This window comes from Bos indicus, chromosome 14 (assembly GCF_029378745.1).
Source record: "Bos indicus isolate NIAB-ARS_2022 breed Sahiwal x Tharparkar chromosome 14, NIAB-ARS_B.indTharparkar_mat_pri_1.0, whole genome shotgun sequence".
Lineage (NCBI taxonomy): Eukaryota > Metazoa > Chordata > Mammalia > Artiodactyla > Bovidae > Bos > Bos indicus.
Genome location: NC_091773.1, coordinates 70,042,087 through 70,309,553, shown reverse-complemented (window position 1 = coordinate 70,309,553; position 267,467 = coordinate 70,042,087). Strand labels below are relative to the sequence as shown.

Here is a 267,467-nt window from a genome sequence, read left to right as displayed (position 1 = left end):
GTCCTCTTCTTCATTCAGGTGACCCTCCACACTCAGAGCCTAAGGCAGCAGCAGCCATTTTCTCACTCCGGAAAGACAGGCTCACGAACGAGTCAGTGACCAAGGACTCTAAGAGGGCAGATGGAGGAGAACAGGTAATGGCTAACTCCATCCAGCTTTAATAGCCAGCCCTGGAACCACGAACTCCAGATATCTTGTTCTGTGAGATATTAAATGTACTTATCGTATAAGCTTTATTACAGTGGATCCTTCGATACTTGCAGTTAATAGGGTTGATATGAAGGTGGCAGTGTTAGATCCACTCTCCACGTCCACCTCAAGGTTGGGGAGTCTTTGCTGGGTCTAGAAGACAGAAGAGCAACATGCAAGCTTAGCTTTAATGTTGATGGTTGCTGTTATTTATTGAGTTCTTACAACACTTCCCTGGTGTCTCAGACAATAAAGCATCTGCCTGCAATGCAGGAAACCCGGGTTCAATTCCTGGGTCAGGAAAATCCCCTGGAGAAGGAAATGGCAACCCACTCCAGTACTCTTGTCTGGAAAATCCAATGAACAGAGGAGCCTGGTAGGCTGCAGTCCATGGGGTCACAAAGAGTAGGACACAACCGAGCGACTTGACTTTCACTTTCTTATGGGGGAAAAAAACTATTAAAATACAAACATATGGAGGCTAAACAACACACTTCTGAATAACCAACAAATCAAAAAAGAAATCAAAATATGCACAGAAATGAATGAAAATGAAAACACAACGTAGATAAAACACTCTCTAACATAAATCACGGCAAGATCCTCTATGACCCACCTCCCAAAGTAATGGAAATAAAAGCAAAAATAAACAAATGGGACCTAATTAAACTTAAAAGCTTTTGTACAACAAAGGAAACTATAAGCAAGGTGAAAAGACAGCCTTCAGAATGGGAGAAAATAATAGCAAAAGAAGCAACTGACAAAGAATTAATCTCAAAAATATACAAGCAGCTCATGCAGCTCAATTTCAGAAAAATAAATGACCCAATCAAAAAATGGGCCAAAGAACTAAATAGACATTTCTCCAAAGAAGACCTACAGATGGCTAACAAACACATGAAAATATGCTCAACATCACTCATTATCAGAGAAATGCAAATCAAAAGCACAATGAGGTACCATCTCACGCAGGTCAGAATGGCTGCTATCAAAAAGTCTACAAACAATCAATGCTGGAGAGGGTGCAGAGAAAAGGGAATCTTCTTACCCTGTTGGTGGGAATGCAAACTAGTACAGCCACTATGGAGAACAGTGTGGAGATTCCTTAAAAAACTGGAAATAGAACTGCCGTATGACCCAGCAATCCCACTGCTGGGTATACACACTGAGGAAACCAGAAGGGAAAGAGACACGTGTACCCCAATGTTCATCACAGCACTGTTTACAATACCCAGGACATAGAAGCAACCTAGATGCCCATCGGCAGACCAATGGATAAGAAAGATGTGGTACATATACACAATGAAATATTACTCAGCTATTAAAAAGAATGCATTTGAATCAGTTCTAATGAGGTGAATGAAACTGGAGCCTATTATACAGAGTGAAGTAAGTCAGAAAGAAAACACCAATACAGTATATTAACACATATATATGTAATTTAGAAAGATGGTAACAATGACCCTATATGCTAGACAGCAAAAAGAGACACAGATGTAAAGAACAGACTTTTGGACTCTGTGGGAAAAGGCAAGGGTGGGATGATTTGAGAGAATAGTATTGAAACATGTATATTATCATATATGAAACATCGCCAGTCCAGGTTTGATGCATGAGACTGCATCAAACCTGCTCAGGGTGCTCAGGGCTGGTGCACCGGGATGACCCTGAGGGATGGGATGGGGAGGGAGGTGGGAGGGGGTTTCAGGATGGGGAACACATGTACACCCATGGCTGATTCATGTCAATGTATGGCAAAAACCACTACAATATTATAAAGTAATTAGCCTCTGATTAAATAAATAAATTAAAACAAACAAACAAACAAAAGAAAATGTGATATACATATGCAATGGAATATTGCTGCTGCTGCTGCTGCTAAGTCACTTCAGTCGTGTCCGACTCTGTGTGACTCCATAGACGGCAGCCCACCAGGCTCCTCTGTCCCTGGGATTCTCCAGGAAAGAATACTGGAGTGAGTTGCCATTTCCTTCTCCAATGCATGCATGCATGCTAAGTCGCTTCAGTCGTGTCCAACTCTGTGCAACCCCATGGACAGCAGCCCACCAGGCTCCTCTGTCCACAGAATGATCTAGGCAAGAGTACTGGAGTGGGTTGCCATTTCCTTCTCCAGCAATGGAATATTATTCAGCCACAAAAAAGAAGGAGCCCCTGCAATTGCTACAATATGGATGAACTGGGGGTGGGGGTGGTTTATTCTAAGTGAAATAAGTCAGACAGGGGAAGAAGTACTGTGCAGTATCACTTACATGTGGGATCTAAAGGAAAAAAACAACTAATTTCACAGATATAGAGAACATGTGCCAGGGGCCAGGCGGAAGGGGAAATTGGGAGATGTAGATCAAAGGGTACAAATTTCCAGTTATAAAAAGAGTAAGTTCTCAGGATCTAATGTATGGCTCAGTGACTACAATATATAATATAGTATTATATATTTGAAAGTTGCTGAGAATAAATCTCAAGCATTCCTACCACACACAATAAAGTGAACTATATGAGGTGACAGATGTGTTAATTTTCTTGATCTTAGTAATCATTCTACAATGAATATAAAATCATAATGTTGCATACTTTAAATATATACAGTTATATTTGTCAATTATCCCTCATTAAAGTTACAAAGGCTATGGATTTTCCCAGTGGTCATGTATGGATGCGAGAGTTGGACTGTGAAGAAAGCTGAGAGCCGAAGAATTGATGCTTTTGAACTGTGGTGTTGGAGAAGACTCTTGAGAGTCCCTTGGACTGCAAGGAGATCCAACCAGTCCATCCTAAAGGCATCAGCCCTGGGTGTTCCTTGGAAGCAATGATGCTAAAGCTGAAACTCCAGTACTTTGGCCACCTCATGCGAAGAGTTGACTCATTGGAAAAGACTCTGATGCTGGGAGGGATTGGGGGCAGGAGGAGAAGGGGATGACAGAGGATGAGATGGCTGGATGGTATCACTGACTTGATGGACATGAGTCTGAGTGAACTCCGGGAGATGGTGATGGAGGCGTGCTGCAATTCATGGGGTCGCAAAGAGTTGGACATGACTGGTCGACTGAACTGAACTGAACTGAAAGTTACAAAATGAGAAAAAAAAATTAAGTCAGCCTCCTAAAGAAACATCAACCAGGCGCCACCAAATGTTTTACCAAAGAGACCTTAGAGACCATCAAGAACAATGCCCAAAGTCAAGAAGTAAGCTGACGTGTTAATGCCATTCAGCTAGTGTGGAACAAGGCTGGGACAAGAACCCAGAGCCCCGAGTGCTAACTTCTGCCCGGGTGGTCTGTTGTATTTTGCCTGAGATGCCACCATCAGAATGTTCCCTTCTGAATTAATAAGCCCCGAGTCCTCCTATAGGCGATTAGATGTTTCTGCCATGTGCTCTAAGGCACACAGTCCCTCCCCTTTCACGCTGTATTGTTATTGCTCATTTAATTGTCTGTCCTGCCCTCTAGAAACACTTTCTTGCAATGGCTCATTGTATTCCATTGTATCCCAGGATCTAGCACATGGTGGGCTCTTACTAAATATTTGTTGCTTGAGAAAGTGAATACATGGATGAAACCACCTCCTAAGAGAATGGCCTGTGTAAGGTTACGTGAGGCTTAGTGTGTGGAAGCAGCTACTTTCCTCAATGCTGCTGAGGCAAGCTTCATGGAGGAAAGAGAACTGTTGATATGAGGAGGAGGAAAGGAAAGAAAGAAACCCACAGCAGGCTTTGAGGAGGGCTGGCTGAGGTAAGGAGCTCCGTGGATGTAGAAAAGTCCAGAGCATCTGTCTCTGCTGGAGAGATGCGAGCACGTGAGGTGGAGGGGCATGCGGAGTCTGCGGGTCCGCAGCTCGGCGTCGGACTAGCCGCTTCTGCCAACCTCGTGCCTGTGCTCCCCAGGCAGCAGCAGGTGTTTCCCAGCCACGAACTCTGTAGTCATTGCCTGTGTCCTTCTTCGTCCCCAGACACAACGACTGGGCCATTAATTTTCTTCCAGCGTGCAGGGAGCATGCCAAGAACTTCCTGTCACTTATGAGTCATGGTCTCTGAGCACAGAACATCTCCTGAGGAAAGTGAGGGCTCTGGGGCCCCTGGGCCAGCTCTGCCCAAGGGTGCACTGATCCAGAAGAAGCACCCAGGAAAGGACCTGTGTTTATTCATCCAATAAATCATGCACGGTGCCCTCACTGGGTGGCGGGGGCTGGAAGAACCCAAGAACCAGTGAAAAAAAAAGAAACAGGCAGGGACCAGGGTATGGATGACGGCCTGACACTTACTTGTTCTGAAGAGCCCAGGCTTGACAGGGTTATTGAGATAATTGAATGAGAAAATGGATGTGACATTGTTCTTGAAGCTGTAAAGTACTGTTACTACTAGTTGCTGTGGCTAAACAAAAACTAGACATCAGACCTACAAGACGTAACGTTCCCCTCCTTCCTAACCCCTTCAAGTTCCATTTTCCAGCAGTGAATAAGGAGGACGCTCTCAGAATGTCATGATTGTGGTACCGAGTTCAGCTGGATTTGTTGCAGGTGAGAGTTAGTCCCTTCATTAGTGGGAAGCTTCTAAGACTAGTACAGGGACCAGAGAAGGGTGAGTGACATTCATGCCGCGTGCTGCCAGTCAGGAAGGCCTGCAAACCAAAGGCAGAAATGGCAGCCTGGTGATTTTGCACACAGTTTTCAAGGTTGCCTTTACACTCTGAAGCCTGACTACTTGTTATAATCCTACTCGAATCAATCAACTAATCTTTACTCAGCACTTGCTCTGCACTAGGACTATGCAGGACGAGTGATTTCCAGACGCTATCCAAAACCTTCCCATCCCTAAAAATATAATGCATTCCACACCAAACACCAGCCCTGCGTGTTAATATTCTCATCACTGCCTTGATCCAGGTGGTGAGGGCAACACAGACCGTCAGGAATTTATTAATACCTTCATTTCAAATACTATTGTTTTCCCAGTTTCCAATGTATCTTTCTGCTCTCAGCTTTCTATAGAACTTTCTATTCTTTTTTGCTTCTTCCCTTCTAATCCTCACATAAACTAAACACACACACATGGATCTAAAATGCTGAAAACAATTTCAAGATACTTTACCCCTGAATTTCCCTGGTGGCTCAGACGGTAAAGGGTCTACCTACAATGTGGGAGACCTGGGTTCAATCCCTGAGTTGGGAAGATCTCCTGGAGAAGGAAATGGCAACCACCCCAGTATTCTTGCCTGGAAAATCCCATGGACAGAGGAGCCTGGTGGGCTATCATCCATGGAGTTGCAAAGAGTCGGACACGACTGAGTGACTTGAGTTTCAGACAGTTACCCCTGAAGGTCTGTTTCCTCACCTGAAAAATGAGGCTGTTAAAGAAGGGAAGTTCTAAGGACTCTTCCAATTCTGTCTTTCTGGGATGCTGAGGTTCTCAATAGGAAGGTCTTTACTTTTAAATAAGGGAAAGAACTCAAGGCGAGGAGAAGCACTCAGGTCGTGGACAAAGTAGAGATCAGAGATGCTAGCTTGTTGAGTTGTTCTGCCCCATGCCCAGCAAGCAATAGCCTGAATTGCAAGAGACACTCTGCACATGTCCAGAACAGGAGGAAAACCATTAAATGGGGGTGAAGGAGGAAGCATTAAATGATAAAAGGCTCAAGGTTTTTTAGGGAGCTATTTTGTGACTAGGTCTTTACCCAGAATGTTGATTCTGACTGGAAACTGGGGATAGGAGCCTGGGATCGCAGCAAGTCACAGAGTAGCAGGCAAGAAGAGGATGGTTTAAATGCCTCCACTGAGGCTAAAAATGAGGCTTCATTGCTGCCTGGCCCCCTGGGAGCCTCTTCAAAAGGCGGGCTGGGTAGCCCAGGACACACCCACTCCCAACACTAGTACATAAGGGACAGAAAATAACCCACACATACCCTCACATATTCTTCAGGTCAGTTAGTTCAGTTGTGTCCAGCTCTTTGCGACCCCATGGACTGCAGCACGCCACGCCTCCCTGTCCATCACCAACTCCCAGAGTTTACCCAAACTCATCTCCATTGAGTCAGTGATGCCATCCAACCATCTCATCCTCTGTCGTCCCCTTCTCCTCCTGCCTTCAATCTTTCCCAGCATCAGGGTCTTTTCAAATGAGTCGACTCTTCACATCAGGTGGCCAAAGTATTGGAGTTTCAGCTTCAGCTTCAGTCCTTCCAGTGAATAATCAGGATTGATTTCCTTTAGGATGGACTGGTTGGATCTCCTTGCTGGCTGGATAACAGAATTAGCCAGAAGGTTTTCAGGAAGGAGAAACTGTCCTCAAGCAGGATATGTGGTTGTTATATAATCCTTAGTACAGAGTTTAAACTGAGTTGTTTGTTGTGTAATCATCAGTTCTGGGCTTAAAGAAAAAAACGTTTTATGTGACTAAGACTAAGGAATGTAGAGGGGAAAAAAGTTTGTCTTTTTCTCCTCCTTGAGATTTCCAGACCCCTGTCTCCTCCTTGAGAGCCCCAGACCGCTGTCTCCTTCTTGGGGACCCCGAACTTCTTATCAACCTGCCTAGGAATTGACTCTCTCATGATTTTGAAACCCGGGAAAATAAAGTCTCTCACTGTTTCCATTGTTTCCCCTTCTATTTGCCATGAAGTAATGGGACCAGATGCCATGATCTTGGTTTTTTGAATATTGAGTTTTAAGCCAGCTTTTTCACTCTCCTCTTTCACTTTCATCAAGAGGTCTTTACTTCCTCTTTGCTTTCTGCCATGGGCTTCCCTTATAGCTCAGTTGGTAAAGAATCTGCCTGCATTGCAGGAGACTGTGGTTCGATTCCTGGGTCTGGAAGTTCCCCTGGAGAAGGGATAGGCTACCCACTCCAGCATTCTTGGGCTTCCCTTTTGGCTCAGATGGTAAAGAATCTGCCTGCAGTGTGGGAGACCTGGGTTGGATTGTTGGGTTGAGAAGATCCCCTGGAGAAGGGAAAGGCTACTCACTCCAGTATTCTTGCCTGGAGAAGTCCATGGATACAGTCGGACATAACTGAGTGACTTTGACTTTCTGCCATAAGGGTAGAAATTCTTAGTGTCTCTTTAAGAGAGTTTAAGTGTCACACATACTCTTAGTGTCACTTTAAGAGAAATGGAGGAGAGAATAGCCCAGAATGCAGAATGACTAAGTGGACCTGCATTAAAAGGGCAAGGACTATGGACAAAAGAAAATAATTCTTTCCTGGAGGAGGAAGCAGAAGGCAAGCCAGCCACCACGAGCTGGAGTCTGAGGGAGGAGGCTGAGGGAGAGCAAAGACGGGGGGCGGTCTGGGAGGAGGGCCCAGCGGGAGCACTTGGGTCCTTGGTCTGTCTGGAGGAGATGTGACTCTCCAAGAGGACGGTTGTTTCTCTCTGTATCTTGCAGGGTTACACGCTCCATCCAGGGAGCTCAGTAAAGACTTAAATCCCTTTCCGAGGTTTTCCTGAAGTGTTGCTGCAAGTGTTTCTTTGAATGGCACCCTTAACTGAGCCTGTAGCAGAGGCACCCCGGTTGCATTCTAGTGTCCTTTGGAGGAGCTCTTCATGCCAGAGGTGACCTCGGACCTTTGACCTTCGACCTTCTGGGTTCACAGAGTGTGCATCAGGGACAAGCCCTCAGGTTTGAAGTCAAAGCTGTATGTTTCAATCATTAATTGCATAAAGGAGTTGTTTGGCCTCTCTGTGTCTTCATTTTGAAAAACGGATGATAATTTCTAAAAGAATATAATATGTTTAAATACTATATTCCCTGGTGGCTTCCCCGCTGGCTCAGATGGTAAAGAATCTGCCTGCAGTGCAGGAGACCCGAGTTCCATTCCTGGGTTCAGAAGATCCCCTGGAGAAGGGAATGGCTACCTACTCCAGTATTCTTGTCTGAAGAATTCCATGGACAGGAGCCTGGTGGGCTCCGGTCCATGGAGTCACAAAGAGTCAGACACGACTGAGTGACTAACACTTTCACTTTCACACACATACATATATATAGCTGTCTTCAACAGGAGACCACAGAGTCACCCTGAGTGTTTTGCAAGCAGACATGCCCATAAAAAGGAACAAAGTACCAAGATACGCCACTAGGACAAATCTCAAAAACATGAAGTCAGACACGGAAGACCACATAGCAGATGATTCCATTTATATGACAGGTAAAGAGAAAGTAAACCGACAGAGACAGGAAGTGGATTAATAGATGCCTAGAGTTGGGAGGTGAGGATGGGGAGTGATGGCAAACAGGGCTGAGGTTTCTTTTGGGAGTGAAGGAAATTATTTAAGGTAAGGTTGTGGTGACAGCTGCACAATTGGTACTATTAACCTTTGAGTTGTACACTTAAAAGATATGAATTTTACGGCCTGTAAATTATGTCTCAATAATGCTTTTTAAAAATACATTAATACATGTTCTTCAGTTCAGTTCAGTTCAGTTACTCAGTCGTGTCCGACTCTCTGCAACCCCATGAATCACAGCATGCCAGGCCTCCCTGTCCATCACCAACTCCTGGAGTTCACTCAGACTCATGTCCATCGAGTCAGTGATGCCATCCAGCCATCTCATCCTCTGTCATCCCCTTCTCCTCCTGCCCCCAATCCCTCCCAGTATCAGAGTCTTTTCCAATGAGTCAACTCTTCGCATGAGGTGGCCAAAGTACTGGAGTTTCAGCTTCAACATCAGTCCTTCCAAGGAACACCCAGGGCTGATCTCCTTTAGAATGGACTGGTTGGATCTCCTTGCAGTCCAAGGGACTCTCAAGAGTCTTCTCCAACACCACAGTTCAAAAGCATCAATTCTTTGGCTCTCAGTTTTCTTCACAGTTCAACTCTCACATCCGTACATGACCACTGGAAAAACCATAGCCTTGACTAGACAGACCTTTGTTGGCAAAGTAATGTCTCTGCTTTTTAATATGCTATCTAGGTTGGTCATAACTTTTCTTCCAAGGAGTAAGTGTCTTTTAATTTCATGGCTGCAGTCACCACCTGCAGTGATTTTGGAGCCCAAAAAAATAAAGTCTGACACAGTTTCCACTGTTTCCCCATCTATTTCCCATGAAGTGATGGGACCAGATACCATGATCTTAGTTTTCTGAATGTTGAGCTTTAAGCCAACTTTTTCACTCTCCTCTTTCACTTTCATCAAGAGGCTTTTTAGTTCCTCTTCACTTTCTGCCATAAGGGTGGTGTCATCTGCATATCTGAGGTTATTGATATTTCTCCCGGCAGTCTTGATTCCAGCTTGTGCGTCTTCCAGCCCAGCGTTTCTCATGATGTACTCTGCATAGAAGTTAAATAAGCAGGGTGACAATATACAGCCTTGACGTACTCCTTTTCGTATTTAGAACCAGTCTGTTGTTCCATGTCCGGTTCTAACTGTTGCTTCCTGACCCGCATATAGGTTTCTCAAGAGGCCTCAGTTCAGTTCAGTTCAGTCGCTCAGTCATGTCAGACTCTTTGTGACCCCATGAATCACAGCATGCCAGGCCTCCCTGTCCATCACCAACTCCCGGAGTTCACTCAGACTCATGTCCATCGAGTCAGTGATGCCATCCAGCCATCTCATCCTCTGTCATCCCCTTCTCCTCCTGCCCCCAATCCCTCCCAGCATCAGAGTCTTTTCCAATGAGTCAACTCTTCGCATGAGGTGGCCAAAGTACTGGAGTTTCAGCTTTAGCATCATTCCTTCCAAAGAAATCCCAGGGCTGATCTCCTTCACAATGGACTGGCTGGATCTCCTTGCAGTCCAAGGGACTCTCAAGAGTCTTCTCCAACACCACAATTCAAAAGCATCAATTCTTAAGCACTCAGCTTTCTTCACAGTCCAACTCTCACATCCATACATGACCACTGGAAAAACCATAGTCTTGACTAAACAGACCTTTATTGGCAAAGTAATGTCTCTGCTTTTCAATATGCTATCAAGATGCCTAGTTACCCTCAATTTGAAAGTCCTTATGGAGGGAAGAGGGGAATGTGTATTCTGGAAGAATTTTCTCCTGTTGGTTCTTACACACACCTTCCCTGCCTCCCCATGAGAATCACTGGTACAAACCTTTGTTCCTTCAAGAGCGGTCCATGGGGCCAACAGCCTCGGCCATCCTGGGAAAGCTGACTGAAGCACCAGAGTATGAGACCCCACCACAGACTGCAATGGAGATTTGAAACTGGTGAGTATGTCAAAGCTTGAACACTCCAGCAATCTAGAACACTCTGCACGTAGTGAGTCTCCAGCCCTCACAAGGTCTTACCTCTTGCCCTGCCTTCATCCTTTATGCAGCCAACATTCTCTAAAAAAGGGCCTTTTTCTGAGAACATTCTTGCCTTTCTGAAACCAGATAATAGGGGGTGAAAAAAAACCACAACTATTTTTTCAAGTTAAGGATTCTTGGTTATAAACACTAATCAGGGTTGCCTGCCTGCCTCAAAGCTTTGACCAGCAGATGTTTATGTGAGATGGCAACCGGAGTGAAATACCAGGCATCCAAGGAATGCAGCCCATCGGCTGTAGCAGGGAGGCTGCCCCCCGTGTGTTACATTGGTAAGCTGCTCCCACCGATGCTTCTCTCAGGAATCCCACTTAGCCAAATACCAGCTGGTTGGCTTTGTGTGCTAGAAAAGAGCCTAAACATGAGCAACCCTTCCATATTTCGATGCTGCAAAGTGAGTGAGACAGCAGGGGCCTGATTCCTAATTGCTCTGCTTCTGGCCAGGGGGACAAGCAGAAACTGGATTCTGGAAGCTGCTTTGGGGACTGCTGGCTGCAAGAGCTAAAGGCTGCCGTATCCCACCTCAAGATAGTAGCATTGAACGTTAACCTCGAATCTACATAATGAGGTTTTTCCTTGCAATTTTTACTCTAAATTTTTTACTTTACTCTTAGGAGCCATTATCTCAATTGCATCAGAGATTTCGACTATTTCTAAACAACGAAACTGTTTGGAAAGCATTATGTTGTGTGAGCACCATCTCGCCATATTAGGCAAGGAGTCCTATCCTTCTCTGTTACTCACGGTGGCAATCCAGCCCAGGTTCACACCTGCCTTTTTGGCTCCATATGTATCTTCATCTTGATCAGTGTCTCCTTCATCAACACTGCCTCCAAAAGAGGAGTAAGAAGAGAAAGGAAAGGTCACCAAAGCTGCGTTAGCTAAGTCTCTGCTCCTCTGCAGGTCTGGTGACAATAGTGGGCAATATTTCCATTTTTTATATGATGCTCCTCCCTGAGTCAGAGAAGTCAAACTCCCAAGGGGATTCAATAATAACATGGCAGATGAATTCTGAGCCGTTTAAAGGTTTTTAAAAAAAAAAAAAAAAAAAAAACTTTAGAAATTCTACAGAAGTACATTCACTCACTCTTTCCAACAGGGAGAAGTATAAAAATTTTTCTAAATGCTGAGTTAATATAAAAAGCTTTTTTTCATGTATTGCTTTACTTATGGTTGTGTTAGGAGGATAAAAATCAATTGATGACTGCTGGGGCTCTTGAGCCAAAGATGTACAGACAAAAGCTGGAAAGGGGAGAAAAGGGAGGAGGTGGTCTGGAGCTGGGACAGGTTAGCCATGACTGACCATCTGTGGACATCAGATGAGGCTGTTCCAAATATAACGGCCAGAGAGCTCAATGATATAAGGCCCTTGTGATGCCTTCCACATGCCATAAAAAGGACATGATTGGCCTCTCGTGGCCCTAGTTTTACTCCTCAAGATTTGAAGAAAAACACACTCGACTATGACATTGGATGAAAGACAATTCTTGCAGCCTAGATTCCCATCACCAGCCGCAAAACCATTTCCAGCAGAGTCTGACTCTACCGCCATCTCTGTGTCATTATGAATAGCCATATTAACCTATCCGATTGGTCCCAGAGACCCCAACAGTTACCAAAGAGAAAATAACTAGGAAGTATGCTCAATATTTCATAATAACCTATAAGGGAAAAGAATCTGAAAAAAATATATATATATATATATATATACCTGAATCACTAAGTCAATGTGCTGTACACCTGAAACTAACATATTATAAATCGATTATACTTCAATTATTTTTTTAAAAAGGAAAAAGAATAACTACATCCAAACTAGAGCACCCTTATGATGATTTTTAAAAATGTTCATTGATGTATCTTTGAAACATACTTGTTTCATAAAGCAGGTTTAGGTGATATGTCCCACTTGAGAGGCTTTATCTTTCTGTGGCTGTTTAATGTTTCACATCTGACAACTAGAACCCATAACTGAAGGAAGACAAGAGCTTGATGATTTATTTGCACACCGTTGCTTCTCCAAGGTCAAGTGGGCTCACGGCTCGTGATGCACCAGGGAACATGTGAGAAGCATCTGCCGTGTTCTCCGTGCTGAGAGCAAGGGAGCAGTGTGTTGATGAGTGGTTGCACTGTTGGTATTGGAAGTGTCATCACTCACTTTACCATTGAAACCGCTGGGTCGGGAAAGTAAAGACATTGATCCTCCCAACTTGGCCCAGAAATAGAATTCAGGTTCTAGTTGGTCAGAAGCACACACACCTGAACAGTCCTCTAAGCAGACTCGATGCAGCCAGGGCCGTATCAGCATCCCTGATAGGACCTTTTGGCGGGTCATGAGAGTCTCCTCTGACAAACCCAGAAAAGAAGCTAGGGGTTCAACGCGTTGTATTTGGGGGAGAGAGAATCAATTAAATGTCAGTTTGATGGAGTAAGTAAATAAAACTGACTGGGGTAAATAGGTGCTAATTATAATTGGAGAAAATAATTATTTCGTGGCATAAAAAGAAATGATTATATGTGTCAAGGTTAAAGAAAAATCTCTTTTGTTTGAAGTGGGACTTGCTTTGGAACGGGAATGGGGGTTACCACCCAGGTAGGAGAGAGAGGAGCAGAACATTATGAACTTAGAAAATGAATATGGTATGCTTCATTCTGGTTGAAGTACAGATAACGCTGGAAATGATGAGAAAGTGGAAGCAGACTGAAGACACTGTTTGTTTACGCTCTGAATATGATGACGTAAAACTTTTTGTATTGCAGGCCAACTTTGCTCAACAGGGAGCAGTTGCCTGGAACAAGGATTCTAAGGCAGTGTCTGGGCTCTTAAGAAGGAGCTGTGATCCATTAGCAATGTCTGTTCTTGGAGCTGAATGATGATGCAAGTTTCATGTCTATTGACTTAGTCCTAAAGTGAGAAGAACTGTTAGAGGCTTAAAAGCAAAACTAACTGGATTAAACAGAGAGAGAATGCTAATATCAAACCTATGATGAGACAAAATTTGCCAAATTTTAATATTTCAAACCTTGTGCTGAAAAGTAGATGGAATAATGATCATATCTTGGGTTTAACATGTTTATTGAATCAGTCAACAAATATCTTGAATATATATCAGAAGCTTGGCACGAGGAAATAATGATCATTGTTGTTGTTCAGTCGCCAAGTCATGACAAATGCTCCTGAGCTCCAGGCATCCACAGTCTAGTAAGGGAGATGGACAAGTAAACCGACCACCAGAACTCCAGAGGAATAAACTGAGGAAACTGATTGGCTGAGAATGGCCCAAAGGTGTCCACAACCCAAGTGTTGGAACCTGTGAGTTGACATACGTGGCAAAAAGGCTCTTTGCAGATGTGATGAAGGATCTTGAGATGGAGAGATCATTCTATATTGAAAGTGAAAGTGTAGTCACTCAGTCCTGTCTGACTCTTTATGACCCATGGACTGTAGCTGCCAGGCTCCTCTGTCCTCTGGGATTCTCCGGGCAAACATACTGGAGGGGGTTGCCATTCCCTTCAGCAGGGGATCTTCCCAACCCAGGGATTGAACCCAGGTCTCCTGCATTGCAGGCAGATTCTTTACCATCTGAGCCACAATTTTATCTGCATGATGTCACTTCAGCCACATCTGACTCTTTGCAACCCCATGGACTGTAGCCTGCCATAATCTTCTGTCCACGGGATTCTTCAGGCAAGAAAACTGGAGCGGGCTGCCATTTCCTCCTCCAGGGGAACTTCTGGACCCAAGGATCCAACCCGCAGCTCTTAGGTCTCCCGCATTGGCAGGAGGGTCCTTTACCACTAGCGCTACCTGGTGGGTAGGCTATAATTTCAATTACATGTATCCTTATCAAAGTGGGACAGAGGAATATTTGACCCACACAGAAGAGAAGACAATTGATCACAGAGACGGAGGATGGAGTGATGCAACCACAAACCACAAGCCAAGGAATCAGCAGAAGCTGGATTCTTCCAAGAAGTCTTGGAAGAAGCAGACTCTCCCTTAAGGCTACGGAGGGAGCATGGCCCTGCCAACCCCCTGATTTGGGCCCACTGACACCGGTTTTGGACTTTGGACTTTGGAAACCGTGAGGAAACAATTTCTGTTGGTCCCCTTCATAAACTTTGTGCTAATTTGTTAGGACAACCATCAGAAACTAATATATTATGTGAGTTTAAGGGAGTGTGATTCATTCAAGGCTCCTGGGTCAAGCTTGGAAACTAATTCTGGATGATTTAGGCAAAAAGATTTCCTGGAAGGCTACGGGATGGGCGGGGGGGGGGGGGGTGCTATGATATTACTTATAGAGCCTAGAAGAGGTAGAGCAGCAAGCTCAGAAATTGAGAAGGACTCCAGAAGGTTTCAAATGCCAAATGGGAGGAACAATCCCCCCAGGAGGCAGCTGCCCCTGCCATTGGAAACAGGAAAGGAATTCTGGCCATCTCTCGTGTCCAGATCTAATATTTACTCACGGTCGAAATTTTCAGAAAGCAGAATCTGATAGGATAATACTTGGACTGCCCGCAAGTGGGAGAGAAATCTCCCGCCAGTCAGACTCCTCAGTGGGAAGAGGTCTCACAAATACTACACATAAGGGAATTCTTCTCCAAATTCAGGAGGGGTTTTAGATGTTAATAACCAAAAACAACAGCAACCAATATCCATCCATGTCAGGAGATACCTAACCCAGTCGTGGGTAGCTTTGGGTGAAAAGTCATGTTTAAGCGGAAGCCTTAAGAACCACTAGGTAGGACCCGTTAGCTGTGAGTGTTTGTAAGGTTGAAGTATTTCACATGCATATATACTCATGCACACACACACACACACACACACACACACACAGAGTAAGGCCCAGATATGTTGATATCTCAGCTAATCGACATACACAGAACTAAACAGTTCGTGTGCCTCCCCTCCCACTCTGACATGTCTTATTCTACTTCTGATTACAAAGTATGAAGTTGATCCAAAGGGACTTGGGAAGGAGAAAGGAAAATAAGGGATTCAACCAAATGAGACCACATATGACCTTTCCATACCTCACTGTACCTGTGTCCTCAGGACTCGAGCTGGAATCCCCACAGATCACGGCACTGCGAGCGGTCATCATTGCTGCAGCTAATGAAGTGTATAGTATGTTGCTTAGCAACTCACACTGTTTGTGTGTCTAACTCCTTGCCTGGACAGACTGGAGTATAACTTCGGCTCTCTGGAGAATGTAACTGAGTCACAATTCTACATTTATGAGATCAGGGAAGAATAAAACCATTATTTAGCTATGTGGCTGCCTGCAGCTCCTGAAATAAAGCAGAGCACTAAGACCTTCGGGGAGACGACTCAGGAGACCATAGGGAGGACAAGGAGGACGGACGGGGATGGCCCGTTGTAAGAACAGGTTGGGAGAAAGCTCTATTAACACCATCCATCTAAGGAGAAAGAGAAGGTCCAGTCCGGGGGTCTGTGTCAGCTAGGGCACCTGCAGTGATGGTGCCAGGGCTGAGATGGTCAGTAGGATTTATGCCAGACACAATCAAGTCTCTTGCCACTGTTCTTAAATCGGGTCTTTATACCCGGAAGTTTCCAGGGAAGACGTAATACTCATGATCTATGGATAAGACTAAAAGCAAATTTACTGAGTATTTAGCTAAAGCATGCATAGTCGTTCCCTTCTGAAGGGGATCTTCCCAACCCAGGGATTGAACCTGTGTCTCTTACATCTCCTGCATTGGCATTGGCGGGTAGGTTCTTTACAACTAGCGCCACCTGGGAAGCCCCCATAGCTAAAGCATGTGTGCGTGCTAAGTCACTTCAGTCATGTCCAACTCTTTGCAACCCTATGGACCGTAGCCCGCCAGGCTCCTCCGTCCATGGGATTCTCCAAGCAAGAATACTGGAGTGGGTTGCCATGCCCTCCTCCAGGGAATCTTCCCAACCCAGGGATCGAACTCATGTCTCTTATGTCTCCTGCATTGCAGGTAGGTTCTTTACCACTAGCGCCAATAAGCCCAGCTTACTGGTAAGCTGGTAAGCCCAGCTAAAGCATACCCTACTAATACTACTAATATATATCTGTATTGTTATGGCTATACAAAAGCCCATAAGCAAGCAATTTAGGCCACTGGGATCTTTCACTTCATGTCACAGGCTGCTCCTTGGCATCTTGGTCTGCCTCTCCCTTCCCCTGACAACTTGTCTCAGTGCCAAGGGAAGCACAGTCAGAAAAAAGGGGTCAAATGCCTTGGTACCTGCCACGTGGTACCTGTACACCACGAGCAACTCAAGTCCCAAATTCCTTATCTGTAAACTGGGAAAAATAACAGTGATGGAGAGGGTTGTTTAATTTACTGGAAATTGGATGAGTTAATATAAATAAAATGCTTATCACTGCCTGAAACACTCAATAAACGGTAACTGTTAATACCAGGGTGAAATCCTAGCTATACCACTTACCAGCTGTGAACCTTGAACGAACCGCTCCATCTATCAGAGTTTCCATTTTTCTCCTCAGTAAGAGAGTGATAACAATGCCTGTCTTCCAGAATTCTTGAGAATATTCAATGATATAATACGTATAAAAGAGCCTGGCCCAGAATGGGTGTTCAACTAACACTAACTGATCAGAGGGAATAGCTTTTCTGTTTCCACCCACGGTTCCCTCTCACATGGATTAAGCTTAGATTTGCATGGTTGGGGTTATCTGGCTCTTTCTTCCAAACAGAGAGATCTAAGTTACTGACTTAAGGAGTGAGACCATTTCTTCTATAATTTGGCGTCCCTTGTGCCTGCACACATAGATACACAATAAAATAAAATTTAAAAAGAATTTCTTCTCTTTCACTGACTTCTCAATCCTGCACCACCTCCCAACAGCCCCCAACTCCGTCACGTACTGTTCCTGAGAACTTATGTACTGGTTTGATGAAATACTCAGAAAGCCCAGTACTGGAGATATAGAATAAATTCTGAAAATTATAGATCATTTCCTTCCCTGTGATTAGATTAAGATAATATTTAAAATTTTTTAAAAACATTCTTTCTTTAGATCAGTGAGTGCTCCTCAGTCTCTTTAGTCGTGTCTGACTCTTTGCGATCCCCATGGACTGTAGCCCACCAGGCTCCTCTGTCCATAGGATTCTCCAGGCAAGAATGCTGGAGTGAGGAGTGCACTCCTGCAGGGGATCTTCCCAACCCAGGAATCGAACCCCTATCTCCGGCATCTCCTGCACTGCAGAACATGCACTGAAGGCAGTTTATTGACCCACTGAGCCACGTAGGAAGCCCATTAGCACACTAAGACCCCCTAAACCTTGTTCCCATTAGCTCACGGTACCAGAATGTGGAGAAACAAACCTACAGACCTGTCTCCTGACTACTTCAGATCTATGATCAGAATTAGTCCCATAAAAGCTACATATGGAGCTTTAGAAGGTCCAATGCTTTTATTACACTTATGAGGCAAAAGGAGAGGAAATGAGAGGACCATGAGGTTGAAGCTGTTTAAATCTGAAGAGATTAACTTCATCAGCTCATGCACTGTACTAACATTTCTACTACTCTTTGCAATCCCATGGACTGTAGCCTACCAGGCTTCCTTCTCCAGGGGATCTTCCCGACCCAGGGATCAAACCCAGGTCTCCTGCATTGCAGGCAGACACTTTACCATCTGAGCCACCAGGGAAGCCAGCCAAAGTGGAAGAATACTTGTGAAAACTTTGAGTTTTGTCAGCCAGCGTAAAACAATACACCAACACGAGGTCCCATCTGAGTCAGCAGAGTCCGACTTTCTTCCCAGGAACACGAGGCCCTGGGCAGGTGTCTGTTCCGCTGCTCTTTGCCTGGCCTCTCCTTGACTCTGACTTGCATATGGTCCTTGGCTCTTGGCTCCTGAGGTCGTTTATAATTATGTTCTGTCCTTCGCTTGTCCATGGTTTTTTTTTTAAGTATACTTGAGTTACAATATTATATTAGTTTCAGGTGTACAACACACTGATTTAGTATTTTTAAAGATTATACTCCACTGAAAGGCATTAAGAGATAATGGCTATAATTCCCTGTGCTGTACAATATTACCCTTGTTGCTCATCTATTTTACCCACAGTAGGTGGTATCTCTTAGTCCCATAGCCCTATGTTGTCCCTGCTCCTTCCCTCTCCCCTCTGGGAACCACTAGTGTATTTTCTATATCTGTGAGTCTGCTTCTGTTTTGTTTGTACTATTTTTCAGACTCCACATATAAATGGTATCCAACAGTATTTGTCAATGTCTCACTTATTTCACTAAGCATAATATTCTCTGGATTCATCCATGTTGGCTGCAGATGGCTTGTCTATTCCTTAAAGAGGCGTTAAGTCATGAACAGGGGTCCGAAGGATGCCCCAGGATTGCACTGGGCTGTAAGTTATCAACTCAAATTGCCTGAACAGAGCAGTTACATGAGATCTCCTTAGAGAAATGTGTTTTGTTAAATACATTTTTATAAAATCTTCACTTCATTACTGAAGCCTCTTGGTCCCCTGTCCAGCCATCTAGGGACAAACTGAGGTGCAGGCTCAATTGTCTACATCTGCCAAGGGAGTGGTGCACACCCCCTCTCCCGTGGGCAGTTCTTGCTCCCACACCCAAGGCCCATTAAAGCCAGTCTCTGGACACGCTCGTCATCTGGGAAGTATTCCTTTTCTATGAGCTGAATACCCATTATTAACACAAGGCCACTAATGAGTAAGCCCCATTCTCAATTGTTTGGACAAGTCATCACTGACTAAGTCACTTCTCAAACTTGTGACCCAAGGGTTTGGTGCCAACGTGGAGGAGTTGCTTTTTCTTTGTGACCTGAGGGCCAAAAGCTTAGCCAGCTGGACTATAAAGTGAACTAGTAACAGAGATAAAATGTTAAATTATTTTTCAACGTAAATTAAATTTTTCATTTAAATGAAATTGTGAATTTTTAGTTATTGTTAAAACAATAATAACCAAATATCAACTCTTCGTTAAGTCTCCTTTTAGGTCCTCCATAGTTTCCCCCACCCAACCTCTGATACTTGAATTTCATTCTTCCAGGACATTTCCCTTCCCCTCTGACACCTTGAATCCTGGGCCCTCTGATCCAGCTGTCCAAATCCACCCTACCATCAAGGTCTCATTCACGTCACACATTCTCCTAGATCTTCTGCTGATATTTGAAGACTATACTGATCTCCCTCTTCTGCCCATATTTGCAACAGCCTCAGTCAATTTAGGGGCTTCCCAGGCGGCACCAGTGGTAAAGAACCTGCCTGCCAATGCAGGAGGTGTAAGGGTCACTGGTTCAATCCCTGGGTTGAGATGATCCCCTGGAGGAGGGCACGGCAACCCACTCCAGTATTCTTGCCTGGAGAATCCCATGGACAGAGGAGCCTGGCCGGCTACAGTCCATGGGGTCGCCCAGAGTCAGACACAACAGAGGGACTACTTTCAGTCAATTTATGCTACTTTCTGCTCTTCTCCAATGATGCAAGAAAATGTTGTGTGTTTCATAATTACAAGCATATTTGCTTCCACCACACCACCAAACTCAATCGTCAATATCATACTAAGTATTTATGAAGCTACATTCAATCAGCATGTTAGAACTTTTGACCTTGAGGCTGCCAGTTTCTGTGCTAATCAGAGGAGATGTGCCCCCATGCCAAGAAGAACCTGGTAGAAAGGAAACACCATGTTCCTAGAAACAACATATGTCAGATTATTGGCTTATTAACCTAACCCTCCCTACTTATTAATAATAGCTACTGTTCATTGAACTTTTAATTTCAAACAGAAAAGTATAAAGGACGATGTTATAATACTTGTGTTTATCTCAGATCAAGTTTTTAGAGAAAATAATGTTACAGAAATTAGAAATTTCTATGTTAGAAATTCTTTTTCCCTAGTCCCATTACTCTCCCTCTCTAGCCATTGGCAACTAGTATTTTGAATGTGTGTATTCTGACAGAGGATGAGATGGTTGGATGGCATCACCGACTCAATGGACAGGAGTTTGAGTAAACTCCGGGAGTTGGTGATGGACAGCGAGGCCTGGTGTGCTGCAGTCCACAGGGTTGCAAGGAGTTGGACACGACTGAGCGACTGGACTGAAGTGATCCTGACCATGTTGCTTATGTTCATTTTACACACACACACTATGAATCTCTGTTACGTTAGTTTCCTCTATTGAAAAGCTCCTTCCAGAATTCACATCATTCCGTAGACCCCTCCCTTGAGTCCAAGTTGGCTGTGAATGGTAGAAGTGGTTCTGGCCCAGGTCCAAGTCTAAGCTGTAAGAAGGTCCGGATGTTTCTACTTTGGCAGTCTTGGAAGCCCTGACCTACCATGTAGGAAACCTGGCCTATGTGAGGACCACGTGTAGAGGCCACGTGTAGAGGCCACGTGTAGAGGCCACGTGTAGAGGCCACATGGAGAAGGAGCCCCAAAACAACAAGGAGAGAGAAAGCCCGGCTCGCCTGAGCCCCTGCTGACCCAGGTCCACCAAGTGACTACTGACCAGCAGAACTGCCCAGCTGAGCCAAGCCCAGGCTGCAGAATTGTAGCCAAATAAAATGCTGATTGACTTACAAAGTTTTAGGGTGGTTTGTTATGAAGCAATAGATAATCAGAACATATGTGTTCATAAACAATATTATTTTATGTGGATTCTTTTTAGCGAGTGTTATCTGTGCACATGGGCTTCCCAGATGGCTCAGAGGTAAAGAATCTGCCTGCAATGCAGGACATGTGGGTTGGATCCCTGGGTCAGGAAGATCCCCTGGAGAGGGAAATGGCAACCCACTCCAGTACTCTTGCCTGGAAAATCCCATAGACAGAGAAGCCTGAAGGGCTACAGTCCACGGGGTTGCAAAAAGTCGGACACAAGTGAGCGTGCATGCATCAGTGTACATAATACTCTGAAATTTGCTTTTTCTTGGTCAGTGTTATGCTTTTAGATTTATTAATATTAAATCCATAGATCTAGTTCATTTTAATTATTATACATTCCATTTTATGATCAAAACAATGTGTTTTATTTATTTATTTTTTACAACTTGTTTTAAAAATTGAGTTGTTCTGTTTTTCTCTATTGCAAACAAAGAAATAACGGGCATTCTTAGGTAGGTCTCCTTGTGTTTATATTTGAGAATTTCTCTAGTTTAAATATCTAAGTGTTATTTAAGATTTTCCAGGCAGTGAGCACTGTATTACTGAAACAAAGCTTTTAAGTAGCCAATATTACCCTGCTTTACAAATGAGGAATGTGAGGCTCAGAGAAATTAAGTAACTGGCTTAAGATCACATAGCAAATAAGTTACAAAACTAGAATTTGAATAGGTTTATCTGTCTCCAGATCCTACATCCTCAACCTCTATACTGTTCTGTATCCAAGTGTCCTATGGATCTACATTTGTTGATTTTCTCTACCAGAATTATAAGTCCTTTTAGGGTTAGTGATAATAATAAGAGCTATAACATATTCAGTACTTACTATGTGCCAGGTGCTGAGGATAACATTTGAAATACTATTTAATTTCACTTAATCTTCACACAACCTGATGATTGAGGTATTATGCCCATTTTAGAAATGAGGAAACTGTGAATTTAAATAGCTTACTCAGAGTCATACAGATAGACAAAGGCCAAGACAGGAACAAAGCCAAGTTTTGCAAGGCTTGAAGCTTATACAAGTTGGAATAGGGAGGGTCTCTCATAGAAAAAGAATTCAAATATACAAATACAGAATTAGGTATGAAAGTGAATATTCAAACTGAAAAAAGAAATGACAATTAGTTGTTGAATTCTAGGTATGGAAGTCTCCTGAGACGGCTTTGGACAGTTTCCCTGAAATGCTTACAAAGAAAATGCTTCCTGGTTGCTACCTGGCTTCCCCTCACCATCTAGAACATTTTGCAGCTCCCTTCACTCACAGGGGCTGTAATAGCGAGGCGCTCCAAGGTTGAACCAGCATTAGCTCGTGACTCATAAATCTGCCTCTGGGTGGAAAATAATTATGAATTATGGGGACATAATTCTGTCTGCTCTTCTCCAAAGCCCAGATCTCAGGCACGATTTTGGATTCACAAAGTCCAGAGGGCCTGGCATGGATGCTCAGTACATATTAGGGGCTACACCGTTATATGCTGCCCACCTCCATAATTCTCCCTCATGTCACACTGGTAATTTTCTTCCCAGTCTCTATTATTGCCTTGTTGTTCAGTCCTAAGTCATGTCCAGCTCTTTGCAATCCCATGGACTGCAGATGAAGCTCCTTCCCCGTCCTTCACTAATCTCCCAGAGTTTGCTCAAACTCATGTCCAATGAGTCATTGATGCCATTCAACCATCTCATATTCTCTTAACTCCTTCTCCTCCTGTCCTTAAAATTTCCTAGCATCATGGTCTTTTCCAATGAGTAGATTCTCCGCATCACATGGCCAAAGTATTGGAGCTTCAGCTTCCGCATCATTATTGCCTACGATTAATGCGGAAGACCTGGGTTCGATCCCTGGGTTGGGAAGGTCCCCTGGAGAAGAGAAAGGCTACCCACTCCAGTATTCTGGCCTGGAGAATTCCATGGACTGTCTGTATAGTCCATGGGGTTACAAAGAGTTGGACACGACTGAGAGACTTTCACTTTCGCTTTTCTTCTTATTTGGGTCTTCATGTGTCTATTGTCTGTTTGTCCTGCTGAAACATAAACTCCATAAGATCAGGAACCTTGTCCATCTTTATTCCACATTGTATCTCAACATCCAGGATAGTGCCTACATAATGCCAACAAACAACTGTCGAATAAATGAGAAACATATTAATTGAATAAACAAATCGAAGTACTTTTGGATTAAAATAGCACAAAGTTTAGAGATGTTTGTAACAGAAACAAAAGAAAGAGGAAAAGGAATGTAATAGTTTGTAGTTTTTGAAACAAGTTCAGGTAATCTTCTTAAAAACAAATTTATATTTTGCACAAATCATGCATTATACTAAAGTCATTTTCTATCAAAATATTGAATATTTCAAATCCCAGGTGCAATCCAGTTTTTGAGCAAGATTTATTATCTCTCCTCTATAGTAATTACAATAAGTTTGAGATCTAAAATATTTGAGCATTATCTTTATTAATATGGTAATCAAAAAGTTACACCACATGTATTTTGGGAAAGAATGGCTATCTAAAAGAACTAGCAATCATAGCTTCTTTTTTCAGTGGAGAAATATCAGTTTTGCCCCTACATGGATGATTTATCTTAAGAAATCATCAGAACATCAAAATAAGGAGAAATGTTCATTTCTAGACTATGAATCATGTGAGAAAATTGCAGAAACTCTGTGTTTTCTATCTTTTTACTTTGGTCAACTTGACTATTTCATTTTTTATCCTCATTTCACATTTAACTAACATGATAAAAATTCAAAATAATGACCTTGTTTTCTTTAACTACATAATTGTTACTGAAGAAAAATTATAGACTACAAGAAGTTATTGTCTGAGGTAAATATTTGAGGTTAAAATGTCTTTTGTTTTCTGTTGTTCTATTAAATACAGCAAAAAATATCCTCAAAATAACCATAATTAATGTTTCATTTGGGAGTGGTTCACTTGCCTGTTGACTTTCCAAGCAACCCACAAGCCCCTGTTCCTGTTAGTTTGGGTTAACAAGATTTCCAAATCTTTAGCCAATATTGTGATGAGATTTAACAGTACGATTCTAGCTTCAATCTATTTACATTGCTGTCAAATGTGTGTGTTGGGATAATTAACTTACCATCTGGAGAAAAATTAATTAGATAACTCACTTCTTATACCAAAATAATTTCAGTGGAACCAGACACTTAAATAGAAAAAAAAGAAAAGAAACCACAAAAGCACAAGGGAAAAACACAGGGGACTTCTATTTCTTGTGCTGGTAACTTGGGTAATTCAATTGTCCTCTTAAGAACAACATGCCAAAATATTTTTCAGCACATACCCACCAAAGGATCCAATTATTCCACGCCTAGATATTTGCCAAAGAAGAGTAAAAGTAAAAGTCCATACAAAGACTTTTACACAAAAGTTCAGAGCAGTTTTATTTGTAAGAACCAAAAACTGGAAACAATCCAAATGTCTATTAATAGGTGAACGGATAAACAAATTGCCGGTGTATATACGCAATGGAGTACTACTCAGTCTTAAAAAGGACTGAATACTCTCACATGCAACAACATGGATGAGCCTTAAGATAACTGTGCTGCGTGAAAGAATCCAGACATAAAAGAATAAATGCTCCATCCTTTCGTTTATATAAAATTCTTGGAAAATGCAAACCAGTTTTCAGTGATGGAAGGTAGATCAGTGGTCACCTGAAGATGAGGCATTGGAAAAGGGAAAGGGAGGGAGGGAGAGTCACTAAATGACATGAGGAAACTTTGGAAGTGATCATTTTGATGGTGGTAATGGTTTCATGGTTATATACATGTGTCAAACTCATCAAATTATACACTTTATACCTATGCAGTTTACTAAATATGGACTATACCTCAATAATTAACTCAGCAACAGTTAAAACAATGAATTCAATAATATTCCTAGACAAAATGAGTGATAAACAGAATCTGGCAAGATTCATCAGGAAAAAGAAGAAAAGTAAAAAATACACCAGGAATGAAAAAGTGATAGAACTATAAAGAAAGTAGATATCTAAAAATCATAAAATACACAACTTTATGCCAATATATTTGAAAATGACACTTTTAGAAAAATTTTATTTACCAAAACTGACATAAGGAGCATTTTTCCTAACCCTAAATAAACTTAACAACCATTAAAGAAAGCATTTCAATGTTTGAAAAATCTACCCCTCTTAAACATACACACACACACACACACACACCCACACCCACACCCACAAACACCAAACCTGAAGAGTTTCACCAGCAAAGTTCTAGCAGATCCTCAAAGAATAGACAATCTCAGTCTTATATTTCAGAGCATAGAAAAGACAAATTCTACAGTTCATTTAACAAACAATATGACCATTATACTAAAACAAACTAAGGAGAGCATGAAAAAGGGAAATTATGGGCTAATACCATTTATGAATATAAATGCAAAAGTCCTAAATGAAATGCTTCTTAATACATGAGTATATTAAAAATTCCTCTTGGCTGAACTATGTTTATTCTAGGGATACAAATATGGCTTAATATTAAAATTTTATTAATGTACTCTACCTAATTAACAAAGCAAAAAAAGTTATGAGGCTTCCAATAGTTGCAGAATATGCATTGATATAAATGAAAACCCATTCATAAGTTTTTTAAGTCATAGAAAAATAAGAATAGAAATATCCTTAATCTGAGAATGGAGATCAACCAAATTCTTATATCAAACATCCTATCTGATGGTAAATGTTAGGTCTATCCTCTTTAAAGTAAAGGATGTCTATTATTACTGATTCTATCCTACATTGTACTGGAAGACATTGTAAAACAAGAAAAAAGTAATAGAAAGGCTACAAATGAATAACAAAACTGTCACTACCAGATGATATGTCAACAGACAAGCCAAGAGTCCTTACAGACTGTTAGAGTTCAGCAAGATCAACAGGCCTGAATCAATGACTTTTCTATGCACCAGTAACAAACAAGCAGCCAGAGCAATTTTTAACAGCATGTTTTTCACAAAAAAATAAATACTACCTATAACAAGAATTGGGCTTCCCAGGTGGCACAGCAGTAAGAATCCACCTGCCAATGCAAGAGATGCAAGTTCAATCCCTGGGCCAGGAAGATCCTCTGGAGTAGGAAATGGTAACCACTCCAGTATTCTTGCCTGGGAAATCCCATGGACGGAGGAGCCTGGGGGACTACAGTCCACGGGGTCGCACAGTCAGACACAACTGAGCACACACGCATACCAAGGACTAAATCTATCATTTATGCGCGATATTTCTGTGGAAAAGGCTATAAAACAATACCAAAGGATACAAAACACAATTGAAGGATTAAATAAATGGAAACAGATTGATGATATTCATAGGTGGGGAGTCCTCACATCTTCAAGAGAGCAAGTCTCCCAAAATCAATCTAGGAAAGTTAGTGCAAACCCAATCAAAATACCAAGACTGTTCTCTGCATCTTGACAAGCTAATTCTGAAATTTATAGGAAAAGCAAAGGGCCAGAAGCAGCCACAGCATTCTGAAGAACACATCTGAGCATTAAGCTGTAGTGATTAATAGCGCTTAGGACAAGGACAGCCAAGTATATCCATGAGCCATCACAGAAAGTCCGAAACAGAACCATAAATATAAAAACTGGATATTTTCAAAGACAGCACTGAAAATCATGGGGAAATTATCAACTAGCATGTAAATAGTATTGGAATAAGCAGTGATCCTTAAGAGGGGGAAAAAAAGCCTAGATCCTGATTAAACAGCATATACAAAAACAAATTTCAGGTGGATTAAATGCTTAAATGTGAAAAGGAAAACGTTAAAGCTTTTACACTAAAATATGGAAAAATATATTCATGACTTTTGGGTAAAGAAGGACTTTTTAACCAAGAAGTCATAAGGAAAGATTGAATTTTAAAACCTCTATACAACCGAATCACTTTGCTGAAACACGTAAAACTAACACAACATTGTGATTTAACTATGTTCCAATAAATTTAAAAATAAAATTAAAAATATTTATTGAGCAAAATGATACAAAGTTAAAAAAAAAGAGACCAAAAACCTCTGTACATCAAAGCATGTGCTAAGTCCCTTCAGTCGTGTCTGACTCTTTGCAATCCTGTGGACTATAGCCCACCAGCCTCCTCTGTCCATGGGATTCTCCAGGTAAGAATATTGGAGTGGGTTGCCATGCTCTCCTCCAGGGAATCTTCCTGAGCTAGGGACTGAATCCACATCTCCTGTGTCTCCTGCAGAGCAGATGAATTCTTTACCGCTGAGCCACTCGGAAAGTTCACATCAAAGCATTCTAGTAACAAAATGACGGTACAAACTACTTCAAATAAGATAATTTGACATGCAGCTGCACAAAATTAGTGTTCAGAATATGTAAAAGGTTCATAAAAACAAGTAAAACAGAAATTCAGTGTTTAAAGTGGACAATTCTCAGAGTAAATAGTCAATTAAAATATGACCATACACTCAATTCCACTTGTAGTTAAATACAATTTCCCTAAGATAAGATTTCAGTTCCACAGAGACTGGCAAAAACCACTTGGAGAGTAATTTTTCCATAAGGATGGAATAGCTTATAGCTGAGCAATTCCATCTTTTAGACAGTCTTGCTCAGGTATCTAAAGAGACATGAGCAAAAATAAGTTTGGGAGCTTGTTTACAGAGGAAAAAAAATTAGAAACAACCTACCTGTTCATCATAGGATAAACAATGAATAGTGATGTGTTCACTCTGTGAATATCACTCAGCAATTACAGTGAGAAACCAGAGCAACTTGTATCAGCATGGATAATTTTTTTTAAATATGTAGAGTAGAAGGAGTAGGTTGAAGGGATACTCACAGTGCTATAACAGTTACATAAAGTTTTAAAGCCCACAAAACAATACTTTAAAACCTTTATGGAAAAATTCAGGATATCAGTCATTTCTGAGAAGAGGAATGAGGTCAGAGTAGGGTTCACTGTATTTGTAAGATTTTGTTTCTTTTTAAAAAAATTCATTTCTCTTTATTTTTTTAATGTAGATTTTATTTCTTAAAGAAAAAACATCTAAAGCGACCCAGCAAAATGTTATAGTGAAAGTTGTGTGATGTGTAGAGGTAGCTACTACTATATTGTACTATATACCTTTTTGTATGTTTACAGTATTTCATAATTTTAAAAAGAAAAAGGTGGTATAAACAGGTACCAGGGCAGAAGTAATGTTGAGGGAAAAGACCCAGGTGATCAAGTCAGTAAAGAACGAAGACATGTGAACGCACACATGTAACTAGGCAGGCTGGGTGAAAGGAGCAGGACGGGTTGAACAGAGAAGACTGTCAGATATCACATCGAATAGCACGTCTTTCACAGGGTCTAGTGTGGAAAAAGGAGCAAGCAGCTGATTTATCGACAATAAATTTAAATCCCATTATTTTACTCATAGAAGAGGTTTCCCCAGTCTGGGAACCATCAGAGTTCTTTACACAGGTATAAGTTAATCAGCTCTGCCAGCTCAAATAGAAAGATTTCTGTTGATCAAGATTTCTGCTCATGGCCATGGAGCATGGCAGATCTCAAACTGCAGCCGATGGCAAAGCACTCTGAAATTTCTGAGTCAGCGGTGAAGAAGTACACTGTGGCAGTGCTGCAAGGAGGAAATTGGATTCTGTTCTGGCTACTGGGGATTTGTTCCAAGGGAGACACCCGAAATCATCTCTGAGACAGAAAGAATCTGATCCAATCTAATCATCAGAGCACTTGGAGTTCTGAGCAGAAGCAAATGAAGCTCTGAATCCCAGGAGAAGGGCTTATCTCCTTCAGAGAACACCCTCCTCTCCGCTCTATCCCCACAATTCAATTTTGGTATTGTCTAAAAGCATCTTGCCAGGATTTGTTTATGTTTCCAAGTTTCCATGGATTTTATCTACATTATAAAAGTGTACTCCAAACATCAGTTACAGTTGTGTTTTTGTTTTTTGTAATTTACTAAAGGTAGAAAATAATGCTGACCCATCCTGAAAACCTAGAACACGAAATGATCCCACTGGCACTTTTAGCAAAGTAGAAAATCTTATGCTGTTTTATGGCAATTTTGTGTCCACCTAGCAGTTCTACTTACAGCCAAAGAAACAACAGAATTATGGCATCTCAGATAAGAAGAAACTTATTTTACTCTCCAGAGGAAACAAGTAAACATTCCTCCAAGACCTAAGAAATCTCAGAACCACTGACATCGTTTTACTTAAGATTTGGAAAAACTTAGACACAAAACTAAGCCTAAGGTGTCAGCTCAAAAGAACAAAATATTCAACTAAGATTTGGGAATGAAGATGGATGTGGGCCATTTTTCAGAAAGACTGTATTTAAGTAGCTGCAAATTGGGGTTTCTTAATGTAATTAATAATGAGTCTGAGTTATTAGAAAATGTTCAAAGATTGGTGCAAAAAGAAGAAAAAGAAGAGAGTCAGGGACAAGCATTCAGAGGGAGGGAGACAGAGAGAAGAAACTGTCTCAGCCAAGAAGACATAACCAGGCTAGCTATCAATATTAAAAAATTATAGTGATTTTCCAGAGTGATAAGATCTTTTCCATTCTTTCTTAAGACATTTGTATTAGTATTAACATGGACTAAATAGAGAATGAGTAACTAAAAAACAATGTCAATGGCTGTATGTAGCTTTACAAGCAAAAACTAAAATTAATGGAAAAGAGCAGAAGATCAAAAACAAGTCAATACAAATTTTAAGCAAAATGGGTGAGCTTTCCATTCATGTGTCAAGCTTTATTACAAAGTTACGTAAATTGAACAAACATAGTATTAGGGTTAAGCTAACAAACCAACATAAAAGAATACAAAATGCAGACCTTCTCCATGCACGGTGGAAACTTCAACTGTGACCAAGGTGACATTACATTCTACTGAGTGCATACTCAGTCGCTCAGTTGTGTCCAACTTCTTTGCGACTCTATGGATGGTAGCCCTCCAGGCTCCTGTGTCCATAGGATTCTCCAGGCAAGAACACTGGAGTGGGTTGCCATTTCTTCCTCCAAGGGATCTTCCAACCCAGAGATCGAACCTGGATCTCCTGCATCTCCTGCATTGGCAGGTGAATTCTTTAACACTGAGCCACCTGGGAAGCCCTTACATTCTAGTTTCCAAGGGATAAATTTGTTCAACAAATATTATTAGGACAATTAATTATGCAATCAGGAAAAAAAACACATAGATTCCTATCTTACATCCCTTACAAAAATACATTACAGGTGAATTAAAGACCTAAATGGAAATCATAAAACTGAAAACCTTAGGAGAGGACTTCCCTGGTGATCCAGGGGCTAAGACTCCACACTCCCAAGGCAGGGGGCCCAGGTTCAAGCCCTGGTGAGAGAACCAGATCTCACATGCAGCAGCTAAGAGTTCTCCTGCCACAACTGAAGAACCCACACGCCACAACAAAGATCGGGGATCCCACGTGCTGCAACTGCGACCCGGCAGTCAAATAAACAAAAAAAAACTTTAGCAGAAATTACAGAATCTCTTGACGACTTCAGGGCAAGAAAGAACTTCTTCAATAAAGGAACAAATAAGCAAACAAAATCACGAACTCTAAAAGAAAATCCAAATTTGGCTACTTTAAAACTTAAGAATGATATACATAAAGAAACAAAAGATTGCGAAGAAGTTACACTTGTAATGCAAACAACTGACAAAGGATTAGTGACCAACCAAAACATTAAATATAAGTAATGTTAATATTAAATAATTAAATCAACCTGAGTATTTTCAGCCTTAAATATCAGTAAAAGGAAAACAGTAAGGAAATGGACACTAATAAAAAGGCAATGTACAGAAGAGGAAATCTAAATGTCCAGTTAAGAATATGGAAGGCTTCCGGTTCAAGATGGCAGAATAGAAGGACAAGCATCCCACAAGAGCACCAAAATCGTAACTAGCTGTTGAATAACCATCGACAGGAGGACCCTTCCGTCAGTTCAGTCACTCAGTCGTGTCTGACTCTTTGTGACCCTGTGGACTGCAGCATGCCAGGCTTCCCTGTCCATCACCATCTCCCAGAGCTTGCTCAAACTCATGTCCATTCCCCAAATTGGCAAAATAATTTTAAGATTCATCCAGAAAAGTAATTGACAGAATATTCATAACCAAAGAAACATTTTAAAAAGATGGGTATTATAGGGAGGTCTATCTACCAAATATTAATAAATCTTGTAAATCCATAGTAATTAAAATACTTTGTCTAAGTTCAAGAGCAGACAAATCAATTCAAAACACAGGAAGTCCAGAAATAACCCTATAGCATATAAATGGCATATCTCATCAACTGGCAGAAAATGAATCATTTAAGTGCAGTTACAATTGGCCACCTTAAAAAATTTGTTTTTTCTAAAATTTAGATTCCTGATTCATGCTTCCCACCCAAATTATAGATGAAAGAACCTGCAGAAATGAAAATTAGCATTTTTTAATCTGCATGTGCATGCTCAATTGCTTCAGTCGTGTCTGACTCTTTGCGACCCCATGATTAAAACCTGCCAGACTCCTCTGTCCGTGGGATTCTCCAGACAAGAATACAGGAGTGGGTTACCATGCACTCCTCCAGGGGATCTTCCCAACCCAGGGATTATTAAACTGGTGTCTCTTATCTCTCCTGCACTGGCAGACGAGTTCTTTACCACTTAGCGCCACCTGGGATGCCCCATCTTTGAATCTAGGTATTAATAAAATCTATTATTTTAGCACGAATATCTGCATGCTCAAATAACATATGGCAGAAGAATAAATAAATGAATGAGATAGACCTAGAGCTCCTTACGGAAGAAATGAAAGGGGTTATCTTGCATTATGTTATTTGTCTTATTTGTTTCTTCATTTAACTCACCTAAATTGCACACTTGCTTGGTGCCATCAATATCTCAGGGTATAGGAATTATTGAAAGCTTAACATGTCCTTCCAGGTCTATCATATTTCACCTGTTTAAGGGCTCCATCCAGATGCAATGCTGGGTTAGATCGCTTATCTACAAGGCACTCAGCATCCTTTAAGACCCAGCATTTGTTCCTTCCATTCGAGGAGCCCAGATGTGGTCTGCTGACACTTTACTAATAAAAAGCGTGACTTTCCTATCTCCTCCTCAGCAGTACTCTAGAATCAGAAACCCAGCTCAGAGGTAGCAAGGCCTATGGGGCTAAGCTACTCAGAGAAAAAGCAGTGTCCAAGTCAAAGGATTACTGTCTGACCTTAAGAACCTTCTACACCTGGGCTTCCAAAAATAACGATGGGAGTGAGACATGAGACTGGCCTTCTTCAAAGCTCAGAAATTGTAGACATTTCCAATTTCTCTTTATGAGCACTTCCTTAGGCATAGATACAACCTCCAAAACACTCATTTATCTTCTACTATTTATAGAATTAACATTATTATTTCCATGTTTTCAAAGCCATCGGACAGTCAAAGCATTCCTTAATCATTTGTATGAAAGAGAACTGAAAAATCATTACTGGAGCTCTCTCAAAACATTCTCAACAAAGCAGTAAATATTTCATTCTGTGCAATCAGTTTATTAAATCTTTATTCATCTTGCAACCAAATCAGAGGTTAATAACTAAGGTGTTACCAATTTCAGTGGTCTGGTCCCTCAGTTTTTAAAACATTTGCACAATTTTCACTTAATTAGTAATACCCACCCCCTTCCATTCCCTCAACCAACAGGGGAAGAAATGAATGTAAATTCTGGAATAGAAAGTGTTCTGGAAAATAAGCCTGTCAGTCATATTGATAGCTAGAATGATTTTCCAATTTTTATGGCTATCATAACAGCAGCCTGTGATTTGAAATCTTATAAAAACAGGAAAGTCATGTTTGAAGCTGTGCTTGGAATGCCTAATGGGATGAGAGACAATTGTGATCTGTTGCTGCCACCAGCAGGTCATTCTCACAAAATGATATTTTCCCCTTGGCTCTCGGCTTTGTTTCCAACTCCTCTACAGATATTTCTTGAACACAAGATTCCTTAATCAGGATAAATAATTATTATGTAAGTGCTCAGTCATTCAGTCGTGTCCAACTGTTTGCAACCCCATTGACTGTAACCCACCAGCTTCCTCTGTCCATGGGATTCTGCAGGCAAGAAAACTGGAGTGAGTTGCCATTTCCTTCCCCAGGGGATCTTCCCAACCCAGGGATCGAAACTTGCGTCTCCTGCATTGGCAGATGGATTCTTTACCACTGCGAATAATTATTACCTAATAACAAATCTCTTTCATATGGAGCCTCAGTAACAATTTTTAAAATATCTACTATATATGATTTTTTCTTTTATAAATAGGTCTAGTTTTTTTCCTTCTCTTCTATTCTTACCTCCATTTTTCTTCATAAGCTCCTAAACTCTTGCTTTTTGGAGGTAATTTTTCTGGTAAATGTACCTTGAGAACATGTGATCTGACTGCTACAAGACATTCCTTAAATTTTCATTTAGCTTACAGGTTTAAGGCTGGAGAATACAAGTGCATTCCAAAGCCACGTCATTCTGGGATTATACCCAGCTTCCACCAGGCTTCCCTGGTGGCTCAATAGGTAAAGAGTGCCCATCAGGATAATGCAAGAATGCATGTTTCTTTGATGACCAGGCAAAAACTGTTACAATCTGGTTGGTAAGTTCTGATTCATCTGCTGTATCCACCATACATTGCACCTTCGAATGTCCATTTATTCCGGTCTTTACAAAATTTCTCTTAATGGAAAAAATTTCAATTCTCTGGAAGACTGTAGAAGGAACCTGGAACAATTCTTTGCTCAAAAAGATAAAAAACTTAGGGAAGATGGAATTAGGATGTTGCCTGAAGAAGAGCCAAAGGCAGTGGAATGAAACAGCGGATACACTGTTCAGTAAAGTTCTTGGTGAAAATGAAAACTGTGTCTTTTATTTTTACTAAAAAAACTGAAGGCACTTTTTGGCCAACCCAATGTAAACAAATTAGGTCCCCTGGATGTCCCACTAACACCTGATAACAGCTTTCTTCCCAAGAAATGACAGAAGTGGTATTTCCATGATATTTCTCATAAGATGTAAGTACATGTGATTTCCCTCTAAGCTTTGAAATTTGCTTCTTTTGATGAGTTTGAGAGCAATAAAAGTTATCCATCATTTGTTTCTGCCACCATTAAATGCATTCAAGGTGGAGTGTAACCAACTGGGCTGTTCCCCGTTACAATTAGTGGAAATGGTTTCTCGTCTAGGCCAAGACAGTAAGCAAAGCCATGGAGTCTCCTTGCTCGACGCTGGTTGAGACTGATTCCTTGGATGTCTCGCTGAGGAGCTTCCATTTGGTACAAGACTGGACAGTGTGAATTCCCACCCAGCATAGCTCTAAAGTCTTGTGGAGGATGGAGATGATGGAAAATAAATTTCAAAAATAATATATGTGTACTTGCATAACTAAATCACCTTGCCGTGCACCTGAAACATTGTAAGCCAACTATACTTCAATAGTATATATACATATACCAAAAAAATAAAGATTGTGTGGATTGATCATTATTAGAAGAATGTGCTTCTGCCCCAGTACTCCAGTGAAGAAGGCTCAATGAATATAGCTCCTGCCTCCCTTTGCTCCTTTATTCCCCATAACCCTTGGAAGGAGATGACTGCTACAGCCAGTCTGGACCACGAGGTGGAAGCTGCATGGTAAGAACAGAGGAGCAGCACCAAGCTGGGAGCCAGGGTGACTGAGGTCGCACAGGCCTGGACTACCAACCCAGACCCCAGACTTTTACTTAAGAAATCAACTTCTGCCTCATTTTCACTCCTGTTATTTTGGATTCTCTGATAATCGGAGCCACAGAATGACAGCGGAGTCTAGGAATGCAGGGGCAGGCGGAGATGCAGCCCAGGAAGAGGACTCAGTGAATACGTACAAACAGAACAGGGACTTGATTAAGGTGAACAAAAAGTAGATGAATGGGGTGGCGGGCAGCGCACATATTCGAGGAACAACCTAGCAAGCCATGAAGTGTATTCAGATACTAAGATTTACATCCATGTACGTGTATAATGGATCTTCATTAATAAAGCACTTAGAAAAGTCTTTAGCACACAGTAAATAATATAGAGGTGCTACTAACTAAAAATTAAGAAGAATGAATGGGGTGATGGTTAATTTTGTGTCAAGTTGGCTAGGGAGGTGACTGGTGTGGGGCCAAAGCCCCTGCTCAAACCCCAGTTGTTTAGTAAATCACTAGTCTAGAGTTTGTGGCAAAGGAACCTTTTAGATACGATTAAGATTTACCATCAGTTGATTGTAAATCAGACGGAAATACCAGAGCACCTTATCTGTCTGCTGAGAAGCCTGCATATGGGTCAAGAAGCAACAGTTAGTACCAGATACAGGACAACAGACTGGTTCAAATGGAGAAAAGCTGTATATTGTCACCCTGCTTATTTAACTTCTAAGCAGAGTACATCATGAGAAATGCCAGGCTGGATGAATCACAAACTGGAATCAAGATTGCCAGGGACAATATCAATAACCTCAGATATGCAGATAAAACCACTCTAATGGTAGAAAGCAAAGAGGAACTAACTAGAGAGTCTCTTGATGAGGGTGAAACAGGAGAGTGAAAAAGCTGGCTTGAAACTCAACATTCAAAAAATTAATATCATGGCATCCAGTCCCATCACTTTATGGCAAATAGAAAGGGGAAGTGGAAGCAGTAACAGAATTTAGCTTCTTGGTCTCCAAAATCACTGCGGACAGTGACTGCAGACATGACATTAAAAGACGCTGGCTCCTTGGAAGGAAAGCTATGACCAACCTAGACAGCATATTAAAAAGCAGAGACATCACTTTGCCAACAAAGGTCTGTCCAGACAAAGCTACAGTTTTTCCAGTAGTCATGTATGGCTGTGAGAGTTGGACCATAAAGAGGGCTGACTGACAAAGAATTGATGCTTTTGAACTGTGGTGCTGGAGAAGACTCTTAAGAGTCCCTTGGACTGCAAGGAGATCCAACCAGTCCATCCTAAAGGAAATCAGTCCTGAATATTCATTGGAAGGACTGACACTGAAGCTGAAACTTCAATACTTGGGCCACCTGCTGCGAAGAACTGACTCATTGGAAAAGACTCTGATGCTGGGAAAGATTGAAGAAAGGAGGAGAAGGGGATGAGATGACAGAGGATGAAATGGTTGGATTGCATAACCGAGCCAATGGACATGAACTTGGGCAATCTCCAGGAGATGGTGAAGGACAGGGAAGCCTAGCATGTTGCAGTCCATGGGGTCGCAAAGAATCAGACATGACTAAGCTACTGAACACCAACAAAAAAAATAGATTATCCTCCTTAATGTGGGAGAACAAATGGCATTAAGAACAAAAACTAAAGTTGCCAAAGAAGAAGGAATTCTGCCTCAAAGCTGCAACATTCTGTCTGCTTTTTCCAGCTGCTGGCTTGCCCTAGATTTTGGCTTGTCCCACCAGCCCCCACAATCACATGAGTCAACAGAGAGATAGATAAGATAGGCAGACAGCCAGACAGACTGCTCTCATTTTGTTTCTCTAGAGAACAGTAATACAAATGGAAAGTTGGTGGTCCAGTGGTTAAGAATCTGCCATACAATGCAGGGGACACAGGTTCGATCCCTGATCGGGGAACTGGGCTCCCACCTGATGCAGAGCAAATAAGCCTTCTCAACACAACTAGTGAGTCCACGCATCACAACCAAAGATCTCACATGATGCAGCTGAGACCCGAGGCAGCAGAGAAAGAAACCTGCACTAGAAGGTGTTGGAATTTGTTTATTGACAGCCGGGAGGGGAGTTAACGGGCCAGAATGGTCAGATGGAAGCCTTGCTCAGCACACCATCACTTCCAATCCTCCTTTCCGCCCAAAGCCACCTTGAGGAATAACCTCTCTGTTCAGTCACCCTCCTTCCCTTGCCACTGATTTAGAGAAGATGAGAAGGACCATAATAGTAACAGTCTACCCAGCTCTGGAAGTAAATCCTTACAGGCACAAGGTATCTTTTAGAGGGTGACAAAAATGTTCTAGGGTAAGAGAATGGTGATCACTAAGCAAAAATTTTTAATACAATATTAATAAGTGGAAAGTTCTGAAAGAGATGGGAATACCAGACTACCTGACCTGCCTCTTGAGAAACCTGTATGCAATCAGGAAGTAACAGTTAGAACTGGACATGGAACAACAGACTGGTTCCAAATAGGAAAAGGAGTACGTCAAAGCTGTATATTGTCACCCTGCTTATTTAACTTCTATGCAGAGTACATCATGAGAAACGCTGGGCTGGAGGAAGCACAAGCTGGAATCAAGATTGCCGGGAGAAATATCAATAACCTCAGATATGCAGATGACACCACCCTTATGGCAGAAAGTGAAGAACTAAAGAGCCTCTTGATGAAAGAAGAGAGTGAAAAAGTTGGCTTAAAGCTCAGCATTCAGAAAACTAAGATCATGGCATCTGGTCCCATCACTTCATGGCAAATAGATGGGGAAACAGTGGCTGACTTTATTTTTGGGGGCTCCAAAATCACTGCAGATGGTGATTGCAGCCATGAAATTAAAAGACACTTACTCCTTGGAAGGAAAATTATGACCAACCTAGATAGCATATTAAAAAGCAGAGACATTACTTTGCCAACAAAGGTCCGTGTAGTCAAGGCTATGGTTTTTCCAGTGGTCATGTATGGATGTGAGAGTTGGACTGTGAAGAAAGCTAAGTGCTGAAGAATTGATGCTTTTGAACTGTGGTGTTGGAAAAGACTCTTGAGAGTCCCTTGGACTGCAAAGAGATCCAATCAGTCCATCCTAAAGGAGATCAGTCCTGGGCATTCATTGGAAGGTCTGATGCTGAAACTCCAATACTTTGGCCACCTGATGTGAAGAGCTGACTCATTTGAAAAGATCCTGATGCTGGGAAAGATTTAAGGCAGGAGGAGAAGGGGATGACAGAGGATGAGATGGTTGGATGGCATCACCTTCTTGATGGACATGGGTTTGGGTGGACTCTGGGAGTTGGTGATGAACAGGGAGGCCTGGTGTGCTGCAATTCATGGGGTCACAAAGAGTCGGACATGACTGAGCGACTAAACTGAACTGAGCTGAATAAATGGCACTGAGTCATTCACTTTAAAATGATTGGGTTTTATGTTATGTGAACCTTACTTCAATAAATTACTTTCAATAGTGAATTTTATGTTATGTGAATTTTTCCTCAAAAATATTTCCACCTCCTTCCTCTGGGACGGGAGCTTTGAGCCTGTTACAGAAAGCAGGGTTCCTTTCCCTGCCTCCGCATCACAGCTTTCCCAGAGAAGCATTTCCTCGCAGGCAAGATAGAGGTCAGTATTACATTCACTTGGGTAACAGACCTCAAGCTAAGTCCACCAAGTAAGCTGTTCTCGATAATAAAAGTGGTACCTTAGCCTCCATATTTTCTCTTTATTTCTCAACCTTGAAAGGTATAAAGGCTGAAGGACCCCCCGGTAACTGAGGTTGTCCACACCCCCTCAGTCTTACGTCCCATGACCACATGCTCCCCAAGTGCAGACTGGGTGGGGCATCTGGAGGCCTTGCCCGGAGTCAGGAAGCTTCTGCTCCATTTTACAGGACAGGCTTTCTTGTTCCCCATCCTGCATATTGTTGTACAGTTGCTAAGTCGTGTCCGACTCTTTGCAACCCCATGGACAGTAGTCCGCCAGGCTCCTCTGTCCATGGGATTTCGCACACAAGAATGCTGGAGCGGGTTGCTCTTTTCCTCTCCAGGGGATCTTCCTGGCCCAGGGATCGAACCTGCATCTCCTGCTTGGCAGGCAGATGCTTTACCGCTGAGCCAGCTGGGAAGCGCTCACCCTGTGTATAAGGAAACCTCAGAGCAGTCTGTCGTGTCTTGTGTTTGTCGATCTGAGCAACCTGAGCAGAACAGGAGGTGCAATCAGACCAACAGCGCTGGTGGGAGAGCAGCATTTCCACACCGCCCTGTGCCAGTAGAAACAGCGATGTGGACCAAGTTTTCCCATCAAGTTAAGGACAAAGACCACAGCGAAGATGAAGGAGAAACTGTGGAAACGAGCTTCTCTCCCGTCCCCTTGCTGCATCCCTACCTCTGACATTATACGGATTTAAAACTACTTAAAATGTCTTTAGTATTTTCTGACATTTCTTTAAAACATAGAAATAAAGGAATTGTTTTTGTCTGTTTGATTGGATTTTCATCTCTTAGAGATTTATCATTTTTTATAAATTAAAGAAATTATAAAGATTAACCTACATTTAACACTTTAGGTTTTCAAGTAAGTGTAACAAACTCCAACAAACCATTCTGTCTGAGTCAGTAAGGATTTTCCCCCACAGTTGTTTTTATCATAAAAGCTGCATGCTGAACTGGTGGACAACATAAGGCTCTTAGGGATGTTAGTCTGTAATGGCCTGAAGCAGAGAACACGGATCAGCTGTAGAAGAGGCTTCAGGAAAACTATCCTAAACCAAAAAAGCCCTCTGTCACACAAGGTAAGAGAAAATTATATCCCTTTGTTGAGTTCTTTCTTCAACAACAAAATAGCATGTCTACAAACCCCTCTATGGCTCAACATAATAACTTGGAAGCAACTCAGAGAAACAGTGCCATCTACTGATTATACATGTCATTTGCTGCGAATCACAGAATTTCAATCTTGTCAGTAAGTTGCCAGACGATGTGAAGCAGGCCTTGAAGGCAACATGCAGGAACAGTGACAGCAGGTTTATCTGACTTCTTCCTTTATCATACACGCTGCTAAATGGATGGATGAGCTCTTGGGACGCTGAATTCTACCAATCCGAGCTGCTCACACTTTAATCCATCAGTGATTCAGTCCTAATGAGAACGTGATTCAAATGTATTTATGCTGTCATTTAGAGCAAGATATTCCCATGAAGATATGTCAAAGGTGCATTTGTGTAATTAGAAATGAATCAAATACTTGACTCAAATAGTACCCTTTGCACTGACAGTTTTTGTCAGCTCATTCTGCAGACATGATTCCAGAAATCATGGAAGTAAGAAGGGAAGTCTCTGTGCTGCCAGAAGGGAAGAAAACCCACTGGCTCTGCGTTCTGGAGAAGGAAATGGCAACCCACTCCAGGACTCCCTTTTCTGGAGAATTCCATGAACAGAGGAGCTGGGCAGGTTACAGTCCATGGGATGGCAAAGAGTCGGACACAACTGTGTGACTTTCACTTTCTTTCTGCCTTCTTCAGTGCCAAGCACAGTCCCACACTCAGCAATCAGCTTTAAAAAATACCCTCAAAGTGAGATCTCTGAGCAAGGAACCCAGTCATGGCAGTTAAAGTGTGCGTGTGGCAGGGGCAGGGGGGTAGGGGCGGATGAAGTATCTCATTCATTTATTCATTCATCTCTCAGTTGCAAGTCTTGTGCCAGGGACCATACAAGGTACTGAGATACTAGGATGAATATGATAAAATCCCCGTCCTCAGAGAATTCAGCTTAGTGTTAAGAGGGAGCCAGGTATTACAAAATAACAGCTACAAACTGTTATCTCAGAGTAGATAACAGACAAAAGAATTCTTATAAATTGAGTATCAACCACAGGAAAGGTGCTGTGTATGTACAACCCAGATGTTAACTGGACACTCCTTAAACTCTGGGTTCACTGAGTCTGATCCCCCACAAATCCCCGGCCTGTTGGCCTGAAAGCCTTCTTCGATCCCCAACGGCCGAGCACTGTCTTCTCAGCCTCGGGGCTCCTGTGTCCTGCAGGCGGCCTTGGTCCCGTGTCACATGGAGGCTCTTGGCAAACTCAGCCTCTCTTCTGAAATTCTGGCAAGATTTCGGGGTCAGGCAGAGATCAAGGAGGGTTACTTTCCACACTACTCAGCAAACAGTCAAGTGAAGAACAACTGTAATTCAAACATCCTCCCTGGTTCCCATCACAGGGCACGTCCCTTGTCTGACCCAGTCCCAGCCTCCCTCCACATTCTCACTTTTATCCCCTCCATCCTTCCCGCTCAGATTGTCTCCAAAGTTACAAATTTTCCTTCCTCTATTCCACTTTGATAGCAACCAACACCCACGTTGTTGAAAGGTTCACCAAATTTGAATAGGGTGTTTTTCCAAATAAAAACTAAGAGGAATTCTGATGTAGTCTAGATAATATTTCTCCACAGACACAGAAAACAAACATCTGGTTACCAAAGAGGAAAAGGGGCAGGACGGATAAATTAGGAGTTTGGAATCAACATATACACAGAACTATATATAAAATAGTAAGCAGCAAGGACCCACTGTAGAGCACACGGAACTATACTCAGTATCTTGTAATAGTCTGTAATGGTGAAGAATCTGAAAAAGAATATATATATAAATGAATCACTTTGCTGTATACCCATACCTGAAACTAACACAACATTATAAACCAACTATACTTCCCAAAAAAGATAATATTTCTCTACATGGCTGGCTATATATTTCATGTAAGTTTCACAACTACCCTCGGACATATCACTGAACAGACAGTAAAACTCAGTTCATCGAAGACACTAACGCTGTGTCATAGGTTGCTAATGTATGCAAAGCACTTAGCATTTAGAACACAATAATAAAAACTTAATGTTAGCCATTATTATTTTTATCACTATAACATTCATTTTCTCTTCTGTAGCAACATGTACCACTGAGGTAGTATCTCCCAGTCTCATGCCTTTATTAAATACCATCTACATGCTGAAAAATCCTGAATTTCTCTCTAGCCTTGACCAATGTTTCTGAACTCAGCTCATACCAAACTGCTTATTTGACACCTCCACTGGCTACCTAATAGGCTTATCAAACTTGACGTAATCAAGTCTGAACTTGGGCTTTTCCCCCACAAACCTCCTCTCACAGTCTTCTTATCTCAGTAACTGGCAACTCCATTTCTTCTTTGGCTCGGGCCAGAAACCTTGCATCATTCCAAATGATTCCAAAATCACTTTTTCTTTTTTTCTTACACCTTAAATTCAATCCATTCAGATATCTTGTCAGCTCTGTGTTCAAAAATATCCACAATCCAACACTGCCCTGCTCCTCCTTGGTCCAATCACCAACGCCTCTTGACAAGATTATGGCAAAAGCCTCCAAAATCATCTCATTGTTTCCAGCCCACATTCCACCAGTTTGTTCTCATCACGGAGCGACTCATCTTGTGACTTTCCTTGGCTCAATTCCCGGTGGTTTTCCATCTCCCTCTGAGTAAAGCTGAAGCCTTCAAGATGGTCTTCGATGCCCTGTAACATCTGACTTCCTCACTGCGATTCTTTCACCTCATCTCTTACTACACTTCTCTCTCCACAGTGGCCTCAAGCTGTTTCTCAAATGCGTCAATACTCCTTCACCTGTCTCAGGGCCTTTGACTTGTGGTTCCTTCTATCTGGAACACTTTTTCCCAGAAAATGTCATGGGTCTCAATCCCTGACTTTTTTCAGGCTTCTGCATAAATTCACCGCATATAAATAGCAATCTCCATCTTCACTTTAATATCTCCCTTATTCTTATTTTTCTTCATAGCACTTATCACCATGTGCAATATTACGTTGTTAAGTCACTTTAGTTGTGTCCAACTCTTTGCGACCTTATGGACTATAGCTTGCCAGGCTCCTCTGTCCATGGGATGCTCCAATACTGCAGAGGGTTGCCATTTCCTCCTCCAGAGCATCTTACTGACCCAGGGATCAAACCCGCATCTCTTATGTCTCCTGCATTGGCAGGCAGGCTCTTTACTGCTAGCATCACCTGGGAAGCCCTCTGAAACCACAGAACTATCTACAAAAGCAGGCTCCTACTCAGGACACTCTGGGCTGCAGAAGTAGACACACACCCAGGCACACCAACTCTGTGCACAGCTCCAAGGTCACACGTGTGCAAGTGCATGATGCCTGCTCCTTGGGGGACCAGCTTGACCGGCTCTCATGGGCAGACCTGAGAACACTGCCGGAGGGGGGTCTCCTGGGAGAGGACATGCATCCTGACCAAGCAGGCCCAAGTTCAAGGCTTCCTGGCCTAGAGCTGTAGGCCTGGGCTCCTGGGGCCGCCTCCCCAGAGCTGGGGGTCCCTCTGAGTGGCCCCACCTGGCACGTCCACCTGACACCTCCCTTACATATGTGTATTATTCTCATGATGCTAGAATGAAAGCACAGTGAGGGCAGAGACCGTCTATTTTTTGCTATATGTGTAATTCCTAAGACGATGTCCAACATGTACTAGGTATTCAATAAATAATTGTGGAATGATGAATTTAATCAAAATTAAGAAAGGCAGGGATTTCAAGCGGTTCACCCATACCTAATGTGAACAGAAGTCAAGATGAAGATTGAAAAGAGTTCATTGCATTTGTCAACTGGGGAATGACTGGATAGAGGCCTCTAGTACTGGGGACAGAGACACTGAGAATTCCTCTGAAAATGGATAGTGGTGATGACTGTACAACACTGTGAGTGTACAGACAGTAATTCATTTCGACGTGGTCTGTTTTTCAAAAGTGGTATGATGCAAAATTTATTATACTTTTAAAAATGTTTTCATGTATCAGCTCATTCCATTCAACGATTATTCTGCCAACAACTAGTGAAAACTGGATGCCATCAATCATAATTATTCAAGTGCTTTTCCTCGGTGATGCCTCTGTGGGTAATGTCTTAGGTCAGGTCACCTGGACAACAGACCGAGCAGATGTGCACGCAGGGAGTTTGTCAGGAGTGACGTCTGTAAGGCACTGAAGGAAGCAGGTCTGGACACAGAGACAAGCTGAACGGCAGTGAAGCAACAACACAGGCCTCAACGGAGGGCCTAGAGCTGGAGTGGGCCCTGAAGGCTTGTCCCAGACTGAGGCAAGGGGCTGGGCCTTTCTACCCTACATCATCAGATCAGTGGGCGCCAGTCACCTAGGGGAGGGACGGGAACTTTGCATAAGACAGCTCCTTTCAGCTGTGGGCTCTTCTTGGAGAGAGACTTGGCTATGAGTGGTCGCTGGTGACACTCCCAACAGCTGGATAAACGAGCAGCTTGATCCTAAAGGGGGCAACCTGGGCAGAACACCCTAGTGTCCACTACAGTTAACATAAGACAATAACACAGCTAGTCTCTTACCTTTTTAAAAAGATTTTATACCTGAGAATAATGTGATACAAGGTACATACTGAAGACAGCTTTATATGTTAAGCCTCATATAAGAAGCCTGTAAACAGAGTCCAGAAATGCCATTTTCGCTTTTTATTAGTTGATTACTTCCTTTCTGAAAAACTTGGTCCCCAAAATGCCAGTTCATGAATCATAGATGTACAAATGCCCAGGCGTGCATGTGTATACGTGTTTAGTCTCTCAGTCGTGTCCGACTCTTTGTGATCCCACGGACTGTAGCCTGCCAGGCTTCTCTGTCCATGGGGATTCTCCAGGCAAGAATACTGGAGTGGGTAGCCTTTGCCTTCTCCAGGGGATCTTCTGAACCCACTGATCGAACCCAGGTCTCCCACATTGCAGGTGGATTCTTTACCATTTGAGCCACCAGGGAAGCCCAAGAATACTGGAATGGGTAGCCTATCCCTTCTCCAGGGGATCTTCCTGACCCAGGAATCGAGGGGGTCTCCTGCATTGCAAGCGGATTCTTTACCATCTGAGCTACTAAGGAAGCCCACAAATGCCCGGCATGGCACTACAGATCTAATGAACTCAGATTTGATGATAATTGAGTCTTTACTCAAAACCTTAAGACCATATTTGGTCTAAAAGAAATTTCCCTAAAAGGAATCAAAAGCTGATTATAGGAGCCCTAACTGGAGATTAAATGAGTAATTCCTTTCTCTTTGCAACTTCAGTCTTGTAAAGCTTGCTTTGTACACTAATGCCAACAATTACCCGAGAAACCTTCAACATGATGGTAGCTGAACCATGGTCCAGTGTATACACAGTGCTTGGTGGACATGGCTTTACAGACCACATGTCAGTCCCCTAGGAGTCAGAGGTCCCAGATTAGAAACCAGTGCTTTGAAGGGTCCAATGCTCCTCCCCATCCTGACACAACCTACACACCATTCTCATCCAAACTGCCTGCATCACATCTTCAGCATCTGTAATCCCAATCTCTCATTTTCTTTCTCCCTTGAGCTATAGTTTAAACTTATCAAAGTTTTCAATTGTCTCCCACATCTATGGCTGCAATTCCTAATCGATTTAGCTTTCCCAAAGACAAGAAACTGGGCATTTTACCTTTTAGTATTCCTTATGAAAATTCTTTAGAAAGCACTTAATAAAGTGTACAAACTATGGATTTATTGATAAGCAATTATAGGATGATAGAAGTATGTCTTTAATGTTTCAATATTTAGGAACATATACAAAACATTAAACAAGTCAGTTCTGACTACCATATCAAAACTATAATATAGTGTTCAACAAAATACATTATTATAATTAAAATACTTCTATTTGTTTTCCAGAAGTACATTTACTTACTAGATTAACTTTTTAAAGGGGGAAGCAAAGTAACATCATAAAGTAATATTTCATTATATAGCAGTAGTTTGATTGGTTATATTTTGAAAAAAGAATGATACATTTTCTCTTATTCTTTCAAGAAAAGGATCTGTAAGATTTAAATGATCTCCAGGAAAATGTCTCCATTGCTTCAGTTGTGACATGGAGAGAGGTTTCAGGGAATCAGACTTCTGTTGATGTGGACCAAGCTGACAATTTCTAGACACGGGGAGTTTTTCCAATGAATCACCTGAAACAAGTAAAACAATAAGAAAATCCTTAGGCCAATCAATACTCTATTATATACAATACTTTTCTTATTATATAATGAGTTTGTGTGACTTATTACATTTGATTACCATAGTTCATGTTAAGATGAGCAAATTCAATTAATTCATTCCTTCTACGAATATTTATAAATTGTTTATTATGTGTTAACTTGAGCAAAGAGGGCCAAAGTGGTCAACAAAAATAGACATGGCCTCTGACTTCAAGGACCTTATGATCTAACAAGAGAACTACACATTAAACAAATAATCATCCAGAGAGATAGATGTATTATAGGTCCACAATTTCTCATCTAAAAGCCTGTGGGGCCAGATAGGTTTCCTAATTTAGAATACAACTGTAACAACGTGGGATAACACTCCATAATCAAATTCATTAATCAGCTATGGCAAGAACAGTTGTACAAAAGAGATTGAAGACCATCAATAAATTCACATTAATTTAGCTAAGGTATCTGCCACCAAATAAGATTGTTGCAAATTTATGAAAGTGAAGTGAGTGAAAGTCGCTCAGTCGTGTCCGACTCTTTGCGCCCCCATGGACTATACAGTCCATGGAATTCTCCAGGCCAGAATACTGGAGTGGGTAGCCTTTCCCTTCTCCAGAGGATCTTCCCAACCCAGGGATCAAACCCGGGTCTCCTGCATTGCAGGCGGATTCTTTACCAGCTGAGCCATAAGGGGGAAGGTGCGGGGTCGGGGGGCGGGGTGACAACTTTTGGTCTTTCAAGCTTTCTAGATTTCAAAACTGGAAATAAGGAACTATGGAGCCACATTACAAACAGAGATAAGGGTATGAAGCTAAGACAGAGAGGGCTGTGAGCATGTACAACAGGAGAAGCTGACCTGTGTTATTCAGATCTGAAGGACGACAGAGTGGCCACAATGGCAAAGTAGGAAGACCCTGAGCTCGCCTTCTCCCACGGGCACACCAAAAGTAGGACTATGTAATTGTTACAAATTGCAACTTTCTATGAGAGGGACGTGAAGACCAACAGAAGAGATTTTCCACAATTAAAGACAGAAAGAACTACAAGGAGATGGGTAGGAGATGCAGAGATGCAGTCAGGACCCACCCCGCTACGTAGGTGACCCACGAACTGGAGGATAATCACAATTGCAGAGGTTCTCCCCAAAGACCAAGGGGCCTGTGGCCCATGTCAAGCTCTCCAGCCTGGGGGTCCCGCACAGGGAAGATGAGCCCCCAAAACATCTGGCTTTGAAGACCAGAGGGAATTGCATATGGGAAAGCCAGAGGACTATAGGAAATAGAGGCCACTTCTCCAAGATCAGGAAAAACCCAACCTATTTAACACACAAAAATAAGCACAGAGGCAAAATGAGGAGACAGAAGAGTATGTTCCAAGCAAAGAAATAAGATAAAACCCCAGAGGACGTAGTAAGAGAAGTAGAGATAAGCAATCAACCCAATAAAGAGTTCAAGATAATAATCATATAGATGTGCAACAAACTCAGGAGATGAACGGTGAGAAGTTTAACAAGAGCTAGAAAATAGAAGAACCAAACAGAGCAGAAGATACAAAAGCTGAGGCTGCTTTGAGGATCTAGGAGACAGTAGAAAAATACCTTCAAAGTACTGACCAAAAAAAAAACACCCCAAATATTAAAAAACCCTATCAACTAGAACTGTACACCCAGCAAAGACAGAATTTAAGAAAGAGAAAAAACACTTTGAAAAATAAAATACTGAGAGACTTAATCACTAATAGACCCTTGTTGGGGGAAAAAAACAAAAAATGAAAAGACAGACAGTAGAAATGAATCAAAATATATCCGTAATTATAATTAATGTAAATAGACTGAATGCTCTAGTTGAAAGAAAACATCAGACCGGATGAAAAAAGAAAATTCAGGCTCATGCTATTTAAATGAGAGCTACCTAAAATGATACAGAAAGATTTAATGTAAAAGAATGGGAAAAGATGTATCAGATAAATACTAACAATGAGAAAGTCAGTGTAATATATTAACATAAGACAAAATGAAAGCAAAAGATGTTAGGGATAAAGCAATCCCTACATAATGAAAATATAAATAATAATGAAATAATAATGAAAACATTTCACAAACAACATATAAAGTATATAAAGCAAAAATTGACAGAACAATGAGAAAGAGAAAACTTCACTGTCATACTGTAAGATTTTAATGTATTTCTTAATAATACATCTAACAAAGAATTAGGTTATTAACAGAAAAATGGGCAAATGTTATGAACAGGTGGTTCACATAAAGAAAATACAGCTCTTAACCATAGAAAAGCATTCTCAACTTCACTCATAACAAAAGAAAATTAAATTAAAACTAGACAAATGAGCCATTTTTACTCTCAGACTGACAAAAACCCAAACATCTGATAATCCTAAACTGGGAAAGCTGTGGGGAAATAGTATACTGTTGGTGGGGTATAAATGATACAACCTCCACTCCAGTGGAGGGCACCTTAGCAGGACCTATCAAACTACAAATGTACATATTCTCTGACAGAGCAAAACTGATAATTAACCTTACAGAGATATTTGAACATGTGGAAAAAGATGTATGAATGAAGATGCATATTGACTGAAAAGAACCTAATTACATAGCTGTGAGGTTAGATGAATAAATTATGGTCTATTCATTCAATGGAGGATTATATAACTGAGGGGAAAATAAGAATAAGGAAACGTTCTGTAATGATACAGAAAGATCTTGAGATATACTATTAAATGAAAAAGGTAGAGTTCAGTTCTGTTTAGTCGCTCAGTTGTGTCTGACTCTTTGCGACCCCATGAGCCGCAGTACGCCAGGCCTCCCTGTCCATCACCAACTCCCCGAGTCCACCCAAACCCATGTCCATTGAGTCGGTGATGTCATCCAACCATCTCATCCTCCATCATCCCCTTCTCCTCCTGCCCTAAATCTTTCCCAGCATCAGGGTCTTTTCCAATGAGTCAACTCTTCACGTCAGGTGGCCAAAGAATTGGAGTTTCAGCTTCAACATTAGTCCTTCCAATGAATACCCAGGACTGACCTCCTTTAGGATGGACTGGTTGGATCTCCTTGCAGTCCAAGGGACTCTCAAGAGTCTTCTCCAACACCACAGTTCAAAAGCATCAATTCTTCAGCGCTCAGCTTTTTTTATAGTCCAACTCTCATATCCATACATGACCACTGGAAAAACCATAACCTTGACTAGACGGACCTTTGTCGGCAAAGTAATGTCTCTGCTTTTCAATATGCTATCTAGGTTGGTCATAACTTTTTCCTTCCAAGGAGTAAGTGTCTTTTAATTTCATGGCTGCAATCACCATCTGCAGTGACTTGGAGCCCTAAAAAATAAAGTCAGCCACTGTTTCCACTGTTTCCCCATCTATTTCCCATGAAGTGATGGAACCGGATGCCATGATCTTCGTTTTCTGAATGTTGAGCTTTAAGCCAACTTTTTCACTCTCCTCTTTCACTTTCATCAAGGGGCTCTTTAGTTTCTTTTTACTTTCTGCCATAAGGGTGGTGTCATCTGCATATCTGAGGTTATTGATATTTCTCCCAGCAATCTTGATGCCAGCTTGTGCTTCTTCCAGCCCAGCATTTCTCATGATGTACTCTGCATAGAAGTTAAATAAGCAGGGTGACAATATACAGCCTTGACGAACTCCTTTTCCTATTTGGAACCAGTCTGTTGTTCCATGTCCAGTTCTAACTGTTGCTTCCTGACCTGCATACAGATTTCTCAAGAGGCAGGTCAGGTGGTCTGGTATTCCCATCTCTTGAAGAATTTTCCACAGTTTACTGTGATCCACACAGTCAAAGGCTTTGGCATAGTCAATAAAGCAGAAATAGATGTTTTTCTGCTTTATTGTTTTCTTTTTCTTTTTCAGATGCTTTTCTGTTTTCTTGCTTTTTCCATGATCCAGCGGATGTTGGCAATTTGATCTCTGGTTCCTCTGCCTTTTCTAAAACCAGCTTGAACATCAGGAAGTTCATGGTTCATGTATTGCTGAAGCCTGGCTTGGAGAATTTTAAGTATCACTTTACTAGTGTGTGAGATGAGTGCAATTGTGCAGTAGTTTGAGCATTCTTTGGCATTGCCTTTCTTTGGGATTGGAATGAAAACTGACCTTTTCCAGTCCTGTGGCCACTGCTGAGTTTTCCAAATTTGCTGGCATATTGAGTGCAGCACTTTCACAGCATCATCTTTAAAGATGTGAAATAGCTCAACTGGAATTCCATCACCTCACTAGCTTTGTTCATAGTGGTGTTTCCTAAGGCCCACTTGATTTTGCATTCCAGGATGTCTGGTTCTAGGTGAGTGATCACACCATCGTGATTATCTGGGTCATGAAGATCTTTTTTGTACAGTTCTTCTGTGTATTCTTGCCACCTCTGCTTAATATCTTCTGCTTCTGTTAGGTCCATACCATTTCTGTCCTTTACTGAGCCCACCTTTGCATAAAATGTTTCCTTGGTATCTCTAATTTTCTTGAAGAGATCTCTAGTCTTTCCCATTCTATTGTTTTCCTCTATTTCTTTTCATTGAGCGCTGAGGAAGGTTTTCTTATCTTTCCTTGCTATTCTTTGGAACTCTGCATTCAGATGGGTGTATCTTTCCTTTTCTCCTTTGCTTTTCGCTTCTCTTCTTGTCACAGCTATTTGTAAGGCTTCCTCAGACAGCCATTTTGCTTTTTTGTGTTTCTTTTTCTTGGGGAAAAAGGCATAGAAGGTACAGAATCATACACATACTACACAATCCCTTATGGGGGCCTGGAGGGAACTGGGCAAATAATATTTATTCAGAGTTCCTTGCATATGTATAAAAATACATCTAGAAGGATACACAAAAAACTAGTAACAGTAGTTTTTTATAGGGCAGCAGGGCTAGAAACTAGACAGATGAGGGCATTACAGAAGGAAGTGTTTCCACCATATACATTTTATACTTTCAAATAGCTTTCATATGTAAACATTACATTTTTCAATGCAATTTTCCAGTTAAATTAGTAAATTTTTAAATCTTTAAAATAAGAAAAAAGTAATTTGGTAACAGAAAGTTTGACTCATACGGCAGAACTCTAAACTAAGTAATTAAGAGAATACAAATGATTTTCATGCACAAGAGAAACATTTAGTAACTGAACACACCAGGCCACACATACACCAAGTCTCAACAGTTGCCAAAGAATCAATGTCATGCAGACCATACCTGGGACTACAGTGCAGCAGCCAGAATTCAATAACAAAAACTAAAATACATTTTAAGCATACTTTTAAATATCTCATGAGCCAAAGAAGAAATCATAATGGAAAATAAAAAATATTTAGAACTGAAAAATAATTAAGATGGCATATCAAAATTATGAGATTCAGCTTAGTAGAAAATTTACAGCCTTAATAGCCATTTTAGAAAAGAAGACTGAAAGTCATTAACCTAAGGATTCAACTTTAGAAAATAAGGGAAAAAATTAGATAAACACAGGGCAAAAGAAAAGAAATAATTAGAATAGAAATCACTAAAATGGAAAAAACATACAACAGAGGAGATTAATGTTGACTATATAAAGTATAGATTATTTCATGCTAGTCTTATACAGTTTCACTTCTTAAACTCATCTCAATACAATTATCAAGTGACTTCCAACTTCCGGACATTGCTTGCTCAAGTACTACTCCAAATCGAGTTCCTATCTGAATGGTGTTCATTCTGGAGGGTTGACACTTTCAGCCTCATTTAAGCAGCACAAGTGGTGTGTGAGGTACTAAGAAGCATGGTGGCTTATGCGTACTGTCCACAAAGTATGACCTCATTAGGAATAAGTTGTACACAAAATAAACAGTAGGATTAGCCTGTCGGGTGTGTGTGTGTGAAACAGAAATAAGGATTAAAAACATTTCTCTAATTCTTAAATCATTATCAGGATTTGAAAGATTTTTACTAAATAAGTCAAATTTTCCAAAACTGATTCTGAAATAAGCTAAATTGAGAGAACTAACAGGGTTCTAATTAAAATTTTCTCTCCTACAGTAATGGAAATAAAACCAAAAATAAACAAATGGGACCTAATTAAAAGCAAAAGAAAACTATAAACAAGATGAAAAGACAACCCTCGGAATGTTAAAAAATAATTGCAAACGAAGCAACTGACAAAGGATTAATCTCCAGAATATACAAGCAGTTCATGCAGCTCAGTATCAGAAAACAAACAATCCAACCAAAACAAGGTGGAAGACCTAAACAAACATTTCTCCAAAGAAGACAAACGCATGAAAAGATACCCAACACTGAGTTTATTTTTGTGTATGGTGTTAGAAAGTGGTCTAGTTTCATTCTTTTACAAGTGGTTGACCAGATTTCCCAGCACCACTTGTTAAAGAGATTGTCTTTAATCCATTGTATATTCTTGCCTCCTTTGTCAAAGATAAGGTGTCCATATGTGCGTGGATTTATCTCTGGGCTTTCTATTTTATTCCATTGATCAATATTTCTGTCTTTGTGCCAGTACCATACTGTCTTGATAACTGTGGCTTTGTAGTAGAGCCTGAAGTCAGGTAGGTTGATTCCTCCAGTTCCATTCTTCTTTCTCAAGATAGCTTTGGCTATTCGAGGTTTTTTGTATTTCCATACAAATTGTGAAATTATTTGTTCTAGCTCTGTGAAGAATACTGTTGGTAGCTTGATAGGGATTGCGTTGAATCTATAAATTGCTTTGGGTAGTATACTCATTTTCAAAATAAACTCAAAATGGATTAAAGATCTAAACGTAAGACCAGAAACTATAAAACTCCTAGAGGAGAACATAGGCAAAACACTCTCCGACATACATCACAGCAGGATCCTCTATGACCCACCTCCCAGAATATTGGAAATAAAAGCAAAAATAAACAAATGGGACCTAATTAACCTTAAAAGCTTCTGCACATCAAAGGAAACTATTAGCAAGGTGAAAAGACAGCCTTCAGAATGGGAGAAAATAATAGCAAATGAAGCAACCAACAAACAACTAATCTCAAAAATATACAAGCAACTCCTACAGCTCAACTCCAGAAAAATAAACGACCCAATCAAAAAAATGGGCCAAAGAACTAAATAGACATTTCTCCAAAGAAGACATACAGATGGCTAACAAACACATGAAAAGATGCTCAACATCACTCATTATCAGAGAAATGCAAATCAAAACCTCTATGAGGTACCATTTCACACCAGTCAGAATGGCTGTGATCCAAAAGTCTACAAATAATAAATGCTGGAGAGGGTGTGGAGAAAAGGGAACCCTCTTACACTGTTGGTGGGAATGCAAACTAGTACAGTCACTATGGAGAACAGTGTGGAGATTCCTTAAAAAACTGGAAATAGAACTGCCTTATGATCCAGCAATCCCACTGCTGGGCATACACACTGAGGAAACCAGAAGGGAAAGAGACACGTGTACCCCAATGTTCATCGCAGCACTGTTTATAATAGCCAGGACATGGAAGCAACCTAGATGTCCATCAGCAGATGAATGGATAAGAAAGCTGTGGTACATATACACAATGGAGTATTACTCAGCCATTAAAAAGAATACATTTGAATCAGTTCTAATGAGGTGGATGAAACTGGAGCCTATTATACAGAGTGAAGTAAGCCAGAAGGAAAAACATAAATACAGTATACTAACGCATATATATGGAATTTAGAAAGATGGTAACAATAACCCGGTGTACGAGACAGCAAAAGAGACACTGATGTATAGAACAGTCTTATGGACTCTGTGGGAGAGGGAGAGGGTGGGAAGATTTGGGAGAATGGCATTGAAACATGTAAAATATCATGTAAGAAACGAGTTGCCAGTCCAGGTTCGATGCACGATACTGGATGCTTGGGGCTAGTGCACTGGGACGACCCAGAGGGATGGTATGGGGAGGGAGGAGGGAGGAGGGTTCAGGATGGGGAACACATGTATACCTGTGGCGGATTCATTTTGATATTTGGCAAAACTAATACAATTATGTAAAGTTTAAAAATAAAATAAAATTAGAAAAAAAAAGAAAAATTGAGTTTCAATAAAACAGAAAAGATACCCAACACTGAAAACACATGAAAAGATACTCAACATTGATGATTATTAAAGAAATGCAAATCAAAACTACAATAAGGTATCACCTCACACTGGTCAGAATGACCATCAACAAAAAAATCTACAGACAATAAATTCTGGAGAGGATATGGAGAAAAGGGAGTCCTCTTGCACTGTTGGTGGGAAAGCAAATTGATACAGCACTATTCCTTTAAACAACTAGGAATAAAACTACCATGTGACCCAGCAATCCCACTACTGGGCATAAACCTTGAGGAAACCATAATTCAAAAAGACTCATGTACCCCAATGTTCACTGCAGCACTATTTACAAGAGCTAGGACATGGAAGCCACCTAGATGTCCACTGACCTAAAAGAGCCTGTGGCACATATATACAATGGAATGTTACTCAGCCATAAACAGGAAGAAGTCTGAGTCAGTTGAAGTGAGGTGGATGAAACTGAAGCTTGTTATACAGGGTGAAGTTAAGTTAAAAAGAGGAAAATATCGTATATTAGTACATACATATGGAATCTAGAAAAACGGTACTGACAAACCTATTTACAGGACAGGAGCAGAGACACAGACGTAGAGAACAGACTGGAGCAGCTGGGGAGGAGGGGGTGGGTATGGATTGCGAGAGCAGCACTGACGAATAAATAGCGCCACGTGTGAGACTGCTGAGCGTGAAGCAGCTGTGCAGCACGGGCATCTCAGCTGGGTGCTCTGGGGTGGCCTGGGGGTGGGGTGGGGAGGGGATAAGAGGGAGGCTCAGGAGGCAGGGGATATATGTACACTTATACCTGAGTCATGTTGTCGTACAGCAGAAACCAACACAACACTATAAAGCAATTATCCTCCAATTAAAAACAAAGGGGAGGAGGCAAAAAAAAATTTTTTTTTCTCAAATATCCAGGTCATAGCTGCCCTAAGACCTGAAGAAGAAAAAAGAAAACTAACATATGCAAGTGGTCAATATTTTAGTTATTCTGTTTTTAAATATTTTCAACTGCTCAAGAGTGACCACTTAACTTCATCATAAAGAAGTAAAATGCAACTAACCTGTATGATTTTCTCCTGTACATTCACAGTCAAGCAGGTCATGAGTAACGCAATGTGAACTTTCATGCAATGTGAACAAATTTTTAAGTTCTTCCACTGAAAACTGAATATGATCAGATGTCTTGGATAGGTCTACAACTGCCCCAGAAAGACCTTGTTTACTGATCTGTCTTTGATAGATCTTTTCCTCTATGGTACCTGAAGAGAAAACATTCATGAGCTTTCCTTTAGATCTTTACAACTGTCATTTTGGTAGGGTAAAATACATTTATTATTATACTAGCTAACAAAATAATATTCCTGGTACTGAAGCACAGTTTAACACACAAAATACCTTTATTTACTCAAAGAGAATGCATCTTTTTTCATACTGGAGGGTTACTACCTGTGGTTAGGAGTCTGTAAATATGTACAGGGTGCTTCTGACCATCTCTCCACACTCTAGACATTGCCTGTAGAAAATAAATGAGAATTCTGAAAGTACAATAGAAACTAATAACCTTCTCCACATAAGCAACTTATATTCATAAACTTAAGACTAGGAATTCTAGATTTCACTTACAGCTTCAAAAAACAAGGCCCAGGCATAACTAAGCCTTCTCTACTTCAATTTTTTTCCTGAGTTAAAGAAAGGGATGAATGAACACCTCACTATGGTACTGTAAAATAACCACAGGGTGCCCTGCAACAGTGAGAGGGGCTATCTGCATCGAAAAAACAAATGGGATAGCAAGTTTGGGAAGTAAGAATGCCAAGAACCAAGGATAGCATGGGCATGGAGGGTTTATTCTCGGTCCAACAGGCTAATGATTCACCTCTAAGGAACCCTAGGATACCTGCAATCAGCTCAGGCCCTAGGTAGATCCCTGAGGTTTTAAGATTTATCGGTGATACTATTTAGTAAAAGGTTGATATTCAAACCCTGAACATTCCAAAGAAAATTATGGCCCTCAACCAGCTTCTGGAAGCCCCTGGAATATCGTGCTTGATAAAAGCATCTTAGGTTACCTGGGGTCTTGGGCCACGCCAAGCTGTTTATGCTAACGATGTGATTTAGGTGGGGACTTGGGGCAGTTTGACCTTTGCAGAGGCCAATTCGTGCCTACATGACCAACCTCCCACAAAAAGTCTAGACACCAAGGCTCAAGTGAACTTCTCTGCTTGACAAAATTCCATGGGTGTTGTCACTCACTGATGCTGGGAAAATTAAGTGTTGTCCATACAATCCCATAGGGAAAGGAAAACCGGAAGCTTGTACCTGCTCTCTCCTGGACTCTGCCCTATGTACCTTTCACCTGTGCTGATTTTACTCTGTATCCTTTCACTGTAATAAACCCTAACTTGAGTATAACTGTTTTTCCTGATTCTGTGAGTCCTTCTAGTGAATCACTGAACCTGAGGGTCGTCTCCCGGTCCCCTAACACAGCTACCAGGTGAGGCGCAAATCTATAGGTAGAAACCTCAAAATCTGTGAAGATGGACTGTACTCTGAAGAAAACCAAAGGCTGCTTCTGAGATATTTTCCTAAGGAAGCTAATTTTGCCTTTTCACCATACCCTGCACAAACACCAATCATGGCACCTGCAACACCTTGCTGTCCTCCCCTGATGGTCACGGGCATCCTGAAGGCTAGCTAACTACAGAGCCAAGTAGGGCCTGGAGACATACCGGCTTGGGTATGAATCCTGGCTCTGCCTCTTATAAGCTATGTGACCTGGAACAAGCTTCCATAGCTTCATCTGCAAAACAGAGCTTACAACACACACACTTGCAGGACTACTGTGAGGACTGAACAGATGTAAAGCATTTAGTAGAATGCCTGATACAAAATAAGGGCTGAATATGCAGCAGTTCTTATACTTCATCATCACCCTCATATGCCCGCAGGCATCGTATCCCCCTTCGGCATTTTATAATGTTTGTTTAATATAGAAAAAGTCCTACCTGGATATCAGTAGCTGGATTCCAATCAATGTCATAGAGGATTAAGTGAGATCCTCCAATAAGGTTAAGCCCCACACCACCAGCTTTTGAACTTAACAAAAAAATAAAATCAGAAGAGTATTTACTATTAAAGCCATCAACAATTTGCTGCCTTTGAGAGATTGGGGTCTGTCCATCAAGTCTTGTATAAGCATATCCATGACGCTTGCAGACTTCTTGTAAAATATCCAGGGTTCGTGTATAGTTGGATACCAACACAACTCTGTCAATCAAAAAGAAAGAATCTTCATATACAACTTGGAAGCAGTATTAGATTCTTTTAATTAGAGAAAAATACTAATATTATCACTGATATTTATAGAATATCCAAGAGAACTCTGTATAATTAAAACATAGATTCTCTTTCAAATTCCATTTTAAAGTCAATATCTAAGAGGGAATTCCCTGGCAGTCCAGTGGTTAGGACTCTGTGCTTTCACTGCCAAAGGCATGGGTTCAATCCCTGGTTGGCGAGCTGGGATCCCACAAGGCACATGGTGTGGCCAAAACAAAGAAATCTAAGAGACTTTCAGTATAAAGATAAGGGAGTAAACACCTTTCTGCTTTCGTTACTTTCTTAAGTCACCCTAAGAACAGCAGGAGAATAAGAAACAGAAACACAAAGTCTATCTCTGATGAAACAAGGAGAGATTTATATACGAAAACAGAAACTAGTGGAATGGTGATATGTTTAGGAGTGAAATCTAAGTGCCCAAAGAGGGATATACAAGTCCATTCACACAGTCACATCTTATAAAGCCAGCGCAGAAGGAAGGGGTTTAGACTGCAGCTATTACAAGAACAAAGTTAAGTAGATCCCAGGCCCTACTCCTATGAAACTAGTTGACTTCTCTTTCTCAACTAGAATACTTACTCTCTGTGGAAAGTAAATCAAAGAAACTTAGACCAGGGAACTCCAGAAGGTAGAGATATAGCAACAAACCAAAATGCGAGTCTGAGTTTCCCATGTCTCTCATCCCCTAGCAGACTAGCCCAGGCTTATTCACATGGTAACAAGAAGGTTCCAGGAACCCCAAGGGAGGGCAAGCCCCACTGCACAAGATCTTTTCAAGCCCCCTGTTTTGCCATGTTTGCCAGCATCTCATGGGCCAATCCAAGTCAGGTGGCTGAGCTCAGAGTAAGAATGGGATATCACCCAAAGTTACACAGCAAAGGAACAAGGATAGAGGGAGGGAGAACTTGAGACCATTGGTTGCAATCTACCAACATTCCTATAAAAAGAATCTGCCTGTACTAATATAGGAACAACATTATTACTACTATTAGTAGTATAGGAAGAACACTCCAGTACTAATATTTCAGTCACTTTTTCCCTTCCTTTTCAATACTATTGTGTGGATGAATAACATTATCCAAACATAGTTTTTCTGACACAACTTTACTGGACTGGAGGAAGTCTGGTTTAGAATATTTTTCCAAAACAAGTTCTTATAAGACTAGTTGTAGACTAACAGGAGCAGTGATTATCTTGGTAAGGAGTCTTGGACAATCCCCTTTCAGAGGTCGCGAGCTCTCCCTTCCCCGCCACATACATACCACTTTCAAATAAGGACAGTATTTTTATGATTACTTTACTGTCCCTAAAAGCAGCTGAAATCTGCAGGCAAGGCTGCCGTGTGAGGTAGAGCGCAAGGTGTACCCAGTACAGGAGTGTCCAACCAAGATGTATGGAGGCTGGAATTCAACATGAACTCTGCTCACTAGGTTTCAAGCCATGCATAAATGCAACAACCAAGAGGGAAGAGGAACTTTTTAAATTTTGAAGTATCTTTTTTAGAAATTCCATATAAGGGCCACCATCCAGACAAGTTAGGAGCTCTAATTCATCTTAACATACACAAAAGCACTGTTGAAGAGTTCAGCCTGTGGACCTGAAACACACTACCCGGTTCCGGTTAATGACAGCACAGTAGGTCAAGTGACAGCAATACTATCCCTGAAGTCAAACACTGTGAGCAACTTACAGCTACATATTTTAAAGGTCTGGGAGATGTTTGTGCAGAGGCAGTTCAGCTGTGGAAAACCTGACCTCTACACCCAATTGGCCATATGAGAAAAAACATAAAGGGCTACAACTCAAGAACAACAACAACAAAAAAACCCAATTAAAAAATGGGCAAAGGATTTGAATAGACATCTTCCAAAGAAAATATACAAATAGTCAACAAGTACATTAAAAGTTGCCCAGTATCACTAATTACTGTGGGTGTGTGGGCGCTGGTATGCATTCAGGCGCTCAGTTGTGTCCAGCTCTTTACGACCCCATCGACTGTAGCCTGCCAGGCTCCTCGGTACATGGCATTTTCCAGGTAAGAATACTAGAGTGGGTTGCCATTTCCTACTCCGAGAGATCTTTCTGACCCAGAGATCAAACACACATCTCTTACATCTCTTGCAATGGCAGGCAGATTCTTTACCACTGTGCCATTTGGAAAGCCCCCATTAATTACTAAGGAAATGCAAATCAAAACCACAATGAGATATCTTACACCCATTAGGACGTCACAAACAAAACAGAAAATAGCAATACTGGTGAGGCTGTTGAGAAACTAGAACCTTTGTGCACTCTTGGTGAGAATGTAAAATGTGTGGTCACTGCAAAAAAAGAGTATGGACGTTCCTTAAAAAATTAAAAAGAGAATTATCCTATGATCCAACAATTCTATTTCTGGATATGTATCCAAAGGAATCGAAAAGATGGTCTCAAAAAGACACTGATACACTCATGTTCACAGCAACATTATTCACAACAGCCAAAAGGTGGAAGCAGCCCAACTGTCCATCAGCAGATGAATGGGTAAACAAAATATCATATATATACAGTGGACTATTATTCGGCCTTAAAAAGGAAAGAAATTCTGACACGTGTTAGAACATGGATGAACTTTGAGGACATTATGCTAAGCAGAATAAGCTAGTCATAAAAAGACAAAACATCATATGATTTCACTTATGTACGGTACCTACAGTAATCAGATTCATGGAGACAGAAATTAGACGGGTGGTAACATGAAATTAAAAGATGCTTACTCCTTGGAAGGAAAGTTATGACCAACCTAGATAGCATATTCAAAAGCAGAGACATTACTTTGCCAACAAAGGTCCGTCTAGTCAAGGCTATGGTTTTTCCAGTACTCATGTATGGATGTGAGAGTTGGACTGTGAAGAAAGCTGAGCACCGAAGAATTGATGCTTTTGAACCGTGGTGTTGGAGAAGACTCTTGAGAGTCCCTTGGACTGCAAGGAGATCCAACCAGTCTATTCTAAAGGAGATCAGTCCTGTTCTTTGGAAGGACTGAAGCTAAAGCTGAAACTCAAATTCTTTGGCCACCTGACATGAAGAGTTGACTCATTGGAAAAGACTCTGATGCTGGGAAAGACTGAGGGGTGGAGGAGAAGGGGATGACGGAGGATGAGATGGCTGGATGGCATCATTGACTCGATGGACATGAGTTTGAGTGAACTCTGGGAGTTGGTGATGGACAGGGAGGCCTGGCGTGCTGTGATTCATGGGGTCGCAGAGTCAGACACAACTGAGTGACTGAACTGAACTGAACACACTAGTATGTATAAAATATTATCCAATAAAACATTTTAATCCAACTGTATTAAAGAGTTCATAGAAAGTTTCCTTATTTTGGTCACTTCATTATTATGATAAAAGCAAATGACACTATTAATGCTCCAAAGAGGTGAAGCAGACTCCTTGACAATTCAATATAATTACTATTTTTCAAACCTTTCTCTGTATTTTTGCATTCAGTAAGTTTGAATATCTCTTACCAGGATAATTAAGACACAGTCCCTGCACTATAGGTGCTGATATAGAAGAGAGCTACTGATCACAGTATAACATGAGAAGAGCTCCACCAGAGGCAGGGACATGACGCCAGGGGTGTACAGAAGAGAGGCTGTGAACTCTGTATGAGGCCGGGGTTTCCAAGGGGAGAAAGCATCTGAGCTGAGTCTTAATGAAGAGAAAGTTGGCCAGAAGCATGAGAAATGGAGGTATAGGAACCTGCAACAGGTAAGAACAGAGGTGAGAAGCAGAGCAAATTATAGGTTCTGCAAATAGATTCTGGTATAATTGGACAACATGAAAGTGTGAAGGAGTCAAGAGGGATAAGGCTGGAAAAGGAGGCATCACCCATGTCATGAAGAGTCTTGACCAATGTGCCACAGAGTTGAGAAATTTCTGGAAGGCAACTTGGAATCTTTGAATGATTTTTAAGAAAAGGAGGGATGTGTTCACATTTGTATTTTAAAAAAATATACAATTTAGGGCATACTGATATGCAATGGGATTGAAAGTCAGAGGAACACAGTTTATACAAGGCTACCACAACCCAATTGTAATAACAAGAATCAAAACAAAAATCTTGGTGCTGAACATCAGTAATTAACACAACAGTGTAATCCATCCAGACCTCAAAAATAAATTTTTTAAAAAATTTAAAATAAAACTCAAAACAGGTGCTAAAAAAAATCTTGGTACCAGAAAGCAAATAGATTCCTGAGATTAAGAAATAAAACCAATAGAATGTAGTGACTGATGACATTGGGAAAGTGCAGGAGAAAAGTGAGTCTAGAATGATGAAAGTTTTTTCTTTGCGTATGGTACCATTCATCAAGCCAAGGAACGGTGAAAAAAGATTTAGGCTTGCAATGGCAAAGTGATGAAGCTGGTCTGGTACATGAGAAGGCCGAGATACAGACAGATTTAGATACCATTAAATAGAGGCTTGAACTAGAGATATAATTTGGAATCAACACTATATGGCTGACAGCTGAAACCAGGGGAATAGAACTAAGGCAGGGAGGATGTTTAGAGTGAGAAGGAGGCTGAAGAGAATGTCCTCAGGAGTATCAACATTTAAGGACAGAAAAAGAATGATTCTTAAACAGATAAAGTAATGACTTAGGGGCTTCCCTGGTCGCTCAGTGGTAAAGAATTCACCTGCCAAGGTAGGAGACATGGGTTTGATCCCTGACGCAGAAAGATCTCACATCCTGTGGAGTAACTAAGCCAGGGTGCCACAACTATTGAGCCTTCGCTCTAGAGCCTGAAAGCTGCAGCCACTGAGCCCACGTGCACAGCCACTGAAGCCCACCGCCTAGGGCCCATGCTCCACAAGAGAAGGCACCGCATCGAGACACCTGTGCACCGCAACGAGAGAGGAGCCCCTGCTCGCTGCACCTACAGAAAGCCCGTGCAGCAATGAAGACCCAGCACAAACAAAAATCAACAAATTTAAAAATAGAAAATTAAAAAAAAAAGACACAAGTTAGGTATTACATACCAAAAGATATCTCTAGGGTTTTTTAAATATAGGTATTTACATTTAGTTTTTCTTAGATAAAAACTTACAGGCACATTGGTAATGATAAGTTTATAAAAGACTAGGAGCTGACCATGCCCCCAAAGAAGAAGAAAACTTATTTTTAATGTTTTCTTTTTTTTTTTTTTTTTCAAAAAGAGGCAGTGAGAGGAGGGAGTAAAGCCATGGTCTAAGCTGAAATTCCATAAGCACATAGAAGCGGTTTATTAAACTGCCCTCTTACTTTTCAGCAGGACGAAGTTCGCGGATAACAGCTAAGAGCTTTGACAGCACCTGCAGTTTTCCAGACTCTTCCTCAGTAAACATGATCGGGTTGTAATCAGCAGGGAACACATTCATCAGACCTTCATAGAGATTTCTTTCTTCACTCTCATCCCAAGTTGAGTTGCTTTCTTTTTCCTGTTCAAAAGGATGATTGTCAACCCTGGTTCATGTTTTTTAGACAAGGAGGAAAAAAATGCTAAAATTATGGGTAAAAAAACTGAAGCTTAATAGCTACCTGAAAAGCCCACTCTAATTGTTACGAAAATCTTTAAAGGTCACAATTTGGCCATGTTTGATTACAGAGCAGTTCTAATGATGTCTCCAAAATGCCTGCTCCCTGAACCCCACAAGTGCAGTATCATTGCCGATGTGTGATCGAGAGGGAGGCGGGTAAGCGAGAAATAAACAGGAGGAAAACAGAGGGCAGACAGTGCTAGGAAATCTATGCTCTCCAAAACCCTGAGGATCCTCATCACTGCTGCCTCGTTTTCTCTCTTCTTCCCTCCTCCTCTCCCTGCTGTTCCTTTTCTCTCCGATTCGCAGGCTCACACAGCACCTCCCAGGTGATACTCAAACTCAAACACAACAGTTGACTCAATCTTATCCACTTCTTCTACAAGAAGGAATAATTCTGCCAACACGTTAACAGAGAAATTTACTGTTAGTTACAGTATTTTGGCTTTTTTACAAAAAGTTTTTGTATATTATTCCAAAGTGATTATCACTACCTCCGAAATTCCCCTGCCAAAACTTACATGTGAACACAAAACTGGAGATTACATTTGTTAATGACTGCATCACTTTTTTAGATTAAATTTCTGGGATTGGCAGTCTTCTCACTCTCTCCCACATTTACCAGATTTATCACTGTTCTTGAAACTTTGTTCAGCCTGTGCCCCCTGCCTGGAATGTTCCATCACTTTTTTTATTTTGCCCAATTATCCCACCCCTATAAACACTTGAGGACCCAATGCAAATTCCACCTGATTACTCACAGACACCTTTTTGGGGACATTGAGTCTTAAAATTTTATGGTTACACAGTACATTTCAACTTCGAATTTATTTAGTTGTACAATTAACAATTTTTTTTATAAATTCCTAATGCTTTAATGTGTGTTATAATCTTTCATTAATAATACTAGAAACATCTTAAGGGCAGTGAATCCTATAGCATAAAATGCTTGGCACAAAGTACTAATTTTAACTTGGCTTATTCCCAAAACATAGCAATATTTGTGTAAAATAACTTGATTAAAAATACTTGGAACCCTAAGATATTTACATAACTGGGATATATATAAGAGGAGAGATGGTTGCTGGCTGCTTTGGGTTAGGTTTCCTACACCAATGCCTACACCTTGGCAGGGTTATCAAAGGATGACAGACCCCGGGTCCAATCTGCAGCTTTTCATGTTCAGAAACTTGCATATGCTTAAGCTCTAGGGAAATGAGCCATACTAACCAAATTAAGAGACTAAATCAGACTATAAATTATATAAATTTATTGACCTATAAATGAGACCTGCCTATTTACACCAACTGGTCTATGTATTCTGTCCTATAAACGGTCCATGGGGAAGCCAAGTTATTAGCACTAAGTTGTCTGGTGAACATTAAACCAAAATACAAGGGAGATGAATGATCCTAAGGCACAAGAGTTTTAAACCAGGAGCACGTAATCAGAATCACTTGGGGCAGCTTTTTCAAAATCTTCATGACTGGGTCCTACTCTCAGAGAATCTGAACTGGCTCACAAGTGTCTGGAGTGGACAAATGTACTCTTAAGAGCTTCCCTGAAGACTGTAATGTATACTCCTAATTAAGAATCAATTAATAGATAACACCTTTATGCTGAGACAGCCTGATTCGTGGAGGTGCATCACAGAGATTTACCAGTTAGACTTCCCAAATCAACTAGACAGGGCAATCTCTTCTCTGACTCTATGCAACCCAATACTCTCCTTATAGGAAGATACACATACATCATATATAAGAAGATACACAGAAATACACAACTCTTAAAAGTTGTGACTTATAATATTTTCATTGGTTATATCCATGCACATTTCCTGAAGAGAAACCCATAATTTTGACTGAACTTGGGAAAACAATCTAGTTTCAGTTGGAACACATTTATTAAGCCATTGCTTAAAGATTACTTATATGTGTGAAAGGCTCATTTCAATCATTTTTTTATTGATCCTTACTTGCTATGATATTAGAGGAATGGTAAATTATGTACTCTATTTGAAGTCTGTAGTATACTCTGCCTGTTATTAGTTAAGCGGTACATTCTAGGCCATCATAGGCTTTTTTCTTTTAAGGAAGAATTCAGGCTTCTTTTTTTGCTGGGCATCATGCCCAAAGAGTTTAATTTTTATCACTGTGTATAGAATCTGTTCCTTTAAAAGTTGCTTAATACATTGTTATAATCCTGTTGACTGCAGAGTCATAGAAAGCTGACTTCTCCTATGATAATCTATGTAAATATAATCCACTGTAGGAATAAACATGGAGAAATGTGATAGAACACTACATCTCCTAAATACATAATGAGCTCCGCATAACATAGCACCCACAGGTTTTCTTTTTATTTGTTTGCAAATTATTTTACTGTTTAAAGAAAAATAAAAGAAGAAAAATTAAGGGTGAGTTGGGGATAATAGGGTATTAATAGTTACTGTACAACTTCCATGACCAGGCATTCTGCTAGGTTCTTTCCATATTCTTTCATCAAATTGCCCCAGTAACATTATCAGGAGGTTGTTATTATCTCTGTCTTCCAGTTAAGACAAACTAAGGCTCACAGACATAACCTGGCCATGGTTAAACTTGCTTTTAGTTAAATAAGCAGTCCAGAAAAAGAAATCCAAGAAGGCAAAGTGGTTGTCTGAGGAGACTTCACAAATATCTGAGAAAAGAAGAGAAGCAAAAAGGCAAGGGAGAAGGGGAAAGACATACTAAACTGAATGCAGAATTCTAGAGAATAGCAAGGAGAGATAACAAAGCCTTCTTAAGTGAACAATTCAAACAAATAGTGGAAAACAATAGAATAGGAAAGACTAGAGATCTTCAAGAAAACTGGAGATAGCAAGGGACCATTTCATGCAAAGATGGGCACATAAAGGACAGGAATTAACAGAAGCAGAAGAGATTAAAAAGAAGTGGTAAAAAACATACAGAAGAACTATACAATAAAGGTCTTATATGACCCAGAAAATCACAATGGTGTGGTCCCTCACCTAGAGCCAGACATCCTGGAGTCAAGTGGGCCTTAAGAAGCATCACTACAAACAAAGCTATTGATGGTGATGAAATTCCAGATGAGCTATTTCAAATCCTATAAGATGATGCCATTAAAGTGCTGCCATCAATATGTCAGCATTTGCTGACCACAAGTGGTCACAAGACTGGAAAAGGTCAGCTTTCATTCCAATCCCAAAGAAAGGCAATGCCAAAGAATGTTCAAACTATCCTACAACTGCACTTATTTCACATGCTAACAAAGTTACGCTCAAAATCCTTCAAGCTGGGATTCAACCATAACTTCCAGGGGTCCAAGCTGGGTTTAGAAAAGGCAGAGGGACCAGAGCTCAAACTGCCAACATTTGTTGGATCATAGAGAAAACATCTACTTCTGCTCCACTGATTGTGCTAAAGCCTTTAACTGCGTGGATCACAACAAACTGGAAAATTCTTAAACAGACAGGAATACTAGACTACCTTACCTGTCTCCTGCAAAACCTGTATGCAGGTCAAGAAGAAACAGTCAGAACCAGACATGGAACAAAGGACTGGTTCAAAATTGGGAAAGGAGTATGTCAAGGCTGTATACAGTCACGCTGCTTATTTAACTTATATGCAGAGCTGTTGCTGGTGTTCAGCCATATCCCTCACCATCTCCCCAAATTTGCCCAAGTTCATGTCCGTTGCATTGGTGATGCCATCCACCAATCTCATCCTCTGATGCCCTCTTCTCCTTCTGCCCTCAATCTTTTCCAGCATCAGGGACTTTTCCAATGTACTGTACATGATATGCAGAGTACATCATGCAAAATGCAGGGCTGGATGAATCACAAGCTGGAATTAAGATTGCCAGGAGAAATATCAACAACCTCAGATATGCAGATGATACCACTCTCATGGAAGAAAGCAAAGAGGAATTAAAGAGCCTCTTGATGAGGGTGAAAGACGAAAGTGAAAAAGCTAAGAACATTTAAAAAACTAAGATCATGGCATCCAGTCCCATCATTTTATGACAAATAGAAGGGGAAAAAGTGGAAACAGTGATGATTTCTTTTCTTGGGCTCCAAAATCATGGCAGACGGTGACTGCAGCCAGAAAATTAGAAGATGCTTGCTCCTTGGAAAAATAGCTATGACAAACCTAAAGAGTGTATTAAAAAGCAGAGACATCACTTTGCCGACAAAGGTTCATATAGTTAAAGCTATGGTTTTCCCAGCAGTCGTGTAAGGATGTGAGAGTTGGACCATAAAGAAGACTGAGCACCAAAGAATTGATGCTTTCGAACTGTGGTGCTGGAAAAGACTTGAGAGTCCCTTGGACTGCAAGGAGATCCAACCAGTCCATTCTGAAGGAGATCAGCCCTGGGATTTCTTTGGAAGGACTGATGCTAAAGCTGAAGCTCCAATACTTTGGCCACCTGATGCGAAGAGCTGACTCAATGGAAAAGACCCTGATGCTGGGAAAGACTGAGGGCAGGAGGAGATGGGGGCGACAGAGGATGAGATGGTTAGATAGCATCACTGACTCAATGGACATGAATTTGAGCAAACTTCAGGCGACAGTGACGTACAGGGGAGCCTGGCATGCTGCAGTCAATGCAGTTGCAAAGAGTTGGACATGACTTAGCGACTAAATAACAATAACGAAAGAGGAGAGTGAAAAAGTTGGCTTAAAGCTCAACATTCAGAAAACGAAGATCATGGCATCCAGTCCCATCACTTCATGGGAAATAGATGGGGAAACAATGGAAACAGTGTCAGACCTTATTTTCTGGGCTCCAAAATCACTGCAGATGGTGACTGCAGCCATGAAATTAAAAGACGCTTACTCCTTGTAAGGAAAGTTATGACCAACCTAGATAGCATATTCAAAGCAGAGACATTACTTTGCCAACAAAGGTCCGTCTAGTCAAGGCCATCGTTTTTCCAGTGGCCATGTATGGATGTGAGAGTTGGACTGTGAAGAAAGCTGAGCGCCGAAGAATTGATGCTTTTGAATTGTGGTGTTAGAGAAGACTCTTGAGAGTCCCTTGGACTGCAAGGAGATCAGCCCTGGGATTTCTTTGGAAGGAATGATGCTAAAGCTGAAACTCCAGTACTTTGGCCACCTCATGCGAAGAGTTGACTCATTGGAGAAGACTCTGATGCTGGGAGGGATTGGGGGCAAGAGGAAGAAGGGATGACAGAGGATGAGATGGCTGGATGGCATCACTGACTAGATGGACATGAGTTTGAGTGAACTCCGGGAGATGGTGATGAACAGGGAAGCCTGGCGTGCTGCGACTCATGGGGTCATAGAGTCGGACACGACTGAGCGACTGAACTGAACTGAACTGAACTGAACAACATCAGAGTAGGGACTGATACTTAGTTTCAACTCCCAAACAGAAAGTTCTCACTGTAGCCCAAATTGCCTTATGTTCAAATTCAAATGGACAGTTCAACTATGTAGTCATTAACCATATTTGTAGAAAGCATCTAATGTGGGGAAATGACTATAATTTATTTAGTTAAAAAACCAGATTTTTAAATAATAAGCATAGCATCATTACAATTAAGTTTCTCTAGAAAAAGACTACACATGTGTATCTTTAAGCTCCTATTTTCTCACCAAAAAATGGGGATGGTGATAATACTTATTCCATAAAATTCTGTGAAGAATAAGTAAAATAATATTTGAAAAGTACTTAGTGTTTGATACATGTAAATGTTTAATAAGCGTCAACTAAGATTATTCTTATTAATACCAAATGTGGTTTTCTCTAGCTGAAGAGCTTTACCTCTTTATAACAAATTTCTCAAAGTGGTATTGCCAGGCCACAAGTTACATAAAATTTTAAGGTCTTTGATACACATTACTAAACTGTCTCCCAGTTAGACCAATTTACATTCTAACCAGTAGATAATTTTTATTTTCTTCCTTGTGATTTTCACAAATTTTGTACAATAATCATGTATTACTTCTACAATGAGGAAAAAATAAATTATTTCTTAATGGTCGATTTTGTATGTGTCAAACCAAAGTGACTGGCTTTGTTAACATATAGGAAGGGAAACCAGGACCAAGCATTAGGTGAGGCACCAGGGGGCACGAGACACAAAATCCAGAAGGAAGACCCTGAAGCCCAGTTCACCGCTTGTTCAGCTCCATGAATAAGGACATGCTGTGAAGAACAAGCAGAAGGATGGAGGAGCTCTAGAGAAGAATCACACCGGAGAGGCTGCACAGCTTTTGGAAAACACACAAATGTAACCTCAGAGATCAGTCTCAGCTGCCCTCTTGGGTTCATATGACATAGAACCCTCAGCTCATATTCCTGACACAGTCTCACATGCTACTTACTTTTATTGAGCCAAACAAAAGGCAGGGGTGATTGCACAGCTTTTTAAGAGCTCCGATACATATTAGATGAGAAGTATTTTCCAACAGTCCTTGAAGACAGAATCTGACAGCCTGAGAATTTAACAGTTTTCTATAAAGTGCAATCTGTAGGGCTCCTGGTCGGCAAAAGACTACATTCTCTATTTTAGGAGGGAGATATTGATTTATGACTTCTTGGGTTCTTCTAAGGATGAAGAGTCCAGTGAGGCAAGTAAGTTCAGCTGCTCTTTGCTCTCCTAACTCCCTTTCTTCCTATGGAAAAATAACAAACTTAAAAGTGTTTTAGACAAAAATAATACATGCAGTTAAAAAGAATATTAAATATTTTATCATGATCAAACATTTACTAATTGCTTCCCTTCAGATTTATTTTAAACAAAAATTATTTGAAATACAGTTTAGAATATAAAAACCAACAATCATCTCTTTAAATGTTTAGCATAATCATTTAATTAATGGAAGCCAAAGTCTTCAAATCCTTGCTTGTTTGGCTATTGCCACCACTGAGAACCACTGGAAATCAATAATCTACAAACTGAACTATCAGAAAGTAAGCTTTTATGTGAAGATACGATGGTACAATAGTCTTAAAATCATTATCAAAGCACTAAAAAAGCAAATTCTTGGAAGAAAATATTTTGACAAGTTACTGATCCTAAAACTAAGCCTTTAAGAAATTACTGGCACAAGGCACTGCTTTTTCAAAATCATTACACATTGTTTGTTCACTATATAATAGTACATCTTTAAAGTCAAAATACACTATGAGTGAAATATATGTTTAAATTCTCTACATAGAATCTTCTAATCTTCTACATTACAATCTTCACAGTATAAGTACATATTTGTTTTTATATAAATCATGGAAAATTTCCCTTATATTTTAAAACTATTTTCAATTTTTATTCCAAAAAAACTGGGTCACAGGTCAGAAAGTACAGTGATGCAAAAATAAGAAAATTAAAGCCAACTTTCATTAACCAGAAATAGCGAATGTTGTCAAAACTTTTTACAAATATCTTCAAAATCATTGTTTGCATAAATATGCAAATAGATGTTTTATTTTTATTTGTTACAAAAAACATGATCTCAAACGATAAAGCATCATGGAAACTAGAAACCAGTTTGGTTTATCATCATAGTCCTCCATGTCTGGAGCTTAGCATTTGGCCCACTTCAGGGATTTCATATGTAAATACTGGGAAAATAAATGAATGTGATCTTGTTTTTAAATAATGTATCATAAACATTTTCCTTTCTATGAAATATATGAAATAATTATTTTTATATGGTTCCTGGTTCATGGAAAATGCTCAGTAACTATCTGTTAACTAATCACAGTATTGTATTAATTCTGAGATTTACTTTTTTTCTCACTTTAACTTCTCTGAAATAGGATGCTTTTACAATTGATGACTTCTTACAATTACAACTGACAGTATGTTTTGCTACTGGTACAAAAAATAATGATGCACCCTAGAATTAACAGTATCCTAGATGCAATGAAATATACAACATGTAGAACCTAACAGATTTTCCTATCTTCAGAAATGTTTATTTCCAATTAGTTTGTTTTCCTTAGTTTTAGCTAATTTTTTTTTCCCTTACAGCTAAATCTTCAAGCATTTAATAAAAATCTATGACTATTTCTTTATAATAAATTCCTAAAGCTGGTATTTCTAGGCCACAAGATACATTCAAATTTAAAGCTTTTAATACATATTAGCAAACTATCTTCCAATCATACCAATTTTTACTTCAACCAGTAGAGGACAGTATTCTTAGGTACGTTTGCTATTACAGTGCAAATCTAACCAACTAAAACATCAATAGAAAAGTACAAAAATCACTTCACAGTTATTTACATTTTTCAAAGTCAGTAAAGATAAACATTTTTATATGTTTACTGTCATTTATAATTCTTTGTGAAGGACCTACCAATGAATCTTTTTAAAGTGATAATGTCATTTTACAAAGTAAGAAATGCAAGAAGAGTTGAAAGATTGTGGAGAAAATAAAAAATTCACTCTATTAATTTATTTTTTCCTAAATTAAAATAATACCCAAGTTATGGATGATTTTCCTAGATAAACTGGTCATTTTTAACCTACTTATTAAAGTAAACTATACCTCAGAAGCAGAAGGTTGTCTTGATATGATAATGGGTTCTTCATATATTTTTCTATAAGCTGACAAAGAGCCTAATATTCCTGGATTTACAAAATCAATTAATGTAAAAAATTCTTGGAGATCATTCTGAACTGGAGTACCTAAAGAGATAAAAGTGATCAGAAGGTCAAGTTTGTGTTTTACAATATCAGTTTTTTTAAAGAAATTTGTACTCTCTTCCCTAAGAGGACTACATATAAGCAAAGTCTCAAATTAAGAAAGAGCAGCTAAACGAAGTTTTTAAAAATTAATAAACATGTAAATTTTTAACTCCGGTTGTAACTGTGAACTGAAGTCTTATTTAATACAGCATTTTGGCAGAGTACAGGCTCTAGAGTCTGACTGTGCTGTGCTTAGTCACTCAGTTGTGTCTGACTCTTTGTGACCCCACTGACTGTAGCCCACTAGGCTCCTCTGTCCATGGGGATTCTCCAGGCAAGAATACTGGAGCGGGTTGCCATGCCCTCCTCCAGGGAGAGTCTGACTATTTGGGTTCAAATCCCACCTGTTTCACTTACTCTCTGAGTAACCCTGAAAAGTTACTTACACCAATTTTATTTGCTGTAAAATAGGAATAATAATAGAAGTACTAGGGTTGTGAGAATCAAATGAATTAATTCATGCACTAAGAACAGTGCCTGCAGCACAATAATGTTCCATAGCTGTTATCTGTTACCATTAGAACTGTGGGACTCTGGACAAAGTTGCTTAAGTTCTTTTAAGTTAAACTGGGGATTGTTTTTTCACTTAAAAAAGTGTAAAGATAATAATTTCCCAGTGATATTACAAAGAAAAGTAAAGACAAAGGATGTGAAGTGCCTAACGTTTAATAGACACAATGAAAGGTACCTAATATTAATCCATTACAAAGTAATCAGATAAAATTGGGATCTTCACTAATCCTAAAGAGTGACAGAGACGCTAATGGATTGATACACCCTGCACATACTACATGCTCAATAACTTTTGGCTAACTAATTTTTAAAGAGACACTAGCATGTTTCAATAATTATAATAATGTCAAATGAATATATAAATCAGCACAGTAAAACAGCATAATTTCAGATGAGTTTCAGACAAGAGACTATAAAAAGTTGTCCAAAGATATAAATAATGTAAGATGTACATTAAAATGCACTTATTTCAGTAACAGATGACACAAACTTTTACAATGTTAGAGAGTTTCACAATCACTTTCTTTGAAATTAAATGGGTAGACCGAGGTTGGACCAATGCTTACTAATTTTTAATACATCTAGTTAGTTTTAAATTTTTTTAGACACATCACATTTAAGAAAATACGTTTATATTGATATGCATTTTGTTAAGCCTTTAAAAGAATCCATGACAATGATTAATAAAAAAGTGGGGAAACAGGAAAAGCAAGAAGGGAACAAAAGGTACACGGTTCACTGTGATTGGCTTCCAGGCAGTCATCCAAACGATTAATCCAAGCTAATCCTGGTACTTCTGTCCCCTTTGCCAACGACTGATGTTAAGAAAGAGTTTGTCTCAGACTAGGTTCTCAGAAGTAGAGCCTGAGATACAGATTAGCTACACATGATTTATGGAGAAATGACTCAGGAGAAAGGGAATCAGAAAATGCAGGGGAAGAAACCAACAATGTAGCTTGAGTTAAATTACAGGGAGCCTTAGAGCAAAAATTGCACCATATAAAGTTGCTCCTGAAATTATCCTAAGGTGAAGGAGCTGGCATTTTTCACTTGCTGCTCTATATGAGTCAATCATTGACCGAGATGCAAGGAAGAGAAGAAGCTCTCATTCAACCAATGATAATTCTCCAGATAAGGCAGGAGAGTTCTTTAACCAACAGCCCCAGCAGCTAAGGGGTGGGTCCGACAGCTCAGAAAAGGGGAGCTAGGGAGGGCACCGACAGTGTCTGCCAAAAGTATGCAATCCATCTTGTCCAGTGAGACATAAGAGGAAGTCAGGAGAAAAAGGCAGAGCCAGCCCCTGTTCTCCTTTAAACATCACCACATCTAGCTGTGATGTCTGGAACTGCTCTGGCCACTTGTTACAAGCATGGGGATGAAGTCAACACCAAACATGGCACAGCAAAGAAGAAAAAGAACCAGACTCCTTGACAACACTGTTGAGCTGCTGGGTCACCCCTGGAACCTGTCCTCGCTCTATATTTGCAGTTGTGTGGGAGAATAAGCACATTTAATTCATGTATCTGTTACTTGCAGCTGAAATTACCCTGATAAGCAAGGAAAAGAGGCAAAAGCAAAACTGGAAAAAAAAAAAAAGGTGAAACATAAGATTTGGGGCAAAAAATAAGAAGGAAGTAAAGAAGAAAAAGAAAAGATGGATTTCCCTGGTGGTACAGTGGATAGGAATCCACCTACCAATACAGAGGATACAGGTTTGATCCCTGGTCCAGGAAGATTCCACACACCAGGGAGCAATTAAGCCTGGGTACCACAACTACCACAGCTAGAGAAGCCACCGTAATGAGAAGCCTAGGCATGGAAAAGAAGAGTAACCCTGCTCACCACAACTAGAGAAAGCCCGCTCACAGCAACAAAGACCCAGTGCAGCAAAAATGTAATAAATTTCTTAAAAAAAGAAAAGAAGGGGCTAGAAGCTAGGCAATACACTAGGATAGTATCATTCCGAGAAGTTGTCACAAATGTCTAGAAATACTTTAGTTCCCAGCTCGCTGCTTTTAGTATTCCTTTCTAATTCTAGACTATGTAGAACCTGTAGAAGCAGCTAAATAATATAACGTTAATAAAAGTTAAGTAAGCAGCAATGTCCGATGACAAGAAAAAAGGAAACACTAAAGATTTTTCAAGTTTGTGTATTTACTAAAATTATTTTCAGAGCTATGGAAGTGAAATTAAGAGAACTTCCTCTTCCTCTACCTCTATCCCAGCAATAACAGCTTTCTGTTTCATTGTTTACTCTTAAGGAGACATAAATCTACCACCCAACCCAAGTACAGGAACACTACCAATAACCTACAGCTATATCCGTGTCTCTGATCTCCATAAAAAGGTGTAAGAGCTCTTTATACATACTCCTCTGTGTATTTTTCCTTTAGATCCAATAATTTCACTTTTAGCAGTCGACATAGAAAAAAGTATGTGCTTGTAGATATACATCACATTTCAAAATTATGCAATATAATAGAAAAATGTTTACATTAAGTGTATTTTGATGTGCATTATGTGTGTCAATGAATAAAGATGGACTTTATATGTACTGGATTGGCCAAAAAGTTCATTCAGGTTTTTCCATATGATCTTATGGGAAAACCCAAACAAACTTTTTGGCCAACCCAATATATACAAAAAATAAAGAAATATGCATGTATGTTCTGTGTGTGTGTGTGTGTGTGTGTGTGACAGAGAATAATGAAACATGAAAAAATGCTAACAGCTCATTAAGAAACTGAGACTAAAGGATGACTTCCATTCTCTAGTTTCTAAGCATGCCATAATACACCAGTACATATATGTATCTGTATGTCTGCATATATTTTTAACTTTTATTCTTCAATAAGAATTTTGCTTCAAATCTCATATTTTTCTTTTTTATACTATAAATAAAGGATATCTAATATCTAATGAAGGCTATTTGACATAATGAGATGTTATGAATTGACTGTGTCCCCTCAAAATTCGTATCTTGAAAGTCCTAATTCCCAGTGTGACTATATTAGAAAACAGGCTTTTTAAGGAGGTAAAGTTAAAGAAACTCATAAGGGTGAGGCCCTAATCCAACATGACTTGTATTCTTTCAAGAAGAAAAAACACACAGGGATATACACACTCAGAGGACAGGCCATGAGAGGACTCAGCAAGCAGACAGGCATCTTCAAGGCGAGGAGAGAGGCCTCAGAAGAGATCAAACCTGCTGACAGCCTGAGACTGGACTTCCAGTCTCCAGAATGGTGGGAAAATACATTTCTGTTGTCATTGAAGAAATTTACCACCCAGTCCGTGGTATTTTGTTATGGCATCCCTAGAAGTTTAATATACCTCTATTAAATTTTAATTTAATTTTAATATTAAAACTTTTCCTGGAGGAAATATTAACTGAATATTCTTCACAGCACAGGGCCAGATAAGAGGAGGAAACAAAATCAAAATTACTTTCATTGGATTCTTAAGATAGCTTTTGAGCACCTATTATGTATGCAGCACTGCACATACTCATAATCGAATGTTAATTCCACAATAAAACACAAATCACCTTGGGAGTAAGATACCCTGCCACTATTAAAAAGAATTTATTAAGGCAATTCTGAGCAGATGAAAACCAACTATAAGCATTTCTAAATATGAGAGCTTACCTAGTGCTAGTTTTCACCTAAATTCGCAGCTCAGGAGCAGGAGTGACCAGGACAGGAAAGCCGAAACAGGGACATCTCTGGTGGTCCAGTGGTTAAGAATCCACCTTGCAAGGCAGGGGACTGAGTTCATTCCCTGGTTGGGGAACTAACCACATGCCACGGAGCAACCAGAGAGCCTGCTTGCCACAACAACAGCAGCAAAAAAGGTCCCACATGATGCAACAAAGATCTGCAACTAAGACCCAATGCAGCCAAATACATAAATATATTTTTTAAAAAGAAAGAAAGAAAGCAGAAACAAGGTAAAGAAGACAAAGCACAAATAAAGGGGGCAAGGAAATGACCTTATTGGTCATCATTGGGATAGTCCTGCTGAATGGAGTCCCAGAATCATTTTCTACTGAAAATATTAAATTTATTAATCTCCAAAATATATAAGCAGCTCATATAGCCCAACATCAGAAAAACAAACAACCCAATCAAAAATTGGACAGAAAACCTAAACAGATATTTCTCCAAGGAAGACATACAGATGGCTAATAAACTCATGAAAAGATGCTCAACATCACTATTAGAGAAATCAAATCAAAACTACAATGAGGTATCACCTTACACTGGTCAGAATTGTTGCTGTTCAGTCACTCAGTCATGTCTGACTCCTGCAATCCCGTGGACTGCAGCACATCAGGCTTCCCTGTCCTTCACTATCCCCCAGAGTTTGCTCAAACTCATGTCTATTGAGTCAGTAAGCCCATCCAACCATCTCATCCTCTGTCACCCCCTTCTCCTGCCCTCAGTTTTTCCCAGCATCAGGGTCTTTTCCAGTGAGTTGGCCCTTCACATCAGGTGGCCAAAGTATTGGAGTTTCAGCTTCAGCATCAGTCCTTCCAGTGAATATTCAGGGTTGATTTCCTTTAGGATTGACTGGTTTGATCTCCCCAATATCCAAGGGACTCTCAAAAGCCTTCTTCAACATCACAGATCAAAAGCATAAATTCTTCAATACTCAGCCTTCTTTATGGTCCAACTCTCTTTGACTATATGGACTTTTGTCAGCAAAGTGATGTCTCTGCTTTATAATACACTGTCTAGGTTTTAATACGATGGTCAGAATGGGCATCATCAAAAGATCTACAAACAAAAAGGCTGAAGAGGATGTGGAGAAAAGGGAACCCTCCTGCACTGTTGGTGGGAATGTAAACCGATACAACAATTAAGGGGAACAATATGGAGATTCCATAAAAAAAAAGAAACTAGGAATAAATCTACCATATGACCCAACAATCCCACTACTGCGAATATACCCTGAGAAAACCACAATTCTAAAAGACACATGTACCCAATGTTCACTGCAGCACTATTTACAATAGTTAGGACATGGAAGCAACCTAGATGCCCATCAACAGATGAATGAATAAAAATGTGGTACATATATACAATGGAATATTACTTAGCCATAAAAAGGAACACATCTGAGTCAGTTCTAGTGAGGTGAATGAATGTAGAGCCTGTTATAGAGAGTGAAATAAGTCAGAAAGAGAAAAACAAATATTGTATATTAATGCATATATATGGAATCTAGAAAAGTGGTATTGATGAACCTATTTTCAGGGAAAGAATAGAAACAGATACAGAGAATGGATGTGTGGTCACAGTGGGGTAAAGAGAGAGCAGAAGAATGGAGCAAGTAGCATGGATATATATACAATGCTGCTAAGTCACTTCAATCGTGTCCGACTCTGTGCAACCCCACAGATGGAAGCCCCCCTTCCTGGGATTCTCCAGGCAAGAACACTGGAGTGCGTTGCCATTTCCTTCTCCAATGCATGAAAGTGAAAAGTGAAAGTGAAGTCACTCAGTCGTGTCCAACCTTCAGTGACCCCATGGACTGCGGCCTTCCAGGCTCCTCCATCATGGGATTTTCCAGGCAAGAGTACTGGAGTGGGGTGCCATTGCCTTCTCCGATATATATACTACCAAGTCTAAAACAGATAGCTGGTGAGAAGTTGCTATGTAACACAAGAAGCCCAGTCTAGCACTCTGTGACAATTTAGAAGGGTAGGATGAAGGGAGGGAAGGGAGGCTCAAGAGGGAGGTGATATATGTATAATTATAGCTGATTTGCATTGTTGTACAGCAGAAACCGCACAACACTGTAAAGCAACTTTCCCCCAATTAAAAATCATTATCAGTTCAGTTCAGTTACTCAGTCATGTTCGACTCTTTGCGACCCCATGGACTGCAGCACGCCAGGCCTCCCTGTCCATCACCAACTCCCAGAGTTTACTCAAACTCATGTCCATTGAGTCAATGATGCCATCAAACCATCTATCTCATCCTCTGTTGTCCCCTTCTCCTCCCGCCCTCAATATTTCTCAGCATCAGGGTCTTCTCAAATGAGTCAGTTCTTCACATCAGGTGGCCAAAGTATTGGAGTTTCAGCTTCAACATCTGTCCTTCCAATGAACATTCAGGACTGATTTCCTTCAGGATGGACTGGTTGGATCTCCTTGCAGTTCAAGGGACTCTCAAGAGTCTTCCCCAACACCACAGTTCAAAAGCATCAATTCTTCGGCACTCAGCTTTCTTTATAGTCCAACTCTCACAGCCATACATGACCACTGGAAAAACCATAGCCTTGACTAGACGGACATTTGTTGGCAAAGTAATGTCTATGCTTTTTAATGTGCTGTCTAGGTTGGTTATAACTTTCCTTCCAGGGAGTAAGCGTCTTTTAATTTCATGGCTGCAATCACCATCTGCAGTGATTTTGGAGCCCCCAAAAATAAAGTCTGCCACTGTTTCCCCATCTACTTGCTATGAAGTGACGGAACTGGATGCCATGATCTTAGTTTTCTGAATGTTGAGCTTTAAGCCAACTTTTTCACTCTTCTCTTTCACTAAGAAGCTCTTTAGTTCCTCTTCACTTTCTGCCATAAGGGTGGTGTCATCTGCATATATGAGGTTGTTAATGTTTCTCCCACCTTTCTTGATTCCAGCTTGTAACTTATCCAGCCCGGCATTTCTCATGATGTGCTCAGCGTATAGGTTAAACAAACAGGGTGGCAGCAGACAGCTCTGTGGTTCCCCTTTCTGGATCTTGAACCAATCAGTTGTTCCAAACAGGGTTCTAACTGTTGCTTCTTGACCCGCATACAGCTTTCTCAGGAGACAGGTAAGATGGTCTGGTATCCCCATCTCTTTAAGAGTTTTCCAGTTTGTTGTGATCCACACAATCAAAGGCTTTAGTGTAGTGGATGAAACAGAGGTAGATGTCTTCTGGAATTCCCTAGTTTTCTCTATGACCCAGCGAATGTTGGCAATTTTATCTCTGGTTCCTCTTCCTTTTCTAAACCCAGCTTGGATATTTGGAATTTCTTGGTTCGCATAATGCTGAAACCTAGCATGCAAGATTTTAAGCATGATCTTACTAGCATGGGAGTCACTGAATGCAACTGTCCAACTCACAAGTAGACACGACTGGGTGACTGAACAGCAACAACAAAATAAAATTTAATTTGTAACGCTAGTTAAATTGGTATTTTCTTATAATTGAGAATAGTAGTAAAACTGTTCGCTTTTGCTAAAGGACATTATCTGATTGTCAAATAGAAGAGAATCCATTTTTTTGCACTGGGTCTGGGTCTGGTTGCCACGTGTGGCTTTCTCTAGCTGTGGTAAATGGGCTACTCCTTCATCATGCTGTGCACGCTTCTCACTGTGACAGCTTCTTTCACTGCAGAGCACAGGCTGTAGCCGGGCTTCGGCAGTTGTGGCTCTTGGGCTCTAGAGCTTGGGCTCAGGAGGTGTGGTGCTCGGGCTAAGTTGCTGCACAGCATGTGGAATCTTCCCAGACCAGAGATCAAACCCGTGTCCCCTGCGTTGGCAGGTGAATTCTTATCCACTGTGCCACCAGGGAAGTCCTATTTTTTTTTATTGCTCTATTATTATTACCCAAAAGTAATCTAAATTTCTCACTCTTTGTTTTCCCCCTTGAATGCCAATCTTTTTAACACTATAGCTGTTACTACTATTTAGGTAAGCAATATTGACACCACACTGAGCAGTAAAAATAAATAATCTCCGCTTTGCTTTTCCTACAATGTAACTAAATTCAGCTAAATCTTTTTTTTTTTCCATTGCTTTTCTGGCCCCAAGGATTTCAAAATCAAAGGCTAGACAAGAAGTATAAAGAATCCACTTTGACTAAATATGAAGAACGTAAAGGTCATTTAACAGTTCCCCAAAACATTTCTAAAAAGTATATACGGTCTTTAAAATCACATTTGGTAATGGTAATACAATCCTTCTAAACGAATAGCCATAAATTATTTGAAGGTGGGCACCCTCTGCAGGGGGCGGGTTCTCTGCTGCTCCAGGGCACACTCCTACCCTGAAGGTGTATACTGGAGGAATAAGCTGTTGGGCACACCCCCTCTCCCTCATTTTAACTTCAGAGCAGAGCTCTGACATGCATGAAGGACAAAGACATGGGATATGATGCAAGAAAAATAACCATGCCCTGCCCGTCCTTTCTAAAAGGATAAAAGATGATCAGGAAAAGGAGCCTTGAGCAGAAAACAGAAGGGATGTAAACATTAGTAATGACAACCTTTTTCTCCTGCTACCAAAATGGTAAGTTGAAAGCACCACACAAGACCAAAATGAGGTGTGGGAAAATAATTCCTTTGAGTCATTCAGGCCTAATTCTAGTCTAGGCCTTAAGCTAAAAAGGATAAGGCAGAAAAATATTCTTGTATTTATTGTATAGTCTATCCCACTTTTCTAGACAACCTGGGCTAGAAGCTTTGGCCAGCAAAAAACCATATGCATACAGCACAAACATGGAAAAATAAAGGATATTTGTATTAAACACTTATCATATAAGGGTGGTCTTCCAAGAACTTTACATGAATTAACTCATTTGACCCTCAAAACATAAGGAATCTATTTCACGCATAAGAAAATTGAGGTACAGAGAAGTATAACTTGCCCAAAGTTGCACAGCTATAAATGAATGTCAGACTTCGAAACCAAGCTCAAGCAGTCTAGCCCCATCTTCTACTTTCTTTATCATGATACCATCGTGTTTATTCCTCAAAGAATTCAAAATCTGGGAAACATTACACAGGAATTTGATAATTCAGAATCCTACCGAGACTCAACTAACCCAGGTTGATTAGTATGAATTTCACTCAATATCATCAATTCTTTGGATGTCAAACATCATACTACAAGTTCTGCATGTTCATTAGGCAAAATTCCATCATATCTCACCCAAAGTAAATACAGACCAGTTAAAATTATCCTTTTCTCACAGGAGAGGCTAATGAGGGCTGTAGTTGTCTTAATGGTACTGTTCTTCAAACGATGCCCTTCATCGCAAATTAGAAGATCAAATTTTACATTCTTAATTTGATCCAGGGAACGAAGTAACATTTCATAACTGATGATAAGAACAGAATAAAATGGAGATTTCGTGAATTCTTCTACTTTGTGGTCCTAAAAAAAAAGGTAACCTTTAACAAATCATGGGCAAAAATTGTGTGAAATTAAATAAAAGCAGCATATTCCTGAAAACTATTATCTAGGTATTAGAATATATTAACTCATAACTAAATTGTAAGGCAATATTCCATCTATCAGAAAAAAGAGAACTACATATGCTTGAAAAACTACTAGATAGTGAAAGCTGCAGCACTGATTTGAAAAACTCGAGATTTAGTAAATAACCAAATCTAAATTTTCAAAAGTCTCTTACCTGATCAACAGTAAATATCTTGATCCTTTCGATTCCTAACCATTTTTGGAATTCTTTCTTCCAATTATTCACCAAGCTTCCAGGTGTGACAATAAGTGTCTTCTTTACTATTGGCTTGCCTCCGTAGGGTCCCTGACACTGCAGGGTCCAGATAAGCGAAATACATTGCAGTGTTTTCCCTAAACCCATTTCATCGGCAAGAATGGCTCCACATCTGCCATTCACCCTGTTAGAAATAATTATATTTCCTTCAACTACAAAAGGAAAATATTTTATGCCTCTAACATCATCACCTATTAGTCAAAAACCAGAAGCTGATATTTTGTAATTAGGATGAATTCTAGCCCCCACTAAACACATTTTCTAGCTTTTCATTCAGCTGATTTATGACATTTTGCATCTGTGCTAATTATATTCATTATATATTTACTGTCAACTAAATTACTAAAACAAATTGAAATTACAGTTTAATCTAAATCTGTTACTACAATGATTCCATATGTAGAAACTAGAAATGAATGCCAATTTCATATCTACAGTTAAATAATTTAACTGTAACTGTGCTTCTCATCACTGACAGCTGAGCAGTTTTTATCAGTTTCAGTATTAGATATCAAAACACTTTAAAATGTAATGAAACATAAACCAGAAAGACCTAGTGATCTGTATTTATGATTTTCTTGCAATAAATGAAGTCCTCGACCAAAATAGCTCCTTGACCTGTAAGAAAAATTAAACACTATTTGATCTAATACACATAATTTAGTAAAAATCTTGTCCTACAAGTCTATTTGGTTCATGCAATTGAAAATTAAACATTATAAGGAATACTATCAGTAACTGGCATTTATACCACTTTATAGTTTTAAAAGCTCTTTGACAGGTATTAGATAAACACTTTAAAAGTTACAAAATCCAAAGGAATTAAGGAAATATATAAGTATAGTTTGTTAATCCATTCTGTTTCTTACTAGTAGAAATAACAACCAAAACCAATTTTATTTATGTTTTCCAGTTTAAAATATAGAGAAAAAATTACAAACATGAATTATAGCCACTATTATTATTTTAGATTACTACAGCCCTTATTCGGAGAAGGCAATGGCACCCCACTCCAGTACTCTTGCTGGGAAAATCCCATGGACGGAGGAACCTGGTGGGTTGCAGTCCATGGGGTCTCGAAGAGTCGGACACGACTGATCGACTTCACTTTCACTTTTCACTTTCATGCGTTGGAGAAGGAAATGGCAACCCACTCCAGTGTTCTTGCCTGGAGAATCGCAGGGACGGGGGAGCCTGGTGGGCTGCCGTCTATGGGGTCTCTCAGAGTCGGACACGACTGAAGTGACTTAGCAGCAGCATAGCCCTTATTATTACTTTAGATTATTTTATATTTTGCCATTGCAAGATGCCAGCTAAACGAGATATAGTGAGTGGCAGAGAGAAAACAGTGATCCAGCATTCAGGTATAGCGAAGAGAGCAGAAAGGCTTCCCTTGAAGAAGATGAACCTTGAGCAGAGTTTTAAAGGAAAACAGGAATTCACTACATTAATCAGTATTAACACATCAGCACAGCTGGAGCTTGAACTGAATTCCAAGCAAAGAAATACAAGGTTAGGAAGCTGGCAAGATTGGTAGAAGACAGAAGATAAGGATACTTGCCCTTGAAAGCTCAGACTGTATCTTGTAAGTCAGTATCTCCCCAACATCAGTCTTCCAAGAATGACTACACTGCTTTGCCATATATGTGATACTATATGTTACTATTTATTATTTTTCTCTAAATCAACTCACTTTTTAACTTAGATTTATTTGAAAAGAAAATAAATTCTTTCTAAGCATAATCTACTTGTGAAACCAAAAGTTTGATATGCTATTTCTTTCCAATTATTCACTAACTAAATATGCTATGATTAAAAGTAAAAAATAAAGTTTGTCCATGTACACCTAAAATAATTCTATACACCACCCAAGTGGAGTGCATACCACAGATTAGGAAACATTGCTCTAAGTTCTGAGAATTGCAATCATTTTAAGCAAGGAAATGCCATGTTCAGAACTGTTTCCAGAAATATCAAACTGGCAGCAATAAGTAGAAGGAATCTGAGGAGCATCAGAAACAGATACACAAGTTAGAAGCTGTTGCAATAGTCCAGATAAAATATAATTTTATGACACCAGTTACTAGAACTGCTATAGTGAGGGCCAGAAACAATTAGGTTAGAAATGGTATTTAGGAAGTCAAAATATTCAAAAGCTTAGGTGTGATTAGATAGAGAAGATGAGAGAAAAGAAATAAAAGATGATTCTCAGGCCAACTGAAGTAAGATCTCCAAAAAAGAAGAGCATATTTGAAAGAACATGCATCTAGAAAGTTTCCAGGAGATAATTTTCCCCTTGTCAGGGGTCGCTAAGAGTCGGACACGACTGAGCAACTTCACTTTCACTTTTCACTTTCATGCCTTGGAGAAGGAAATGGCAACCCACTCCAGTGTTCTTGCCTGGAGAATCCCAGGGATGGGGGAGCCTGGTGGGCTGCCGTCTATGGGGTCGAACAGAGTCGGACATGACTGAAGCGACTTAGCAGCAGCAGCAGCATCATTCAAGGGGTTCTTTAGAACTTGAAGGAATTTACATTCCCAGCTTCCTAGTAACTGAGGCATACTGAGTGGCAATGACCAATGTAAAAATCGAGGTCCTATGCATCAAAAACAACAAAAAAGGCCTGGAAGGAAATGTACTAATATGTTAGCAGAGACTTTTGATTCTTTTAACCCTCTTTGGTTTGAATTTATGTGTGTGTCTTCTACTTCAACTGTATTTTGACTATAATTCTTTAAGAAAACTCAATTATAAAAGAGGAAGAGGGACTCCTCTGTGTGTGTGTGTGTGTGTGTGTGTGTGTGTGTGTGTGTGTGTGTAAACAGAGGTGAGATAAGAAGGAAACTTTTTTGCAAAATCCTCATAAGTTGTGTGTCCAGTTCCAAGCAAGATATTTAGCACACAGTATCCTTCAAGAACTACCTGTGGAGATTTCCCTGGCGGTCCACTGTGGCTAAGACTCTGGGCTCCAATGCAAGGGGCCTGGGTTCAATCCCTGGTCAGGGAACTAGATCCCACATGCTGCAACTAAGAGGTTGCATGCTGCATTAAAAAAAAAGATCCTGCATGCTGCAATGAAGATTATAAATCCTGCCTGCCTCAACTAAGACCAGGCACAGCCAAATTTTTTTTTAAATAAAATTATTTTTTTAAAAAGAACCCACCTGTGGAATAAAACATACACATTACCATTTGCCATTCCTATCAACTAAAATGTATGCTGCACTCATTGAGACTCATTATATATTAGGCTCATCCTAGAAACCATTATGTTACAGGTAAATCAAAGCTCTGATTAGATCAAACAAATTATTTTCCTACCTCATTCCCATTACACATTCATAAAGGAATGTGATCCCTTCTTTCTGATGTGGTCGAAGGTAATATACGAGGTGAGGATCTATCACTACATCCACAACAGGAAAACAGTTCTTATTGAACAGCCACTGGTGATTCTTATCTGGTCGGAGCATAACAAGGGAATCTTAAGAGAAAGGGAAAAGTATAATTATAAATGTATTTCACTCTGTCAGTAATTACATTATCTTGCTCTAATTACTCAGAAGATACAACTGTTTGCAGTCATTTGCAACAAAAAAAAATCAAAAACTTTGAAATTCAAAAAGAAAAAAAAATTAAAACACAATAATTTTGAAATTCAGTAACATCAATGCTAACTAAGCAAAGGTACAAAATTTTAAAAATAAAATCCCATGCCTTATTGATGTAAGATTCATGCAAAGAATGGCAAAGAGCTTTCCAAATTTCATGCACAAAAGTGCTTTGAAACCACTAAAATTCACTATTGTTTCATAAAGAATTCATCAAGCCACAACACTTACTAGTTCAGTATTCAAAGCAAAGAGAACTATTTCCAACTGAAAGCACAGGTTGGAATTTTGCCAAGATGGCCTTTACTAATACTCATAGCTTCTTATTCTTGAAAGGCTTTCCAAATTTAATATAAAGGCTTCCTTTATTTTAATTCCTATGCCGACTAACAATGTCTATCACCCCTATTAATCAGAAGAACTGAGAAAGAATGACAAATTTTCCATTGACTTCACCACCATTATTTGCTTAAAATTAATTACTTCATTCATGAAATGTAAAATTCATGAATCTTGACAAAGCAGCATGGAGTAACTGTCAAATAACAATGTAATTCTTTAGTAATATGGTAATACAATTTAAAAGATTTAAAATCATTCAAAAAACAAAACCAAATGTAACTAGAAAGCTGGTATGAATTGATAAATCTGAAATCAGATAATAAACCCATCAAAGTAATTTTTTGGATATATTTGTATGTCTGCATCATGGTTAAAAAAAGTAAAATAGATTTTTTAAAATATGAAAAAAGAGAACAAAGATGAGAAAAGGAGATTAAAAAACAACAGGTTCCAGGAGACTAAGACTCAGTGCTTTCACTGCTAAGGACACGGGTTCAAACCCTGGTCCAGGAACTAACATCTCACAAGCTGTGTGGGGCAACCAAAAAAAAAAAAAAACCCACAGGGGATTTAATAAATAACCCTCAGTGTGGAAATATATAGTCACAGAAATGAGAGTCTGGTCATGTTTACTGATAGTAATTACCTGGAGGAAGGTTTTCTGTGGATCTTCCCAGGTTTCTGAGCAACCAAAAGAAACTCTCATTTTCAAGGTGAATTCCTGGCAGGTAGGGGAATAGAGTGTGAAAACGGAAAACTCAGCCCCTGAGTTTCCTCCATATCCCAGTAGTAAAGAAGAGAGTATGTCTTGTGGATTTCCAACCAAGAAATGGTTCCTTTTTAAAAAAAAAAAAAAAGAACAAAAAGAGGATCTCCCTAGTGGTCCAGCAGTTAAGAATCCACCTGCCAATGCAGGGGACACAGGTATGGCCCCTGGTCTGGGAAGATCTCACATGCCTCAGAGCAACTGAGCAAACGCTCTGCAACTACTGAAGCCCGTGCGTTGTAGGGCCCAAGCGTAAGCAAGAGAAGCCACTGCAATGAGAAGCCTGCACAGCAACTAGAGTAACCCCTGCTCACTGCAACTAGAGAAAGCCCACACGCAGCAACTAAGGCTCAGTGAAGCTATAAATAAAGAAAGAAAGCTTTTTTAAAAATTAGTTAAAAAGGACAAAGGGAATTAAAAAGAAAATAGAGGTAAAGATGATTCACAGCTCAAGCAAGGACCATAGAATCATAAGTCATCTAACAAAGCACGAAGCTTCGAGAAAAATAAAACCTAAAGCACCACAGCAATAGGACATCAGTTTAAATCTTTAGATGCCCTTCATGATCATGAAGCATCATTTAATGCTAACAAAATCTCTCTTGCTTTAGTTTTAAGTCTACAGGTTAGAACTACCTTTAACAAGATTTAAAAAGAGAGAGGATAATCAAGTATTTACCACTTACAAAAAGGGCTTGCTTACACACACACACACACACACACACACACATACACACTCATGTACACATATATACAAATTACCATAATAAAATTTTTCATTCACTCAGTTATCAAATATTTATTGTATACAGTATATACCAGGCACTCTAAATCTCTATGGTAGTTATTAAAACCCACATTTTACATGAGGCAAAATATAGTGAAGTAAGTGACTACCTCAACTGGTCGAAGAATCAGTAGTTTAGTGGCAAAAGCAGGACTCTAACTCAGGCCCTTGACTAAGCACAGTGTTCCTTTCAGTTCACCACAGTTCTCTACTACATAACAGGAAGGTGAAGAGAAAGAAGCATAAAGGACAGAAGGAGGCTTATGAGCCAGTGTGACAGACAAAATATTCACACAAAGAGAAAAATCAGAAGCAGAAACTCCCACTCTCTAAATTTCAATTAAGTCTCAAATGAGCTAGAAGAAAGCAAGGAGTTTTTAATTTGGGGGTTTTAATACAAATTATGCCAATACCTACTTTAAGCAAGTCAGTTCATCCTTCTGGTACTCAGTTTCCTCAAATGCAAAGTGAAGGGATTGGTCTAAATTATCTAAAAGGTCCTTTTATTTCAAAAATTCTGTCCCCAAAATGGCAAGAGGGGAAAATAGTTATTTTAATACTTTTTGCAAGCATGCGTGCATTCTAAGCCCCTTCAGTTATGTCTGACTCTTTGTGACCCTATGGACTATAGCCCGCCAGGTTCCTCTGTCCACGGGATTCTCCGGGCAAGAAAACTGGAGTAGGTCACCATGCCCTCCTCCAGGGGATCTTCCCAACCCAGGGGATGAACCTGTGTCTCTTATGTCTTCTGTATTGGCAGGTAGATTCTTTACCAACAGAGCCACCTGGGAAGCCCTTAACACTTCTATTTATAGCTATTTTAAGAGTTATTTTTATAATTATTTCAGTATTTTTACTACCATTATGAGAAAAGCTTACTCTCTTCTCCAACTTCTATATAACAAAACAAATTCAATAAGAATAAGTCTTTTCAAACAAATGCTGAATTAACTGGATATCCACATGGAAAGAACTTCCCAGATGGCACAGTGGTAAAGAATCCACCTGCCAATGCAGCAGATGCAAGAGAGGACAATTCGAACCCTAGGTTGGGAAGATCCCCTGGGGAAGGAAATGGCAACCTGCTCCAGTGTTCTTGCCCTGACAATTTCATGGACAGAGGAGCCTGGCAGGCTGCACTCCATGGGGTCACAAAGAGACGGACACAACTGAGCACATACACTGCCATTCTTACTGCCACGTGGAAAAAGACGAACATCAATCATTAACTCACCCTGTACACACTATTTCAGGCAAAATGAATCACAGACTTAATATAATTCAAATTTTATGTCTGTCACGTCACCAAATGAGAAGCTCTGTAATGACAGTTTTACCTCTGGGCCCAATGTATAAAAGGCACACAAGAAATACTTGTTGACTGAGCAATCAAATCTTAAAAAGTCATAAACAGACCAGGTTTTATTTTTGATGCAATTTTTAAATTAAATTCATTAATGTGAAAATTAACTTGACTGGATTCTCATGAATAAAATTTGAATTATTTACATGAAATCTCACCTTTCAGTATTTTTCACCTTTCAATATTCTAATACTCAATTAAGTCACTAATTGGGAGAAGGCAATGGCACCCCACTCCAGTACTCTTGCCTGGAAAATCCCACGGATGGTGAAGCCTGGTAGGCTGCAGTCCATGGGGTCGCTAAGAGTCGGACGCGACTGAGCGACTTCACTTTCACTTTTCACTTTCATGCATTGGAGAAGGAAATGGCAACCCACTCCAGTGTTCTTGCCTGGAGAATCCCAGGGATGGGGGAGCCTGGTGGGCTCTTGTCTCTGGGGTCGCACAGAGTTGGACACGACTGAAGCGACTTAGTAGCAGCAGCAAGTCACTAATTACTAATACTTGTGATCAAAGCATACAATCTTCAAAATGGAAGTTCAAAAATATTCCTAATTTATAAATTTACCTAATTTATAAATTTACTAATTTTTCTCCCTACAAAAGCAATAAGGTTTTATTGAAATCATACACATGTATGTGTTTATACATCTATAATTTGCACAATTTTCCTTCAACACATGTATTTTGGTTAATATACTCTTGCAATTGAACATTTATTTATGAAAATACTTCTCAAACTATATTATTATTCAACTTCAACATTATCCCTTATGTCAGACTATATATCTGAAAAATGATACATACTTCTACCTGAAAGTGTTAAAACAAAATTTCAACTTTAAATTCACATACCAAAATATCTTTAGACAGTAAAAACAGAAAACTCAAATTAAGCTTTTAAATCTTACTTGGCGCATATGGGTCATGGCGTGGTTTGCAACTTTGGAAACTGTTCTGTTTATTTTCCTTTGAACTGAGTTTACAGACACTTTTGAAAGGGTTAGAGAAACACTTCTTGGCAGCTTGAGAAGAACTTAAGATAGCAGAACATCCTCCTCCAAACTGAAAACATCTTCCACTGTTGAAATCATCTGGAGAGATGATACCCATGACTTCTATTTCTTTTCCACCAATCATCATTGTTTGACCCTCTTCAATCTTTTCAAGCTCTTTCAGTTTATATCCAGTGCCTTTAAATTAAGAAGGAAAAAATTAATTTAATTTATTGACACTCTAAGATGACTTAATTAGCAAAACCAGAGTTTCTTCTTATAACTGTACAGAATGAAAACTACTTTGAATGCAAATAGCCTCATATAATAACCCACTAGCCAGAACAAAAATATAATTTATCCTCTTAGTAAAAATACACACATGCAAAAATCAGAAGGAATAAATAATTATATAGTTATAAAAATTAGGTAAGGTTTAGAGACCCAAGGCTTTTTTTTAATTACTTAAAATACAGTCTACTGTATTCATGGTTTTGCCATCTGCTGTCTATAGAAAATCAAGCGAAGAAGGGTTTTGGTAGGCTATGTATGGACCCTCCTTTCTTGTGAACAATCTAGACAAATGCCAGGGCAGCTCTATTTCCACTTAGAAACAAGTGCAAATGTGAAGAACTCGCAATAGAAGCAGTTTCTAACAGAACTAGTACTGTACTCGTCCACCTTCAATAGCATAGTAAAACTACATTTGTCACAGACGCTACGGATAGTCCAAGTTCTCGCTCTTGAATAAAAAGCAGGATATTTTATAATACCACACTTGTTTGAATTATTATTAATTCAACAGACATTTATTAGGTGCTGCCACGTGTAAGGTGTTGATGCAATATAAATATGAGTAAGTTATCACGGTCTGCTTAAAATGAACTCATTAATCAGATAGAGTGAGGGAATTTTGTACTCCTCTGCTTGGAACATTAAATGCATGATTTTTGTGCCACTGTGAGGGGCAAAACTGTGTATACCAAAAACTTTAAAGTTTCTAAAAACAAAAAATAAAAGATCATCATAATTTAGATAACATTACATGACCCTTTTAAACTAGCTGGAAAATTGCTACAATTCCCTATTAACACTGGGCTAATAATTACAATCTCTGACAACTGGGAACTACGTAATATACATTTTTCAGTTGCTAATGATAAAGCTCTAAGATGAAGCCAAATAGTTATTTGGCTGGTGTTCCTAAATGCTAAAAGACCCAGCCCTCCATTTCCCAAGCTATTTCAATTCAACAGCAGTCCTGACCTCTCCATATTAATGAAGATAACTGTTTTATCTTCATACTGAATCTAACTCTATTAATCCAATTACCATTAATTACATGAAAATGGGAGATAAGAATAAATTTAACTTTGAGGCACCTTCAAGAGGCCCTGCAACTCCAAAATCTCTCGTTTCACTTTGCTCCCTAGTGATGACTGTCTCAAACATCTCTACATCTCCAGAAGACTTTCTTTAAACTCCTGAACTTTGTTTCCCACACTTGTTCTTTGCTGGGTATGTGGAATAAAAATCAACTGAATCTGACTATATTATCATAAGCTATTAGCAATTTCAGCATTCCAGCCTTCAGGTTTCTTAGGAGTGTTTATCCTTATAGTAATAATATTTAAATGCTGAATATCTAAATTATTTAAAAGAAAAACTGCTTGTACAATAGGTGATAACTTGCAAGATTAACTCCAGGTTGATATATTATTAACATTATAATTAAGCAACCAAGTCTTATATTTGAAAGCTTACACTTTGAAAGCCAATAAATTAATTTTTTAAACCAGTGATTTTCAACTCCTGCTGGATATGAGAGTCATCCAGAAACCTAAAATATATGGATGTTCAGTCCCTCTCCCCATCATCCAGACCAAATAATCACAGCCTCAGAGATCAAGGCCTAAGCACTGGCATTTTTTAAAAGCACCGGAGGTGATTCTACTTGTATAGAGGTGATTCTACTTTTTTCCACTACTTGGAACTGAGAGATCATTTTATTATTAATCCAAACTACACATACTCAAAACCATATATACTATAGTTATGGGTAACAGATATTCCAGGGTAATTTTGGTAATTTTTTCCTTGCTAGGGGGCTTTAGAATATAATTTCACTAATTAAGTATAAACAAGTTCTCAAAAAAATTTAGCCTCAATCCTTGGTAGCTCAGATGGTAAGGAATCTGCCTGCAGTGCAAGAGACCTGAGTTCAATCCCTGGGTCAGGAAGATCCCCTAGAAAAGAGAATGGCAACCCACTCTAGTATTCTTGCCTGGAGAATTCCATGGACAGAGGAGCCCGATGGGCTATAGTCCAGGGGGTTGCAAAGAGTCAGACACAACTGAGCTACTAACACCTTAACTAACATGGAATGTGTATTGCTAATTTTCTTTTTAATTTCTCTAAATACTAAGCATAATATTGGATATATGGTATTCAATATTTTCATAATAAAAAATTCTATTGCAGATAATTCCATTCAGCCTCAACTCATGCCCCTCTGTCACTGCCCTTCGCATACTATATTCCTGAAACACTGAAGTAGTTTTAATTCACTCTTGCCTATACCTGTACATATGCTATGCCCCTTTCTCATTCCCTACAAAATTACTCATCCCTCACATATTACCTTAAACAATAACTCCTTTGAAGCTTTCCCTTAGCCTCGTAGGCTGATTTACATGGTCCTTCTATATATGTTCCTATTGTACTTAGCAAACATTCTCATTGAAACAATTATCTTAGTGCTTTCTAATTATCAATTACATTGCCCTGTCCCTACTAAACTACAAACTATAACCCTCTTTGAATGCTTACTCCTAGCATAGTTATTGAAACTACAAACTATGTTATTTTCAACATGTAGAACAGACTTTATAATTATGGGCCACACTCAGAATTGAAGAGTAATTTAAGAGACAATATAAAAAGACCATGAGAACTTTACATACTCTGATTTTGTGGGCTAACTTATGCAAATAAATCATGCTGGCAACGTTTTATAATGGAAATAACAGTTACCTCCAATTTAGATGCATTAATCTAAGTTATCTCTAGCTATTATCGCCTTGCTATTTTCAAATATTTATTAGGTATCATTGAAGTTAGATATCATTCTATTCCTAATACCCACATCTTTTTTAACTTTTAATCACTCAGCATTCTGGAAAAAAAGAAAAAAGATGAAAAACACACAAAGAAAAACCGCTTAATCTCAGAAAAATGCCAATATAACTGTATATATCTAGCTAATCATTTTATATTCAATGAAAACGATACCATGGGATGAGATTCATCTCACTGAGTATACATAAGATTGTCAGAATTGCTATTACAAGATAAATTTATGTTTATCAGATAATTTATACATGAAAGTCAACAAAGAACACCTTCATAAAACACAATTACATTTCAGTTTTGTAGTCAGATACATATATTAACTTTAGACCAAATCATAAACATCAGGTAATATCACAATACCTCTTCCAATGTCTTTGCCTTCCAAATCCTTTAATGTAAATGACTTTCCTTTTACAATAAGAACACCATCACCTTCCCACTTTTTGTGTTTTTTCTTTGAAGCTTTACACCAAACAACACTGAAATATTTAACTAGGCTATCAGGTTTCTCTTCTTGTCCCTTAGACACTGTTATTTCTTTAGGGGCTGAATGAACTACAATATAAACAAAATAAAAACCAATTATTATAGATGACATTAATATTTAAGTAATAAAATCACTCAGCAAAATAAAAGCACAAGTAAATTGGATTGTATTAAGTATTTTTTCATATATATGCTATAAACTGGGAAATTCAAATACCAGCTTCTAGCATTACCATGAAAACAGAATGTAAATTTCTTATCATACAAACTTAGTACAAGTAGAAAAATATAATCACTGGTAAGATTTTAAAACTCTAGTAATTAAAGATAAAATTTCAGCATCCATGGAAAAATACCTAAAATCACGTAACAAGATATATCAAGGAAAAGTAATACATTATCACAGAGTTCTCTAAAAGAAAAACCTGTAGCTTTTTCAATAAGAACAAAGGTAAAACTGCTGAAGCTGAAACTCCAGTACTTGGGCCACCTCATGTGAAGAGTTGACTCATTGGAAAAGACTCTGATGCTGGGAGGGATTGGGGGCAGGAGGAAAAGGGGACAACAGAGGATGAGATGGCTGGATGGCATCGCTGACTTGATGGACGTGAGTCTGAGTGAACTCTGGGAGTTGGTGATGGACAGGGAGGCCTGGCATGCTGCGATTCATGGGGTCGCAAACAGTCAGATACGACTGAGCGACTGAACTGAACTGAAGACATTAAAGCAGCAATCAGACTAAAATTTCATCAATATATTCTTGTCTCCTAGCTTAGGGAGCTAGCTGTCAGGCTGGGTCACTGATTCTGAGAATTCAGTAGTATATGATCAGGAAATTAAAAGTTCCTTATGAAAGTCTATACTTTTCTTGAAAACATTCCCAGTATCACCTTACAAAAACATATGCAAAGAGTCTAACAGAGAAACTTTTTCAGCAATGAAACTGATTTATGGTGACAGAAACCAGAAAGTGGCTGCTGGCTCTGGAGTTGGGAAATTGACTGGAAAGGGGCAGGAAAGAAGAACTTGTCTGGGTGATAGTTGCATCAGATCAGATCAGATCAGATCAGTCGCTCAGTAGTGTCCGACTCTTTGCAACCCCATGAATTGCAGCACACCAGGCCTCCCTGTCCATCACCAACTCCCGGAGTTCACTCAGACTCACGTCCAACGAGTCAGTGATGCCATCCAGCCATCTCATCCTCTGTCGTCCCCTTCTCCTCTTGCCCCCAATCCCTCCCAGCATCAGTCTTTTCCAATGAGTCAACTCTTCGCATGAGGTGGCCAAAGTACTGGAACTTCAGCTTTAGCATCATTCCTTCCAAAGAAATCCCAGGGCTGATCTTCAGAATGGATACGTGAATACAATTAACAGAAATCATTGCGGATCATTTAGAGCCATAAATGTTATTGCATGTAAAGTACAGACAAAAAAGACAAAACATAATAAGACAAAGGATAACAGAATAGGTTGAGAGGTATGTATATGATATTCTATATAATGGTATCTTTTAGTGCTTTGAAGCAAAAACACTCTTAAGTTATCTATTAACTCAAAGCACACTTGACACTAAAGACAAAATCTCCCCTTGTTACTCGGTCTTATTCTTTCTTTTCCCCTTGGCAGTTAACCATGAGCACTTCCGTGAGAAATATAGAGCATCCTCATACTGAGCCCTAGCTCTTGCTTCTCACCTAACTTTTATACTATATTTTTCAATGACTAGATAAGTTTACTCCAGCTGAAGAGAGGAAAATCTCACTCCCCCGTTATTGAAGAGCTATTCACTGTATCTTTTACCAAATATACAACTTGACCTCCAAAGCTATCAAAACAAAAGAATTTACAAAACAAAAGCCAAATTACTACTTTATCTTTTAAAATTCACCCACCTACTTAAATAGGAAAAGAAAAAGCCCTGAGACTAGGAATAAAAAAAGAATTCCCACTTTCACCACTTCTAATCAGTGTTGTCCTGGCAAGTCTTAGCCAATGCAATAAGGCAATAAAAAGTATAAAGATCAGAAAGGAAGAGAAGAAGTAAAACTGTACCTATGTGCGGATGATAAAACTGTCTACATAGAAATCCACAGGGAAACTAAAAACAAAGGACTGAGAACTAATGACTTATTCCACCTCATTTCAAAGTTAACTATCATGTAACAAAAATGGAGATACTTTGGTATTTAAAAGAAAGACAAAATGATCAATGCAACAAAATAGTGGCCACTGTGTATGACCACTATTTTTCAACAAAGTTGGCAAAACAAACTGATTTTCAACACAGTTGGCAAAACAAATTCAATGGGAATAAGCCTTTTCAAAAAATGCTGAGTTAACTGGATAGCCACACAGAAAAAAGATGAACATCAACCATTAACTCACCCTGTATACAAAATTTAATGAAAAATGAATCATAGACTTAAATGTAAAATTTTACTACAAACTTTTACAAGAAACTGTAGTAGAAGATATTTGTAATCTTGAAGTAGGCAAAGGTTTCTCAGAATACAAATATATAAAACATTAAAAATAAAATATATGTTTAATTTTATCAAAAAATTTAAAGGATGCCATTAAGAAAACAAAGTCAAACAAATCAATAGAAAATGGGCAAAAAAACATGAACAGATAATCCAGGAAAGAATATATACAAAAAGTCAGTAAGTACATAAAAAGATCTTTAACATCATTAACCATTTGGGAAATGCAAACAAAAAACACAAGATACACTTCACATCTACTAAGATTAGTCTCAAATGGATAAAAGCAAGTATGGTGCAGATGTAAAAAAACTGGAATCCTCACTCACTACTGGTGGGAATGTAAAATAGTCCAACCACTTTAAAAAACAGTTTCACGATTCTTCAAAAGATTACAGTTACCATATGATCCAGCAATTCCACTCCTAGGTATATGCTAAAGACAGAGAAAAACATGTCCACACAAAAAAACTTGCACATGAATGTTCATAGCAGTATTATTCATAATAGCTCAAAGGTAGAAACGAACCAAATGTTCATTCAACAAACAAATGAATAAACAAATTGTGGTACATCACGTTATTATTAGTGATATTATTCGTAATATTATTCAGCCATTAAAGGAATGGATACAGGCTACAACACATATAAACCTTAATAACATTATGTTAAGTGAGAGAAGCCAATCACAAAAGACTACACATTACATGATTCCATTTATATGAAATGTACAGAACAGGAAAGTCTATAGAGACAGAAAGCAGTTTAATGGTTGCTTAGGGCTAGGAGGTGAGGGTGAGACTAGGGGCACAAGGTATGGGGATTTAAAGTTCAAGAGCACAGGATTTCTTTTTGAAGTACTGAAAACATCTTAAAATTGTGGTGATAGCTGCACATAACTGTAAATATACTACTAAAAAATTATGAACTATATACTTTATGAGTGAATTATGTTGCTGTTGTTCAGTCGCTCAGTCATGTCTGACTCTTTGTGACCCCATGAACTGCACCATGCCAGGCCTCGCTGTCATGAGTGAATTACGTGGAATGTGAATTATAACTCAATGAACTTGTTTAAAAACATGATAACACCACACACTAACTTGACTAAAATTTTTAAAACTATCTTAATTGAAGGAGATCAGCCCTGGGATTCCTTTGGAAGGAATGATGCTGAAGCTGAAACTCCAGTACTTTGGCCACCTCATGCAAAGAGTTGACTCATTGGAAAAGACTCTGATGCTGGGAGGGATTGGGGGCAGGAGGAAAAGGGGAAGACAGAGGATGAGATGTCTGGATGGCATCACTGACTCGATGGATGTGAGTCTGAGTGAACTTCGGGAGTTGGTGATGGACAGGGAGGCCTGGCGTGCTGTGATTCATGGGGTCGCAAAGAGTCGGACATGACTGAACAACTGAACTGAACTGAAAGTCAATTATAACTGAAAAAAAAAGTACAGAGCGCCTAGAAATATCACACACTACTAGAAGGAGTGTAAAATAGTACAATAACTTTGGAAAACAGTATGACAGACTCCTAAAAAGTTAAACATACACCTACTATAACCAGCCATTCCACTGGAAAATATTTACTAAAGAGAAGAAAACACATGTCCAAAAACCAAACAAAAAAAAAATGTGTACAACTTCAAGCCAGGTACATCAGTCTCCTAAAAGTCTGAAAAACCACTGTCACTATTAGAATTCAGATAATTCATTTGTGCATCATTGGCATTCATGGATTGAGAAAGTGAATTTTGACTATCTGAAACCAGCAAGGTTTTTTTCTAAGAAAACGATTGACGTGCAGCTAAGAAGTTGTGTCCAGAATGCTTGGCCCAACAACTTAATCCCCTGAAAGGATTCTAGCTGCTGTAATCCCAAACACAACAGTCAAGAACAGAAAGGACTGAAGGGCGGTGGCTCTAGTTTCCTGGCCTTCCTATCACAAATAAGGGTGTTTGAACAAAGAGTAATTTTATACACTTCTTTGAGGGAAAATACACTTCTAATGTAGAAAATATGGTGTAGTTTTTTATTGTATTCTTTTCATATATTATTTTGAATAAATTTCTCGTATCATTAAACAGTAAAATGATGCTTTCAGTTCAGTTCAGTTCAGTTACTCAGTCGTGTCCGACTCTTTGCGACCCCATGAACTGCAGCACGCTAGGCCTCCCTGTCCATCACCAACTCCTGGAGTTCACCCAAACTCATGTGCATCGAGTCGGTGATGCCATCCAGCCATCTCATCCTGTCGTCCCCTTTTCCTCCTGCCCCCAACCCCTCTCAGCATCAGAGTCTTTTCCAATGAGTCAACTCTTCACATGAGGTGGCCAAAGTACTGGAGTTTCAGCTTCAGCATCAGTCCTTCCAATGAACACCCAGGACTGATCTCCTTTAGAATGGACTGGTTGGATCTCCTTGTAGTCCAAGGGACTCTCAAGAGTCTTCTCCAACACCACAGTTCAAAAGCATCAATTCTTCAGCATTCAGCTTTCCTCACAGTCCAACTTTCACATCCATACATGACCACTGGAAAAACCATAGCCTTGACTAGACAGACCTTTGTTGGCAATGTCTCTGCTTTTGAATATGCTATCTAGGTTGGTCATAACTTTCCTTCCAAGGAGTAAGCATCTTTTAATTTCATGGCTGCAGTCACCATCTTCAGTGATTTTACAGCCCAAGAAAATAAAGTCTGACACTGTTTCCACTGTTTCCCTATCTATTTCCCATGAAGTGATGGGACCAGATGCCATGATCTTCGTTTTCTGATTGAGCTTTAAGTCAACTTTTTCACTCTCCTCTTTCACTTTCATCAAGAGGCTTTTTAGTTCCTCTTCACTTTCTGCCATAGGGGTGCTGTCATCTGCATATCTGAGGTTATTGATATTTCTCCTGGCAATCTCAATTCCAGCTTGTGCTTCTTCCAGCCCAGCATTTCTCATGATGTACTCTGCATTGAAGTTAAATAAGCAGGGTGACAATATACAGCTTTGACGTACTCCTTTTCCTATTTGGAATAAGTCTGTGGTTCCATGTCCAGTTCTGTTGCTTCCTCACCTGCATATAGGTTTCTCGACAGGCAGGTCAGGTGATCTGGTATTCCCATCTCTTGAAGAATTTTCCACAGTTTATTGTGATCCACACAGTCAAAGGCTTTGGCATAGTCAATAAAGCAGAAACAGATGTTTTTCTGGAACTCTCTTGCTTTTTCCATGATCCAAAACATCTGCATAATGTATTACCAATGATATTCCCACAAAGACAGGATCTACTTCACTACTATATTTATCATTTTACCAATTTTTAACTGTATTTTTTAATGTTACAATTATCATACAGTAAAATTGACACTTTCTCTTGGTGTACAGTTTTATGAATGTTAACACAGGTATAAATTGATTTACCCACTACCACAGTCAGGATAAGTAGTTCCATCACTGCAAAGGACTCCCTCATGGGACTTCCCTGCTGGCTCAGTGGTAAAGACTCTGCCTCCCAGTGCAGAAGACATGGGTTTGATCCCTCATCTGGGAAGATTCCCCATGCCTCGAAGCACGTAAGCCCGTGCACAACTGTTGAGACTGTGCTTTAGAGCCTAGGAGCTGTGACTACTGAGTCCTCGTGCCCTAGAGCCCATCCTCCACAGCCAGAGAAGACCCACAAGAGAAGCTGGCTCACGGCAGCGAGAGGAGCCCTGCTCTCCACTAGAGGAAAGCCTGCACAGCAATGAAGGCCCAGCAGAGCCAAAAATAAAAGTTATTTTTTTTAAAAAGACTCTCTCATGCTATTCTTTTTTGGTCACACCCTTACCCTATTCAGTTACTGATCTGTTTTTCTACCAATATAGTTGTGTCTTTTCAAAAATGTTTCAAACAAATCAAAATCATACAGTATACCACCCTTCAAGCTGGTTTCTCCCACTCAGTATTGTCTTTGAGATTTACCCCAAGTTGATGTCTATATATCAACTTTGTTCTTTATTATTTTGTTCCTTATTATTTATTGAGGTGTTTCCATTAATAGCTCTTAACTATCGCAAAGCTACTATGAACATTTATGTACAGATTTTTGTGTGAACATTCATCTTTACCAATTTGATAGAAATGGCATTTAACATGGTGATTTGAATTTTATTATTAGTCGTAAGACCTTTTTTATATATAGTTACATTTCCTCTTTGCTTGACTTCTCTAATTTCATATTATAAAGGATGTACCTAAGGCAATGGCACCCCACTTCAGTACTCTTGCCTGGAAAATCCCATGGATGGAGGACCCTGGTGGGCTGCAGTCCATGGGGTCGCTGAGGGTTGGACACGACTGAGCCGCTTCACTTTCACTTTTATGCATTGGAGAAGGAAATGGCAACCCACTCCAGTGTTCTTGCCTGGAGAATCCCAGGGACGGGGGAGCCTGGTAGGTTGCCGTCTATGGGGTCGCACAGAGTCGGACACTACTGAAGTGACTTAGCAGCAGCAGCAGCAAAATAAGTTCCTCACCTTTTTAAACTGAATTTTCAATCTGATCTGAAAACCCTCAACATTCATTCATCCAACAACTTACAGATTGCCCAAAATGCAGTCTAAACTCGAACTCTTATTGCAAAATTTCAGTGAAATCTATAAGTAGAAAACGGGCACTAAAGAGAACTTGAATTAGTAAGAAATTATGTCAAAATTAAAGTAAAGGACTTTCCTGGTGACGCAGCAGATAAGAATCCACCTGCCAAAGCTAGGGACAAGGGTTTGATTCCTGGTCCAGGAAGATTCCACATGCCGTGAAGCAACAAAGCCCCTGTGCCACCACTACTGAATTCAAGCTCTAGAGCCAGCGTGCTGCAACTACTGAGGTCCACATGCCTACAGCCTGCACTGGCAACAGAAGAAGCCACCGCAGTGAGAAGCCTCACAGGGCAAGAGTAGCCCCTGCTTGCCACAACTAGAGAACGCCTGTGCACAGCAATGAAGACCCAGTGCAACCAAAATTAAATGAATAAAAAAACTAAAAATTTTTAAAATTTAAATACTATTGTATTTTAATACGTAAAAGGCGAATACTTAATAAGTGTTGAATGTGCTAGAAGAATCAAGAATCCACTTATATCCTCTTTAATATAAGGAATTCACTACACCTTTTATTATAATAAAATTTCAAATAATTTGTGAAATTTTAAATAGGCACAGATTATTTAAACACTCTTCTCTATCCCTCCCCCCTAAAAAAAAAAAGAAAACCATATGTTTTGGCAACACATAGAATTTAACAGATTAAAATGCGCCAGGTTGACATAAGCCCACTCACTAGAAATTATTTAACATTATACTGTAACTCAATAAATGATTATGTTTTATTAACAGGTCAAAAGGCTGATTCCTTTTTTAATGAGAAACTATGGGATTGGAGGGAGAACCAGTGCATTATTTTAGGGGTAAGAAAGAGCTCTTAAATAAAAGATCACTGACTTCCCCCTACTAAAATCCTTTCCCCACAGTAAATGACAGGAAAAGGCCATAGCATGGAAAAATAAAGTTATTCTGTGATGTGTATGTTCAGGGATAAACTAAAACACATGCATAAAAAGGGAACTTACATTGCCTGAAAGAGTTGCCTGTCCCCACTGTTTCCACTATAATCATCTGAATAACCACTTACTCCCTCGGTTTCTTCAAATTCGCAACTTCTCAACTTCACCAACTTGGCTTCCAGTCGGGCCTGCCCCAAAGTTGCTGTGTCAAAGGCCACTAAGTCCAGGTTCGATGCATGAGACAGGGTGCTCGGGGCTGGTGCACTGGGATGACCCAGAGGGATAGGATGGGGAGGAAGGTGGGAGGGGCGTTCAGGATGGGGAACACATGTACACCTGTGGCGGATCCATGTCAATGTATGGCCAAACCACTACAATAATGTAAAGTAATTAGCCTCCAATTAAAATAAATAAATTTATATTAAAAAAAAAAGAAATAAGAAACCACACACAAAAAAGGAGCTCTTTACTTTTTAGTCCTGACCAAAGTTCCTGAAAGTATTGGATAATAGTGACCATTTCTTCCTGAAATACTGAATTCTATTTTTATAGCTTCTAACACACTTCAAATTTTCCTCTTCCTTGATTGCTATTTCTTAATCATCTTTGCCAGTTCTTACTTCCTGTCTAACCTTTGTTTACTGGAGTTCTTCAGCCCTGAGTTCTAAGCCTGCCTCCCCTCACTATGTACCAAATCTCCTTAAATTAGCTCCCAAGGCTTCAATACCATTACTTTACTAAGTTATATGTTTTCCTCTAGCCCAGATCATAACTCTAGATTTGTATATATACCAGTACATGCAGTTGGGTCTACATGAATGTCTCATAAATGTCACAAACTCACCAGGTCCACTTATCTTCTCTTCAAAAATTGCTCCTCTTTCAGTTTTTCCATTTCTCAGTGAAAGAAGCCAAGAAACTGGTAATCATCCAGGGCATTCATTTTCTCAGTTCCTGAGCCAATCAACCACAAACTCCACATGATTCTACCCTCTTCATGGTTCTCAAGGCTGTGTACTATTCGCCTTCTGCATTGTCCTTACTCTTTCCAAATCATCATCTCTGGACTACGGAAATGTTGCAGGGCCTTCTCAACAGTTCTACTGAAGTCTTCTCTTGCCACCCCTACACCCAAAGCCATTTTCCATATATGCTGTATTTATTTTTAAATGTGGGCTTCCAAAGTACTGCAGTAGTAAAGAATCTGCCTGCCAATGCAGGAGACACGTGTTCAATCCCTGGGTTGAGAAGATCCCCTGGAGAGGGAAATGGCAACTCCAAGATTCTTGCCTGGAAAATTTCATGGACTGAGGAGTCTCACAAGTTTGAGTGACTGAGCTTACACACATGAGTTTTTAAATGTGAATCTAATCATCTACTTGTCTTAAAGGTCTTGAAGAAAATATTACTTCCAGCCAAAGTTCCTTCTACTTCTCTTCCTTCAACTTATCTAAATGCTTATCTAAATTAATTTCTAGTCACCCTTCCTTACAGTTTAAATTTCCCTGACTGCAAAACTACATCAAGTTGTGTTATCTCAGCATTAACTCAGCAATTATGTGACAAATTATTTAATGTCAGCCTTTCCCACAAAACTGTAAAGTGTTGAGAGGAGGGCCTCTTTGGATCTTGGTCATCACCATATTCCTGTAACAACAGGGAGTTTTCAAAACTGCCATTATTATTCTAGGCACATTTTTACTTCATGTTTATAAAGATATTAAAATAGAATTACCTTAACACTAATTTTCATGAGAAAGTAGCCTTAGAAATTAACTTTGAACTCAGCTGCATAGCTGTACACCGTATACATTCAGGATTATTTTCCAAGTAAATGTTATAAGAAAGATTTATCACTTCTTTATGTATTTTAATTTTTGCCAACATAAATTCTTTCATAATCATAATTTCTACCAAATAGTTTTGCTAAATCAAATTTTGCTAAAATATTATGAAGACTGTATTACTCCATTAGTTTTTAGTCAAAAAGATACCAGTTTTTAGATAAGTTAGTTGTCCTGTGTTATTTTTGTTGTTTTAATTTTTCCAGATAAAGTTTTGAGGGTTTTAGCATTAATGAAAAAGATGGGATGCTTTGATCAGTTTTTGAATTCTAAAAACTGTTGTGATGTGCAAGTTTAGACAATTTTAGTTTCTTTATACACTATTTCTACTAGTAGCAGTCACTGTGCGCTGAATGGAAGACTGACAGCAGCTTTCTGTATTTTTCAAATTTGTTCTTGATTTTCACTTGGTTGAGAGAAAAATGCAATTCCTCAGGATTGCTGTTAAAGAAGGGACAAAAAGCCTGTCTTCATCAAAAATGGCTGGGAAAGATATCTTAAGAGTCAAATATCCTGTTATATTCCCAGGAGAGCTGCCTGTTATGTCCAAACCTGCCCCTGCAAAAAAAAAAAAAAAACTAACTAGAACAAAAGACAGTAGTTAAATTCTAAGAATTCAGAATTCCTTATACTAACTGAAATAACATAAGAGTCTCAGATTTAGATACAGCCTTTCTTTTGCAGGAAAGAAAGGAGAAGGAATAAAAGCATGAACTCTGGGGCCAGACTGGTTGCACTTGAAGCTTGAGTCTGCCCTAGCTAGCAACATGACCCTGCACAAGTTACTCACCCCTGTGCTTATAAATTGTCAAATGAATGCAATACTAATACCTACATCACAGAGTTGTTGCATTAGACGAGCTAATACATGTAAAATGCTTAGAACAGTCTTTGCCATGCAGTAAGCGCTCTCCAAATGCTGACGACCATCATCGTCATCGTGCACTTGTCCCTTTCCCATTTAGTCCCATTTTAAATGGAGGCATAGGGCAGGAGAAAGGACTGGCTACCTGCTCCAGTACTCTTGCCTGGTGAATCCCATGGACAGAGCAGCCTGGTGGGCTACAGTCCACGGGGTTGCAAAGAGTCAGACACAACTGAGAAGGACTAACACATAGAGCAGGCAAAGGAGAATGACTGCAAAAAAGCAGAATGAAGGTATTAGGAATTAAACATATTAGGAGCATAACTTCCTTTATCTAGACTACTTGTAACATATAAAATAATGACTAATTTGCTACATTCCAGACTAACCACCACTAACAATTCCGTTCTAACCTATAATTTTTCCCAGGCTTCCCAGGTGGCTCAGTGGGTAAAGAATTCACTTGCGATGCAGGAGATGAAGGAGACATAGGTTTGATCCCCAGGTCAGGAAGATCTCCTGGAGGAAGGCATGGCAACACAGTCCAATATTCTTGCCTGGAGAATTTCGTGGACAGAGGAGTCTGAATGCCCATAGCCCACAGGACTGGAAAAGAGTCAGACACGGCTAAAGCAACTGAGCACGCATGCTATTCATTTTTATTTCTAAACTTGGTTCTGATCTACTTCTCCCTTGACCCTGTAATGTGCTTTCCAAATCAATGCCAAAAATAGTCTTCATAAGCCAGAGGCTTGAATGTGTAGAGCAAGACTCACAAGGTAATTCACAGGGTAAGAATGCTTAAAACCATGCTTTGACAAAAGAGGAAGGCAGAGACATGGTCATTTAAATATTAATAGTGGATATTATCATCTTAATGGATGAGTCCTAAGCATAGTAACTCTAAGATAACGTGGCTTAATTATACATTCCATAAACCCAAACCTTTAATATTCTTTTAATAATTCTAAATATATACATTGTTTTTAATGGAGTAAATGGAATTTAAAATGTCTCATATCATCAAATTCAACAAAAAATATAAATACTCTTACAAACCATATTTTTTGAGTTTCAAAATTACCAAAAGCTATCAGAACTTTTAACATGCATTAACATATAACTGCAATATAAATGTGAGATTTGAAAGATACGGTTTTTATTACACTAAAAAATATGCAAACATGAATACACAAATTCTTCAAACTGGTAAACATCCATAGTTTTCTCTACCTAACAAAACAGACTGCATGTCAACTAACTGCAAGTATCATTATGTATAAAATAAACCTAAAAGATACTTCTTTGCATTAAAGATCATTTTCAGAATGATACTTTGAGGATGGCAGGAACTATACATTTCATCATATTTCTCAATTCTTTATGACAAAGCATATATGCAATTAGTGCTAAAACAGAAAAAAAAAATCAACAAACTACAATATTCCCAGATATTTAAACTATCTGCCCAACATTTTTAATTCATTTAAATATAAAAAATTTATTCATCAATTTCAATTCTGACATTCCAATCAATAAACATGCAAACTTTATTTTAAAAAATAATCCATACACTGTTGATGGAAGTGTAAAATGGTACAATCACTTTGAGAAAAGGTCTGGCAGTTTCTTAAAAAGTTAAACATATATCTTCCCTAAGCCAGCATTAAGTTCATGACACACTTATATGAGAATATACAGAACAACCAAAATCTGGGAAAACGCCAGAAGTCCATCAAAAGATAATGGATGGGGACTCTCCTGGTGATCCAGTGGCTAAGACTCCATGCTCCCAATGCAGGGGGCCTGGGTTCGATCCCTGGTCAGGGAACTAAGATCCCATATGCCTCAACTAAGACCTGGTACAGCCAAATAAATTCATTAGATAAATAAAAAGAATTTTTTAAAAAAGATAAAGGATAAACAAACTGTAGTGTATTTATAAAATGGAATATTACTCAGCAACAAAAAAAAAGCAATGAACTACTGATAAAAGGATGATGAATATTAAAAACATTAAGATGGATGAAAGAAAACAGAAACAAAGAGTTCACACTGTTTGACCTCAGTAATATTAAGTTCTAGAACAAGAAAAATTTATCTATGTTTTTTTAAAAATTAGAATAATGGTTGCCTGAGGTGCCAGTGGATTCGTTAGGAAGGGGCAGGAGAGCACATTCTAGGGTGATAACTTTTTACACTTGATCTTGGCAAAGAATAGGGTGATAACCTTTTAAATCTTAAAGTGGGTTTAAGCTACAGAGGTGTAATTTGTCAAAACTCATCAAATGGTGTATTTAAGATTTCACTGTTTGCAAATCTTACTTAAAAACATCATACACACACAAATAAATATTGAACTCCAGTTCATAATCCTCATGCTGAAGTGCTTATGGGTAAAGTATTTTAATTCTGCAACTTGTTTTAAAATAAGTTTTCCTTAAAAGAAAAAAAAAAAAAGAATTTATGGATGGATATAGATGGATAACTATGTGATAAGTGCAAGTCTAATGATATATCCATGTTAGTTAAGTGTGGGCTAATTTGGGTGACATTTTTATTTATCTATTTATTAACTTTGCTTTCCACTATTTACAAAGGAACTGAAAACTAAAGATAAATAATATAAGTTCACATCATAGCTGCTATTTTTAGTGAAAACAACTTATAGAAGATATATAAAAAATATGGGACCAATTTCTCAAAATCATATACAAAGATCTGTATGACTATTAATGTTTAATTAGGTTGCATATTTTTAAAATTTGCTTTTTTCTCTTTGTTAAGTATTACAACCATATTTCATCTAATTACTTTTACTATTTACAATCAAAGTCACCATCAAATGTTCAATTGATTTTGAAAATCTGTGAATCTTAACAATTGAAAAAATAAATATACTATGAAATTTAGACATGGTATATTTGGCAACTATACTGGCACAAGGGCTTCCCTTGTAGCTCAGTTGGTAAAGAATGTACCAACAATTCAGGAGACCCAGGTTCAATCCCTGGGTTGGGAAGATTCCCTGGAGAAGGAAATGACAACCCACTCCAGTCTGGAGAATCCCGTGCACTGTATCCTGCCAGGCTCCTCTCTCCACGGGGTCACAGGAGTCGGACATGACTTAGCAACTAAACCACCACCAACCACTGGCACAATCACCTAAAAAAATGTCAGTATTTCAATTATGTCTCATCAAAAAATTTTACCTGTGTAGTACTGAATTCTTTGACTTATGGCACACAAAAAGAGTACACAAGTCAATACAATGTGTTACCATGTATTTAAAAGAACACGTGTTAACAAACCATTTAACCACTATCATCTATATTTTAATTACAATTTACCACACTCAGTTAAAACTTGACATTATTCTAAAAGAAGGCACATGAAAAATAATTCATATTTTAAACATTTTCATGTAAGTAATGATGCAACAAGGTAGAATCAATCTTTCAAAATTAAATTGCACCAAGTTGATGTCTCATTACACAAAAGAGAAATATATTTGAGTATTTTAAGAAATCTGGCATTTGTTAGAAATGAAAGAACTTCATAAACTTTTTCAGGGTGCTATTATAAATCATACCTAGTTTTATAAAGTCATAAGTTGTTAAAAAAAAAACACCAACATACCCATTTGAGTTCAAATGAGTAAGAAAAGACAAGATGACAAGAATAACATATGCACTATCTAAATTACTAATATATTGGATGAAATAGTCTTATGACTTAGTATATTTTTCAAATTTAATGTATTTATACAGAACCAAGTCTACATTTAAAAAATAAAATCACTCTTTTCTATGTTTTCCCAGCATTACATTTCATAAGTAAAGCTCATGGCCCCAAACAGTTCTCTGTAGTATGTAAGATGTCAGGGGGCTTCAGTTCTATTCTATTTGCACTAATAGAATTTGCCCTTACATATGCCCCTTAGTTAAACTTGTCCTCAGCAAAAACTGTGAATGTTAAGTTGGTAAGTAGCCAAAAACTCAAAAAATTCTCAATACAGAAAGGAAAAGAAAAAAGCTTTAGCTCAGAATTTCCCTAAGATATTCTGCAAGATAACAATAAGCAGCCTCCAAAACCAGTTCAGTAGTTAAACAAGTCTTTTTCACACAGAATTTTTCAAAAAACTATCCTATGCTAACTATAGTTGCTGGGGTGAGGAGGTGGAGCAATAAAAATGAAGCAGAATCACATTCACTTTAAGTTTTGCAGATTAAAATAAAACAACAGTGATTCAGAAAAACTGCTGCAGTGAACTCCACTGCAATGAGTGGAATGCTGGTGTTTAAAAATATGTAAAACTAAGGTTTTCTATTCTATTCAGCCCTAAACGTTAACACATTTGTCACATGATATCAGCAATGAAACAACAATCTTGAACACTGCTGGTGAAAAATCTTACTGAAGCAGACTACGTTTTCTCGGCAGCAAAAAAAATATTCAAGGACGATTTTGTATAGTCTATGTTTTTACCTTCCACACTTATTTTAGAATCTAATCACCAAAAAAATGTATATTGTACTTTTTTTGAACATGTTACTTTGCTAATAAAGACATTTCATAGAATGACTATTCCACAGAACAATTTGGAAAACTCTGATTTAGCTGTACAAAGTTAGCATTCTAATCGAACATTCATTAACAATTCTGAGTAGTACCATGCTAAGATTATAATATGAATTATTACATTTTGTATGGTAACTTGCTTTCAATAATTTAAAAAAGTTAAAGCTTACTACTGTAAAGACTTATGAGAATTATACTGTAAAAACATCTCGAATAAGAATTTTAAAGTCTTTGGACTGAAAGAAAAGTCAGAGAGCAGATTAAAGAAGATGAAATTGTCAAAAGGATACATCACATTATACATTCAAGACATTTTTGTAATATTTAACTCTAATAGCAGATATAAAACGCCAATGAAATTAAGCAGTCAACAGGCTCAAACAGTACCATAAGGGTCTATTTTATTTACTTTCTTTCTATTCCTGTAGCCATAACCTAAATTTTGGATTTCATCTCCTCACTACAATGCCCACTCTGAAATGCTGTTATTATGACATTAAGACAGAGCTTAAGGCATATGCCCCTAGTCAAAAGCCTTACAAGGTTTCCCATTATACAATCACATTTGATTCCTTAAAACAGCTTTTAATGTAATCCATAATCTAGCACCAGTTTCCAACTTCCAAAATGATATCCCTCAGTTTACCTTCACCCACTCTTCAACACAAATTTTTGAAATTCTAATGATTTATGCATCATGTTAGGTTTCAAAATACTCTGTTTCAGCGGTTCTTTGAATGGCTTTATAGCTTGCATCAGAAATCTCTAGAGAGCTTATTAAAACAAACTGCTGGACTCTCCCCTTCGAGTCACTGATCCAAAAGGAACGGATTTACATTTCTCTTAAGTTTTTAAGTGATACTGATGCTGCTGGTCAAGATGCACTCTTGGTGAACCACTGGTCTACACCAAAGGCCAGGAGCCAGAAATCCAATGGCTGAATGAGGCCCACTCACATGTTTTATGTATTTATTATTTTAAACATTTAAATTATTTGTAAATATCTTAAATATAAAAATTTCTCATAAAAATGCAGATTTCTTGCTTATTTCTGCATATAAAAATTCTGCTAGAGCTGAAGAGTAGCTAACCCCAATTAGTCAAGGTATATGTCCTCATCCAGACTATCACAGCCCTAACTGGCTCTGTGTTCACTTAAAATCACTTAAAAATCACCTGGCTTAGCACTGTATTTGGGCTTATACACTTTGACCCACTTTTTCTCTTCTTCTATGCCTTTCTTCATGCTGCTCACTCTGACATAAACAGCCTTTTCCCCCAAAAGTGTTGAAATCCAACCTACCCCATTTTAAAGCTTAGCTTAAAATAGCCTTCCTCAACAAACCCCTAGCCAAAATAGAAATCCTTAAGTAGTACACATATTAAAGATTTAACAAAATGTGTATGTGTGTTTTAAGAATCAAGGTTTTATTTATTTCCACAAATACTAAAACAGTAATATTTACAGAAACATAAGACTACAGATATCATAAGTTATACACATATAATGTTTTGCTATTTTTAAGTAAAATTTTAATTTTGTTCATTAAAGTTTACTGTGATTTTACTGTGAAAGAAATCTTTTTCAGACTAAGACATTCAAAATGAATCAACATATTAAATCTCAGAGTCAACATATTGGATTGGCCAAAAAGTTATTTCGGTTTTAAGTAAAAATAAAAGACATATTTACTGTACAACGTATTCACTAATCAAACTAACTTTTTTGGCCACCTCAATATATAACAGCTCCAACAGTATATCTTATTTTGCAGAACAACAAAAAAAAAGGAGGATGGGAGTAATTGACACAATCCCCCTGATTTCACAATCCACCAATTTTTAAAGACAATTTTAATGAAATAAATGTTTCTAATTTTTTACCATGTAGGATACTTTAGCGGATTTTTTCTTCTATGAAACCGTAGGGGGAGGAAATTACAGAGAAACAAAAACCGAGTGCTGGTCCTTGCTATGCCATAAAGAGCTTTGCTAAACCAAGTAAATCACTGAGTTTTCCCTTGCCCTCAGTTTTATTACCCTTAAATTGAGATGGGAAAAGTGTTCTCCAAATACCTTCTATTTTAGTCTCTAAAATTCTAGTCCCTAACATTTTAGTCCCTAAAATTCTAGAACTTATTCCTTCAAAGAATGAAAGCATAAAAATCAGTGTCATACAGACAAGCTTCTATGAAGCTAGTATTGCTTCTAAATTAGACTAACTTATTAATAAACATCTTGAACTACATACAGCTTTCAAAGTATTAATTAAAAACTTTGAAGATTCAGAACTTTGAAAGAATATTTATGTATATACATATGCATTTATATATGTTAATAATCAAAATAAAACATCTTTTGTAAAGCCCAGGAAGACAAAAAATTTATAAGCATGCCATCAGTTTTACTATATTTCAAAGGAAAATTAAATAATCAGAAAATCATGTCAAAAAAGCCTTTTTCATAACAGAGATTAACAATATGTTTTAAGAATATGTACTCTGCTTCAGGATATTCCCAAATGAAACTAACCAGGCCAAAATTAATCAAATTGCAAGATTGAAAAAAAAATCTCAGAGACTATTATATTCAGGTAGATCATGCCGTAGTCGAATTGCTTTCAGCTTCTCAACTTCAATTTTTGCTCTTAGCAGCTCTTCCTCTAGCTGCTGCCTTCTTTTCAATCCATCCCTCTTCTCCTGAACATATAATCCAAAACTTTTTTGATTTTCTAAAATTATTTGATGCTCCTCTTTCAGCATTTGTAGAATCTGAGGATCATACCCTAATTGTGACCTAAAATTTTCTCCACTCTCATGCCGAAAAAAATCATCTCTCCTTGGAATAGAAGATGGAGACGATGTCATTCTCATATCAACAGAGGAAAGTGATGGTGACAAAGATCTTTCCATTACACGCACTAATTCCTGTTCTTCTCTTTGCTCTAAAGTATCACTCTGTTGAGAATTTAAAACCAGTGGAGGGGGGGGCTTAATGTCTTCTTCTTGCTTCACCTCCACTGTAATAGCAACTGGATGGCGGTCCAACATTACCTGTAGTGAACTGGTACCAGCCTGTGCTTCCTCATCCAAGTTTGCACTACAGCACATAAAAAACCATTATAAAATGTAAATCAAATGAAGACAAGAACATTTTAAAACATAATTTCATATTTAATATACACTAAATTATCAAGGTAAAAAGCAAATTATGAAACAAAAAATATTTTTTAATCCTTGGAATAATAAAGTGACTAAGGCTGGGATTTTAATTATTTTATATATATATATATTCATTATATATATATATATATATATGGCTCTCCCCTATCCTTAACTTTAAAATTGGGCTCTTGAAAGAACAGTAAATTACAAATACTAAACAAGGCTATGGAGGTAAATTAAAAAAAAGTGGCATTTTTAACACTCTCAAAGAGCTATCAATTGTCCCTGTAAGCCTGAGGTTCTTAAATGCTGTAAAGAGTCATTTAACTCATTCTGGGCCTCACTATCCCCACATGGTAGTCCTAGACCTCCTATTTCTGCTCTCCTGAACTGATTAATCTAAAACCCACTGAGGTCCATGACTTTGGAAGGACAGTGGAGGGCCAGTGGACAACACAAGGCAGTCTCTGAGAAGTACTGATGTCTGCATTTGTCGCACACAGAAAATCAAGACTGTGTATGATTTGGGGTGTGCTCCACTAGCAGGGGGTTCTCCTAACTTTCCAATTTCAAATACAGTGGCGTTTCCCCCTTACCTATCCAGAACCACACGACTCAGGTGCTCTTTAAGCCTTTTAACCAGTGGCCAGGTGAAGTGTACAAGAGCAAGGGTTTACATGTACCACTGAATCCTCAGTACCCAGCATCATACTAGTACTTGGAATCTAGTAGGTACTCGTCATATGCTGAAAGACTGAATAAATGAAATGGTGTTTTTAATGCAATTTTTAATGGCCTCTATATATTGATAGTTTATTAAATTTACATGAAATTTCCATAAAACATGCATTCCTATGAGAGGCAACTACAGTTTTGGCGTAATTAAAATTTTGATATACCAATATTTGTTATGACAAAACACAATGTTCCTTAAAATCCTGTTGGTTTTTAAATAATTTCATGTATAATATTAAGTTGTGAATTAAGAATACATGTTTCTTAGGTTTTTTTAAAAATATGTCTCTGCCTAACTTAAAAACAAAAGTTATAGAGGTGAAAGAGATTATTGGAACATTAATGGAAATGCTACACTTAATATTATTGAAAGAACATTTTATAAATCATAAATAAGTAATACAGGTAAGAATGCATTCCACACGGGTGATTAAAATGCTGGAACAAGTTCAAGTAGAACAAAAGGAAAAGAATTCAAACTCTCCATATGTCACTAATAGCATTAAATTGCCAGAAATATCAGATATTTGTCTAAGAGGTACAAATGAAATAAGATATTTAATGTGTTATGAAAAATCTATTTGTATAATAGATTATATAAATTATAATCTTGCCTTTGTGATTTTATGATTTTTGAAAGCAAAAAAAGGAATACAAATGTAATTCAAATTAGTAAGATTTACTTTTACTAACATCTCTAAACCCTCGAGTGGGAAAAAGTTAAAACTACAGCTACAAATGAAATTTTAAAAACCCACATAATTACTTTTCCAAATTAGTATGTATAATAGACTGTAAGACTCACAATTAAACATAGATAATATACTCCCATGTAAATTTAAAATATGCCTTATATCTGTTATATTCCATGCTATTTTAGTTTAAAACATCACAAATAAGGCATAACAAAGTCTAAAAATGACTTAGAGAAAGTCACAAAAATGATCAAACAGAAAAGGACTTTTAAAATTTATGAATATGAATTCTGAGGATCAGATTGGTTATAAAAACACAAAATATAATGATATTAAAGAGAGGCAAAAATAAAGACATAAATCAATGTGAATTGCAGAAACAGCCTTATGAAATAGTTGCATATCTTGAAATACATTAAAAAAAATATGTAGTAACATTTTCCTTATTAAGTATAGAGAGTTTGATGAGATTAACAGGCATATTTATATAGAAGCATGATTAAGATACTGTAATTATAAACTTCCGAGATAATTAAGAGTCAAGATGATGTCAAATAAGTACATTAAATATATAAATATATTAAATGAAAATACTAGTATGGAGAAAGTGGCAGTGCAGACATGCTGACACGAATGTTTGAAGTGGCATATTTCTGATACTCTTACCTTTAAAAACTGAAAAACTGCTTCAACAGTAGGCATAGAAATGTGTAAATCAATTAACTCATTTTATCAGAGAAATGTTGGTGTCCCAAAAGACTGACTGTGTAGGTATGTATACATATACCATATATACGTAAACAGATACTTGTATCTTTCATATTATTTCTCTTTTACATTACTGTATTTTTAGAATACACAACTTAATAAAACTACATTTAGTTTTAGTTTTCAAATTATAAAAGCCTACAGCCAAAAGGTAGTTTAATACCTATAATGCAAAGCCAATGTTCTTTATGGCTCAAAGAGGTATAAAAATTGAATGAGTATAAAGCAGTCTCACTGTGAAGGGTTTTGACATTCACCATACTGGGATTTAATCATTTGTCATCACAGTGAACAGTTTAAGCAGTGACCCCATGAATTAATGTACTGTGTATCCATGTCTTGGATTCCCACTGGTGTTATCTTTCACTATGCTATCAACTAGAAATAAGTATATTGTAAGAAGTTGGGCTCAAAAATACTATCCTAGTAAATTATCAAAATAACAAATACGTTTGACTAAGAAGGTTTTTCCCATTTCCTCCCTAACTTCAAAAGAATTTCACAGGTAATTAATCATTTTGCTTATATAAAGACTCTTTCACCAACAGGAAAGTACTTTGTAAAGTTAAGTTTGAAAGGTTTCTCAACTAGCAAGGAGTTTACGGTTTGCTTAAATTATTCCAAATGATTCAGAAAAAGCATGAAGCTGCCATTTTTATCTTTTGCTGGGGGTTAAAATCTGAATTTAGCAGTAAGATAATAGTCTTTTAAGATTTCCAGGCAAGTGGTTATGTAGAGCACAAAATTCAACCAAAAACCTGCTTCTAATCCAGTTGCTCTTACTGACATATTAAAATTCATATTTTGATACCCTTGCAAAACACTATGGGAGAGCTTAAAGTGAAACTAGACCATTAATACATAAAAGCAACAAAAGCTTTTATTACGTAATCTGAATTCTTAATTACGCATTAACACCTTTTCCTGTGTTTCCCTGTCTCTTTTGAGTATAAATTAGAAAAATAATTTAAACTGTCTTAACATATACATATGCAATGGTGCTACTAACAAGTTTACTTAATTGTTCATTTCAGGTTTTTAGCTCAATTAATATTCAGTAACTGTAGACAGTGAAAATTCATAATAAAGCCAGAGTCCCATTTCTCCTGAAACTGCTAACTTTATACAAAACTGAAAATCCAATGAAATGTAATCTTAAGTGAAATAAGAAAAAGGTACCTCTCAGAAGCTAATTAAATAAATTAATATTAAAGCTTCAAAAGTTTATGAGGTAATGTCACAAATTACATCCCATTTATTCCTCCCTAACCTTTACTTTTTAGAAACTACAGAAGGAGGGAAGGGGGAAGGGAAGACAATCAACAGTGGCTTAAATCAAATGCAGCAGAAAAATTCCTTATAGCCTCACTTTTCTTGTCTAAGAATGCAAAACAAAGAATCTATTCACTACTCCCGTAGTGGGGATGTTTACTATGCATATCTCTATCACAACTAAGCCAGAGCCCAATAGATAGGAGGCGCCATAATTTTCCACAACAAAATAAAATAAAGCTTACCTTTGTATGTGGTTTCTGTCTCTTACCAGGCAAAAACTGGAAATCTGGGGAATCATCTCCATAACTTTCTTGGTTGGCTCAGAAATATTGCTTTTAAAGTCTGACTGGGTCTCTTTTTGCTGCAATAGCTCCTGTTTGGCATATTCTTTGAGCCTTTTGTAAAGAGTGCGTAGGCCCTGCGCTGTTCGAGGAGGGCGGTCTACTCCAATTGCATTATAGTTAACTGCTATGATATCCCAACATCTATTCTTTTCCACTATCACTGAATGTTTGTTAGTGTGTTCTTCCAGAATTTTAACATATGGCTTCACAAGCTTTAACAAATCAAGCTTTTCAGATAAGGTAAAATTGGAAGATCTAGCTTTTCCTACCATTGTTCTTTTCTAATTAAGTAGGCAGTTTCTGAAACCACCATGCAGCTTTCAGCTCTGCTCAGCTCTTTTCACAAACAGAGAAAGATCAGGCTTAACTAGGCTAGCCTCATTTAGGCCCACGCCTACAGGGGAGGGTTTATTAAAATTCCTCCAGCTTAAGCTGACGCAGGTTCAGGAAATCTGCTTAAGCCAAGCCTGACCTACATAAAGCTTCTCACTGAAGAAGACAGGAAGGCACAAGCAAAACACACTTGCTTATAAAGAGAACAGCTCGAGATGGGATTTAATACACAAAGGTCTAGAGATAAGCACGGAACACAGCTAAAAACTGGCTAATTTAGTGAGAATATCAAATTTCGACACGTTTGCCTAGCTGATAGACTGAAACTGCATTGCAGTATCACTTTAATAAAAACAAAAGAGGAACTGTTTTGTGCTATTTGTTTACAAATCCAGTAGGCAGAAAAATGAAAAAACTAAAGATATGAGTGGTGAGTGCAGTGCTTCCTAACAGAGCCCTTATCACGGTTTCTGAGCTGCTGCTCTCTCTTACAAAATCTGCCTAATGCTGGTCTTGCTGTCAATCAGGAATTGCATATCCTCTAGCTAGTTAGGTTACACCCAGCTCAGACTCCACAGTAAAGCTAAGCTTCTCCTTCATTTTACAGGCTTCAGTAGCCACCGTGTATTTCTTTCCCCCAGTTACTTATGAAAAAATATTTGAACACTAAATCTAAAAAGCAGATAAAAATTATTTTTAAAGCAATGGATTATTCCAGCTGTAACGTACTTTGAATAAGCTAGCCTGCTTTACCACGTGTAGAAAACACCATTCACAGAGAGAACTGCATAATAATGCCTTGAGAGTGCACACAACAAAATCACATTGGCTCTTAGTACTGAGGAGGATTTCTGTTTAGCTATATTCACACAATTTGGACTATGAAAGCGAACAGTCAGTCTAGTCATTTGCAAGGCTATCCATTTGTGTGTTTAGGATATGTTTCCTAATCTCTGTCTGAAAACATGATAAACAACAAAGTAAACAAACAAGCCTATTTTCTCGTGATACACATGTTTTTCCAGACAGGAGAATGAATTAGAACATACTTCAAAACAGTTACATTCAATCAAACAATTACTGAACACCTACCTATAATAATGTTCCCAAGCACTGAGAAAGACCCAAGGAAAACAAAGGTAAATACTGAACTGTCAGGGAAGCCCAAATCTAGAAATCTAGATACAGACCCTATCCAAAGAACTGCAGCTCTACAGAAATGCCATACATTTTCAATTACTTTGTTTTTCATTCTTTCCATGGAAGAGAATTAAATTTATTAAGTTCTCACTCTGAGCCAGACAATGTGCTAGAAGCTTTAAACATGTTATTTGTCAGGAAAAAAAGTGAAAGATTGCCGGGTGCACTGTAGGATGATAGGTGTTTTCTGGCATGCTCTAGAGGGTAATCTGATTCTTCAGTGTCTCTAGCCTTTCACTGTTTTTGAGCAGTTTTATCGCTGAGTAAGACTGCAGAAAATAGTCATGTAAATGATTCTGGTGCATAGAGAAGCAAACTGAAAACTGACCTGCTCCAGCCACCTGATCAGTTACTTAAAGGAAAGCAAGAACACAGGATATATACTATCTTTAAATACAAGCATTGTGTTAAGAAATGAAGTGCTAATGAAAACATGAAAAATCATTCAATCTCACTATCAAGGAAATGTATACCAAAAATGATTTTCATTCATAAGACTCGCAAAATTCTTAATGACTGAAAATGTCAAGAGCGGATGAAGGTGCAGGACAAAGCACTATTCAGGAAATGTTCACGGGAGTGTAAAATGGCTTTGGTGATGGCAATCTGAGAGTATCTATTCATAGTTTACATGTGCAAAAACTTTTAAAATTGCAGTAATTTTACTTCTCAGACTCTACCTGGAAAAATACTCAAACACACAAGGCCTTCACACAAGTAGATGCATAGTACTGGGAGCAATCTAAGAGCAATCAGTTGGGAACAAGTTAAAGTCACGAAAGTATATCCATACTATGGTCAACCCCGGGCAGCACTAAAATGCAACAGGCAGATTTCTATGTATTGACACAAAACAAGCTCCAAAATAAATGGCAAGTAAAAAAAAAAAGCAAGTAAAACAAAAATACATACAATATAATTCCATTATGCTTATCAAAAACACCCAAACCTAAATATTTCTGTGGGTACAGAAAATATATATTTAGGTACAGAATGCAGGTCAATACACAGGTAATGACACTCCAAAAAGGTCTAGAACTCCACTGTCTAATTACAGGAGCCATGAGCCACAGGCAGCTATTGAGCAATTTTTTTTTTGGCCCTGCGGCACGTGGGCTAGGTTCCCCAACTAAGGATCAAACCCACAGCTGCTGCAGTGGAAGCACAATCTTAACCACTGGACCACCAGGGAAGTCCATCTACTGAGCATTTTAAATGTGGTCAATGGGATGAAGAGGTTGAATTTTTTTATTTTACTGAATTTTAACTGTGCCATGCTGTGCTTCAGTCATGTCCAACTCTTTGGAACTCCAGGGACTGTAGCCTGCCAGGCTCCTCTGTCCATGGGGATTCTCCAGCCAAGAATACTGGAGTGGGTTGCCATGCCCTCCTCCAGGGGATCTTCCCAACTCAGGGATTGAACCAAAGTCTCCCGTATTACAGGCAGATTCTTCATCATCTGAGCCACCAGGGAAGCCCAAGAATACTGGAGTGGGTAGCCTATCTCTTCTCCAGGGGATCTTCCTGACCCAGGAATCCAACCGGCACCTCTTGCATTGCAGGCAGATACTTTACCAGCTGAACTACAAGAGAAGCCCTAGTTTTTAACTGATAAAAACATAATTCTTTAACTGCAGCAGCATATTATTCCATTAAACACAACTTCATTGTTTGGATAGGATTACATTTTTACTTAACCCTTTTGTCATAAATGATTCTATTGTTTCTAGTATTAGAACTCCCTCCTTCGCCAAACTTTAATCAGGCTCCTCTAAGCCTTCTTCTCAACTAGCAAGAATCCTACTAAACCAGTTTACAGACAATCCCCTTACCCTTGAAACCTAACCAAACTGCTGACACTCCCACCTTTAATACCTAACCAAGTTTTTCTCAGTAATTTTTTACCTGACTGCCTGACCCTGCCCATTAGCTACAAACCCCTGTTGTAGTAGCATCTGAGTTCAGTCTCTCTCCCCTGCTGGAACAGTCTTGAGTACAGTCTTCTTGCCTGTTTTAACTTGTCAGTACAATTTTTCTTGACACTACACATAATCAGATCACCAGTGTAGTCAATCTTAAATCAGAGATTCTGCTTGAATGAATTTTTTCTATGCACTGATATAACACTTAATTGATTTGTTTGAATATTTTATGCAAACAGCATAAATTACATTGACACCCTGTGTAAACTGTAATTGATTATTAATGTGAATTACTTATTCTGTCTTAATTAGAATTAATTTTCTAGCTAAAAAAAAATGAGCAAAATTTTTAATGTAAAAAAGTGCACTGCTGCTGCTGCTGCTAAGTCACTTCAGTCGTGTCCGACTCTGTGCGACCCCGGAGACGGCAGCCCACCAGGCTCCCCCGTCCCTGGGATTCTCCAGGCAAGAACACTGGAGTGGGTTGCCATTTCCTTCTCCAATGCATGAAAGTGAAAGTGAAGTCGCTCAGTCGTGCCCAACTCTTAGCGACCCCATGGACTGCAGCCTACCAGGCTCCTCCATCCATGGGATTTTCCAGGCAAGAGTACTGGAGTGGGGTGCTACTGCCTTCTCTAGTTGAGCCTTAAACACAGATAAGGTCTGGGACTCAAGAGCATCTCCCCTACAGATGCAATCCCCTCCTCTGTTTTGTTTCTTTAATTGAAGCATAGCTGATTTATAATGTTGTGTTAGTTTCAGGTGTACAGCAAAGTGATTCCGCTTTACATACACATGTATCTATTCTTTTTCAGATTCTTTTCCCATTTGGGTTATTAAGGAATATTGAGCAGCACTCCCTGTGCTAAACAGGAGATCCTCGTTGGTTGTCTGTTTTAAATATAACAGTGTGTACACGTCAATCCCAAACTCCTGTTTTAAGAGGAAGAAGGTGCTATGGGCAGTGGATCCCAGCCCGTGTCGCCCCCACCTGGTCCCTACTGATGCAGAGTTAAATGCAGGTGCAGAAGCTAGTACTCTTATTGAAACAATACAGAAAAAAAGACAGAACTAAAGCATATCACCTAGTTCACTTTGAATACCAAATGCAATTTACTAAGCAGAACAGGAATAAGTTGCCCAATACATTTTAAAAGCTTAAAGAAAGTAAACTAAACAATACTAAGAGACAGTGTCAACATAAACATAATAAACCTGACAAGCAATTTCCTCTCAACAAACAAAAACTGAGGAAGTTTAGTCACCTCAAATCAAAATTAAATATCCAGAAATATTTTTAAATAATATGTAGCAAGGTCTGATCTGGCAACTTTGGTCAGCTATAAAATGGTTTCTTGCACTCACAAAAAAAAGAAAACCATTTTTAGACAAAGAGATGGTAAAAATATATATTATTTCAGTTGTGGAAATTTTATCAGAAATTATGGAGAAAAGATTTTAAAAGATATTTTAAAAATGAAAGACCTTCATTTAAGCAACCAACAATTGCCTATAGAATATGAGACCTAACATATCGAACATAAATTGATTCAATATTTTTTAAATTGCTAACATTTAAATCCTTTATTTTTAATTGAGTTCTATGATAAAAGAGATACTGCAATGGTACCCCACTCCAGTGTTCTTGCCTGGAGAATCCCAGGGGTGGGGGAGCCTGTTGGGCTGCCGTCTATGGGGTCGCACAGAGTCGGACACGACTGAAGCGACTTAGCAGCAGCAGCCCTATTAACATGAGTCACATTTTATCTCAAAAGATTTTCAAAGTTACAGAGAAATGTTACCAATTCATGACCAAACAGATATATGAACTCATAACACAGCTATATTTTAATCTTCTATATCTGTCAAAGAATTCCAGCTAGACATGGAACAAAAAACAGTTCTACTACAATAGATGCTGCTCTGTTAAGTCTAAAAACCCAGATTTCTTGAAATTTTAAAACAAGAATTAATATTTCATTTATTACTGTTCCATATACATATGAAAATACTTTGTTCAACTTTCGCAGAATCTATGACGAGTGTCACGAATATGTTGCTAAATATCTGGAGGACTTCCCTGGTGGTCCAGGGGATAAGAATCCTCCTGCCAATGTAGGGTACAGGGGTTTGATCCCTGGTCTGGGAAGATTCCACGTGCCTGGGGGCAACTATGCCCATACACCACTGCTGAGCCCACACTCTGGAGCCCACGCCCTGCAACAGAAGCCACCACGAGGAGCCCAAGCACTGCATCTGGGGAAAGCCCATGCGCAACAACAAAGACCCAGTGAAGCGAAAAGTAATAAAATAGTTCAGTTCAATTCAGTAGCTCAGTCGTGTCCGACTCTTTGCGACCCCATGAATTGCAGCACACCAGGCCTCCCTGTCCATCACCAACTCCCGGAATTCACCCAAACTCATGTCCATTGAGTCGGTGATGCCATCCAGCCATCTCATCCTCTGTCATCCCCTTTTCCCCCTGCCCCCAACCCCTCCCAGCATCAGAGTCTTTTTCAGTGAGTCAACTCTTCACATGAGGTGGCCAAAGTATTGGAGTTTCAGCTTTAGCATCAGTCCTTCCAAAGAACACCCAGGACTGATCTCCTTTAGGATGGACTGGTTGGATCTCCTTGCAGTCCAAGGGACTCTCAAGAGTCTTCTCCAACACCACAGTTCAAAAGCATCAGTTCCTTGGTGCTCAGCTTTCTTCACAGTCCAACTTTCACATCCATACATGACCACTGGAAAAACCATAGCCTTGACTAGATGGACCTTTGTTGGCCAAGTAATGTCTCTGCTTTTGAATATGCTATCTAGGTTGGTCATAACTTTCCTTCCAAGGAGTAAGCATCTTTTAATTTCATGGCTGCAATCACCATCTGCAGTGATTTTGGAGCCCTAAAAAATAAAGTCTGACACTGTTTCCACTACTTCCCCATCTATTTGCCATGAAGTGATGGGACCAGATGCCATGATCTTCGTTTTCTGAATGTTGAGCTTTAAGCCAACTTATTCACTCTCCTCTTTCACTTTCATCAAGAGGCTTTTGAGTTCCTCTTCACTTTCTGCCATAAGGGTGGTGTCATCTGCATATCTGAGGTTGTTGATATTTCTCCGGGCAATCCTGATTCCAGCTTCTGCTTCTTCCTGTCCAGCGTTTCTCATGATGCATTCTGCATAGAAGTTAAATAAGCAGGGTGACAATATACAGCCTTGACGGACTCCTTTTCCTATTTGGAACCAGTCTGTGGTTCCATGTCCAGTTCTAACTGTTGCTTCCTGACCTGCATATAGGTTTCTCAAGAAGCAGGTCAGGTGGTCTGGTATTCCCATCTCTTGAAGAATTTTCCACAGTTTATTGTGATCCACACAGTCAAAGGCTTTGGCATAGTCAATAAAGCAGAAATAGATGTTTTTCTGGAAATCTCTTGCTTTTTCCATGATCCAGCGGATGTTGGCAATTTGATCTCTGGTTCCTCTGCCTTTTCTAAAACCAGCTTGAACATCTGGAAGTTACGGTTCACGTATTGCTGAACCCTGGCTTGGAGAATTTTGAGCATAAAAAAAAACACTTGGAATACATATGGAAATATAAATTCTTGGAACTGGTTAAAAAGAGAACACAATTTATTTATTAATGTTTCTGGTGTTTTGCCAGTGCTCATTGTTTGGGTCATGAAGAGTTTTATAAATTACTGTACTATCTATAAAATTTATAATTTTTATTGCCTGTGATTATGGGACATAACTCCAATAATCCAACCAACCCAAGACTTTTAACTGAACCAAAGATTTTTTAAAAAAATAAAAGGGACACTTGCTAAACATTCAAAAATCAAGAACAAAAGCAAAAAATGGCAATGTAATTTATGTTTTCTCGTAAATATCATACGGTATATGACTGAGTCAAATTTGAAACTCCAAAGAAAAGAAAGGGATATTTGTGACCTGGTGAGATAGGTAAAATAATATATGTTTAAAATAAAAATTTTCATAAAAATACAAATCAGTAACTGACATTATATATCCCTCTAACATAAACTGACAGAAATTTTAATTATAATTAAGAGTTTTATTTAAATTACATGAAAAAACTAAAAGAAAAATTTGAAAAATACTTTGTTGACTTTGAAATTTAGAGCTGCTTTTAAATTTATACAATGTTCTTATGAATTCAGTGTTAACAATATGGAGTTGACACAAGAATTAGTAAATCTGCTTAACTTGGACAGACATGTTTTTGAAAGTTACATGCTTTTATTTCCAAGTCAAATCAATTCTTCTGTAAAAGATGAGATAGTTTTGTTGATGGAGATGTGAATATAATCAAAATTTTTTAAAAACTCAATTCAGCTAGTGAACTTTTACACTATGTTTAGAACTTATTTATTTCATAAATATGAAGTCTAATCAAGAATGCAAAATAAAACTTCAGCATCTAAATTGAGATCTGCTGTAAATGTAAAATACATGGCAGCTGTCAAAGACTCAGTATGAATAATAATAGTTAATAACTTTTATATTAATTACACGTTGAAGTTACATACATATTGAGTCGATTAAAATGTATTATTAACATTACCTTCACCTGTTTCTTTATACTCTCTTTAACATGGCTACTAGAAAATTTTTAAATCTTTACATATGATTTATATTCTAGTTCTATTGGGCAGCTTTGGTCAAGAAGGTCAGACACCAAACCAATGACAGCAACTATTACTGGGAGGAGACCAAAAGTGAGGGGAATAGCTTAGAACCTTTCATTTAACTGTATTAAATGGCAGAGACATTTCAGAAAGCAATTAGTAAACCATATTAAAATGTAATTTAAACACATTATGATCTGACAACTGAGAAATATTTGCATAAGTTCATAAGACCACATGCACAAGGATGTTCACTGTAGGATTGTTTTTAATAAAATCGTAAATAAATCATGATGTATTTACACTATGTAAACCCTGCAGCAACTAAAAGGATTCTAAAATGAAAACAAAAATCTTCAAAGCACACCAGTGAGAACTGCAAAGTACTTTCAGCAGAGAATATCTTCATCCTAACCCCCGCCCTAAGAGACCTGACCACGCCTAGGATGGCCTCTAGCAGCCTAAAGGCCCTGTGTCGGGGACAATCTAGCTTCCCCATGAGTTCCATTCCGCAAAAGCTCAGAGCTTCCAAAAGAATTTACTGTTTGTTCTAGCCAACACCCAAGACCATAGGCCCTTGACCTCCCTTTGGTAGCACATTTACTAAAAAGGCTGACAATTGTGAATCCTTCCTCTGTCCCGCTGACATGCTTTGGATCTCCCACAACTCAGGAGTGTCCTTCCCAAGGACCTGAAAGTCACTCCTTTGAAATGCAATTATCAGGAAGAATAGAGCCAAGGCCTTCCAGTCTTGGTGAGAAGGTGGGATCCTAACTTTCATAACTGCCAGCTAGCAGACACAGTGCCTAATCTCATTTACACCAACCTGCTTTTTGCCATTTTTCACTTCCCTGACTCTACTTGAGCACTCTGCCTCCCTCATCCTCCCTTCAAAAGCCCAGTCACCTCTGCAGAAATCAGAATGGAGCTCAGTTCTTGACCCCACTGTCAGGAGTTATTAGATAAAATCTGTTTTAATTGTTTTTAACTAATGTCTAGCTTTGTTCATCTTTGACACTAGTGAATGAAAAAAATCAAGTTGTAGGTAGATATATGTATACTGCATGACATTTATTTGAAATATACCACTCACATCAGTAATTCCAATCTCTTACAGGTAAAATTTATAAGAGCCTAGCTGATGCTGGTGGTAAAGAACCCAAATGCCAATGCAGGAGATGTAAGAGATGAAGGTTCGATCCCTGGGTCGGGAAGATTCCCTGGAGGAGGGCATGGCAACCCACTCCAGTATTCTTGCCTGGAGAATTCCATGGACAGAGCAACCTGGCGGGCTACAGTCCCGGGGGTCACTAAGAGTCAGACACGACTGAAGCGACTTGGCATGCACACACAGCTTTACATATAGTATTTTAGATAGTTGCATGGGGAGAATGTATTTAGGTACATTAATCTCAATGAATGCATGATGTATTTTGAATAAAATGTACTGATGTCTACAACTTTAAAATTCATTTTTTAAAAATAAGACAGACTGAAGGATGAACAGATATGCAATAAAGAAAATACAATAAAATTTTAATTGTGGAACCTACGTGGTTGGTGTTGGGTAGTCAATGTAAAAGTATCAATGTTTCTTTATGTTTCAAAATTATACGTTCAAAAAACTACCCTTAAAAAATAAATACATCTACTAATATATTTTAACTCTTTAGCTATTAAAAATGTGGGAAGTTTGGACAAAGCCATATTTCTAAAGCAGAATTTAGATAATTAGATCTATTAAATTTAATAAATAAGGAACAACTAACTCATCCCACTAGGAATAACCCCTATTGTACTTTCAGACTGTGCCATCCAGCCTCCAAGGGGCACGGAGTGCCACCCTCAAGCTCTGAGGTGTGGTGTTTTATCCAACATCAGATGTGGCAGGAGGAGTCAGTCCCTCCCAGAGTTGGGGGCTGTAGTGATTTTTTTCCCATGAACTACTTGTTAGATAAAAAGAGTACATGACTACTGAGATTATTTCCGTATTTTAGGAGATTTTTTTCTTTAAAAAGGTATAGATTTTCTATCTTATTAATCTTTGTCTTATCCCAGGTTCTCTGGCAAACAGGGCCTGAAACGATGACTGGAATGCTAAGGCTTTCCTTGAGTATTGCATACACAGGGCATCAAGAGTGAAAAAAAGTAAACTGAGGCAAGGAACCATGTAAAGTCCTGGCTTGGGGACTTCCCTGGAGGTCCAGTGGTTAAGACTCCACACTTCCACTGCAAGAGGCATGGGTTCAATCCCTGGTCAGGGAATGAAGATCCTGCATGCTACGTGGACAATAAACAAATAAATACTATTTTTTATAGTGCTGGCTACCACTTTATAACAAGCTATAAAAAGACAGAGTAGGCCACTTGGCAAATGCATCCACCTGGTACTCTCCTCGGAACACCTGACACACTATAAAAAGAAACAGAGTAGTCCATGGAGGGAAAAGAGGAATTTATCTGGCAGGTTCCCTCCTTTCTCCCATTCCTCAAAGACCAAGCTCACACCACTAGGAATAACCTCTACCGCACTTGCAGACTGTGTCATCCAGCCTCCACAGGGGCACGGAGTGCCACCCTCGAGCTCTGTGGTGCAGTGCTTCATCCAAGATCGGAAGCGGAGAAGGAGTCAGTCCCTCGCAGAGTGTGGTTCATCACCTGCAAGGCAGCAGCCACTGTGAGGTACTGGCTCAGGTGAAGCCACAGGCCGGCCTCCAGAGGCAGGGCAAGGGAACACTCGGTCCAGGAGGCACACGGTGTCCAGAGACTCCGAGAAGGCATGTTTCACACCACAGGATGTGAGGAAGTTAAGACTTTTAAAAAATTCTTCCACACGGGGTTAAAAGCCAGGGTGAATCCGAGCCCTGAGAATCATTCTCAGTTATAGCATTTACATCTCATACTTCACCACTGTGCTTTGGGGATGACACCCTGAAATGCTAAGCCTCACAACAATCAAACCTGGGAATTCCCTGGCGGTTCAGTGGTTACCTCCGGCCCAGGGTTCAATACCTGGTCAGGGAACTAAGACGTCATAAGCCAGGTGGCATGGCCGCCCCCCCCCCCAAAAAAAGACAATCAAAACCCAGGTTAACAGGGACCTTGAAAACCCTTACAGAACTGAAAGAAATCTAAGAAGGAAAAACTCGGCGCCCTCCTAAGCTTCTCCTTTACTTTCACACCCCTTCCAACACCCGCTGGATATTCTACAATTCAGCTCAATTCTGATGCTATCTACCTGGAGACAGCATCACATATCACAGGTTGGGGCTCAGTCCCACAAGACTGCTCCCACCCCACTTCAGATGCCCATCACAAGCCAGGTTTTTTCAGCCGTGCTTCTGACCAACCAGCTATAAACCAGGAGTTCCCATGACCCCTCCTCAGGTTCAATCAGTTTGCTAGAGCAGCTCACAGAACCTAGGAAAACAGCTTGCTTACTTTTATAAATTTATTATAAAAGCATATGATAAAAGATGAACATTCAGAGGGAAGAGATGTGTAGGCAAGGCGTAGTGGAAAAGCTTAGAGTGTCCATGCCCTCTCTGGGCACTGCCACTCTCTCAGCACCTCCATACGTTCACCAACCCCAAAGCCCTCCATACCCCATGAGTGCCTGCTAAGTCGCTTCAGTCGTGTCTGACTCTCTGCGACCCTATGGACTGTAGCCCGCCAGACTCCTCTGTTCATGGGATTATCCAGGCAAGAATACTGGAGTGGGTTGCCATGCCCTCCTTCAGGGGATCTTCCCAACCCAGGGATTGAATCCACCTCTTTTATGTCCCCTGCATTGGCAGGTGGGTTCTAAACCACTTGCGCCACCTGGGAAGGCCCCATACCCCATACTCTTGGGGTTTTTATAGTGGTTTTATCATATTGCCATGATCAACCATCAGCTCCACTTCCAGTCCATCTCCCCTCTCTAGACAGTGGGAACAGGCTGAAAATTCCAAACTTCTAATCACAGCTTAGTCTTTCTGGTGACCAGCCCTCAACCAGGAGCCCACCCAGAATCACCTCAAAAGTGATAAAAACAAAAGACATCTCTATCTATCACCAGGAAATTCCAAGGGATTTAGGAACTCTGTGTCAGGAACTGAGGTCAAAGGCCAAACATTAGGAAAAAAAAAAGATGCTCCTACTGCTCTTATCACTGAGGAAATTACAAGGGTTTTAGGAACTCTGTGCCAAGAACTGGGGGGTAGAGACCAGTACAGATATTTTCTATTATCTCACAGAGTCAAATTACAAAACATTACTCCAGCCATACTGTGTGAATCTCTATACAATCTAAATTTACACACATTTTCTTTAAAAAGCTCTCAGCCATCTATTAAGGAACATTGGCCAAGTCTTGTCTTTGGGGTAAGAAACTGTGAGCTAAAGGAGACTGCCCCAGAAGCTGGTTGGGAGGAGTCTAGCCTTCTGTTAAATTTGGTATACTAAAAATGTTGCTAAAGCTACTTGTCTTTAGACATTTTTTCATTTAATCATTTTTCAGTATAGTTAATATGGATGTTCCCCCAGCATGTAACTGCTAGGAAATGTGGGTGAGATACCTCCCACATCCTGGAAGGAGACAGAGAGTAGGAATCTGATAATTTTCAGAAGCTACTAAGGCTTCTTCTTCACTGTAGTACCCTAGATCGAAGATGAGGAAACCCAATGCACACAGGGAAGTAACTCAATATCAGCACAAAGTTAAGACACATTATTTAATGAGTATGAGTAGGGGCAATACATATGACATCAGATTGATGAGAAAAAAGGAAGTGTGTGGTGCCAAGAGGTGCCAGTATCTATCATTTAACATGAGGGGAACCAGTCTAAGAATGAAGTCAATCTTGTGGAGGACAGAAAAAGTAGAAAGAAACTGGGCTCATAATGACATCTTTTAAACTGCTACACCAGTCAATCCTGAAGCCTGTATTTTCTAGTTACATATGCTAATATTAATAAAATTCAAATTCACAGTCCAATATTTTTACCAATACTTGAACAAAGGGAGAATATATATGTATACCTATGTCTGATTCATGCTAAGGTTTGACAGAAAACAACAAAATTCTATAAAGCAATTATCCTTCAATTAAAAAAATAAATTTTTTGAAAAGCATATTAACTGATATAAAAAGTTTTTAATCTTTCTTTCCATTGTGTTTATCCTGTTTGCCTATTTCACATTGCTTAAATCACCACTTGTCCACACTTTATTTTTAAATGAGGATTCAAGTAAGAGGCAAGATGTAAACACAGTTCATTCTCTAAAAAGTAGAGGCTGAACACCATTATGATTTCAATTATTCCATACTAACTTTCCCAAAGCATAAAGCATATTGCCAGATTAATCTCTTGTTGTTTTGTTGTTATTCAGTCATGTCCGACTCGTTGCAACCCCATGGACTGCAGCACACCAGGCTCCTCTATCCTTCACTATATCCCAGAGTTTGCTCAAATTCATCTCCATTGATATCCCAGAGTTTGCTCAAATTCATGTCCATTGAGTCAGTGATGCTAAATAACCATCTCATCCTCTGCCACCCTCTCCTTTTGCCTTCAGTCTTTCCCAGCATCAGGGTCTTTTCCAATGAGTCTGCTCTTCGCATCAGGGGGCCAGAGTATTGCAGTTTCAGTTTAGCAACAGTCATTTCAATGAATATTCAAGATTGCTTTCCTTTAAGATTGACTGGTTTGATCTCCTTGCAGTCCAAGGAACTCTCAAGAGTCGTCTGCAGCACCACAATTTGAAAGTATCAATTCTTCAGTGCTCAGCCTTATTTATGGCCCATTCCCATGAGTGCCCATCTCTGGAAAAAAAGCAAGCAATTCTCTATATTCAGGAGAGAATTTGGTAATTCAGTCTCCTAGAGTCCTGGATAATAAGTAATTTCAAACAAGGCTCAAGATATTTGGAGGGATGCGTATAGGAGGGTCAGTATTCAAATAACTAGGATTGTTTTTTACTGGTCTGATTTCAGGTTAAAGTTGAACATACTCACTTCCAAGTCAGGAATTCAAAAGAATAGTCCCAGTATATAGGCTTCCTCAAACGCCATTCTTTATCCTGAGAACTACAGGCAAATATTTTGGGGAGAATTATTTTCACTAGTATTTTTAAAAGATGTAGGGATACACCTGTCGTCTTTTCCCTGTTTAGCAGATTGGGCTCCTGACATTGGTGAATAATCTGGACTGGGAAATAACTTAGAGACCTACTTATTCCATGACCCAAATCTTCATAAAAGAGCCTGAAAGGACACGAGATAGCCTCCTAAATTCTTAATATACTTTTCTTTGGTGAAAAAAAGAACATGATGTCTCTGATTCCTTACAGTTATATTAAAAAGAGTCACTAAAGAGAAAAAAAAATTCACCACTTAATTGGTCACAAATTTAAAAAAAAACAAAACATCATAGTTCCCATTCAAATATCTTTTAAGGCTTAACTATAATATCAAAGTCTATTTGAAGACCACATAACAATACAATGAAAATGAATCCATAAAAAGCTGACATGATAGGTACTTAGAGATTGCTTTGAATATCAAAGGATGTCAGGCCTTTGGGAAGAGTTAAGAAACCCACAAATATTTTGCAAAAATGATCCTTTTTATGATGGTGCTGTCAATAAAAGCATATATAAAAAAGCCTTAAATGCCATAATTTTCATTTGATTTTGCTCAAATAACCATTTTTTCATATCCCTAACTCTCTTTTTCTATAACATTTACTACCAATTATGGTCCCTTTTTAATAGACTGCCTCCATACAAGTGAAATGAATTAATAAATAAATATATTTAGGTTAATGATGACCACTTATCTCACTATCAAAGAAGGTGCTGCAGCTATGGAAGAGTAAGGACTAGACTGAATCGTGTGGTGCTGAATTGGAGTATTGGTATGAAACCATGGTTTTTAATGGAGATTAAAAAATACAAATATATTAATAAATACATATCCTAACCCTGATCACAGAAGGGTTAAAAGGAGTAACACTGCAGTAATAATGAGCTTACTTAGTGCCCAGATCTTGGTTTTTAAATAGTATTTTCCATTAAAAAGGAATCAGGACCCTTGGCTAATTTCAATAACTGGGGCAAAGAAGATCTTACTGTGTCAGATAGTGCTCAAAAATTCATGGGGATTGTCAAAAAGATACAGAAGCCCTTGTAAAGAGGTTTCCATTGGTCAAATCTAAGGCAATCTGAGCATCACAATAAATAATAACAGATCACAACCCATTAAATAAAAATTTAAGAATCTGTAAAAATTAACAAGTAAATGAGAGGAGGAAAAGTTCTAGCTTAACCTCAAAATGCTAACTAATAAATACAGATGCAATAAGAAAATCACCTTTTAGCAACAATCAAAGCTAAAACTACTGGGTGAAAGTTTGATTAAATACAAGATTGCTGCTGCTGCTGCTAAGTCGTTTCAGTCGTGTCCGACTCTGTGCGACCCCATAGACGGCAGCCCACCAGGCTCCCCCATCCCTGGGATTCTCCAGGCAAGAACGCTGGAGTGGGTTGCCATTTCCTTCTCCAATGTGTGAAAGGGAAAAGTGAAAGTGAAGTCGCTGAGTCATGTCCGACTCTTAGCAACCCCATGGACTGCAGCCCACCAGGCTCCTCCCTCCGTGGGATTTTCCAGGCAAGAGTACTGGAGTGGGGTGCCATTGCTTCAGGTTACATGTGCTTTAATTTGCTTCCTGGGGGTCCTGGAGGCTGCTCTCCAGGCGGAGGCGCTAGGCTGGGCTCTCCTGCAGGGGGCCCCCATGCCAGCCCTGCAGACCCTCGGGAAGAGCTGTGTCCTCCTCCAGGCTGCCTGTGCCTCCACGAGCTCCTTGTAGGTGATCTTCTCCGAGAACGGCTGCGGCCTGAGCAGCTCCACCATGTTGGCCCGCTCCAGCACCTCCTTCTCCAACAGCTGCCTAGATATCTGCATAGTCTCAAAATATCTCCACATAGATAGTTTTTAAGTACAAAGGCAAAATTAATAATTTTACTGTGAAGAAACCCAGTAGACTTCAATATATTCAAATAATTAAACTTACTGTCACTAATAACAGGATAAATTGATACCATATCCCTCCTAATGATATAGTGTAAGAATTATTTCTGTGACAGTTCTGCCAAAAATGTATAGCCTAAATCTACTCATGAGAAAACACCAAACAAATGCAAATTGAAGAACACTACATAAATGACTGGCCTATAATTTTAAGAATATTAAAATACTGCACAGAAAACAAGCAAAGACTAAGAAGTTGTTCAAGATTAAAGGAAACTAAAGAGACATGACAACTATATACAACATTCTTGGACTAGCAGAAAAAATGTTCCCATATTCATTTTTTTAAAGTTCCTACAGATTATCATGCTAAGTGAAGTAAGCCAGACAAACAAAATACTATATGGTATCACTTACACATGGAATCAAAAAAAAAAAAGACACAAATGAACTTACATACAAAACAGAAACAAATTCAGAGATGTAGAAAAGAAACTATGGCTACTGAAGAGGAAGGAAGGGGATAAATTACAAGGTTGGGATTAATATATACTCTAATACTATATATAAAATAGATAACCAATAAGGACCTACTGTCTAGCACAAGGTATATTCTATATAATAACCTATAATGGAAAAGAATCTGAAAAAGAATGTGTGTGTATACACACACACACACACACACACACACATATAAAACCAAATCACCCTGCTATACAGCAGAAATTAACACAACACTGTAATCAACTGTACTTCAATTTTTTTTAATTTTAATTTATTTTTCCCATAAAGGGTATCATTGGGACAACTCACTCAAGTTGAGTGAGATCTGTGCATTAGATAATAATATTATATCAATGTTAATTTCCTAATTATGATGGTTGTACTTTTGTACTTTATAGAAACTTATCCTTATGTTCAGGAAATATTACATAATGCAGACTTTAGAATAATGAAGCACCATGTCAGCAGCTTATTCTCATCTGGTTCAGAAAAATTACACACACACACACACACACAAATGTTGTAAAGTGTGTGGAAATTCTTTGTACTATTCTTTGAATTTTTCTGTAAATTTGAAATAATCTCAAAATATAACATTAAGAAGTTTAAGTTAAAAAGTTCAAGAAAATATTTTAATGATTGTCAAGTATCAAAAATTGCAAGTATATACTTACATATAGATTTAGCATCACAGTAAATGACATACATTGTTTATACATTGATGGTGAGAATACAAACTTGTATTAGCCTCTGCAGAGGGCAATTCCTCAACATTATTCATCAAAATGATAAATGCACATACCTTGAGACCCTACTCCAAGATATCCTAAGAATATATCATCACATATGATTATATTATGTGGATATTCATTGTAGCTTTGTTATGATTATAATATGTGGATACTCATTGTAGCTTTGTTTGTAATAAGATACCAAACAATTTAAATATCCATTAATACAGAACTGGTTAAGTACAACTGGCAAATTCACACAATGGAATATTATGTTTTAAAAAGAATGAGGTAGCGGAGTTCCCTGGTGGCCCAGTGGTTAAGATTCTGGTCCCTCACTGCTCTGGCTAAGGTTCAACCCTTGGTCACAGAACGATGAGATCCCACAAGACAAACAGAGCAGCCAAAAAAAAAAAAAGATGAGGTAGTTCTAAATATACTCAAAAGATATTTCAAAAATAAGCATTTATAAATTAATTAAAACCAATAAAATTCGAAAATCACATTAACATGTTAGTGATATTTTACTGAAATTAAAATGCTAATCACAATATAAACATTGTACCAAAAGATACGGCACGAGTTCTTTCATGTCCAACAATCTTCTTCTCCAATACAACATGTGCATGTGTGTGTGTGTGCACACTCAGTCGTGTCAGACTCTTTGCAAACCCAAGACTCAATACTTTGACTATCCTTAATGTGAACAGAAAAACCTTCATTTGGTAGAACACCCCATTTTGTCTACCTCTGTTCTCATTTGCAGACATGAAATCCTGTATTAGTACTCAGTTTTATGGTGGCCATCCAAAAGATCCAACATATGCATACACACTTTTACTCATATCATTTAAAAGAAAACACAAAATTCTAAGTTTCTCTGAGAATTTATAAACCCCTGAAAACATGTCCAAACATCTCTAAGGACCTAAAACCTATCTGGAAAACACTTATCCCGCCAACTGAGAGAGATTTTTATCATTTCCTTTTCATATCCTTTATCTTCCCCTCTTCAATACCACTTTCCTTTCAACCTACGACACACTACCTTTAAAAAAAAACCAACCAAAAAGTCTCTCTGGTGCCCTGCTATCCCTCAAGATACCACTCCTTCCCTTCGAAACCACATTTCCGTATTGATTTACATACATTATTTACTTCATACACTGCCTCCATCTGCCTGTTTCCAGTCATCACATAGCCATTACAATACGGCTTTTGTTCCAAACACTTTCTGAAACTATACTCTCAAGTATTACCAAAACCTGCAAACTGTAATGTTCCAGCAGCTACTTCTTGACTTCTCTAAAGCACTTGAGAGCCAAAGGGCTTATCTAAGACTCAACTACAAGTTTTTCAAAATCCCTTCATTTAGTCATAAAATGTTTTTTAATTTATCCTGTTTGACTTACAACTCAAAAAGGACAAAGTTACTGCCTTTTTATGCCACAGTTTAGTGAAGGAAAATCAGGTAAATATTAATAGATAAAATATAGTTGAACAACCTGAGGGAGAATTAATGGTCTCATCTTATACTTCATCACAATGAAAAGGAATCAGAAAGAATCAAAGATTTCTCTGTTTTTCTAAAGACTGTAAGAATAGCCATGAGAATCAGGAGGTCTAGGGCTCTCTATTAATTTCCAAGGACTGCTGCAACAAAGTATTAATACCACAAATGCTTAGAACAACAGAATTTATTGTCTCACTGTTTGGAGACCAGAAGTTCAAAATCAAGGTGTCAGGAGGGCCTGATGTAAGAGATAGATGGGCCCCAGGTTAGACATTTACAACTAGCCTCCTGTTTGCATTTCCTGGGACAGGAGATGGTGGGCTCCAGCTGAGGTGTTTACAATCAGCTTCCTGTTTGCCCTCCAAATCGGAAGAAACAACACAAACAGGATAAACGTGTTTGTCTCTTGGAAACACCTTAAGGCAACAGTCATGGCAAGGACAAAGAGGTGCAAAATTCTGTTTGAATAAAGGATTAAGATCTCTGCTCCCCCTCTTTTGGAACAAGGGATAGACAATACATGCACAGAAAGGCTCCCTGTGGGTCTAAAGTCAGGGGATGTCGCCAGGCTCTAATGTGTCTTGTTCCTCCGAGAAGCCTTCACTTCGAGATCCATCTTGGCTGAGAGGCGCAAGCCACCCCAGGGGAAGGTCCCAGGGTGGGAAGGTCCCAGGGTAGGTCAGGTGTGGGAAAAGAAGCCAGACAATTGGCCTGACGGAAGACAAAGACCCAGAAGAACTGACAGACGTAAATGACTAGACCGCTTCTCTGTTGTGCTCCTCACTAGGGGGAACACCCGTCCCCTCTCTCCAGGGGTCCATCTCTGCCTTGCTTGTCTTAACTAAACAGTTTCTCTGTGTGCTCTCCCACTTGCTGTTGTGCTATGTCTCTAATAACAAACTCTGTACCTGCATTTACACTTTTTTGCCTCCGTGATAAATGAATTTCTCATTAGGGGCAAAGATCCAGGGAAAAACAGCTTCTAGCCCCTAGCCCTTGCTGTTTTGGTGGGTAGGATTCCTGGTTTTCATCCAGGCTATCCAGGTTCAATTCCCAGGCAGGTAATTAAGATATTGCTTCACACCACCACTCACTGCTGTCTCGCTGAGATCAGGCCATGTTTTCTCAGAAGATCTAGGAGAGAATCCTTCTGTGCCTCTTTCTGGCATCTAGTGATTGCCACCAATCCTTGGTGCTCCTAGGCTTGCAGCTTACTCTGATCTCTGCCTCCACTGTCAGAAAGTCTTTTCCTCTCTGTATCTCTCTGTCTCTCTTCATAACCAGCCACTGGAATAAGGGTCCACCCTAATCCAGTATGACCTCAACAGACTTGAAGAGACTTGAAGTGTCCAGTAAAGTTCAACAGAATGAAAATATACTTATTAGGGCTCTTTCAGTTAGTAAAGAAACCAAATATAAACTAGCTTAAGTAAAAATGGTTTTCCTGGTGAACTAGATATTAAATACTATGAATTACTGTTAACTCTGTTTGTACGTAATAGAAAAAGCAAGAGAGTTCCAGAAAAACATATATTTCTGCTTTATTGACTATGCCAAAGCCTTTGACTGTGTGGATCACAATAAACTGTGGAAAATTCTTCAAGAGATGGGAATACCAGACCACCTGATCTGCCTCTTGAGAAATCTGTATGCAGGTCAGGAAGCAACAGTTAGAACTGGACATGGAAGAACAGACTGGTTCCAAATAGGAAAAGGAGTTCATCAAGGCTGTATATTGTCACCCTGTTTATTTAACTTACATGCAGAGTACATCATGAGAAACGCTGGGCTGGAAGAAACATAAGCTGGAATCAAGACTGCTGGGAGATATATCAATAACCTCAGATATGCAGATGACATCACCCTTATGGCAGAAAGTGAAGAGGAACTCAAAAGCCTCTTGATGAAAGTGAAAGTGGAGAGTGAAAAAGTTGGCTTAAAGCTCAATATTCAGAAAATGAAGATCATGGCATCCAGTCCCACCACTTCATGGGAAATAGATGGGGAAACAGTGTCAGACTTTATTTTGGGGGGCTCCAAAATCACTGAAGATGGTGACTGCAGCCATAAAATTAAAAGATGCTTACTCCTTGGAAGGAAAGTTATGACCAACCTAGATAGCATATTCAAAAGCAGATACATTACTTTGCCAACAAAGGTTCGTCTAGTCAAGGCTATGGTTTTTCCTGTGGTCATGTATGGATGTGAGAGTTGGACTGTGAAGAAGGCTGAGCGCCGAAGAATTGATGCTTTTGAACTGTGGTGTTGGAGAAGACTCTTGAGAGTCCCTTGGACTGCAAGGAGATCCAACCAGACCATTCTGAAGGAGATCAGCCCTGGGATTTCTTTGGAAGGAATGATGCTAAGGCTGAAACTCCAGTACTTTGGCCACCTCATGCGAAGAGCTGACTTATTGGAAAAGACTCTGATGCTGGGAGGGATTGAGGGCAGGAGGAGAAGGGGACGACAGAGGATGAGATGGCTGGATGGCATCACCGACTCGATGGACGTGAGTCTGAGTGAACTCCGGGAGGTGGTGATAGACAGGGAGGCCTGGCGTGCTGCAATTCATGGGGTCGCAAAGAGTCGGACATGACTGAGTGACTGATCTGATCTGATCTGATAGGAGAGAGCATTTATTTTAAGACATACATGCTGAAGTATTTAGAGGTAAAATGGCATGAAAGCTGCAACATATTTTCAAAGAGTCCAAAAAAAAAATTGCATACATAGGGGGGTGGGGAATACAGACAAATGAGATAAAATATTAGAAACTATTGAATTTTTGATGATAATTGGATTATTCTTTCAACTTCTCTGTATGTAGGAAACTTTTCAAAATAAAAAGCTAGTAGGAAATGAGGGTCTATTTTCACTAGGACATGCAGGCTTGTAACTGACTCCAAGGTGATTAGACCTAGAGTTAAAAGAATGTCAAAAGATGAATATATAGGTCTTTCACCTCCATACTTTTCTATATACAACATTCCTCTCCAGCAATCACCAAAGGAAGCATGATGTTTCTCACAATATTTTTTCCCCCAGTTAACCTCTGTCTCTAAATGAGAGGCAGGAGAGTATCAGGAGATTGGCACAGGTTCCCCAGTCCAGTCAATGTACTAAATCAGAGAAAGGATTAAGGGATTAAGGGCTGAGTAAATTAACTCCCACTTCAATTTATCTTAACTCTTAATTCCCTTCTCATATTTAGTAAGGAAGAGAATGAGAAACTATAGTAGAACACAAAAACAGCCCCAAATCAGTAACATTAAATGTATTATATTCTAGAGTCTAATATCATCCTTTGGAGAAGAGATTAGCTACCATGATAGAAAAGAAACAGGTATAGATGGATCATTACCTGCCACAGGCTGACAGCACAGGAAAAAAAATCTGGGAAAACAGGATATTCACCTAACAAAGATGGGAGGAAGAAAAGAGAAAAGGAAGGAGATAAGGACACGACTGAGTGACTGAACTGAACTGAACTGAAGGAAAGTAATAAAAAAAGAGAGTAAATGAGTGAAACAGGGCAGAGGCTAAACTGCTATGCCCATGCCCGTGCCCAGAGCTGTCTCTAGGGATCTCACTAAATTGATACCAGCTCCAAAAGTCCTTCTCAACTTCATTCTAAAACTTGTTACAAATCTGAAGTTATGAGGAGCACATAAATGGTACTAAGGATCCTGGCCAGTTGGGAAAACACAGAAGACCCTCTGCGCCAACAAGAAATGAACCCATTCACGTGTAAAATTTATTAAATATCACAATTCTCAAAAAGTTCCTTCAAAAGGGTTTAGTTTAAGACACAGTGTTGATTTGCATTGGTATCTTAGGGAGAGAAGCTGCATTCTGTATATGACTAGTATATGTATATGACTAGTATATGAGGCTCTCTCCCTGAAACTCTTTTCAACCAAAAAATGAATAAAATGTAATTTAGAAAAATGTAATCTTAATGGTGTGCCTTTCAAAAGGCCAAATAAACATCCATGAACACTCCAGATAATTTTTTCAACTACCTGGAAAATATTAATCTCTTACAATGCAACAAGAACCATAATCATTATTTTAGTTCAATTCAGCAGCAGGGGAATTTGTTAAATGTTTGGTTTTCCTACAGTTATACACTTTCAAATCTAATTGATTTGAAGTTACTCCAATGTACTATAATGAATTAACAATTTTACTCATTTAAAGTTCACCTCTCCAATTTTAATGCTGATAATGCATTTTAAGACTTTTTTTTTAATTAAATCTTTAAAAAAAAATCAAACCTTTAAACACAATTCATTTTGGTACTGGAAGTAAAGACCATTATTTGACCAATAAGTTTACGATGAATAACCTTAGACATATGCCTATTACAAAATACAAGATTTAGATGACATGGTTACTAATTCAATCATTAAAGATAAATTATGACCACAAAAAAATCTGAATTGCCAATGATCTAGCAGTGCTATTAATGTTTCAACTATTTTCAAATATAACATATTCATTATTGAATATAATCAATTTAAATAATATTGTAATAAGACTCATCAAGTATAACCTGTACAGTCTTACCTGTATGATGGAGGTCTAATGTTGTCTTTGTAGATGCTTCCAAACAATATTTTTCCCTGTAATTATCCCCATGATTAATTCCTTTAGCACATTCTTTAGTAGGCAAATTAAAATTGCATGTTCTGGGATCATTTTGTGGCTGGAGAAAATTATTCTTATTTGCAGCAACCTAAAAAAACAAAGTATGTATTTTATGCTGATATTAAACCTAATTTCCCATATTTTTACATAATAGATTTCCAATTTAAAATACTGAATATGAGGTACTAGTTTCTCATATCTAAATAGGGAATAGATATTTTAAAATAAACTAAAATTATAATTTTATTTTTTTAAAACTAGTTTTATTATGTTATAAAAGCTGCAAGCTGGTAAAGAATCCAACTGCAATGCAGGAGACCTGGGTTCAACCCTTGGGTTGGGAAGATCCCCTGGAGAAGGGAAAGGCTATCCACTCCAGTATTCTGGCCTGGAGAATTCCATGGACTGTATAGTCCATGGGGTTGCAAAGAGTTGGAGGGGACTAAGTGACTTTCACTTTCACTTTTAAAAGCTGAAAGATACCACAGAATGAAAATTATGCTTACAATTATAGTGTATTTTAAGCAACAGATCAAATGAGGTTTTAAACAAGTCACAATGTGCCATTCTCAGTCAACTGCTTATTTTTCTTGCTAAATTTCTCAATATTAAAAGCAACACTTAAATATTGTTAATTTTTTACATGGCTAATGATATACTGCCACGGTATTGTTTTAACAGTACCTTATATTTTAGAGTCAAATACTAAAATATTTACAAATGAGAAGAGATTCCTGGAAGCTGTGTCAAAATAATGAGTTGGGAAAAAAGGGGGAGGGAGCTGGAAGGTAAAAATGAAGCAAGAGGGGTCACAAACTGACAACTGCCAAGGCTGGGTGATGTGTACATGGGGGTTCTTCATATACTCTTTCTCTATTTTTATTATGCATCAATTTTCTGTTGCTGCTGTAACAAATTACAACAAACTTAGTGGCTTAAAACAACACAAATGTATTGTCTTATAATTCTCTAAGTCTGAACTCTGACTTGGCTCTTCAAGAGGGTCTAAGACAGAACACATTTCCTTGGCTTTCCAAACTTCTAAAAGCTACCAACATGGCTCCACTTCACAGTCAGTGCCTCTGTATCTCTCTGCCCCTGCTTCCTTAATCACATCTCTTTCTCTAACTCTCATCTGTCTCCCTCTTCTACTTTTAAGGACCTTTGTGATTATATTAGGCCCACTTTGATGAGCCAGAATGACCACCCTCCCTCCCATCTCAAGGTCCTCAAACATTAATCACTTAGTCAAGAGTCCCTTTTGCCATGTGAGGTTAATACATTCACGGGTTTCCACGGATTAGGATATGGACGTTTTTAGAAGATCATTTTTCTGTCTACAAGAGTATGTTTGATGTCTTTTTTAAATAACAGCTCACAATAACAGACACAGCTGTCATAGCTCTATAAATATTCATTTTAACAAATTTCAGAGACATTAAAAAACCTATCTGATAAGATTTTAAAGTAAGTCATGGAAATAAACTAATGAGAGTCACAAATTTATTTTTTGCAACATTTTGATATAATTTTAAGCTTATAGAAACATTCCAGAAATAATACAAGGAAGTCCCATGTACTCTTTACCCAAATTCACCATTTGTTTATATTCTGCTCCATTTACTTTCCCTCTATCTCTCCTGTGCATGTATGTGTATCACGTGTGTGTGTGTGTGTACATTTGAAAGTAAGCTGGAGACACTGTGTTCCTTTACCTCTAAAAATGACAAAGTGTGTTTGCAAAGAGCAAAGACACTCTCTTACATAATCACAGTTAACTATCAAAATCAAAAATTTAACAATGGTAGTAAAATATTATCTAATCCACAGTCCACATTCAAATGGGGTCACTTACCCCAACAATGTCTTTTTTTTTTTTTTTTTACTGTCTCTCCATGTGGTTTTTTTTTGTTTGTTTGTTTGTTTTAATTTTTTTAATTTTTTATTATTTTTTTTTTTTTTAATTTCAGGTATACACGTGCTCCCCATCCTGAACCCTCCTCCCTCCCCCCTCCCCATACCATCCCCCTGGGCCGTCCCACCAGCCCCAAGCATCCAGCATCGTGCACTGAACCTGGACTGGCATCTCGTTTCATACATGACATTTCACATGTTTCAATGCCATTCTCCCAAATCTTCCCACCCTCTCCCTCTCCCACAGAGTCCATAAGACTGTTCTATACATCAGTGTCTCTTTTGCTGTCTCGTATACAGGGTTATTGTTACCATCTTTCTAAATTCCATATATATGCGTTAGTATACTGTATTGGTGTTTTTCCTTCTGGCTTACTTCACTCTGTATAATAGGCTCCAGTTTCATCCACCTCATTAGAACTGATTCAAATGTATTCTTTTTAATGGCTGAGTAATACTCCATTGTGTATATGTACCACAGCTTTCTTATCCATTCATCTGCTGATGGACATCTAGGTTGCTTCCATGTCCTGGCTATTATAAACAGTGCTGCGATGAACATTGGGGTACACGTGTCTCTTTCCCTTCTGGTTCAACAATGTCTTTTGACAGTTTTTTTCCCTGAGCAAGGATCCAATCCCAGATCACACAATACATTTAGTCAACAAGTTTCTTTAGTTTCATCTGAACAGTTCCTCACCTTTATTCATCTTTTGTGATTTCTGACACTTTGGAAGAATACAGGCCAACTATTTTATAGAATGTTCCCCTATTTGGATTGTGTGATGTTTCCTAATGATGAGCTTCAGATTACATATTTTGGAAGGAATATAATAGTTCACCATATTAAGGGCGCAAAATATCAATCTGTCCATTACTGGAGGCAGCCATTTGATTAAAGTGGTGTCTACCAGGTATTCTCGCCAAGTTAGTATTTTTCTACTTGTCTTTACAGTATGTTGTAAGGAGATGCTTGAGTCTATTCAAGTATCCTATTTCCTGATGAAACATTCACCCATTAATCCGATGGGTTTTGGAACCCAATAATATTTTCCGACACCACCATCACCTTTATTTTTGTGATTTAGCATTTCACTCTGAGAAAGAGTTTACTACTTATTTAGTTATATTACTATGGATTCAGACTCCTATATTATTCAGTGGGTTATTATCCATTAGTACATTTATTTTGATGCTTGATTTGTTCCAGATTTTTATCAGACCACTCAAATAAAAGACCCCTGAAGTCACCAAACCAATACATTCTTGGTATGGATTAATTCAATGTAAGAAAAAATTTAAGGATGGAATAGACAAAGGGAACAGTAAAGTTGACTGCTAAGCCTAATATTTTTAGGTTTTACATGTTGCCTTACTTAAAGTAGCTGTAAGGTTTCAAAAATGCCTACTTCATTAGTATTTAAAGAAAACTATTTAGCTTCTTGATGATAATTATAAGAGGAAAGGAATAAATCAGTGGTTTTGGTTTCAAATTAGTCCTTAGAACCTCCATCAGAAAATAAACCTAAAGACAAGGGTGTCAAAATGATTCAATGGAGGAAAAAACAGTCTTTTCAAAAAATGGTCCTGGAACACAATTAGATATCCACATGCAAAATGATACAATTGGATTCCTACCTGACACCATACATAAAAACCATTTCAAAATGGGTCATAGACTAAAATGGAAGAATTAAAACTATAAAACTCTTAGAAGAAAACACAGTAAATCTTCATGACCTTCTCATATACAACACTAAAATCACAAGTACTACCAACACCAAAAAAGAAAAACCCAGATAAACTGGACTTCATCAAAATTTAAAATGTTCGTGCTACAGACAAAACCATCAAGAAAGTGAAAGGTAATCAACAACAAGGTGAAAATATCTGCAAATCATATATCTGATAAGGCACCTATGTTTAGAACCTATACAGACTCTTACAATTCTGTAATAAAAAGCAAATAATCCAACTTAAAAAAACAGGATCTGAATAAACAATTCTCCAAAAAAGATATACAAATGGCCAATAAGCACATAGAAAAACGCTCAAAATTAGCCACCAAGGAAAAGTAAATCAAAACCCCTAGTCAGATACCACTTCATCCATCAGATCAGATCAGATCAGATCAGTCGCTCAGTCGTGTCCGACTCTTTGCGACCCCATGAATTGCAGCACGCCAGGCCTGCCTGTCCATCACCAACGCCCGGAGTTCACTGAGACTCATGTCCATCAAGTCAGCGGTGCCATCTGGCCATTTCATCCTCTGTCGTCCCCTTCTCCTCCTGCCCCCAATCCCTCCCAGCATCAGAGTCTTTTCCAATGAGTCAGCTCTTCGCATGAGGTGGCCAAAGTACCGGAATTTCAGCTTTAGCATCATTCCTTCCAAAGAAATCCCAGGGCTGATCTCCTTCAGAATGGACTGGTTGGATATCCTTGAAGTCCAAGGGACTCTCAAGAGTCTTCTCCAACACCACAGTTCAAAAACATCAATTTCTTCAGCACTCAGCCTTCTTCACAGTCCAACTCTCACATCCATACATGACCACAGGAAAAACCATAGCCTTGACTAGATGAACCTTTGTGGGCAAAGTAATGTCTCTGCTTTTGAATATGCTATCTAGGTCGGTCATAACTTTCCTTCCAAGTATGGTTATAATCAAATAGCTAATAATAAGTGTCAATAAACATGTGGAGGACTGAAACCTCATACATTAATAATGGGAATGAAACAGTACAGCCACCATGGCATTAAAAGGTTAACCACAGAATTATTATATGACCCAGCAATTCCATCCTAAGAATGCACCCAAGAGAAATGAAAACATATGTCTATACAACAATTTACACATGAATATTCATCAGCATTATTCATAATACCTAATAAATTTTAAAAACAGAAACAACTCAAACATCCATCAACTGACAGATGGAATAATAAAATATGGTATATTAATGCAATGAAATATTACTCAGTGTGGTAAGCAGAATAATGCCTCCCAAAGATGTCCATACCCTAATTCCCAGAACCTGTGGAAATGTTACCTTATGTGGCAAAAGAGACTTTAAAGATGCAATTAAGGTTAAGGACCTTGAAATAGACTGTCCTGAGTTATCCAGGACGGCCCAATCTAACCAAATGAGTTCCGGTTTCAGAGAAGCAAAAAGATGTCAATAAAAGGAATCAAACTGCCACTACCAATTTTCAAAGAATTAAGAAGGGGGCCACCAGGATTGCAGTTGGCCTGTAGAAACTAGAAAAGGCAAAGGAAACACTCTTAAAACCTCCAGAAATAAATGCGACCCTGCCAACACATTGATCTTAGCCCTATGTGACCCACGTTGAGCTTCTGACTTACAGAACTATAAGATAATACATTTGCATTGTTTTAAGTCACTAAATTTCTGGTAATCTGTTACAGCAGCAATAGGAAACTAATACATTCAGCAATAAAAAGAAATAAATTACTGATACATGCCACAATCTGGACGAGCCTTGAAAAACACTATGAAACTGAAAACAGTGAGTCATAAAAGGCCACATGTTATATGACTCTATTTATACGAAATGTTCATAATAGATAAATACATAAAACAGAAAGTATATTAGTGATTACAAAGGGCTGAGGGATTTGGATGGGTTGATGTATGTGAAGTCTCTCTCTTTCTGGAATGATTAAAACGATCTGAAATTGATTTTGGTGATCATTGCACAACTCTGACCATATGAAATACAACTGAATTGTAGTAGGTAGATTACAGGTATGTGCATTTAATTTAAATAAAGTTGCTTTTTATAAAAAGAAACCATATTTAAAATGAAAAACTATGCTTACATAGTTTTCTCCTTACATTGTGGCCAGAATTCTAAAGCAGTGTTGGATAAAACAAACAGATGCAGACCAAAAAACAGAGTCAAGAATGAGTAGATATTTTCAACAACAAAAAGACAAAAAAACAGTTAAAAGCCTCAAAGGATGTGAAAAGACATTTCTCCACAGAAGATAAGCATATGGTCAATAAGCACATGAAAAAATGCTCAGAATTACTACTCATTAGGAAAATATAAATCAAGACCACAGTGGAATACCACTTCACAACAACAAGGATGACCATAATCAAAAAAACAGCAACAAAAACAAAATAACCATTGTTGCTAAGGATGTGGAGAAATTGGAACCCTCACACATCACTGGTGGGAATGTAAAATGGTTCGGTACCTATGGAAAACAATTTGGTAGTACCTTAAAAACTAAACATAGAATTACTGTATCATCTAGCAACTCCACTCTTGGGTATATATATACAAGAGAACTAAAAGCAGGTACCTAAACAGAAACGTGTATGCCAATGTTCATATCAGCATTATTCATAACAGAAAAAACGTAGAAACAAACCAAGGATCTATCAATGAATGAATGAACAAAATATGGCATATGTATATACATATATAATATATATGTGTGTATATACATATACATATGTATGTATGTATATGTATATATGTGTGTATATATACATATATATATATGTACGTACATACAATTGAATCAACATTCAGAAAACTAAGATCATGGCATCTGGTCCTATCACTTCATGGGAAATAGATGGGGAAACAGGGGAAACAGTGGAAACAGTGCCTGACTTTATTTTGGGGGGCTACAAAATCACTGCAGATGGTGACTGCAGCCATGAAATTAAAAGACGCTTGCTCCTTGGAAGAAAAGCCATGACCAACCTAGACAGCATATTAAAAAGTAGAGACATTACTTTGCCAACAAAGGTCCGTCTAGTCAAGGTTATGGTTTTTCCAGTAGTCATGTATAGATGTGAGAGTTGGACTGTAAAGAAAGCTGAGCACCGAAGAATTGATGCTTTTGAACTGTGGTGTTGGAGAAGACTCTTGAGAGTCCCTTGGACTGCAAAGAGATCCAACCAGTCTATCCTAAAGGAGATCAGTCCTGATTGTTCACTGGAAGGACTGATGTTGAAGCTGAAACTCCAATACTTTGGCAACCTGATGCAAAGAGCCAACTCATTTGAAAAGACCCTGATGCTAGGAAAGATTGAAGGTAGGAGAAGAAGGGGATGACAGAGGATGAGATGGTTGGATAGATCACCAACTCAATGGACATAAGTTTGAGTAAACTCTGGGAGTTGGTGATGGACAGGGAGGCCTGGCATGCTGCAGTCCATGGGGTCACAAAGAGTCAGACAAGACTGAGCAACTGAACTAAACTGAAACAACTGAATATTACTTAATCACATAAAGCATTGATGTTCACATCTGCTACAACATGGATGATCCTAGAAAACATAGGCTAAGTGAAATAAGCCAGACACAACAGGACAAATATTTATGATTACACTTACATATTAGGTACCTAGAGTAATCAAATTCATGGAGGCAGAAAGAGTAATGATGACCAGGGAAGGGAAAACAGGGAATTATTGCCTAATGGTTATGAAGTTTCTATGTAATGAAAAGTTTCAAACACAGAAAATGGTGATTATTGAACAATTAAGAAAATGTAATTAATGCCACTTACCTGCACACTTAAAAATGGTAAAATGGCAAATTTTATGCTATATATATTTTGCCATAATAAAAAAATAGAAAAAATATTAGTAGATTTCAATCTCCAAAACATAAATCAAAGAACTGTAGAGTAGCCAAAGTGTGGACTGTCCATTTTACATATGCTCTATATAATCTTTATAAACCTTCTATTATACCTAAGACTTAAATAATTCTTCAACTTAGAAGCAAAGAATATATATTAAGACTGTTTTGAGCACTTACTTTTTATAAGTAAAAAGGAAAGGAAGTTTCCATAACAGTGATATAAAACATTATTTATGTATGTTTTCTCTTTAAATTACCTTATCCAAAGTTTTCATTTACTTATGTGGTACCTTTAAAAAGAACACTGATCCAGAATAACTTTTTTTCTTGAACAAGAATCTCCACCCCTTCCCTTGTGGAGGTATTTTTCACTGTTACCAAGTTTATTTATAGACCTAACCCAAGTTTACTTTATGCCGTTCCTTCAAATACATATAGTTAGCCATTACATCTAAGGTTTTTAGAAGAATTTATCAAAGATACTGAAAACTCCTATAGGCAATGAACATTGTTAACTGTTTAAATGGCAATTTTTTAAAATACATGCTTCTCTATATTTCTTTTTTTTACCTCAAATAACTTTATATCTGAATTCAGTTTTGCAACCTCTTCATTAGGACTTGGATGGCTTCTTGCTGGTGATATAAACTTTGGTTTTTTGAAGGGATTTCCTTGCAACTGACTTGGTGCTGCTGATCGTCTCATATTTAGCAGTATTAACCTGAAAAATACCCAAAAGTCATTTCATCAGAAGTCTGATTAGAACTACCTCCAAATATATCATCACTATAATCATGACATCTTTAAAAATATAAGGGAATAAGCCTGTAAAAAGCCTTAGAAAACAAATTTAACAGTTGGAAACATTTTATTTTCCATCACAAAAGGCTTTTGAAATGTATTAAGATTCAAAATATATGGTACAAACCTGAACATATATTGTACCAATTTTGATAAAACTATAGATTAGATAAAAACAATAAAGCCTTAAATGTAATTTAGATAGTAGTTTCAAAATCAAAGAAAACATAATTATTCACATACATATATTAAGCATGTTGCTTTTTTCCTATTCCCCAATCCATAAACTGCATGCGGGGAGCAATCATTGTTTTCTTAACCATTTTGTAAGCAGCATCAACCACAAAGCCAGATAATAACAAATACTTTTGAATGAGTGAATAAAATCCTGGCAATTGAAAGAATACATTTAGAGTTCAATTTTTACTATCCTATTTCCTTTTAGAGCAGTGAGGTATTTTAAATAAATAAATCAAGAGACAAGAACCATGTTTCCAAACTTTTGCTCAATGTTTTTTCCATCAGGACAGGACAGGTGAGACAGATAAAAGACAAGAACATTACAAGCATACATCATGCTTCTGCAATGGACAGCAGCAAGCACTCTAATTTAAAGCAATCTCACAAAACTATACACAAGATAAAGTATCAATAAGGATGTACATGGCTACCAAAATAATTTGCTTAACCCAGAAATTACACTTCCGGAAATTTACCCTAAGGAATTAGCAAAGATATACTCAAAGAATTATGTATAAGGTTTTCATGCCAATATTACTTATAGTAGGAGAAAAAAGGAAAATTTAAATATCTACAGCAGAGTACTGGATAAAATAGAATACACTCTCTTCCTACATGACTAAAATGTAGTGCTGCAACTTCCCAAACAAGCCATGTTCTCTTTTACTCTAGGTCTTTGAACAAACTGCCTACACAGTGTTGGGTCTCTGATACAGCCTTTAACCATTTTTCTTTGCCTGATGAACTTCAACTTATGCTTTAGGACTCTTAACTATGAGCCGCCTTTATCTCCCCCAAAGACTGGATTAGAAGGATTAGAGATCCTTCCTATGTGTCTACTACCCAAGCACTTTTCACACTGTAATGAAACTGCCTATTAATTCCCCCAAGTTGTAAACTCCTGGATGAGGCATGAAGTCTTACCTTCCAATCATCAGTATATTGCCAGTACCAACACAAGAAGGCATTCACTATTTGTTATATAAATAATTCTACAGCCATGAATGGGGGGGCGTGGGGGGTGGGGATCACATTTTAAAAGAATGTTTAATGATATGAGAAACTTTTTTATACATCAAATAAAAAATGGCTAAAAACAGCAATTTTAGCAAAGTTGCAAAAATACAAGATTAAAACTCAAAAATCAATTATTTTCCAACATTATCAGCAATAAGTGGAATTTGAATTTAAAAACATAATACCATTTACATTAGCACCCCGCAAAAATGAAATATTTAAGGGTAATCTAACAAAGCATGTACAAGATCTATATAAGGAAAAACTATAAAAACTCTGCTGAGCAAAATCAAAGAACTAAATAAATGGAGAGATAGCCAGTGGTTAAGAATCACATGCCAGTGCAAGGAACATGGGTTCAATCTCTGGTCTGGGAAGATTCCACATGTCACTGAAAGCAACTAAAAGCCTGAGCACCACAATTACTGAGCCCACGCTCTAGAGCCCCCAAGCTGCAACTACCATGCTCTAGAGCCCCCAAGCTGCAACTACTGAAGCCTGCATGGCCCACAGTCCATGCTCTGTAACAAGAGCGGCCACCACAAGTTCAGTTCAGTCCAGTCGCTCAGTCGTGTCCGACTCTTTGCGACCCCATGAACTGCAGCACACCAGGCCTCCCTGTTCATCACCAACTCCCAGAGTCCACCCAAACCCATGTCCATTGTGTCGGTGATGCCATCCAACCATCTCATCCTCTGTTGCCCTCCTCTTCTGCCTTCAATCTTTCCCAGCATCAGCGTCTTTTTCAATGAATCGGCTCTTTCCATCAGGTGGAAGTATTGACGCTTCAGCATCAGTCCTTCCAATGAATATTCAGGGTTGATTTCCTTTAACATTAACCAATTTGATCTACTTGCTGTCCAAGGGACTCTCAAGAGTCTTCTCCACCATCACAGTTTAAAAGCATCAATTCTTCGGCACTCTGCCTTCTTTATGGTCCAGCTCTCACATCCATACACAACTACTGGAAAGACCTTGACTATACAGACTTTCGTCAGTAATGTGTTGTCTTTACTTTTCAATATACTGTCTAAGTTTGTCATAGTTTTCCTGCCAAGAAGCAATCGTCTTCTAATCTGATGGCTGCAATCACCATCCACAGTTATTTTAGAGTACAAGAAGAGGAAATCTGTCACTGATTCCCCCTTTTCCCCTTCTATTTGCCATGAACTGATGGGACCAGATGCCGCAATCTTAAGTCTTTTTTAATACTGAGTTTTAAGCTTTTTCACTCTCCTATTTCACCCTCATCAAGAGGCTCTTAAGTTCTTCGCTTTGTCATTAAAGTGGTATTATTTGCGTATCTGAGGCTGTTGATATTTCTCCTGGCAATCTTGATTCCAGCTTGTAACTCATCCCAGCGTGGCATTTCACAAGATGTGCTCTGCGTATAAGTTAAATAAACAGTGTGATAATAAATAGCTTTGTCATACCACTTTTTCAATTTTGAACCAGTCAATTGTTCTATATAAGGTTCTAATTGTTGCTTCTTGACCTGCATACAGGTTTCTCATGCAACAAGTAAGATAGTCTGGTATTCCCATCTGTTTAAAAGTTTTCCATAGTTTGTTATTATCCACACAGTCAAAGGCTTTAGCGAAGTCAATGAAACAGAGATAGATGTTTTTCTGGAATTCCTTTGCTTTCTCTATGATTCAGCAAATGTTGGCTGAATTGATGTTTTCGAACTGTGATGCTGGAGAAGATTCTTGAGAGTCCCATGGACAGCAAGATCAAACCAGTTAATATTGAAGGAAATCAACCCCGAATATTCATTGGAAGGATTGATGCTGAAGCTCCAATACTCTGGCCACCTGATGCGAAGAGCTGACTCGCTGGAAAAGACCCTAATGCTGGGAAAGACTGAAGGCAAGGAAGAGAAGGAGACGACACAGGATGAGATGGCTGGATGACATCACCGACTCAATGGACATGAGTTTGAGCAAACTCCAGGAGATGGTGAAGGACAGGGAGGCCTGGCGTGCTGCAGTCCATGGGGTCACATAGGGTCAGACACGACTGAGCAGCTCAGTAACAACAAGGCGGTGCTAGTGGCAGAGAACCCGCCTGCCAGTGCAGGAAACGTAAGAGAAGCAGGTTCAATCCCTGGATTGGGAAGATCCTCTGGAGGAGGGCATGGCAATCCACTCCAGTATTCTTGCCTGGAGAATCCCATGGACAGAGGAGCCTGGCAGGCTACAGTCCATAGGGTCACAAAGAGTCAGACACAACTAAAGTGAATTAGCATGCACGCACACACACAAAGAAAATGAACTTAGAAACAAGACTTTACACTCTTCAGAATAATTAACTTAAAATGAATCATAGGCTTACATGTAAAACACAAAGCAAAAATACTCCTAGAAGATAATACAGAAGAAAATCTAGATGACCTTGGGTATGGTGATGACTTTTTAGCTACAACACCAAGGAAAAATCCCATGAAAGAGATAACTGATAAGCTAGACTTCATTAAAATTTAAAACTTGTGCTTTGCAAAGACAATGTCAAGGTAATGAAAAGACAAGCCACACTAGGAGAAAATACCTGCAAAAGATGCATCTGATAAAGGACTATTATCCAAAATATACAAAGAAATCTTAAAACTCAACAAAAAAACAATCCAGTTAAAAAGTGGGCCAAAGATCTTAAAAGACATATCACAAAAGATATACAAATAGCAAATAAGCACATGGAAAGATGCTCCATATCATATGTCATCAAAAATGAAGAAAATCCAAAACACAATACCAAACATCGGTGAGGATGTGGGGCAACAGGAATTTTCATTCATTCCTGGTGGGAATGCAAAATGGTACAGCCACTTTGGAAGACATTTTGGCACTTTCTTAAAAAATTGAATGTATTTTTATCATAGGATAAACTCCTTTCAACAAAGAGTTGAAAAAACCTGCATAAAAATGTTTTATCACAACTTTATTCATTATTGCCAAAACTTGAAAGCAACCAAGCACTCAGGTGAATGAATAAACAAACTGTTGTGCATTCAGACCACGGAATGTTACTCAACACTTAACAAAAAAAAAAAGAAAGAAAGAAAAGAAAAAGAGCTGTCAAGCCATGAAAAGACATGGAGGAACCATAAATGCTATTACTAAATGAAAGAAGCCAATCTGAAAAGGCTACATATTATATGATTCCAACTAAGTGACTTCCTAGAAAACTACAGAGGCAAAAGTATGGAGTAAAAAGATCAGCAGTTGCCAAGGGTTAGGGGAGGGGCAGAGATGAAAAGGCAGACCACAAAATTTTTTAAGGCAGAGAAAGTATAGTTTACAATGCCCTAATGATGGATACATGTCATTACATGTTTGTCCAAACACACAAAATGTACAAGGCCAAGAATGAATCCTAATGTAAACTCTGAACTCTGGGTGCTTATGTGTGTCAATGGTAATGTACACCAAATGTACCATTCTGGTGAGGGATGCTGGTAACAAGGGAAGGCATGGGTACATGGGAAATCTCCACCTAAACCTAATGTTGTAAACCTAAAACATCTCCCTCCACCTTGCTAAACCTAAAACTGCTCTAAAAACAGTAAATTTTAATTTCACAAATGGCTACCAAACATGTTCAGCAACATTTCAGTGATAGAAAAAGACAAACAAATAGTATGTAAGTTTGTGCTAAAGACTAGAATGCAAAGGGGCATGGGGAACTTTCAGGTGTGATCAAGGTAAGCTCCATCATATTGCAGTGTGGTTACAAGTTTGTTAAAACTCATCTAAGCGTACACATTGAACTATTAACTTAAAATTACACACCTATAGAGAGTTCTAAAAGACTAGAAAAACACATGCCACAATATGAACATTATATCTAGATGTCAGAAGTACCAGTAATTTTTATTTTCTTCTGACTTCTTTACTGTGTATTTCCAATTTTCTACAAAGAAAAAAAGAACTACAGCCAATTAAGCTGGGACATGCTATCACTGCTGGTTAGACCTTTCCCACTTTCAGCAATGTAAAAATGAGGAAATACATGAGTATCTGATAAATAATCAGTCTGGATATAGTTTGAGGGATCAGCAGTAGTATAAAAATTAACAGAAATGTCAACTAAAATACAGACCAGAGGCCAGATGGAGAAGCTCTCCCAGTACATGATGATAGCAACAACCGAGAGTTAGAAGAAGAACCCTCTTCTTGCCTGGCAAAAACTCAGCCAATAAAACTGTCAAAACTCAGCCAATGAAAAGTCCCTACTGGGACCTACCTGGTGATCCACTGGTTAAGAATCCGCACTTCCACTGTGGAGGGGAGTGGAGGGGAGGCGTCAGGGTGGACTCTAGTCAGGGAACTACAATCCCACATGCCGCAGTGCGTGGGCCGGCCCCCTCCCCCAAAAATGAAAGAAAAGTCACTAGACTTCAAACTGTCAATTCCTTCAATGGACTCTGTTTACCCTAGCCCTTTTATATTTATTCTTGGTTTGGCTGGGTCTCCAGCTATGCACAGGCTTTCTCTAGTTGCAGCGAGCAGGGGCTACTCTTTGTTGTGGTGCATGAACTTCTCACTGGCGCGGCTTCTACTAACGGGAGCACAGGCTCTAGAGCGTGTGGGCTCCAGCAGTCCTGCTGCAGGGGCTTAGCTGCCTCACAGCATGTGGGATCTTCCTGGACCAGGGATCGAACCCATGTTTCCTGCACTGGCAGGCGAATTCATATCCACTGTACTACCAGGGAAGTCCTACAATAGCCTTCTCAATTCTTGCCCCCACCCATAAAAGTGTTCTCCTCTCCTGGGTGTGCAGGTTTTGCACATGGCTCACCATGACTGCCAACCACAAACTGCAATTGTTTGCTGATCCCGAGTAAACCCATTTTACCCGGAGAAATAACTGGCAGTCTATTTGTTTAAGACTGGGATCCAGAGAAGACCCGTGATGACTCCAAGGCTGGTGAGCAAACAAGGCAGGTGAGCAGGACCCACACCGAGTCCACTGGTGCCCAGTGCTTTTCTTCTTAAACCCTGGGGCTCGAGAGTAAGTCTTTCTCCTGGATCTGAGCTTACATCCTCTTTGGGTTTTGAAGCTCTCCAGGTTTTATTCAGGATCTGTTTCAGGAACTCATTCTTTCTGTTTAAGGCCTAGTTCTGTCTGTGAGTACCCATTTGGCACTTTGGCATGACACTTTTAAAAAGCAGGCTGTTTCAACTATAACTGCACTAGCCTCCAGCCTGAGCCCTTTTAGAACAGGGGCTGTTTTACCGGAAATGTGCCAGTTCAACCTTTGGCCAGATTCCCTTTGAAACGGGCTGTTCTAGTGGAACTTCACTATTAAAGCTTTGGGCTCGCTCCCACAGATTTAGGCTGTTCACTAGAGTTCTGCTGAGCAGCTTTTAGCTTGGCTCTTGCATGACTGGGCTGTCCCCTTAGAACTGGCTGGTATTAGACCTACAAGGTATTTGAGCTGTTTAGGCTTTTGAAACTTATTCTTTCACTCCAGAGAAAAAACTCTGAGAAATGGGATCCCAGTTACCTAAATTATTTTGAGGGTGCACTCTACCACTACAGGGACTCCGGCCGATTTTATGTTTAAACACTGCAGTCCTTCTGCATGCACATTTCCAGGTAAATGGACCAACCTACCCAAAAGCAATTTAGAACATCAACGGCCATTAGGAGGAACTTGTGAAATTCCCAAAGTTAACTTTTCTTAAAACCAAACTGGACAATCATAGTTCTAAAATTCCCAAAACTGAAGGAAATGAGTATTTTGATTGCTATTCTGAGGTTTCCAAATGTTATCAGGAACCTAAAATTGTCTCTTTGCAAAATAACATCTTAGCTGATGCAAACAAAGAAAGGTAAAAAAGCTTCAAAATCCTCTACCCCTCTTCCTCAGCCCTCATGCTGAGGACCGCCCTCTGGCACCATCTCTCTTCCCTTCCACACCACCTACACCTCCTCTTCACCCTCAGTTCCCCCGTAATAACTCTCCAGTGGAACTTCCCTTTTTCACTGTAAGTCTCCTATCCCCTTTTCCTCTGAACATATCAGAACCTGCCTTTTAAAATTAAGCTTTCTGAGGACCCAGAGGATAAACTCTTGCTTTCTTATAAACCCTAAACTAAAGCTAAACTGCAAGCAATAGTCAAAGATTTTCCAAAAGTAAACCAAGATACAGGTTTGTATCGGAGTTTAGTATAGTCATTCAAACTTAGCAACCTGGTTTCTCCAACTTGTATCAGCTGGTTCATACGTGTGTCAGCGAAGTCAGGCCCACAGTAAGAAAACTGCTGACTTGGAGGAATTCCCTGGCAGTGCGCTGGTTAGGAACGGGTGCACTGACTGTCAGGGCTGGGGTTCAGTCCCTGGTCAGGAAACTAAAACTCCACAAGCCACACAAGCGTGGCAGGAACACACACACACACACACACACACACACACACACACACACACTAATTGGGAAAATACTGAAAGGTCTCTAGAATTACAACCCGGAGACCAGTCCACCAACGTACATGGTCAGGCTCAAGCAATCTCCAGGTGACTCCATCAGGCATTTTCACAGACTTTTGCAAAGACTGTTAATCTGAACAAAATTCAGCCTTGCACAAAAAAATGTGATGAATCTGTTCATAACTATTCCAACTTTAAATTTTTTTAAAAAAAACTCTGTTTTTTTCCTTCAGATGTTGATTCCACCTAGGTAGCTTTTAACTCTAAGTACATTAATGGGCTGAACCAGGACCTTTCTCTTCTAATAAAACGGACCAGGATAGGATGGAAAACTATGCCTATTCCAGATTTAGCTAATCTAGCAAACCAGCTCTTTCACACTCTAGATGAGTCACCTCAAAGAAAGTCTGCCAAAATTCTTAATATTCAAGTCCAGGAAATAAATGCAAGTCCAGACCCTAAATGAAACCAAAGCCCTCCTAGTTTTGCTACAACTTCAAACAGTCAGGACACTGGAAAGAGACTTAAAATTTAAGCGCTTTCAGGTGCCATTAGCCCTCTAACCAGCCTTTCCAACATTCTCCCAACTGTCAATGGAGGGATTCTGAGAAACCACAGGGGTTCTTCCCAATTCTTCCTCTTAAAAGTTTGGAGAAACATTTGCCAGATTGAGGATGAGTCTCTTCCAGTCTTAAAGGACATCAGAGCCTTACTCTCAGTGTTCAACACCACTACAAAAAGGAGCCTCTGCCTCAGAGTACTCAGTTCAGTTCAGTCACTCAGTTGTGTCCGATTCTTTGCAACCCCATGAATCGCAGCACACCGGCCTCCCTGTCCATCACCAACTCCCGGAGTTCACCCAGAAAATAGTGGGGATCTCTAATGAACTTCAATTGATTCCTGTCTCTGAATCTATACCCTTTTGTTTAGGTCACTTGAGAGATACACACCCTTTTCCCTTTAGTTTCTCTGCCCAAACCCACTTATTAGGTTGATCCTTCCTTAGAAAAGTCTCATGCCAGAACTTCTTTCTCCCAAAGGGTAAATAATTCTAGAGTTTTTATAGTAGTAAAGCAGCCAACCAGGTGAATGGAATTATCTTTGACAACCTGTATTTGCTTCATCTCTCATGTTACTAGAGCTGATTCAGAAAAGATAGATCATCTGTCCCTATTGAATCAGCTACCACCATCCTTATGGGCAAAATCTATACCTGAAGTTGGCAAAATTCACAGTGCATCTCCCATCAAGGGAGATATTTACAAGTGGCACTAGTGGTAAAGAACCTGCCTGCCAATTTGATCCCTGGTCAGGAAGATACTCAGGAGGGCATGGCAATCCATTCTAGCATTCTTACCTGGAGAATCCCCAGGACAGAGGAGGCTGGCAGGCTGCAGTCCACAGAGTCGCAAAGAGTCAGACACAACTGAAGCGACTTAGTAAGCTTGCAGGCACACACGCACTCCCATCAAGATTCTAATAGATCCTTCAAATCCCCGCCCCCAAATTAATTAATACCCTACAAGTAAAGAAGCCCTTCAAAGCATAAAACCCATAACAGAAGATTACAAGGCTCAAACTTTACAAACCCTAGTATTAGTTATACTCCTGTAACATTCCCGTTTTACTGGTGAGAAAACCGAAGGGCCAAAGGTAGAGCTGCCCTAGGACCTCCAAGCAATAAACAACACTGCTATCTCTTGACACATTGGCTGTTGTTCCTAACCCTCTACTAAAATCCATTCTCACTGGAAGTAAATTATTTACTGTAACTGATTTATCAGTGTATTCTTTAGCATTCCAGTTGACTGAAGCTACGAAATGCCTTTTTGCCCTCACTTGAGAAGAAAAAACTCACCTGGACAGTAAAAACTCAAGGTTTTAATGAGAGTCCTCCTTATTTCTTATAAACCCTAGAGGCTGACCTGTATGATAAAAAGTTCCCCACAGGTTCTACTCTGTTGTAATATGTGAATGACTTGCTTTTTTGCTCTCCCTCTCAACCTGCCTCCATGGAAGACAGTATCCACTTGCTAAAGGTTTTAGCCTAATAAGACATAAAACCACCAAGGAAAAATTGTAGTTTGCCCAAAGCCAGGTTCACTATTTAGGGCATCTGATATCAGAACAAGGGCGGTGTATAGATCCAGAGAGTCTTCATAGTGTACTGCTGCTGCTGCTGCTGCTGCTAGTCGCTTCAGTCGTGTCCGACTCTGTGCGACCCCATAGACGGCAGTCCACCCGGCTCCCCCGTCCCTGGGATTCTTTAGGCAAGAACACTGGAGTGGGTTGCCATTTCCTTCTCCAAAGCACGAAAGTGAAAAGTGAAAGTGAAGTGGCTCAGTTGTGTCCGACTCTTCGAGACCCCATGGACTGCAGCCTACTAGGCTCCTCCGTCCATAGGATTTTCCAGGCAAGAGTAGTGGAGTGGGGTGCCTAAGTTTCCCCAAACCCAAAGTGAAAATGAAAGTCACTCAGTCGTGTCCAACTCTTTGCAATGCCATGGATTTCTCCAGGCTAGAATACTAGTGTGGGTAGCCATTCCCTTCTCCAGGGGGTCTTCCCAACCCAGGGATCGAACCCAGGTCTTCCGCATTGCAGGTGGATTCTTTAGCAGCTGAGCCACCAGGGAAGCCCAAACCCAAAACTGTCAACTATGAGGCTTTCTTAAGCTAGTCGGTTATCACTTTGATAACATTCTAAATTTTTCTTATGGCCAATCCTCCATATGTTTTACTAAAGAACAACAGGAACCAATTTTATGGGAAGAACCGGAAAACATACTCTGTAAGGCCTTAAACAAGTTTCATGAACCCACCTGCCCTTGGGCATTCTAATTATCAGATTTCCTATTTCCTTTTTGTGTATGAAAAGGAAGGAAATGCCCTTGCATACTCATCCAAAAACACGGGGACCACCAACAACCCATAGGGTATTACAACCATTACTACCACTGCCTTTTGGTTAAGACCATCAAGAAAATAGTTGTGGGATCCTCATTAACACTTATGACGCAGAAATCCTCCTAAATTCAACATTTCCAAGTCAGCAGTCCTTTTGTTAAAACACTTCTTACATAACACTTCTACAGTGTAAGAAGCTGACCCTCCCCACTACTCTTCTCCCCGATATCAACCAAGTCCCTCACGACTGCTTAACGCTGAGGGATCATCTGATTCCTTGTGAATGATCTGCAAAAAAATTCCTTTGGGTAACACTGACATCTTATGGTTCACTGATGGCTGGGAGAGTGACAATATTGGAACTCCTTTTGATAGTAGTCAAGGTAGCACCTTTACTACTTCAACTCAACAAACTGAATTATATACTCTTATATGGGCTTGTACTTTAGCCAAGGGCAAAACTGTCAATATTTACACTGATAGTAGATATGCTTTCAGAGCAGCTCAAGATTTTGGAATGTTGTAGAAGCAATGTGGCTTCCTTACTTCAGGAGAAATAAATTTTTAAAAGGTCCCTATGTTCAGGAGTGACTGGATGCATTACTTTTACCTGCCACGTTAGCCACTATTAACATTCTGCTAAACTTGACTCTGAAAGCTAAGGGAAATCACCCTGTTGATATTTCCACAAGAAATACCACCCTTAAAGGAACCAACAGCAGCCAAAGCTCTTTCACAGTCCCAATGGATATTCTTCTAAATGGTAATTTAGAAAACTGGCTAGAAAAGCCCAACAAGTGGCTTCAGAAAACGAAAAACAAGATTGGAAATTCAATAATTAATGGCTTGATATTTTAATATCAAGAAAGCTCTGGTTTGGACCAAATAACTACCCAGTCTATTAAAGACTCTAAAATTCCCTCTCCTAAGCACTGTACACCACAGTTCAAAAGCATCAATTCTTCTGAATCAATGATTTTGAACTGTGATGTTGGAGAAGACTCTTGAGAGTCCCTTGGACTGCAAGGAGATCCAATCCATCCATCCTAAAGGAAATCAGTCCTGAATATTCATTGGAAAGACTGATGTTGAAGCTGAAACTCCAATACTTTGGCCACCTCATGCGAAGAACTGACTCATTTGAAAAGACCCTGATGCTGGGAAAGATTGAAGGTGGGAGGAGAAGGGGATGACAGAGGATGAGATGGTTGGATGGCATCACTGACTCAACGGACATGAGTTTGAATAAGCTCTGGGAGTTGGTAATGGACAGGGAGGCCTGGCATGCTGCAGTCCATGGGGTCACAAAGAGTGGGACCCAACTGAGCGACTGAACTGCTACTGCAAGCACTGTACATAATACCACTTGGTCTACTGACAAAATGATAGCGTTCATGAATCAATGTTTATGAGGAATATTAACAAGGCCACAAAAAAGTGCCTACCTCACTTGTCCCACTTGTTTAAAATACAACCCAGGGAACCTGAGAGTACTTCTCCCAGATATTTTACACTGACTAGTGGACCATTTGAGGTCTGGCAAATGGATTTCACACAACTTCCTTCATCTTATGGATAAAAACATGTTTTTGTCATGGTCTGTACATTTTCACACTGGACTGAAGCCTTCCCCCTTACAGACAATCTACCATTCTGCAGCTAAAGCTTATTTGGAAAAGATTGTCCCAAGCCGGAGAACTCCCCTCGAACTTCAAAACTATTTGAGGAACCCATTTTACTTGCTAAGCACTTCAACAAGGCAGGCCAGTTCTACACCACTTTCACTGCGCTGTTCACCCTCAATGCCCTGGTTTAGTCAAACCCACTAATGGCTTTACTAAGACTCAGCTGACAGTTTCTAAAGGCTCTCCAAATATCTCGGCCAAAAGCATTGCCACTGGTGCTCCTAAATCTCACATTTAAGAATCACTATCTTAAACCCTTAAACTTTTCTACACCTAAATCCTATCATGTCTAATTTTTCAACCCTTCTCCTTATCCTCTAAACTAAAGAAAATATTAATGAATATGAGAATGCAAGTATGGGAAAAGCAGCAAAGTGGGGATTAAGAAAACACTCTGGAGCCAGCCTGCCTTGGCTTGATTTCTAGCTCTGCCATTTACATATGCCCTTAGGCATCCACCAAGTCATCTAACTTGCTGATGATGCATTTCAGAGTAAACTGCAGATATCACTGTGTGTGTGTGCTCAGTCATGTTCTACTCTTTGCGACCCCATGGAATGTAGCCACCCGGGCTCCTCTGTCCATAGAATTTTCCAGGCACAAATATGGAGGGGGTTGCCATTTCATACTTCACAGGAACTTCCTGATCAAAGGACTGAACACACACCTCTCACGGTCTCCTGCTTGGCAGGTGGATTCTTTACCACCATGACACTGAGGAAGTGCTAGACATCAGTATCAGTTCAGTCAGTGCAGTTGCTCCGTCGGGTCTGACTCTTTGAGACCCCATGAACCGCATCACGCCAGGCCTCCCTGTCCATCACCAACTCCCAGAGTTTACCCAAACTCATGTCCATCGAGTCGGTGATGCCATCCAGCCACCTCATCCTTTGTCATCCCCTTCTCTTTCTGCCCTAAATCTTTCCCAGCAACAGGGTCTTTTCCAATGAGTCAACTCTTGGTGGCCAAAGTATTGGAGTTTCAGCTTCAGCGTCAGTCCTTCCAAAGAACACCCAGGACTGGTCTCCCTCAGAATAGACCCGATGGATCTCCTTGCAGTCCAAGGGATTCTCAAGAGTCTTCTCCAACATCTAGTTCAAAAGCATCAATTTTTGGCACTCAGCTTTCTTCACAGTCCAACTTTCACATCCATACATGACCACTGGAAAAACCATAGCCTAGACTAGATGGACCTTTGTTGGCAAAGTAATGTTTCTGCTTTTGCATATGCTATCTAGGTTGGTCATAACTTTCCTTCCAAGGAGTAAGCATCTTTTAATTTCATGGCTGCAATCACCATCTGCAGTGATTCTGGAGCCCAGAAAAATAAAGTCAGCCACTGTTTCCCCATCTATTTCCCATGAAGTGATGGGACCAGATGCCATGATCTTAGCTTTCTGAATGTTGAGCTTTAAGCCAACTTTTTCACTCTCCACTTTCACTTTCATCAAGAGGCTTTTTAGTTCCTCTTCACTTTCTGCCATAACGGTGGTGTCATCTGCATATCTGAGGTTACTGATATTTCTCCTGGCAATCTTGATTCCAGCTTGTGCTTCTTCCAGCCCAACGTTTCTCATGATGTACTCTGCATACAAGTTAAATAAGCAGGGTGACAATATGCAGCCTTGATGTACTCCTTTTCCTATTTGGAACCAGTCTGTTGTTCCACTGACTCATTGGAAAAGACTCTGATGCTGGGAGGGATTGGGGGCAAGAGGAGAAGGGGACAACAGAGGATGAGACGGCTGGATGGCATCACTGAATCGATGGACATGAGTCTGAGTGAACTCCGGGAGTTGGTGACGGACACGGAGGCCTGGCATGCTGCGATTCATGGGGTCGCAAAGAGTCGGACACGACTGAGCGACTGATCTGATCTGATCTGTTGTTCCATGTTCAGTTCAACTGCTGCTTCCTGACCTGCACATAGGTTTCTCAAGAGGCAGGTCAGGTGGTCTAGTACTCCCATCTCTTTGAGAATTTTCCACAGTTTATTATAATCCACACAGTCAAAGGCTTTGGTATACTTCCCCCTAAATGTTTCTGAGTCCTTATTACTTCTTAAATTAGTGCTATCTGAGCCCTTTCCCATTTGGCACTCTGCTGTGTGGCAGAAAGTGAAGAGGAACTAAAAAGCCTCTTGATGAAAGTTTAAGTGGAGAGTGAAAAAGTTGGCTTAAAGCTCAACATTCAGAAAGCTAAGATCATGGCATCCGGTCCCATCACTTCATGGGAAATAGATGGGGAAACAGTGGAAACAGTGTCAGACTTTATTTTGGGGGGCTCCAAAATCACTGAAGATGGTGACTGTGGCCATGAAATTAAAAGATGCTTACTCCTTGGAAGGAAAGTTATGACCAACCTAGACAGCATATTCAAAAGCAGAGACATTACTTTGCCAACAAAGGTCCACCTAGTCAAGGCTATGGTTTTTCCAGTGGTCATGTATGGATGTGAAAGTTGGACTGTGAAGAAAGCTGAGTGCCAAAAATTGATGCTTTTGAACTGTGGTGTTGGAGAAGACTCTTGAGAGTCCCTTGGACTGCAAGGAGATCCAACCAGTCCATTCTAAAGGTTATCAGTCCTGGGTGTTCTTTGGAAGGAATGATGCTAAGGCTGAAACTCCAGTACTTTGGCCATCTCATGCGAAGAGTTGACTCATTGGAAAAGACTCTGATGCTGGGAGGGATTGGAGGCAGGGAGAAAAGGGGACGACAGAGGATGAGATAGCTGGATGGCATCACTGACTCGATGGACATGAGTCTGAGTGAACTCCGGGAGTTGGTGATGGACAGGGAGGCCTGGCGTGCTGCAATTCATGGGGTCGCAAAGAGTCAGACACGACTGAGCGACTGAACTGAACTGAACTGAACTGTGATACTCTAACATCTGTTATATTCTAACACCTGCCTATTTCTGTTCTCCCAAGTAAAGTAGCAAATTCAGGCTAATGACACATCAGAAGGCCTATATTACCAGGCAATTTAATCCACTGCACTGTGCAACAGTTAAGAATACAGTTTTTGAGGCCAATGCCTGAATATAAGTATGGACTGACATTTCTATCATGTGATCTTCAACGGTTTACATAACTTCTTTGGGCTTTCCCAGTGGCTCAGTAGTAAAGAATCTGCCTGCAATGCAGGAGATGCGAGTTCGATCCCTGGGTCGGGAAAAAGCCCCTGGAGAAGGAAATGTCAACCCACTCCACTATTCTTCCCCAGGGAAAATCTCATGGACAGAGAAGCCTGGCAGGCTTCAGACCATGAGGTCAGACAGGACTTAGCAACTATACAAGGACAACAAATAATGATTATTCATAAGATGGTTGGCTGCTGCTGCTAAGTCGCTTCAGTCTCGTCTGACTCTGTGCGACCCCAAAGACGGCAGTCCACCAGGCTCCCCCATCCCTGGGATTCTCCAGGCAAGAACACTGGAGTGGGTTGCCATTTCCTTCTCCAGTGCTTGAAAGTGAAAGTGAAGTTGCTCAGTCCTGTCGGATTCCTAGCGACCCCATGGACTGCAGCCCATCAGGCTCTTCTGTCCATGGGGTTTTCCAGGCAGGAGTACTGGAGTGGGTTGCCACTGCCTTCTCCAAGATGGTTGGGGGCGGGCGGGGGGTTAAATCAAATACCTAAAGTACTTACAATAAAGTCTGACACAGCAAACACTCAATGTTATCTGTAATGTTACTATCTATGATAATTACTATTAGATATCTCACACATAACGTTCTATGAGACCAGAGCTGAGGAAGGTCCCAAGAGAGGGTCTAGCAAAAGATGAAGTTGGACAAAGGAGATATTGACCAGAATCTAGGGATTCTGTTTGGCTTTAACGCGGGCGTGGAAGGAGAATCATCAAACCTCTAGGATGCAAGAATGCAAATACAACAGTCAAGAACCAACAACACACCTCCCCTGCTGTTTCTGCTTTCCGCCTTCCAACTCCATTAGAAAGAAGGTGAAGTCGCTCAGTCCTGTCCGACTCTTTGCGACTCCATGGACTGTAGCCCACCAGGCTCCTCTGTCCATGGGATTCTCCAGGCAAGAATACTGGAGTGGGTTGCCATTTCCTTCTCCAGAGGATCTTCCTAACCCAGGGATCGAACTTGGGTCTCCCCCGTTGCAGGCAGACGCGTTACCGGTATTTCCCTTCGTGGCTCAAGTCGCTCCTTTGATTTTTGAGGCACCGCTAAAAAAATTCTTCCATTACTCAGTCAATTCTAATTAATACCGCGCAGGAGAGTATAGCTGCATCCTGAAGAAAGACACCCAAGCGCCACAGGAGGTGAGCGGGAGGGCGGGAGCGGAGGCACCACCGCGCTGAGTCGCCTCTCCTGGCGGCCTCCCCACCACAAACGCGCCCCCACGGCCCGCCCTCCGGCACCAGCGCCCCACGGCCGGCCGCCAAGGACCCCTCAGACTTGAGACCCCATCGGCACTCCCAGACCCGCAGGAAGCGGCTGCGGCTACGGCTACGCCGCCGCCTTCCTGCCCTCCCGCCTCCTTCGGAGCCTCGTTCCGGCGCCTCTCGCGTCTTTGTCCCACACAAGCCTACAGCCTGTCACAGCGTTACACGCCTCCCCCCTTCAGGGACGCACCGGCGAGAATCCGAAGGGAGCGACGGCCCAGGTACCAGGACTACGCGAAGTAGACAGCGACACCCCCAACGCCAGAGCATCTGAAGGCGCCCGCCTCAGCGCAGCCAATCGCGGACAAGTCCCTGGCGCGTGCGCAGTAGCTTCCTGCCGCAGTTCCGGGTCCGCCTAATTGGACGAGGTGACCGCTTCGTCTCTAATTGGACGACGTGTTGGCATAACTGCGCAAGCGCCTTCGTGTGTCTCCTCTAGCGCTCACTTCCAACTTGGTTTCGGAATTGCGGTTCATGGAGAATCCTATGGGCGGAGGAGCTTGGTGGGCTACAGTCCACGGGGTCGCAAAGAGTTGGACACGACTGAGCGACTTCACTTTCTTTCACTTTCGCAAGTTTGCTGCCAACACTCAAATATGGTGTAGATGCTAAGGCTACAGACCACATCCTAGGACACATAAAGCATATTTCTTAAATCAAGAGAACGTCTCCATGGACATGTTTGTGCAGTTTGATGGTCGTCTGAATAGCAGTATCTGCTGCGAAAAATAGTATACAAACATAATTGATTTTTTTTTTTAACCTATAGCTCTTAAGTTATGCCTTACTTTAGGAATGAGGTACAAACAAGATCTTCACGACCCAGATAATCACGACGGTGTGATCGATCACTCACCTAGAGTCAGACATCCTGGAATGTGACGTCAAGTGGGCCTTAGAAAGAATCACTAGGAACCAAGCTAGTGGAGGTAATGGAATTCCAGTTGAGCTGTTTCAAATCCTGAAAGATGATGCTGTGAAAGTGCTGCATTCAATATGTCAGCAAATTTGGAAAACTCAGTAGTGGCCACAGGACTGGAAAAGGTCAGTTTTCATTCCAATCCTAAAGAAAGGCAATACCAAAGAATGCTCAAACTATAGCACAATTGCACTCATCTCACATGCTAGTAAAGTAATGCTCAAGATTCTCCAAGCCAGGCTTCAGCAATACTGAACCATAAACTTCCAGATGTTCAACCTGGTTTTAGAAAAGGCAGAGGAACCAGAGATAAAATTGCCAACATCCATTGGATCATCAAAAAAGCAAGAGAGTTCCAGAAAAATATCTATTTCTGCTTTATTGACTATGCCAATGCCTTTGACTGTGTGGATCACAATGAACTGTGGACAATTCTGAAAGAGATGGGAATACCAGACCACCTGACCTGCCTCTTGAGAAACCTGTACGCAGGTCAGGAAGCAACAGTTAGAACTGGACATGGAAGAACAGACTGGTTCCAAATAGGAAAAGGAGTACATCAAGGCTGTATATTGTCACCCTGCTTATTTAACTTCTATGCAGAATACATCACTTTTCATTTTCATGCATTGGAGAAGGAAATGGCAACCCACTCCAGTGTTCTTGCCTGGAGAATCCCAGGGATGGGGGAGCCTGGTGGGCTGCTGTCTATGGGGTCGCACAGAGTCGGACACAACTGAAGGGACCTAGCAGGAGCAGCAGCAGCAGCAGAGTACATCATGAGAAACGCTGGGCTGGAAGAAGCACAAGCTGGAATCAAGATTGCCAGGAGAAATATCAGTAACCTCAGATATGCAGATGACACCACCCTTATGGCAGAAAGTGAAGAGGAACTAAAAAGCCCCTTGATGAAAGTGAGAGGAGAGTGAAACAGTTGGCTTAAAGCTCAACATTCAGAAAACTAAGATCATGGCATCCAGTCCTATCACTTCATGGCAAATAGATGGGGAAACAGTGGCTGACTTTATTTTGGGGGGCTCCAAAATCACTGAAGATGGTGACTGTGGCCATGAAATTAAAAGATGCTTACTCCTTGGAAGGAAAGTTATGACCAACCTAGATTGCATATTCAAAAGCAGAGACATTACTTTGCCAACAAAGGTCCGTCTAGTCAAGGTTATGGTTTTTCCAGTGGTCCTGTATGGATGTGAGAGTTGGGCTGTGAAGAAAGCTGAGCACCGAAGAATTGATGCTTTTGAACTGTGGTGTTGGAGAAGACTCTTGAGAATCCCTTGGACTGCAAGGAGATCCAACCAGTCCATCCTAAAGGAGATCAGTCCTGGGTGTTCATTGGAAGGACTGATGCTGAAGCTGAAACTCCAACACTTTGGCCACCTGATTCGAAGAGCTGACTCATTGGAAAAGACTCTGATGCTGGGAAAGATTGAGGGCAGGAGGAGAAGGGGATGACAGAGGATGAGATGGTTGGATGGCATCACTGACTCAGTGTACATGAGTCTGAGTAAACTCTGGGAGTTGGTGATAGACAGGGAGGCCTGGCATACTGTGGTTCATGGGGTCGAAAAGAGTCGGACACGACTCAGCGTCTGAACTGAACTGAATTTCGACGACTTTGTTAATAGGTTCCTTTTAGGTTCGTGAGTGCTCAGTTGCCCAGTCCTGCCCAGCCCCCTGGACTATAGCCTGCCAGGCTCCTCTGTCCATGAAATTTTCCAGGCAAGCATGCCAGCGGGGATTGCTATTTCCCACTCCTTGGGGTCTTGCGTACAAAGGGATCTAACTGGGTCTTCTGAGTCTCCTGCAGGCAGATTCTTCACTACTGCAACACCTGGGAAGCCCTTCTTTTTAGGTACCCAACTGTGGCCCAGGAGGTTAAGAATCTGCCTGCAATGCGGGAGGCCTGAGTTCGATCCCTGGGTTGGGAAGATCCCCTGGAGGAGGAAATGGTAACCCACTCCAGTATTTTGCCTGGAGAAGCCCCATGGACAGAGGAGCCTGGCGGGCTGTAGTCCACGGGGTCACAAAGAGTCAGACGCAACAGAGCGACTAAGCACACAGTGGAAACATCAGTGAACTGATGTTTTAAAAGTGGTCAAGGGCTTCCCAGGTGGTGCTAGTGGTAAAGAACTCGCCTGCCAATGCAAGAGACTAAAGGAACTCAGGTTCCATCCCTGGGTTGGGAAGATCCCCTGGAGAAGGGAATGGCAACCCACTCAAATATTCTTACCCAGAGAATCCCAAGGACAGAGGAGCCTGGTAGGCTACAAGTCCATAGGGTCGCAGTCCTAAAGAGACACGACTGAAGTGCCTTAGCATGCACACACACCTTTTAATACAGTGACTAGTTAGAAATACATAGGTCTTGGCCCCTTTAATGTGAAACTATCTCCAAACCAGGACACCATCTGTAGTATGTAGAAAAATATTCCAGTTTGAACAAAACACTTAAAAGTGTGTAAATAGAATAATTTTTATCATTTAGTATTAAATTTTACCAAATTGTAGTAGAGTAGCTATCTTTTTTTATATAATACATTGTTACAGTTTTTAGACCTTATTTTGGTAAAATTAGTGTTTTTAATAAAGATGTTATTACTTATATAACAGCATAAATTTCTGTGTTCATAGTTTAAAAGCTTGGGCTAATTTTCTACGGTAAAGATAAGGACAAAAAGCAAAGCTATGAGTGATGAGTATAATCCAAAAGAAATACAGTCCTAGTTGGAACATAGCAAATAAAATACTTTTATTTGAAAGAGTAAATTTCAACTTATTTATGTTTTATAGGTATTGTCTGTAAGGGGGAAGAAATCAACCTTACTTTTTATTCTTTCTAATAAAAATTATCATCTTGAATATTTTACTTCACTTATTATTTTATTATATTAGATTAAAATGGCTTAAAAATATATCTGCCATTTTAGTCAGAAAGAATACAACTATTTCTCAGTACTAACATAATTTATTACATAAATGATTTGTAATTGTCTGCATTTCAGTCACAGGTTAACTTTGTGCCAGTCACTATAGGTGCTGGGGGATATGTGTGTTCGTCACTCAGTCGTGTCCAGCTCTTTGTGACCCCATGGGCTATAGCTCACCAGGCTCTTCTGTCCATGGAATTCTCCAGGCAAGAATACAGGAATGAGTTGCCATTCCCTTCTCCAGGGGATCTTCCCAACCCAGAGACTGAACCTGAGTCTCCTACATTGCAGGCAGATTCTTTACCACCTGAGCCACAAAGGAAGCCCACTCGGGGATATAGCAGTGGGTAAAACAGATAAAAATCCCTATCTTTATGCAACTTTGCTTTCTAATGGACAATCAATAAAGAGCATAGATAAATAAGTAAATTATTTTTAATAATATAAAAGTAAATAAATTATTTAATATATACTGTTAGATAATGAAAAGTGGTATGAAGAGTAAAGCAGAGATGGAGGGTATTGAAATTTTAGATAAGGTAACCAGGGAAAGCCTCCCTCAACAAAGGTCCCTTGGTAATCAGGTACTTAGGGGCAGTAGGAGCACAGAGGATTTGGTGGCTGAAGCAGAGTTCAGAGTTGAGAGAGTAGTCGATGAAGTCAAAGAGATAACAAGGTAGGGAGAAATCACGTAGAAACTTGTGGATCATTATAAGGACTCTGGCATTTATTCTGAAATGGGAGGGTTTTGAGCTGAGTTAGGAGACTATTTACATAATTGCGACAAGAAACAATGGTGGCTTAGCCCTTCGTGGCTGCAGCAGAGGTGGTAACAGTTACAGTCAAGATATGTTTTGAAGGTAGAGGCCAAATCAGAGGTAGAGTGTATGAGAAAAGGAGTAAATAAAAATGACTAAGGTTTTAGGCTTGAGAAACAGGAAGATGGAGTCGCCATTTATTGAGAAAATGAAATTAGCAGAGGAGTAGTTACCATGAAGGGAATGTGAGTTCAGTTTGGATAGTCCAGATTTGAAGTGCTTACTAGACACTGGTGGAGATGTAAAGGTGCAAATCTGGGGCAACATAGGAGAGGTCTAGGTTGGAAATTTAGAGGAATCAGCATGTAATGGTGCTATCTAAAGCCATGACCCCAAGAACAAAAAATTTAACGAACAAGTAAACAATGAAGCCATGACTCTGAATGTGGACAAGATAATGAAAACAGTTTTTGAAAAAAGTCATCCTGGAGAATTCCCTAGCAATCCAGTGGCTAGGACTCAGTGTTTTCACTGCCATGGCCAGGGTTCAATCCCTGGTCAAGGAACTAAGATACCACAAGCTGTGAGGTGTGGCCCCCCAAAAAGAAAAATAAATTAAAACTCTTCATCCAGGCAATTCTATGGATACAGATATCTTTGGAGCAGAAAGGTGGTAAATTTTAGTTCCTTTCCTTCTTTAATCATTAATTAAATATTAAAATGTTATCACAAATACTTTTTATAAGGACATTATACTGTGTCCTCAGGTTCAGTTAACTTAGAACTATTGAAAGTAAAAGTAATAAAAAAAAAAGTAAAAGTAAAAAATAACTTCTAATTTTTAAATAACTTTAGAGTTTTGATAATATTGGCTAATTGATGAGCCAACACCAGCATCACAGCTGAACATTTCTACGAGGGGGAATGGAGAGGGGGGAAAATAATTTGAATACCTCCTTTTCATGGCATACCCTTCCTTTTTCAGTTGTGTTTATTCTACTTGTCTCTTAGTCACTACATTTCCTCAATTTTGGACTGCTACTTTGTACTTCAGTTGTACAATAAATGTGTATAATAACATCTCTTCTGATTCATCCTCTCCAGTATACACATTCTGAATTGTACTTTACTTTTTTATTTTTTTACTGAAGTATGGTTGAATTACAATGTTCTGTTAATTACTGCTGTACATAAAAGTGACTCACCTATATGACAAATATACATTCTTTTTCATATTCTTTTCCATTATGGTTTATCACATGAATCCCATTTTATACTTAAGAGTATGGAACAAAATAGAGGCCCCACTGATAATTTGTTCATATCACATAGCAAGTTAATGAACAGGAAAGTCAGGACTAGTGCCTACCCTTTTACATTTCCAATTTTTTATGTCTTTTCATTAAAATGAGTTTGGGAGAGAAGCAGCTTTTTAAAATTCCACACACATATGGAGCAGTTTTGGGATGATATTTGCTATAGATGACTTTGGCTTACAAATGAATTCCTTCTGATTTCTTATTTAAAGTAAACAATGAATCCAGAGGACCCTAAATTAGTCTAGCAGAGTCAGACACTTCTGAGAGACTGAACTGAACTGAACTGAGGTGCCGGGGACCAGCCCCGGTGGATCCAGGGAATTCGAAGCGGGGACGGCGTCGGCGAGGATCAGGAAACAACTGCTTAATTAAACGTTAATTAAGGATATAAAGAGTAATAGAATAAGGATAGCTCAGTGAAGAAATTCAGTGGAGAAAAGAGGCTGAATAATTCAGCCAGAAGGTAAGAGAAAGAACGACATGGTGAGACCAAGTTTCGGTGAACAAGGCCCGCACTTTATTTTCCAAAGTAGTTTTTATACCTTAAGTTATGCATAGAGGATAATGGGGGAAGGGGTAGAGTCATGCAGCAAGCCAGGCTTTCTTCCTGCAAACTTATCATATGCAAAAGTTTAGGTGATTTGCATCATCTTCTGGCCCGGAGGCCTTTTCCTCTAAAGGTGATTATTCTAAAGTCAGGCGCCAGCCTCCAAAAAGCATTAGATAAAGTTGCATTCCTACAGAGCAAAGGTGTGGTGGGCTATAACAAGAAAAAGAATTAATTCAAGGGTCCCAGGTTACAAACATTAAAGCTACTATTTACACCAATTATATTAATCAATACACTGCCAGGGACACAGCAGGTAAGGGATATGGAGACTTAGCAGCAAACATTGGCCCAACAAGTGAGAATCCCTTCACCAATACAATTTCTAATCAATCTTTTAACTGCTCAAAGGAATCTGTATTTAGACAGTTTAGAACATCTCATGCCTCTCACAGTTTGGAGGCTCTGAGCAATCACATGTGGCCGGAAAAACCTATTCAGGCAGGCTAGAGGACTTCCAAGGGAGTTTGTAGATTGAAACACTGTCACACCCAGGAATTATTAACTGCAGCTGTAAGCTAACTCTTTTTTCAGAGAGGTAGTGGGGGACAGCCCCCCGTAAAGTCAGAGGTGTAGGTGAAAGCACAAAGCAGAAAGTAGGCAGACTCTGGTTTTGGGGGTAGATTGCTCGAGAATTTCCAGGGAGACTCCTGAGGCTTGATCCCGCCTTTGCGTATGTCAAGCCTCCTTCCTCATGACCTTTGCCACGGGCGGAGCTCGCTCCCCACACTGAGGTATCCTCAAAGTGTTATTTTGTAATGACCCTATTCTGGCTAGTGTATTTATTATATATTCTTGGTTTTTTTGTTTGTTTGTTTGTTTCTATTTATTTTTTGCTATGCCATGTGCAGGACCTTCATTCCCTGACCAAAGATTGAACCTGGGCTACAGCAGTGAAAGCACCAAGTCCTGACTTTTTAAAAAAGTCAGATGTGTACCTTAACTTCCAAAATCCAGTGACGTAGGCAGAGCAGAGAAATTTAACTCCAAAGTACTTCTTCACAGCATCCTGTCCTGCACATTCAGTTCAGTTCAGTTCGGTTGCTCAGTTGTGTCCGACTCTTTGTGACCTCATGAATTGCAGCACGCCAGGCCTCCCTGTCCATCACCAACTCCAGGAGTTTACCCAAACTCATGTCCATTGAGTCGGTGATGCCATCCAGCCATCTCATCCTCTGTCATCCCCTTCTCCTCCTGCCCCCAATCCCTCCCAGCATCAGAGTCTTTGCAATGAGTCAACTCTTCACATGAGGTGGCCAAAGTATTGGAGTTTCAGCTTTAGCATCAGTCCTTCCAAAGAACACCCAGGACTGATCTCCTTTAGAATGGACTGGTTGGATCTCCTTGTAGTCCAAGGGAGTCTCAAGAGTCTTCCCAACACCACAGTTCAAAAGCATCAATTCTTCAGCGCTCAGCTTTCTTCACAGTCCAACTTTCACATCCATACATGACAACTGGAAAAACCATAGCCTTGACTAGACAGACCTTTGTTAGCAAAGTAATGTCTCTGCTTTTGTATATGCTATCTAGGTTGGTCATAACTTTCCTTCCAAGGAGTAAGTGTCTTTTAATTTCATGGCTGCGGTCACCATCTGCAGTGATTTTGGAGCCCAAAAAAATAAAGTCTGACACTGTTTCCCCATCCATTTCCCATGACATTAGTTAGGCTCAAATAATGTTTTAAATTATTTAATTTGAATTGCCATACTTGAAAACTGATCACACATCAATAATCTAGATTTTTGGCTTTCTCTTTAAGAGTCACCAGCACATCCATTAAGATAGATATTATTAAACGAAAAGAAAGTTATTATTAAATGAAAAGAAAGTCTTGCTCTCTGGCCACAGGCCTGTACCGCCTGCCCTAGAGTCCACCTCCGGCCCCCGGAGCTCTCCACAGTTTCCCGGACTGGAAGCCTCGAGAATACAGCGAGGCTGCGGTGGTTCCCATGCGAAGGACAGTGACTTAGCCTGTCAACGTAGGCGAGAAGGAGCGGCCATCACGCTCCAGACCAAGATCCGTGCGCCCGGCTCTGTACTAGACGGCTGGTCAGTGGGGGAGACCTGCAGGTGTGGCTCGTCAGGACTCGTGTCGGGAGAGAACATTCCCGAACCCCGCTGCTATCATGAGTCTCCAAGCCGAGATGGGCGTCCTGCTGGGGAGCCGGGCGCACCGTCCTCCAGCCAAGCGCACCCGACTGAAGGCAGGGCGCCTGCCCGACTCAGCACAGCGGCCAAGCTCCGCCAGTCTCAAGGGCAGCACTGCTGCTGCTAAGTCGCTTCCGTCGTGTCCGACTCTGTGCGGCCCCATAGACGGCAGCCCACCAGGCTCCCCGTCCCTGAGATTCTCCAGGCAAGAACACTGGAGTGGGTTGCCATTTCCTCCAATGCATGAAAGTGAAAAATGAAAGTGAAGTCGCTCAGTCATGTCCAACTCTTCGTGACCCCATTGGAGCCCACCAGGGTCCTCCATCCATGGGATTTTCCAGGCAAGAGTACTGGAGTGGGGTGCCATTGCCTTCTCCGCAAGGGCAGCGCTATTGCTAAGTCGCTTCAGTCGTATCCGACTCTGTGTGACCCCATAGATGGCCGCCCACCAGGCTTCCCCATCCCTGGGATTCTCCAGGCAAGAACACTGGAGTGGGTTGCCATTTCCTTCTCCAATGCATGAAAGTGAAAAGCGAAAGTGAAGTCGCTCAGTCATGTTCGACCCTCAGCGACCCCATGGACTGCAGGCTTCCAGGCTCCTCCATCCATGGGATTTTCCAGGCAAGAGTTCTGAAGTGGGGTGCCATTGCCTTCTCCGCAAGGGCAGCGCAGAGCCTGGCAAATCGTGGCCTTGGGACTGTCCTCAAATCAAGATCTTTAGGCTTATGATGTTGTGTGACACGTTGGTGTGTTGAAAAGCAGTAGTTGTGTGCATGAATCAGCAGCGCGAAGACGGTGGGTGAGTGTGTTACATAAGTGTGAGCAGAGACCTCGTGGAGTCTGGAGGCTCCAGGGAACCCGAGGGTGACGGAAAGTCCAGCGAAGAGGACCGGCATGGGGTGGGGGAGGGGGTGCGGTGAGAAGGCAAGAAGTCATCCTAAGGCAGCAGTGTCCATCTAGGGTCCTTGTCCTGAAGTCTTCCAGCCCAGAGGTCCCGGGAGCTGCACCATTTTGTGGGCATGCCCACCCTAGTCCTGAGCTGTAATTGGATTATCCGCCCCCAGCCAATGGGGAATGTAGATGAGGTTCAGGAATTAGGGCTGAGAACAGGGGTCTCACAACTGAAACTTGGGAACACATGTTTTCAGCACAAAGTGTTACAATGAATGGAAGGATTTCATGCATTTGTCAAGGAGGGTGTCCCCATGTTGGCAAAACTAGATAATGAATGGGTCTTTTGAATTTAAAGTCTTGGTGAGTAACGTGGACAAACTACAATCTTCGTGTTGGTAGAAATGCAAAATGGTACAGGCACTATGGAAAACAGTATGGAAAGCCCTAAAAAACTTATAAAAAGAACTACTATATGACCCAGCAGTCCCGCTTCTGTGTATACACTCAAGAATTCAAAGTAAGATCTTGAGCAGGTATTTGTATACCCACATTCATAGCAGCAGCATTATTCATAATAGCCAAGTGGAAGCAACTCTAATGTCTTATTGACAGATGAATAAACAAAATGTGGCATATACATACAATGGAATATTGTTCAGCCTTATACAGAAGGAAATTTTGACATGTATTACACAATGGATGAACATTGTGGACATCATGCTAAATAAAAAAGACAAATGCCACTTATGAGTTACATAGTTAAATTCAGAGACAAAAGAGAAAAATGGTGGGTGCCAGGGGCTGGAGGAAGAAGGGATTCGGAAGCTGTTGTTTAATGGATTTCACATGAGCAAAATGAAAAAAAGGTCCTGGGCTTCCCCGGTGGCGCTAGTGGTAAAGAATCCGCCTGCCAATGCAGCAGACACAAGAGATGCAGGTTCCATCCCTGGGTCGGGAAGATCCTCTGGAGAAGGAAATGGCAACCCACTCCAGTATTCTTGCCTGGAAAATTCCATGGACAGAGGAGCCTGGCAGGCTACAGTCTATAGGGTTGCAAAGAGTCAGACATGACTGAGCACACACACTTAACTCTACACTAAAATGTGGTTAAGATGGCAAATTTTTTTTTAAAAAATTTGTTTTTTTAAAACACAAATTTTTTTTTGTTTTTTTAAAACACAATTAGTATTTTTTTAATTTTAAAACAGAACATTAAAGAAATTTTTTTAGAAGATGCATCATCTTTGGATCTGTCAGTTTTCCAAGGTAGCAACCAGGTGAAGCTGAAGAGTAGTTTAATGCAGCAGGCCCTCTCCAGGGCCACCACCTCCAACTAAGTCTCCTGGCTTTCTCCCTTGTGCCAAGGCCAAAGTGTCAACTGCCAACGCTTCCCCAGTTCTCTCTTCTTCACCTGGTCCTCTTCTCTCATTTCTGTTACTTTCAAGGCCACTGCTAATACTTAAAGAGTTTGCATCCTTTTCTCTAGCTCATGAATTTACAGGATGTTTGTAAGGTCTTGTTCATTACTTCCCAATCTGTCCTTTTAATTTAAAAATAAAGATCACATGCATCTAACTTTTCCATCCTAACTAGTCTTTATACAAACAATTCCAAAGATGTTATGTATGGTCTAACAAGTATAACTGTTAATATCAAGTCTTTTCTTTTGTTCCTTTGGCTATTTTAAACATATACTTACTTCAAAAACTCAATAATAAAATCAGTTTGAAATGTATTAGCTGGATTATTCAAGAATTCCAAGTTGTTCCATGTTCATACACTCACCTACTTACTTTTTAGAAGACGACAAAAAACTACACACACACAAACTTGCTTAGGTGATTTTCTACTAGATTATGAACTTTTGGGGGTTAGAAACTGCATTTTATTCGTCCTTATATTCCCTAGACTGTACTAGGGAACATGGAACACAGCAGACACTTAGAAAACATACTCTTGTTCCTACGTTCTCAATCTCGATGTTTTTGCCATTTTTTTACACTAAGCAATAAAACTAAACTGGACCTAGTGCTGCTTCACACACCCTGATTACTACCAGCAACACCGCTTCTAAATAAAGCATAGCAATATTTCGGAGCATTTTTTTCTTCTTCTTACAAAACAAGTATAAATCATTCTGTCAACTCCTTGTGTTACTAATAGAGTATCTTATCCTCAAAGGTATTTCAAGTTTTTCATTAATTTCTAAACACTAAAACTTCTTCTAAAATCTCTTATGTAAAAAGGTTATACAAATAACATATAAAACTATTCTACCAAAGTACACATAAATCTGACGTTCATTTTTGAAGCTATGAGGTCCTACACACACATCTAAATGTATACGACAAGAACCATCGCCCAGCACCTATCTGGCTCACTTTTTTTTTTTTGGCTGCACTGGGAGTTCACTGATGCACACAGGCTTTCTCTAGTTGTGGCCATCGAGGGCTCCTCTCTAGCTGCAGAGCGCAGGCTTCTCACTGTGTTGGCCTCTCTGTTGCAGAGCATGGGCTCGAGAGCATAAGGGTTTCAGTGGTTGTGGAATATGAGCTTAGTTGCCCTGGGGCAAGGACTTAACTCATGTCCCTTACATTGGCCAGCGGATTCTTAACCACTGGACCACCAGGGAGTCCAAGAAATACAACTATTTAAACAATTATTTTTACATATATTTGTGTCAGACATTAGGGACAAACTTCAATTTCTATCCAATGTGAAAAATGTGTATTTAGAGAAGATGAGTTTATTAGTTTCAGGATTAAAAGGGGTTTAGGTTATCTTGGGTTTTTGAGGCCACTAGTTATGAAAAGATTTCCATTATCTTTCATTTAAATATCTTTAGAATTGAGCTTTACTCCAGGGTTTTCCTAGCAAGCAAATTTTCTATTCACTCACAAACAGTTTTGACGAAACAGTGTGATAAAGGGATGGAATGAGACTCATACACTCCTTGTTTATGAGAACTCTATATTTTATGCCAGATTATATAAACTCAGTATGTTATCTCTTGGGAAAAATATGACTATTTTCTCAAAGTGTAAATTTTATTTCTGTATATATAAAGTACAGATTTTATTAGATGTCTGATTCCCAAAATAACAGTATTAGGATGTGCCTTATTTTAGGTTCTAAAAAACTGCATAATAAAATAGTATAAGTAGGTATAAAGCTAAAACACAAAGCACATACCATTTTTACCTAGCATAAAGGAGAATGTCATGTTTCTTTTTGTACAGCCAAAAGGTTTCCAAAACTGTGCACTCGGTTACCCTAGGAAATTAATAGGTGTGCCACAGGACATTTTAAATTTCTGCGTAGAACACAGCTGTTGCACACGACACAAAATGCTAGCTCGAGGTAGTTTACATCTTCAACATTAGACCGCATCCTTTCCATGACAGTATGTCTTTGCAAAACTGGACTTTCTGCAGTTGAGGTAAGTACTATACAAAAAGCACAGTGGAACAGAATATTGGCAGTGTTTAAGCTGATTCTAAGGTTTGAGAAATTGTGTAGCAACCACAATTACTTGTGGTCAGGACACAAATTCTTATTGTTTGGACCTAATAGCCTAATAAATGGAATTATTAGACACTTCTTTTGGCCGAGGTATACTGTAATACAACTGAAACAGTAAAGGGTACCGTAAGCTAAGAAAGTATCGAGGACGTCTGTGGTATAGGCGAGATACACACTAAAACAAAACCGTCATTTCACTGTTCATTTTTAACCTAGGAAATTTCCTAAACAGCCATTTAAGAAGAGAACAAAATATATACAAACATACATACAAAGTTTCCATTTTTATTGAAATCTTGTGTTAGGTATCAAACAAAATTTGCTTTCTTCAGATAAAAATATTCTCTCAGATGTATCCAGGTAACTGCTAAGCCTAAATTGGTCCTCCAATGTCTTGTTTTTACTGTCCTCGTGAAATGTTCATATGCACTTAGGATGTTCCCAAGAATATTTATCGTGTAAAGGACCGTACGTGGCGACCTCTACCGCTGCCTCCACTAACAAACTTTCCTCTCGAGCCTCCACTGCCGCTATTTGCACTTGCCCAGGAAGGCCCAAGCCCCCCACGACCTCTGGAAGCACGGTCACGAGGGCTTGGGCGGTAGCCTGTAAAAGAAAGAATATGATTTTCAGTTGCAACATCTTTCCCTTTCCCATTATATAAATACAAAGCTGGGACACCACACTCAAACCAAGACTACTGCTTGCTCCTTTTAATATTCAAGTGCAAGTTCTGTGACTGTGTTGAAGACCACTTTAAATCGTTAAATTGTCTAAACCAAGAATTACATCTCAAATAAAGCTATTATTTTAAAAATGTGTATTTGGGACTTCCCTGGCAGTCCAGTGGTTAACAATCTGCGCTTCCACTGCAAGGGCACAGATAGGGGAAATTAAGATCTCCCATGCCTTATGGTGTGGTCCGAAAAAAAAAAAGTGCATTTGAAACCAAAAGCTATATCTGACCAGAGAATTTCAGACTTGATATAGGAATGTTTTAGAGGGGAACAAAAGGTTATATATTACATACATAAGATCATCCTGTAACAGAAAAGAAAATAATTGACCCTTGAACAACTCGAGGGTTAATCCAATATAATTTACGTTAGCCCTCATATCCAGAGGTTCCTCTGCATCCTTATTTCAAACCATGAACCATATTTACTGTTAAAAAAAAATCTGCCTATAAAAATGGACAACCCTTGCAGTTCAAACCTGCGTTGTTGAAGAATCAAACTGTATACTCCATGAAGATATCTCAGTTTAGTCAACATGAAACCACTCAGATTATACACACAGTTCAGAATCTAAAATTTTGAGAATTTATACAGAATATGTACACTGGGCACTCACTCACAGACATAAAATTACACAGACTTCAGAATTATATGCCTACATTCTAAAATATTCTCTCCCAGAATGAGAATATATGACATTCAACAATCTGGAAAGGATGATTCGCCTCCCTCCTCCTCAGCAACAGCAAGAAGGAAGAGCGTGTACCTGTGGAACTAAGTGGTCGTAATGGTGGAAGAGGACCCCTGTTAAAATTGCTCTGGCCTCCACGACTTTCATTGTAAGTTCCTCGAGGAGTATTCTGAGCACTCCAACTGGAGCCTCTTGTTCCCTCCCGACGACTGTAGTTTCCTAAACATAGACAACACAATCAAAATGTACTTTTACCACAACTCTTCAACTGGATTAAGGAAGATATGACATGTTTTTCTTAAATTTTCAAAAGCAATGGAAGAGCAAATATGGAATTTTGTACATGAAATACAGGTAAGAGTGGCAGCATTATATACAGTCAGGAGCAGAGGCTCTGGAACCAGACTGCCAGGGTTCAAATACTAGTTCTGCCTGTTATATTTTATGTGTCCTGGTCAGCTAACTGACAAGTTTTCCCTTCTGTTAACTGAGGGTACTAAAAGAATCTACCTCATGAGGCTGATGAGAGTATTATATGTCAAGTGTTTAAAATAGTTCCTAACACAGCTATGTGTTCACTATTACTGTAAATATCTATTATCTTTGGCTCTCATCCTCTCAACTCAAAAGCATGAAAACCTGTCATCATCCACTAGTAGAATATAATTTCTGTAAGTTTATACTGTAGAAATTCAGGTTCTAAAATCTTGAAACATTGAAAATAGATTAAATATAACATTAGGAAGCACGCAGATAAAAGAATCGATGATGAACTACACAGAACAATCTTAAGGGAACTGTTGGTAAGGACAACTGTGAAAATAATGTATGGATATTATTCAGAAAGGATACACACAATTTTCAATGCAAATAGGAAAAAAGTTAGGCAAGACTTTTTTTAAGCTCAACAGTAATTATGTAGTTAATCAAAAGTTAACTTGAAGATTTTTTCACAGAAAACAACAAAATTCTGTAAAGTAATTATCCTTTAATTAAAAAATAAATTAATTTTTAAAAAAAGATTTTTTCCCATCCAATAAAGTACTTTGCAAATGGTACCATTGGTCTAGATCTAGCTTAATTATAGCAACAAAAAAATACTTTATTTGAATCACTTCTATTCAACAGTCTAATACTGGTAGAACTCATTAGAAAACATATATTAAATAGTTACCTTTACCTTAGTCTCCAAAATTTACAAACAGCTTATGACACTTAAGAGCATCAAAACAAACAATCCACTCAAAAAAATGGGCAGAAGACCTGGAGAGACATTTCTCCAAAGTGGACATACAGATGTCTGACAGGCATGGAGAAAGATGTTCAGCGTCACTAGTTACTAGAGAAATGGAAATCAAAACTACAGTGAGGTATCACCTCATACCAGTCAGAATGGCTGTCATCAAAAAATCCACAAACAACAAATGCTGGAGAGGGTGTGGAGAGAAGGGAACCCCCTACACAGCTGGCGGGAATGTAAACTGGTACAGCCACTATGGAGAACAGCATGGAGGTTCCTTAAAAAATTGAAAAAGAGCTACCATATGACTCTGCAATGCCATTCCTGGGCATATATCTGGAGAAAAACATGATCTGAAAGGACACGTGCACCCCAATGTTCACTGCAGCACTGTTTACAATAGTTAAGACATGGAAGCAACCTAATTGTCCATCAACAGAGGACTGGATAAAGATGCGGTACGTATGTGTATACGTGTGTGTGTGCGTGCTAAGTCGCGTCCGATTCTCTGCAACCCTATGGACTACAGCCCTCCAGGCTTCTCTGTCCATGGAATTTTCCAGGCAAGAATACTGGAGTGGGTTGCCGTTTCTTACTCCAAGAGACCTTTCTGACCCAGGGATTGAATCTGTGTCTCCTGTATCTTCTGCATTGGCAGGCAGGTCTTTACCACTAGCGCCACCTGGGAAGCCCATACACATACACATACATACATACATATATACATGGTGTGTGTGTGTATACATATATATACACACACACATACATATACACACATATACACACAATGGAATATTACTGCCATTAAAAGGAGTAAGATAATGCCACCTGCAGCAACATGGATGGAATTAGAGTGTCATACTGAGTGAAGTGAGTCAGACAGAGGAGAAGAAATATTATATCCCCTTATATGGGGAATCTAACAAGAAATGATACAAATGAACTCACTTACAAAACAGGAGACTCAGACTCAGAAAAACAACTTAAGGTTGCGGGGGAGGGACAGTTAGGAACTCTGGGAAGGTCATGGACACACTGTTGTATTGAAAATGGATAACCAACAAAGACTTACTATACAGCACATGGAACTCTGCTCCACGTGCCCGCCTGGATGGGAGAGGGGTTTGGGGGAGGATGGACATATGTATATATGTGGCTGAGTCCCTTTGCTATTCACCTGAAACTACCAAAACATGGTTAAACGGCTACACTCCAGTACAAAATAAAAATTCAAAGTTTAAAAAAAAGTAGTTACCTTTTGAAGCAGGTGGTGTGAAAAACCTATTCTGACTGTGAAAAGCACCCCGTCCTCCCCGATTGCCTGAAAATCCACCACGAGAGGAGATCTTCTGCGACACTTTGAGTGGCCGTTTTGGTGGTGGTATCCCATCTTGAGGGACCACTTCTTTACTTTCAGCTGCAACAAAGTCATCCACATGCATAGATGGTGGTCTGCTTGTGTTCTGTTTCCTCTGACGAAAAATATCATGGGGTCGTATACCCTGTCCAAAGCCTCCCCTGCCCCTTCCTCTTGGTGGTGGCACAACATGAGCTCGCTTGGCAGGTTCAATGTATTCAGATTTTCCACTATTAAAACAAAAGCATTCCATGAACACCTCTCTTTTACACATTTCCAGCGAAAACATAAGTCAATCTTTGCAATACTGAAAACTGCACTATCAATTATTTCTTATCCTAATCATGTTAAATTTGCAAATATCCCTGCTACCTTCCAGGGAAACAAGAAAACAAGTGAAGAATGGTACTCAACATTTTACTGATATGACTACAACTTTTAAGAAATAACCCAGTTCACTCTTTTTCAAATCTTCTAAACTCTCATAAAGTCTAATAATATAACAAATGGATCAGGTATGTCCTGGCCAAATTATTATCTTTTAAAAAAATTCAAGATGATATTTATGACTCAAATATTACATCAGTGTCCTTTTCCCTTTAATAGTCACGTGTTTTAAATTACACTAAAATAAATAACCTTACTTGATTCCAATCAAGATCTTCAGCAAAGTATATTTTACCTTGAAGTTATAAAGGTCTCGTGCTTGTGCTTCCCAAGTTTGAATCCTTTAGTCGTCTTGGTTCTTCCAGGAGATGACGGCTCTGACAGAAACGAGCGCTCTAATTCTGAGTGTAAGTCAAAGTCACTACAACATTTTTCAGAGAGCTCAATTAAGTCAACCTTTACCTGCAGTCATAAAAACGAAACAAAATGAAAAACAGACCTTAAATGCAGCATATTCATGCAGCATTATACTTTAAATGTAACTATTAATGTAACATTTGAATATAGCAATTCCAATTTCCTATAAACTATATTTGATTCTCATAAGAAATTACAGGTCAGCCTCTTTCCTTCATCTTTTCAAAAAGCAACATCATTGGTAGTTTAAAAAAAAGAAAGTCTTAGGAATTCAGCTGCTTTTATTTCAGGGGTTGGGGGTGGGAAGTTAGCATTCTTACTCAAAGGAGGACTATTAGTCTGAGATCTTTGCTGCCTGACAAAGAACTCAGGGTTTCTCTATATAAATTAACAATGGAGTATCTCCAGAACTTTCCAAAAGAATCTGAAATAACACACTCCACAAGCCTTGTACATCACTATGTTATAAAAGAATTCTGTACCACAGATCCCCAAGTTTAATGAATTTAATGAGGTTCCAACCGAAGTCAACTTTCAGAGAATGAAAATTATGTTTAACTTAGGTTTTATCCACATTAATTAAACCTAAAAGACCAAAGTTGTGGCTGCCATCATCCTCCCTAATACATCTATGAGAAGCATAAAACAGACTCCTTTAAAATCTTTATTTATACTTTTATCTATACAGTATTAAGTTAATGAATGTCAATTCCTGTTCGCACTATATTCCTTTAGCAAATGTCTTTTTACATTTCCCCAAATTAAGAGCAGATACCACAACCTATTCTCCTTAAACCCCAATACAGAAATCAATTATAATTTTGTCAGATACTATTCTCTATCCTACAAATATAAGAAACCAAAGTGCTTCAGAGTACTTATGCAAAAACATGATTTTCCCCTCATTCTCAAATATACAGACCATTAATTAGAAAGAGGCAAAATCAGTAGCATAAAAAAAAATAGTCCTGGACACCATTAAGTGGGCATCTGACATAAAAATAGTGCAGTATAATCCTAAGACAGACTTTTGACAGCCATAAAATGTCATCTATTTTAGTGCTAACAACATGCAAAGAAACAAAAAAAAATCAACAATTTTTCCCTAAATATTTAGTAATAAAATTATACCAAATCCAGATCTGTATCAATCTCCTCAGCCTGAAATGGAGTGAACCACATAGATTTCAACTGATCATCCATGACATCAGCTAGCACATATGCAGTTCTAGAATAGAAAAAGTATTTCTTAAAAAGCAGAATTCCAAAATCAAGTATTTTGGCTTAACTTCTAAGTAAAACCTGTGAACAACAGAATTAAAAATATTACCCTCTAAAATATTAGCAAAATTAGCACTTCTAAAAAGACTCCTTCAAAAAACTACTTAAGAATTAAGTATCCTTAAAAACTAGCAACTTGGAAATTAATCCTTTTGTAACAAATTTTGATTTTTCAATAAAATAAAACAGAGACCTAGCTTTCTTTCCAAAAAGCCAAATTTATAACAGTATACCAATGTGCAATTTTTCTAAATTTAGAGAATAATTTCACCACATTAAACACTCATTATCTCTAGAAGGACAGTGCTCCAAAGATCAAGAGGCATAGCCTCTAGACCAGGGATCAGTAAACTATGACTCTATTTGGCCAACTTGCTTTTGAATAGCCTGCAACCTAGGAATGGGTTCCACATTTTTAAAGCTTTTTAAAGAAAACCAAAAGAAACAAGCAAAAAGCTATAGAAGTGTGTGCAGCAGAGACTGAGTGTGGCCTGCAAAGTCTAGATTTTTCTTGCCTAGCCCTCACGTGTGTGCTGCGCTGTGCAGGCTCCTCTGTCCATGGTATTTTCCAGGCAAGAATACTGGAGTGGGTTGCCATTTCCTACTCTAGGGAAATCTTCCTGACCCAGGGGTCAAACTCTGTCTCTAGCATCTCCTGCACTGGCAGGCAGATTCTTTACCACTGTGCCACTTGGGAAGCCCTTACAGAAAATAATTTGCTGGCCTCTTCTAGATCCCAGCCATTTGCATGTTTCCCACTATCTACTCAACCACAAAACACTGCTTGTTTTACCTGTTGTTAAACAGATTCTGGAGAGATTCTGGAGCTGAAAGTACTGGTTCCACATCCTGGTCACCAAGAGGTAGAGGATCACCTGATGACTCTAGCATCTGCTTAAGTCCAACCACACTGTCCAACAGAGAATCCAGACTGTCATCATCTTTTGAATGCTCCTAGATACAAACAAAAGCAGAATAAGAAAATGCAGGTAAAACTTGAACATGTATGCCCATAATCTACTGACTCTTTAGTAGAAAAGGTGGTATTCCATTACTAAGAAATTTGGAACACCATCAAGAAATTAGCACTATTATACATATTAAAGTAAAACAAACGCCAAAAACACTTGCCATTTTATTTCTAAGTAACGGTATCAGGGGGCACTCTGCATTCAAACACTAGATCATTCAAAAAGTACTGCCTTCATGTACTCCTTAAAATTCATAATAGTATGGAGGACTTCACTCCAAATCATTAATTCAGAGCATAAATACCCAACTGAGAGGTCACTATTTTTAAAAGTCACTAGGAAAACTTGTACTAGTCAAATTGAGAAGAAAGTATGTCTTAGGAAGGAGCTGTTTTTGTTTCTGGTTTTTTTGTTTTTCTTTTTTTTACCAAAACAAGCTTCTCTAGTTCAAGGAACAAATTTTCTGGACTTTCTTCTTTGCTTTGTAGAAGCTGTTTTAACTCTGCAGCATTAATACTCATCGTCCGTGCTGAATGAGCTCCCTCTACTTCCATGAGACCACTATCGTCTCCACAACATCCCTGTAAATGTCACACACAAGTTAAATTTGAGAGCAGAGAAATTTGCAAAAATGCTTCCAAAATCTCTCAGATATTTAAGATTGCGGCAATCTTCCCCTCAGTGTTTTGGTTTTTACATCAGTACAAACGGCTGGTTTTAAGAATTAGTCAGCTCAAAGCTGAAACAAGTTTTTCTTTACAACTCACAAAATAAACAGGTAAACACATTTCTCAACAAAAATATCCAATGACAAACACACTGGCACTTGCAGGAAACAGAATATACTAATTGATACTCAAATTAATAAAAATGCTGCTATAACAGCTAAAAATGCTGAACTTCCTTTTCTGGAGACAAGGCAAACAACTAAAGAAAACAGGAACCATATATTTAAGACTATGTGTTGTCTACAGATGTCATAAAGTTATTATTTTCTGCTTTAAAAAATATGCCACACAATAAAGTGAATGTGGGAATGGTGAAAAAAATTCACCACACAAAGCAAATCTCAGTTCATGATGATAAATCCATCCATTGTCACATATGAAAGAAAACTTAAGTAGTTTCAAATTTAACACAGCCCTGTTTTAAACATCTCAACATAAATATCGGTCCCACCAATTCTGATGCAGGACTTAGTATTTTTAAGTTAACAGTAACATTAAAATTCGTTTGTAGCTCCTACCATTTTTCCTTTAACTGGACACATTTCAGTGAAAACTAAATGAAAATTATTCTGCACAAATTTCCACTCAAACTGATACTGTGCCTAGAGCACACTTGCTCCTTTCAGTAAACACTAGACTAAGGAGTCATTTACATGACATTAAGGAACAGGACATGCAATTTTAATGAGAAATTCAATAAACCATATGTCTACAAGGGTTTTACCTGCTCTGTTTGGAAGTGGTGATAAAGGATATGTTGATGATGGTCTACCTTATGCTTTATTTTTTTTTTTGATGTATGAATTAACAGACTAAATATATTTCATAGAAAGAAGTATATTAATGAGATCACAAATTATCAAGGTATCTCTCTGACTTTTCTCAGTTATTCATACCACTTTAAACAGGTGGGAAGTTCAGTACAGCTGAATCAAAAAGTATTATATGTTAAATGTTGGTTGCTCAGTCATGTCCAACTCTTTTGTGACCCCATGGACTACAGCCTGCCAGGCTCCTCTGTCCATGGAGTTCTGCAGGCAAGAATGGTGGAGTGGGTAGCCATTCCCTTCTCCAGGACATCTTTGAACCCAGGTCTCCCATATTGCAGGCAGATTCTTTACCGTCTGAGCCACCAGGGAAACATTATAATGATTATTATTTTTCAAGGTCAGGAAAAGCAGAATAACCAATTTTTTAAAGAGAAAAACTATGAATTAATTAAAATATTTGGAATAAAATTTAAAAATAAAATATTTGGAAGGATACAAAATTTTACCTCTCCCTCCTACCTTGCTTCTTCATTATTATGAACAGAAATTGAACAAAATAAAACACGTTTTAAATTCCTGTTATTAAAAACAGCCTTAGAAAATCTAGAGTCAAATTTAGCTTAATTTGAAGATTGCTCTCTCTATATATATACACATACATTACTGTGAAAAGTAGTACTTAGAAAAAGAATTTCTAAGGAGCTTTTTTTTAATCTACAAAGTGATTTCAGGAAAATGAAAATTCTATGAAATATATGATACCACTTCAAATCTCCATAATCATTTGTCAAACGCTTTAGCTATTAAACTATAGAAGACACTATGCAATTACACTAGGAAAAATCCAGTAAGACATGGTCTCTGACCTAAGTGACGTTAACACTCAGGTAGTAGAAGAGGAAATGCTAAGTAGGCATATAAATGATCTATAAAAAGAAATCCAGTAATATGATGTGAAGTATACAAAAAGAAAAGTAATATTAACAGGCTTCGCAAATTAGGGTGTGTTAAAATAGGCACTATAAATAGATTACAGTTTGACCAGACAGAAAGAGAGACAGAGAGAAAACAACAAACTAACAGAGGCATGGCCAAGGAGATACACGTAAGTAAAGGAGATTTACGGATGGTGCCTCCCAGTAAGGGAGAAGTGGTTGCAAAAGTAGCTTTTTGCCCTACAGTGAATAGTCTTGAATGCCATGCTAAAAAGTCTGGAATTTATTCTATAGACACCAGAAGTTACTGGAGAGTAGAGTGATATGATCTGCTATCTGCTTTAGGAAGTTATGAACTCATACAGAACTATTCAGAATGTACCAAAGAAGTAAATGCTTGGAAGGAAAAACTGGAAAGAAAGTTGATACAACACTCTGCAAGAAAATATCAATAGACAGCTAAGAGTTATACAAAAACTGAACATAAATTCTGGAGTGGGAAAGGGCAATAAGCCAAACAAAAAATTCACTAGAGGGGCTCAAGAGCAGATTTGAGCTGGCAAAAAAAAAGAATCTGTGAACTTGAACATAGTCAACTGAGATTATCCATTTTAAGGAACACAAAGGAAAACATGAAGAACCATGTGCACAGCCTCAAAAGATGCTTGTGGAGATACTATCAAGAGTACCAACACAGGCATAATAAAGGGTCTCAGAAGAGGAAGAAAGAGTCAGAATAAATATCTAAAGAAACGGTGACTGAAAACTTTACAAATTTGATGAAAAACATTAATTTACACTTTCAAGAGGCTCAACAAACTCCAAGTAGAACAAACTTAATCCACCCTTAACACATGATCAAGAGCCAAAAACAAAGAATCTTGAAAACAGTGAGAAGTGACTCAACTAATAAAAGATTAACAAGTGATTTATTGTCAAAAACCATGGAAGCCACAACGCAGTAGGAAAACATTTTCAAACAGCTGAAAGAATTAAGAATGATACCTAATAAACTCTACTCTTAACAATCTATTTTTTTAATAAATCAAAAACCCATACTTTTAGTGAGGTGAGGACATATGAAAAAAATAGAATGTAAGTTCCAAGTTCCAAATAACATCATTCCAAGATATTTTTGAACCCAAGTGATTTTTTTTAACATATACATTAAGTTTGTAAATATGAGAAATACCAAATACATATATATACACTTACCATTGTATCAGAATTAAGAATTTGTCTCATAAATTCCAAAAATGAAGATGCAAGTTCACCTGTGTCTTTACTAAATGTGCTGACCACTCGTTTCAGTAAACTATGCAGAGCATTACTATTTTTCCTTAAAGAACTGTAAATAAAGAAAATAGAGAGGCAATGTTTTAAAATTTGAGCGTATAAGTCTGGCATGAGAAATGAACAATCTCAGTTCAGACAAACAAAATTTAGTAAATTAAAATGTTACATTTCAAGAAATGTAAAAACGTACTTTGGTTTATCTGTCATACAAACCATGTAACAAAGCATTTCTTTTTATAGTTGATACCTCCTTTTAAAGAAGATAGACTTCATAAGGGTGTCTCTCATAGCTCTGGCGGTAAGGAATCCGCCTGCAATGCAGGAGGTCCAGGTCTGCTCCCTGAGTTAAGAGGAGAGGCCTTGACAGGCTACAGTCCATGTGGTCACACAGAGCTGGACACAACGGGCATGCATGTACACAAACGTCAAAAACACAGAAAGAAAAAAACTCCCCCAAATAACAAAGCTACAAAACTTAGCAAATAAATTCACAGGTTCCTTTATGAACACTTTTTTATAACCTGGGGATTTCTCTAACATAAGGAAGTTATAGCTGTCTTGAAAGCCTGCTGCTGCTGCTGCTAAGTCACTTCAGTCGTGTCCGACTCTGTGCGACTCCATAGATGGCAGCCCACCAGGTTCCGCCGTCCCTGGGATTCTCCAGGCAAAAGTACTGGAGTGGTACTTTTGCGCCATCACCTTCTCCGCTTGAAAGCCTAATTTATATAATAACTACAAAGAATGATTATCTTCATGACAGTGTAATCTGACAGAAAGAAATCAAAGGTATCAAGTAAGCATCAGTAAACTTTTTATGTAAAGGGCCTAACGATAAATTATTTTAGGCTTTACAGGGTTATACAGAACTCAATCTGCCCTCTATACAGAATAGTGGTCTCAGTCACAGCTACTCAATGGCTAACGTAGTGGGAAACCATCTGTAGACAACACATAAATATTGACTACGTTCCAATAAACGCTGGATTTGGCCTGTGGCCCACAATTTACCATCCTCTTATAGAGAGGTTTCAGTATAAGAAATAATCATGCTACATGTCCAAAACCATGACAATACATAATCCTGCTAAAATTATGCATTTATATAGTTCTTAGTTGATCAAAATAAAATTTCAAGACTTGGATAAAGCAATACAAAATGGAGAAAGATAAGACTCGTGCTCATGAGAACTTTATAAAATAATGAAACAGACAAAGCACAATAAACAGGAATGAGATTAAACATAGAAATAGTACAATCAATGGAAAAAGCTTAGGTTAAAAATTGGATTATACCAATTACTAGCCTTTACTTATAACTTTAAGAGAATGAGCCTTATTTAGATGGCCTATCAAAAACTGGGGTCCACTGCATACCCTTTAGAATGTCTACAATTAAAAAAGTAAACTAGCAATACTAAAATCTGGTATTTTGTCACTCAACTTGTAGTGAAGTTGTCTATAAAAGGGTGGCACACTAGACTGCTGGGGTGATGGCTTTGCATGGAAATGTGATAGTAGATACATAACGGTCAAAATCCACACAACTGTATATCACAAAACATGGATGAGGTTACAAAGAAAGGGGGAAAGTTAGAATCCACCCTCTGACACTGTATTAGAAACAAAATACTTGTATGGACTCATCTTTTAAAATATATACATACAATAAATAGGTGGGAAAAAAAGTGTAGATTTTTTTGGTAAATGCATGAGTTAGGACACATATATTTCCCAGCCCTAGTCAACGAGAAAAACCAAAATTAGTGATGTAAGTTGAACAACAAAATAAATAACGACATACTGTTCAATTAGTACACAACAAAAAAACTTAATGTCCACAAGTCTATATGGATATAAATACCCAAGTAAGTAAATAAATGGGGAAAAGTGATGAATTCATCCTTACAGAGGATAATTAAGTGAAAAAGGAATAAGAAAAATAGGAAATCACTCTTAAAACACCATGGGCTTCCCCTGATGGCTCAGCTGGTAAAGAACCCGCCTGCCAAAGGAGGAGACACAGGAGTCACCAGCTTGATCCCTGGGTCGGGAAGTTCCCTGGAGAAGGAAATAGCAATCCACTCCAGTATTCTTTCCTGGAAAAATCCATGGACAGAGGAGCCTGGCAGGCTTCAGTCCATGGGGTTGCAAAGAGTCAGGTATGACTGAGTGTGCATGCACACACACACACACACACATTAAAACACCACAGTAATAATTGACATGTGCCAAGATTCACTGATGGATAATAAAATGACTGGATGAAAATTTTAAGTAGAAACAGGACATTTACAGTCTTGAAGTATATTATCAAAATGTTTAGTTTAAAAACAGAAAATTAGTAAGTTTGCTGTGCAGAATCCTAGCAGACAGCATCTCAGTTTGGTGACCAAGGTTAGTTATCGCCAGTAATGCATATTTCCTGATATGATGTACTTAGAACATTACTAGAAAAACTGGTAAAATCTAAGCAAGTTCTGTATTTTGGTTAACAGTATTATGTCAAGTTTAGTTTCTTAATTTTGACAAATATTCAATGGTTATTCAAGACATCAACGTAAGGACAGGGATAAGGGTAAGTTGGATGAAGGGTATATCTGAGCTCTGTACTATTATTTTGTAATTTTTCTGAAAGTCTAAAATCATCTCAAAAAAAGTTTTTTTAAGTGAGGCCTTTCTCAGGACTAGAGGATATAGTCAGCTATTTATTGAAAAAGCCAGATCACACTATACCTCTGCTCAAAACCTCATAATGGCTCTCGTGTGTCTGTGTGTACGTTAATCGCTCGGATGTGTCCAACTCTTTGTGATCCCATAGCCTGCCAGGTTCCTCTGTCCATGGTATTCCCCCGGCAAGAATACTAGGGTGGGTAGCCATTTCCTTCTCTAGGGAATCTTCCTGTCCCAGGGATCAAACCTGGGTCTCCGGCATCGCAGGTGGATTCTTTACCATCTGAGTCACCAGGGAAGCCCAGTGGCCCTTGTAAGTAACTCTAAAGGCCCCCGATGACCCCTTCCCTCAGCTACCCATTACCTCTCTGACCCGGGGCCCTGTCATTTTCCAATGTGCTTACTCACTTTAAGAGCAACCACCACAGTCTCCAGGCCATTTCTCAGACAAGTTAGGCATACCACATGCAGTTGCTCTCCCCCAGCATATTAACATGTTTCACTCACCTCCCTCAGTTCTTTGTTCAAGGGCCACCTTCTCAGCGAGGACTTCCCTGATTACCTCCTCAAACTTCAAATGACAACTCTCCCCCTCACTTCAGCACTCGCTATTCCTTTACTCTATTTTATATTGTTTTATAACACACTGTGTATTTTATTTACATGTTGATCATCTGTCTACTTCTAATAGAATGAAAGCATCGAGAAGACAGGGATTTTTTTTTTAATTATTAAATCTCCAGCACCTAGAGCAGTGTCTGGCCCAGAGGAGGGCATTCAACAAATATCTGTGAACTAAATGACTCTAACATTCCTTCATAATGCCTACTATGAACCAGGTTTCTAGGTGCTGGAGGGAGTACAGTCAAGAAAACACAGTCCCTGTCCTTGTGCAGATTATATTCTATTGAGGGAGACAACCAAATACGCAGTAAGTCTATATGACATAATGTCAAAATATAAAGGGGTATAAGGAATGGGGACACAAAGGATACACATTTTAGGCAGGCATTTAGGCAGGAAATATATTGATACAGATACCTGAGTGAAGTAAAAAAATAAGTCCTAGAAGAAACTAGGGAAAAAGCATTTTAGGAAAGAAAAAAAAAGGTCTAGAAATAGGAATGAGCCTAACAGGGAGCCAAATTGAGGATAAAAGAGCTATGAGAAAAGTCAGAAAGATAAGCAAGAGCTGGACTGTACAAGAGCCCTAGAGATCAATATCAAGTTTGAATTTTGCAGTTCAATGGAAAGCCAACAGAAGGATTTAAGCAAAATAATAATGACACATACCTTGTTTTAAGTTTAAAAAGATCAATCTGAGCGCTAAGAAAATATTTTTTATGGGGACAATACTAGAAGTAAGAAGAGAAGACTGGAGGCTATTGCAATGGGTCATATAGGCAAATACAATGGAGGGGACAGGGGTGGTAACGATGGAGGTGGAGAAAGGCGATCAGATTCAGGATGTTTTGAAAACATAACGTACTGGACTTCCTGATAGACTGGAGGCAGGGAGAAAGGAAAAGAGAAGCAGCGAGAATCTTCACGTTTAACATTTACCAAGTTAAGCAAGACAGAAACATGTCTGAGGCAAGAATATCAAGAGCTCTGCTTTCATTCAGCTTGGGTGTCCATTAGATGGCTAAGTAGAGACATCAAATAGATATATGAGTTACATGGAGCTCAGCAGAAGGATCCAAGCTGAAGAAACAAAGGAAATAGGTTACAATGACTTACATGAACCTAGCAGAGCCAGCTTTTTTTTAAAAACTAAGTTTAATTGGATATGTAGTGTATAAGACGAGTTTTAAAGGTAAATATCTGGGCAATAGGAAAAAAGACATTTAAGAAATAAAATTTAAAGACTCTGGCGAAAGACTGGGAGGTGGCAGGGGGAGAACCTGCATGTCAGCAGGTACCATTAACTGAGAGAGAGTACAGGAGGACAGGCTAAGCAGGGGGAAAGATGGGAAGCAGCACCAAGCACTCTACCTGGAACCAACGTTATAAGAATTGATGAGAGGCACAAATACATGTTGCCTAATCCTTTCGATCTCATAATCCTACATACTTCTACGAATTCTCAGGGAAACTAAGTAGTAGCTATCTATCTCCCTAGTGAAGAAAAAGACGAGGGCATGGATAGCAATGGGGAGCAGAAATTACACCTGAGAGACTGAGCAGCATGAGATTTACATCATTTCAAATCCATTTCAGATCAGCCACTCCTCTAGAGAATAAAACACACAGAATCAGCACTTTCAGCTTCAGAGTCCAGAATACCACACTACCATCATCTTTGAAGAACTAGAGGAGTCTATGCCAACCAAACAAGTATCTTCGAGCACTGAATTAATGACACCGGAATGATAAGATTTCCTTCTCAATTTATATTACCTAAAGATTTTATTACTAGTACATTTCATTGCTAATGAATCTTTTCCACAAATTCAAAATTTCTCCACATGAAAGAAACCATACCTTCCACCTTCTACAACATCTATGAATCAATTAATATGGGGGGATTAAAATACAAGAAAATAGTAAATTTTTACCACTTCCTGGTGGCTCAGTGGTAAAGAATCCACCTGCCACCGCAAGAGACGCAGGGTCAGTCCCTGGGTTGGGAAGATCTCCTGGAGAAGGAAATGGCAACCCATTCCAGTAATCTTGCCTGGGAAATCCCATGGACAGAGGAGCCTGGCGGGCTACAGTCCATGGGGCCGCAAAAGAGTCAATTAAGTAACAACAGAATTAAATTAGATAAAGCATTACCTTTTTAAATGAAATAATCCATAATCATGCTCTGCAAGAAACATCATTGTTCTGACACATGTCAGTAAACAGCTGTAACTGCTCTCAGAGTTAGCTACCACAGCCAGGAGACAGTCACAGATTGAGGCCATCAGTTCTTTGTTTGGTAGAGAATTGGAGAGTTGCTCCAGTTCAGAAACAGAACCTTCAGAAGAGTTTGGCAAAATTAGTGCAATGTCCTGTGAGGGAGGAGGGGAGTTGGGGAAAAAACAGTTTTTTTAAATGATTGTCACTATCACTTCGAGCTTTTATTTCTGAAATACACAGCAATTAGTACTTAATAGTTATTGAAATAGTATAATTATTATCCCATCCCAAACACAGATTCAAACACATTAAATACAAAGGAGTTGTTCTGCCCTTCTACAAAGGTTAATACAAGGATACGCACCTAAAGAATTTGCTTCAGTGTTTCTACTTTGTAAGACTGACACCTAACCACTTGGCAGCGGAACCTGATTCACAGTATTCTTATTTTAAAAGAACATCTCTTTGAAAAATTTTTCCTTCTGGCTTATACTAAGTGTAGTTTCTATGTTCAAATGGTTAGGTTAGTACTTTGGGTATGAAAATATTTTAAATTATTATATTTATTCATCTGAATATTTTTAAATTTATAAAGAAAGCATTCAGAGAAATAAATTTTAATAAATATATCCATACTTGAATTTAAAATATCACAAAAAGAAATGGATGGAACGAAAAAACATTTAGGCACAATCTTCCAATATTTTCCTCTCGTTTTTATATACATCTAAAATTCAAGTTTTTCAATGTCAGCAAGTTTACCTAACAATAACTAAAAACCCACACTATTCTTTTTACAGAAGTAAAGCAGACTTTACAGAAACATTTTTAGGTATGTGTTATTGCCTTTAACCACTTCAATACACTGGAAACCACTATTCAACTTGGGTTAAAACTATAAAACAAAGCTTGAATAGAAAGGAAATACAACTAGGTGAGGCCAGCCAAGAATGAAGTTTATGTGATCAGGGTAGCTAGGATGCTGAACTGTTACTCAGCATGGTCATACAACTCAATATTAATTATAAAACAAATACCAGCTGATTGGACATTTTGAGGTATAAAGACTTAAAATAGCCTTTTTACCAGGTCCAAAACTATTTTCTACCAGATCTCCTTTTTGTGAAAACAAATCACACAAAAAATGTTCCTTCTTGACTTGAGTGTTAAATGTAACCAAATTGGATTTTTTTTTTTTTAGCTAGAAAAAGGTAATCTTCTAATATGTGTGTGCTTAGTCACTCAGTCATGTCTGACTCTTTGCAACCCCAAGGACTGTAGCCCACCAGGCTCCTCTATCCACGAGAATTCTCCAGGCAAGAATACTGGAGAGGGTTGCCATGCCCTCCTCCAAATCTTCTAATATGGGATCCTATTAAAAATACTCTGCCTGGAAAAATCACATTCGATTAATTAGATAGTAGGAGCATTTTGACAAGCTAAAATCCTATCAGGCAGAGAAATCTATGATGATCCCTGTAACAATGGGCTTTAAAAGTTAAAGCAATTCTCATTAACTCATGGAACTACCAATTGGAAGTTAATAATAGGAACAGCAGGAAGAAGTACTACTACTTCTAGTCAACATCTATAAGCACAGTAACCTGAAACACACTAAAACTGTAGTAGGCTGTGATGCCTTCCAAAGTTGCAAAGACTTCCCTGGCTTCCCAGCGGTTAAGACTCTGCACTTTCCTGGTTGAGGAACTAAGATCCCCATACCTTTAGGAATGGCTAAAAAAAATTTTTTTTTAATTAAAAAAAAAAAAGCCCAAACAAAAAAATATAGTATTAATTCAACCAATCACAAAACTACAATATTCAAGAATGAATCAGTACAGAATATAATTGGAAAGAAAATGAAACTACCAGATATAACCAACCCCAAAGAATACAACGGCACACAGAATAAATACCCAAAGACAGTATCTCATAAAGACAATGAAAAAACCTCTTTAGAGAAACATGTGATGTACAAGGTCAAAGAAAGTTATGTAGCACCAAATCATTTTATTGTTGGTTCAGTGGTCAAATATCCCCCCTAAACTATAATATGAATAATGAAACAGATGAGATCTTTTTGTTAGCAGCCAAGAATTACATCAGGAGAAGTTGTTAAAAAATATATACACCCACAAAGAATTTATAAAAATAACTATAAATACCTGATCACAGAGAGACTGCAAAATGGATGTGATATATTCAACACACTGCTGACGAATAACACTGTCTCCAGGAGACCGCACCAAAACCAAAAGATCCTGGAATATCTCTGCATATCTTTCATCACCTTTAATAGTTCCACTAATTAGATGCAAAATAGCTAATTTACAAGCTTTGTGTGAAGCCAGAGCATCAAGAAGAGCAAGCAACCTGGTGGTTTGGCTAGTATATTGTTTTTCTTTATCTTCTGAAGTGCTGAAATAAAATCAACACATTTAGTAAACAAAATTCTTGATTTTAAGGCATTACTTAGTAATTTGCTTTTTCAACACGTATTATACAAATCTTACGTAAAAAATTTCATTCCTTGGGTATGACAACTCTGGAATTTTACAATTACTATAAAACTTTGTAAATTTGGGTTTTCAATAACATATTTTCTTAAATCAGAGTACTTCACAGTTCACTTTTCCAGCACCCTAAAACTTGAAATATTTCAAGGTATCTTGCAGATAAAATAATAGCTTTCTAATCAAAATTTACCTTTATATATTCACATATACATGTGCCTATGCTGTGTGTATTTTATATGTACACGTATTATCTGAGCATTCTTAAGCCTGGTTTCCAAAGTCTAAGTTAATTTTTTTTTAAAGTATTTGTGTCAAAAATACCTTGAGGAAAAAAATTTTAGTGCAAAATGAAAATACCTTTGCAAGTCTTCTACAATCAAATCCAACACAGTTCTCATAATCAGAAGGGCAGTTGGTGAGGCAAGGTCACACAATTGAACACAAATACGCCGTAACATATGTTGAATGGGCTGGCAGGTTGTGCCAGAGAAAGAGCGAACTATTTCTTGGAGCAACTTTGCTTGAACATGAAGGTGCATGCTCCACAACTTTCGGGTGTTGAGTGCCACTGATATATCATGTGGCTCAATAACCTGTTAAAAAAGTATAATGTGTGTGTACGTAGATTTTTTTTAATATTTATTTACAATCACAAAAACTGTTAAGGAAGAACTATTATGAAAAGAACATCTTTACTGCATGCTTAAAACATTTAATTTTCTGTTGTACAATTAAACATTTGCTTGAATTCATTGCATCTAATAAAAAATCTTATTGTTCTCAGGTTAGCAGTCAGTAGAGCAGAGTCCATTGATGAAGCAACCTAGTTAATGGTGGGGGAAAAAGATTTAAAAACAACAAAAGTACAAGTATACGTAACAGCATAATAAAATTCACATTAACAAAAATTTATTTAAAATGTTACTCCCATGTTTCCTTAGTGACCAACTTGCTTCAGTTTTTATCTCACCCTCATCCAGGTATTTTATGTCTTTCTTAGGGGAAGGAGATGAGGGGGTCTTTTGTTTTTGTTTTTTTAAGAAAAACCACTGGTTTTTAAAAAAGTGTTATTGCCATCATTTATAAGATGCATGTTATATGGAAGTGATACCTGAGTTGTTTGCATGGGCAATGGTAGAGGCAGCAGCTCTGAAAGGAGTATGAGTCCAGAAAAAAATCCTTCAGGAACCTTCAATATCGAAGAAAGAACTTCTTTTAACATTAAAGACCAAGTATTGTTAGCTAGAGTCTCTTCTGAGATAGTGAGCTTTTCATTAACTCCTTGGGTAAAAGTCAGTAAGATATCAATGATATCATTCTGAATTTTCTGTTCATCACTATCCAAACGACCTGAGAGAGGGATAGAGCACAGGAGCATGTGTAAAGTCACAAGTGCTGAAGGAACACGCATGTCCTTAAACTCAAAGGATCCACCTCTCAGGAGTTCCGTTAACATAGTTTTAAGAAGAGTGAGTGTGCAGCGAGCCATCGAAATGGTAGTAACTCTGTGAAGGGTAGTCCCCATGTTGACATGGAGCCTCCATGGCTGAGTCAGAATACTGTTCAATTTTTGCAGCACCCGAATAAAGGTGTCCATTCCTTCAGCAGAAAAAAGCTGAATGACAGCAAGATTCCATTTCAGGTCTTTCTGTTGACCTTTACATAAATAAGGGAGAAAAAAAAAACAAAAAACTAATTACTTAAATATTAATCACTGGTTAAGATTTTTGAATATTTTATTTAATAAATGATATTTACACTGGGCTTTAAAAATAGTTTTTAAGTATAGTAGCCACATTACCTTCAACAGGGGGTGGGGGACAGGCCACATTACAGAGAACACGCAAGGCAGTAGTAAGGCCAACTCCTTCTGGGGTCATCAAGTTATCAGTATTCTTCAAAAATAAAAATGAACAGAAACTTTAATTTCTTAGTACCTATCAGACCCAGTGAAGGCAATGGTTAAAAACAGGAGTTTCAAGTTAAGTACTTACATCATTTTAAACTTCCTTAGTGTACTTAAAACATGAATAAAGCTAATGAAGTTTTAAAGGTTATACAATCTTTGGCATATGTTGTATCATATGTGACATTATGTTTATAAAATGAATAACTGCTGACACAAGTATATTAAAAAGTACTGACTAAAAAACAAAGGCTACATACAGATAGGTATGAACTCTCTGTGTTAAGAATTTAAAATAGCTCCTTTTTGGATACTCTTTCTATATATCCGTTTTTCCAAAAAGGAAGCAAGGGATTCTGATTTTACAGAGCCCTGTGGGTACAAAAACCTCTTTCAAAATTGATGAAGCATCAGGGAGTGGTTTAATACTACATAACATACATTTCAAAAATACCACAAGAATCTAGTAATGATGGCCATTTGGGGCATGAAGAGAGGAAGAAGAAATACAGTTACCTAAGTCCTTAGCACCTGCCCCGGCTATGTTTTCCTGCCAACAAATAGTTACACTTAAGTTGCCTTATTTTTGTAATTTTCAAAGAGCAGCATATACACGGTTTAAAAAACTTGGAAGAAATACGACTTTAAAATGTTACTACTTCAGCCTTTAAACCTCAGAGGAGAAACCTAAAAATAAGAAAACCCTTTTCCTCATGTTTCCCACCACTGTAGCTCACCCGGTAAAGAATCCGCCTGCAATGAGGGAGACCTGGATTTGATCCCTGGGGTTGGGAAGATCCCCTGGAGAAAGGAAAGGCTACCCACTCCAGTATCCTGGCCTGGAGAATTCCATGGACTACGTAGTCCATGAGGTTGCAAAGAGTCGGACACAACGGAGCAACTTTCACTTTCACTTTCCCTACCTTGGGTTATCTTTCCCTCTAACTTCTTCCTTGCTGCCTTTCAGTTATCCCACAAGTTACTTAAGGCAGCAGGGAGTCACAGAGTGACGTTTCTGTCTTAGATCAGCTGTTTTTTAGCACACCTTAGAGAGTTATTTATAATAACCATACTTAACGGGACAAGGATTTACATAAAAATTAAAAATTTTAATTATAACATGCAATTCAAATTTCTAGCGCTGAACTTTTTACTGGTTAAATACTTTAATCCAAGTCCTCTGGTATTTTACTGGATACTTAATATATTCTCCTAACTATGCACAAGTACCCTAAATACCTGACCATCTAAATTTACAGGACACAAATGTACCTCTGCTAAATAAAAAGACTGAATATAATCAAAAACTCTAGATCGTCTTTGAGGCATAAAATAAAGAACAGAAGAATATGATGGCATTGTAGGAGGTAAAAGTACTCTCTGGGGGAGATGGAGGAAAAGGATAATTCAAGGTCTATTCTGCCCCTCTAGTTTAAAACTTCTTATGCATCATTTTAAAAGAAAAAAAGAAGGAAGAACACCTTTAAAAAAAAAGAGCACTTTTTTTTTTAAAGCACTTAAAAAGAAGAGCACTTTTAAAAAAAAGAAGAGCACCTTTAGTCCTTCATCCTATGATACACACTGGATCAACCAAGGAGCAAAGAAAACTTTTTAAACTTCCCCAACTAACAATGTTTTGATTATAACAAAGTTTTGCATTATGAATTACTTGACTTGTATATGAATTTTTCAACTGTAATATTATGAACTATATGATTTTTCAACTCTCATGAATTACTTCAATTGCAGATTGAAGTAATTTAACCATCCCAAATGAACAAACAGAACTAGTCCTCATTCCAATTATCTAGAATTAACTCTTATCAATTTTCACCTAAAAATTTTGAGGGATATTCTTTTTCAGAAAGTTTAACTAAAACAATTATATATCATATTATCATAGCATTTAACTTTAAAACATTTTTGTAAATGTCACCAAAATGGTAGGTGATATTATTCTTATTTGAGAAGAAAAAAAATAGGACAGAATCTGGCAATAGAAAGCAATATCGTTGTGGGCATCTGTGTTCATGTATACACACAATCACATATCCATCTATACCCACTACCAATCTATACCCACAGGACTAGTAAATCAATCAAGTATACTTAACTACATTATCTATACAAGTGATTTAATACGACATTACTATATACTACCACACAGTTCCATAAAATCAAGACACTTTTAAATTTTACTTACCTGTTTAACATATTCAATTAGGTTTGGGATGCAGTTAATCTCAAATCTAAGGTTTTTCAGAGGTTCAAGCCACTTGCCAAGTTCTTAAAAATGAAAACAGTAATTTACAACATAATATTTTAAAATAAAAGCCTTACAAACAAGCCTTAATAACAAAGGAAGTGAAGGTATTCTTTTCCAAAGACATGACACATTTTTAGATTGCAAAATCCATGTTCATTTCAATGGAGTGATTTTTATATAGGAATTATGTGTCTAAATTATTTAAACAAGCCTTAAAATGAAATGTAAATGTCATACTATACTGGTTTAGAAATAAGAAGCTATCACTCTTAGTTATTTGGCTTCTGAAAACTTAAATGTTTATATGATTAAACCGAACTATCTAACTAAACTGAATTTTTCTATAGCAATCAACTTAAAACATTAAAACAATTATAAAATTAACTGCCCATAAACAAACAAAATAACATAGTGCTTATTCACCCAATACTACCACTGATTCCCACACCTCCAAAACAGCATGCACAAATGTATTCATTTCTAACAGGATCAAACCCATGGAGGAACATTTGCTGAGGGCCTTTTCCTGTGACACAAATTTTAAATTTTGTCAATTTCCTAATCTGCCTTTACAAAAGTAAAAGTGATCACTCTCACCCCTAAAACAGTAACAGGAAACTTTGTTTGTGGAAGAAATACATGAAATACACCATTTATTGCAACTGAACCGCCTAGAAGCTATGCCGTAAAAGTGAAGTCAAAGTATTAGTCACTCAATCACGTCTGACTCTTTGTGACCCTGTGGACTGTTGCCCGTCAAGGTTCCTCTATACATGGAGTATTCCAGGCAAGAATACTGGAGTTGGTTGCCATTTCCTTCTCCAGGGGACCTTTCTGGCCCAGGAATAGAACCTGACTATCACCAAAAATGTTTTTCTAAAAGCGTTCTAATGTAATAATTTCTAGACACTTATTAGAAGAACTGACGGAAACTGCAAATAGGAGTCGTCTCTCCTTGGTACTACACTCCTTTTTAGGATTACAACACTTTACATCTGAATATTTTTCCTATACAATTTTAAATTACCTCTTTCATGTATATAGAATATATATTGCTCAAATGAAAGATAAAACGAATAATAAATTTAAGCGTACTCATCACCCAGAATATGTACTAAAGCATTAGTAATACCTTTGAAGATGCTACACACCCTCTTTTTGTAAGGGCATACTTTGAGGGGGAAAAAACAATCTATTTTCAATATGGAAAGTTGAGTTTAGTATGCAACTTTTACTGGAAACACTTTAATCTTTTTAGGATTAATCCTAAACTTTAATCTTTTTAGGATTAAAAGAAAAAGAGGCCTGGGATTTCCCAAGCAGTCCAGTGGTTAACACTCCTCACTTCCACTGCAAAGGACACAGGTTCCATCCCTGGTCAGGGAACTAAGATCTAAGATCCCACATACTGCACAGCATGGACAAAGACAAAAAAGAGAAGTGGCCACATGCTATCCTGACAACTACTGTGTTAAATTTTCTATTTGGCTAGTTTGAAAGCCAAGAACAAAAATAAAATAATAAAAACCTATAATTAAATACCTTGAACTTTTCAAAACTACCCACATAATAAGGTTCAACTTATTATAAACCGTATGAAACTAAACCATGCCCATGGGGCCACCCAAGACGGGCAGGTCATGGTGGAGAGGGCTGACAGAATGTGGGCCACTGGAGAAGGGAATGGCAAACCACTTCAGTATTCTTGCCTTGAGAACGCCATGAACAGTTGGAAAAGGCAAAATGATAGGATACTGAAAGAGGAACTCCCCAGGTCGGTAGGTGCCCAATATGCTACTGGAGATCAGTGGAGAAATAACTCCAGAAAGAATGAAGGGATGGAGCCAAAGCAAAAACAATACCCAGTTGTGGATGGGACTGGTGATAGAAGCAAGGTCTGATGCTGTAAAGAGCAATATTGCATAGGAACCTGGAATGTTAGGTCCATGAATCAAGGCAAATTGGAAGTGGTCAAACAGGAGATGGCAAGAGTGAATGTCAACATTCTAGGAATCAGCGAACTAAAATGGACTGGAATGGGTGAATTTAATTCAGATGATCATTATATCTACTACTGCGGGCAGGAATCCCTCAGAAGAAATGGAGTAACCATCATGGTCAACAAAAGAGTCCAAAATGCAGTACTGGGATGCAATCTAAAAAATGACAGAATGATCTCTGTTCGTTTCCAAGGCAAACCATTCAATATCACAGTAATCCAAGTCTATGCCTCAACCAGTAATGCTGAAGAAGCTGAAATTGAACACTTCTATGAAGACCTATAAGACCTTTTAGAACTAACACCCAAAAAAGATGTCCTTTTCATTATAGGGGACTGGAATGCAAAAGTAGGAAGTCAAGAAACACCTGGAGTAACAGGCAAATTTGGCCTTGGAATACAGAAAGGCTAATAGAATTTTGCCACGAGAACGCACTGCTCATAGCAAACACCCTCTTCCAACAACACAAGAAAAGACTCTACACATGGACATCACCAGATGGTCAACGCCAAAATCAGACTGACTATATTCTTTGCAGCCAAAGATGGAGAAGCTCTATACAGTCAGCAAAAAACAAGAGTGGGAGCTGACTGTGGCTCAGATCATGAACTCTTTATTGCCAGATTCAGACTTAAATTGAAGAAAGTAGGGAAAACCACTAGACCATTCAGGTATGACCTAAATCAAATCCCTTATGATTATACAGTAAAGTGAGAAATAGATTTAAGGGCCTAGATCTGATAGATAGAGTGCCTGATGAACTATGGACTGAGGTTCATGACACTGTACAGAGACAGGGATCAAGACCATCCCCATGGAAAAGAAATGCAAAAAAGCAAAATGGCTGTCTGGGGAGGCCTTACAAATAGCTGTGAAAAGAAGAGAAGCGAAAAGCAAAGGAGAAAAGGAAAGATATAAGCATCTGAATGCAGATTTCCAAAGAATAGCAAGAATAGATAAGAAAGCCTTCCTCAGTGATCAATGCAAAGAAACAGAGGAAAACAACAGAATGGGAAAGACTAGAGATCTCTTCAGGAAAATTAGAGATACCAAGGGGACATTTCATGCAAAGATGGGCTCAATAAAGGACAGAAATGGTATGCACCTAACAGAAGCAGAAGCTATTAAGAAGTGGCAAGAATACACAGAAGAACTGTACAAAAAAGATCTTCAAGACCAAGATAATCACGATGATGGGATCACTCACCTAGAGCCAGACATCCTGGAATGTGAAGTCAAGTGGGCCTTAGAAAGCATCTCTACAAACAAAGCTAGTGGAGGTGACGGAACTCCAGTTGAGCTATTTCAAATCCTGAAAGAAGACGCTGTGAAAGTGCTGCACTCAGTTTGCCAGCAAATTTGGAAAAGTCAGCAGTGGCCACAGGACTGGAAAAGGTCAGTTTTCATTCCAATCCCAAAGAAAGGTAATGCCAAAGAATGCTCAAACTACCACACAATTGCACTCATCTCACACACTAGTAAAGTAATGCTCAAAATTCTCTAAGCCAGGCTTCAGCAATACGTGAACCGTGAACTTTCAGATGTTCAAGCTGGTTTTAGAAAAGGCAGAGGAACCAGAGATCAAATTGCAAACATCCGCTGGATCATCCAAAAAGCAAGAGAGTTCCAGAAAAACATCTATTTCTGCTTTATTGACTATGCCAAAGCCTTTGACTGTGTGGATCACAATAAACTGTGGAAAATTCTTCAAGAGATGGGAATACCAGACCACCTGACCTGCCTCTTGAGAAACCTATATGAAGTCAAGAAGCAACAGTTAGAACTGGACATGGAACAACAGACTGGTTCCAAATAGGAAAAGGAGTACGTCAAGGCTGTATATTGTCACCCTGCTTATTTAACTTCTATGCAGAGTATACCATGAGAAACGCTGGGCTGGAAGAAGCACAAGCTGGAATCAAGATTGCCAGGAGAAATATTAATAACCTCAGATATGCAGATGACACCACCCTTATGGCAGAAAGTGAAGAGGAACTCAAAAGCCTCTTGATGAAAGTGAAAGAGGAGAGGGAAAAAGTTGGCTTAAAGCTCAACATTCGGAAAATGAAGATCATGGCATCTGGTCCCATCACTTCATGGGAAATAGATGGGGAAACAATGGAAACAGTGTCAGACTTTATTTTTTTGGGCTCCAAAATCACTGCAGATGGTGATTGCAGCCGTGAAATTAAAAGACACTTACTCCTTCGGAAGGAAAGTTATGACCAACCTAGACAGCATATTCAAAAGCAGAGATTTACTTTGCCAACAAAGTTTCGTCTAGTCAAGGCTATGGTTTTTCCTGTGGTCATGTATGGATGTGAAAGTTGGACTGTGAAGAAAGCTGAGTGCCGAAGAATTGATGCTTTTGAACTGTGGTGTTGGAGAAGACTCTTGAGAGTCCCTTGGACTGCAAGGAGATCCAACCAGTCCATTCTAAAGGCGATCAGCCCTGGGTGTTCTTTGGAAGGAATGATGCTAAGACTGAAACTCCAGCACTTTGGCCACCTCATGCGAAGAGTTGACTCACTGGAAAAGGACTCTGATGCTGGGAGGGATTGGGGGCAGGAAAAGGGGACGACAGAGGATGAGATGGCTGGATCGCATCACCGACTCAATGGATGTGAGTTTGAGTGAACTCCGGGAGATGCTGCTGGACAGGGAGGCCTGTCGTGCTGCGATTCATGGGGTCGCAAAGAGTCGGACATGACTGAGCGACTGAACTGAACTGATTATAAACTTAATACTTCATTCAACATTTAGAAAATAATACTTTTATCATTTTTCACTTGAGAATAGCACACATGTGTTAACCACAAATGGATTTCTAAGTTGTACTCAGAAATAAGTACATATTCAAAGAAAACACACACCTAACAAACTGTACTTCTAAACTCCTGTACAAAACTGAACTTCTGAGTTCATCTTTAATTCTGTTTTGATTAGGAACTTCAACCACCCATAAATTTCCATGACTTTCCAGAAAAAGGTATTTTCAACAACTTCCTAAAAAAATCTTTTTAAGAATACCATATAAAATACCTCCAGAAAACGTGCTTTAACTTATACGGAAAGTTAACCCAAGGTGTTACTAGGTATATTATCAAACAAGATAAAGCCCCTGGTCCCAAATGGCAAATACGAACTGCTGCTACTGCTACTGCTGCTGCTGCCGCTAAGTCGCTTCAGTCGTGTCTGACTCTGTGCGACCCCATAGACGGCAGCCCAACAGGGTTCCCCGTCCCTGGGATTCTCCAGGCAAGAATACTGGAGTGGGTTGCCATTTCCTTCTCCAACGAACTACAGATAGTCAAAGGCTTTTTTTTCTTCACTTATCATAAATGCTTAAAATAAGATCAAGTGCCATACCTTGCAATTTAGCATTATTTTCGTCTGCTTTACAAAGCTTCAAGAGAGATGCTGCATGCTGCTCCAACATTTGGACGTCGCTGGAAGACTGAACCACCACCAAGATAAGTATGCATGCGTAATTATAAGCGACTGACTTCTTAGACTTGGAATCACTGAAACAAAATAAGGTTTTAAAGGTTTTGGTATGCAAATAATTTTTTAGGAACAATTTTTTAACTGTTTTTTTTTAACTTGGTTTCAAGAAGATCAAGGAAATTTACCATGAAACATTACAAACGTTATGAAAACAGGAAATCACATTTTAGTTTAACCTCCACTTCACCTGAAACCACTACTTAAAAGTATATTAATAACAAAGCACATGTATCAAAATGGAAAGTGGAATTCTATTACAAAATATGATCATAACTATAAAATATGAGTAAGTACACTTCATCAGCAATGAAAGATTAGGAAGTACACTTCATTAATCTCCTTTAAAATGTTTTTTCCCTCTGGATATACAGGAGAAAGTGTGATGAATCAACCTACCACCGTGATGATTCAGACTTCCACTACAGAACTATAAAGGTATAGCTAGGCATAGAAGCACTCTTGTTCGCCTTTTACAGTCCTCCCAAGAAATCAGTCACTCAAGGGGTCATATCAAGACTCAGATGCAAAGGACACCACAGCTTTGTATGGCACGAACCAGGAGGAACGAGTTTCTCTTCTCATAGACTAAAACCCTGTGCCCAACAGGGCAAGGTCTTCAAAAACCACCATCATTCTCAAACTCCCTCATCCAGTCAAAACACTTCTAAAGTCAGAGCATCATGAATAGCTTAGCAGGTGAAGGCAGAGCCACCAAGACAGTCCTCATGACTCTTAAGTTGTATTATTTCTGTGTCTTATGACTCCCCTCCACAAAAATCAGGAGTACTATAGCTGCAATCTTTGTTAACTCTGTGGGGAAACCAAAGAAGCTACTATTTCATTTCTTTATATCCACATCTTAGAGAGTTCATCATTCTAATCCTTGATTAACAAGTTATAGGCTATGTAAAAAAATTATAGTTTTTATTTTCAAAACAACACATTCTTTCAAGAATCTACCCCACTAGTGATGTAGTTTTCCAATAAAACAGGAAATTTAAGGAGTAAGCATAAAATTACCCTAAGGCTTCTTTGGAATAGTACTCCATTAGTGTAATAAGACTTTGGAGATTTTTCTCAAGACTGAAAACATGGCCAACAGCTGATCTTCCCACAGGATTAAAAGTAATCAAGTAAAGGTTGTGCAGAGTTCCCAACAGATCTGAGTGGTCAGTTTCTTCACTGGCTGTACAATGCTGAAAATGGCTGAACAGTTCTGTAATACACTGCAATGTCTGTGTGGAGTCCTGCAGCCACAAGGCAAATGCATCATCAATAACACCATCAGACTGGAGACCGTCTTCTTCATCTTGATCATAAAGATGACAAAGAGCTCGGATCAACAAATTTGTTGCTTCATATTCTGACATAAAAAAAAGAAGACCCTTTTGTGACTGTGCAAGGAACTTTAAAACATCTTTTGTGGCCTGCAGCACACCAGGATGTGCACTTGTCACTGGAATCGACAGGAGCAAAGTAACCAACTCCAAGAAGTGATGACTGTGAAGATACCTGCAGAAGAAGTAACAAGATAAATGCTAAGTCAGCGCACAACATTTCATTTACTCAGTTTTCATTAGACAGGTAATGTTAAAAATTTTAGCAGCAATAATCCTTATCCTCAGCAATATACTGCTTTAATTAAAAACATAACGTGAACAGCAAGTCTTCTCTCCACGGGACCAAATGAAAAGTGAAAGTTCTATATGGCTTTTTCCTAGCATTCAAAAGAGGTTTAATTAGTAACTGTTGACAAATTTTCTCTTTCCAGAATCAACCTTGACTTTAAATTCTGGGCCTTCTTTCCACGCCATTTATCAAATGCTCCTTCCTTTTTAACCATGGTCCTACTCAACTCATGGCATATCAGTATATCTGAATTCATGCATCTAGGAAGAATACAGTGCATATACTATAAAAAGCATTTGGTATATTCAGATTTACTACAGTATATCTGAACTGGTACTTCTAGAAAGAAAAAAAGGTCAAATTATCCATCTTCAGTACTTAATACAACAGTACTCTTTTATTACATCCAAGAACCATTTTTAGTACACACAGTTTTAGTAGAAAAGATATGAATTTACCTAACACCCCTAACAGACACAACTGCTACTGATACAGAGTATTTTCATTGTCGTAATAATACTCTGTCCATCTATGCATCCCCCAACTAGCTCCTAATTCCTGGCAATCACTGATCTTTTTACTGTCTCCATAGTTTTGCCTTTTCCAGAATGTCACATAGTTGTAATCAAAAAGCATAAAATTGCCTTTTCAATCATATTTCTGCTTAAACGCAGGCTTCTGTATCATGAGGAAAACACCTGCAGTAAATGCTCACCACAAAGGTAAACACCTCTACGCTCTTAAGAGCACCCTTAACCACCTCATGGAATGTTTCGAAAAGAGTTAACATGGCAGGCCTCAGAATGCTTATCTTAGAAAGGCTGGTCCTTGGCTGGCCTCTAGGGACTTGGACTTTGGGACAGCTTCGACCCATCAACTGATAAGAATACTCACTGCACATAAACTGTTTATGCAAATAATATGGTTCGTTCTGAACACCTGCTTTCTCTTTGGCAGTCTGAAATTCTGGTACATGCAAGGTACTGGGTGCCTACCTGGCTATCCCCCAACAGGAAGCTTGGATGCTGAGATTCTAATGAACTTCCTCAGTATGCAACATTTCACACGTGTCACAATTTGTTGCCGGGGGACTTAAGGGGATCCTTTGTGCCTAAACTAGGAAAGGACTCTGGAAGCTTATGACTCATTTTCCCAGGCTTTGTCCCATGTACCTCTTCCCTTTGGGGATTGTGTTTTGTATCTTTTTGATGTAATAAATCCTGGTTGAGATTATAACACTGAGTCCTATGAGTCCAGCTAGTCAATCTGGGGGTTACCTTGAAGATCCCAACATGGGACATCAGAGCCTTGCCATCACTTCAAACTAACCCTTCCAAAATGTAATTATTTCCCTTTTCAAAGTTCACTCTCCCTCCTGATTTATCAATTTCTGTCCATAAAATCACAGTTCCAATAGTTACCCTAGTTAGAAACCTCAAAGCATTTTAGCTCCTTCTTACTTTCTCTTATCAGGTCCAGTTGCCAAGTCCAAGTAATGCTCTCCACCACAAACTCTCAATATTGGCACAGTATTTGTCTTCCCATTTGCTATAAATGCCACTATACTAGGCCCAGTATTCAGCACAATACCCACACCCTGGAATCTTCAGACAGGCTTATCTACCTAATAACATCAATTTCTTTTTCATGGCAATACATCTCGTAACTATAATATAATCTTAGAACACTACTTCGATCATATCAGATCTGCTACTCTAAAATATTCAAATCCACATTCTAAAAACAAAATCCCCAGGAATTCCCTGGCCATCCAGCAGGTAGGATTCAGTGCTTTCACTGTCAGGGGCCTGGATTCAACCCCTGATCAGGGAACTAAAATCCCACGTACCAAGCAGCACAGCAAAAAAAAAAAATTAATCAAAAAAAAAAAAAAAAAAATCCAAATTCCTTAGCCCGGCATTCAAAACCCTTTATCTCCTAAAATCTGACACCCAAATGTACGATCTCCAATTATGGGAGAACAAAAAACAATATTACTTAATAGGCCATTAATTACTAGTTTCCCCTCAATAACTATTTGGGAGCATCATCTCTTTTCTTATACTTAGTCACCCTCAGGGCATTACTTTAAGTCTTAATTTACAAAAAACATGACCAGTGAGAAGCACCTGTCTCCTCTACTGTCTCCATACTACAAAGATAACTGTATTTGTATACTCAAAGGGTTTCCGTTCTCTTGTTCAAAGCGAAACCACTACACTTGTACTCTTGGCCTCATCTCCTACTAGACCTTGCTCTAGCAATTATCATCTTAAACTCCTGTACGAATTCAAGCTAAGGCAAATGAGTTTCAGCTAAAAACAGGAATGGACAGGTACAGATTTTAGAATGGACAAGTATTGATTTTTTGTTAATACATTATGCTCCAAAGCCAGGTAAAAAATAATCACTGAAATAAAATAATAAAAATGCAATTTTTACATTTGTTAAAAAATTATTTACAGGCAAAATGCCAAAAAAAAAAGAAACCCTCAAAAATTAAAGCAAATTTTAAAAATCTGTGGGTACCTAAAAATGGCAAAACTGTACCAGTAAATAACTAGAGGGTTAGAAGGCAGAAACAAGTGACAACTGAACCTGTAATGTATCTTTAACAAGGACTGTAAAATTAACTTAGTAAAGTATCAGCTTCACTTACAATGTTTTAGAATCATAAGGTAGAAAGAGGCTTACACAGAAAAGCTCTCTCCTTCCTATGCCATCCTCTTTGCTTCACCTTCCCAGAAGCCACCCGGCAATTTCTCCTTATTCTTGCTCACAGATATGCTAATATAAGCACTATGGTTGATTATTACTTATATCTTTAACTTAAGTTGCCATTACTACTTTTAAGTATTAACAAAATATAGTTCAAATACAGTTAACACACTTCTCACTATGACCTATTTTGAAGTATCAAGACATCCTTACAAAGACACACATTACCTACAGATTTTAAAAAAAACAAACAAGGGGCTTCCTTGGTGGCTCAGTGGTAAAGAATCGACCTGCCAATGCAGGAGACACTTCAATCCCTGGTCCAGGAAGATCCCACGTGCCACACAGCAACTAAGCCTGTGCACCACAACTATTAAGCCTGTGCTCTCGTGCCCAGGAACTGCAACTACTGAAGTCCATGTGCCCTACAGCCTGTGCTCTGCAACAAAAGAATCCACTGCAATGGAAAGCCCTCACACCGCAATGAAGAGTAGCCTCCATTCATCCCCAACTAGAGAAAAGCCCGCACAGCAACTAAGACGCAGCATGGCCAAAATTTAAGTAAATAATAAATAAAATTATAAAATAAAAAAATAAAACAAAGCTTTGTAGCTTTAAAAAAAAAAGCAACCACATGCAACTGCCTCTAATAATTGGTGAAATATACTTTCCAAAGTCAAAAATGTCTCACCTAAAGAGAACAGGGTATGGATCATCCCTCTCTGGTGGACCGGTAATACGTGCCATTGTTGGGAAAGACTTAACAGGAGGTTGGATCATTGTATGAGGTGCAGTTTCCATTAAATGAAAAACTTCCTCTAAGAGGTTGATAAGCTTTTCTATTTCTCCTTCACTTATATTTGAGGATTCCAGAAGATCCATATCCATAGAAGCCTCTACCTCGTTTTCATATTCTGGGTTTGTTCTCTCAACTCCAGCATCAGTATCATGATCAGGTTCACTGTGGTTAGGAACAGAAGAAGTCTTCTCTGCTAAATGGTCACCAAGTCTTTTAATCTCTGACAAAATTTCATAGAAATGGCATTTCTGAAGAATAGCTGAACCAGCAGTGACAACCCTCACAGTCTGATCTAAAAGTATGAGCTCCAGAAGTTTTTGATAGCCACTTTTTTCACTCTGCCTACTTCTCAAAAAAGCTTCCATTCCTTCTGTCATACTAATGACACTGTCCAAAGCTTTAAATGCATTTAATTTAAGGGAAGATGAGACATGATCAGCAAACAAGAGCTCAAATAAGCCACTGATCACTCCTGCTTGTAGCAGTCCCAGGACTCCTTGGGTCCCACATTCTGCTAGTGAGGACACTAATTTGGTCCCAGCTTTGAGCTGTCGGACATTTAAGGCAATGGGTTGGCGAAGGGCTACTTGTAAATTTAAAGCTTGCATGGTCCAGTCTATCAACTGACCAAGGGCGTCTTGTTTTGTATTTTTCAACTGCAAATAACTTAGTCCTTTTATTATTAAACTTGGAATTTCTTCTAAAGCTGTTACCCATTTTGCACCTCTATCTTCTTGATACAAATCCAACAGTTCAGTCAACTTCACTGAGGCTTCTACTGCCCCTGAGTTTTCTTTATCTGGACCTTGGTCCTTCATCCTACTGATTTCAATTTCAAAGGTAGTCTTGTACGGACAGCTGAAGTGTAAGAGTGGTACCAGCTCCCTATCATATGGGTCATATGTCATAGGAGGGACTGAAGCTAAGTCTTCAGCAGTGTATTCGACATCGAAGTTTGGATACTTGAATGTTTCACGTTCCAAGTCAGCAATTCCATCTTCATCACTGGAAATCTGCTCATAACCATCATCCCCTGAAAATCAGTTTAAATAATACTTAGTTGTTACATCATTGTTTAGTGCAAAACAATCTGGTTAGTCAAAATAAATTATTTAATAACGTGGCAAAAAAATGAAAAGTAATGATTCCATCAACAATATTAACTTCTGCCTCAATATCTTATCAACACTTATTAACATTTTATAACTCCTAATAGAACAATTATAAAGAAACTTCATAAGCAAAATCTTCTATTATATCTGTTCAGCTTTACAATAACTCTGCTATAAATCTTTTCCTCACAGAAATAAAATAAGAAATGTCTCAAAAAAAAAAAAAAAGAACCAAAAATATCTCTCAGGAAGGAAGAAATTAAGCTTGCCTTGTGAGAGAGTATTTTTAAGATGGAAAAAATGAATCGATGGGCCAAAATTATTAAATTAACTAAGAATTAATACCATAATTACCAAGTTACACCAAATATTGTCAGGAAAAACATTCTAGAATCTCATATTCCTTCACTTCTACTCCTCTGTATTTACCTATTACATAGTTCCCAGTTCTGTATCATGTTTTTATGGAAAATTTGTTTATAAAAGTACCCATCTTTGCCAAAACAGAGTTTACATATCATGACACATGCAGCTTTTCCCTCTATTTAGTAATACAGGACTAGAAACAGAAAATTTGTTAGTTTTAAACACAACTGTTACCTGGCTGTGGTAAAACAGAGATGAGTAACAACAGCCTAAGAAAGAAAAGGAAATGTTTCCACGGTACTCCTCCAGTAACAGGCCTCTATGGACATTCTTAAGCTCAAAACAACTTAGCCATAGCAATACACTCATATTTGAAAAGAAAGGGCCTAAAGAGACTTGATTCGAGACTAACCCCCAGATGTCTTCTAGTAAAAATCAAATTAACCAGCCTTATTCTCTTATCTTCTCTACAAAAAATGTCCTCTGATGAACAAAGCCTGCCTGAAATCTAACTGCTACTTGCTAAATGCAATAAATCTAAAAAGGATTTTGTGGTATCCTAGAAATGGGGTGAGTTAAAAGAGTTATCACTCAATAACTCAATTACTTATATTTTGTAAAAGGGCCCCTGTAATACTGAAATGGTTCTCATTCTCATGTAGAATGACTCTCCTCTTTACTATCTTATAGAACAAAGCAGATGATCTGTCATTGTACATAAATACTTTAACATTACACTCCATTTACTGGACAAATTAAGAGTCAATTAGCTTGAATAGCTCTTTTTGCTTTCAAAGGAAAAATAAGACCTAACTAAAAGACTGCATCAGGCTGCCTTATGTCCCTCTGTAATTGAGATTTTTTTTTTTCCTTGTAAAAATGTCTAATAATAATGTAGATATCATTATTCAGCCAAAATATTGAGGTGACAGACATCTTTAGGGATTCTAGGCAGCTTAAAACACCACTCCTCTGAAGACAGATCACCAAAGCCCTAATCACCATGTATTTGCTGCATATTCTTGCTTCCCTGGGCAAAGCTGATGGTATCAAGGGGAAGCTGATACCACAGCAAGCCAAACAGAATCTCTCTCCCAGAAAACTGGAAACAGATCTGAGACACAGTCAGGCAGTTTAAATTGGGTGGTTAAAGAGAAGATATTAAAGATGTGGGGTAAATAGAGATGTAACAGTTAGTTTAAAAAAAAAAAAATCACCTAAATTCATTTTCCTAACTAAATAACAGATAAACAAAGCAAAGAAAAGATAGAAATCCTCAAGTCTAGTCAAGTCTCAAGGACCAGCTGACTCTGGGGTTTCTTGAAAGCCACTTATCTCAACTATAAATTCTTCTACATCAAGCTAGTTTCCAGCACTTAAAAACAAGAAGTCCTAGTTAATTCACCCACCTTCACCTTCTTCATCTTCTTCACCTTCTTCCTCTTCATCCTCCTCTTCCTCCTCAGGGATACTATCTACTGTATGACGATCATCTTCATCCTCATCCTCTTCTTCCTCTACATCCACGTCATCTTCATCATCTTCTCCTTCTTCTTGCTGTTCCTCTTCTACCTCTCCTTCATCAGAATATTGACTTTCCTGGGGAACAGAATTCCGATCAGGAGAAATGGGTTCAAAGTAATCTTCTCTATGAGGAGCATCCTCTTCCTTGTCACCAGACACTGAAAAATTGATATTTAAGGCACAGATTATTTTAACTGTTTAAATAATAATAGGCAGAAAGACTGGATATTGCAACTATTTAATGATATTTTGGATGATTTAGCTCATAAATACACTTAAAAAAAAAAGTGGTAGAATTACTTGCTCTTAAAAAATATTAAGAGTAAACACTGCACAATTTTCTAGAGTGGGAATTAACAAAGTATGCTATTTTATGTTCTTACACAATAATCCTCTTTTTTAGCTATTAAGTAACTACAGATTTTTATCTCTTCCAATACATACAGGTTATTTTTACTGGTGCTTCTCTATACTATCATTATAGTACATTAACATTTTATTTTCAAAGCAATGTTGCTTCAGTTTCAAATGAATTAACTGATTTCTTTTTTAAACAAATTAACTTGCCAGCAACAATAACAATAAAAAAACCACAAGAAAACACTGTTCAGAATGGCGGTGGGGATATTCATCAAGATTTGATTACCAGCATCTATTTTTTTTCCTCTAATAAAAAAGTACTATTACATTAACATTAATCAAGAGAGGGAAAAAATATTATTTCTACCTGGCAACGGCATGGGATCATCTTCGTCATCATCAGGGGGCGGGGGTCCTGGTGGAGTTCTTGGTCCCCTTGGCTGTGGTCTTGGAGGGCTTCCATTAAATTGATCTTCTTTCTCCCCATCAGCTGATTTTATTAGAAAAAGAAAAAGAACTTTAAAATTATTAAAGTTAGTAATATAAATACATGACAAAATTGCCATTCATCATTTGGGTTTTCATCCTCAGAATTTATTAACTTTTTTGTTCCTAACAGAACAAATGTCTGTTGTCTAACAGAAATTTTGCTAATCAGTTTATATTGAGAAAGTTAAAATCTCTGACACCCATATACCAAAATATAATGTATGGAACTCTTAGGAATTATCCGAGAAATGGAGACTTATTTTCTCACAGGAAGATGTACACAAATGCTCATAAATAACTTTATTTGCTAAAGTCAAAAACTAGAAACTTATCTAAATGTCCTTCAATCACTAAACAGTTAAATAATACATCCATACTATTTATTACTACTCAGCAACAATAAAGAATGATCTACTGATACACAGAGAAAGTAGATAAATTTCAAAGAAATTACAGTGAATGAAAAAAGCCAATCTTAAAAAGATCCCAATTTCATGATTCCATTTTGTAACATTTATGAAATAATACAATTACAGAGACAGAGAATAATGATTGCCAAAAATAGGTATAGGTGGGATGAGTGTGGCTAGGAAGGGGTAACACCAGGGAATACTGTGACAGTACAATCAAGGATCTTAACTGCAATGATGGGTATGCAAAACTATACATGACATAAAATTACACACAGCTACACGTATATACACACACGTGCACAAGTACATGTACAAACTGGTGAATGTGAACAAGCTCTGCAGACTGTAACAATGCCAATATTGTCTTGATACTGTACTAGAGTTGTCAAAGATGTTAACTAGGGGAATCTGGGAGGAGTGCACAGGACTTCCCTACACATTTCTTTGCAGCCTTCTATAAATCTGTAACTATTTCAAAACAAAAAGTTAAAAACATGCACACATATATAAATGCAATATATGAGCTCAGGTGTCCATTTTAAAGCAAGTAAGAGTGAAGTAAGTCAGCGAGAGAAAGACAAATGTCATATGATATTGCTTGTGTGTGGGATCTAAAAAAAATTATACAAATGAACTTATTTATAGAACAGAAAGTTACATATGTAGAAAACAAACTTATGGCTACTGGAGGAAATGGCTTATAGCTACTGGAGGGAAAGGAGCGGGGATACACTGGGAGGCTGAGATTGACACATACACACTAGTAAATATAAAATAGGTAACTAATGAGGACCTATCATAGTACAGGGAACTCTACTCAGTTCTCTGTATCAGCCTGTATGGGAGAAGAATATAAAAAAGAGTGGAGATACGTATAACTGATTCATTTTGCTGTATATCTGGAACTAACACAACACTATAAATAGAAATTATACTCCAGTAAAATTTTCTTAAAAGTCAGTAAATTTTTTTCCACTTCTCTTTATTTGATGTACAGCTGATTAACAATGCCATGTTAATTTTGCTGTACAGCAAAGTGACCCAGTTATACACATTCTTTTTTATATTCTTTCCCATTATGGTTTATCTCATACTGAATGTAATTCTTTGTGCTATACAGCAGAACCTTACTGTTTATCCATTCTATATGTAATAGTTTGTATCTAACCCTAAACTCTCACTCCATTCCTCCCCACCCCTGCTTCCCCACTTGGCAACCATAAAGCTGCTCTCTGAATCTGGGAGTATGTTTCTGCTTGGTAGACAGGTTCCTTTGTGTCATGGTTTCATTCCAGATATAAGTGATATCATGTGGTATTTGTCTCTGACAAGTCAGTTGACTACACTGCGATAAGACTAAAGACAATAGAAAATATCAATGAAACTACAAGCTTAGGAAAGGTAACATTAGTAAACATTTAGCTAGACTCACTGAGGAAAAAAAGAGAGAACTCAAGCAAAATCAAAAATGAAAGAGGAGATATTACAACTGATACCACTGAAATACAAAGGATCATAAGAACCTACTATGAACAATTATACACCAACAAGTTAGACAACCTAGAAGAAATGGATACAGCCCTAGAAACATACAACCTACCAAGACTGAATCATGATTAAACAAAATATCTGAACAGACCAATTACTATAAGGAGATTGAATCACTAATCGAAAACCTCCCCAAAACAAAAGTCCGAACCATATGGCTCTACTGATGAATTCTACCAAATGTTTAAGGAAGAATTAATACCAATTCTTCTCAAAGCTTTCTAAAACTCATTTGCAAGGCCAGCATGACTCTAATACCAAAACTATACAAGGATGTCTCAAGGAAACAGAGTTGTGTCGGTGTGCTCAGTCGCTCAGTTGTGTCTGACTCTGTGCGACCTCATGAACTGTGGCCCACCATGCTTCTCTGTCCATGTCATTTTCCAGGCAAGAAATACTGGAGCAGGTTACCATTTCCTTCTCCAGGGGATCTTCCCGACCTAATGATCAAACCCGTGTCTCCTGCTTCCCAAGCAGATTCTTTATCACTGAGAAGCCCAAAAAAGAAAGTTACATTCTCCAATTAAAAATAAATCAGTTAAAAATAAAAGAGAAAGGTACAGGTCAATATCCCTGATGAACATACATGCAAATATCCTCAATAAACTATCAGCAAGCAGAATTCTACAATACACTAAAAGGATAATACACCATGATCCTGTGGGATTTACTCCAGGGACGCAAAGGAGGTTTAGCATCTGCACATTAGTCAATGTGTTAACAAAATGAAGGATAAAAGTCATACGATCATCTCAACAGACGCAGTAAAATAATTTGACAAAACTGAAATCAATTTAAGATAAACACTCCCAACAAAGCAGGTACCGAGGGACTGTACCACACCATGTGTGTGCTCTTGGTAGTTCAGTCGCGTCCAACTCTGTGACCTGCTTTTTAGAAGTTCACTTTACACCACTTTACATTTACAAAAACTTCATGTTAGCACCTGTTTTCACTAACCAAATAAACTTTGCAGTGAGCTGTTATAGAGGGAACATAACCCCAAAAAAGTCAGAGTGGCACCACCAAGCTCCTTCCCCAGCAACTACACTTAGCATCTCACCATTAAGCCACCACAGCTTTGAATTATGTCTGTGAGCATCTGTGCTTTATCTCAATTGACTTTGTACATCCAGTAGCAAGATGTATCCTAAGGTAATTGTTTCTTCACTTTATATCATTCTGGCTTACAAAGGGTTTCACAGGAACACACTTTCAGAGAGCAGGGAAAACGTGTATAATATATAGAAAACCCTACAGATTCCATTGGATTTCCCAGGTGGCTCCATGGTAAAGAATTCACCTGCCAATGTAGGAGACACAGGTTCGATCCCTGGGTCGGGAAGATTCCCTAGAGAAGGAAATGGCAACCTACTCTAGTATTCTTGCCTGGAGAATCCCATGGACAGAGGAGTCTGGCAGGCACAGTCCATGGAGTCACAAGAGTCGGATATGACTGAAGGAAGACTCCATCAAAAACCTATTAGAACAAACAAAAGGTACATGGAACGATGCTCAACATCATTAATTAACATGGAAACACAAATCAAAACCACAATGAGGTATCACTTCACACCTGTCAGAATTTGTTGCTTTTTTAGCCTCTAAGTTGTGTCCAACCCTTTGCTACACCATGTACTGTAGCCCACCAAACTCTTCTGTCCATGGGATTTCCTAGGCACAGATATTGGAGTGGGTTGCCATTTTCTTCGCCAGGGGATCTTCCCAATCCAGGGATCAAACCCACATCTCCTGCTTGGCAGGTGGATTCTTTTACCACTAAGCCACCAGGGAGTGGCTATTACCAAAAGACTAGAAATAACAACTGTTGGTGAAAATGGAGAAAAGGAAATCTTCATGTACTGTTGGTGAGAAGGTAAACTGGTGCTGCTAATAAGAGGAAAACAGTATGAAGGTTCCTCAAAAAATTAAAAGTAGAACCAACATAATGATCCAGCAATTCCATTTCTGAGTATTTACCCTAGAAAATAAAAACGTTAATTTGAAAAGTTATATGCACTCCCATGTCCACTGCAGCATTACGTACAGTAGCCAAGAAACAAGGTAAACATCTATCAACAGATGACAGACTAAAGACAATGTGGAAGGTGTGTATGTGTTATTCCATACACATATTAATACAACGGAATACTATTCAGCCACAAAAAAAAAGAAAGAAATCTTCCCATCTGCAACAACATGGACCTCAAGGGCGTTATGCTCTGTGAAATAAATCAGAGAAAGCCAAATACCATATGATCTCTCCTAAATGTGCAATCTAAAAAAAGTAAGTTTAAAAAGAACACCAATAACAAGCTCATAGATACAAAGAGACTGGTTGGTGGTTTCCAGACGGTGGGGGGTAGGGGTGAGTGAAATGGATAAACTGTTTTTGTTTTATATAAATAAAATTTACAAAAAAGACCAAAGATACAAATACAAGTAAAATATACTTCTCTGCCCACAAAAAGCTCACAGTCTAGAAAAAAAGACAAATGAGCACAGAAGAATGAAGGATACAAAGAAAAGTGAAATATTAACTGTGCTTAGCAGATAAGATACAAGAAAAAAGATTAAACTACAGTGTGTTGGCCATCAGAGACAAAGACCTCACACAACAGTATCATATAAGGGTTAAGAGAAACAATGGTCATTTTATTTGTGCTCATAAAATGCTAACTGTAAAGCAAACTATTTTTCCCTATGACCTCAACTGTAATTTCAAAATTTATTCCCAAATTTCCTTAGTTCCACTAGTTCAATCTCTTTATTACAATGAGTAATACCAAATGAGGAAAACAGACCCTGGAAAACATAAGCCTAACTGCCTGCTTTCTATAAGGGAAGTCCCTGAAGTTTATCAGAAGGCTTATGCTTTGTTTTGTTTCAGGGGGGTGGGTGGGTTTGTGGGGGTGTTTTCTGGGAGCCACGCTTCATTGTATGTGGGATCTTACCTCCCCAATCAGAAACTGAACCCTCGCCACCTACACTGAAAGTGCAGAGTCTTAATCAGTGGACTGCCAGGGAAGTCCCTAGAGCTGTTATTTTCCCAAAAGGGGAAAATCTCCTTTAGCTAAGATTTAGACATATAAAGAAATCTGATAAAAGAAATGCCATTAACACATACCAAACTTACTGCCTCTTTTTTTTTTAATATACACTAAACGTTCATTTCGTGTACTTCTGAAGGCCAAGGAGTCTGACACCTGACACCAGCATGCTCGGGTTCCATGAGAGCGCTCTTCCCGGCGTGCAGACAGCTGCCTTCTCACTGTGTCCTAGCAAGCCACAAAGAGGAAGCTCTGGCCCCTCTTCCTCTCTTTTTTATAGTACTATTTATTTGGCTTCACCAGGCCTTAATTGTGACATGTGGGATCTTTAGTTGCAGCATGAGAACTCTTAGTTGCGGCTTGTGGGATCTAATTCCCTGACCAGGCATCCAACCCAGGTTCCCTGCACTGGGCACACAGAGTCTCAGCCACTGGACCACCAAGGAAGTCCCATTCTCTAATTCTTTGACAGACAATTTTCACAGTAAATCACAAATAACCATGTATTCTATTATCATTTATATATTTAAAAAAAAACAAACAAAAAACCTCATATCAACTAAAAAAGCATTTTTGGAAAGTACAGGAAGAAAATAAAATGCAACCACTTCAACAGAAAAAGAAACTCTTCTAAGAAACAATGGAAGACTGACACATAACTTGTCAAGCCTTAAACAAGGTTCAAAAGACATAAGAGTTCTTTGAGTTACCTTTCCCACTGTAATGAAAATAAGTTTCACTGATAAAACCAAATTTAAAATTCTCACCATGCTTTGGATTCCTTTTCACACTTGGCTGTGGCTGGGGAGGCGGTGGAGGAGGAGGTGGAGGTGGAGGGGAATCTCTGTCGTGACTTATGACTCTGTCCACTGATCCGTATATTGCCAGCGTCAGACAGTTGTACCAGCCTCTCAGCACCAAACCATCAGTATTCACCTGATTTGGTGGGACGGGGATAGGGGAAGAGACATCTTTCAAATTAATGTTTTAATATGTCAGAAGTAAACTGATATTAAATTACTCTGTGGGTTCAACTAATATCTAAAAGCATGCTGAAAAGGTAAAGATCAATATTGGTGGAAATTCACCCAGAGGCACAACTTTTACATGGCCCTCTAGAGTTATCATATCTAAAACCGTCTCAAGACTATATCTCCTCAGTCCTATACTTTAGGTCAATTCTATTCAAAAAGCATAACCAGATTCCTAACCAAGAGAAGAGAAATAAAAAGGAAATTAGAAGGGAGTTACTGCCGATTAATAAATTAAACCCAAATAGTTACAGGGGTCATGAAGATACACAAAAGTACAAATTGTGTCCAGTCTCAAGAATTATAAAGCCCATAAAATTATATGGCATTCTTTTTATTAATAAATGCCCAACTCATACATGCAAATCAGGTATATTCTATGTACCTACCCCGTACTTAAAAAGTAAGGGTAACCAGAGGCATTAAACAAATTATTTTTGCAAAGACACTTTATCCTAAAAAGATCAAAGACTTTATCAAGGCCATTAACTCTCAATATTTCCTTATAAAATAATTTTACATTTTTCAGAGCTTATCTACCAACAACAGAAATATTAACAACAAATAAGAAACTGAGACTGTCAGCAGGAAAACCCCGAAACCAAAGTCCCTGACTTCTGAGTTCTTCTCCCACTCTATAATGTTGGGTAAAGATGAAATAATAAGTGGTAATGGGATCTCTTCTAGAGAAAGAAATTATTATTTTCCTTGCTCATCTTAGCAAACTCCAGCAAAGTGACCAGAAGTAAGGCTCAAAGATTATACCCATGGACTGACAGACTCTGAACAGAAAGATCACTAGAAAGAAGATAAAGAGATAGAGAACACGATTTTTAGTCTAAACAACGTGCAGAATATTAAGTACTCCTTCACCAAAACAAAGAGCACGCTGAATAGTCCCATACTAGATCATCATTATAGTTAGAATTTGGCTCTTTCATGAGTCACATCTTTTAGATGCTTTTAGAATGGCATTTGGTATCAAGAAAAAAGACACATTTCTGATATGCAAGGAAGAAGTATGAAATACGAATTTTTAAAAAGACACCTTAATTAAGATACAATGGTGTTTAATAATTTACCACCATCTTCAAAATTCGCCCACCTAAATGAAAAGAAGGAAAAGCAGATGCTGGCTTTTTCCTGACCCAAATATGAAATTAGAATGAAGAGCTACATAGGTATATAATAGCATTACAATGTTTTTGCTCCGTTTGAAAACAGTTTCTGGAATACAAAGGAATCAGACAAGAAATGATGAAATTCTGCAGAACTCGAACTAAATAAGCTAACATTCTGCATCACTGGGTTTATCTGGATCAAAACCTCTGAATGGAGGTGAGAACAATAGTAGTAACAAGCTGAAAACTGACTTCCACGATTACCTTTGAGTTGGGTCTAAAGATGATGGAAGTATTCTCATCATATTCCAGGCTGTTAAAAGAGAAGGAACAAATACACAGGTTCAAACACTGAACATCACAGTTTATGAAGATTCCAATATTTCAATCAAACACTAGATTTTTATTTTAATAAACTACAAAGTTTGAGTTTAATTTACTCCCCACAAAATGATATCAAGTATAAAACAAATCCCCCAGATTCTAGTTCAATTGCTTTCAGGTGAGTGTAGATGTCAAGGTTTGTTTAAAAGCACCCCATGCAATTCTACCACATAGCCAGATCAGAGATCCACAGCCCTATAGTCTTCAAAAAAAAAATGCATACTGGGATTAAAACTTTTTTAAAAAGCACCTATTTTATCAGGTAGGTACCAACTTTAAACAAAATTCTATATATTAAAAATTAGCTGCATCAGATTACCTAGGCTCCCTTCATTTTAAAAAAAAAGGTTAAATTATCAATGTAATTTAATAATAAATGAATGGAGAATCAATAAAAGAATAAGCAAAGTCTAAAAAATTTACTGACAGGGATAGGAAAATCTCCATTTTTAAGCTGCCTTTAAAATTTTTTATTTTATAAATGAGTAAAACCATTTAATGGTTAATTAATTTGCAGATACCAAAACAACCAGTGTTAATAATACCAAGTCAGTATGCATTAAATTATTCAAAGTAGGGGTAGCTATTAACAAAATTCTCATTTTACAAAAATGTGGCTATGGAATTTTAAATTATGAAGCAGTGTGACGTAAAAACCACAGATAAAATCTCAATGCATTTATAGAGGTTTTTTTTTAAGAATCAAAAAGTAATATTTTCCAAATTAGAAGGTTATTACCAAATCATATGATATGTAGAAGAAATGCATACACCAATAAAAATCAAACAAAAGATGGTTAATGTCTCACGCCATTTAAAGTTTTATTTTATAAATAAACACAACTTGTTCTTAGGAGCATGACATTTCCTTAATATTGTCAACTGTTAAAATTAAACCAAATTCTTGGATCTACTATCATATATAGCCTTTTCTTCTACCAAAAGAATAAAAAGGTTTTGCTTACTAACTTAGGAGTGTCTGGAGAGATTACCCAGTAAGTACATACCTTCCCAACCTATCGAAAGAATAAAAAGGTTTCGCTTACTAACTTATGAATGTCTGGAGAGATTACCCAGTAAGTACATACCTTCCCAGCCTATCGAAAACCGGGGCACTTGGCTTGCTGACATTGTTAAAGAACAAGTCTAACTGAAATGTATGCGGTGAGGTCTCCCTGTGAATGAAACAAAGGTGAAACATCAGCCTTTACAATATCCAGTTCCTAAATTAAAAGAAAAAACAAAGTCAAATGTAAGAGCAAGTCTAGAATTAAGATAAAATATTCCCAATATTTAAATAAAACACAGAGTTAACTGCAATATTTCCTGTAATTTTATTCACAATCCAATTCTCAAGTAGTCAACTATTCACTTTGAATATTACTGAAAAGTTTTTAGCCATCAAGTATCTTTTGCCTGCTGCTTGGACCATTTTAAAACACAAAGACATTTAAATTTTTTTATGCATTTTAATGGAAAATGCTAATTATATAGTTTTTTTATTCTTTATATCATTATTTTATTAGCAAAAAAGAATCAGGAGTTAACGTTAAGTTGTAAATAATAATTACCATTTAATTTCAGCTTAACCCATATTCATACAGGACTATAATAATTTGAGCATCAGAGCCCTAAACTGTGACTTAAAGCCTAAACTGTAATTTGTATAGCATTAATTTACATAAATCTTTTTTTATAGACTTATCTAGTAAAGTTTAAAGCCTATTTAATTTGCATTAGAATGAAATCTTATTATATACCCTTGGCTGAAATTCCTTTGCCTCAACTAAAATCAGTTTTTAGACAACGCATGCTTTGTTTATTCACAAAAAATCTAAATGGTAAAAAGTGTAATGCCCAAAGTACTATGGAAGAGATTCCCTTATGTATTTCTGGTAGAAATACAAACAGGTACAACCATTCTATAAGACAATATGGCAATACAACTCAGGAGACTGAGAAAATGTTCACACCATTTAATCTAAAAATACTTTTCATTACAAAGTGTTTCTATGGAAACACTGATTTACAGTTTTTTTTTTTTTTTCAAGAGGAGATTCATTATACTAAAAATCTGAAAACTAAAAACCATCTAACACTCCCCACTTTAGGAACTAGCCAAATAAATGACAGTACACTGATTTGTTAAGATTATGCAGTCATTAGAAATCATATTTTCAAATAAATTTAAATGCTGTGAAGTACTCCTGACATAACGTTAAATGAAATAAAGGAATACACAGAACAGTGAGCGCCTGGGTCAGAGCAGCATCATACACTTTATCTCACCCTAATTCAACTGTACATGCTCAACAACTCCAGTCTCTCCCCTCCTACCTTTCGGCTTATAACCAGACCCTGGCCTCCAAAAGGAGAGGAAAATGGGTTGAAATGCAAATTATTTCCTCTGGAGGCAACAAAGACTCACGTCCTGGTCGCTGAAAAGTGCTTTAATGAATCCACATAGTCTGACTTCACAAGATTTTCACCTTAAAAACTGTTGACTCTAAAACCTAATCTCACATAAGATATACCTATCCTCCCCCCAAAAAATATACATATACACACAAATGTTTCACATCACCTGGGAAGCCCCCTCAAATGCTCACATATAAATTTAAAGACATAGGACATCAAAATGCTAAGCTTCTCTCAGAATAGAGGGATTGTAAGGATTTTAATTTTACCTTACACAGTTCTGAGTTTTGTAATGAGAGTATGATCATAAAGTGTGCTGCACAAATATATGACCTCTAACATTAACTTTCAACCTTGAGATTCCAGGCTTCCCAGTATCTTATTGGGTCGGCCAAAAAGTTCTTCCGGGTTTTTCCATAAAATGTAGTGGAAAAACATGAATGAACGTTTTGGCCAAACCAATACATTTGTATTAATGAATTAGTACTTCATCTTATGGTTTATAACATATTGTGTATAACACTGTTTCTGGTAACAGTTTCATGTTTGGAATTATTAAAACATGAATAGTCATTTATCCCCAGATAAGAAAAAGGAGAGAGAGAAGAAGGGAAATGTAACACTCTTACCCACTGCAGCTAATGACAAGAGATCCATTTTGCCTGCTATTACAGCCAGCCTCCAAAATAGACCCCAAAGACTCCCCCTTCCTGATATTCACCCCGCTGTATAGTTCCCTCTCACACTGTACCAGCAGAATATGTAGTCAAAAGAATATAGTACAAGCAGTTATATTGAAGTATGTGACATATGCTATTTCTGATATTAAGTTACAAAACACAGTGCCTGTGGCTTCCTTCTTGGGCATGCTCTCTCACTCTCATTCTTGGATCACTCACCCTGGAAGAACCCATGCTGTGACACAGCGACCCACAGAAAGGATCTCCTGGCAAAGAACTGAAGATCTCCCGCCAACAGTCATGTGAGTGAGCTTCTAAAATTCCCCAGCCTCAGTCAAATCTTCTGAGATTGCAACCCGAGGCCTATAACTTGGTTATAACCTCATGAGGGAACCTGAGCCAATCAAGAAGCACCCAAATTCCTGACCCTCAGAAATAGTGGGGGATTAAGTTGCTAAATTTGCTGAGGTTTGTTACACAGCAGCAGGTAACAATAGAGCCTTCTTGCCCCAAAGCAGTGCAGTTAGAGAAGTCTGCTGGATACTCTATCATTACTCCAAAGGCAAAGTAGAAAGAAACACAGGAAAACAGGAGTTTTTATTCCCTTGCACGTGGCAAAAAAATTAACTATAATGATCTGTCATATAAACATTGATCATTCTTATTGCTTTGTTTTTATGTTTTACCTTTGAATGACCTGAAGAATTTTATATCCACTCTACAAGTAACAAACTACTTTTCACAACTATGAAGAAATGAGCTCTTAACTTTGCGTCTGTACTGTACCAGCCACTACTACGTAGCTGGCTTAACTCTCGCGTGTAATAGAAACTGAGCTATCAGAGCATGGACATGTCACAATGTGGCACTGATACCTAGGCCATAAGCCAAGAACCCACTGATACATTTATTATACATATTCATGCTTCCATAACTAAAATTTAGCTTTTATCTCCAATTCATGTAATTAAAATCAGAAGAAGATGATGATTATTAACATCATAACAAAGATCAAATTCATCTGTTTTATGTCAGTTGTTAAAGTTATCAACAACAACACATTAGGGAGTTCCCTGGCAGTCCAGTGGTAAGAAACTTTTACTGCCATGACTTGGGTTCAATCTCTGGTCAAGGAACTAAGATCCTGCAAGCCTCACAGCACAATCAAAAAAAAGAATAACTAAAAAAAACAACTCCACATTAGGAACAATGTCTTACATTTGGTTTATTTCCCACAGACCTTAAAAAGGAGAAATGATGCTCAAGTAACTACTTGCTCAGTACAACTAATGGTTAATGTGAAGCTACATATTTACAAAAAGACACATGTATCAGGCTAAAATGATCACCAATAAGGCATGAAAACTAACACTATAATATAAAAAATGTAACATAATAAAAGATATATTTCTCAATATTACAGATGCATTTATTTTCAAGGAAAACAGCACATTAAGAATACTCTGTCTACTATACTGTGCCACCCTACAATAGTTTGGAAAATATAAACCTATTTCTACCAATTAAAAAAAAAAAAGAAATGAAGAAAGAAAAACTTAATCTAGTACTTAAGTCAAATAATTACTCTTTTCAAGTTTATAGTAATATATGGATTATATAGAAAACTTAAAAGTCAATTATAATGCAACATAACTAAAACTGAAAAAAGTTTTATTTTTGTTTTTTTTTACTTACAAAATATTACCTTAAATTTTTGCATTTGGAAGTATGTTTCTAGGTCATCTTTAGTCAAAAACACTTTTAAAAAAGAAAACTGACTCACCCATATGCTCTATTGTCAGGCAAGTTGCTATGGGCTCTTACTCCCGGGGGTATGACTCGAACTTCATTTATATAAACCACACATGGAAAACGAACCACATCTATATGAGAACTTTGCTTTAAGAAAAGAGAAGAATATACTGTAAGCAAAACACTTTGTCTAGTCAAAATTTATTCACCTTCAATTTGTTTCATTTAGAATGTCACAATTTTTAAATAAACACTATCATTAAAACAGTGCTATTATATTATAAATGGTGTAAAAACCATTTTTAAAAATAGCCGATGAGGGACCTTCCTAGTGGTCCAGTGGTTAAGAATCTGCCTGCCAATGCAGGGGACATGGTTTGATCCCTGGTCCCGGATAATGATTCCACACACTACAGAGCAACTAAGCCCATGTGCCACATCTACCAAGCCCACGCTCTAGAGCCCGCCAGCCACAACTACTGAAGCCACATGCTCTAGAGCCCGTGCTCTGCGACGAGAGAAGCCATCACAATGAGAAGCCCAGGCACTGCAACTAGGGAACAGCCCTCACTGGCCACGAAGACCCAGCACAGCCAAAAATTAAAAAAAAAAAAACAGCTGATGATAAAATGTACCTAGTTAAATCCCTCCCCTTGTATAACAACATTTTCTGCATCTGCTTCCCTGCTGTCTTGCCTGGGCCAATACAGACTAATAATCCCTACTGCAAGGGTCCCCAAGCCCAGGCCACAGGCTGGAAGGGGCCACACGGCAGGGTGTGAGCAGCAGGAAAGCAAACGAAGCGTCACCTGCTGTGCCAGCAGCTCCCCCTCACTCACGCTGCCCCGAGCTCGCCTCCTGCCAGCTCACTGGTGGTATTCGATGTTCATAGAAGCGTGGATCCGACACACGTGAGGGACCACGGCAGCACGCTCCTTATGAGAATCGTCCCCAGACCAGCACCTCCCACCTGCAGTCACGCTGTCTCCCACAAAACCAGCCCCTGTGCCAAAAGGCTGGGGACTGCTGCTTTAGTGGACCTCTGCAGCCAGAGGCCTTTCAGAATCCTGACTTTTAGGATTTTTAGAAACTAATGATACAAATACTGCATATTACTTAACACCCCAGTAGTTTCTGCCACAGTAACTTGTAACCAAAACATTAATACTTCTGCAGCAAATGTATAAACGTTCACACTAAGTAAAGATTATACCAAGCATAAACTCAGTTCAAAGCACAGCATATGGCCTGATGAGTTCAGGGCAGATTTTTCCTGCCATTTTTTGAATTTCTGAATTATAGATGACAGATTGTGAATCTCTTAAATTAGCTTAGTTTACCAAACTTATATACTAACCAATATCAAGAGATCAAGGGAAGTCATTCAGATTAGATAAGGTAAACCCTCTCAAATTTAAAAAAGAGAAAAAAAATCCACGAACTTAAGAATTTATCGGGACTTCCCTGGTGGTCCAGTGGCTAAGATTCTGAGCTCCCAACGCGTGGGGCCTGGGTTCACTCCCTGGCTAGGGAACTAGACCCTACATGCTACAACCAAAGAACAAAGAACCTGCAGGGCGCAACGAAGATCAAAGCTCCCTCGGGCCACAACCAAGACCTGGTACAGCCAAATAAAGCAATAAACAGAATTTATCATAATAACATAAATGGATACCATGAATTTAGTGTACATTCATTTCTATGTATCACTTGATACAAGATCAGACAAATTAGCTCTTGTGATTAATAATTTTAGAAGAAATTTTTCACATTGTTTTTGGACTATTATTTTATATCAGGTTTTCCTAGCAGTTCAGCTACAACCCCATGCTCTAGCCAGCCGCCAACCACGGAAGCCCACACGCCCTTGAGCCCGTGCTCTGCAACAAGCAGCCAACCATCACTGCCTGGTGACTGAAGTTTTTAACAAAAGGGGTTTATATAATTTGTATCTAGAAGGACTGAGTCCTGAGTGCTCTTGAAGATGCAAAAAATACTGTGCCTCTCAACAGACCAGAAGACTGGTCAAATGAGTCTTTCCTAAACTGAGACAGAGGATGACTTTCTAATTTTGCACTTTAAACTCAGAGATTAAGTATAACCAAACATGTAGATCTAGAAATCTTCATATAGCTATTCAAATGTACTTTATACTCGCAAAGATTTACAAGAAACAAGATGAACATGAACTGAGGCTGACTGCTAGCTGTTTTCCAATACAACTCTTTTAGAGTTAGGCACAAGTGAACTGAGTCTCCTAGACGCTGGGAAGCCAGTGTGACCATGGGATTGCTAGATCCCGTCAATGGGATGTAAGTGGAAACGATGTTGGCAACTCTGGGTCGTGTCCTTGAAGAGAAAGTCCTGACTTCAGAACCTCCTGCCACCTCTTCCTCTATACTCTGCTGCTTTTCTAGAACACACGGTACAGTGAGCTGTCTTGAAAAATGCAGGAGATACCCTAAGAATGAAAGAGAAAGAGAACAGAAAAGCCTGTCCCTGACAATGCAGACCTGTCACGTTAGCCCTAGAATACTCACAGTCAGATTGAGAGAGAGAGTCTTATTTTATCTAACCCATCGTTATCCTGACTTGATGGCAGCAGCTGAAATTGTATCCTAACTATTACAAATATACTGTAGGTATTCAATAAATACTACAGTAGACTTTTATAAAAGAAATAAGCATTCTGCCTCAAACTTTGGCGCTATGTTTCCTTCCTGTAAGTAACTCCTTTATTTAAAAAATCTACTGTATAGAAGCTCCTTTGCTTATACAGTTAAAAATTATCATTAATATTTACAATGGAAACTTAGAACAAAACTTTATTTATTCTATCTTCCTCCACCCTGCCCCTCTGTTATTTAATGAAGGGTATTAGTAGTAGTCAGAGTATAGTCACTGTGGACCTAAAAAATGAACTTAAGGTTTTACAGCCTTTCAAAATCTATTTTGTTGGTAAGTAGAAGAGTTTCTATATTAGTTGCTATCACTTTTATTCAATATTTATTTCTAAACATTTATTAAATGTTTATAATGTTTCAAGGTATGCTGCTGCTGCTGCTAAGTCACTTCAGTTGTGTCCGACTCTGTGCAACCCCATAGACAGGAGCCCACCAGGGAGAGCCCACCACAGGAGAATCCCGTCCCTGGGATCTCCAGGCAAGAACACTGGAGTGGGTTGCCGTTGCCTTCTCCAATGCGTGAAAGTGAAGTCGCTCAGTCATGTCCGACTCCTAGCGACCCCATGGACCACAGCCCACTAGGCTCCTCCGTCCATGGGATTTTCCAGGCAAGAGTACTGGAGTGGGGCGCCATTGCCTTCTCCGTCAAAGTATGCTGCTGCTGCTGCTGCTAAGTCGCGTCAGTCATATCTGACTCTGTGCGACCCCACAGACGGCAGCCCAACAGGCTCCTCTGTCCCTGGGATTCTCCAGGCAAGAATACTGGAGTGGGTTGCCATTTCCTTCTCCACTGCATGAAAGTGAAAAGTGTCGCTCAGTCGTGTCCAACTCTTAGCGACCCCATGGACTGTAGCTTACCAGGCTCCTCTGTCCATGGGATTTTTCAGGCAAGAGTACTGGAGTGGGGTGCCATATGCTAGGTCCTGAGAATATAAAGACAAGACCTACCATAAAGGTACAATCTATTGTGGTAGACAAACAGATGAATTACTATGATATAGACTCATACAGAAAACTTCAAATTGGAAGGAGTACTTACCTAAATGAGATTGTAGGCAAACATATGTGAGGGGAAAAGAAGAATGTCAGGGAAGGCTTCCCAAAAGAAGTACCACCTAATCTAAGTAAATCTTTAAGGAAAACAAGAATCAGTGGAAGAGAGGGAGAAAGCTTTATAGGCAAAATGAGAAGTATGCAAAAAAGGAATGCAAATAAGAACTGGGAAGCTTCAAGAAGTTATAGGCATAGTTCACAAAGGCTGGAGGGCAAAATGTGGGAGAAAAGTAGGGCAGAGTAGCTTGTTGTTGTTCAATCACTAAGTTGTGTCCAACTCTGCCTGTCCGACCAGGCTTCCGAGTCCTTCCCTGTCTCCTGAAGTTTGCTCAACTTCATGTCCATTGAGTCTGTGATACCATCCAACCATCTCATCCTCTGTCATCCCCTTCTTCTCCTGCCTTCCATCTTTCTCAGCATTGGGGTCTTTTCCAGTGAGTCAGCTCTTGACATCACGTGGCCAAAGTATTGCAGCTTCAACTTCAGCATTAGTCCTTCCAGTGAATATTCAGGGTTGATTTCCTTTAGGATCGACTGGTTTGATCTTGCTGTACAAGGAGACTCTCAAGAGTCTTCTCTAGCACCACAATTTTCAACCCTTACCCTACTTTACATATCATGGTCCAACTCTCACACCCGTACATGACTACTGGAAAAACCATAGCTTTGACTAGATGGAGTTCTGTCAGCAAAGTGATATCTCTGCTATTTAATACGCTAAGTTTGTCATGGCTTCTCTTCCAAGGAGCAAGTGTCTTCTAATTTTGTGGCTGCAGTCACCATCTTCAGTGATTCTGGAGCCCAAAAAAAGAATATGTCAGTTTCCAGTTTTTCCCCCTCTATTTGCCATGAAGTGATGAGACCGGATGCCATGATCTTAGTTTTTCGAATCTGGGGTTTTAAGCCAGTTTTTTCACTCTCCTCTTTCATCTCCATCAAGTGGCCCTTTAGCTCCTCTTCACTTTCTGCCATTAGAGTGGTATCATCTATATATCTGAAGTTGTTGATCTTTCTCCTGGCAATCTTGATACCAGCCTGGGATTCACCCAGCCCACCATTTAGAATGATGTATAAGTTAAATAATCTTCCCTGGTGGCTCAGATGGTAAATAATCTGCCTGCAATGCAGGAGACTCGGTCTGATCTCTGAGTTGGGAAGATCCCCTGGAGAAGGAAATGGCAACTCACTCCAGTATTCTTGCCTGGGAAATCAAATGGACAGAGAAGCCTGGCGGACTACAGTCCATGAGGTCACATGGAAGTTGTGTCCATGAGGTCACAGAGAGTCAGACACAACTGAGTAACCAGCAATTTCACTTTTATAAATTAAATAAGCAGGGTGACACAACACACAGCTTTGATGTACTCTTTTCCCAATTCTGAACCAGTCTGTTGTTCCATGTCCAATTCTAACTGTTGCTTCTTGACCTGCAGACAGGTATCTCAGGAGACAGGTAAGGTGGTCTGGTATTCCCATCTCTTTCAGAATTTTCCATAGTTTGTTGTGATCCACACAGTCAAAGGCTTCAGCATAGTCAATGAAGCAGATTTTTTTTTTCTTTTTGAATCCCCTTGCTTTTTCTATGATCCAATGGATGTTGGTGGCATGGTCTCTGGTTCCTCCGCCTTTTCTAAATCCAGCGTGTACATCTGGAAGTTCTCAGTTCATGTACTACTGAAGATGAGCTTGAAGGATTTTGAGCATTACCTTGCTAGCATGTGAAATGAGCATAACTGACAACAGTCTGAACATTCTTTAGCATTGTCTTTCTTTGGGACTGGAATGAAAACTGACCTTTTCCAGTCCTATGTCCACTGCTGAGTTTTCCAAATCTGCTGGCATACAGAGTGCAGCACTTTAATAGCATCATCTTTTAGGATTTGAAATAGCTCAGCTGGAATTCCATCACCTTCACTAGCTTTGCTTATAGTGATTCTTCCAAAGGCCCACTTGACTTCACATTCCAGGATGTCTGGCTCTAGATGAGTGACATCATTGTGGTTATCTGGGTCATTAAGATCTTTTCTGTATAGTTGTTCTGTGTATTCTTGCCACCTCTTCTTAATCTCTTCTGCCTCTGTTAGGTCCTTTCCATTTCAATCCTTTATTGTGCCCATCTTTGCATAAAATGTTCCCTTGGTAGCTCCAATTTTCTTGAAAAGATCTCTAGTTTTTCCCATTCTATTGTTTTCCTCTATTTCTTTGCATTGTTCACTTAAGGCTTTCCTATCTCTCCTTGCTGTTCTCTGGAACTCTGCATTCAGTTGGCTATATCTTTCCCTTTCTCCTTTACCTTACATTTTTCTAAAATTTTCATCCACTGCTGGGAAGTCAACTCCAAAAATCTGTACCTCCATTAAGACTTCTCTCCTGAGCCCCAGACCACTACATCCAACTGCCAGCTGGACATTTCCATTTGAATGAACCTCTGGCACCAAAAGCTCAACAAGTCCAAAACTAAACTGTCCTATATCAGTGACTGATTCTTTCTCATTCTCTCGCACCTAAATTATTTCTTCATTTAAACATCACGTTCTATTGATTAAACCTCTAAACAGTTCTCAAATCTATGTGTTAGGTTGGTGCAAAAGTAACTGCAGTTTTTGCACTGTTGAAATTTGCTGCTTGATTCTGGAATACATTCTTAATAATGTGGGTATGTTATCATTTTAATGTGTATTTCTGTCTTTTTATCTTCGCTAATGACTTATTACTTGCTGTTTATTTTGTATTTATTTTAGACTATGGAAAAGATGTTAGACAAACACAAATTCAAGCAATTTTCTTACAAGTTCAAAATGGGTCGTAAGGCAGTGGGGACAAATTGTAACATCAACAACGCACATGGCCCAGGAACTGCTAATGAACGTACAGTGCAGTGACGTTTCAACAAGTTGTGCGAAGGAGACAAGAGCCTTGAAGATGAGGAGAACAGTGGCTGGCCATTGGAAGCTGACAACGACAACTGAGAGTCATCATCAAAGCTGATCCTCTTACAACTACACGAGAAGCTGCTAAAGAACTCAACATCAATCATTCTACAGCTGTTCAGCATTTCAAGCAAATTGGAAAGGTGAAAACGCTCTTTAAGTGGATGCCTCATGAGCTGACCAAAAATCAAAAAAATCGTCATTTTGAAGTGCCATCTTCTCTCACTGTATGCAACAACAAGGAACGATTTCTTGATCAAATTGTGATGTGCAATGAAAAGTGGATTGTATACGATAACCAGTGACGGCCAGCTCGGTGGTTGGACTGAGATGCTCCAAAGCACTTCCCAAAGCCACCTCGGCACCAAAAACAGGTCAAGGTCACTGTCTGGTGGTCTGCTGCCTGTCTGATTCACTACAGCTTTCTGAATCCTGATGAAACCATTACATCTGAGAAGTATGCTCAGCAAATCAATGAGATGCACTGAAAAACTGCCAATGCCCGCAATCAGCATTGGTCAACAGAAAGGGCCCAATTCTTCTCCACAACAACACCTGACCATACTTTGCACAACCAACACCAAAAGTTGAATAAACTTTTGCCTCATCTGCCATATTCACCTGACCTCTCACCAACCAACTACCAAGCATCTCAACAATTTTCTGCAAGGAAAAAGCTTCCACAACCAGTAGGACCCAGAAAATGATTTCCAAGAGTTCACAGAATCGCAAAGCATGGATTTTTTTATGCTACAGAAATAAACGAAACTTAATTCTCATTGGCAAAAAAGTGTTGATTTTAATGGTTCCTATCTTGATTAATAAAGATTTGTTTGGGCCTAGTTATTAATAATAACTTAAAATTCACGGTCCAAAACCAGAATTATATTTGCACCAACCTAGTATTTCCCTTCTTTTCAGTGGTCACTTCTCTAGTGCTAGACACTAGGCCAAATTCCTTGGTCTTACAGACAAGTATTATCACTCCAAACGTACAGCCTCAAAATGCCCTGGTATTCCTCATCTTTATGTCCTCATCCATGCCACTGTCTCTGCTTGGAACTCTCCCACACTCCTCTCCCAACTCCATTCAGATGTCAACTTTCTCTTAAAAGCCAAGTCAGATCAAGTCTAGATGATTGCTTATCAAACTAAGTTCAAATTGCTTTTTTTTTTGAAGAAATATTATATATTTATTCATCCAATAAGCACTGTATAGCAGATCACACTTTTTAAAATTTATTTTTAATTGGAGAATAACTGTTTTACAATGTTGTGTTGGTTTCTGCCATACAACGATGTGAATCAACTATAAGTATACATATATCCCCTCCCTCTTGAACCACATGACCCCATCCCACCCCTCTAGGTTGTCACAGAGCACCAGGCTGAGGTCCCTGTGTTACAAAGCAACTTCCCAATAGCTGCTGCTGCTGCTAAGTCACTTCAGTTGTGTCCGACTCTGTGCTACCCCATGGACTGCAGCCTACCAGGCTTCTCCGTCCATGGGATTCTCCAGGCAAGAACACTGGAGTGGGTTGCCATTTCCTTCTCCAAGGCATGAAAGTGGAAAGTGAAAGTGAAGTTGCTCAGTCGTGTCCGACTCTTAGCAACCCCATGGACTGCAGCCTACAAGGCTCCTCCGTCCATGGGATTTTCCAGGCAACAGTACTGGAGTGGGGTGCCATTGCCTTCTCCCAATAGCCAGTGAGAAGCTATTTCACATATGATAATGTATATGTTTCAATGCTACTCTCTCAATTCGTCTTCCCCCACTGTGTCCACGTCTGTTCTCTATGTCTGCATCTCTATTCCTACCCTACAAATAAGTTCATCAGTAGCATTTTTCTAGATGCCATACATATGCGTTAAAATATGATACTTGTTTTTCTCTTTCTGGCCTACAATGTTGTCCAGAGCCTCTGTTTAACAGGCTCTAGGTTCATCCACCTCAGTTCAACTAACTCAAATTCGTTCCTTTTAATGGCTGAATAATATTCCATTGTATATATGTACCACAACTTCTTTGTCCATTCATCTTCAACGGACATCTAGGTTGCTTCCACATCCTGGCTATTGTAAATAGTGCTGCAATGAACTAGTTGCTTCTTTTAATTCTAACTGAACTAATTGCTTCTTTTAACTTTCCTGTTACAGTGGTATTTCAAAAAGACAAGAATCAAGTCTTCAGTTCAGTTCAGTCGATCAGTCCTGTCCGACTCTTCGCAACCCCATGAATCGAAGCATGCCAGGCCTCCCTGTCCATCACCAACTCCCAGAGTTCACTCAGACTCATGTCCATCAAGTCAGTGATGCCATCCAGCCATCTCATCCTCTGTCATCCCCTTCTCCTCCGGCCCCCAATCCCTCCCAGCATCAGAGTCTTTTCCAATGAGTCAACTCTTCGCATGAGGTGGCCAAAGTACTGGAGTTTCAGCTTTAGCATCATTCCTTCCAAAGAAATCCCAAGACTGATCTCCTTCAGAATGGACTGGTTGAATCTCCTTGCAGTCCAAGGAGCTCTCAAGAGTCTTCTCCAACACCACAGGTCAAAAGCATCAATTCTTTGGCGCTCAGCCTTCTTCACAGTCCAACTCTCACATCCACACACGACCACAGGAAAAACCATAGCCTTCAGTAGATGGACCTTTGTTGGCAAAGTAATGCCTCTGCTTTTGAATATGCTATCTAGGTTGGTCATAACTTTCCTTCCAAGGAGTAAGTATCTTTTAATTTCATGGCTGCAATCACCATCTTCACAGTGCTTAGCATAATCATTTAATGAAAGAAAGACTTTTAACAGGTGCTTAATAAGAGTTGACTGAATTGTGTTTTTAAAGCTAAAAATATTACAGTGAAGTAGGAGGTGCTTAAAATATCCAGAAGAGTACATATACCTAGGAAGTGGGAAATCACAGAAGGTTTATGATTAGAGAGGTAACAGGAAACTGAAGAACAGACTAGTTAGACTCCACAACTCAGCCACATTTATCTAAGGAAGAAGTACTTCTGTGCTGAAGTCTTTCTGTGACTAACAAGGCCCCCCAATTCTCTAGTCCCACCAGTTCTCTATAACTAGAATTCTCATTTTTGGCTACTCTTTGATGAGTTGCAATCCTGGCAATTCTTTTTTTTTTTAATATTTATTTACTTATTTATTTATTTTGGCTGTGTTGAGTCTTGGCTGCAGCTCTCGGGATCTCTCACAGCAGTGCATAGCCTCTCCAGTTGTGGCATGAGGGCTCCAGAGCACGCGGGCTCAGTAGTCTCAGCACACAGGCTTAGTTGCACCGAGGCATGTGGGGTCTTAGTTACTGGACTAGTGATCAAATGCTCATCCCCTGCATTGCAAGGTGGATTCTTAACCACTGGACCATCAGGGAAGTTCCCATCCTGTCCATTCTATAACCAAAATTGATCATGTACCTATTCCTTCCTTCTTAGTCCCAGTGGGACATAGCATTGCACAGCTTTAGAGTCAAGAAATGTGCGTTGGCATGTCTTAATTCAGCTATGCCACATTAGGAAAGTCACCTAACTTTCGTAAGTCTCATGCTCAGTTTCCTTATCTATCAAATGGGGACATTATCTTTCAAAAGGACGGGTGGACTAGAGATAATGTATTTAAAAGGACTGTATTTAAATTTTAAATGTATTTAAATTTCTATTACCAAAGGACTACGTCTTGCACAAAATAAACATTCAATAAATGCTAACAATGATTACTGCCTGTCTATTAACTCAAGTTTTCATTATGTCTCACCTTTTCTTCTTGATTTGCCACCTCTGATTATTCTGAACCATTTTAGGCATGATTGATGTACCAATGTACTGATTGATGTACTTGCTGTTGCTTAGTCATGAAGCTGTGTCCAACTCTTTTGTGATCTCATGGACTGTAGCCCCCCAGGCTCCTCTGTCCATGGGATTTTACCAGCAAGAATACTGGAGTGGTTTGCCATTTCCTTCTCCAGGGGATCTTTCTGATTGAAATCCAAGTCTCCTGAACTGCAGGCGGATTCTTTACCACTGAGCCACCTGGGAAGCCCACTAATGTACAAATCTACCTTAATTTTACTAATCACATCATTTTCCTGCTCAAAAACTAATTATTTCTTACAAAATAAATCCCATGCCCCTTTGCTGACCATTTAAGGAACTCCATGATCTGGCTTCAAACTGTCCATCAGGGGCCACTACAAACTGCCTCTTCAGCATACCCTTCCAAAGGAATGGCTACTCCAGAATACCCTTCTTTCCTATCTACAGCTGTGCGACATATCCTCTCCAACTTATCCACCAAAGATCAAGTTCAAATGCCACGTGCCTTGATGAAGTCTTCCCTGATACTCTCAAATGGCAAATGATCTGTCCCTCCTCTGAAATCACACAGCCTTTATTTGTACCATCAAAGGGATCTAAATAAATATTGGCTGGAATCCTAATATATCAGACACTAATGGGTATTTTGGAAATAAAGGAAAGAAATCTCAAGGCATTTCCACTCTGTCTCTTCAGGTGCTCATCAGTATTTAACTTGAGTCATAATTTTGTGGATCTCATCTACAATGCTAGTTATAAACTCCTTGAGGACAAACATCCCAATATTCCACACCCCCCCCAAAACCCCTACTCCTCCTTCAAGACTCAGTTCAAATGTGATCTCTATTAAGTCTTCCTCAATCATTACCAAAAGGTATTTATTACCTTCTGGTAGTCCTATCCTCTCCATGGTCCGCAATGCTTGCTTAAGAATGAATGAAAACTAGATTTCTAAATATATCTTAAGTGAATGGATGCTAACTTTCCTAAACTAGAATACTACTAAACTAACTCTTCATACTCTTTTCTTTCGTTTTTAACTGTCCTTTATTTCTATATTCATGATAGGTTTGTTCTTATCCAACTACTGCCTCTACTCTGAGTTTTCTAAAGCATAGCTGGAACTATATTCAGAGACGTATGGTCTCTGAACAAAGAGAGCTATTTGACCCACAAGAAATGAAAGACCACTAATCAACTCACTGTTAGTATGATATGCTAAGAGGCTTTCCAGGTGGCACTAGTAGTAAAGAGCCCATCTGCCAGCGCAGGAGACGTAAAAGACACAGTTTCCACTCCTGGGTCAGGAAGATCCCCTGGAGGAGGACATGGCAACCCACTCTGGTATTCTCGCCTGGAGAGTCTCATGGACAAGAAGCCTGACAGGCTACAGTCTATAGGGTCACAAAGAGTCCGATAGGACTGAAGCAACTTAGCACACACACAGCACATGATATGCTACCGTTTCCAAATATTTTCTTTTTTAGATCTATAAACCATTCATTAAAATAAGACCAAGGTTGTTAAAGTTTTTATTTTATCAAGTTCCAAAGTACATCTGCTACCCACTACCATCTCTATCTGAAGAAAGAAAAGCTTTCCCTCAAGGTACAAACGACTGTGCATGTGGGCATGCTAAGTCGCTTCAGTAGAGTCCGATTCTTTGTAACCCTGTGGACTGTAGCCAGCCAGGCTCCTCTGTCCATGGGATTCTGCAGGCAAGAATACTGCTGGAATGGGTTGCCATGCCCTCCTCCTGGGGGGTCTTCCCGACGCAGGAATCGAACACGCGACTCTTACGTCTTCTGCATTGGCAGGCGGGCTCTTTATCACTAGGCCACTTGGGAAGTCCACAAACGACTCTATGTATAGAATAAATAAGCTACAAGGATAAGGGCTTCCCAGGTGGCCGCAGTGGAAAAGAATCCGACTGCCAACACAGGAGACGCAGCCGTTGCCGGTTTGATCCCTGAGTCGGAAAGATCCCCTGGAGGAGGAAATGGCAATCCACTCCAGTATTCTTGCCGGTAAAATTCCAAGGACAGAGGAGCCTGGCGGTCTATAGTCCATGGGGTCGCAGAGTAAGACAGCGAAGCGCACACAACGATATACTGTACAGCACTGGGAATACAGCCAATACTTTATAATCTCTCTAAATGCAATATAATCTATAAAAATTGTAAAGCACTATGTTGTACTTTTGAAACTAATAATGTAAATCAACTATACCTCAATTAAAAAAAAAAGTTCTCTAAATTACGTCTACACTGAAAGAGAAATGTGAGCTCTGGGATTTCTTTTAAGTTTCTCTACGGACTTCATTACTGTTCGTTGTCGGCCGGTTTTCGGGAACCTCTTGTTAACTGGTTATTCAATTTACATATGTCAGAGCCAGTCATACATTCAAGGGCACTCAAGTTAATACAGAACGATTACAACAGCCCACTCTCACCCCTCAAGACAACACAATTGTCCTCTACAGTCTGACTACAAATCTCCCCTCTTCACAAGTATTCTCCATGCAAGAGACGTTCTGTGTGAGTACTTCTTGTCCTTACGTGCGAAATCTTTCCAAGAGGTAAGTACTTATTAAAGTTTCAGAGCAAACTGGAGAACGCTGCAGTCTTCAACCGAATGAGTGTCACACCTGGGTGGCATGACTCCCGTTAGAAAAGGGACCTAGGAGCAGGAATTTGGAAACCAGAAAACCAACGTGACCCGCTGAGTTACCGACACGACTGTCAAACACAAGCTGTCCGAGACCCCTTTCGAAACACCACTTGCAGTAAACCCGACACTCAGGATCCTTTTCAAGCGGACCCGGGGGGACTGGTGGGACCGTGGGGGGAAGCAAAGCCAAGTAGAGCAGCCAACTCAACCAAAGACGACGCGGGGCCTTAAGTAACTCAGGGAAATGAGGAGGGGATGGGGGAGTTCCCGCCACCCTCCGCAGACGCGGCGCCCACACCCAGGCTGAGAGGACAGTGTGTGATGAATTAAAGCGGCAATCGGCACAAGGAAAAGTCGAGGCACGCCTAACGATTTTTTCCTTTTTTGTAAGGGTCCCCAAGTCGAAAAACAGGGTCGGAAACACGTCGCGAAGACGTACCTCGGCGCTCGGGTGCTTGAAAGTGTCTAAAAATAGCAGCTCCATCGCCGAGTCCACCGCCATGTTTGCCGCGGGCGGGGGAAGGGGGAGGACTTCCGGGGCAGCCCTCCAAGCTCTGCGACAGCAGCTGAGGAGAGGGAGAGACGACGGTACTTCCTGTGACCAGAGCGCTGGCGTCGGAAGCCTGGACCTATCGCTACGCGTCGCGCTGCCGGAAATCGCCTGCCCAGCCATCTCCAGGGCGGCGGCGAACGCTCTCCGAGCGCCGAGAGATGTAGCGGGGAGGGGTGGGCGGGGAGAGTACTACGGAGTCTCCAGTGGTCCAAACCGCGTCGTCCTACCGCGTTTCAGAGCCACGACGGCCTCGGGGTGGCCGAGTGCCGAGCGGGCTTAGCAGAGGCGGAGGAAAGTTAGGGAGTCCTGCCAAGTCAGGATACCCGGCCCCGGTGAACCCGCCAGCAAGTAACTTCCAGGGCTGGCAGGAACAAGGTGCAGTCAGCGCGGGTGAAAACTAAGACATTTTTCTTTTTTAAGATGAAACTACCTCAAAACGAAGAGGTTTTTTGTTTTTGTTTTCTCATGTGGAAAAATGTCCGTTAGTCAATCATAATACCTAATCCACTGGCTTATTGTGGAATTTTTTAAAAAATAAATTTCAAAAAATTGTAAAACGTGAAATGCCATGAGCGGTTACCATGTAGAGTGAAAAGGAAGCCTCCCTGGCTCCCTGTTGATGAACACTGCAGCGACTGGAACTGTTTAGTAGTCTACAGTGGCGCCAGTGCTGGATAGAGCAATTAGGAATTACTTAGTAAAATCACTCGTGCCCACCCCGCTTCTAGTTTCCCAGGTGGCTCAGTGGTAAAGAATCCACCTGTCAACGGAGGAAACGCCGGAGACTCCGTTTAGACCCCTAGGTCAGGAAGATCCTCTGGAACAGGAAATGGCAACCCACTCCAGTATTCTTGTCTGGAAAAATTCTATGGACAGAGGAGCCTGGTAGGCTGCAGTCCATCCGTGGCAGAGTCCGAGGCGACTGAGCTTGCATACCCACACACCCCACTTTTAGGAAACTTCTTGCACATGTGCCCAGAGAAATACCTACAGATACAAGAGTATTCATGGCAACACTTTTTAGTTTTCAAAAACTGTAAAGTTAATTGTCATTAATATGAAATAATCAAAAAGAAAAAATCAATAAACTCTGTTATATTTATGCCATCTAATATATAAAGCAGAAAGAATGCTATGCGGCTGCTGCTAAGTCGCTTCAGTCGTATCCGACTCTGTGCGACCCCATAGACGGCAGCCCACCAGGCTCCTCTGTCCCTGGGATTCTCCAGGCAAGAATACTGGAGTGGGTTGCCATTTCCTTCTCCAATGCGTGCATGCATGCTAAGTCGCTTCAGCCGTGTCCGACTCTGGGCGACCCTATGGACAGCAAGCAGCCCACCAGGCTCCTCTGTCCACGGGATTCTCTACACAAGAATACTGGAGTGGGTTGCCATTTCCTTTTCCAGAAAGAATGCTGTATTTAATGCTATATCCAGCGCTATATGTACTAACATGGATAATCTAAAAAATGGTTAAGGAAATACCCATTCACATGTAGAAAAGTATACAGCATTTAAATAGCTCTAAACATATAAAATAACAAATTTTTAGGAGCATATATATGTTACAAAATTAAAAAGAAAAGCACTGGAATGATAAACACTAAAATTGCAAGACAGCGGTGAACCACAGAGAGATGTAATTGATGAGCTTCATAAGCTTTGATAATATTTTATTTTTTAGGCTGGTGTTTTTTGGTGTGTCTGAAATATTTAACAAGAAATTATTTTTTTAATTTTTTAAAGTGAATCTCCTGTCCACTCCCCTTCTCAGCCATCCAGTTTCTGCCATTAGTTTCTCTCTTTTACTGTTTTTTTTCAGAGAGTCAATTGTTGCATTTATATTTACTACTTTTATATGTCCATCAACTCCTCCCTAAGCTCTGCTTTAACTGTAACTAATATATTAATTGGGCTTCCCTGTGGCTCAGACGGTAAAGCGTCTGCCCGCAATGTGGGAGACCCGGGTTTGATTCCTGGGTTGGGAAGATCCCCTGGAGAAGGAAATGGCTACCCACTCCAGTATTCTTGCCTTGAAAATTCCAAGGACTAAGAAGACTGGTAAGCTACAGTCCATGGAGTAGCAAAGAGTCGGACAAGACTGAGCAACTTCACTTTCACTAACATATTAAGTACTTTGCCGACAAAAATCCGTCTACTCAAAGCTATGGTTTTTCCAGTAGTCATGTATGGATGTGAGAGTTGAGCACTGAAGAATTGATGCTTTTGAACTGTGGTGTTGGAGAAGACACTTGAGAGTCCCTTGGACTGCAAACCAGTCAATCCTAAAGGAAATCAGTCCAAAATATTCATTGGAAGGACTGATGCTGAAGCTGAAACTCCAATACTTTGGCCACCTGATGAGAAGAGCCGACTCATTGAAAAAGACCCTGATGCTGGGAAAGATTGAAGGCAGGAGAAGGGATGACAGATGTTGAAACGGATGGACAGCATCACCAACTCGATGGACATGAGTTTGAGTAAGCTCCAGGGGTTGGTGATGGACAGGGAAGCCTGGTGTGCTGCAGTCCATGGGGTCACAAAGAGTCAGACACGATTGAGTGACTAGACTGAACTGAATATATTAATACCATATATGCTTTTATTATTGGTATTTTTTACATAGTCTGGTTCTCTTATCTTTAATTCTCTTTTTGACCTAAAAGCGATGTGAGGTAGATTTAAAAATATAATATCTGGAGAATTGTCTGGCTGTCCAGTGGTTAGGACTCCACACTTTCACAACGGGGTGTGGATTCAATCTCTGGTTGAAAAACTAAAATCCCAAAAGCAATGTGGCCTAATAATAATAAATTATTTTTTAGAACAGCCTTACTTTTATGGGAAATTGAGTAGGCAGTACAGAGTTCCTATCTATGGGCTTCCCTGGTGGCTCAGACGGTAAAGAATCCACCTGCAATGCGGGAGACCTGGGTTCAATCCCTGGGTTGTAAAGATCCCCTGGAGAAGGGAATGGCTACCCACTCCAGTATTCTTACCTGGAGAGTTCATATCTCTATATATCCCCTTCTCACTAATCAAAGATTCCCCTATCACTAACCAGGACACCACAGCAGTGAAAGTGCTGAGTCCTAAACATTGGATACACTGGACCACCAGGGAATTCCCAGGACTGTACATTGATTACAATTGATGAGCCAGTATTGATACATTGTTATTAATTACAGTCCGTTATTACCTTATGTTTCAGTCTTTGTGTTGCACGAATATACCACTGTGTGTATTTGAATGTATAGATTATCTCTGAAATAATTATGCAAGAAACTGATAATTATTTTTGCCTCCAGGGAGGAGAACTTGATGAGTTCCCCTCATCAATAGAGGGGAACTCATAGATATAGTTCTTATATCTATGAGTTAAATAGAACTTATTTCCTAAATAAATAGAACTTATTTCCTAATAAAAAATAAAATTTTTCAAGATGAATATGAATTGAGGAGTGTAAAAAACTGGTATAACTCTTTTGTACAACTCTTTTGAGAACTTTTGTTTCATAGGACAAAGAAATAAGGTAATTGTTAGAGGGAAACATGGAATCAAAGAGTGTTTTTAGGATGGAGTATAACAGAACATGTAGACTGCTGGGAATGAAGCAGTGGAGAAACACTGATGATGAAGACAGAGGGGACAATGTATTGCATGGATGGGAGGAATGGTATCTGGTAGCCAAGTAGAAAGTGATCTTTGCTGTTAATAGAATACCTGCTCCCTGGGAACCAGGGGCAAAAAGGAGTCCATGGGTTCACAACAGATGGGAGTAATAGTTTAGTATGTGGAAGCAAGAGAGTTCCTTTTTTATGATTTTTACTGTCTCAGTGTGATCATCAGCTACAACTGAGAGGGCAGAAAGATATGTAGGAGGTCAAAACAGTGAGATATATTAGCCCGACTTCTGGGAGAGCCCAGAATCCCTGATTGGCTATCCATCACTTCTCACAGTGTGAAGGATCCCAAATTCAGTTCTCCTTGCTCACTCTTTCACCTTGTCCCACTTTGATGATTCAACAATTCCCATCTAGATATGGCTCCCTTAATCCAGAGGTGTTTTACATCTCTGTGCCCTTGCTTACATGTTTTCCTCTACTTTCCATATGACCCCTTCAATATGGCTTCCAAAAACCTATGTACAGTTACAATAGCATCTAAAAGAATGAAATACCTAACGAATGGATTTTACCAATGAGGTGACTAGCTTGTACAATGGAAGATACAGAATACTGCTGAAAAAATTAAAGAGGACTTAAATAACTGAAAAAACATTCCATGTTCATGGATTGGAAGACTTAATATTGTTAAGATGACATTACCCAAAGCAATCTAGAAATTCAATGCAATCCCTATCAAAGTCTAACAGGCTTTTTTCTCCTGAAATGGAAAATCTGCTCCTCAAATTCATATGGACTTGCAAGGGGTACCAAATAGACAAAACAATCTTCAGGGAAAAGAGCCAATTTTGAGGATACACACTTCCTTATTTTAAAACTTACTGCAAGACTAGAGTAATTATAAATGTGGTAATGGCATAAGGATAAACATATAGACCAATGGAATAGAATTGAGTCATAAATGACAAGATGCTCAACAGCACTAACTTTTAAAGGAATAGAAATCAAAACTACAATGAGGTACCACTTTACAACAGTCACAATGGCTGTGATTAAGAAGTCTACAAGTAACAAATGCTGGAGAGGGTGTGGAGAAAAGAGAATCCTATTACACTGCTGGTGGGAATGTAAATTAGTGTAGCCACTGTGGAAAACAGGATGGAGGGTCCTCAAAAAACTAAAAATAAAGTTGCCATATGATCCAGGAATCCCACTCCTGGGCATATACCCAGACAAAACTAATATGATGCAAAAAGATACACGCACCCCTATGTTCATAGCAGTGCTATGTCCAACAAATAGATGGAATATTGTTTAGTTTCTAAGTCATGTCTGACTGTTTTTGCAACCCCATGGACTGTACCCTGCCCGGCTCCTCTGTCCATGGGATTTCCCAGGCAAGAGTACTGAGAGGATCTTACCGATCCATGGATTGAACCTGTGTCTCCTACATTGGCAGGCAGGTTCTTTGCCACTGAGCCACCATGGAAGCCCAGTATGGAATGTTGCTGCTGCTGCTAAGTCGCTTCAGTCGTGTCCGACCCTGTGCGACCCCATAGATGGCAGCCCACCATGCTCCCCCATCCCTGGGATTCTCCAGGCAAGAACACTGGAGTGGGTTGCCATTTCCTTCTCCAATGCATGAAAGTGGAAAGTGAAAGTGAAGCCACTCAGTCATGTCCGATTGTCAACGACCCCACGGACTGCAGCCTACCAGGCTCCTCCATCCATGGGATTTTCTAGGCAAGAGTACTGGAGTGGGGTGCCATTGCCTTCTCCGTATGGAATGTTACTCATCCATAAAAAAAGAGTGAAATAATGCCATTTGCAAAAACATGGCTGGACCTAAGAATTGTCACACTAAGTAAGTCAGAAAGAAAAATACCATATCACTTATATGTGGAATCTAAAATATGACACAAATCAATATATCTAAAAAAAAAAAAAAACAAAAAACAACCAGACTCCCTGATATAGAGAAAAGAGTTGTGGTTGCCAAGGGGGAGGTAGAGGAGGAAAGGATTGGAATTTGGGGTTTAGCAGAGGCAAACTATGCACCACACAGCTCCCCCACTCCTCAGACTTGATTTTTTTTTTAATCTGTACTCTGGAGTATATTCAGCAGACTAAGTTCTAGAGCCCAACCAGCTTTAGCCTTTATTTATTCATAGGTTAGTGTCCTCCTTTTAGCCTATGAGCTTCTTCCAAGGTGGTGATAATACCCTAAGTACTCAAACATGTTTATTGAATGAATTGATTTTTTTTCTCTATTTCAAATCACACATAAAATTATGTATTATGCCTGTTTTATGTATCAAATGCTCAGATTGTACTATTCTTTTTCTTTCATTTTTGTCTCTTTTGGTTATCAGATTTGGAAACTTGTCTGGTTTCCACCTGTAAATAGCCCACAACAGCTATTGTTGTTTGACCTGCCACAGTGTCTTTCCTTTTTGATTTTCACCACCCTGCTGTGAAAAGAGCCATCTGAAGGAAAACAGGAATTGCCTCTAACGTGAAAAGCAATTTATGCGAATCTGAACGCCTGCCAGGGACGACATGACAAAAAGACAGAGATGGCGGGAGAGAGCCAGGCAGCCCACAAGGGCATGTTTGGTAACAGAGGAGCTCTTTTCCAAGGTTTCGGACATGCATATCAGTACACAGAGCAGGGGGAGAGTTGGAGTGAACTGTCAAAGCTTTTCAGCCTCTCCAGAGATCAAGGACAGGGAGAACAACCAGTTTGGCAGTCTGGCAAACTGCCAACTGCACAACATCCGTCCACCAGTGGAAACACAAAAGGCCCTCATTTTCCTCCCTCTCTGGGCACCCTGATTAAAAGTAACAGCTGCTGCCCTTTCTCCACGAGACTTTATCATGATAATTCCCTACTGCCGAGGGCTTGCTGTGAAACTTCCACCTCATTTCTCAAAATGTGCTCTGGTGATTACCTAAAGATTTGAGAGGCACGGATTGCAAACTACTACCTACACAAACTATCTCCAAATAAGCACACCCACTTGTGCCTGTTGTTTAGAAAGATTAAATGACCCCAGCTATTCTCCGATGCTTTTCCAATCCCATGAAGGCATAACATTCTGGGATCCTGTCTATTCTGAAAACAGGCAAATAGCCAAAACTCTGTGGTTCAGTTGCACAGAGCTAGCATTGTGTAGACCATAAGCCTTACATACGGCACTTTTTTTTCCTTTTTTGTAATTGCTCTACTGTATTCAGCAAATCCAAAATCTCTCAAAGCATGTTTCCTCAAGAAGCCCCATGGAACAAGGTTCCTGTGATCAAAAAGAATTTGGGAAATCCTGTATGCCTTAGTACCCTCTTATAGCTTTACCATGCGTGTTAGAAGCTGTGAGATCTATGTAGAAAAGAAACTTCTCTAACATTCTAGAACTTAACTACTTATCAGGGCTTCCCTGATAGCTCACTTGGTAAAGAAACTGCCTGCAATGCAGGAGACCCTGGTTGGATTCCTGGGTTGGGTCCCCTGGAGAAGGGAAAGACCCCACTCCAGCATTCTGGCCTGGAGAATTCCATGCTGTGTATAGTCCATGGGGTTGCAAAGAGTCGGACACAACTGAGTGACTTTCACTTCACTCACCAGCCATTGCAGTTTCATCCAAACTTGCTCTTAACAACTTTAGGTTTATTTCAGAGGAATTTGTTCTATATGTAGCTCTAGATTTGATGTGTTTGTTGGAGGAGGTGAGTTCAGGACCCTATTACTGTATGTAAGTTGTCATCTTGAACTAGAACCTTAACATCTTTCATTATTTCTATAAAAAGTACAGAAATAATGGACATTATTATTAAATGTCCGTTTATTAAAAGGACATCAGCCTTATGGGTTGCTCTTTCTTTTAGCAATTAAGCAAGGGCATAAGTACAGTGTGAGGTGAATTTGAAGATGACTGGTTGAATGGATTGACCTGGCTAGAAACTTGCTTTTATATTGTGTTAATCGATGACCAAGTGTTAGTTAGATTCCTCTCTCCCTCCCCTCTTCCCTTCCTCTTTCTCTCTTTTTCTCTCCCTGGAGCCACTTGTGTTTCCACATCAGAGATTCCACCCCTATCTAAATCTTCCTCGGATTGTGCAGTGGCTATAACCTGTTCTCCGAGCTCCAGCTGACTTGGCCAAGGATAGTCACAGGCATAAGGTGGGTTGTGGGGAGTCACCAGTTGACAGCAACCCCTGACTTACGTGGCCTGACTCCAAAGGTGAGAGGCTTGAGTGTAACTCCCAGCTAGCAGTCGCCAGAAGGGCTCAAACTCGTGGAGTGGCACTGAGTCAAGCTCATGACAAAGGACTAAACTAGAGGGAGAGTTGATCAGCTCTGCTGAGGTCCTAGAGCTACTTTGAGTCCAGAAGCGGGTTCACTGAGGTAGGACCAGCCATGTCTCTTATTTGAGATTGATTTTTCTTACTGTAATCCCCTTGAATTTAAATAGCTTAAGTGGGTCTCTGTTTCTTGCGATCAAACAATTCTAAATTTAAATAACTTCTCTAAAAGTGTTCTTCTGAATTTGGTAGGACATATGCAGCAAAATAAAACATGGTCATGATCTTCAATGAATTCCTAATAGAGTTGTAGAAATAAGAAACAAATATTAGAAAGATGACTTTATAAAGCTGTAGAATATGGTATAAAGAAATTACATGAATTCTTGAGATCTGAGGCTCAGGGTTTTGACAGGAAAGAGATGGAACATTCAAAAGATTCATTCATGGATGTTTAATAATAAACTGAAAATATAAAGAATGTTTGAAACCTTTGGGTAATGAATATGATCATTATATGGATTGTGGTGATAGTTGCACAGTGTACATTGTCAACAATTAGTAAATTGTACAGAAACATGGGCGGACCTAGAGATGGTCATACTGAGCAAAGTAAGTCAGACAGTGTGATACTGCTTATAAGCAGAATCTAAAAAGAAATGATACAAATGAATTTACTTACAAGACAGACTCACAGACTTAGAGAAGGAACTTGTGGTTACCGGGGGTAGGGGGAGGGGAAGGATAGGGAGAAGGGATAGTTAGGGGTTGGGATGGACATATATATATACAGTGCTATATTTAAAATGGATTACCAACAGGGACCTACTGTATAGCACAGGGAACTCTGCTCAGTGTTATGTGGCAGTCTGGATGGGAGGGAAGTTTGCAGGAGAATGGATACATATATATGTATGGCTAAGTCCCTTCCCTGTTCACCTGAATCTATCACAACAGTGTTTGTTAATCGGCTGTACCCCAATACAAAATAAAAAGTTTAAATAATAACAATAAAATAATGGGCTTCCCAGGTAGCTCAAATGGCAGAGAATCTGCCTGCAATACTGGAGACCTGGGTTCAATCCCTGGGTCAGGAAGACCTGGAGAAGGGCATGGCAACTCACTCCAATATTCTTTCCTGGAAAATCCCATGGACAAAGGAGCCTGGTGGGCTATAGTCCAGTGGTTATCCATTTTACTTTTAAACAAGGACCTAATCTATAGCACAGGGAACTCTGTTCAATATTATGTAACAACCTAAATGGGAGAAGAATTTTACAAAGAATAATACATGTATATGTATCAGTGAATCACTTTGCTGTACACCTAAAACTATCACAACGTTGTTAATCAACTACACTCCAATACAGAATTAAAAGTTAAAATAAGTAAATACAATGGCCAAAAAATTCAATAAATTGCACATTTTAAATATATCCAGTTTATTGAATGTATTATGGCTCCAGTTCAGTTCAGTTCAGTTCAGTCGCTCAGTCATGTCTGACTCTTTGCGACCCCATGAATTGCAGCACGCCAGGCCTCCCTGTCCATCACCAACTCCCGGAGTTCACCCAAACTCATGTCCATTGAGTCGGTGATGCCATCCAGCCATCTTATCCTCTGTCGTCCCTTTCTCCTCCTGCCCCCAATCCCTCCAGCATCCGAGTCTTTTCCAATGAGTCAACTCTTCGCATGAGGTGGCCAAAGCATTGGAGTTTCAGCTTCAGTATCAGTACTTCCAAAGAACACCTAGGACTGATCTCCTTTAGAATGGACTGGTTGGATCTCCTTGCAGTCCAAGGGACTCTAAAGAGTTTTCTCCAACACCACAGTTCAAAAGCATCAATTCTTCAGCGCTCAGCTTTTTTCACAGTTCAACTCTCACATCCATACATGACCACTGGAAAAACCATAGCCTTGACTAGACGGACCTTTCTTGGCAAAGTAAGGTCTCTGTTTTTCAATATGCTACCTAGGTTGGTCATAACTTTCCTTCCAAGGAGTAAGCATCTTTTAATTTCATGGCTGCAGTCACCATCTGCAGTGATTTTGGAGCCCCCAAAAATAAAATCTGACACTGTTTCCACTGTTTCCCCATCTATTTCCCATGAAGTGATGGGACCAGATGCCATGATTTTCGTTTTCTGAATGTTGAGCTTTAAGTCAACTTTTTCACTCTCCTCTTTCACTTTCATCAAGAGGCTTTTTAGTTCCTCTTCACTTTCTGCCATAAGGGTGGTGTCATCTGCATATTATGGCTCCATAAAGCAAAAAAAGAAAAAAAAATTTTAATGAAAGAATTATTTACACTTGTATAAGCAGAGTCAAGAGTAAAAGACTCATGGGCAAGCAGCCCTGAGATGTAATTACAGCCCCAGGGTTAAGGAAGCAAGGGAAAGAGACTTTTCAGGGCTGTAGTCACAAACTTGAGGCCAGCAGTCTACAAACTATTAGTATTGTTACCATCCAAGGAGGTAAGTGTATCAATAGAAATAGAGTGAGCATTTAGAAGCTCCCCAGGTGACACTAGTGGTTAAAAAAAACCTGCCTACCAATGCAGGAGACATTGGATCCCTGGAGGAGGGTATAACAACTGCTCCAGTATTCTTGCCTGGAGATCCCTACAGACAAAGTAGCCTGGTTGGCGGGTTACAGCCCATACAGTCTTAAAGAGTCCAATCTGACTACAGCTACTTAGCACACACGCATAACAATGTAACAGACCAATGTTACATTTGTCAATTCAAATAATATAAAACCCAAGGACTATATTTTGTATGTCTTTGGGGCTTTTCATTTTCGCTTTTCTAGTAATTCTTTTTTTTTTTTTTTTTTTCAGTTGTTGACCAATTGTGGGTGGTGATTTTTTTAAAAGATCATTCACCACTGACAGTTTGAGAAATACTGATCTGGAGGAATCCAACCTCTGAAAAAAAACTTCAGCTTTCCCTCACTTCAGGAGAGAGCTAGGGAAAATGCATTCCTGCAGTCTCTCTTTTCTCCCACACTCTGATCTGTTTCTCCCTTGGACTAAACCCAATTAGAAGCCAGAGGGCAGAAAGGTCCAGGTAATAAAGCGGGCAGCCTGCCACGTCACAGAGCAGGGCAGAGAAGGGCAGAAAATGGATATGCTAGCTGTGCTGTGGGCCTCGACACTCATTCGCAGTGTGATCTTGGGAGAGTTACTCGTCTCAGTGATCTCCAGTACCCTCGCCCCATCGTGTCATAAAATGGAGATTCTTAGACCACCAACCACTTGTTCCACCACTCTTCATTCACTTGCTTAATCCAGAGACCTGTAGCCCTTCAGATCCCCCCCAGTGAGTCCTGAGGCTCTCACCCCTATGATGACGTTCACACGTGGCCTCTCCTCTCTTTACACCGGCTCCTCCACCTTTGTCCATTATACTGCTCGGCTCAGCCTTCCTGCCTGAGCTCTCATCCAATCCACCTGCCAGAATGACACCCGAGGGATCTTTCAAAATACAGATTTGGGGGACTTCCCCCCTGGTCCAGTGGCTAAGACTCCAAGCTCCTAATACAGGGGGGCCCGGGTTCGATCCTTGGTCAGGGAACTAGATTTCACATGCCACAAGTAAGACACAGTGCAGCCAAAAAAAGAAAAAAAAAAAAAAAAAAAAACAGATTTAGCCAGCTAATTTCCTAGCTTCAGTAGAGAATCGGAGAGTGAGCATTTAAAACTACTTTAATGTTTAGAATGCTTAAGTGGTTTTGTTCTGTTTTTGTTTTGGTCTTCAGATTATAAAAGTTTTCTTGTGCTTCTAATCTGGCTCCTTTCCTCTCTTTGAAATGCCCTTGTCCCTTCATTGCCAGCTAACTCCTATTCATTTTTCAGAACTTGGGAAATCTCTCTGACTCCCACACTCATCACAGGCAGGGGCTCTTAAAGGATCTTATCCTACACTTTATTACTTCACTTATTCCTGCATTGTAATTCAACTTCTTTTAGAAACTGCTAACCCCTTGAAGGGAGAAGGCAATGGCAACCCACTAAAGAGACATTATAAAGAAAGAAGTTATAAAAGTTTGTTAAAATAATGGTGTTTAAGGAGTAGCATCGGAGAAGGCAATGGCACCCCACTCCAGTACTCTTGCCTGGAAAATCCCATGGATGGGGGAGCCTGGTGGGTTGCAGTCCATGGGGTCTCTAAGAGTTGAACACGACTGAGCGACTTCACTTTCCCTTTTCACTTTCATGCATTGGAGAAGGAAATGGCAACCCACTCTAGTGTTCTCGCCTGGAGAATCCCAGGGATAGGGGAGCCTGGTGGGCTGCCATCTATGGGGTCGCACAGAGTCGGACACGACTGAATCGACTTAACAGCAGCAACCCCTTGAAGGAAGGAACTACACAGTCTTCATGATTGTATTTCCTTGCCTAATAGTACCTGAACACAATTAGTACCTTCTCTATATATTTATTGAATGGCTTGTTGAGTAAATGAAAATTGGGATGGTCAGTTAAGTCTTTATGAAAATAGAATTTGAACTAAGTAGTTTCTAAAGAATAGATAAGATTAAGATGGCCACAGGGGAGGGGAGAGAGTTCTTGGTAGGTTTAACAATTTGAGTCAAGGCAGAAAGACCAGTATAATTAGTGAGTAGTTGAGTTTGAATGTAGGAGCTAAAGATGGGAGGTCGGTTGAGGTCCAAAGGAAGATTGCCATGAATTCCATATTGGAATTTGTTTTTTAAACTGGGAGTGAACTGAGGAGTTGAGGTTGAGTACTGACCCTTTTTGAAAAGATGATGAAATTATATAAAAGATGTGTCAGGAAGATTACTCTTCCTGGGGTGTTTACAATGATTTGAAAAAAGATTAGAAGCAAAAAGTCATTAAGAAAATTTCTTAAAAGAATTCACGTGAGGGGGTTAAAAGTCTGGATGTAGATTGCTGGCAGTGGATATGGAAAGGAAACAAATGAGAAGAGACATTATAAAGAAAGAAGTTATAAAAATTTGTTAAAATAATGGTGTTTAAGGACTAGCATAAATGCATGGAATTCAGCATTTACTGGAGAAGGCAATAGCACCCCACTCCAGTACTCTTGCCTGGAAAATCCCATGGACGGAGGAGCCTGGTGGGCTGCAATCTATGGGGTTGCTAAGAGTCGGACATGACTTCACTTTCACTTTTCACTTTCATTCATTGGAGCAGGAAATGGCAACCCACTCCAGTGTTCTTGCTTGGAGAATCCCAGGGACAGGGGAGCCTGGTGGGCTGCTGTCTATAGGGTCGTACAGCCTCAGACACAACTGAAGCGACTTAGCAGCAGCAGCAGCAGCAGCAGCAGCATTTACTGATTATTTGACACTCTAAAATTCTGGTCAGTACTAATGACAGAAATAAAGAGGATGCAAAATGAACTATTTTAATAAGGATTCATGCATTGGAGAAGGAAATGGCAACCCACTCCAGTGTTCTTGCCTGGAGAATCTCGGGGACGGGGGAGCCTGGTGGGCTGCCGTCTATGGGGTCACACAGAGTCGGACACGACTGAAGCGACTTAGCAGCAGCAGCAGCATTGTTATTACTTACATTTAAAAAGTCATGTTGAAAATGTATGTATCGGGCAAAGGTTTTACACTCTGGACTCCAAGGCCGTGTTACAATATCTACTGCCACCTTCTGGCAGAGGAGAAGTGATGATAATCTCTTAGTTGCAAACCTGCCAACTCAAGTCAAAGTTAGCATTATGCTGCTGCTGCTGCTGCTGCTATGTCACTTCAGTCGTGTCCGACTCTGTGCAACCCCATAGACAGCAGCCCACCAGGCTCCCCTGTCCCCGGGATTCTCCAGGCAAGAACACTGGAGTGGGTTGCCACTTCCTTCTCCAATGCGTGAAAGTGAAAAGTGAAAGTGAAGTCGCTCAGTCGTGTCCGACTCTTAGCAAACCCATGGACTGCAGCCTACCAGGCTCCTCCGCCCATGGGATTTTCCAAGCAAGAGTACTGGAGTAGGGTGCCATTGCCTTCTCCGAGTTAGCATTATGCAGTCATCTATATGTCAAGCAGCTGGATGATAACAGTCATTTCTGTTCTTTATTGTACACTCTAATTGTTGTGTCGCTATCAGATCAAGGGCCCCAGGAACTTGCCACTGGCTGGTCAAGCCTGGTGTCTTATCCCATTTTAATTCCACTATTGCTGAGTGGTTTTAGGATTTCCTTAGGTTTGATTCTTTTTAATCAATTTTTATTGGAGTATGGTTGATTTACAGTGTGGTGTTTAGGATTTCCTTAGGTTTATCCTGTTGGCTCAGTAGGTAAAGAATCTGCCTGCAATGCAGGAGAGACCTGGTTTTGATCTCTGGGTGGGGGAGATCCCGAGAGAAGGAAATGGCAATCCACTCCAGCGTTCTTGCCTGGAAAACTCCATGGACAGAGGAGCCTGGCGGGCTACAGTCCATTGGGTCGCAAAGAGTAGGACAGGGCTGAGCAACTAAATCACAGTTTCCTCACTTCTAAGATTTGAAACAGCAAAACTTTTCTGGTTGCTTTTGTAAGGTTATTCTAAGAAAGAATTGGGAAAGACGTGTTGAAAGGTAAAGATATTCTTATTTTCACCAGGCACCAGATTTGTTCTACAAAATGATATTTAGATTTTTGTTTGAATTTTAAAAGATTTTTATTCAATACCATAAGATTTTTATTTTTGCCATATGGTACCAATATGCTTTAAAACCTAATGGAAAGATTCTACATTTAAATGAATATTGATGTGTTAGTATTGATAATACTGGATCCACACACATAGTCTTAAAATACTCATGCCCTTTGATCCAAATCTTTTCATTTTGGAAACTTAAGGAAGTAATCACAAAATAGTGAAACAACCTTTATTTACAAAACATGTATTGCATCATTTATAATCACAAGAAATTGGAAATAATGTAAATATTTAATAAAATAGTAATTGTAAACAATGCTATAACTGTAGAACAAAATATTTTACAGTCATCAAAATGATATTCATGAATAACTTAGAATTACATGAGAAAATTTTATTACTTGTTTGGAAAAATGCAGAAGTGTTATGATTGCAAACTATATAAAATGAAATAAATTTTAAATCATTCATGCATATAAGGACTAGAAAGCAACATACCAAGGGTCATACTTGACTATGAATATCATTTTCTTTTCTTTTTTTATTGTGTTAAATTACACATAAAATTTTGTAAAATTATTATTATATTCTAGTCAACTATCCTCCATGAATTAGTAAAATCCCAGATGGATGCTTAACAAATATCATGTATTCATTAAGTATTTCTTTCTTTCTTCTACCTACCCACTCCTGGGGGTGGTGAGAGATTTTGTATATTGCTTTATATTTTTATTCTTACCAACTTATGGAATAATCTTCCCATTATTTGATATTCCCAGATGAGACCATGTACTCTGAGTCTGTGCCAGAATATTAGCCATGAACACGTAAGAATGTAAACAGGTGTGGCTGTTTGAGGCCAGAGCCACGGTGAGGTGCAGTATCTTAGCATGATCGTGGTCTGGATCCTTGATCTGCAGTCAGGAACTGAGCTTTGACCTCATAGGATTAGCAACTCTTGTTAACTGTTTTCCTCAGGAGTGGTCAGATAGAGCCGTCTAAGTCATACTCACACGTGGGTTCAATCCCTGGTCAGGGACCCCAGACCCCACATCCTGAGACACAACTGAGTCCGAGTGCCACAAGTACTGAGCCCGCACTCTAGACCCTGTGAGCTGCAGCGATGAAGCCAAAGCGCCTACAGTCTAGGCTCCACGGGAAGAGGAGCCCCCACGGCGGTGAGAAGCCCGTGAGCTGCAACCAAGACCCAGCACAGCCAAAAGTAAGGAAGTAAATAAAAATGCAAAACACCACACCCACAAATAAACTGATAAGTAAATCTTGAGTTTTTAATTTTATTGCAAAACTGGAACATATATGTTAACTCACTGGAATCACAGTTGTGGGAGGTGATGAATGAACTCAGAAAACTCCAATGTCCCATGTGAATGAGCTACCTCCAAATGCCCTTTTCCTCTGCGGGGATATATCTAGTAAGGGAGATGACAACTGTAGTAGAAATAGATGATTGTTCCTTCTTTTTTTTTACTGAGCCGTGTGACTTGTGGTATCTTAGTTCCCCCACCAGGAATCGAACTTGTGCCCCATGCAGCGGAAGCACAGAAGTTCCTAGCCACTGCACTACCAAGGAATTCCCGTGATTGCTTCTTCTTGTGCTGAGAATTCTGATTTGTTTAGGATACACACTCCTCATTCCCCTTAAACCATGAATTTTAGGAAAGCTGGCATTAGTTCTAGCCTAAGTGAATCTTGTTTGGCCTAATTTCCTTTTGTGGCGGCCACATTCTTCATGCTAGTGACTGACTGAGGGAGAAGCATATGGTTCCCCTTAGGCCAATGAGACATGCTGAGTTTAGTTCAGTCGCTCAGTCATTTCCGACTGTTTGCAACCCCATGGACTGCAGCATGCCAGGCTTCCCTGTCCATCACCAGCTCCCGGAACTTGCCTAAACTCATGTCCATCAAGTCAGTGATGCCATCCAATCATCTTATCCTCTGTCGTCCCCTTCTCCTCCTGCCTTCAATCTTTCCCAGCATGAGGGTCTTTTCTAATAACTCAGTACTTCGCATCAAGTAGCCAAAGTGTTGGAGCTTCAGCTTCAGCATCAGTCCTCCCAGTGAATATTCAGGGTTGATTTTCTTTAGGATTGACTGGTTTGATCTCCTTGTAGTTCAAGGGACTCTCAAGAGTCTTCGACAACACCACATTTCAAAAGTATCAACCCTGAGACATGCTCAGAAGTTGACTAAGCGGGATTCCAAAAGATTTCTTAGCTATATTTATAAAACTTTTAGAAGAAAATATGGAGGAAAAGCTTTATGATTTTGGATTTGGCAATGATTCCTTGGATAAAACACCAGTGCAGAAGTAACAAAAGAACAAAAATAGATAACTGGACTACATCAAAATTTAAAATTTCTGTGTATCATAACATCCAACAGGGTTAGTATCCAGAATATAAAAGGAGCTACATACAATTTAACAGCCACCAAAACCACAATTTTAAAAAGGGCAAAAGGCACTTGAAAATATGCTCACCATCATTAATTACCAGAGCAATGCAAATCAAAACCACAGTGAGGTACCACCTCACCCTTGTCAGAATAGCTATTATCAAAAAGGCCACAAGGGTGGTCCAGTGGCTAAGACTCTGCATTTCCACTGCAGGAGGCACGGGTTCCAGCCCTGGTTGAGGAACTAAGATCCCACATGCTGCATGACAAGGGCGAACAAGAAACAGTATTACTTAATAAAACTATCCTTTAAAATAAAATAACTTAAAAAAACAAAAAGACCGCAAGTAACAAACGTCGGTGAGAATGTAGGGAAAAAGGAACCTTCTACACTGTTGGTGGGAATGTGAATTGGCACAGTCAGTATGGAAAACAGCATAGAGGTGCCTTAAGAAACTAAAACTAGAACTACCATATGATCCAGCAACCCCCCTCCTGGATGTAAACCTGAAAAAATGAAAATACCAATTCAAAAAGATGCACACACCCCAATGTTCATAGCAGCATTACTTACAATAGCCAAGATATGGGAACAATTTACATGTCCATCAACAGATTAATAAATAATGAGGATATGAGATATATATATATATACACACACGCACACATATACATACAATAGAATACTACTCAGCCATAAAAAATAATGAATTTGTCATTTGCAAAAACACCAATGGCCTTGGTGGATATTATGCTTAGTGAAATAAAGACAGACAGATACTGTATGACATTACATATATGTGGAATCTAAAAAATAAAACAAACTAATGAATATAAAAACAACAAAAAAGATTCACATATATAAGAGAATAAACTCCTGGTTACCAATGGGAAGAGGGGAAGGGCAATATTGGGATAGGGGATAAAGAAGTACAAAGTACTAAATATAAAATAAATAAGCTACAAGGACATATTGTACAGTCCAGGGAATATAAGCAATATTTTATATAATAACTATAATATGGAGTATAACCTGTAAGAATTGTGAATCACTATGTTGCATACCTGAACTTTTTTTTAATTTTGGGGGGATATGCTGAGTCTTCGGAGAAGGCAATGGCACCCCACTCCAATACTCTTGCCTGGAAAATCCCATGGACGGAGGAGCCTGGTAGGCTGCAGTCCATGGGGTCGCTAAGAGTCGGACACAACTGAGTGACTTCACTTTCCCTTTTCACTTTCATGCATTGGAGAAGGAAATGGCAACCCACTCCAGTGTTCTTGCCTGGAGAATCCCAGGGACCGGGGAGCCTGCTGGGCTGCTGTCTATGGGGTCACACAGAGTCGGACACGACTGAAGTGACTTAGCAGCAGCATGCTGAGTCTTCGTTACAGTGAGTGGGCTCTTCATTGCAGTGAGCAGGCTTCTTTAGTTGTGACACGTGGGCTCAGTAGCAACTAAGGGCTTACTTGGCCTGCAGCATGCAGGATCTTAGTTCCCCGACCAGGGATCAAACCTGCGTCTCCTGAATAGGAAGGCAGATTCTTAACCACTGGGCCACCAGGGAAGTCCTCCCTGAAACTTATGTAATACTGTACAGTAACTATACCTCAATTTTAAAAATATTTTTATAAATGGCCATAGGACTTGAACAGACATTTCTGCAAAGACAATATGGCCAACAAGCATTTGAAAAGGGAAAGAGGCGTTACTATTTAAAGGGTACAGAGTTTCAGTTTGGCAAGATGAAAAGAATTCTGGAGATGAATGGTAATGATGTTTGCACAAAATGTGAGTTATGTAATGCAACTGAACTTATACTTAAAAGTGGTTAAGAAGGTGAATTTTATGTTATATGTATTTTGCCACAATTTTTAAAAAGAGAGAGAAGACCCAGGGATGACACAGTTTCTTTTCTAACTCCAGTTGTTTCTGTAGAGTGATGCCCGGAGCTGCTGGAGTTCAAGTAACCATCTTGCAACTGTGAGGGGACTACCCAACACTCTGAAAGGAGCAGAGGAGAAAGACAGAGCCTGGGCTCTTTGATGACATGGTTAAGTCCTGAATTAAGGAGCCATGATACTGCTATTCTTCCAGACTTCTTGTTTTATAAGATACTACATTATCCTTTTTGTTTAAGTCCTTCTGAGTTGGGTTTTCAGTTATTTGCAACTGAAACATCTTAACAGATACAGTAACATTGTGGTCTGTTAGCCAGCACACCATATTCCCCAGGCAGGGATAGGGCTACAATGACCAACTTTCTTTATCGAAACCTTCATGAAATGTTAGAAACTTGTATTACCACAATATCACCTCCTGACCCACTACAGTTTTCAAGATTTCTAGCTGTAAGATGCTAGGATTCCAGATCAATAGTTTCCCGCAACCCCCCACCCACCCATGGCTATTCCCTGAGGAGGTCTGCAAGAAAAAATAGATAACCTCCGTTTTTACTTCTGTTATCATATATGTGCAATCCCTCTTATGTGAATCTTGTAATTGTGCTTTCTTATACTAAGGCAGTAATACACAATAGGGATGAAGCTACATTCTTTTGCAGGTCCCCCAGGAAGGGTGAGGTCATTTTTGATGCTTGATAATGAAGAAAGAAGGCTGTTTTCAGTCAGAAGCTTGAAGCAAAGAGGGCAGTCCAAGATAAATCCTTAATGTGGTTTTGATGAATGAAGGGTCAAATGCCTAGGAACCAAAGGACATCAAGAAAGTGAAAAGGCAATCTACAGAACAGGAGAAAATAATTTGCACGTCATATATCTAATATGGGTCTACTATCCAGAATAAATAAAGAACTTTTAATGCTCAACAACAACAACAAAAACAGTTCAAATAAAACGTGAGCAAAGACATTTCTTTGAAGATATGCAAATGGTCAACAGGCACACGAAAAGATACTCAACATCACTGACTCTTAAGAAATGCAAATAAAAAGACAATGAAATGCCACTTCACACTTAATAACACGGCTATAATCAAAAAAACAAGTGTACGATGAAGTGAGGATGTGGAGAAACTAGAACCTTTATGGATTGCTGGTAGGAATGTAAAACGGTGCATCTACTGTGGAAGACAGTTCGGAGGTTCCTCAAAAAGTTAAGCACTGAATTACCATCTGATCCAGAAATTCCACGCGTAGGTATAGACCCGAAGAAATAAAAATAGATACTCAAATACTTGTGTACACATGACCACAGCAGCACTATTAAATAGCTCAAAAGTGGAAGCAATCCAAATGTCTATCAATTGATGTATTGATAAATGAAATATAGGGAGTTCCTTGATGGTCTAGCAGTTAGAATTCAGAGTTTTCACTGTCATAGCCCGGGTTCATTCCCTGGTTGGGGAACTATAACCCACAAGCTGTGCAGCGTGACAAAAAAAAAAATATATATATATATAGTATATACATGCAAGGGAATATAACTCAGCCTTAAAAAGGAATGGAGTACTACTATATGCCACAATATGAATGAATCTTGAAAACATGCTAAGTGAAAGAAGCCTCACATAAAAGACCACACGTGATGCCACTTATATTAACTATCGAGAGTAAGTAAACCCACAGAGTTAGAAAGCAGACGTGGTTGTCAAGGACTGAGGGGAGAGGGAGAGAGGGATGCTTGCTTAATGGGTACAATGTTTTGGGGGTTTTTTGGCCACATTGCATGGCTTGGGGAATCTTAGTACCCCCTTGCAGTGGACTCCTAACTACTGGACAGCCAGAGAATTCCCAGGTCCACAGTGTTTTGAGAGGGGATGAAAGTGTTTTGGAACTTGATAGGGGATGACGAAAACGTTTGGGGGTGATGAAAAAGTTATGGTTGTACAACATTGTAAATAAACTAGAAGTCACTGAATTTTTCACGTTAAAATGATTAGTTTTATGTGATTTGAATTTTACCTCAAAAAATAAAATAATGAAATAAATCAAACCAGGATGCCTAGGAAGCTACTTCTGGGTATTAAATGAGGATGGCTTCTTCCACGGGGATAAAAGTGAGAAGCCAGGAGGGGAGGAAACAAGGCCACTTTGGGCCAACTCCTGGAGCTAAAGTGAGAATGTCTTGAAAGAGCAGACAGAATGGGAAGAGATTAGCTGTGCTAAATGTGGAAATTTCTTTGTAAAACATACTGTTTATAGTGCTACAAATTTCTGCATTTATTTTCCACAATTTCAAGTAAACTTATTTGTACAACTTGGAAAGCTTAGACTTTGAGTTTCTTGAAGAGCAAAAACTGCCATATCTTTGAACCCTTTTGGCCTGGTATGCAGTGGGTTTTAGAAATGCTGATTTTGATGAAATTAGAGCAGGAGGTTTTGGTTACACTTGTGTAGGAGCATAAAAATGGGAACAGCACACTTTTTTGGAATATCTTTGTCGTGGCAGCAGTAAACAGTTGCAGATCACAAGGGAAAGTGAGATCCTGAAATTCAACTGGAGGGAAAAGAGGAGTAAAATTTTCTATGATTAAATCAATATTTGCTTTCTTAAAAGAGGAGGTAATCCCTTATAGGCCGAGAGGAGCCACCCACGTCCAAGGTCAGGGGCAGAAGCCGGGAGGACCCCATGCCCAAAGGGCGGCAGCCAAGAGGAGTTACCCCACGTCCGAGGTCAGGGGCAGCGGCCTAGAGTACCAGACTGTGACGGCGCAGGAATGGCCGAGAGGAGCTACCCCACGTCCGAAGTCAGGGCGGGGTGCGGGGGGGGGGGGGGGGCGGCCGAGAGGAGATACCCAGCGTCTGAGGTCAGGGGCGGCGACGAGAGGAGTTACCCCGATTCCGAGGTCAGGGGCAGCTGCCGGAAGGAGCTACCTCACGACCCCACGCCCGAGGCCAGGGGCGATGGCCAGGAGGACCAACCCCACGTCCAAGGAGCCGTGGCTGCACGGGCGCAGGAGGGCCTAGAGGAGCTATCCCACGTTGAAGGTCAGGAAGGGCAGCGGTGAGAAGATACCCCTCGTCCAAGGTAAGGAGCAATGGCTGTGCTTTGCTGGAGCAGCCGTGAAGAGATACCCCACGCCCAAGGTAAGAGAAAACCAAGTAAGACGGTAGGTGTTGCAAGAGGGCATCAGAGAGCAAACACACTGAAACCATACTCACAGAAAACTAGTCAATCTAATCACACTAGGACCACAGCCTTGTCTAACTCAATGAAACTAGCCATGCCCGTGGGGCAACCCAAGATAGGTGGGTCATGGTGGAGAGGTCTGACAGAATGTGGTCCACTGGAGAAGGGAATGGCAAACCACTTCAGTATTCTTGCCTTGAGAACCCCATGAACAGTTGGAAAAGGCAAAATGATAGGATACTGAAAGAGAAACTCCCCAGGTCAGTAGGTGCCCAATATGCTACTGGAGATCAGTGGAGAAATAACTCCAGAAAGAATGAAGCCAAAGTAAAAAGAATACCCAGCTGTGGATGTGACTGGTGATAGAAGCAAGGTCCGATGCTATAAAGAGCAATATTGCATAGGAACCTGGAATGCTAGGTCCATGAATCAAGGCAAATTAAAAGTGGTCAAACAAGAGATGGCAAGAGTGAATGTTGACATTCTAGGAATCAGCGAACTGAAATGGACTGGAATGGGTGAATTTAACTCAGATGACGATGATATCTACTACTGTGGGCAGGAACCCCTCAGAAATGGAGTGGCCATCAGGGTCAATGAAAGAGTCCGAAATGCAGTACTTGGATGCAGTCTCAAAAACAACAGAATGATCTCTGTTCGTTTCCAAGGCAAACCATTCAATATAACAGTAAAGCCAAGTCTATGCCCCAACCAGTAACGCTGAAGAAGCTGAAGTTGAACGGTTCTACGAAGACCTACAAGACCTTTTAGAACTAACACCCAAAAGAGATGTCCTTTCATTATAGGGGACTGGAATGCAAAAGTAAGAAGTCAAGAAACACCTGGAGTAACAGGCAAATTTGGCCTTGGAATACAGAATGAAGCAGAGCAAAAACTAATAGAGTTTTGCCAAGAAAATGCACTGGTCATAACAAACACCCTCTTCCAACAACACAAGAGAAGACTCTATACCTGGACATCACCAGATGGTCAACACCGAAACCAGACTGATTATATTCTTTGCAGCCAAAGATGGAGAAGCTCTATACAGTCAGCAAAAACAAGACCAGGAGCTGACTGTGGCTCAGACCATGAATTCCTTATTGCCAAACTCAGACTTAAATTGAAGAAAGTAGGGAAAACCACTAGACCATTCAGGTATGACCTAAATCAAATCCCTTATGATTATACAGTGGAAGTGAGAAATAGATTTAAGGGCCTAGATCTGATAGATAGAATGCCTGATGAACTATGGAATGAGGTTCGTGACATTGTACAGGAGACAGGGATCAAGACCATCCCCATGAAAAAGAAATGCAAAAAAGCAAAATGGCTATCTGGGGAGGCCTTACAAATAGCTGTGAAAAGAAGAGAAGTGAAAAGCAAAGGAGAAAAGGAAAGATATAAACATCTGAATGCAGAGTTCCAAAGAATAGCAAGAATAGATAAGAAAGCCTTCTTCAGTGATCAATGCAAAGAAATAGAGGAAAACAACAGAATGGGAAAGACTAGGGATCTCTTCAAGAAAATCAGAGATACCAAAGGAACATTTCATGCAAAGATGGGCTCGATAAAGGACAGAAATGGTATGGACCTAACAGAAGCAGAAGATATTAAGAAGAGATGGCAAGAATACACAAAAGAACTGTACAAAAAAGATCTTCACGACCCAGATAATCACGATGGTGTGATCATTCACCTAGAGCCAGACATCCTGGAATGTGAAGTCAAGTGGGCCTTAGAAAGCATGACTACGAACAAAGCTAGTGGAGGTGATGGAATTCCAGTTGAGCTATTTCAAATCCTGAAAGATGATGCTGTGAAAGTGCTGCACTCAATATGCCAGCAAATTTGGAAAACTCAGCAGTGGCCACAGGACTGGAAAAGGTCAGTTTTCATTCCAATCCCGAAGAAAGGCAATGCCAAAGAATGCTCAAACTGCCGCACAATTGCACTCATCTCACATGCTAGTAAAGTAATGCTCAAAATTCTCCAAGCCAGGCTTCAGCAATATGTGAACCGTGAACTTCCTGATGTTCAAGCTGGTTTTAGAGAAGGCAGAGGAACCAGAGATCAAATTGCCAACATTCGCTGGATCATGGAAAAAGCAAGAGAGTTCCAGAAAAGCATCTATTTCTGCTTTATTAACTATGCCAAAGCCTTTGACTGTGTGGATCACAATAAACTGTGGAAAATTCTTCAAGAGATGGGAATACCAGACCACCTGATCTGCCTCTTGAGAAATCTGTATGCAGGTCAGGAAGCAACAGTTAGAATTGGACATGGAACAACAGACTGGTTCCAAATAGGAAAAGGAGTACGTCAAGGCTGTATATTGTCACCCTGTTTATTTAACTTATATGCAGAGTACATCATGAGAAACGCTGGACTGGAAGAAACACAAGCTGGAATCAAGATTGCTGGGAGACATATCAATAACCTCAGATATGCAGATGATACCACCCTTATGGCAGAAAGTGAAGAGGAACTAAAAAGCCTCTTGATGAAAATGAAAATGGAGAGTGAAAAAGTTGACTTAAAGCTCAACATTCAGAAAATGAAGATCATGGCATCCGGTCCCATCACTTCATGGGAAATAGATGGGGAAACAGTGGAAACAGTGTCAGACTTTATTTTTCTGGGCTCCAAAATCACTGCAGATGGTGACTGCAGCCATGAAATTAAAAGACGCTCACTCCTTGAAAAGAAAGTTATGACCAACCTAGGTAGCATATTCAAAAGCAGAGACATTATTTTGCCAACAAAGGTTCATCTAGTCAAGGCTATGGTTTTTCCTGTGGTCATGTATGGATGTGAGAGTTGGACTGTGAAGAAGGCTGAGCGCCGAAGAATTGATGCTTTTGAACTGTGGTGTTGGAGAAGACTCTTGAGAGTCCCTTGGACTGCAAGGAGATCCAACCAGTCCATTCTGAAGGAGATCAGCCCTGGGATTTCTTTGGAAGGAATGATGCTAAAGCTGAAACTCCAGTACTTTGGCCACCTCATGCGAAGAGTTGACTCATTGGAAAAGACTCTGATCCTGGGAGGGATTGGGGGCAAGAGGAGAAGGGGACGACAGAGGATGAGATGGCTGGATGGCATCACTGACTTGATGGGCGTGAGTCTGAGTAAACTCCGGGTGTTGGTGATGGACAGGGAGGCCTGGCGTGCTGCGATTCATGGGGTCGCAAAGAGTCGGACACGACTGAGCGACTGATCTGATCTGAAGACATTAGATATCTTACCGTGGTAGGCAAACTCTATCAGGAAGTAGGAATCTCTTCACAAATAATAGAAAACCAAACTCAGCTGGTTTAATAATAAGGGGGATTTACATACACAATACCCAGAGGTAGGGAGGGATAACTCAAAGCCTAACCCTAAGCACCAGTTTCATTTGTACACTGCCTTCTTTCAAGAGCTGGCTCTCCTTGCATTTCCAGAATGGTAGCCTAAAGTTCCTGGTATAGCTTACCTTCTTACATCCAGCAGGAAAAAGCCAACACAGTTCTCCCATCAGCATTTTCAGGAAAAATGTTGTGTGGACTAGTTCTGATACCTGCCCACCCCCAAACCAATCACTGTAGCCTATGGGAGGAAACATTTCCAGGTTTTGCCTAGGTCGTATGTTTCATCCCTGGATTCAGGGCAGGATCAGTCTCCCTAGAACCTTGGGACCCCAAAATGTAATTCTTGCCTTGAGAACTCCGTGAACAGTATCAAAAGGCAAAAAAGATATGATACTGAAAGACGACAATCCCCCCCCCCCCCCCGCCCAGTTGGTAGGTGTCCAATACGCTCCTGGAGAAAAGTGGAGAAACAGCTCCAGAATGGATGAAGAGGCTGAACCAAGCAGAAACAGCTCCCAGTTGTGGATGTGTCTGGTGGTGAAAGTAAAGTCCAATGCTATAAAGAACAATATTGCATAGGAACCTGGAATGTTAGGTCCATGAATCCAGGTAAATTAGAAATGGTCAAACAGGAGATGGCAAGAGCAAATTTAATTCAGACGACCTTTATATCTACTACTGTGGGCAAGAATCTCTTAGAAGAAATGGAATAGCCCTCACAGTCAACAAAAGAGTCTGAAATGCAGTGCTTGGGTGCAAACTCAAAAATGACAGCATGGTCTCATTTTGTTTCCAAGGCAAACCATTTAATATCACAGTAATCCAAGTCTATGCCCCAACCACTAATGCTGAAGATGTAGTTGAACAGTCCTATGAAGACCTACAAGACCTCTAGAACTAAGGCCACAAGAAAAGATGTCCTTTTCATCATAGGGGACTGGAATGCAAAAGTAGGAAATCAAGAGATACCTGCAGTAACAGGCAAATTTGGCATTGGAGTACAAAATAAAGCAGGCAACGGTTAACAGAGTTTTGACAAGAAAACGCACTGGTCAGGTCAAGCACCCTTTTCCAACAACACAAGAGACAACTCTACAGGTAGACATATGTCCAAATACCAAAATCAAATTGATTATATTCTTTGCAGACGAAGATGGAGAAGCTCTATACAGTCAGCAAAAACAAGACCAGGAATTGACTGTGGCTCAGATTGTGAGCTCCTTATTGCAAAATTCAGACTTAAATTGAAAGAAGTAGGGAAAACCACGAGGCCATTCAGGTATGACCTAAATCAAATCCCTTATGGTTACACAGTGGAAGAAACAAATAGATTCAAGGGGTTAGATCTGATAGACAGAGTGCCTG

The 267,467-nt window shown here is 39.3% G+C and overlaps 3 protein-coding genes and 1 non-coding gene across 7 annotated transcripts; all 4 read right to left on the bottom strand.

The window, feature by feature from the left end:
• Window positions 1–38,912: 38,912 nt before the first annotated feature.
• TRNAG-GCC (transfer RNA glycine (anticodon GCC)) lies at window positions 38,913–38,983 on the bottom strand. Its single transcript has one exon. It is a non-coding gene; the product is annotated as a tRNA-Gly (tRNA).
• Window positions 38,984–44,326: 5,343 nt separating this feature from the next.
• On the bottom strand, window positions 44,327–164,274 carry RAD54B (RAD54 homolog B). 3 transcript variants are annotated; one of them, XM_070802893.1, is made up of 17 exons: window positions 164,148–164,246; window positions 163,460–163,738; window positions 147,040–147,190; window positions 138,846–139,014; window positions 93,000–93,194; window positions 89,424–89,705; window positions 86,243–86,317; window positions 84,965–85,127; window positions 81,541–81,766; window positions 81,074–81,281; window positions 71,420–71,559; window positions 69,251–69,541; window positions 62,620–62,795; window positions 56,998–57,259; window positions 55,439–55,505; window positions 55,054–55,251; window positions 44,327–45,895 (listed from the first exon to the last, which is right to left on the bottom strand). In XM_070802893.1, the coding sequence occupies exons 2-17, from the start codon at window positions 163,576–163,578 to the stop codon at window positions 45,678–45,680; spliced, it is 2,940 nt and encodes a 979-aa protein (XP_070658994.1). In that variant the 5' UTR covers window positions 163,579–163,738; window positions 164,148–164,246; the 3' UTR covers window positions 44,327–45,677. The 3 variants fall into 3 exon arrangements, with proteins under 3 accessions (XP_070658994.1, XP_070658995.1, XP_070658996.1); XM_070802894.1 differs by lacking the exon at window positions 163,460–163,738 and having other exon boundaries at window positions 44,329–45,895; window positions 164,148–164,274; XM_070802895.1 differs by lacking the exon at window positions 86,243–86,317 and having other exon boundaries at window positions 44,334–45,895.
• FSBP (fibrinogen silencer binding protein) lies at window positions 104,988–121,333 on the bottom strand. Its single transcript, XM_019973969.2, has 2 exons — window positions 115,311–121,333; window positions 104,988–111,530 (listed from the first exon to the last, which is right to left on the bottom strand). The coding sequence occupies exons 1-2, from the start codon at window positions 115,682–115,684 to the stop codon at window positions 111,005–111,007; spliced, it is 900 nt and encodes a 299-aa protein (XP_019829528.2). The 5' UTR covers window positions 115,685–121,333; the 3' UTR covers window positions 104,988–111,004.
• Window positions 164,275–177,334: 13,060 nt separating the features above from the next.
• Window positions 177,335–240,735, bottom strand: VIRMA (vir like m6A methyltransferase associated). Of its 2 annotated transcripts, XM_019973766.2 has the most exons (24): window positions 240,581–240,735; window positions 227,014–227,129; window positions 223,221–223,307; window positions 222,013–222,061; window positions 220,364–220,532; window positions 214,464–214,586; window positions 213,622–213,894; window positions 210,627–211,767; window positions 206,609–207,100; window positions 205,451–205,605; window positions 200,019–200,101; window positions 197,711–197,804; window positions 197,021–197,565; window positions 196,267–196,502; window positions 195,559–195,811; window positions 193,328–193,545; window positions 187,799–187,931; window positions 184,579–184,731; window positions 183,973–184,133; window positions 183,030–183,126; window positions 181,777–181,943; window positions 180,993–181,324; window positions 178,573–178,716; window positions 177,335–177,675 (listed from the first exon to the last, which is right to left on the bottom strand). In XM_019973766.2, the coding sequence occupies exons 1-24, from the start codon at window positions 240,641–240,643 to the stop codon at window positions 177,521–177,523; spliced, it is 5,439 nt and encodes a 1,812-aa protein (XP_019829325.1). In that variant the 5' UTR covers window positions 240,644–240,735; the 3' UTR covers window positions 177,335–177,520. The 2 variants fall into 2 exon arrangements, with proteins under 2 accessions (XP_019829325.1, XP_019829326.1); XM_019973767.2 differs by lacking the exon at window positions 184,579–184,731.
• Between the last annotated feature and the right edge of the window lie 26,732 nt (window positions 240,736–267,467).

Excerpts from the sequence above, each read along its gene's own strand:
- FSBP (XM_019973969.2), bottom strand. The coding sequence starts at position 115,684 with ATGGTAGGAAAAGCTAGATCTTCCAATTTTACCTTATCTGAAAAGCTT. Across the intron at positions 111,531-115,310 it reads GACAGAAACCACATACAAAG|TGCAAACTTGGATGAGGAAG; the intron begins GTAAGCTTTATT and ends TATGTGCTGTAG.
- RAD54B (XM_070802893.1), bottom strand. The coding sequence starts at position 163,578 with ATGGACAGAGGAGCCTGGTGGGCTACAGTCCATGGAGTCGCAAAGAGT. Across the intron at positions 86,318-89,423 it reads CCATGACCCATATGCGCCAA|GAATTCACCTTGAAAATGAG; the intron begins GTAAGATTTAAA and ends CCTACCTGCCAG. Across the intron at positions 81,282-81,540 it reads AGATATTTACTGTTGATCAG|GACCACAAAGTAGAAGAATT; the intron begins GTAAGAGACTTT and ends CTTTTTTTTTAG.
- VIRMA (XM_019973766.2), bottom strand. The coding sequence starts at position 240,643 with ATGGCGGTGGACTCGGCGATGGAGCTGCTATTTTTAGACACTTTCAAG. Across the intron at positions 197,566-197,710 it reads TCCCCCACCCCCTGTTGAAG|GTCAACAGAAAGACCTGAAA; the intron begins GTAATGTGGCTA and ends ATTTATGTAAAG. Across the intron at positions 184,134-184,578 it reads AACTAGAGAAGCTTGTTTTG|GAGCATTCAAAAGATGATGA; the intron begins GTAAAAAAAAGA and ends GTTTGTATCTAG.